At 40.8% G+C, this 232,988-nt stretch overlaps 3 protein-coding genes across 4 annotated transcripts; 1 reads left to right on the top strand and 2 right to left on the bottom strand.

Annotated features, from left to right (window-relative positions):
- Positions 1 to 82,431: 82,431 nt before the first annotated feature.
- HHEX (hematopoietically expressed homeobox) lies at positions 82,432 to 88,849 on the bottom strand. The gene is made up of 4 exons (XM_084903759.1): positions 88,335 to 88,849; positions 85,966 to 86,144; positions 85,714 to 85,764; positions 82,432 to 83,567 (listed from the first exon to the last, which is right to left on the bottom strand). Exons 1-4 carry the CDS (start codon positions 88,726 to 88,728, stop codon positions 83,346 to 83,348), a joined length of 846 nt encoding a protein of 281 aa, XP_084759885.1. The 5' UTR covers positions 88,729 to 88,849; the 3' UTR covers positions 82,432 to 83,345.
- A 13,271-nt stretch (positions 88,850 to 102,120) lies between these two features.
- KIF11 (kinesin family member 11) lies at positions 102,121 to 142,775 on the bottom strand. The gene is made up of 22 exons (XM_084904313.1): positions 142,446 to 142,775; positions 134,313 to 134,445; positions 133,891 to 133,988; positions 133,725 to 133,803; positions 132,243 to 132,428; positions 132,008 to 132,132; positions 128,060 to 128,150; positions 126,690 to 126,932; positions 124,850 to 124,945; positions 122,761 to 122,849; positions 121,019 to 121,106; positions 119,571 to 119,759; positions 118,733 to 118,940; positions 117,619 to 117,791; positions 117,140 to 117,265; positions 116,501 to 116,659; positions 114,025 to 114,131; positions 111,127 to 111,406; positions 109,005 to 109,227; positions 106,809 to 106,960; positions 105,469 to 105,585; positions 102,121 to 103,153 (listed from the first exon to the last, which is right to left on the bottom strand). Exons 1-22 carry the CDS (start codon positions 142,520 to 142,522, stop codon positions 103,022 to 103,024), a joined length of 3,171 nt encoding a protein of 1,056 aa, XP_084760439.1. The 5' UTR covers positions 142,523 to 142,775; the 3' UTR covers positions 102,121 to 103,021.
- Positions 142,776 to 155,698: 12,923 nt separating this feature from the next.
- Positions 155,699 to 228,045, top strand: IDE (insulin degrading enzyme). Of its 2 annotated transcripts, none has more exons than XM_084904314.1 (25): positions 155,699 to 155,935; positions 174,333 to 174,517; positions 175,477 to 175,684; positions 179,066 to 179,235; positions 192,158 to 192,280; positions 195,733 to 195,845; positions 196,759 to 196,921; positions 197,629 to 197,721; positions 198,139 to 198,230; positions 199,188 to 199,268; positions 201,018 to 201,121; positions 202,126 to 202,228; positions 204,176 to 204,298; positions 206,687 to 206,769; positions 209,826 to 209,970; positions 212,389 to 212,499; positions 212,603 to 212,723; positions 216,566 to 216,657; positions 218,278 to 218,389; positions 221,195 to 221,362; positions 222,149 to 222,421; positions 223,698 to 223,759; positions 224,395 to 224,467; positions 225,107 to 225,174; positions 225,839 to 228,045. In XM_084904314.1, the coding sequence occupies exons 1-25, from the start codon at positions 155,838 to 155,840 to the stop codon at positions 225,932 to 225,934; spliced, it is 3,060 nt and encodes a 1,019-aa protein (XP_084760440.1). In that variant the 5' UTR covers positions 155,699 to 155,837; the 3' UTR covers positions 225,935 to 228,045. The 2 variants fall into 2 exon arrangements, with proteins under 2 accessions (XP_084760440.1, XP_084760441.1); XM_084904315.1 differs by lacking the exon at positions 209,826 to 209,970 and adding an exon at positions 210,469 to 210,613 and having other exon boundaries at positions 155,733 to 155,935.
- The last annotated feature ends 4,943 nt before the right edge of the window (positions 228,046 to 232,988 follow it).

The following is a 232,988-nucleotide window of genomic DNA, read 5'->3' as shown; positions in this document are numbered from 1 at the left end:
CCCCTGTGGGAGCACACTGACCAGCAGGAGGCAGCTCCTGTATTGAGCATCTGCCCCCTGGTGGTCAGGTCCATCATAGCGAGCAGTCGTTCCACCATTTGGTCAATTTGCATATTAGCCTTCTATTATATAGGATCATTTATGCTACTTATATCATTAAAGCCATGCTCCCAGTTATTCCTGCAACTATCCCACTGCCCACAAACACAAGCATGAGGCTTGTGTAGGAAAAACGTAGCATCCAATAGGGTAAGATTTTGAGATCACTGGGCTACTTTCTTGGTTACCCATCTCCTTCGTTTCTCCACCCTTAATGTTTCTCCATTATAGAACCTTCCCTTCTTTGTCCCCTGTCCAAATGCAAATGCTCCTGGAAGCAGTTAGATTTTAGTAACTAATCCTGAATGAGTTTGCCAGGTCCTTTCTGCAGACTAGGTTTTGATGGAGCGGGAGAAGGTGCCAGGATATAAAAGGAGACTGGTTGCTCCTGAGAGGAAGAAAGAGTGCAGGACGTAGAGATCCGGAATATCAAGGGAAAGTATGGCCTGCAGCCAGCTCTAAGTACACCTAAAAAATTAGCTGGGCACATATTTCCCATTGTCATTTTCCCTAGATCTTCCTTGGCTCTGAGTTTAACCTCATGGGGGGCATTTAAAGAGATGAGTAGTGATATTCATCCATATAAACCTGTTTTTTTACAGTTTTTATAAGATTTTTAAATACTACTCTAAAAAAAATGAAGCTCTTTCTCTTCAAAATGTAGCATTCATATAAGGCATGTGTCATAAATTCCCTTCTCCCTGTATCAGACCCTTGCTAGTGCCTCACTGAGGCACATCCTCCCTCTGTGTCCCCTGACTTTGGACTTAGCCATGTGACTTCTGCTGCCCACTGATATATGAGCTCAAGTGACAGACGGTGAGCTCCAAGCTTAGGCTTTGTAAGGCTTCGCATATTTCTGTTTGTTCTCTGGCACCTCTACCATCACCTAAGAAATCATGCCCTAGCTAACTTCACAGCTAGGAAGGAGGCAGACTCATCCCTGCTGACCACAGAACTGCAGGGGGAAGCATATATCCAATCTAGCTGCAGCAGCCTAATGCAGAGCTGCCCACCACGCCCAGGCTGGGTCAGCCATGCCCCCAAAATTCTACAGGCACAGGAGCAACAGTAAGTGATTATTGTTTTCAGCCACAGAATGATGCAACAATAGCATACCAATGCAGCAACCTGCATGCCAACCCCACCAAGAGGCTCAGTTCTTAGCTCCAGCACTCCTCCAGTGCAGGGTGGAAGAAACGCAACAGAAGTGTGCCTAACACCACTTCCCCCAAGACGGAGCGATGATGCCCTCCTTTAAGACTTGACAGTGATTTTCTTCTATCTTGTGTTAAAGTCATGCACGCGCAAACTTTTAATTTGCATCAAGTTATCAGATTATTTAAGAACAGAATGTCTATTGGGAATCCTACTTGTATTCCTCATAACACTTAACACATTGCCCTGTATATAGTGGGTGCTCAATAAATGATTATTCAATGGATGAGTGAACGATTGTGAAAGCTACACGTTAAGAGCTGCCTCTCTGACTTGTGAGAAAATGTTGGTCCAAATTAGGCAAAAATCTGACAATTACAGATTGAGTTTATCAGAATCTGAGAATACATAAATGCAAGATGACAAATTGCTCTGCTCAGAAGAGAGCTTTGGTCTCATATGCTACATCATAGAGGGCAAACTCATAGGTAATGCCACATACCCCTGAACACGTAATAGTGAGACCCAACCTTACATACCACATAGTTAAAAAGCAACAGATTCTTCTCCATACATACCCGATTTTTTTTTTAAAGAAGTATACTACTTTTTAAATATATTTTATTGATTTTTACAGAGAGGAAGGGAGAGAGAAACATCGATGAGAGAGAAACAGTGATCAGCTGCCTCTTGCACACCTCCTACTGAGGATGTACCCTCAACCAAGGTACATGCCCTTGACCAGAATCGAACCTGGGACCCTTGAATCCGCAGGTCAACGCTCCATCCACTGAGCCAAACTGGCTTTGGCCATACCCCCAATTTTTTTTTTTTTTTTTAATTTTCAAACTTACAGAAGAGTTACAAGATGAATCCAACGCACAGCCACATACCAGCGGTCAAAGATCTGATTCACCAGTTGTTAAAAAAATTTGCCACATTTACTTTTTTCCCCCTCTCTCTGCTTATTCAAGAGAATTGTGCAAAGTAGTATATGCCTGTAATAGTGAGAATTTTGCATTGATTCATATAGAGTATGTATAGAATAATATAACACTATACCACAAAGTAGTATAATAAGCAGATCACCATAGCTTTGACTCATTGTTCCTACAGGACCCTGTTCTTACGACGCAGCCCTTCATCCTTTTTGGGGACAGCGGTCCCACCAGGAGATTCAAGGCTCTCCGAGCTGATGGCCTGACAGCCTCATCTGCTCCTCAGCTCTCCCCACCCCTCCTCTACTCCTAAACTTCTCTCTCTGCTCCTCCCACTTCTAGCAAGCGAATTTTCTCTCTGCCTCCTACTTTCTTCTGAGCCGCAGAAGACACAGGCAACAACTTCCCGTTTCCACTGCCTAACCAGCATCTTCCTTTTATTCAAAACTTTCCTGGAGTGCCATTTCCTGCCGGAAGTCCACACACATTGAACCAACAGGAGATGATCTCCTCCCGAAAGTAACATTTAAGAAAAACAACCTTCCCTATCCCGTAATGCTGACAACAAGCTCGCCCAAATAAGGAAAAGAAAGGGAGGAAATGGAAAATTTTTTTAAACAGCCATTATTCCAAGATGCCCATAAAAGTGAATGGTGTGTGTGTGTGATTAGAATGTCCCCTCTGTTCCTCCCAGCTGCAGCACAGAATGATGGATTGCTTCCTAGAGCAAACCTGACCGCTGTCAGATGGTTAAGTGGCCCTAGGCCAGTGGTTCTTGTCCCTCCCCAGCCTCGGGGCAATGTCCAGGGACATTTTTTATTGCTACACCTGGAGGTGAGTGGTACTGACATCTAGTGGGCAGAAGAGGGAGGTGCTGCTGAATGACCTACAATGCACAGCATAATTTCCCCCTTTCCTCCCTTCTCTCCTCTCCCCCCTCTCCCCTCCGCGATTATCCAGCCCCAAGTGCAAATAGTGCCAAGTTGGGAATTCCTGCCCTGAGCTGATCTCTGAGACACAGACTCAGGCTATGTGTGGCATTGATAAGGCCCTGTTCCTGGGGCCTCTTTTCCCCTTCTGCATCGCTGAGTCTATGTCTTACTACTACGCTAGGAATCTTAGTCCCTCTAGAATTAGAAACCAATGTCTGTGTTTTTTAAGTGTTATACTTTCTTTGAGCCAAACTGATGACATATGTCGGGGAGCAAGATTTCAAATACTCCCCAGCTTCCTTTTTAAGTTTATTAATCGAATAAAACTCAGTCTTTTACCTTCCTCCCTCGCCAAGACTAGAATCCCAGCCTCCTCACCCTGTCCTGGAACCACATTGTGTGCATGTGTTTCCCTGGCACGGGTGCCCCCTCTGCTGTGTGAGGTCTCTAGGAGACAGAGAGCCTGGGGGCAAGGCAGGGGTGGCCAGAAGGTAGGAGGTGGGTACCAAAAGGAGGAGGCCCAACCTGACAATTATAAGCTGGTGTTCACTTATGGTCAGAGCCCTGGTACAGCCTGAGTTTCACCCGCCTCCCCCTACCTCATACCTACCTGTGGAAGTAATTCTCTCACATTTGTAGGTAGTTCTCATATTTCTGTATGTTTCGACGTGTCACTAAAAAAAAAAAAAAAAAAAAAAATTTTAAAAAAATCAGTAACCTAGGAATAGAAGAGAATTTCCTAATATAATAAAGAAAATCTGCCCCTTCCCCCCACCCCCTAAAAAACATGCTACCATCTCACTAGTTGAAAAAAATGTCATTGGCCTCCTCAGCTCAGGAAAGCATCACTAACTCTATTTGAATTTGACCTGGAAGGCCTAGCCAAGGCAATAAGGCAAGATAAAGAAATAAAACATATGAAGATCAGTAAGAGAAAAGTATTTTTGGTTCAACAAACAGAATTAATGAGTGAATTTAGCAAGGTCTTTAGATGAAAAACAAATTAAATATAAGTCTATATATTAGTAACAATTAGGAAATGAAATCCAAAATCAATACCATATATCATAGTGTCAAAATACATCAAACATCGAGGAATTCTCTAAAAAGCATGCCAGGCATGCTCCACCTCGTACTCACCCCTCTTTCGGAAATACTCTTGTTCTGATATCCACTTGGCTCACTCCATCACTTCCTTCAGGACTTTAATCAAAAGCTACCACCTCCAACAAAGTGAAACCTACACATTATATTTAAAGATGGAAATGTTAATGAATTATAATAAAAACTTTAAAAGTAGCCCAAACCGGTCTGGCTCAGTGGATAGAGCGTTGGCCTTTGGGTTCAATTCCGGTCAAGGGCATGTACATTGGTTGCGGGCACATTCCCAATGGGGAGTGTGCAGGAAGCAGTTGATCAATGTTTCTCTCTCATCGATGTTTCTGACTTTCTATCCCTCTCTCTTCCTCTCTGTAAAAAAAATCAATAAAATATTTTTTTAAAAAACTTTAAAAATGTATTACTGCGATAGCAACTCAAAATTCCATAAGCACAGTGACACCTTTATTCGTGAATTTTTTGGGACCTTGATTAATAAAATCATATAGGTTTCAGGTGTACAGTTCTATAGTACATCATCTGTGTTCACCACCCCAAGTCAAGTCTCCTTCCATCACTATTTATCCCCATACATATACCTCTTCTACCTGCCTGGAGTATGGAGTTTTAATTTGCAAGAAGAAAAAGTTCTGGAGATTTATTTCGCAATCATGTAAATATACTTAACACCGCTGAATGGCACACTTAAAAATGGTTAACACGGTTTAAAAAAAAAATACAAGAGAGGCTCAGAAAGAGAACAAAACATCAGTGTAGGAAGAGGACTGGGACTGAGCACTGAAGAATGGATATTTGGAAATTCTAGGGTGGTGAGGGCACCCATGGCTGATTCATATGCACAGAAGAGGGGAACAGGGACCCCTAATGTAGGAAGAGGCCATGGCCAGGGAAGTGAGTGTGACTGTGATGGCGAACAAGGGTTGGTTGCTGCTGGCAACGAGTATGGAGATGCAGAGGTAGCAAAGATTGGGCCCTTCCTGTTGTTTTGCTGCTTCTGTTACTCTACCCACAGCTACTAGCCTGGTGGCTGGCACAAGTTAAGTGCTCGATAAATATTTGTTCAATAAACAATCTTGACACAGCCGCGCAGTGCTTTGTAAGTAACAAGTAACGGACAACCAATAAATATTTAATCATGATATCATAGAGTTTGACTTGCAAAGGCTATCTAAAATAAAATAGTTAAAAGTTGTTTTAGTTTTATTAGTAGTAGTATTTCAACATTAGACATGGATACTCAGTTAAATTTTAAAATTATAGCATTATTATTTTCAGGAGACGCACAATGATATGGTTTGTTAGTTGAAAGCTCATTTTTTAAAAATGTCTATGTTATTCAAAATTGTGATCCAACAGGGCCATTCTATATTTTTTTTCTTACCATCTTCAAAATTTAGAATGTAACATTTTATTGTAGAAAGCATTTTGGTCTTTCCATGGATCTGTGTTTCCTCAATAAACTACATTCCTACTGTTCTTTGAGCGATGAAGAAAAGTTTTAAGTGATTAAGAAAATGGTTTATAAAAATCTGTTCTAAATTTCTGATATAACTCATCACATTTTTCTGCTTATAAAGTCATAGAGGATATGGTGTTTTTGTGAATATCTTAATATCATTACTGTTACCTGAGCTCTATTCCCCGGAACAGGCTATACATCTCTGAACCCTATGCATGCCTTCCTCAAACTTGTTTTCTTATCTGTAACATGGGGATAATAATAGCCTCACCTACCTCATGTGGTCATTGTGAAGATTACATGACTTTTAAGCATTTATTAGGCACAGCACTCTGGACAGTGTTCAGCACATGAAGAGTTAGCTGTTATAGAGACTCATCTTTCAAGGCCATGTTCAAATGCCACCTCCTTCTGGGGAGTGATTTGCTTCTAGCTCCCATACCTCTTTTGAACACATCTTTAGCGAAGATCTATCCCTTGATATCATTGTTTCTGTCATACATTTATCTACCTCCCTGGACAATGAGCAACGAATCTGCCTTATGCCTCTCTAGACTCAAAGCAACCAGCATAATGTTAGGTGCACGGTGGGTGTATAGGAATGATTGCTGAATGAATGACAGACTTACATAGGAATGATGGAAACAATAATGACGCTCCGAAACAAATACCAGTGCTGTGGATGCTTAATTAATATGGCATTTTCCCAATTCGACAAGAAAATTCTAGACTAGTTGTTTTGTGATTATTTCTTTTATCTTTGTGCAAATCTGTGGTTTCATTTTCACTAAGAGAAGACAGGGTAAAATCTCTCCAACCACCTACATTGTCTGTTTTTCTGAATTCTCAAACATAATTGCTGTAGCAGAAATACCTTCACCAAGTAAATACTTGAATCTTAAACCTCTTTTGTTTGTTATATTAGGGTCCTTTGACTGAAAAATTTTAGGGCGCCCTTGTTGATCTTTTCCCAGGTGTAAAAGACATTTTCATCCTGGCCGACACAGAATCAAGTCAACCCTATTGTCAGAGTGCTACCTAGTGGTCAGCTTTTGCCACATATTTTATTGAAAGTGGCTCACGCCCTTCTAGTTTTTCATTTTATCTTTTATATTGGCAGTTGTAAAATGTCATTAGAAATCACCAAATATCTTGCTCTTCCCCCACCCCCACCCCCTAGAATGTTTGGCAACTGTTCTATGCGTAACTTATCCTCTGTTCATCTAGTTCAGATCTCTTCAGCAGAAGTGAGAATTTCAAGATATGCTACAAGGCCTATTATCAAGAAGCCAAAGATACCCTTTACTCTCACAGGAACACCAGCCTCTTTACCATCAGGATGCAGGACACTAACTTTAGGGGGCCATGCTGTGAAAAGATAGGCTACCGGGCGCCCCAATTGAGTCCACACATGCCTGGCAGCTGCCCGCAGCAAGTGCACCCTCCTTGGCACACATTCCTCTAAACAATCATTCTCTTTTGCCTCTTTTGAAACCAAACAATTCCCTCCAAAATATGGTTTCAGGCATCCAATAGGAAATAGTACTAAAACGGAAATGTTTTGCTCTAAATACCCAAGCCATTTGTTTACATAAAGAAATAGTTTGCATTCAAAGCCCATAATTGAAAAGAAACATGAATCATCAATCAAAGAGGACTTTATAGATAAGAAATGAGCATTGGCCTGAACAATGGTATTAAACACATAGAACTCTTCTTGGGAGCGTTTGCTGAGTCATTTTTCAGGAAGTGGGCTGTCCAGGGAGATTTCCCCGGGAGGAACAATTGACAATATTTTCATATTAATAGCCTCCAGTTAGTTTATTGTTCTCAAAACTTTTGTTAATGAGTATTTTCCTGTTCGGTTAAAAAGGACATTAATCAAAAGACAAAGCCTAATCTGATTTATTTTTCTGTATTTTTCTTCTGTAAGTGATATTAAACATATTTAAGAAGTTGTAAAACGTCCTCATTGAGCAAAATATTAAAAAATATTTTGTTCCCAACTGTTTTCTTAAAAGATATGTACTGTAGTATATGTTGGATACATTCATTAGAGCACCAAGGTTATGATCCACTGAGGATAATATTTTTAAAAATCAACTGCTTTATAATTTTGTTATTTTATGATTGTTCTTCTGTTTCTTTTCAAATGGACACATATAGATGTGTCTCTCATGCTCAATGGTCAGAGTTTTGAAAATGTCAGTGACCCATAAAAATGTTGAGATTATAGTGCTCACATACTTATTATAGTTATTTCCTGTGTACTGATTTTTATGTTTTGTTAATTTATTCATCGATTTTTAAAAAATATATTTTATTGATTTTTTTACAGAGAGGAAGGCAGAGAGAGTTAGAAACATCAATGAGAGAGATACACTGATCAGCTGCCTCCTGCACACTCCCCACTGGGGATGTGCCCGCAACAAAGGTAAAGCCCTTGACCGGAATAGAACCTGGGACCCTTCAGTCCACAGGCTGATGCTCTATTCACTGAGCCAAACGAGTTTCATCCATTGTAAAAGAAATCAATATATGTAAGAGCTTTTATGTACCAAGGCCTTGAAAAGTCCACAGGTCAGAGGAGAAATTTCTCTTTTATCCCAATTAGACTGAGAGTGGGTGGGATCTGGGAAGGAGGTACCTGCAGTCCACACCCAGGATGGCACACGCCTGCTGGGAGAATTCACCTCTAGACTTAAGGGCCAGGCATTGAATACAGATCTGTCTAATGCTAGAGCTCATAACCACTGTGTGATACTGTCTTCCTGGCTCAATGAATGGAACTTCATAACCCAGGACTATTGCTTTTTACACGAGTCCTAGAACATTCTATTCTCCAGGCTGTACACTCTTGGAGTTCATTTTTGGGTAAGAAGAAAAGAATATTAGAAAAAGAATCACAAATCCCTAGGAAAGAACCTCAAAAGAAAAAAGGATCTGATTAAATACACCTTTAGTGGGTATGTTTTTTTTTTCTGCTTTGACATTCCCCAACCATCATTAAAATAGGACTCTACTGTGAGGAAAAGGGGAAGCTGAAGTTTTCTTCTGGTTTTCCATCAGATCTCCCTGACTTCTCCTTCTCAGCTTCCTTCCCAGGTTTCTTTTCTAATATGTCCCTTTAATGTAGTTGTTTCCCAGGAGACTGTCCTCAATATTTTCTCCTTGTGCTAGACTCTTATGAGTTCATCCTCCGCTTATGTGTTGGTGGGTCCCAAATCTAATTTTTAATTGCATTTCTCTCCTAAGCTCCAAACTTTATTTCTAACAATCTACAATAACATCTCCACCAGAATATCCTGTCCTTCTGGCATTCAACATATCCAAACCTGAATTCATTGACTTTCTTCTCTGTCTTAGTCCATTTGGGCTGCTCTTACGGATTGCCATACGCTGGGTGCTTAACAGAAAACATTTATTTCTCACAGGATGGGAAGTCCAAGATCAAAGCATCAGCAGATTCACTGTCTGGTGAGAGTCTGCATCCTGGTCTAGTAATGGCCATCTTCTCACTGTGTCCTCACATGGTAGAAGGGGTCATGGAACTTTCTGGGGTCTCTTTTTATAAGGACACTAATTTCACTCATGAGGGCTCCACCCTCAGGACCTAATCACCTCTCAAAAGCCCAACCTCCAAATACAATCACACTGGGGATTAGGTTTGAGGGTACTCCAACCTTCAGTCTATAGCATTCCCGCCCCACTTTAAGCCTGTCTCTATACCAGACACCCACTTATTAATAATGCTGTCCCCAACATAGACATTCTTAATCTGCTCTATCTCTGATCCATTAACCCTGAGCCTGGTTACCTCTGGGGCCTTTGTAGATGCTGTTCCTTTTGTCTTCCTGGTAAACTAATTTCTACGTATTTTTTTAAATGTCTCAAAACAGACATCTCCCTTCTCAAAGCCACCTTAGGTCCTGAATTTTACTTCACATAGGACATAATTTAGATAGAGGACATATATATTTTATTTCCAATACTAAGCTATGAATTCTTTGAAGACCACCTCTGGCCCTGATGCACCGTCAGAGTTTTCAGAGCACTTAGTACAAGATGTCATATATACACCTCCTCAATAAATGTTTGCTAAAATAATCAATTCATCAGTGTAGTAAAAAGGAGCCAGTGTGTTTTATTGTGGTGACTTATTTCTTCCTCCACTCATTTTTTACCTTCAAATTTCCTATTACCTATTATCACTTTTCTAGATTGGCCACCACTCAGAAATTTGGATGTTATAAAAACACTCTATCTCACAAAACATTTTGGGGTATATTAGGTTCACAAGGCCTGACACAGTCTGTCCCCTTACAAGGACATCTATCGTAGACTAAAAACTGAGCGAATGACTAATGTGAATTCCTTCACTTCAAACACACTATGATAAAAAGAAAAGTTTCCATTTATATCAGGTTTTACAGGGTTATGGTTCAATAGGTGATCTGTATGCTTCCTTTTTACTTCTAAACACATGTGTTCCTTTGTTTCTCAGGAAGCAATTATCATGTAGCCATGGAAATCAACAAGTGCAAAGGAAATGTTGCAGGGGAATAGTGAAGCCAACTAACTCAACTCCACAAAAGTTGGTCACATCCTAAAGTAATTAAAATACAACCATCCAAAAGCTCTTAGGTGAAGTGTGAATTGGTGCTTGGTATTTTGACAGTAACTGTATAGAATGTGAACACATTTTTTAAATTCTAAAGCATTTATAAAATGCAATATTTTATCAAGACAAATGAACAAATATTTATTGAATGATTACTATGAAATAGGCCCTGTCACATACATTTTATTATCTCAAATAGCCCTAGGGAATAGCTATTTTTAGTACCTGTTCTACAGATAAAAATAATAATAACTTGTCCAGACACTAGTGAAAGATAGCGCTCTCTCCATCAATCAAAATTCATCTTAGAGATAAATGATCTCTGGATCTTATGGCCTGAATTTCAAGAGAGACTCCACACAGAACCACCTCCCAAACAACTTTCCACATTTGTAAGATTCAATTGCTTCTCTGCTTAAATAAGCCTTGAGGTAGACTTGTGATTTGGAGATTTAAGATACCTCAATAACAGGAAAGATCAAGACTGTAAATTATTTTATTTTATAAGTCATAAACTTTACATAAGTAGAATTCTGACACAATGGACAATTTTATTATTATCTTCTTCTTATCATAGATTTTGTAATGTCAAAATTGTTGTAGGTTCTGTAAAAGATCCAGAAGAAATATGTAACAAGGTAAATTAACAGGAATTATGTTAAGCTTTAAGTCACAGAGAAAAGACTACAGTGGCCTTTGTTTGTCCATGTGAAAGAGTCCCGATATGGACTAGGGCTAATGTGGCAACACCATAAAGTCATGAGACACCAAGACTGCTTCTATAGGTCTGCTTTTTGGTGAGTGGCTTCCATACATACCCAAGGTCATCTCCGGAAACAAAAACACTGCTGGAGCTCCAGCCACCAAGTCCTCAATTCAGGCAGCAAAAAGGGTGTGGACCAGCTGTGTGTTTCCCTTACTTAGTAATTATTCTGGAAGTTCCACCAAGCAACATCTGCTTTTATCTCATTGGTCAGGACTTAGTCACATGGCCAATCTATCCATACATGAAGCTGAGAAGGATAGACTTTATTTGGTCACAGTGTCGTTTTGAATGTAGTAAGATTCCATTACTAAGGAGGAATAGAAAGAATGGGAAAGGGTATGGAGGAGGTTGCTACATTTGCAGCCACCAAGGTAAAGAGGCAGAGAGAGCAGAGACCAGACAAAAGACCAAGGTCTTCAAAATGGAATAACTGGGTTTGAATCTCAGCTTTGATATTTACCAGATGTGGCAGAAGTGGGATCAGCTACAAGGTAATTTGAATCAGGGTGGTAATAATGGAGAAGATGAGAAGTGGTCATATTTTTAATATATTTTGAAAGATTTACTAATGAATTAGAATGTGAGGTGTTAAAGAGTTAGGGTGATGCCAAGATTTGTTTGTTGGTTTGTTTGTTTGAGCAACTGAAAGAATGAAGTTACCACCAACTGAAAAGGGCAACATTATGGGAATTTCTCTGGATGGAGGTGGGCAATCAGATTCTCAGACATTTGTTTAGATATACAAGTGGAGACATTACCAACATATACAAGTTGGACGTATGGTCTGGAGCACAGGGAACTGGCACAGACTGAAGATATAAATTTAGGGTAATATATAACATTGAAAGCCCCGAGATTGGATGAGATTGAGGTAGTAAATATAAATGGAAAAGAGAAGAGATCCTAGGACTGAATGAATCCTAGAGCACCCCAACAGAGAGAGATCAAGGAAACTAAAAGAACCAAGCAAGAAGAATGAGAAGCAATGAGGTGGATGAAAAATCAGGAGTTCATGGAAACCAGGTAAGGGAAATATTTATAACAGAAGAGAGTGACTGTTTCAGATGCTACTGATAGGTCAAGTAAGATGAGGACTGAAAACCAACCACTGGATTTGCTGTGGTTGCCTTGTAAGAGTAGTTTCAGTGGATAGTGGTAGTTAAAGAAGAAGAGAGAATTGGAGACAGCAAGAAGATACAACTTTTTCGAGGAAATTTGCTATAAAGGAAAGGAGAGAAACATGGGGAAGGTTAAATTGCAAGGAGAAGAGGGATCAAAAGAGATTTGGGTTTGGAGGAAGTGGTTATGTTGTTTTTTTATGATGAGAGAATGCTTTTCTGGTACTGGGAAAGACGGGGAAATTCATGAAGTAGTAGAAAGAGCAGGAGTACCTACAGCACTACACTTGACTGATTGGGCGGGTGGAGATGTTGGCCTTTGTAAGGAGTGTGGAGAGTTCACCTAGAAGAACAGGAGGGAGGGCAGAGTCTATGAGCCCAGATGCTGGTAGGGGGGTAGCTGTGGTTGTGGGAGCTTGTGGAAGTTTCCTTCTGATGGCTTCCATTTTCTCAGAATATAGGAAGCAAAGTCTTCCAGTAGCGTGAACAAATGCATGGCTTAGGGAAATATAGTTTGATTGCTGGGCAGCTTGAAGGTTCCACTAGAGATGAGTAATCAGAAATGTAAAACAAGACCAGTCAACTTGGTAGTATGCTTTTTTTTTTTTTTTTTTTTTTTTTTTTTTTTTTTTTTTTTTTTTTTTTTTTTCAGCTTAGTTCAACCGTGTAAATGAAGTAGGGGAAAGTTGAGTTTAACAAAGGTTATAGAGTAGCCAAGTCAGTCAACAAAATGAGAGAGGCACAAGGGAGGTATGAGTATACTCAACAGTGTTATTAAAACGTTTGACCACAGATTTAAACTGAGTAAGGAAGGAAGTGAGGACATGAAAGGAGTGAGGGGCAATGAAAATAGACTTGAAATCAATGGATTTTAGGTTCCAATGGAGTTAAAGAATTGTTGGAGCTTGTTGACATAAGAATGTCCAAACTGTAGAGAATTTTTACAAAAATGTATTTGAGCCAAACAGAGGATACACCTGGAAGCAAGACCTCAACAAACTGAGATAAATACTCCCAAAAACAACAGTTCGCAGTTTCTTTTATGTATTTGAAATTAGGAAGGGAACTTAAGAAAGATTACATGAAGGTGGGAGAAAGCGAGACAATGATTCATTTATAGCAGTGGTCTGCAAACTCATTAGTCAACAGAGCCAAACATCAACAGTACGATTGACATTTCTTTTGAAAGCCAAATTTTTAAACTTAAATTTCTTCTAACGCCACTTCTTCAAAATAGACTCTCCCAGGTCGTGGTATTTTGTGGAAGAGCCACACTCAAAGGGTCAAAGAGTCGCATGTGGCTCGCAAGCCGCAGTTTGCCAACCACAGGTTTATAGGATAATTAAGATTGTGTACTCTCTTGCATACTTTAGAATGAGAGATTTGAAAACAGAGCAGTTCGAAGGTGTATTACAAAAACAATGGACAGGGCTTGCTTAAGGCAAAAATAAGCCTTTTAGTAAAGAAGTTATATTCCTAGGACATGACTACCTACCATGACCTGCCCAGTTAGGAATTTATGATCAGATAGACACCCTTGTGAGGTTACTTTCCATAGAAATCTTCCCCCTTGTTTTCATCCACAAGTTCGTAGAGCATTTGTATGTCCACTAACAAAAATGCCTGAAATTCTTAAATCTAAACCTTGATGGTGACCAAAGATGCTAGAATTAGGGGCTTGCCCATGTGAGTTCCCCTACTCCCCCACCCCAAAGTAAACAAACCAGCCTTTTCCATCTCAATCACTGACCTGATACAGAGAGGGTGACCTCATAATGTGGCATGATTCAATCATGTTCCTGGATTCCAGATTTTCATAGACTTCCAGCCATTTCCTGCAAATAACAAAGTCGAGATTCCAGTGGGCTCTCTGACCTGGCAGGAGGCCAGGTCAGCCAAACAATCCCTCGTTTCTACAGCCTGAAGAGAATTGAACATCAGATCTCAGGCACTCCATTGTGTTAGACAATTTCCAAGGCAAGGCCACATCTGTTTTGAAAGTGGCTCATCAAAGCTGTTCCACCAGCAGCAACATTACTCTTTCTCAGTCCCACTCTTGTCCCAGGCGTGGAATAGAGCAATAAATCAGAACCTCTCTGATAAGATTCTTTAAACAGGAACATGCAGAATGAATGATGTACAAGAAAAAAATATAGTGCACAATTAAACAACTTAGGAAAACCACTCTTTCTGAGTGGAATGCCAGTGCTCACTTTTCCCAGCCAATAACTAACAATTGCCCTCCCAAGTATCCTATCTAATAAAAGAGTAATATGCAAATTGACCATCACTTCAACACACAAGATGGCTGCCCCCGTGTAATCAAAGATGGCTTCCCCCATGTGGACACAAGATGGCCACCACAAGGTGGCCAGCAAGGGAGGGCAATTGGAAGGGGCCAGGCCTGCAGGGGAGGGCAGTTAGGAATGACCGGGCCAGCAGAGGAAGAAAGTTGGGGGTGACCGGGCCTTCAGGGAAAGTCAGTTGGAGGGGACCCAGGCCTGCAGGGGAGGACAGTTAGGGGTGACCAGGCCTTCAAGGGAGGGCAGTTAGGGGCAATTAGACTGGCAGGGGAGTAGTTAGGCATCAATCAGGTTGGCAAGGGAGTGGTTAGGGGGTGATCAGGCTGGCAGGCAGAAACAGTTAAGGGCAATCAGGCAAAGGCAGGTGAGCAGTTGGGAGCCAGCAGTCCTGGATTGTGAGAGGGATGTCAGGATCGGGTCTAAATGGGCAGTCGGACATCCCTCGAGGGGTCCCAGATTAAAGAAGGTGCAGGCTGTGCTGAGGGACACCCCCTCACCCCCTGTGCACGAATTTCGTACACTGGGCCTCTAGTCATCATATGATTGACTAACAACACAAAAACATCATCAAGCCCAGCTGGTGTGGCTCAGTGGTTGAGCATCAACCAAGAGGTCACCAGTTTAATTCATGGTCAAGACACATACCCGGGTTGTGGGCTCCATCCCCAGTAGGGGGGTGTGGGAGGCAACCAATTGATATTGCTGTTTCTCTCTCGTCAGCATTTCTCTCTCGACTCTCCCTTTCTCTCTCTCTCTAAAATCAATAAAAATATTTTAAATCTATTTGGAAGGGTATTTATACAAGTCATGCTGAAATTCTTCTTTCTCCTTTTCTTTCTGACACTGAAAACCCAGTTTCTTTTAGTTTCCAAATTGATGACTGGATAGTCAGGAATTCCTTATGCAAACCTCTTGTCAGGATTTTACATAGAATTTTCAAACCTGTATCTTCATTGGGTAACATAAGCCTAGAAGAGAGAAAATGGGTAATTAATAGAACTTTTTTTTTTCTTTCAGCATCTTTTTAAAAAAAGACAACAGCAGTAAATATAACACCAACTATCCAGGAGTTCTGAATTAATGTGAGTTTACTTGGTGATAGCAAACAAAACCAGCAAGTAATGTGTTCTATTTTCTTGAAATATAAAAAAGAAAATAAGAAAAAAGAGAGCATTTTAAAGTTTTAAAATAAGTGTCAAATACTACTCCTCTTTCCCATTTTAGTCAAGTCCGACAATACTTAAAATACATGTCACTGTTCACAAATCACAGATGTTGAACTTAGATTATAAACTAAAGATTTGCCATCAGAAAATGGAACTGGAACCAGAATGTCCCTCTTCTGTGAGTTTAAGAGAAAGCCTTAATGGTTCTTTTTAGTGTGGGGTTTGGGGTTGAGTAGTAGTTAAAGCACTAAACTGTCTCTCCAGTATTTGAGAGGATTAGGTTTAGAGTTCATTGTGTTGACTGTCTTTTGAAAGATTAGATAGTTTAGTTAGGCTCCTACTGACCATGTAAATGTCTCAGTGTTTATTGACTGTCTGCAGTCATTATCAAAGGCTCTGAACACCTTGTAAACAGAAATGCCATTATTTTCGTGGTACTGATAAGATTTACCGAGGATTTAATTTTTGTATGATTGACTGGCCAGTTAAAGATATTAATACATAGAGGAAAACACGATAAATGAGTATGAATTCAGTCAACAAACACCCTTTTATTTAGTTTGGAAACTACAAACTCATTTTTGCTTTGTAGATAGTAGAAATAATATCTGTATAGTGCTTCGTTTAAATGTATTACATTTGAATGTGTTATATACACTTCTACTAATCCTCAGTTATCTACAAAGAGATTTACTTTTTTAGAAAGATGTCTTAAATCTTTTAGGATATAGAAAGAAAGTTTTCATAAAGAGTGTCCTCATTTCATTGGGGAACATTATAAAGATTTATTTATTGGGTGGTTTGAGCCTACATTTGAAAATGCTTTAATCAAAATAAAATCTGGGAAAGCATGCGGCAGACATGTTGCCTTTGCCCGCAGGTAAAAATCTGTGGGATCAACAAGATTTTGATTCTGAATTTGGCGCTCTCTGCCAGGGGTTGCTATCAAGCTTCCCTCTCTGCCCTCCATTAAGATGTGTGAATGATCAGGAAGGCCTTCCCTGAGGACCTATATGGCACGGCTTCAAGAGATGATGGCTTGACAGCATTCAGAGTTTAATACAAGTGAGAAAGAGCCCGTGCTTCCGAAAGTATTGCAACGAGGCTAATGTTCAAGAGACAGCAGAAAGATAGAACTGAGATTAGATGGTTTTGCCTAAGACAAGTGGAAAGAGTGGCCCACCCTTAGATTGCCTTTACGCAAAACACAAAGCCTTCACAATGAAGCCCCAACACACCTTAACAGCCCCAGCTCCCAGTCTTTGATCCCAGCCTTCATGACCCTGGCCTCTGCCTTTGCGGTTCCCTGGCTTCCTCACCTCTTCCTGACTTGAAACATCACATGCTTCCTCGCCTCTTTCATTCTAAAAACTGCCCAAAGGTCAGTTTTTCTGTGATGTCTTTGCAAACTCAGAAAGGTATCTTATTTGCTCTTCTATATTCATAGATTTCTTGTCATTTCTTTGTGAGTCCAGCCTTCCCACACCACTAAGCTCCTAGAGGGCAGGACTCAATCTTACTCTTTTTTTTTTATAACCCCAGGGTCTGGCATATAATGTGTGCCTGGTACATTTATTGAGCAGGAAGAGAAAGGGAAAAAGAAAGACACATATCTGTGCCTTTGAGTAAAGGGATGGATACCCCATTCTCTCTTGCTATGTGAAGCCTACCCAGTAAAAAAAAAAAAAAAAAAAAAAACTGCTCTTTTAAGACTTCCCTCACCAATGATCTCCCACTTCTTTAAACTTCCATAGCACCTATGTGAGAATGACACAATTGATACTTAAGAGACATGTGTTGTCATCTCAGTTGTGTTTTTATATCTGTGTGCTATTTCCCCAACCACTGTCAAAGAGCCCTTAGCACCACCCACAATACCTAGTGGTGCTCTGCATAAGGTTGTTACCTATCAAGTGTTTGCTGATTAAGGAGGAGATGGGGGAGGTCTGAAAGGCAGACCAGGAAGGTGATTGTGAAGGAGGGCACATGCAGGGAAGCCCAGGCCACCACAGAAGCCAAGCAATAAGGAACAGCAGGCGGACTGCCCCCGGATCCTAACGTGCGTGCAAGGGACACAAAGTCAGTCCTCCAGCTGTTTAACCAGGGCGAAAAGAGAGCCTGTGCCTAAGTTAATGAAAAAAGCTAGGGCATTACAAGTAGGAGCAAATGTTCACAATCAATTGCTGGAGTCAAACCAGGCAAAGAGGAGAAAGTCAGAACAGTAAGAAGTTATTGAGTACCCATTATGTGCTAAACCTTTGACATACATTAAAAAAAAAAAAAAAAAAATCTCTGGGCAGTGCCCTTGGCGGCCCTGGATCTGTCTCTTGCTTTAACAGTGTTTGGATGGGACAGACCCCGGACGCCCCTTCTTCCTGCCTATGATCACCTTCCAGCGTCTTATCCAGTCACCACCTTCAGAACCCCCTTCAGAACCACCTACAGGACCAGCCAACACACCGGGCTTTTTCTACCGTAACTCCTTATTGCTCAGTCTGGATCAGCAGGACCCCAGCAATCTAATCTACTGGTAGGAGTGTCTGTCCCCTGGTGGTTAGTGCATGTCATAGCAAGCAGTGGAGTAGTCTTAGCATATCATTAGCAGATTACACTTTGATTGGTTGAATGGACAACCGGACACTGGATAAGGAGCTCCCAAAGCCGTCAGAATTATTCCACCAAGAGGGAGGCTGCCGCCAACTGCCTGGCCTGCACTGCAGACCCACCTACCTCTCTCTGGGCTGCTTTTTCTCGAGGGTGCGGCCACTGCTTCCTGAGTTGGCGGTGAAGAAGCAGAGGGCACTGCAAAACCAGCGTGGCAGCTGCATTCTCTCCAGGACATGCTGAGCCCGTCTTGCTCAGTCTGGATCAGCAGGACCCCAGCAATCTAATCTACTGGTAGGAGTGTCTGTCCCCTGGTGGTTAGTGTATGTCATAGCAAGCAGTGGAGTAGTCTTAGCATATCATTAGCAGATTACACTTTGATTGGTTGAATGGACAACCGGACACTTAGCATAGTAGGCTTTTATTATATATGATGTAACATTGTGTTTATCCATTCATCACTTGATGGGCATTCCAGTTGATTCTAGATGCATATTCTTTCATTTACTCTTCCTAATATTCCTGGAAGAGAGGTGTTAATGTCCTCATTTCACAGATGAGTAAACTGAGCCTTAGAATGGTTAACTACACTCTCCTCTCATCTAAATAATGGCACTGAGTTGAACCGAGGTCTGTCTGAGTCCAAAGGCACTGAGATTGAACTCAGATCTGCCCTTTATGTTTAATCACCATCTGTTATTTGGCAATCATTGTGAATGGAGGGATGTGTAGATCAGCGTTTTTCAACCGCTATGTTGCCTGGTGTGCCGTAGGTGCAGACAAGACAAGAATTTTATAATTTTTCACTATTTTATTTACTTAATATTTCATAATAAAGTAATTATAAAATACTTTCTTTGTGTTTATTTGATTCCTATTCAAGAGAATTACTTTATATATAGTCAATATAGGCACAGAGTTAAATTTTTTAACATTTTCTAATGGTGGTGTGCCTCGTGATTTTTTTCATGAAACAAGTGTGCCTTTGCCCAAAAAAGGTTGAAAAACACTGGTGTAGATCATGCCAAAATCCAAGGACTCATGGAAATCATTGATGTTCCCACCTTTCAAGGAATTTAGCTATTAATTTTCAAATGTTATAGTTTGATACAGCAGAAGGAACTTGAGCTTTGGGATTCAACCTTGAATTTGAATCTCACATAACTAGCTTTGAGATTTGGGACAGATTAACTTCTCTGAGCCTGTTCTTTACCTATGCAAAGGCAGATAAGTCTAACCTTGTTGTTATGAGAATTAAATAACCTGATGTATAATGGGTAGTAAGAATATGGTCACTATTATTATTATTTTATTATTACTGTTTGCAGTAGTACCAAAACAAGTAAAATATACCTCCACATACACACAAATGTAATCTGAAGAGGTTGGTTTGGGATACATGGTAGTGGGAAATCTAAGCAGAAGTCTCCAATAGTAAGCAGACAGAGATAACAGGCCAGAGTTCAGGTGATAGGTCAGGGCTAGAGATATAGATTTAGGGGTTATCAGCATGGTGGTGAGGGCTGAAGCTGTGACAACTATTCAGGTAGAACCAGGCAGAAAATAAAGAATGAGCCCAGTGTCTAAGCCTTGGGCTGTCCACAGTGAAAGCCAGGAGAAGAAATAAGAACCAGTAAAGGATGTAGAATTAAGTATTTGGTGGTGGTGTGATTGTGCCAGAAAAGCATTTTATTTTGAAAGCCAAAGGAGAAAATATATTTAAGAAATAGACAAGAGGCAGAGGAGAAAGTTGAGAAGGTTATGGTGCAGAAAGTTTGCAATAATGAGAACTGAGGATAGGTCATTACATTTGACAGTCAAGAAGTCAAGGGTGATCTTAAGTGCTGGCCATCTATCCTTGCATGCATGCATTCATCCATGCACCCATTCATTCATTCCATGGTTCATTTAACACTCACTGAACACCTGTAGTGCATCAGTACTGTGCTATGGCTGAGTACTATGGCTGAGAAACACATGGGAAAAACACAATCCTTTGCCATACTGAGAAGGACATATTGCAGAAGTTCAGTGTTGTTTTTCGTAAAGGTCTCACACATTTACTACTGAGCCAGCCTACTACTGCAGACAGAAAATCGACAGAGCAAAAGCATGAGTCCGATAATTTCCCAATTAAAATGCCCAACTGTCCATACGGTAGTGATCTTTCCGATCATTGAAAGATGCCGGAAACCTGGATATGGTATAAATATGCAAGCTACCTCTCAGGTGTGATTCCTCCTAGACCAGGCTTGATTCTTCTCCAATGTCTCCCCTTCAAGTTGTTCCTGGTTTCATTACCAGTTTTCATCTGAAACCACAGGGGAATGAGCCTATACTGCTTTGTTTCTTGACCAGGAACCTCTTTATCCTGAAAGTCTTCTGGGAAGACATGGTGAAGAAGATTCAAATGCATACACCTTGATGGCAGAGAGAGAGAGAGAAGGAATGAAAGTTCAGTGTCTTAAGACCCATACTTTTGTCTATGAGCTGGGCCCAGGAGGAGAAACTGATGCTACATGGGACAACTGTGATGGAAAGGCAGAAAATTAGCAAGTCAGGAGGAAACTGGAGGGATTGTCAAAGGCAAACCTGAATGAGAGAGGGTCTTTTTAATTAAAAAGGGTAAAGAGAAGGCAGAAGCCTTTGAATTAACATATTTGTTACACAGTAAAGCAACAAGCAGACTGTCAAATTACAGCAGGGAGGAGGGTAGGGAGATCTGGGGGAGATAATAGATCAACCGAAGGACTTGTATAAATGCGTATAAGTACAACCAATGGACACAAAACTCTGGGGAGGGAGGGTATATATGGGAGGGGGAGCAATGTTAAAATATGTACACAGATAATAATTTAATAAAAAATGTAAAAAAAACATATTTGTCACAAATATCTGGACACTTCTCACTGGTTTACAATTGAGATGCTGCTACATTGAGTCTATCAATTTTTAAAGCTTGGGGTGAATTTTTATATCTCAGAGAGGAAGGGTGAGGGAGAGAGAGGTAGAAACATCAATGATGAGAGATAATCGTTGACCAGCTGCCTCCTGCATGCCCCCTACTGGGGATCGAGCCTGCAACCCAGGCATGTGCGCTTGATGGGAGTGCTCACTCATGGTGATTCCCTCAAGGTGATTCTGATGCATGTGGTCCTCCCATACTTTGGATGATATCTCTTTATAAGTTCTTCCCATTCCTAATTGGACATGGGAAAGAAGGGAAGAGAAGCACATTATTATAGAGTCAATGGAGAGAATTCCAAAAGGTATTTTGGTTCCTCTGGGTAAGTTTCAGGGCCAGTCTTGAAACCCCACCAAAGACAACTTTTTTGAGTTAATGCCTCCAAGTGTCATGGCTTCCTCACCTGTCCTTAAACCTGCCCTTCTGGCCAGGGCATTTAGCTATGTTTGAACTCAAGTTTCCTTTGGTAAAGCTTTTCCCCATTATAGTCATTTCTCAAAGGATTTATAACCTTCAAAATAAAGGTCCCTGAAACAGGACTGGAAGGATGATCACTACCATAGGTCATTAAGAGCACTTCAGGTGCATTAATGTCTGTGGCCCCTGGATTTATTGCAACATGCTCAAGCCTCTTTTCAGAGAGCGTACTCTTAGCTCCATTTATCCAGCAGGCTTTTCCAGAAAGAGATTAGAAGTAAATGATTTGAGATAGAATCAAAGAATTCCATCTTTTTAATTAGTGTGTTAAACACAGGAACACCTAATACAAATATTTGACTATGTGGTCGAGCATTGGCTCTGAGGTCACCAGGGGAAATTTATAGGAAACTCTAAAGGCCCTCACAATAATTGTCTTGGGTTATGGCTTCTCGAATTGCTCTTCATTGCCAATAGCACTGCATTTGGACCTAAATAAAATTTGCTGAATTGGGGCACTGTCCTTGTTAAAATGTTTAATCTTCCCTTTAAATGAGTTGTGGTCATTCAGGCCTCTTTGTTTCATGGAAGAGGGGGGTGTACCTTTTGCACAAGGTAAGCTCTTTTTACACAGCCTCACTAATTTAAAATCTTTTTTGGGTCAATGCCAGGCCTATCTGGTCAACATGGGGGAGGGGAGGAAGTCAAAACCTATTTTAAACATATTTTAGGTTAGTATAATTCTACAATGCATAATTTACTACTAAACATGGTATGTTAATGACTTTATTAAGAACTGCAGTGGGGAAGAAGTTATTAATCGCGTACTTAATCAGTCTATGCTTGGCACGGAAATCTGCCTCACAAATGGGATTTCACAGTTCATCACAGGATGCCTTTGCGCTGTGGGCTCTTGGACTGCTCAGAGGCGCCCGATTTGTTCCTTACCTGAAAAGAGAGGCAGCTGTGCTGTAGAGAGAGAAGCAACCAACATGAAGAGTTCTCAAAACCATTTTGCTAAAAGAGAAAAGCAAATTGGGAAACAACACATGTGCTATTTCGCCAATTTTTTTAAACCAAGCATGTCAATAAGACATCTCTGAATTGCCCTAACCGGTTTGACTCGATGGCTAGAGCATCAGCCTGCGGACTCAAGGGTCCCAGGTCCGATTCCGGTCAAGGGCATGTACTTTGGTTGTGGACACATCCCCAGTAGGGGGCGGGTGCAGAAAGCAGCTGATTGATATTTCTCCCTCATCGATGTATCTAATTCTCTATCCTTCTCCCTTCCTCTCCGTGAAAAATCAATAAAATATATATTTTTTAAAATCTCAATGTATGCATGTGTGTAAACGCCTACAAATATATCTAGAAGCATGACACTGCTAACAATAGCTGCTCCACAGGGGGATTAGGACCAGTCAGAGGCCATTGGATCAAACATGATTTTTGCTTCATATGTATAAGTGCTGGGGACTAAATAAGCTAATAAATAAATAAATAAATAAATAATCAAATTATGACTTTTCCTCTGGAAAAGCAAAAAAGGAGGTATTCACCATTCACCTATTCACATTCTGATGGGCCTCTCATACTTGTGGCCTCCTGGCTCATGTATCTCCAAAAGCTAGAACCAGTGTACTTGTACTTCACATAGTCTGATTGTCTATTGTCCAATAAGGTTGCTCCATGTGGCTACCGAACACTTGAAAGGTGGCTAATCCAAACTGAAATAGGCTGTAAGTCTACCAGCAGAATTCAAAGACTTAATATAAGATAAATAAATTAGCTCATTAATAATCTTGTATACTACTTACATGTTGAAATTATGTATTAAATAAAATATATTATTTAAATGTTTCCTTTTGCTTTTAAAAATGTGACTACTAGCAGATTTTAAATCATATTATGTGTCTCATATTACATTCCTATTGGGCAATGCCGGTCTAGGTGATGAAAATTTTAAACATGCCAATTACCTGAATACTCTACTTAATTTAAACAGTAAACAGTTTTTTTCTATATAAGGAAATTATATAATTGCTTGAACAACTTTGGATTCATTTGATTTATAGCAAAAGATTATTCTGAGCCGAAACTGGTTTGGCTCAGTGAATAGAGTGTCAGCCTGGGGACTCAAGGGTCCCAGGTTTGATTCCGGTCAAGGGCATGTACCTTGGTTGCGGGCACATCCCCAGTAGAAGGTGTGCAGGAGGCAGCTGATTGATGATTCTCTCTCAACGATGTTTCTGACTCTCTCTCTCCCTCTTCCTTCCTCTCTGTAAAAAAATCAATAAAATATATATATTTTTTAATTATTCTGAGTAGATATCTCCATGACTTCATACTGAGCTCCAGTTTCTGTAATATCACCCACCTTGTAGGATTATAGTGAGGATTAAAAGGGATCACCTATTACATGTGGAATCTAATGAACAAAATAAACTGGTTAACAAAATAAATCCAGGGACATGGAAGCATGCAACAGACTGATGAATCTCAGAGGGAAGTTGGGGAGGGCGGGGGGACGAGGGTGGGAAGGGATTAATCAAAGAATTTATATGCATATATGCATAACCCATGGACACAGACAACTGTGGTGGAGCCTGAGGGGTGGGGTTGGGGGATGGAGGAGGTCAATGGAGTGGGGGGGGGGGGGAATATCTGTAATACTTTCAATAATAAGGATAATTTTTTAAGGGGATGGATCGCCTATTTAATTAAGGTCCTTAGTCTGGAACCTTTATTAAATAGTAAGTTTAAATGTGAAGTTGTCTTTGGGCTGGAGGCCTAAACCAAGTTATCCTTTTACTCTTCCCAGCCATTCAGTGACCCTAGTAAGTCCCAATAAATCTTAGTGCCTTCCTCCTCCTCCTCCCTCAATTCAGTACTAAAAAGGCACTCATTCAACTATCGATTGCTCTGCACAGAATTTTTTTTTTAATGATTTTTTTCAAGTTAACTCCACTTAATATATTATCTATTTCAGTTTCTTTTTTTTCCTTCTGGATTGCTCAAGCCTTTTCATCATATTCTTTCCCAACACCTCTCATTCCCCCAAGTAACCGCCCCCAGGTGCCCACCTCCTCCCCTTTGCCTTCCCATTGTGTTCCCTGCAAATACACACTTCCTAGGAAACCATTTAATCTAGTTTTAGTGATTTGGACACAGCTGTTTAGTTGAATCAACCATTTCCTTATATGTTCTCATTTCACTTTCAAGTTTCATTTTCTTGGCTATTTGATTCTTGGAGTACAGATCACTTTTTTTCCAGAACGTGGGTGAACATCATTTTAGCATATATTGTAGCATTGAAGCATTTCCCCCAGTCCTTTAAGCTCAACGACTTGTATGACAACATTAAAGTAGTTGAGCTTTAAACTATACCTTTAAGATCTGTTCAATTTCCTGCAGGCAAATTAAGCTTCAGTTTTGTTTTTGTTTTTAAGTAATTGAGCCAGACATTTCCCTTTCTCTAAAGAAAACAAAAGTTTCCCACTGGTCCTCAGTGGATAGTCCTAACAGAAGACCTTAATAGACAAAAAGAGAACAATAGTTAAAGTCCTTCTTATAAGCCAAGCACTGTTCCATGCATTTGACACTTGATGTTTTTTCACAATAATTCCTCCGCCTGCTCAAGAGAAAACGGCTAGGTAAAAGTAGCAGTTCATTACCTTGCCTTCTATTTGTTCTTTTTCTGTTGTGTACCCAGGAAAACCTCTGGTCGCAGATTTCACAATCCTTGGTTTTGAATATTCACACCCAAAGTCACTAATCTTTCTTGTTAACACCTTGTAGTTTGGCCCTTGATTAATTCAATCAGTGATTAGCACTTTTACAATAAGTGTTAATCTCTCTTTTAAAATAGCTCACAGCTCAGCCCCTTATTGAGGTTTTTCTACCCCAATCGCAGTCCACAGGAGAGGACTTCCCTATTGTGAGCCGTATCTGCAAGGCATTTCCCAGGCACGCCACCAGCCTGGGAAAGGCGTGCTTCAAAGTCCTGCTGCACAATTAACGCGTGGAATTGCAGGCTCGGGTTTGCACCCACCACATGCTAGACTCCAACTGTGTACAGCTACTAATTCTGTTAAAAGCCGGGGCCAGCTATTTCAAAAGTGAGTAAACCTCCAGAGGGCACCCTCAGCAGTTGGGTCTGGGAGGAGAGAGAATCCCAGGCCTGACAGAGCCTTGCTCCGCACCACTTTCTGGTTTCCAGCGGCCCAGGTGCTAAGAGCTCAACGTAAGAAACGGGGCCTTCTCAGAAGTAGCCTGAGCAGATTCAAGGGCCTCACCTGGCAGCTGTGAAGGCCTCCAGTTCCCCAAGAACGGTTTTCGCCCTGACACTAGCAAGTAATTTGGAGGATCCTTTCGATTTCACAAGCAAGAATGTTGGCTTTTATCTTAAAGGCATGGACTTCCACTCTCCAAGTAGCAAGTCCTGAGAAGGCACCCCACGTGAAGTAAGACTGAGATGGGGGCTGACTTTTTTTAAAAAAATATATTTTATTGATTTTTTTACAGAGAGGAAGGGAGAGAGATAGAAAGCTAGAAACGTCAATGAGAGAGAAACCTCAACCAGCTGCCTCCTGCACATCCCCTACCGGGGATGTGCCCGCAACCATGTACATGCCCTTGACCGGAATCGATCCCTGGACCTTTCAGTCTGCAGACCGACGCTCCACCACTGAGCCAAACCGGTTTTGGCGGGGGCTGACTTTTTGATGTTTTTCCTCAGAGTAAATGACTTCCAAGTTTAGGAATGATGTGGTTTTTTTTTTTTTTTTTTTTTTTTTTTTTTTTTTTTCTTGGAAAACACAAAGCAATGGCAGCATCTTCTAACCTAGTCTCAAAACATTCCAATGTGATACTAAATCTAGTGACTTTGGGAAGAGTTGGGAAGATTGGTGTATATATAATAATATATAAACAAGTGTGCCCCAACTCCTAAGAAAGATGATTTTGAAAAGTTTTGAAGGTTAGAGATTTAGGGGTGCAGAAGTGATGGAACTATCAAAGTTGAGCATGTAGTATACATGTTCATTTCTTTTGTTAATTTCTGGAAGAGGAAGGGAGAGGGAAAGATAGAAACATCAATGATGAGAGAGAATCATTGATCGGCTGCTTCCTGCATGCCCCCTACTGGCGATCAAGCCTGCCACCCAGGCAGGTGCCCAGACCAGGAATCAAACCGTGACCTCCTCATTCATGGGTTGACCACTGATCCACAATGGCTGGGCACATGTTCTTTTTTTTGTCAGGAATTTGGGATCATCGTTAATAGTAGTCCTCTACTCCTTTGCAAATTAAATGAACAATGTAATACCACTACACACCTATCCAAATGCTCAAACTCCAAAACAATATCAAATGCCAGTGAGGAGGTAGAGCAACAGGGACTCCCATTCATTGCTTCTGGGAATACAAAATGGTATAGCTACTTGGGAAGACAGTTTGGCAGCTTCTTACAAAATCCAACACATTTTTACCATATGATCCAGCAATGGTGTTCCTGGATGTTTGTCCAAGTTGAAAACATATGTCTACACAAAAATTTGTGCACAAATGTTTGTAGCAGCTTTCTTCATAATTGCCCAAAACTTGGAAGCAACCAAAATTTCCCTTCATAATTGAAGAAATAACTTCATCACAGCAATGCAGACAATGAAAAAGCTTTCTAAACTAAAAAGAAATGAGTAATTGAGGAAACTATCACTGTGGGAGCAGGAGGTATAAGAGAAATCTCTGCACTTTAAATTTTGTTGTGAAACTAAAATGCTCTAAAAACTAAAGTTTATTTTTTTAAGAGAATGACATTAGATACATAAGATGTCATACTTATTATACCACACTTGGTTTTCAAATTCATACTGAAGATTTTAAAAGATTCACGTGGTGACTATGTTATAAAATAGAAATTAAAAATATCAGTAATATTTTATTTATTATTTAGTGCCCAAGGAAACACTGGCGGGGGGTGGGGGGGGGATTAATACAACCCATGTTCAAACCTCACAAGAGAACAGAGTCCATGATGTTGACTTTATTAAGAAAACGCTGGTCAGGCTAAGAAGACAGGTTGTACAGTGCAACAGCAGCAGAGCAGAATCGATCTGGCTAATTATAGTGTGGCTTTTGTCCCACATCCTTGAGTTTTCTGAAAGGTCAGGAAACAGGAGTTCGGTGACATTGTTCTTGGTTGGAAAGGCAACGATCCTCATTAATTAAGGGGCTGAGGAAAACTTTAAGAGGTCAGTCCTAGGTCCAGTGGTATTTAAACCCACTGAGGAAGAGTTTTCCACAAGGAAAAAGGAGGGCGCTGCCAAGGTTGTGGAGAGGTCATTAGGGAAGAAGTTAAACGAAAAGGCACCCCACCTTGGCAGGTCTTATCCCAGCTCCCTCAGAACTTCCCCTGGAGGGCCCTCTCCCAGCTGGGGTAACATTGGTCTGGAATGTTCCCATCTTGTTGAACTAAGAACCATGTGAGGCAGAAACAAAGACCAGATGTGTACTTTTCCTCTTGCCTCCCTGAATATTTATTATTCATTCATTCAGTCTTTCCCTATCAATATAGACAGTATGTGTGTGTGTGTGTGTGTGTGTGTGTGTGTGTGTGTATATATATATATATATATATATATATATATATATATAATTTTAATAATTTAATACACATATACATTTATCTTTATTGTTGAAAGTATTACACATGCTCCCCTGTTTTCCCATTGAGCTCCCCATTATCAATATATGTATTTATAGAGTGTCTTTCATATGCTCAGCTATGTGCTAGGTACCAGGGATATAGCAGTAAACAAAGTCCTTGCAGACAATATAGTAAAGAGATCTGTAATAACCTGTCAGATATGAGAGATGCTATGAGGAAAAATATGTCAGGTAAGGGAATGCATAGGAATGGAGTATTGGGGTACTATTTTAAATGGAGGGCTTCTCCGAGGGGGCAAAGTTTGAGCAGAGATCTAACTGAAGGGATTTTTTTAAAAGTAGATTCAACTGAAACCCAAGTTGTATGCGTGATACACTCCTTTAAAAAGAAATGAAAAAGCTATGCAATCTGAGCCTATGTAACTGAACAAGATTTAGAATGGACAAAATATTACCACGAAATTTATAAACTTATCGAAGACTAATATATATCAACCATTCATCCTTTAATGCATCTCTTTCTACGGAGGCAGCACCAACCTGAAGTTAATGTCTACCATTGCCTGTATGTTTTTCTACTTTTACTATGTACATTAAATATTCATAACCAAATTTTCTTGCATATTTTCAAACTCTATATCAATGGAATTAAGCTATAAGAATACTTACACATCTTAGGGTTCTTTTGTTTTGTTTTGCTCATCTTTTCGTTGAGATTTATCTCAAATAAATGAATAATTTTAATTAATACAGTATTCAATTTTCTGAACATATTTTAAATAACTGAAGAACATTTATGAAAACTAAGAAATTAATCTTGATATAATTCTATTAACTAAAAAAACAGAATTTACTCAGATTTTACCAATTTTTTTTTTCACTTCTTAAGTGTATGTACTTATCAACCGTAGTATGACAACAAAGCAGTCTCAGAGTTCCTAACCCATATCAAATTTGCCAACGACAGCTCAGGGCTTGTATACAGATCATTTGTTGTTAGCCTTGAAGTATTTCAATCAAAACACTGTTTCCTACAGTTACTTCCGTCAGTTCCTTGCCTTCCACTCCCTTCAGTTTTGTTTTGGGTTTTTTATGTGCTGTCTACCATTGGTTAGAAACAAGTTGCTATTCCAACCCTTAGGAAATAAGGTTGCAACCTCCCCCCCGCCAAAAAAAAAAATGTTAAGAATATACAATTCATTCATTTATTATTTTTTTGTTAGATGGACATGTAGGTACTTTCTAATTGTTTACTATTAATAGCTAACATTTCTTTGTGCACATTTGCTAGAACTTCTCTAAAATAATATACTCGGAAGTAGCATTAGGTCATCGAGTAGGCATTTGTCAGGCAGGAAAACTAGTTTTCGCTGCAGTACAAACAACCATAGAATGCCGGTAGTTTACAAGGCTTCTAGTGCATTGTGGGTGTAGGTGACTCTCCAGGGCAGCTGGCCTCCACCTGCTAGCTCTTGTTTCTAGACCGCTTCAGTCTCTGACATCTCCATACACACATTCCCAACATGATAGCAGTAGGAAAATGACTGCATAGACCAAGCACACCAGCTGCTAGAGCTGCCCAGGAGTGATGCACATTACTTACACTCACATTTCGTTGGTGAAAGCAAATGGCATGGCCAACCCATCCTCAAGGCATTGGGGAGAAGTCTTCCTGTGCTCCTGGAAGGAGAGGAAATTCAGGAATATGGAAGAACAAAACTTACCATAGGCATTTTCCATTTTCCTAAAAACTGCTGGCAGGTGTGAGGTGCAAGGAGAGAGCAACACTAATATTTCTCTCCATAGTGATTTCATCGAGTTTCCCTCTCATCAAAGTACTAAAAACGTTCATTGCTATACACCTGTTTGGGCTGCTAAACAAATCCTACAGACTCTGTGGCATATAAAAACAAGAATTTATTTCTCAAAGTGTTGGAGGCTGGAAGTCCAAGATCAGGGTACCAGCATGGTTGGGTTCTGGTAAGAGGCCCTTCCAGGTTGCAGACTTCTCACTGCATCCTCACAAGGTGGACAGGGTGAGGGATCTCTTCGGAGCCTCTTTTTTGAGACACTACAGTTGAACCTTGAACACAGGATTGGACTGCTCTGGTCCACTTAACTCAGATTTTTTATTTTTATTTTTTTCAATAAATACAGTTGGCCCCTTGAATCCACAGGTTTCACATTCAGGGATTCAACCAAACATGCATGGAAAACAGTTATCTTTGCATTCCCAAGAGTGGATTCCCAATTGTGGATGGGAAATACTATTTTCCATCACAGTTGTTGAATCTGCAGATGCGAAGGGCCAACTGTAAAGTCAAAAGTGATATGGAGGTGTTCGGCTGTGGGGCGGACTGGCACCCCTAACCTCTGTGTGGTTCAAGGGTCAACTGCAATTCCACTCATGAGAGCTCCACTCTCATCACTTAAGCATGTCCCAAAGGTCTCACCTCCTAAAACCATCACCTGTGATGAATTTTACGGGGATGCAAACATTCAGACCACAGCATACTTTAATCAACATCTGGATTTGTAGAGTCTTTAAAGTTTTGCCAGTTTCATGTGTGTGAAAAACTACTTGTTGATTTCATTTGATTTCCTGATTACAAGTGAGATTTAGCATCTCTGGATTTGTTTAATAGCTATTTGTATTTCCTCTTCTGCCTGTATAGATTCTTTGTCAATTTTTCTACTGAGTCATTTGTATTTTTCTTACTCGTTTATAGGAGTTCTACAAATATTTTCACTACCAATCACTGAGCATTTATTGTGCTGCAGATATCTTTGTCCAATGTGCACCTTTTTCACTTTATAGTATTCTTTTGGCATTACATTTTAATATAGTCAGATTTGTCCACTTTTTTTTATTGCCCAGCTGGTATGGCTCAGCAGTTGAGCATTGACCCAGGAACCAAGATGTCACAGGTTCAATTCCTAGGTAAGGCACATGCCTGAGTTGCAGGCTCGACCACCAGTGGGGGTCATACAGGAGACAGCTGACGGATGATTTTCTCTCATCATCGATGTTTCTATCTCTCTCTCCCTCTCCCTTCCTTTCTCTGAAATAAACAACTTTTTTTAAAAAGAAAAAAAAAATTTTTTTCTTTATTTTTGGTGCTTTTATTTTCACTTCCAGGACTTTAATACACAAGGAATTTATTTTTGTTTATGATATGTGGTTGAAGTAAAAGAAATTTTTCTGTATGTATGAAAATAGTTGGTTCAGCTACATCTACTGACTGGTCTATTCTTTCCCCCCTGATTATACTGTCTTTTTTATCCTATATCACATTTTTTATGTGTATGGGTCTATTTCTGGGTTCTCAATCCTATTCCACTTGTCAGTCTCTGGGCAAACATAATACCATCTTAATTTCTATAGCTTTATAACAAGTCTTCACATCTAATAAGATAAGTCCCTCTATGTTATTCTTCAATACTGTCTTGGTGAATCTTGGATATTTGTTCTTTCATATAAATTTTTGAACTCAAGACCTATGAAAAGCCATGCTGGCCGAGGCCTGTTTGGCTCAGTGGATATAGAGCGTCGGCCTGCGGACTGAAGGGTCCCGGGTTTGGTTCCGGTCGTGGGCATGTGCCTTGGTTGCGGGCACATCCCTGGTGGGGGGTTGTGCAGGAGGCAGCTGATTGATGATTCTGTCTCATCGATGTTTCTAGCTCTCTATCCCTCTCCCTTCCTCTCTGTGAAAAATCAACAAAATATATTTTTTTAAAAAGAAAAAGAAAGAAAAGCCATGCTGGAAATTTTATTAGAATTACATTAAATTTATAGATTAAATTAGAAAGAATTAATGTCTTTATTATACTCATCCCTCCCATTTATGAGTATGACATATCTCTTTTTATGACATATCTCTTATTTATGTAGGTCTACTTTGATATATTTTGAGAAGATTACTAAAAAAAGTCCCGATTTTACGCAGGTAGCGTGGCCCAGTGGTCTAAAAAAGTCCCGATTTTTGGGAAGACTTTTTTTAAAACGTCGCAGGACGTGGGACAAATTGTTAAAAATCGGGACTGTCCCTCCAAAAGCAGGACGTCTGGTCACCTTAGATTACACATTTTCTGTACATTTTTATTCCTAGATACTTTTTATATCCTTTTTTTGTGTGAAAAGTAGTAAGTTACACCATTCCCTTACTGATTCATATTTTCTCATGTATTATTCCAGTAAGTAATAAGAAGGCTTAACGTTTGAATAATATCTTTCATAATGAGAATATTAAATATGCTTGATAGGAAAGGGAAAGGGTGTTACCTGGCTGTCATATAAACATAAAATGAATCACAATGGGAATTAGAACACTGAATAAAAAAGATGATGTAAAATGTGTACCCATGAACCAGCGTAACCTGAACCTTTTTACCTAGAAACCACACTCTTTTTCTGAGTTTCACTATCCTTTCAATCATGCATATTTATTTACTCATGCCTCATTAATTGTACCTCTCCTATGATATTTTATATCCTCATGAGCAATTTGATCACTGGTTTAATCAAAGGAAACATACCATATATTTTCCAACCACTTGTCTACTCAGTAAATGTCACCTACTAAATGCATAGTGTCAATGCCCCACATAAATGTAACTTTCATTCCAAGGCTAGCATTTGGTCAGTTTTGTCCACCTCTATATCCCCAACATATATAATAGTGCTTGGCATATATTGGGCACTCAATAAATATTTTTTTGATTTGTTGGATAAAGGAATGAATCGTTACCCCTGTTGAATTTCTATGAGAGGCAGATTTTCTTCTGATTTGAACCTTCCAACTTCCCTAAGTATGTTGAAATCTGTTCATTTCCTGAGGTTCATTCACATGAGGCTTAAAATTGCAAAAAAGGGAAGGATGCCTGCTGACTTCAGTCACCTTAAGAGAAGTGATAACACACAAAAGAGATGACACAAGTGACAGTTCAGCCTAGGTTATATATCAGATGGACGTAGACCAACGATTTAGTCATTCTGAATTGCCACATCTTTTCAAGACAGCAAAATAATAATGGCCAAGCGCTGTGCTAAATGCATTACATATATGATCTCATTGACTCCCGCTAACAACTGTAAAAGACAGGTGTCGCCACCTCATTTTACAGGTGAAGAAGCTGGGACATAGAAAAGATGATTTATTTAGGATCAGTCACTCACATAGCATGTAGTGGAGCCAGGATTCAAACTCAGGTCTGTCTGACTCCTAGAAAATGCTCTGAACCACTTTGCTTCATTGCTTTATCTGCAAGCCAAAGCCCCTGACTAGGAAATAGACCTGTATGTATGGGCCATGAGATGCAGGACCAACCAAATCTTCTCATTGTAATCTTGATTCATGTGTCAGAGATGCCCAAGGCCTGAAGCTTTAGATTATTATTTGTCCAACTTTACTGGTCTATGTCCAAATTTCTTCTTCTTCTAATAACACCAGCCTTATTGAATTAGGGACCTTCCTAATGACCTAATTTTAACCTAATTACCCCTTACAGGTCCTCTCTCCAAATACAATCACTTCCAAGGTACTGAGGGTTAGGGTGCAACTTTGAGTTTGAGGGGACACAACTCAGAATTCAGCCTATAACAGTAAGTAATAGACCACTGTAATGTAAATAAACACCACTCATATATAACATGTAAGGTAATGAGAGCTTAGTATACTTACCCAAAGAGGAAGAAAGATAAGAGTAATGCACTTCTTGGAATTATCTTACACTCAACCTGTACTTAAGAATAGGCTATGGGCTGAAACCGGTTTGGCTCAGTGGATAGAGCGTAAGTCTGCAGACTGAAGGGTCCCAGGTTCGATTCCAGTCAAGGGCATATACCTTGGTTGCAGGCACATCCCCAGTAGGGGGTGTGCAGGTGGCAGCTGATTGATGTTTCTCTCTCATCGATGTTTCTAACCCTCTATCCCAGTGTTTTTCAACCTTTTTTGGGCAAAGGCACACTTGTTTCATGAAAAATCACGAGGCACACCACCATTAGAAAATGTTAAAAAATTTAACTCTGTGCCTATATTGACTATATATAAAGTAATTCTCTTGAATAGGAATCAAATAAACACAAAGAAAGTATTTTATAATTACTTTATTATGAAATATTAAGTAAATAAAATAGTGAAAAATTATAAAATTCTTGTCTTGTCTGCACCTACGACACACCAGGCAACATCTCGCGGCACACTAGTGTGCCGCAGAACAGCGGTTGAAAAACGCTGCTCTATCCCTCTCCCTTCCCCTCTGTAAAAAAAAAATCAATAAAATGTTTTTTTAAAAAGAATTTAAGATCTTCCATATACATGGGCTTTTTTGAATGGCCCAATTTCTCAAAGAAAGACTCTCCCAGCTTTTCCATCCAGGGTTTGGGCAGTCTGGTGTATGTCTCAACTATAATCTTTTGCCATTCAGTCAGCTGCAGAGTTGTTGCTGTTGCTGTTGCTTTGTTCACCTTATAATATTTCAAGCAGTATTCACCACTTTTCTGCCCTGAATAAGTTTAGAGTAGGTGAAACAGAGACATACCTTGTGAGTCCTTCAGGTAACCTCCAGACAGGTTAGAACAAACACAATGATTTATGAATAAAGTCTGCTCTACTCCCTCTGGAATGAGGGCCAGGGTCCCACACTGGGAATGCAGGCTGCTGTCTTCAGGACTGCTACTCTGCCAAGGAGGGGGCCAGTAAAGGGCAAGTAAAAATAGCACAAAAAGGTCCTGCCTTTTCTCAGTTGCCCTTTTCTTGTCTCAGCATTTCATTGGTTGTTCTGAATATTTGACTATTTTTCAGATCTCTGACAAAGTTTGTTTTGACAATTATTAATTTTTTTAAAATGTTTCTATGGAGGGGTAAGTGTTTGGAGCTGCCTACACCATTTTGATGATGTCACCTTTTAGTATGTGTCTTAATTTTATATTTTGAAATCATTTCAGACTTTTCTTAAAGTTGCAAAAATATTGTAGTAGAAAGAATTCCTGTATACTTTTCTATGGCTTCTCCAAATCTTCACATATTTTATGACCACAGAGCAATTATTAAAACCAGGAAATTGATATCGATACAATACTACTAGCAAATCTATAGTTCTTATACAAATGGTTCCAATTACCTCATTAATGGTCTTTTCTGGGGGGTCTCGGATGGAATCCAGGATCACACATTGCATTTAGTTTTCATGCCTCCTAAGTTTCCCAAATCTGAGAGAGGTCCTGTCTTTCTTTGTCCATTACAACTTTGACATTTTTGAAGGACATCATCTAGTCATTAATAGAATGTCTCTCAATATTTCCTCATGGTGAAATCCCTCATGATTAAAGTTGGGTATATATATATATACCCCTCAATATATATATATATATATATATATATATATATATATATATATATATATATATATATTTTAAAATGTTGTGCCCATCTCATTGAAGCACATCTGGAAGCATACAATGTTGATATTGCAAAGATAGTTTAGGGAATTCTCACCCAGCTTCCCTTAATGTTATCATTGTCAACTGATGGTCAGTGGCGCTTATTCAACACCAATAGGAATCCCCAATTTGGGGTGGGGGGAGAAGGAAACTTTATTCAGTACAAACAGTGATACAGCATGGCTGTGAAAACATCACTACTGTGAACAGCTCAGTGGTGCTACAACGCAGCTGTGAAAACAGCATGGCTCTGGAACAGGGAGAGGTATTCTTTGGTCTTGGTGGAAAGGGCACTCCCCAAGCAGGACGGAAGCTGGCTTATCTGAACAGAAGTCCCTGCCCATGGACCCTGATTGGTTCCTCCTCATGCAAATGAGGAGGCCAAATCCTTAATGTTTGACTGGCCCAAAAGTCACTGTCCTGATTTGGTCAGAATAGAGCTGCTGTATTGGTCAGAGCTGCAGAGCTCTGATTGGCTGGGGAAACATCTATAAAAGACAGCTCAGATGGCAGAAACACAGTACAGAGGTAGGTGGTTCAGCACAGAAACAGGCAGATCAGTGCAGAGACTTCTGGGGAAGTGCAGTTTGGTGGGAGGCCCCTGTGCAGAAATGGCCTCTATGCTCTGTGGGGTGTGTGTGTGTGTGTGTGTGTGTGTGTGTGTGTGTGTTTCTTAACCCAGTTAGCCACCAGGAACCCTTCTTAGTCCTCAGGGTTCATATCATGTACATAGCCATGACATCTGTTAAAAGTAAAAAAAATGAACGTTGTCATATAATATTCCCTAACTACAGACTTTACTAGTACATGGATCACCAGTTTTTCCACTGTCCTTTTTCTGTTCTGGAATACAATCTAGGATACCACATGGCACTTAGAGGTCGCTCCTTTTTTGTGTGATTACTCCACCATTAACCCATAGCACAGGAGCCCTGCCCTTGCCCTCTCTATATTAGAATCTCAATACGCTGATAATATGGTTACCAAGGGCTACTGAGTTTCACTTCTCACTTCTCCTAACCACAAGAGAGGAACTGCCCATACTTTCTGTGGTTCGTATTCAAAAATCTTAAAGAATTGTTTTAATTGGATTGGCTTGTGACGATAATTCAGATATAGCTGAGCTAGGAGGGTCACATCACATACGGTTACTGGGGGCCAACCCTAATGAAGCAGAGCTATTCCCACAGAAGGGAAATCATTGTAACTTGTAACTTGGGCGGTGACCTCAGTTGAAGTCACTATATTAATGACTAACTAATTGAAGTCATCATATTAGTGATTAACTAGCCCATTCACCTCATTTCACAGATGAGGAAACTGAAGTCTGAAGAGGTAAGTAATTTTTCAAAGGCTCAGAGCTAGTCCTTCGCAAAATGAAGGAGAAACCCGAGCCTTCTAACTCCCAGACCTAGATATTTGCCTCTACGTCCCTATCACTACCATGATTTCAGCATTAATCCCAAGAATCAAAGAATCTGAAATTAGAAACAATCTCAAAGCTGATCTACTTCTTACTTATGCATGAATTCCCCAGTGCATCCAAGCTGATCCCAGGGAAACAGAAGCCACTCCTGTCTGTTTGTTTCCAATACTGGGATTTCAAAATAATTCACATTCAGCAGGTTAGGATATAAACTATTTTACTTAGCAAGGAATTGGGTGGAGTGGGGTGAGGGGAAGAAGGAGGTTCACCAGCAGATTTGTTAAGCAGCCTAGACTAAAAATCATGTGATGAAACACCAGACAATCAATAAAAGAGAATGAAGAGATCTGAATGTGTCAATCCAGGAAGCTATTTCAATCACAGTGTTAAGTGAAAAAACACATTCAAGTAAAAGATGTGAATAGTGTAAACGTATTTCTGTGGAAGACAGGGGAACCCACAACTATCACCACACTGCTAAGAGTCATCTTCAATGGCGGATGGGATTACAGAACATTTTCTATTTTCTTCATTATACTGCCTATAATGTTTTAATTTTTAAACAATGTTTAAATTTTTAAACAATTTTTAAACAATGTTTTAATGTTTAATTTTTAAACAATGAGCATTCTGATAGTGAAATGAGATCACATAGTATGTGATTCCACGTGTATGAAATATCTATAATAGACAACTTCATAAAGACGGAAAGCAGGTTAGTGATCAGCAGGTGTGAGGGAGCATGGGGAGTGACTACTTAATGAATACAAGGTGATAAAGATGTTTTGGGACTGGATAAAGGTCGTAGCTGCACATAACTGCCACTGAATTGTGCATTTTTTAAACTGTTCATTTATGTTATATGAATTTTGCCTCAAAAAATTATTTTTCTGAAATAAGGAAATCTCAATACTTACATATACTTTCTTATGGGTTTGAGGCAAATTATTTATCTTTGCTACATCAGTCAGTTCATCTGTAAATAAAGAGTTGAAGCAGCGGGCCTCTAACATCCATTCAGGTTCTAATACTATAGTTCAGGACACACTCAACTTATGTTCATTCCCTCGCAATTCAGGCTAAGATGGCACAACCTATATTTCTGGGCAGAGTCATCACACTGTTGACCTAATAATAAGGGGAAATAAGAGGTAAACTACTACTTTCAAAGATCATAAATGTATAGATTCATTTACGCCCAATAAGGAATGGCAAGTGATTACAGAAACAGTATCGGTGTAAGAAAGTCAGAGGCAAAAGTCATAGGTAATATGTACTGAGTATCTGCCATATACTATGCTAGATGCCTAATGAATGTTATTTATGTTTTTAAAGGCAATCTTTAGAAGAAAAAAATGAAGCTCAGAAAGGGTAAGTAACTTGCCCAAGGACTCACAACTAGGAAGAGGCAGAAGTGATGTTGAAACTCAGGTCTATTTATACTCTAAAGTCCACATTCCTTCCACTTACTCATGCTGTTTTCCAATTTAAAAAAAAAAAAAAAAAAAAGGATTCAAGGAAACTGACGTGGTGCTAGAGACAGGAAATGCAAAGGGAAACGAAAAAAAAAAAAAAAGTGAAAAGGGAACAACCAATAAAAATCCAGGTTTATTGCTGTGCTTGAGCGTGGACCCTCCCTGGGTCAATTTCTATCCTGATCTTCTGGTAAGCCTTCTGTACAGCTATGACAGATTGTTTTGTGTTTTGTTTTGTTTTTCATCATAATCTGCTAAAAACAGAGTTCCACTGATTTTAAGGTATCTTATACCTACACTTCCATGAAGGAAATCTAAAAAGTATTGCATTGGATATTATTGACTGAATACTATGACTTAATGAGTGTGGTCAGATTTTAAGGGGCTGGACTGCCCATGCTCAAGTCACACATTGAGCCTTTAAAGATATGTTACTGAGAGCCAAGGACAGTCTTATATTCCAGGTATAGCAATTGACCCTAAATTCAAATTGTTGCATTATAATCAAGTTGCATTTCCCTGCTTCAGTGAATTCTGAAGACAACATGGAGACTGATAGGGGAAAATCTCATTAAAAATGGCAGCGCTCCCTAGATGGTTTGGCTTAGTGGATAGAACATTGGCTTGTGGACTAAATGGTCCCAGATTGGATTCCGGTCAAGGCACAGGCCCATGTTTCAGGCTCGAACCCCAGTAGAGGGTATGTGGGAGGCAGCCAATCAGTGATTCTCATCATTGATAAAGAAAACAAATGGCAGCATGTGGGCAGCTCAGCCTGGAAAGGGACATGTGACCCAATCCTGGCCAATGGGACCTGGGTTGTGGGGAGATGCCTGCAGCTGAGCTGTCAGGAGGAGTTTTTCTCCATGATTGAAAGGGAAGCTTGAAGATTGGGGCTAGGGGCACTTTGGGAGGAGGGAGGGGCTCTGAAGACAGTTGTCTGGAATGTAATGACTGGAACTATGGCAGCCATCATGAAACCCCAAGAGGACAAGTTGAGAACAACACAGCAGAAAAAGGAGTCTGTGCCAAGATTCCTAAGCCACTGCCCAACGCTGGAATGCCCTGCCTCCAGGTTGTATTATAGACTATAGTAAATAATAGATGTGAGCCACATATTACTAAGCAATCTGTAATTATAGCCCCAAACATTCCAACTGATGCACAGGTCAATTAAAAAAAAAAAAAAAAGGATGACTGGACAGAAAACTGAATAAAGGATACAACCAGAAAGCTCACACAGGAGGAAATACAGAGAGCCAAAAACCATCTTAAAAGATATTCAACGTCACTAATAATAAGAGAAACACAAATGAATAAGATTCCTATTGCCTACTAGATTTATAAAATTTGGTAAGACTACAGTTGATAAGTATTTAAGGAAACAGGACTTCTCAGTGTTTGGGTAGATTGCAGACTGGTACACTGGTATGCAATTTAGTAATGTTTATTAAAATTTTAAATGTGCATACCCTTTAACCCAAAAATTCTAAACAAATACTCACATGATCACAAAGCTATTTACAGAAGGATGTTCAGTACTACACTGTTTGTTAAGCCAAAAAACAAACAAAAAAAATCTAAAATAGTCCAAGGTCCACCAGTAAGGAATTGAGTAAATAAATTATAGTCTGCTCTACGGTGGAACAGCTACAGTCATACAAAATAATGGGGTAAATTTGTGCCTACTGACCTTTGGATCTATCTAAGATATAGTGTTAAGGATAACGTGTAAGTTTCAGAAGAATATATATTGTCCTAGCTGGTTTGGCTCAGTGGACAGAGTGTTGGCCTGTGGACTAAAAGGTCCCAGGTCCAATTCTAGTCAAGGGCACATGCCTAGGTTGCAGACTCGAAGCCGGGGGGGGGGGGGGGGGGGGGGGACCTTGTAGGAGGCATCCAATAAATGATTCTCATCATTGATGTTTCAATCTCTCCCTCTCTGAAATCAATAAAAATGTATTTTTTAAAAAAAAGAATATACAGTATATTCCCTTTTATTTTTTTATGTAAAATGCTTTTATATGCACTGAAATAACTCTAGAATACTCTATAACAAAAAATAATCTAAGGAGGTTGATGTGAGGGCCTTCAATGTTTAAGAGTACGTGTGTGCACTATTGGAAAAAAAGGAATTGATTTTTAATCTTATCAACCTACAGAAAGAGCTGGTCTTCCCTCAGTATTCACAACTCTCGTAAGAGGGTTGTAGCCAGATGTCTTCTTAACTCTCCCCAGATAACAGGGAGCCCAAGAGGCGGATCTTGCTTGGGAACGTGCCTCCCGTGTAGGGCTTGAAGGTGAGGTGAGACTGACCCTGTGGCCATGAAGGGGAGTTCTGAGACCCAGCATCCAGGGACAGAAGCTAAAGAGATGGCCAAAGAACTCCACCCAGGGGGCCAGGCAGAGAGGCAAACTTCTCTGGATAGGAAACTCCAACACCAACTCAAAGCCAGGTGGCACCGACTGGAGAGTGGCTGGTGGCTCTGAAGGGACTCTCTGAACAGCTGAGGCAAAGTGGCTCTCAGGGCATCAGCCACCTCCGGGGTCAGAAAGGAGGAAGCAATGAAGATAGGGAACCATCGGTGAATAACCCGAGTATAAAGAAGCAATAAAGCACTAGGCTTGTTTCCATTTCCTACTTAAAATTGTTTCAGTTTTTTTGTGTATTTTTTTTTTTTTTTTTTTTAAGAAAAAGAAACCGCATCTACCTTCTTAAAGCAGACAGTTTTTTAGGTGTAACTTAATTTCTTTCCGGTCATAGTCCTGTGAAAATTTGCATGTTGCCTTAATGCAAATAATTTTTTTAAAGAGTGCCTCATTATATACCATTGGCTTAAAGGGATTTTTATAGAATCAAGGCCCATCCCTCGTCCTCGGATATCTGATTTTGGTAAATGAGCATCGTATGGGAAAGGATGCTGCAAGATGGTACCCCCAAACTCCTGCAGCACGGAGCTGGGCGGAAGTTCCTCCGCCACTTCTATCCCCCGAAAGCTGTTGCTGTTCCGCAGCCTCTGGGGCAGTCAGCCATTTCCCTGGGCGGTAGAGCTGGGGGACAAGTCCTTTTTAGGCAAGGCATTAAAAGGAGTTGGCTGAGCTGATTGAAAGAAGAAGAAGAAAAAAAAAACCTTGGTCACCAGGGCGGAGCCAGGCCTGGGGCAGAAGTATTACTTCACCGTGGCATTGGCTTCCTGTGGCTGCCCATAGAGAGGCACCATCTGGCTGCCGGCCCGCCGCCCAGAAGAGGGAACTCCAGGGAGAAGAAAATAGCCCCGGGGCCCCAGAGGTGGAAGTGCAGCCTGAGAAACTTCAGCCAGGCTGGCTGGGACCCCGCCAGCTGGTCATGCCACTCTGCAGAGTGCGGCTTGCAGTTCTGCTCTCCCTCCGATGGTGAGCACAGTGTGTCCCAGAAGCTCTTTGCACATATTACTGTGTCATGCGTGCCACTGACTCCCTACAGGAGGCCATGGGGCAGGAGTCACTGCTTTCTCCGTGATCAGATGGGGAAAGTGAAGCTCAGAGAGGTGAAGGCACTCGTCCCAGGACACGCCGAGGAAGGAGCCCAGAGTCAACACCCCCTGCATGGCCAGCTCCGAGGCCAGCAACTGGAATTCTCAAGTGAAAAACCAAGAGGATGAGGGGAAGGGAAGGGCTGCCTCCAACGGACACTGTGGACGGGAGCAGATTTGTCTCCTCCCTTGTAGGTAGTATTTGGGGTCTTCCTTCCTTGCACACAACTTAGGCAAATGACTGCAATTCTAAAGGGAGATAAATATAAAAACAAGAAGTGAAACACTGCAGGCACCTGAAACCGGACCATTTCTGCAAGCTCGAGCTAACGGAGCTGCCGCACAACAGAAATAGTTCTGTCCTGTTTAGATAGGCTTTGTTTTGCTACATGGCTGCATATGCAGCGGAGTGATATGAAGTCCTGAGGGTCCACTCCTTTGATGAGTTAAACACACAAAGGCCTGCATTTTGATGTAATCTGATAGCATGCAGTTAAGTCCTAGACAAACTGCGACTGTGAGGAAGTGATAAACCCAACTTCCTGCACAAAGCTGCCTGAGATAACACTTTCCATGGACTGGAAGAAGAAAAAAAAAGGGGGAGGGAGGGAGGGAAGGAGAGAGAGAGAGAGAGAGAGAGAGAGAGAGAGAGAGAGAGAGAGAGAGAGAGAGAGAGAACTGCTACAGAATTAAAAGGAACTATTCCGTTCTTAATAACCCCATTTTCATGTGGTCCCAACAACAGCTAAGCAAATCTGATCACAGTCAGCCGTCAGCTGGCTGTGCGGTGTCGTAATTCTAAGCAGGACTTAATCCTATCCTGACTTTTATTCATAGACAAAATCAGTCACTTGAGATTCACTTGATTTTTCTCTCTTGAGGATATTTTAGCTCAAACCCAAAATCTCAGGTATCTTCTTGGCCAGGAGAACTTCCCTGCAGTTCTTCCCAAGAACTCAGATTGAGAGAACGGAGGTTGCCTTAACTGGCTCAATGGTGGTCCCACCGAGTCATTAAAGAGGTCCGTTAATTCTAAATGAACACATATCAGAATACTTGCCAATTGACAAGGACCAATCGGGATTTCCACAATCAAAACTGGGTCAGAGTGACAATTTCACTAAGTGTTCTCACAAATTGTGTCATAATTAAACAACCAATGTGAGCTGACTGTGCTGGGAATTTCCTGTGAATGCATTCATTCATTCACTAATTTAGCACCTATGTATTGAGTGCCTACTGTGTGCTAGGAAGTACAATAGTGAACAAAGAAAAAGACAGCCCTTACTTTCTCTTTCCAGTCTAGTGTAGGAGGGCAAACATCGAAGCAAGCATGCAAATATATGTAAATCACAAGTTATATTGGGTGCTGTGAGGAGAAAAGCACAGGGTGGCTGATTTCAGTTTGGATGGAGTGGTCAGGGAAGACTTCCCTGATGATGTGATATTTAGGCCAGGATCATCCAAGCAGACCAACAGTGAGGGCAGGGAGCTCCAGCAGAGAAAACAGCCTAGATCAAGGTCCCAGTTGGGGAAGAGTTCAGTGCCTTCAAGGAACTAACCCAAAGCCTGTGTGGCCAGAATAAATTAAATCAGAAGAGAGAAAGCCCAGCTGGCATGGCTCAGTTGGTTGAACATCAACCTATGAACCAGGAGGTCATGGTTTGATTCCCTGATAGGCCATATGCCCAGATAATGGGTTCAATCCCCAGTGTGGGGCATACAGGAGACAGCTGATCAATGATTCTCTCTCATCATTGATGCTTCTATATCTCTCTCCCCCTCTGAAATCAATAAAAATATATTAATTTAAAAAAAAAAGAAGAAGAAGAAGAAGAAGAGAGAGGGTGTGATATAAGCCTGGAAAGTACAGAGGAGCCAGATCAGGCGAGGCCTTGAGTTTGGATTTATTCTGAGCACACTGGGGAACATTCCACAAACACTGCTGATTTCTAACAGTGCTCTGCTTCCAGAGGGTGTGCTGGTCAAGGATCTCAAAGAGAATGCAGCAGCCCTAACATTCTTTGGGGAAAATCACGAGATAATATATGCATAACCCATGGACATAGATAATAGTGTGGTGAAGGCCTGGGGTAGGGGGAAAGGGAGCAGACTAGAAGAAGTCAATGGGGGGAAAAAGGGTATATCTGTATAACTTTCAACAATAAAGATTAAAAAAAAAAAATTTTAATCTGAGGTAAAATTCTTACAAGTATAATAATTTGGAGCGTAAGGTATTCCCCTAAGATCAGTCAAGTCAGCCAAGCCACAAACTAGCATGCTTTAAGAAGGTACAGGGTGATGACAAATTAACAAGCAATTGAATCACATGTCATTTTATTATTTTAATCTATACTAATAAAAGGATAATATGCTAATTAGACTGGGAGACCTTCCAGGAGACCTTCCGGATGTTCTTTTGGACAAAGTCATGGTGGCAGGGCCTAAGTAGAGGTAGTTAGAGGACAAGACGGGAGGGCAGTTGTGGGTGATCAGACTGGTGGGAGGCGGAGCTGTTGGGGGTAAGCACACCAGAAGGGGGGTTAGTAGGGGGCAAGCAGGCCATCAGTGGGGGTCAGTTGGAGATGATCAGGACAGCGGGGGGGGGGGGGGGGCAAAGGGGATGGGGAGAGCGGGGGAGGCAGTTTGGAGTGAGCAGGCCTGCAGGGGGGCAGTTAGGGGTGAGCAGGCCAGCAGGGGAGGCAGTTGGGGGCAAGCACACTGGCATGGGGAGCAGGCTGGCATTTGGGGGCAAGCAGGCCAACAGGCAGAGTGGTTAGGGGCAATCAGGCAGGCAGGCAGGTGAATGGTTAGGAGCCAGCAGTCCAGATTGTGAGAGGGATGTCCGACTGCCAGTTTAGGCCCAATCCCTGTAAACCAGCAGTAGGACATCTTTCTAGGAGTCCCAGATTGGAGAGGGTACAGACTGGGCTGAGGGACAGCCCACCCCCATGCACAAATTTCATGCACCAGGCCTCTAGTATGATTATAATCACATGGTTCTTACATATAGATATAGACCAATTCTTTTGTTTTACCAGAGAAGAAACTAAGGCCCAGAAATGGACTTTGGAGGTTCCTTTGCCACAGTCACTCAAATGGAAAAATCGATGTCCAGGTGTTCAGAACCTCACCAGCCTGTCCCTGAGGATGGTGGGTCTGGAAACCTTGGCTTCCAAAGTACAAAACCAGTTTCAAGTTTCCCCTCTTTATGTCTTATTAGTCTTGGTCTTATTCCACCATCAAGTGGCTTCAAAGAGTTTTAAGGCCTAGGTTAATAGCATTTGATCCCTCCTCTTGTACGTATTTCCAGGTCCTGACCCGTTGTGTCTCTGACAACCTATTCTGTGTAACCCCACTGGCCACCTGACCCTCAGCTCCGGGGGTTTTGAAGTGCAGAATATGATTATAAATTTGCTTTTCATCCTGAGGCTCCTGGTAATGGATCCTGACCTCCTTCAAGTGAAGCTGGAGAACCTGCTGGTTTGAGATTGAATTAAGTTATTAAAAAAGAAGGTTGGCACCTCCAGAGCCAGTCAGCCAGTGCCTTTGCTGTTCTGATGGCTTTGCACTTGGGTTGATTGCACTCCTGCTATGCTGTAGCCTTCTGACCTGGGTGTGGTTTCATTCAGCTGACCGCAGATAAAGTCCTCAGCCTCTCTCGGCCTCCTTGTCTCTTCAGACGATGCCTACGGCCCTTGCATTCCCAACACCCTATGTGTCCAAGACAAATCAAAAAGAGTATGGAATCTCGGCAGAAAATGGCTTTAACATCTGGTTTTCTAGAATAGAAAGGATGGGAGGAAGGAAGGAAAGAAGGGATGGAAGAAATCATTAGTGAACAACCTAAGGAAGGATAAGGGGGGGGAAAGCTATGCTTTTCAAACCTCTCTGCAGCCTTCACAGAAATATATTGAGCTTCCGTTATGAATAAGACATTGCCTATTTAACTATCCAAAACTCAGCCAGTGGCATATACCTAGGCATCCTTTACAGACCTGACTATAGAAATGGAGAATGGTTTGTGCATCAGCAACTTCGGTTTAAGAAAACAAAGAGAAACTTCGAGAAAAACATCAGAGTGATGATTTTTTTGTCTTAAATTTGAAATTCTTTATATTGCAAGGGTTTTGTGAACTGTTGACATTTATGAGAAGCACTTAGCCCAGAGCCTAGCACTTAGCAAGTGCTCAGTACATTATAATGCTGTAATTCATACTATTGGCCCAGGCGTCAGAAAGCCTGAGAACTAGACCCTCTAAAATAGCTATGGTTTAAGCAAGTGTCTCTGCCTCTCTGAGTCTGTTTTTTTAATTTTTTTTAAATGGATTAACGTCTTTATTTATTTATATATTTTATTGATTTTTTTTTTACAGAGAGGAAGGGAGAGAGATAGAGAGCTAGAAACGTCGATGAGAGAGTAACATCGACCAGCTGCCTCTTGCACACTCCTTACCGGGGATGTGCCCACAACCAAGGTACATGCCCCCGACCGGAATCGAACCTGGGACCCTTCAGTCCGCAGACCGACGCTCTACCACTGAGCCAAACCGGTCGGTTTCTAATGTGTTAGTGCCTGCAGATTTGAGTTGAACACTAATATCATTATAATGGAAGGAATTTCTCACATCATATTATAAAGCACTTACATAACTTCACAGAACCCTTCTCTTTCCTTCCATAATTTGGTAGATTTTGGAGCATTAAAATTAAAGAGAAGTAAACAGGATTAACAATTACTTAAGGAAAAAAAAAAATTACTTAAGGGCCAATTGGAAGGATAAGAAGGGGGAAAGCTATGCTTTTCAAACCTCTCTGCAGCCTTCATAGATTAAGGCGTTTCTTAATTTTGAGCAAATGATTAAAATGTAAATCTTCTTTAAAATGCCCAGTTAGGGAGTTTCCTCCTAATACTGCATTGTGATGCGTGGAGGACTGTCAGAGTCTGCCCGGGCTTTGCTGACTCCTGATCCAATCCCAAAGACCCTGAAGGCTCCTTTTCCTAAAAACTGGGTCTTAATCACCCCTGGGAGACTGTCATTTCTCTGAGGGGTTCTCTTCAAGTAGAATTGTTTTTACCTTCGCAAACTGAGTCAACACATCTGTTCTTAACCTATGTTAAAAGCTTCATCCACTCAACAATTGTCCAAAAGGAAGAGGGGGCGGGGAAGCTATTGTGAGATGAAAAATTTTGGCAAATCTTATGAAAACACATTCTTAAAGCATCTCTCATTTCTGAGAAACAAAGTAAAATGCGTGAATTGTTTTTTGTCTCATGACTAACAAAATAATTCATTGCTACAATGAGGTATTTTGACCATATCTACATAAAGCAAGTACATTCAATTGAAAAAATAAAAACAATTCAATTGGAAAAATAAACTTTGAGTACCTTCTCTTTAAGAGGCATTGAACTTGGCCTCCAAAAAAACTAGGCAGGCTGTCAAGTGCAATTTTAAGCTATTGGGGTGTTAGTTGTAGCTTCTACACACTGGGAAGTTTCTTTACACCCACTAATCTGTGCTGTTCAATACAGTAGCTATTAACCACAGGTGGCAATTGAGCACTTGAAATGTGGCTAGTCAAACTGAGATGTGCTGTGAGTGTAACATACACACTGAATTTAGAAGACTTAGAACAAAAAGAGAATGTACAATTCTCATTAATAATTTTATATTGATTATATACTGAAAAATACTATTTCAACACTATTGGGTTAAAATAGATTACTGAATTAAATTTATCTGTTTCTTTTCACTTTTTTAATGTGGCTGTTAGAAAATCTAAAATTACATATATATCTTGCATTTATGGTTTGCATTATATTTTTTTGGCTTTGACACTTGGCTTCTTGTTTGTTCTAGGGCTGAGAATCCACCTAAGAATTCTGTCAGAAACACCTTAATTTTATTTAAAAAAATATTCTGTCTGATCATATTGTGGTATTATAGGTTTGTAATTAGAAATAAACCTCCCACAGCTGGTTGATGATTCTCTCTCATCGATGTTTCTAACTCTCTATCCCTCTCTCGTCCTCTCTGTAAAAAAATCAATAAAATATATATATATATATATATATATATATATATATATATATATATATATATATATAAAGAAAGAAATAAACTTCCCAAAGGTATATCTGGAATACTGAATATTTATTTAAATGAAAAGATGTTCATGTTAAACTCAGTGGGGGGTGGAGGGTAAAAAATACATTTAAGATAAAATATAGCAAATTCTAACAAATTTTATAATACCTGCTGTTGGTGTTGATGAGGGGAAACAGGCATTTTCATATTTGTGGGATTACAGGCTCTTTGGAGGGCAAGTTAGCAATAGCTATCAAAATTTAAAATGTACATACCCTTTGATCTGGAATTTCCATTTCAGGGATTTACCCAACAGTTATACTAGAACAGTTATGCAAAGATGTATCACAAAAATTTTGTAATAGCAAAAGACTATGAATGATCTAAAGTTTCATAAGTAGGGAACTAGTGGCTAAAATATGTGATACATTCATATACTGAAATAAATACTATGCTGACAAGAAAAATGATGATGATGGTCTCAATAGTGGCAGCTGTAGCAGCAGCAGCAGCAGCAATAGTAGTAGTAAGAATTATATTAAGAAATTATAAATAGCCAAAACCAGTTTCGCTCAGTGGATAGAGCGTCGGTCTGTGGACTGAAAGGTCCCAGGTTCGATTCCAGTCAAGGGCATGTACATTTGTTGATGGCACATCCCCAGTAGGGGGTGTGCAGGAGGCAGCTGATTGATGTTTCTCTCTCATCGATATTTTTACCTCTCTATCCCTCTCCCTTCCTCTCTGTAAAAAATCAATAAAGTACATTTAAAGAAAAAAAAATTATAAATGAAAAAACACAGTGTAGGAATTATTTACTCAGAATTATCTGAGATTATGTTTTCTGCCATTAAATGAAATGAAAGCTTAAAATAATCATTATGTTGATTATAGAGGAAAAAATATATTATTCTTGATCATATGAATTTTAGGGACTAAATACTTATACCTGCTACAATTGTATTTATTGAGGTTATTCTGGAATCAGGATGGATTAGAGCAATAAGACTAGAAAGGATCTAATGGAAGGGCCTGGCACAGAGTAAGCACAATAAATGCTTGTTATTGTCATTATCATTTATTTCTTTTGGATTTTTAATGACTGAACAACAACAACAAAAAGATCTAAAAAACATAGCTTCTGGAGAAACCATTTGTTCTTGTGGCCTCACATCAGGCCTTACCTTTCAGAGCAGAGTCTTTGAAGATGTCTTTGTTGATTATAGTTTTGTCCAAGGAGATATCCACAGAGCACCTTGTGGGCATGAGGTGACTGTACTTGTAGACTTTCACAAAAGACTTGTCCTTTGACTCTTGGCAATTTTCTTCTTGCTCATGGCGGCGGCTGTCAATTCCAGCCACCAGAGCATGGCTATAGTGGGAGTCTGAGGTGCCATCATCCATATTCTTCATGATGACCATTTTGTGTCTAGAGTAGTGACCAGCCTGGACCAGGACCACCTCCCCAGGTTTCATAAGCTTTCCCATTTCAACAGCAGAAAGGTTATTGTCATTATTAATCATAGAAATTCAAGTTAAAAGAGATGTAAACTAAGCCAAGGAAATGATATGGGGTGGGGTGTTGGGGAAGGAGAGAAACAAGCTATGCAATAGCTATGGAAGAAGTAGAATTGACAGGCCTTGATGATTTAAAGGGGGTAAGAGATGGTAAACTAGGGAAAGCCCCAGGGTAATTTCCAGGGTGGGTTAGAGGAGTCAGATGGATGCCGGAGCCCGTCTCTGAGACTGGAAACTCAGGGAGAAGGAGCAGCTTTGAGGAAAAAATTAATTTAATTTGAGACACTATAAAATTTAACAAGACCTGTGAATCTCCAAATATGTCCATCCCTCCAGAATTCAGTGGGAAAATATTGGCTTAGAGCAGTGATTTTCAACCTTTTTTTTTTTTTTTTATCTCACGGCACATATAAACTAATTACTAAAATTTTGTGGCACACACAGCTGAGTTGGCCACATGCATATTTTACATTTTAGAACTAGCTAAAGTTTGTGTGCATGTGGAGGAGAGGGTGACATGATACCTCAGTGATTGAAGAAGATTTCTCCAGTTTCCCAGGTAGGGTTCCCTAAAGAGGACAGATGCTGGAGGCAGGGAGACCCCAGGATAGAATAGCATCTGGGTTTTTAAACTCAACTATGGCCAGGTCATTAATTAAGATGTAGGATCTTCAATGACTTTTAGGATGACGACCCAAACCCTTAATATAAACTGACTACCTTAATATAAAGGTCTCTACAGCATCTGGCCCATTCATCTCTCCAGCCTAATTTTGTGCTCGTCTTTATTCTCAGTATTTTATTCACAAGTGACTACTTTCAGTTCCTCAAAAGTGCCATGCTCTCTACAGTTTGGGGGCCTCTACACATGCTGTTTCTTCTTCTCACTCCATCTACCCCTTTTGCCTAATAGATTCCTGTTCATCTTGGCCAGCCAGCTTAGTTCAGTGGTAGAACGTCCATCTATGAATCAGGATGTCATGGTTCGATTCCCAGTCAGGGCACATGCCCAGGTTGCGGGCTCAATCTCCAGTGTGGGGTGTGCAGGAGGTAGCTGGTCAATGATTCTCTCTCTTCATTGATGTTTCTATCCCTCTCTCCCTCTCCCTTCCTCTCTGAAATCAATAAAAATATATATATATTTTTAATTCCTGTTCATCCTTCTAGTCTCAGCTCAGAACTCAGCTCCTCAGACAAACCTCCCTAGGCCAGATCTGTTTGCTTGCTTTTTTCATTTTTATGTTCACATTCTTCCCTGTATTTCTTTTCATTGTATCTGTATTGTTTTATAATTATATACTTGCATTATTATTTGAGGGCAGAAATCATGCCTGTTTTGCTCACCATTTTATCTCCAGCACATAGATAGCATAGGAGCTGCTCAACAAAATCTGTTTTACTAGTGAAAGGGAAGGAAGAAGCAAAACAAATAAGGGAAAAGGGAGGAAGGAAAGAAGATGGGAAGGAAGGAAGAATGAAAGGAGGGAGAGTCAGAGGGAGAGAGAGAGGGTGGAAAGGAGAGAAAAGGGGAGGGAAAAGATTCAAGCAATCACTGACACAATATGGATAGACCAAAGTTCATCAAAATATATTTATGGCCTGGTGCATTTGATTGCCAATTTCTTCAGGATATGTAAAGTTTTTCTTGAAACCTAATATTTTCATATTTTTCTTTATTTTACAGTTGTATCAGTTAGGATTTCACTTGGCTGAAACAGAGGTGTTTTGTTTTGTTTTTTTTCTCAAGACAGAATTTTGAGGTAGGGCTGAGACAGCTGTTTAAGGTAGTCAACAAGATCCCAGTCTCCTTCTAACTTCTTTCTCTGCCATGCTTAATGCCTAACTTGCTTCCTCAGAATTTAAAAGCTCGGCTGCCATCCCTCCAACATGGTATCCATACTCCAGACAGAGAGAAGGAAAAGAGTAAAGGGCAGAATGCATGTGCCAATTGGACTCATCTTTTTTTTTTTTTTTTTTTTTTTTTAATCAAGAAAACAATGGTTTTCCTGGAAGCCCCAAATGAGAAACATCTATATCTCTTTGGTCAGATCTGGGTTGTGGCCACTTTCTCTTCCAGGGAAGCTAGAAAAGTGCGTGCTCTTAAATAGGCACACTGCTGCCCTCCACCATCTGGAGCTCTGTTAGTGAGAAATAACAGGAGGTTGGAGGTCAGGAGGCCAGCCAGGAGTGTCTGCCACAATACTGCCCAGACAACCAGATCAACTGGATTCCAGGGTTCTGACTCAATCTCAGAAGCCTGGGTGGAAGTGATCTACTTCAAGTTGGAATTTTGAGCAGACAGATTCAGGCTTTGCTTACACGGTGCAAAGCCATGTGGATGAAAAGTGAAAAATTTCATCAAATACATGTTGTTTTATCTACAAAATGCTAAATATATCTGCTTAAAACAGATATTGGGAGAATCTTTCCTCGTTGAAATGGTATTCTTATCACTTGTATTAACTTAATTTTAAATATTAATCTCAAAATTTGAACCTGCAATTAAAGCATGACATTTGGTTTTATTCACATTTTCATACACATATTTGTTCAGCTACCAAAGAAGCAAATGATACTCTCAATACATCCACTGCATGAAAAATATAGAATAAGCATGTAGCCAATTCCACAGAAGCTAAGAACTACATAATCAGGTGACAATCTACACTAATAAAAGAGAAACATGCAAATTGACCATCACTCCACTACACCCACCAACCAATCAGGAGGAAATATGCAAATTAGAAGGACAAAGATGGCAGCCACCCAGCTGCTCCAGGCGTGGAATGGCTGCAGGACATCTACTATGAGAGGGAGGTAGGAGGGGGGACTGCAAAGGGGTCTATAGGAGTGGCTCTCCTGCCACAGTGAAGATGAAGACTGCAGGTCCTTGAGTTTGCAGTGAAGACAAAGGCAGCAGACTCTGGCCAGAGTGAAGGCCTGGGTCCCGGATGCCGGAGGAAAACCTGTGCTGGAAGCCAAGGGAAGGAAGGCCTATTGTAAGAGTAATTAAGAATGCAAGGGATTCACACAGTAATTGATCCCATTCTAGACGCAGTTTAGAATGAGGGATGCAGAGTGGTTTGTGGGGGAGAAGTTTCCTCAACAAGGAAATGACAAGTTTGGTAGCTCAGAGGCAAGGACAGATGAAGTACAAAACATAAGTAACAAAACTATAGCAAACGGGGCATGCCTACTAGGTGGAGGGATCTGTTTTACAATTAGTATAATTGTCTTTAATTAGTTCTGTTCAACAAAACTTTATTGACCATCATCTGTGTGCCAAACATGCTGGGAAAGACTGGTAGTCTCTGTTGCCCTGCAGGGAAGGAGAAAAAAATATTATTGCTAGGAGGAACTCTGGAAGGCACATATTCTACTTCCTCATTTTAGAGATAAGAATATTAAGGTCCAGAAAAATGAAATGGCTCCCCCATTGTCATCGGTTGGTTAACAGAAAGCCATGAGGAGATGCAGGGTCTCCAGAGTCTTGAATGCATTGGTCACCCAAACCAAATCCTCAGGACCTGGATGGAGCCCATCACCTTGCAGTTCTAACTTTTAGAGGGCTTTTGTTTATTTTTTACAACTGACCTACCATGTGCAAAAACATGCCTTTCAAAAATTATCTCCGATTCTCAAACTTGTCATCTTATTTTTCTTCACCATCATCAAGAATAGTTCAGCTAAAACCTCGCTGAAAATTTTTATCCAAGAAGCTTGGGGGAACCTACCCAATACCGATCCTTCTGCCACTCCTTTCTCACCTACACCTCTTCCTCTGGCCTCCCCTGCCATACATCAGCACAACCGTGCACACCCACCAGGTTTATCTGCACTTTTTAATTAATGGTTTCAAGGTACTCTGATGTCATATCAGAGGCTACAGCTCTCAATTACCTTTGTAAACTCCAGCAAAACAAAGGCAGTACTTCTCAGGAGCTAAAGGTTTGGCATGAGAAGAACCTGGATTACCATTGGAACTCTGCCACTTACTCTGTGGCCTTGGGAAATAATTTAGCATTATTGAACCTCAGGCTCTTTGTGTGTGTGATGAAGAAATGATACCTCCTTTATAAGGGTGATGCGAGGATTTAATGAGGTAATGCACAAAGCACTGAATGGTGTAAAGTTGCACATTGGTATAAAATCGGGGACCAGTACGTGTTTAGGATCACTTTTGTATTTGTTCCCATTCTTCCTCCTCTCCAAGAATGACTAATCTGTGGCCTTGGTCAGACCTGCATTCACTTTCTAGTTCTTCCACTGACCAGCTAGGCAACCTTGAGCAATTCACATTATCTTGCTGAGCCTCCTGGAGCAAAGCCTGGACTCTGGGCCACACCCAGTATCTATTGAGTGAGTAAATACAGTTTTCTTATGAATAACACCAGGATAATAAATCCCACTGCACCTGAATGTTACGGGAACTAAACGAAATCATGTAAGCAAGGTACCTCTTAGGCTTCCATTCTTTAGTTTCATTGATGAACTGGTTCTCTTGGAAGGGGATGGATTTATTGGATGTTAGGTCAAGAATCTTTCATTCATGTGATATTAGTGTCTATCTTTATTTCCCTCAATAGCACTTGGAAGAGGGGGCAATGAGGATGCATAATACCCTATTCTCCATCTCAGCTCTAGATTAACTGAGAAAGAAGACCAATCATCAAATAGGGTGCTAAAGTACCCCTTTACAAAGCTGATTTGGAGATTGTGGCTTAGATGGAGCAAGGAGTCCCACACCAAACCCTCTATATAGGCAGACTTACATCCTCTAGATCACTGAACCACCAAAGGCCTGCCCACCCCAGCCCTACCCCTGGAAAAACAGATTAAAATGTGCCATCTCTGTAGGAGGGCATGAGAGAAAAAAGAAAGGCCATGCAGGTCTCTTTCCTCTTCCATTCAGGTAATTTATTCAATCTTCCTAGAAGAAGAGTGAAGAGGTGGGACAGAAGCCAAGAGCATTCGGGGGGGGGGGGGGGGGGATCCTATTATACTATATAATAAAACCCTAATATGCAAATCAACTGAACAGCTGAACGGCCAGTTGCTATGACATGCACTGACCACTAGGAGCAGACACTCAACACAGGAGCTGTGCTCAGCCAGAAGCCAGGCTCACGGCTGGTGAGAGCAGCGGTAGAGACAGGAGCTTCTCCCGCCTCCACAGCAGCGCTAAGCCCGCAGGCAGACACCCCCCACCACCCCACCCCCAGGAGTCCTGGACTGCGAGAGGGCACAGGCTGGGCTGAGGGAATGCCACCCCCCTAGTGCACAAATGTCGTGCACCAGGCCTCTAGTCTATAATAATAGAAGCATAATATGCTAGCCGAAACCGGTTTGCTCAGTGGATAGAGCATCAGCCTATGGACTGAAAGGTCCCAGGTTAGATTCTGGTCAAGGGCATGTGCCTTGGTTGCGGGCACATTCCCTGTGGGGGGTGTACAGGAGGCAGCTGATCGATGTTTCTAACTCTCTATCTCTCTAACTTTCCCTTCCTCTCTGTAAAAAATAAATAAAAATATTTTTTTTAAAAAAAGCATAATATGCTAATTAGACCAGACATCCTCCCAGACAACCTCAGGACAAAGGGGGTGGGCTGTGAGGGAAGCGTGAGTCCCAGGTGCCAGAGGGAAGCTGGTGCCAGCAGCCAGGGGAAGGAAGGCCTACTCTTGCACGAATTTCATGTGTTGGGCCTCTAGTTAGAAATAAAAAGTAAGCAAGAAGCATTCTAAACATTTGGTGCCTAACAAACTATGCACAAAATGGATTGCATAAGCATTCTTAATTTCCCCGCAAGAATTTAGAGGGTACATCAAACAGTGGTTAAGAGCCCTGCCTGCAGGAAGGCTGCTTGGTTTTGAATCCAGGCTCTGCAACTTTCTGGCTTGGTAACCTTGCTCAAGTTATTTATCCTTCCTGGGCCTCCTGCTTGTCATCTGTAAAATGCAGTGATGCTAGTACCTCCCTCACAGGATGACTGTGAGGATTAAATGAAAGAAGATGTAAAAAGTGCCTAAGACAGTCAAGGGTAAAGGCAAAACAAATGTGAGTTATTATTAGTGGTGATTTTGTCTTTTAAAAAAACTATGGGTCCTTAGATTCAAAGGTGAAATATAATACCACGCTGACCAAGAATTCCAAACCAAGTATCTCACTTGAATCCAAAGCAAAAAAGTAATTAAAATCAACTCCTGATCATACCTGTGATCTTAGGACCAAGAAAACCACCTCTCACTACACCACCTCTTGCTCCATCTTCCTACAGAATTACATTCTTCGTCCTGTTAAACGGAAGTATCTTTGGTCTCCCTAAATTCCATCATATATAATTTTCTTGTCTTAGTCCTCTCTTAGGAACAACCATGAGAAGGTTGTCAAACAAACATTCTTATGAGTTTTTGTATAGTATTTTTTTAAAATAATTCTTTATGGTTGAAAGGATTACATATGTCAGCTTTTGTATATTCTTATACCAGCTGTTCATCTGAGCAATGAGGTTGGCAGAGATAAAAGACCGTGGTTGGTTTGGGGCTTGTTACAGAAGTTTGAATTGCGGTTATACTAAGAAAGAATGGTCAGTTGGCCACACGACCCAGGAAGGATTCCTGATTGTCGGTTACACCGGAGGGCAACCAGTATTAACAAGAGGAAAGCTGAGAAACATTCCAACTTGGAGGAGATTGGATGTTTTTTGTTGTTTTTTTTTTGAGACTGGAAGTATTTTATTGAAGTCTGCAATGTGTACACTGGATGCCCACGTCAGAATGGAGACCTCAAAACTAAACAGACTCCTCCTCCCAAAACATAAGATAGTGGTTATATGTATAGGTTCTAGAAACAAATAGAGCAGGGTTCAAGCCCCACTTTTACCACTTCTCTGTTATATAATCTTGGGTTAGTCAAATAAATGTCAATATCCCTATGTAAAAATCTGATATAATAATACCTACTTTATAGGAGTATGAAGAGAATTAAATAAAACAACATGGGAGAAGTTCTCAGTACAAAGTTCTCAGAACACAGGTGTGCTCACTAAATTAAACTTATTAATACTATTATTTATGATAAACTCAGATAAGGGGTTATTATCCAAAATACATATAGAACCCATACAACTCAATAACAAAACAATAGCAACCTCATTAAAAAATGAGCAAACAAACTAAATAGATACTTCCCCCCCCAAAAAAAAAAAACCAAAAAAACAAATGGCCAATAAGTACATAAAAAAAAAAAAGGTCAACCTCACTAATCATCAGGAAAATGCAAATTAAAACCACAATGAGCTAGCACCTCACACCTGTTAGAATGGTTATAATCAAGAAGACAGAGATAAGTATTGTCGTAGATGTGGAGAAAAGAGAAGTTTTGTGCCCTGTTCCTGGGAATGTAAGTTGGTTGGGCCGCTATAGAAAGCAGTATGTGGGCTCCTCAAACACTTAAAAGAACTATCATGGGATCCAGCAATTCCACTCCTAGGTACGTATCCAAAGGAAATGGAAACAGGATGTGGAAGAGGCACGTGCACTCCCATGCCTGCTGCAGCATTATCCGTGATAATCAAGACATGGAAACAACGTAAGTGTCCATCAGGGATGAGGTGTTCCAAATGGGAAAATTCTGGGCTTGTTCATAGAGGGCGATGTAGTGGTTATTGTTTTCTTCATCGTTGTGATGAAATGTCAACTTAACTCTAGAAATTAAGTCTAAGAATTGAACCACTCAGAAGTGTCACCAATTCTTCCTGCTATGTCCAGGCGCAGGCTGGCAGGCCGTTTCTTCGTGTATACTACCGTGTTTTCCCGAAAATAAGACATCCTCCGAAAATAAGACCTTGTGCATGGAAAGATAAGACATCCCCTGAAAATAAGTCCTAGCGCAACTTTGGGAGAAAAAATTAATATAAGACACTGTCTTATTTTCGGGGAAACAGGGTATAAAGCTTGTGCTTTTCACCCCCATGCATTTCTCCCGTGTGGAACCAATACTTGCATTCTTACTGCCATCCAAGCCTTAGGGGCTCTGGGCGATAATGATGTGCTAATGTAGGTCCATCAGTGGTAATGAATGTACCACTCTCCTGGGATGTTGATAACAGGGGAGGTCATGGGTGTGGGGGGGTGGAGTGGGTATATGGAAAAACTTTGTGCCTTCTATTTAGTCCTGCTGTGAACCTAAAATTGCTTTTAAAAAAGTATGCCTATTATCCTGGCTGGGTAGCTCAGTTGATTAGCGTGTCGTTCCAATATGCCAAGGTTGTGGGTTCCATCCCTCATCAGGGCTCATACAAGAAACAGCCAATGAATGCATAAATAAGTGGGACAACAAATCAATGTTTCTCCCTCCCTCCTTCTCTCCTTCCCTTCCTCATCCCTCTCTCCTTCTCTTTCCCCCTTCCTCACTCTTTCTAAAAATCAATAAATAAATTGTTTCTAAAATAATAATGTCTATGCCAAAACCTTTTTGGCTCAGTGGATAGAGCGTCAGCCTGCTGACTAAAGGATCCCAGGTTCGATTCCGGTCAAGGGCATGTACCTTGGTTGCGGGCACATCCCCAGTGGGGGGGTGTGCAAGAGGCAGCTGATTGATGACTCTCTCTCATCGATGTTTTTAACTATCTCTCGCCCTTCCTCTCTGTACAAAATCAATAAAATGTATTTTTTTTAAATTAGAAAATAACAATAATAATGTCTAGTCCTGGCTGGTGTGGGTCAGTGGTTAGATCATCCATCCTGGCATCGAAGCATTGCAGGTTCGATTCCCAGGCAAGGACACATACCTAGGTTGCAATTTGCTCCCTGCTCCAGTTGGGACGAGTGCGGGAGGCAACCAGTTGATGTCTCTCTCTCACATAGATGCTTCTCTCTCGCTCCCCCTCACTCCCTCTCTTCCACTCTCTCTGAAAAGCAATGGAGAAAAAAAATATCCTCTGGTAAGGATTAACAAAAAATAATAACAATCATATATTTTAATAATAATAATGTCTATTAAAAACACATCCTCAGATTTTTTTAAAAAATCTAGATCATACATCATGAGCACACGATGGATGTGTGTACGGGTACCTACACACACAGCCTTGGGTTATGTGGCAACAGAGCAGAATCTCAGATCTCAGCCCAAACCAAAGGCCCCCGGGGACTGCTGGCCTTCGTCTGCCCACGCCGTCCGGGGCACAGCTTCCCGAAGGCCCGGCGGGATGGGTTCCAGAGAGAACGCGGGGCTGTGAGAGACTTTTATATTTTTTTTAAATTGATTTTTTACAGAGAGGAAGGGAGAGGGATAGAGAGCTAGAAACATGGATGAGAGAGAAACATTGACCAGCTGCCTCCTGCACACCCCACCAGATGTGCCCGCAACCAATGTGCATGCCCTTGACTGGAATCGAACCCGGGACCTTTCAGTCCTCAGACTGACGCTCTATCCACTGAGCCAAATCGGTTTCAGCTTGAGAGACTTTTAAGGCCGTGGCTCCTGGAGCACCACGAGGAGGAGGGAGCGTCGGGAGAGCCTGTTCGGTGCACAGGTGACTGGCTCCTGGAGGGTTCTCTAGGGGAGCAGGGCTGGGAAGGCCTCTCCAGGAGCCGTGGTCCAGGCTGGGGAGGGCGTTTGCAGCAAAGCAGAGGGGAGGCCTAGGGTCAGTAGTGAAGTGGGGGCCTCGTCGATGCCCCCTCTATAGGAAGTGACGTTCTGCAAAGGGAATGAGGGGTCCATTTTGTTAATGTTGCCTTCACTGGGGCCTCTTCTCCCCGCCCCCCACCCGCCCCCCACCATCACCAGTCATTTGGTTACAATTCGCTTGAAGTCTTTCTTTGTGCCTCTCCAGAGTGTGGTTCATCATACATAAACAGTGGATCTTGTTATGTGATAGGATTGTCAGTTACATTTTGATTCTTTCTTGTTTCTAAATTTTCTCCCGTAAACATGTTTACTGTTATGGTATAGAAGGGTATAGGGAAATGTTTTTCAACGTTTGCATACAACGTTGCCACCAAGAGCCTGGAAACTACCTCTTAGTGCTTTTGTGTCAGAAATACAGAATGAGCAGAAACAGGGTGTATTTTTTTAGGGATGGGTGTAGCCCAGGCTTTGCCCTGTGTTCATACCTTTTTCCCCACATTCTTCAAAGGTCAAAGTTTCAATATATTTCTCAATTCTCCACCCTACGATCACTGCCCCCACCCTGTTCCCCCAACACCTGCGAGCGGGGGCACCCTCTTGAACCATATTCTTCACTTCAGCTGCCTTTATAAATCAACTTTCTAAACTGGGAAAGCAATACTCCACACCGCTAAGCAGAGGCAGTTTCACTCAGACAGATGGAAACACAGCAATGGGACCACATTCACTTGCAGATTTGCATAGGCTCAGACACGCAATGCCGGGGCCTCTAGAACTCAGCCCGCTGGGTCTCGCAGCTCCTGAAAAGCCGCCCCTCCGCCTGGTCCCCACGCAGGGACCCTCCACCCGTCAGCACCGCAGCTGTTTAAATAGGGGCCGAGCGCCAGCCCGGAGCCATGCTGCCTGCGTTCAGATCCACATGCGCCACTTCAGCTCTGGGGACTGAAAGCAAAGCACTCCGCCAGTTCTCTATTTCCTCATCTGTGAAATGGGGACAACACCTGAATTAAATCAGACCCTGTGTGTGGCACCTAGCAAGCGGTGAATAGTTGTGAGCTATTTTTAGTGTCGGTAATTCTGCCACTTCTTCCAGCTGTCTCTCCCTCCAGTTAAATGGCTGTCATTGGATGTCTTTTTTGAATCAAAGAATCTTCATTTTTATCTCTGGATAATTTGGGGGGTTTTTGTATAGGGGCTGCCTCTGCAGGGTCACAAACCTAAGGGTGAAAGAATTCCCTGCTTAGATAGATAGATAGATGATAGATAGATAGATAGATAGATAGATAATTTCCTTCCCTGGTTAATTAGCCAGCTGCAATTGAATATCAGCTTAGGACAGGGTTCTGTTTATGGAGGAGAAGAAAAAGGAGGAAGAGGAGGAGGAGGAGGAGGAGGAAGCAAAGGAGGAACAGGAGGAGGAGGACACAGGCACAGACTGAAGGTCTCAGTGCAGAGACCAGATGAAGAGCAGTCCCAGAGAGAAGAGCCCCCTGGAAGAATTAAATGCTTAGATTTGTCGTCAATAATATGATGGAATGGGATCAGCAGAGCGTCATAATAGGTTATTTAGAACTTTAGTTCTAGAAGAATGGTCTCAACTGAAGACCTGTTTGGTTGTCACAAAAGGATTGGGGCTGGGGGAGGTGGGGAAGGGAAAGGACTATTAGCATCTACCAGGTAGAGGCTGAGCATCCTACAATGCACAGGACAGCTCCCCACAGCAAAGAATTGTCCAACTCAAATGCCAAGAGTGGCAAGATTAAGAGCCCTGTTCTGAATGTTCACATTATTTTTAGAGACATGCTTACTTGTCTTCCTTTGCCTGTAAGAGATGAGTGTCCCCTGAAGTTATTAATGGTGTTTTCAAATACTTTTATTCCTGACAATATGACAGTGTTTTCAGATACAGCTAATAATATCATCTTCCTTTCCTTTCACGTTTCTGGGGATCATCCCCGCTTGCCTTATGCCCTCATCCTAAAAAACACTTTCGTCATTTCAAGACAGGGACCAGAATGCAGGAAAGCAGTAGCCACATGCGTTAATGATTATGTGCTCTCACAATCAAGTCCCAGGCCCAGTAACCTTCTCATCAATGCCTCTTTAGATAAGTCAAGACACTTCACCAGAATGGGCTGCTGTCCAAGCAGGTTCAATTAGAAGACTGGTAGTGCCCTACGGAAAAAAAAAACTTATCAACATGATTAATCAGAAAGAGTTTCACTGGCTGTTTGTTCATGCATTTCGCCAATCAGACAACTGAGGAATGTGACTGCTGGCTATTGACCTTGCAACCCAACACCACCATGCTGTGTTAAATTGATAAATTAGGAGGAAAGAATGTTTGCCTCCCTTTACTGTATGACTCTGCCTGGCTTCCTTTTAGAAGAGGATGAGCCTGGCTTCCAAGGATCTAGTGTGGAAGGCAAAGAAAGACTCACACAGAGACTCTGAACTCACCACGAATGCGCTGCCTTCTGCTCAGGATGACAGGGCCACTCCCAAGCCCTTTGAGGGCTAAGGGCCCTTTCCCTTCTTAGAAGCTGCCCCTCTATTAGTATCCACTGCGGGGGGGGGGGGGGGACACAAAGGTCTCCCCAGGAAGCTCTGAGCCTCTCCGGTGGGAACACTGGGTGGTGCCCTCCAATCACACGCCTTTTCCGAGCTACTTGACTTTGGGGGCTGATTCGGGTCTGAGACGTACCATGCAAACACAAATGGCATTCCAGACAATCAACCATTGCTGACCAAGAAGTTAAGTGAGCCCGTCCCTTGTTGGCATGTGTAAGAGCCAGTAAATGCATGTCACGGGGGTGAAGGGGGTGGCTTAAGAGCTGAATGTTTGAGAGCAGGTGGCACTGGGGTCAGACTTCATGTCTTAATGGCTAGCATTATCGCTACTGCTTCTGTAGCCACTGGTGCAGCCATTGTGCAAGGCGCGTCCTCTTCACTGGATCACTGAGTCCTCGCCACAGTCTGTGAGACCCATGAGATCGTACTTCCTCCATTCCCAGATGAGGAAAGGGAGGCTGCGAGAGTCCACACGGCCGGCCTTCCTTGGAATTGTGTGGAGGTAGGGGTAATGGGTGAGGCAAGATACAAAGGCCCAAGAGACTTGTAGAACAGCCCTGGGAGAGAGAAGACACTCAGAGCTAACAAGGGAGGCGGTGGCTCGGGCGTCGGAGGTAAGGCCAGGAGAGAATCAGGGGGTCTGATGAGAAGGCCACCTGCAAGCGTGCAGAGCTCCCGAGTGTGGGACGTATCTCCCTGTGGTACAAAGGACTGTTGTAGGCATTCATAAGTGTTCGCTGAAAAGAACAGGTTGCTGTTAGCTTTTCAGTTCCAGATTGGTCATTAGGATTTAAATCTGGGGGAGGGGGGAGAGCTGGATTTGGTGCTAATGTGCTCTAGAGTTGCTACTTCCTTTTTTTAAACAAAGAGAAACAAGTTTCAGACTGAGATTCTTGCTAGGGAATTCAGCTAGAACTTAGAAACGTCGTTTCATTTTCCATATGTATTTATTTTTATAGTTGCTTTCCATTTACAGCAAGTAACACTAGTTTCCCCCTTAGGGTCATGATTTCAAGTTCCCTTGAAAGGTGATTTTTTATCTTGTGAGTTGATAGAAAACTGGTTGCATGATAGAAAAATCTTTCAATGAACTATTTTGTTCTCAGAAAGGCATCTCACTTTTTTTTTTTTCATCCAACTGATTGACAGGCAACACATACAGAGAAAGAGAGAGAGAGAGAGAGAGAGAGAGAGAGAGAGAGAGATGTCTGAAGGGAGCGGTTGTTTTGGCATCATTCTGAGCTGCTCTGTGCAGGACACAATATCAGGACAAGGAGACAGGACTGTCCTTCTCCCTGCAACAAGGGAGCAGTCCTGCCCCTGGGGCAGTCTCAGGGCCAGTGAGCCACCTTCGTCCTCCAGTGAAATGTCTTCACCAGCCCCTCCCCTCACAGGCCTGAGTCTGACACGCACGCCTTTCGGATTATGAGCAGAAGCAGGAATTGAAATTAAGCCACCAGCAGCGGGTCACACCTCAGGTCCACCCAGCCTCGCGGTGAGACGGGCGACCCTGGAGAAGGCAGCCCTGGAAGAGAGGGCGTGGGCGGCTGAAGAGCCTGGCAGAGTCAGGGGGATCGCAAAGGGAAGAGGGGGTGCGGTCACCCAGCGGGAAGGCTACCAAAGGCTACTCTGCCTGCTTCCCCATTCTGATCGGGGTCATGCCAGCTGGGATTAGCATGAACCCATCAGCTGGCACCAGCTTGCTGTCGCTGTGAAAGATTTCAAAAGTACAGGAAATGGAAGACATATTCCAACAGCCATGTATGTATTCATCGCCCGGACTGGATCAATATTAACATTTTTTTAGCCGAATCCCATGAGCCATCCTTGTAAAATGTGTTGGGAGTGGGATCCCCCCGGGGCCTCAGGGAAAATCGTCCAGTGAACAGAGCTCCGATGATGTCACCCAGGGCAACCCCTCTCTACAAAGTGGGGGAAAGGAAGGCCAGGAGTGGTCAAGGGACCTGCCCACCATCTGGCACAGTCAGAGCACCCTCGGCCCGTGTCTCCTGACCGCCTTCCATCCATCAGCGGCCCACAGGTCTCCGGCTGCTGCCTGCACCTCCTCCTGCCTTTTTAGAATTCCCTGGCCCAACCCCAAGTCTGGCTACTCTTTCTCTTTTTGTGTGTGTTTTTTTCAATAGATTTTATTGATTTTTTTACAGAGAGGAAGGGAGAGGGATAGAGAGTTAGAAACATCGATGAGAGAGAGAAACATTGATTAGCTGCCTCCTGCACACCTCTTACTGGGTACATGCCCTTGACCAGAATCGAACCTGGGACCCTTCAGTCTGTAGGCTGACACTCTATCCACTGAGCCAAACTGGTTAGGGCCTCTTTCTCTTTTTAATTTTTTTTTTTTTTTTTTTTTTCTGAGTCAGAATAAGATCTGCTGGCCTCCTCTGAGAAAGACTCTGTGGAAGAGGGCTAGTGCCCAACACACTTGTCAGGGGGGGGAGCCTTCACGCCTCTTTACAAGTCCTAACAGTGGCAATAATAATGATGACATTCATTAAATGCTCACTCTGTGCCAAGCCCTCTGCCAAGTGCTCTGTGGGCACTGCCTAGTTAACCTTCACACAAGGACTCCAAGGTCGCCACCATTAGTCCCATTGTAGGGATGAGGTGACTGAGGCTTTGAGATGATAAGACTCAGCCATGGGCACAGCTAGAGAGAGCTAGGACACCACATACTGCAACCTCCAGTGGCACTTGGGCGAACCTGGTGTGCTTTGCCAATTAGTCTCCTCTGATCTCTTCTAATTCCCCAGGACCTAAACCAATGGGTTCCCAATCCCTGCTGCTCACAGAACCCCCTGGGGCGTGCATTGAAAACAAGATGCTCATGCCCGGCCAGTGTGGCTCAGTGGTTGAGCATCGACCTACGAACCAGGAGCTCATGGCTCAATTCCTGGTTGGGGCACATGCGTTTCGCCATGTGGGGGCATGCAGGAGGCAGCCAATCAGAGGTTCTCTCTCATCATGGATGTTTCTCTCTCTCCCCCCTTTCCCTTCCTCTCTGAAATCAATAAAATATATTTAAAAACAAAAAAAACAACATGCTCAGGCCCACTGTTCACCTGCTGAATCAGTGTTGTAGTGGACAGCCCACTAACCTGTCTTAAAACAAGCTTTCCAAGTGCTCCTGGCATACAATGGGCTTGTGAACCTCTGCTGAAGGCTGTTGACTTTTCTGGCTGGCTGGAGCCAAAGAGTCTAGGCTGCAAGACCTCCTGCCCCTCACTTCCCTTCGCAGTAGAAGCTATATGTAGGGCCCTGAGAGCAAGGGTGCTGTGTCGGGGCAAGGGTCCGGTCGGGTGCCTGGTGGCTTAACAAAGATCAGTCATCTGGGTCCTGCTGCCACTTGCCTGCTGCAGAGGGAGAGCTGTTACGTGCAGCTGAGCCAGGAGGTCAGGAAAGGGGGGAAAGGCATCCCCATCATCAGTTGCCCTGCCTCTCCTTTCTCAGGAGAAACCCCTGCAAGCAGCTGTCCCCTGCAGGGACAGAGATGGTCCTTCCCTGTGTGTCCATTAACTCTCCTAGTCAGCTGGAATCCTGCAGAGCCTGGGGTCAGGAAGTTCCCAACAGCTTGATCAATAAATTGACTTCACAGCATCCCAGGGAAGGCAGAGCCACAGAAGGTTGGCTAGCTAGCCTGATCATTGGATGGGTAGGAAACTGAGGCTCAGAGAGGGAAACAGAGGAGGGGTATTTGTATTTTGACCCATTCTATAGAATAAAAGGCTAATATGCAAATTGACCAAACAACAGAATGACCCGTCACTATGACTCGCACTGACCACTAGGGAGCAGATGCTCAACACAGAAGCTGCCCCCTGGTAGTCAGTGCACTCGCAGCGCTGTTTAGCCAGAAGCCAGGCTCATGGCGGGCAAGCACAGCTGCCATGGCAGAAGCCTCTCCCACCTCCACAGCAGCATTAAGGACCCTCGGGGGATGTCCACCTGCTGGCTTAGGCCCATGCCAGCAGGTGGACATCCCCTGGGGGTCCCGGACTGCGAGAGGGTGCAGGCCAGGCTAAGAGGTCCCCCTGCCCCAGCACTGAGCCTCTAGTAGTTATATATGAGAAGTCTTAAACTCAAAGAGATGTTGAGAGGCTTACTGTGAGTCAAATAGTGTTGAACATGCCCTGGCCAGCATAGCTCAGTTGGTTGGATGTTGTCCTGTGCACCGAAAGATTGCAAGTTCAATTCCCAGTCAAGAACACATGCCCCAGGTGCTGGCTCTATCCCCAGTAGGGGGCATGCAGGAGGCAGCTAATCAATGTTTCTCTCTTCCTCTCCTTTCCTTTCTCTCTCACTAAAAATCAATTTTTAAAAAAATAGTGTTGATAAAGCAACAAGCAGACTGTCAAATTATAGCAGGTAGGGTAGGGAGATCTGGGGGAGATAATAGAACAACTGAAGGACTTGTATACATGCATATAAGTACAACCAATGGACCCAAAACTCTGGAGAGGGAGGGTATGTATGGGAGGGGGGGGGCAATGTTAAAATATGTACACAGATAATAATTTAATAAAAAATTTAAAAAATAAAAATTAAATTAAATTTTAAAAAATAGTGTTGAGCCGAAACCAGTTTGGCTCAATGGATAGAGCGTCGGCTTGGAGACTGAAAGGTCCTGGGTTTGATTCCGGTCAAGGGCATATACCTTGGTTGCGGGCATATCCCCAGTGGGGGTGTTCAAGAGGTGGCTGATCGATGACTCTCTCATCGATGTTTCTAACTCTCTAACTCTCTCCCTTCCTCTCTGTACAAAATCAATAAAATATATATTTTTTAAAAGTGTTGAACGATAAGTAGATTAGTTAGCTATCCAGAACAACCCCCACCCCCACCCCCACCCCGGGTTTACCGAATTAGCTCTCGGTACTCTGTGAACATCTCTCTCTCTATGTCTGTCCCTTGTACATATTGAGTAGGTAAGTTTGGAAAATATGACACCTGTGTCAGTGAGTACTACACAATCATTTGGAAATCTATTCTTAGGAAGCATTACACATATCGCCTACACTTTTTCCTTACATAAATCTCGTGCCCACATCCAGGACTGGAATTGAAGAGGACACTGTGTCCAAGCACATGATGAATCCAGGCCTGGTCAAAATCTGATCCTTCTTACTCCTTTGTCTTTCCATAATCTTATCTAATTGGTTACCCTTAAGTGGTTCTTCAGCTTTGTCCGTTCAGCTATTACTCAATCCCATACCCCTTTCTTCTATTTATTTATTTATTTACTTTTTTGTTAATCCTCACTCCAGGATATTTTTCCGATTGATTTTAGAAAGAATGCTAGGGAGAGAAGAAGGGAAGGAGGGAGGGAGGGAGGGAGAGGAAAACATTGATGTGAGAGATCAATGATTGGTCACCTCCCGCACACGCCCTCAACCAAGGTTGGGGATTAAACCCACAACCAGGTATATGCCCTTGACCTGGAATCAAACCTGCGACTCTTCGGTTTTCTAACCGTTCTAACATTTTAACCATTTAGCAACAGCACCAGGCAGAGCAATGCCCCTTTCTTTTAGATTTTAAAATTGTAGAAAAATCAAGTGCTACACAGTTTCTTGCTGAAGCCATAAAGTCTCCAGTTTGGGGGAACATAGTAGTCAGTGTTCATTGAGCGTTTTCTGTATGTACAGGCACTGTTCCAAGCACCATACATGCTTTCTCTTATTGGACTTGTGCAACACCTTTTGAGGTGGGTACTATTATCATCCCCACTGGATACTGTAAGGAATCCGAATCTCAGAGAAGCTTGCCTGAGGTCACGCCGCTGGGATTCAAATCCAGGGAGAATGCCCCTTCGCCGTAGTGTTCCTCATAATTCTGGAAACAGGATTTGAGATACTGAGACCCATCTATTTTATAAAGACATCAACAAATATTTTTGTGCCTTTGGCAGGGAAGGTCCTACAGTGTTTACAAAAGTGATTTAAGAAACAGCCCTTCCTCTCACAGGGAGTCAGACAGGCATTTGATGAATATAATAAAAAGCAGAATGTCCTAAGGGCTACATTGGAGGCACAGATAAAGAGTGATAACAACACCTAAGGGTAGTCAACAAGCAGGCAACCAGCCCCGACTTCCCGGAGGAGGTGGCAGATGTAATCTCCTTGAATGACAAACCCTGCAGTCCTGGTAGAGATGGGGTGGGTGTACTTCCTAGCAGGCGGCAGGGAGTGTGGCATAATGAGTTGGCTCGCCTGCAGGTCCCATTGCTTGCTAGCTGTGCAGCTTTATCTGTGAGCCTCCTCATCCGATCCAGTGGAGGTCCTCACATGGACCTCTCAGGGCTGTGTTTGTTGTTGCATGAATGACTGCATGTGAAAATCTAGAACGAGGCGCGGGAGGGGCCCACTGATGTTCTGTTCCCTGTTGGGTTCACTGAGTCACTTCAGAACCCATTGTGCTGGGGCCACTGTCCAGCAAAGCCTCGTCTGTGCTGACAAGAGGGGCTCTGAGAACACGCTCTTGTCCAGGCTTGACTTGAGCCAAATACTCAAAAGCAGGCCACTTCAGCGCACAAGGGTTTGTCAAGGAAGTGAGCAGCGAGGCCTAACTTCAGCGGTGTGGCTGGGAGCTCCTGCCATAGAGCAAATGGACTGTTTATCAGCTTTCTATCTGCCCCTAACAAAGCCATGTGAAATGAGGCATTAAGCCCCCGGCTTTTTAAAAAGATGACAAACACGGGCTAATTTGCTGGAGTAGAGCATATTGAGCCACATGTTTAGTTTTGCATTAAATCTATATCTAGCATTTTCATTAACGGGGGCCAAATGGAGACTTTATTGATGCTTCAGTGCCCATTTCAGATTAATGCTTAACGTTTAGAACTGGGCATGAAATTGCAAATGTATCGGCAAACACATCAGAAGGGCCGGATTAAGTGCCGTGTGCTTATTCACGGCCAGCCATTTCCGAGGCTGCCGGCGAGTTATTGCGGGGTGATTTGCCCACACTCGCCGGGGCTGTGAACAGTTAATATCCCTAATTGCTTAGTTAAATACCTTTTTTAGGCTGAGAGAAAGAGAAGATGTGGACGAAATAGGGGAATCAGACAATTTTGGGCAGTGAACAATTAAATCACGGCACTTCTTGATTCATATGTCTAGGGTCATGAAGCTAGAATCTCTCTGGGAAATAAAGCTTTTAACTTCCTTCATCGTCATTTGTGGCCACAGTGTAGCTGAAGTAGATAAGGAATAAAATGGACTACCCTGGAGTAAAAAACAAATATTTTTCAAACAGAATCTAATCTGTGCCACCACCAAAACTCATAAGGTGAACATTTTCCTCAGTATGATAGATGAGAACTTGTACTTATTTATTTTTATCATCTTAAATCTTGATTCAGATACGTGGTTATCCAAATGGCTGGGGAGAAACTCTGTAATATAAGATACAGCAGGTCCTCAAATAACATCATTTTGTTCAACGTCACTTCATTATAAAATTAATGAGAGAGAAATCAATTTCCAATGGGAGCCATGGTCTGTGTGGTGTGTGCAGGTTCTCCCCACGTGCGCAAGGGTCTCCTCCCACGTCCTGGGGGTCTCCTCCCACGTCCCAAAGACGTGCACGTGAGGGGAATGGGTGTGTCCACGCTGTCCCAATCTGAGTGAGTGTGGGTGTTGGTGTGCGTGAGCCCTGAGTCCTGTCCAGAGTTGGTTCCTACCTTGCACCCTGAGCTGCTGGGACAGGCTCTGTCAGTGTGACCCTAAACTGGACTAAAGAGGTTGGAAAATAATGGTGACTTGTTTTTATTCATCTTTCTTAAATGTATTTTAAATGTATTTTCATCTTTCATATTTACTTCAATTTTTTTATATAACGGATGTTCTCTTTTTTTAATATATTTTATTGATTTTGGGGGCCCATCAGAGAATGGAGCAACAAAACAACCAAGCACACTAAATTGCAAAGAATGGCAAGCCCTTCTGAAAAGACAAGACACACAACTGCTTCTCTTGTGGCAAAGAATGGGAAGAACAGGTCATCACCACAGAAGAAAAATCCTTAAAGGATGGGTGTGAGCTAGCATGACAGTTCAGAAGCCCTACCTGCATGAGACACAAGAGAAATCCCTACCTGCTTGTCATCTCTTCCTCTTGGCCTCCACTTGGTGACAGGAAAAAGACTGGAAGCAGGACAGAAGGCCTGAGAGATCCTTCTCTTTGTGGTCGAGTCCTGCAGCACCTGCCACAGTCTGAGGGTGGAACAGGGGTGCCCATCCATATGCCAAGTCCTGCATGAGGACAAGACAGTGGTTGCCTGCCCCTGGGGGAGGGGCAAGAGACACATTTGTGCCCAGGATTCAACTCTAATACAAAACAGAGGCCTACTAGCCCTAGCAGATTTGACTCAGTGGTTAGAACATCAGTCAGGACTGAAGGGTTACAGGTTTGATTCCAGCCAAGGGCATGTACCTCAGTTGCGGGATCAATCCCCTGCCTAGACAGGGTATGTGTGGGAGGCAACCAATGGATGCATCTCTCTCATATCGATGCTTCTTTTCTCTGTCTCTCCTCCCTTCCACTCTCTCTAAAAATATATATTAATAGAAAAAATATCCTCTGGTGAGGATTAACAAAAAACAAACAAACAAACAAAAAAGAGGCCTAGCCAAAACCGGTTTGGCTCAGTGGATAGAGCGTCGGTCTGCGGACTGAAGGATCCCAGGTTTGATTCCGGTCAAGGGCATGAACATTGGTTGCTGGCACATCCCCAGTGGGGGGGTGTGCAGGAGGCAGCTGGTCGATGTTTCTCTCTCATCGATGTTTCTGGCTCTCTATCCCTCTCTCCCTTCCTCTCTGTAAAAAAATCAATAAAATATATTTTTTTAAAAAGAGGCCTAGCAACACAATTTACAATAGCTAGGATTTGGAAACAGCCTAGGTGCCCATAAGCAGATGATTGGATCCAAAAACTATGGTACATCTACACAATGGAATATTATGCTGCCATAAAAAAAAAGAAGAAATTCTCATCATTTGCAGCAACCTGGATGGAATTGGAGAACATCATGCTGAGTGAAATAAGCCAGTCAATGAAAGAGAAACACCACATGACCTCACTTATTTATGGATGATAAAGAACATTATAAACTGATGAACCAAAAGATAGATATAGAGACAGTAAAGCAACAAGCAGACTGTCAAATTACAGCGGGAAGGTTAGGAATAAGAGATAAGAGTTCAACTGAAGGACTTGTATACATGCATATAAGTACAACCAATGGAGACAAAACTCTGGGGAGGGAGGGCATGTAAGGGGGCGGGGCAATGGTATATGTACAAAGATAATAATTTAATTTTAAAATTTTTTTTTTTTAAAGAGGCCTACTGATGCTGGGTGAGGGACAGAAAACACTGTTGGGCCCAAGATCTCCCACCAGTTTCTTAGGAATAAAAAGCAGGATGGGGGCAGAGATTGTCTGTCAGTGAGAAAAGGGCTGAAATGCTGAAAAATCACCACCCCCATGCATTTTCCCATGTCAATATCAGGGTCAGATAAGGGCAGACTGGCTTGTTAACAGACTGGGGAGAAATAACAGGATACCATAATGATTATAAGAGTGAGCAATGAAGTCAGACAGACCTGGCTTGGGATCCAGGGTCCATCATCTGCTAGGGCTAGTGATAGCTATGTGACCATGGGCATGTTACCCAAAGTAACCGAGCTTTAGTTTCCCTATATAAAATAAGGGGGAGAGGAACAGTATCTTCCCCAGAGGATTGTTGGGAAAATTAGATTCCTGTACAACCCTTGGCACAGTGCCTGGCACATGGAAAACAATAAAGAGTAGCTGTTGCTTTGATTGCAGCAGTTGTAGGAAAATGATAAAGAGCAGTTGAGTATTAACCTGCTAGGATCAGCATAACAATATCATAGACCAGGTGGCTTTAACAAAGGAAACATATTTTGTCTCAATTCTGGAGGCGAGAACTCTGAGGTCCTGGTTCTAGCACAGTCAGGTCCTGGTGATAGCTCTCTTCCTGATTTTTCAGATCGCCACCTTCTCTTACACCGCAGGTGGGAATGCAACCTGGTACAGCCACTGCGGTGGATTGAAAAAGTGTCCTCCCCAAATGCATATCACTCTGAACCTCAGAGTGTGGCCTTATTTGGAACTAACGTCTTTGCAGATCTAATTAACTAGATGAGGTCATAACTGATTAGGGTGGGTCCTACATCCAATGACTAATACTGTTAAAAGGAGAAGAGAGAACACAGAGAAGCACATGAGAGGAGAAGGCCATTGAAGATTGAGATAGGGATGGAAGCATTGCAGTTGCGAGCCAAGGAGAGCCAGGACTTCCAGGAGCCATCAAAGCTGGGAAGAGGCAAAGGACCCTCCCCTGGAGCCTTCAGAGGGGGCATGGGCCCTGCCAGCGCCTTGATTTTGGACTTCCAGCCTCCAGAACTTTGAGAGAGCAGACTTCTGTTGCGTTAAGCCATCAAGTTTGTGGTAATTTGTTACGCAGTTCTAAGAAACTGAAAAATAGTTGGCAGTTTCTCATTAAGTTAAGCCTGCATTTATCACGTAACTCAGGAATCCCATTCCTACACATCTACCCAAGAGAATTGAACACTTACATACACACAAATCCTTTAGATGAACTGCTTACAGCAGTTTTATATGTAATCACCAAAACCTGGAAACAAGTCAAATGCGTGTCAAGTGGTGAAGGGATAAACAAACGGTGGCACATTTATACTATGGTATAGGACTCGTCAATAGGAAGAACTAACTATTACTAACTGTAAGAACATGGGTGAATCGCAAATGCACTCTGCTAAGTGAAAAAAGCCACACTTAAAAGGCTGTGCAGCCGAAACCGGTTTGGCTCAGTGGGTAGAGCGTCGGCCTGCAGACTGAAAGGTCCCGGGTTCGATTCCGGTCAAGGGCATGTACCTTGGTTGCAGGCACATCCCCAGTGGGGGGTGTGCAAGAGGCAGCTGGTCGATGATTCTCTCTCATCAATGTTTCTAACTCTCTATCCCTCTCTCTTCCTCTCTGTAAGAAATCAATAAAATATATATTTTTTAAAAAATTAAAAAAAAATTATTAAAAGGCTGTATACTCTATGATTCTGTTTATATGACATTCTAGTAAAGGCAAAACTATAGGGACAGAGAACAAATTAGTGGTTGCCAGGGATTGGGGTAAAGAAAGGGATTGACTACAAAGGGACAGCAGGAGGAGGAGGGAATTCTGGGGGTGACAGAATTGTTCTCCATCCTGAGTGCAGTAGTAGTCATAGAACTCCATGCATGAGTTCCTGTTACTGAATGTAAATTGTAAATAAATACTAGGTAGATGATAGATTGATAGAAACTACATCAAAGATAGAGAAACAGCTTGCCAATATAATACGTAATATGTGTTTGCTTTCAATATCATGCACACTTAGGACAGCAAAATCTTCATTTGTATATGTGCCCTGATACACTTAAGAAGGTTAGGAATTCTTTCTACAACAACTTAGTTCAAAACACATTATTGAGCATCAGCCATACTCCAGTCATTTCCTGTCCAGCAAAGGAGACTGACAGGAGGTGACAGTCTTAGCAGTGTAGAGGGCTTCACCAGGAACCACTGTTGAGCTGTTGTGATAATAAATCCGATTTGTGTGATTTTCTCAAAATAGAAAATAACCTCAAGACATCTATCTGAAAAAAATACGATCACAAAAAGAGGAAGGCAGAGGAAGATGCAAAACTGTCTGAGCAGTCACAAACCTTAGAAAAACTAAGCACTAAATGTGAAAGGAAAAAGTGGGTTTCAGTATATCTATTATGAGGTCAACCTGGTCATGGGTTACCAATTGAGAAATGGTCACTAGTACAAACAGATTTCTAACCTTTTACCTAAAGAAAGCAATTGCTAATAAGCTCCAGTGGTCTCTAATCTTTGACAGAGGCAGTAATTATAATTCTTTAAGGAAGTAGTTTCAAGAGGTAGATAACTTTAGCTTTAATCTTAGATATACTACCAGATTTGTAGCTTTAGCCAAATCACCTAACCTGTAAAACGTAGATATTAATATCTATAGTACAGAGTTGCCACATGAATTATACGACACCAGAGGCCCAAGGCACGAAATTTGTGCAAAAGTAGGGCTTCCCCTGGCACCCAGGACCCGGGCTTCCCTCGCAGCCCTGGCTTCATTTGGAAAGTCATCCAAAAGAATGTCCGAAAGGACATCCAGTCTAATTGGCATATTATGTTTTTATTATTCTGTGCTAAGGTTTATAGTTGTATCTGGAAGGTAATAAGCCCTCAACCAAAAACAGTCTTGAAAAAAAAGGAAAAAATTGAAAGACTCACATACCTGAATTTCAAAGCTGACTACAAAGCTACAGTAACCAAAACACCGTGGTCCTGGCATAAAGATAGACATATAGACCAAGGGGATAGAACTGAGAGTCCAGGACCCTATAGGCATTTGATCTTTGACAGGGGTGCAAGGCTATTCAATGGGGAAAGAAAAATGTCTTCAACAAGTACTGTAGAGAAAATCGGACATATGTCTACAAAAAAGTGTTTTTTGTTGTTGTTTTTAACGCAGGTGGATGCCCGTTTGCTCTCTGAATGAGGAAAGACTTTTTAAGCTTAAGAGAAATAAATCATCAAGAAGATTTGTGTCAGTTGACTACACAAAATTTTTCTCATCAAAGCTATAAGCACATTTTTTTAAAAACTGAAATATGGCCTGGCAAATTTCCTTAAAAATTAAATTGGCATTTAAACACAATTCCACTTGTTTTAAAAAAAATATGTATTTTGTAACCACAATACTTTGAAAATATTGAAAAGTAAAACACTATACAAATGTAAATCTGTTGTGGTGTCCCATTTTCAGACAAGATGAATACCAAATAATACCAAATAATAATACCCATTTAGAACAATATATCCCAGAAACTGCAGGCTTAAATTCCCTCGTTACCATCAGCATTGTGCTTTTCTTAATTCCTGAAATACCATCTAAACAAGGGGTATCTGCTTCACGCAGAATGGTATTTGAGGGACTTTAAAACCCTGAATAAGATTATGCAATTGCTTGGTGACGCTAAAAATATTCCCTTCAATTAACTACTCAACAGCTCCATACATCATCATGGCCATCTCACTCCCATCCGCCTACACACCAATAAGTCAATATATGGGAGGCGGGTGTCTAAGAAACCACTTCCTCTGGACGTCTGGATCTGCACTCGGGAGCCATTGCTTAAACACTCATCGAATGAGTCTGGCCTAACTTAACAATGAATGGAAAGTCTGCCATAATGCCAATTCCACGAGCCACTGAGGAAAGCTAAAATTTTGAACCAGGGTGTGAAGCAAACACGTTTCATCCGCCATCCACATTTGCTTCTTTGCAATTCATGAAATGCTTCCAGAAATCTTTGAAAAATAATTGGGTTTCCTGCTTCTATTTGCCAGACGGATGATGCTGATAAAAAAATAATAATAATAAAAAAAAAAAATAGCAGTAATAACAGGCTCCCCTGAACGGTGTCGTTTCTCAGTAAACTAAGTTGTATTTTAAAATAATACAAACTCTTGACCGAAATTGAGAAGTGTGAATTGGAAATGGAATGAAATTGCCAAATCTGAAGGGAAAGACGGCCAATATAAAGCCACAGAAGCACTTCCTCTTAAAATTCGTGTCGGTACAAAGAGGGGGAGGAATATATATTTTAGGGCGTGTAGGCTTAAGTTGACCTCCCTGCACCTAGGCCCAGGCTCAGCAAAGAGTCCCCTTCCTGCACTTTCTGGACTTCCTCTATGCCCCCCGAGCCACCCAGGGAAGCTCTGCTTCTGGTGGCCACAGACTAGGAGAGACGGAATGACGATGCGAGGCTCGAGGAGAGAGAGAAACGTCTGTCCTCTCTCCTGGGGAGGGCACACGGTTCTCACTTTCCTTCTGTCGCGCAGTATTTATTAAGGGCTCACGGCACGCCAAACGCAGTGCTCCGTGCCAGGAGCAGCAGAGTGAGCCGGCGCACGGCGGCGTGTTCACAGGCCCCGTGGAACGTGCACCAGTGGGTCAGTCGAAGAAGAAATGCGCTAAGCAGTTTATATAATAGAAACACCACATAACGTGGGCCAGAGGCAGACTTTTTTTCTCTTTAACACTTTGAAAGACATAAAGCATATTTTATTATAATGCTCATTTCCCCCTGCCTCCAGAAAACTGGAAATGGTACCCCAGCCAGTTTATTGGTTTCCTAGGGTCGGAGAACAAAGTGCTACATACACAGAAATTGCATAGCCCCGATACTGTACTATAATCCCTTCCAGATTTAAGGCTAGACTTGAATTTAGGCCAAAAAATTAAAAAAGGACAAAAAAATGAACAAAAGCCCTCAAACGCTCTTCTTAGAGCTGGAACTAGACCTGGCTTGCTACCTTCTCAAGGGTACAACAGACCAAGTCCGGAAGTTCACCTTACAGCATTGACTAGTGGACTCATTGAGGACCTGGGCTTAACTTCTCAGGTTCCTTATCTGGAAAACGGGGCCAATGACAGTATCTACCTCATAGGATTTTCACGAGAATTAAATGATTTAATGTATGTGAGCATTTAATACATAGTAAGCGTTCAATATATGTTCATTCACTTATTTAACACATACTTATGGAGTACCTATTACGTGTCTGGCTGGGGATATATAGCAGTAGTCAAAACAGACAAAAATCCCCACCCTCATGGTACGAATGTTCCAGTGAGGAGAGATAAATAAGGAAAAACATTATATCCAATTGTAATAAGGGGACTAGAGAAAAGTACATGGTGGAAGGAGAACAGGGAAGAGAGAGGGCTGTGATTTTAAATAGGATGGCTAGGGAAGGCCGAGCCTGGAGGAAGTGAGGGAGCCAGCAAGGAGGCCAGCTGAGGAAGTAAAATTTTCAGATAGAAGAAACCATAATCCCACAAGCAAAGAGATTTGTGTGAATAAAGAGGGAGACGAGCAGGCCATAATCCTTTCTCCAAATTCTGGGCCGAAACACCTCTGAAAATTCTAGTTATATGTATTCCCCGCCCTCTCTCCCGAGCAGGCCTCTCCCTGGAGCAGATTCCACTTCCTGTCTCTTCATAAAGAGCCTCTGGGAGGCTCTGCCATGGCCTCCTGCACCCAGCCTGACTGCAGCCTCTCTCCAGCAGCTCCATACACCCCAGTGCTGCTAGGGGCCTGACCCCTGGGCAGACAAATATTATTGCGCTTCTATTGTTATTGTCACTACAATTGCTGATCCTAGTCCCGTGGTCGGCAAACTGCGGCTCGCGAGCCACATGCGGTTCTTTGGCCCTTTGAGTGTGGCTCTTCCACAAAATACCCCGGCCTGGGTGAGTCTATTTTGAAGAAGTGGCATTAGAAGAAGTTTGAGTTTAAAAAATGTGGCTCTCAAAAGAATTTTCAATTGTTGTACTGTTGATATTTGGCTCTGTTGACTAATGAGTTTGCCGACCACTGGCCTAGGACAAAAAACGGGATGGGGGTTGGGGGATGGGGAGTGGGGGGTGGAGGGTGGGGGGTGGGGGGTGGGGAGAAGAGGGAGAGATGCTAAAGAACTCCCTTGGAGGGCTGGGGCAGGTTATCAGGACTCCAACATCTCCCTCAAACTTCGAATTTCCACCTGAAAGCTAAAAATGTTTATGTACTTGAAGAAAATCGTAGTCTTTTTTTTTTAATATATATTTTATTGATTTTTTACAGAGAGGAAGGGAGAGAGATAGAGAGCTAGAAATGTTGATGAGAGAGAAACATCGACCAGCTGCCTAGAGATGAGAGAGAAACATCGACCAGCTGCCTCCTGCACACCCCCCACTGGGGATGCACTGGCAACCAAGGTACATGTCCTTGACTGGAATCGAACCCAGGACCTTTCAGTCTGCAGACTGACGCTCTACCACTGAGCCAAACCGGTTTCGGCGAAAATCTTAGTCTTAATTGTGCTGTCTGAAAAGCTAAAACTAGTCATTTTATATTATTTTATTTTCATTTATTTTAGAGAGAGAGGAAAGGAGAGGGAGAGAGAGTGAAACATCGACCGGCTGCCTCCTGCATGTTCCCTTCTGGGGATTGAACCCACAACCTGGGCATGTGCCCTGACCAGGCATTGAACTGGTGACCTTTTAATGCACAGTATGATGCCCAAAGAACTGAGCAATACCAGCCAAGGCCATTTTCTATTCTTAATGGGGAAATAAACTGAATGAGGAAGAGGAATCCTGAGATCGGGAGAGGGGGGGAGAAGGGGAATGAATATACTGAAATGGAGAAGTGAGGAAGGATGAAGGGCATAATTCAACTATAAGATAAAAACATAAACAAGAATCATGGAATAAGGACACACATGCAATCATGGAATAAGGACACCTTAATCATAAAAATAAAAAAAATTTTTTTTAAAGAATCATGGAGGCTAACTGGATTGACATTTTTCCTCCAGCAAGTATCTACCAATGGGGGAGTGGGGTTATCTCATAGTAGTCTTTAGGAAGTGATGAGATTTTTTTTTAATACTTAAGATTTTGAATGCTACCAAACTTCCCTTCCAAAATAGAAAAGACTCCACTGGTTAGAAAACAGGCTTTAAAAAAATGTTTTTAAGTGAGAAGTTGTCTTATTGGCTTTCATCTGGAAAATCACTTGAAATTGGCAGTTGGCTGTTTTCTTTCTTCTTTTTTTTTTTTTTTTAAATAGTAGCTACACAGGATAGGGTTCACTTCGTGGTGACTGCCGGATGCTCCAAAGTCAAGATCCTCTGCAGACAGGAAATGCCTTTGCCAGCTCCAAGGTCTCCTCCCCAGGCCCTCTCTATTGTCTGTGGAGATCTGTGTACATCTGACTGAGGAGGCTTCTCGCCTGCAACTGGGAATCAAAAGAAGGGAATGGGGTGGGGGCGCGGGGGGGGGGGGGGGCGCTTTCTAGTTTTTCTGGCTAACACTAGGAACCTACTGTGTGCCAGATATTGATACCTCCTCTCAGCTGAGCCACCCACCTCTCTGAGGAACTGAAGAACTGAGGATGAGAATTATGTTTCCCAAAGCCCCCAGCCGGCAAGAGGGGTGCTGGTTTGCCTTACTTCCAGCCCCGCTCTTCTCCACAAAGGTGCAATTCCCGAGAGAGGGTTCCCCACCGCCCCATCTGAAGGGATAGCTGCTGTTCCACAGACCCTGGATCTAGATATTTTGGTGAATGGGGTGGGGATGGGGTGGATTTCAAAATTGCTTCTCATCTGAACTCAACAGCAATACAAAAAAAAAAAAAAAAAAAAAAAAAAAAGTCTCCAGAGACAAAATTGGATTAGAAAAGTGCAGAGTCCAGCTGGAATGGCATGAAAGTCAAAGGGATGAGAAGCTAATGCTAACATTATTTTTTCTACAAGACACAGAACTCCTCGCCATGTAGAAGCATCCTGAGAGACTGCTTGGTTTTCTCCACTCTGCCCCATGCTGTCAGCAGTCACATATATATATAATCACCTCCAACCACGGATTTCAAGAATCATTATTAGGTTTTAAAGTGAAATTAAAAAGTGAGCTTTTGAGTTTGTGTCATCTTCCACAAGGCAGTAAACTGGAATGGGAATTTGGGTAAGTGTAGTCTGTCCCCAACAAAATGCATTTCCCACCCCACCCCCAAGTCCAAATACACATTTTCTTGAATATTCACAGCAATGAAACCACACACACACACACACACACACACACACACACACACACATTTCTGACACACAGGGTGGTCAGAAATGTTGAAAGAGAAGAGGTACTTTCACTCTCAGGGATGGTTTCCTCTTTTCCCACAAGATGTCTTATCAGCTTTCCCCCTGAGAAAACCATAAAAACCAGGAGAAAAGAAGCCTTATGCAATAGTTCTCTAAATAAAATACTACCCAAGAGGCTAGTCATCCCTCAAAATGATGTTGTTTAAAGAGTCAAAGTACACCATCCAACAAAATCAATATCCTATTAAGTTGGAAAGGGTTCTGAATATCAAAGACCAACGAACTGAATAACTTAAAATATAAGTACACGACCCAGGGGATTAATCACACACTGCCACGGTGAAATCAGGGCAATTCTTCCAATCATTAACGTTTTGCTTACAAAAATGTGCTTTTCTGTTTGTCTTTCTGCTAAATGATAACCGTTTTCGAGTTGAATCTCCTGATAAAAAGAGTTAAAAACAAGACAGGAGCTGTGCTGTAAAGGTCATACATGCCGCTTCCACATGAAATAGCCAAAAGGCAAACAAATGAAAAATGCCTGGATTGTAGGAAGAATTTGTAAATATTCGCTGGCCATCTGCAGCGGGGCACTGTAGAGAGCAGTTAATGCCAACCTGTGGCCTAAGAACACTGTGCTTCTTCAGCGAACACGCTCTTGGTTCTTAAGGACGTGTTTAGATTCAGAATATGAGCAACTTGAAGCCAGATGGGAATGGCTTTAAGTTGGAGTACTGCCCGGGTTTCAGAAATCCTCTCCTTTGAAACAAGACTTCACCCCTCAACTTCCCCGGTGCCCATCTGCACAGAAGCCTGTACTTCTCGGCGTGACAGTCACGATACAGTTATTCTCAAGAATAAACATTAACCAGAGGTTATCTCCAGGAGCGAAACACACACACACACACTGATTTCAGGATTTGCTTTAATTCAATATTAGGCCCACAAGCCTCCCATTCTCTCAGACTCTGATACAAACAGTCCCCGTTTTCAAAGGAGATTGATCACAACCTTTGGATCCCTGATGTAACCTGTCAGGCTGGGTCAGGCTGTGCGGAGCCGGCGGCAGCTGATGGGAAAGGAGACCTTCCCACTGGGTGTCTCCTTTGGGTGCCAGCACGGAGGAGACACCCAGAACAGGAGAAGCCATAAAAAGACCTTGGACTGAGTTGGGAATTGGGGGGCTGGAAGGGAAGGTGTAGATCAGCCAGGCTGTGCTCATCCTACAGATAGAGAATGAGGCCAAGAGCTAAAACTTCTTTAAAAAATATATAATATATATATATAATTGATTTTTTTTTTTTTATAGGGACGAAGGGGGAGGGATAGCGAGCTAGAAACATCGATGAGAGAGAAACAAAGAGAAACATGACCAGCTGCCTCCTGCACACCCCCCACCAGGGATGTGCGGGCAACCAATGTACATGCCCTTGACCGGAATGGAACCTGGGACCTCTCAGTCTGCAGACCAACGCTCTATCCACTGAGCCAAACCGGTTTCAGCAAGAGCTAAAGCTTCAACTCAGATCTATAGCTTCCAGGCCTATGCACACCGCCCCGCCTAAGGGGGCCACACTCATCTCAATTCACAGGCAATCCCAGCCCATTCCAAGGATGCAGCAACCCCCCAAGAGCCGTGACTTTTTTCACTCTGTCTTCACCTGAGGGCCCACATCTGGGGAGTCACAGCACTGGCCAGCCACCTGCACAGAACCTCTGCCAGGAGGCACCCCGCCTGCCGCACAGCATCTGGAGGCCCCCATGGAGGCATAGGTTAGAAGAGATTTCTGGGCTTCTCCTCCTACAGGTCACTCTCCTCTTTTTCCTGGACCATCAGGCAAGCAGCTAGATGCAGAACAGCAATACCCTAGGCCAGTCGGAAACCCCAGCCCACCCTTTCTCTCGTCCTCACCCCCACTGTCAGCACTTTCATTCTCCCTCTGTCGCAGCACCCCTTCCTTGACCCTGCTCCCTCCCCTCAACCGTCAAATTCCGATAGGCCCTGCTTCCCCGCTTCCCCCTTCCCCTCTCTAAGCAGGTGAAGGAGTGAGCGGTGGGGAGTGAGGGGGAAATTCCAGCCCACTAAAGAACAGGGGTCCTCAAAGCTTGGTCCCCCACCGGCAACTCTGAGCTCACCTGAGCACTTGTTAGAAATGCACCTTCCCTGTCACTCCAACAAATCAGGAACGCCGGTCCGATGGGAGTTCCAGCAAGCTCCGCAGGTGACTCTGCAGTTCCCGGAGGCATGGGGACTGCTGTCCTAGCGGCACTCCTCCCGCTGCTCCCGGCCAGGGCCCCCATTCCCCGGCTAAGCGGCCCCCCAGCCCCGCTGGGCAGCCAGGGGAGGGCGCAGTGTTGACTCACGTCGGTCAAGGACAGCGGCGGCGGCGGGGCCAGGCCGTGGCCGAGGCGAATGGATGGGACTCTGCGGAGTCGCCGCCTCCTCCTGGGGCGCCCTGGGCTCCGACCTGCCTGCCGGAGCCTCCCCCGCAGCCCCAGCCGTCAATTGCACACCCATCCATTGCACACACCTGGGGAAAGGCCGAACCTACCTGCCCGGGGCCCGCGCGGGCAGGTGAGGTCTGCGCCCAGCACCCCAGCACCCCCGCAGGGCACCCCGGACAGGTGTAAGAGTGCAGATTTGTTCTAACCGAAGGAGAGGTCTGACGAAGACAGTCATCTCACCAACAGATTTATTTTATAGGCAGGTTACTCATTAAAAAACACACAAAAAAAATATTTTGGCCATGGTTGTTTGTTTTTTTTTACAGTGGAACAATTATATATACACATATACACATTATAAACACTGTTTGATGTAAAACACAATATCTACAGTCTACTTACATTTCATTAACCTGCGATTCCTAGTTCCTGGGCTTACTAGTAATTTCAGTTGCCAAGGAGTCAGTTTTTCTGCCTGAATTGGGCAGCACTATCCTTAGCACCTTAGTCAAACAGGTACTAAGTGATAGTGCAAGACAAGCATTTTAAGATTACCTACTATCTCTTCCTAACAAAAGGCACACACATCCTGGAGATGAGCTCTGAGCTGCTTTTGGATTTAAGGCAGCGGTATAAGAACGTAATATAAAAGTAAAGAATGTTCCCTTTTAAAATATTTCAAGGCTGCCCGAAATGTGGGCCCCCTTTCCAAGGCATACCTCTGAATGTGGGGTACCCTTTGGTTTTCCGTTACGTGGGATGAAGATACAGATTATAGAAAAGTTATTCAAGAAGGTCCCATTAAAATCTTTAAAGTTATAACTTAAAAAAGTCAACCAAAATATTCAAAATTACTTTGTATAAATAGGGGTGGAAATTTTACTTTTTAAAAAGGGGTAAATTTAACCAGTGAAAAGTCCCCTTATGGTACAAACGAAAATCAATATATAAATTGCTTTAAGTCAAAATTAAGGTTTCCAGGTGAGCTTGTTAGTTAGCCAGTGCACCAAGTGTGTTCGGTTCCCAGAATGCCAGCAAACTGATCTCCTCTCCCACAGTTTGCCGGTTGTCTGCAGAGATTTCCTGTTGCAGATATCATTCCCAAGTCCAGTTTTCTGAAGGTCCCCGTGTCAGTGATCATCATCCAGCATTGAAATAGCCTTTATCGCCCTCAATGTCCACTTCCTGGTCAGAATCCTCCTCTGAGACCTCGGACTCCAGGTCTTCCTGGGAGGCAGGGGAAGGCGAGCACTGAGAGCTATCCAGAGCACCTTTGTTCTGTTCACTGGGCAAGTCCTGCCTCTGGCTGCAGGGATCGTCCAAACTTTCCAGTTCCTCTTTCTTATTGCTCTGAGGGTTCTCCTGAAGAGGATGGAAATGGAGATGGGTGGATCGTGAGAGAGGAAAGAGGTGAGACATAAATCAAAGGCTTTTCGCCCTCTACCACCTTTTTAATTTTTAGTTTATCCTTTGCTCTTAGCTTATAGGCTCTACATGTATAAGGCATACTCTTTTTCTCACTTTGGAAAAACTTCTTTTCCTATCAGAGAAAGATTACATACACTCTTGCCAAATAAGAACAACCAATCACAAATATAACTGTAATGGTATTAAGTCAAAAATGAACACTAATTCCAGCCCAAATCTTAATGATCTGAAGATTCTTAAAAGTTTAGGGGGGTGGGAGAGAGAAATCAGGCCACTGCAGATACACAGTATCATCATTCTTCAAATAGTTAAACGTGGCCAATTAGCAGGGCCTTCTAGACATTTTTTTTAATCCTCACCTGAGGATATTTTTTTCCATTGATTTTTGGAGAGGAAGTATAAGGGAGGAAGGGGAGAGAGAGAGAGAGAGAGAGAGAGAGAGAGAGAGAGAGAGAGAGAGAGAGAGAGAGAGAGGGAGAGGGAGGGAGGGAGGGAGAGAGAAATACCGATGTGAGTGATATAGATCAACACCAGTTGCCTCTAGTACACACCCCAACAAAGAGTGGGGATGGAACCTGCAACCAGAGGTACATGCCCTTGACTGGGAATCAAACATAAGACTCATCAGTCAGTGAATCAATGCTTTAAACACTGAGGCAAATTGGCTAGGGCTAGACATTTTTTTTTTTTAATGAATGCTAAATAGTGATTAAGGAAAAAATTCCAAATTATTAGATTGAATCTTTTTCATCTGTTTTCTGGAGTATGTTTATAAACATACATAAATATGTGTAACAGGTTACAAAATCATGGCAAATAAATAAATGTAGAACTGGAAGAATGTTGCCAACTGAGAAGAGAAACAATTATAACTTAAAATCTGAGGGAAATTTCTTTAAAATATTCCCATATTACATAGGTATCTCTATCTTAAAAGTCCCTAATAATCTGTAGTACCACTTTTGACCAAGAACTAAATGAGCTAGTAAATTTTTAATCCTGTGTTTATCTAAAATGGACATAAACACTATATAGAAATATTATAAAGTATGTTGTTGTTTTTTTAAGCAAGTCTATAGAATAATAGATTCACCAGGCTTGGATCTATGTAACAAATATATGCACAAGGTCAGAAATTGAGGGAAACCTGAAAATAATTAAATCACATTAGAATAATGAAATGAACTTTATTTCCTGCTTCCAAATGTTCTTTGTAACACTATCTTGTTTTTAATGAAAAAGTTTTATGGTTACTATATTTAAAAATGCACACTGCTTTCAATTTCCCAACTTGTACCATTGTTTCAAAAATATTTTATTTACTATAAACTACACATACATTGGCAAATGAACAATTCAGCAATTGCAGGTTACTCTGGAGAAGTCATCCTGATTAGGACTTCATAAATCTTCAGCCTTAAGTTAAGAGCTTTTAAAAACTGAATTAGCCTTTACTTTTTTTTTTTATCACTTATTGCGTAACAAGGTCATAGGAAGAAAGACTGTTAGAAAGCTTAAGCTACTTTCCAAACAGGATTGGATATTCTCTTACATGTTTTCTATATTCATTTTTAAGAGCTGGCATTAGATGGGAAATAATTTTTAAACTCTTTGATATTTAATTCTTTAAAAACAGTGCAAACAAGACTTAAAGGTGTTTATTTCCTTATATTTACCCTTGAGCTCTGACTGGTTTTATTATGGCTGTGTCAATAAAAGAAACAATTTTCTCCCAAAGATAACTTGCTTAAGTCATTTACTGTCAATTACTTTATCTTTCCTGCGTTAATTAGATAAACAACATATGGGGTTTATAAAACAATTAGCCAGGAGTTTTACTAGCCAGTGTGTGAAAACCCAAGCATAATTGACATAGGAACTGCATTAGGTGCTTTTAGCATTACTGCCACCTGAGCAACTCATCCTGAATTTCAGCAAAGGCTATTTGCCTTTTTAATCAAGGTGAAGAGGTTAAATAGTCTCTCAAATGACTTCTGCATACAACCTATATAACAGGCCTCGCGTGGAGATAACCTGATAAAAAATATTTATTTCCATAGAAACAGAACCATGTCCATACCTGCTTTAGCCTCCGCCATTTAGCGCGTCGATTCTGAAACCAGGTTTTGACCTATACAGGAAAAAAAGAGACAGAAAACTTGTCACCAGCCCTGGATCCCAAGGGACGTAGTGGAGAGGAGGCAGACTCTGGGCTCCACAGCGGACCACAGCCCCAGACACTGGACAGCCAGGCCCCGGAGCAGGCGCGCACCGTGGCTCCACGGCTCTCCTCCGCCCCGGGAGAGCCTGCCCGGGCAGCCGGCGCGCTCACCTGTCTCTCGCTAAGCTGCAGCATCTTGGCCAGACGCTTCCTCTCGGGCGGGGAGAGGTATTTCTGGGTCTCAAACTTCTTCTCCAGCTCGATGGTCTGATCGTTGGAGAACCTCACCTGGCCGCCTTTCCTTTTATGCAGAGGCCTCTGCAGGAAGGGGCTCCAGAGCAGAGGTTTGCCTGTGGGCAGAGAGAGGGCTGGTGAGTGATGGCCCTGGCGCAGCTGCCTGGTGACCCTACAACTAACTCCATGGCCCTGGGGGTGGCGGAGCGGGTGAGGAGATTCAGGACACCCCACCAGACGCGTCCATCTACCCTCACCGGCACATGGACCACCCATACACATGCACACCCAGAGACACAGCAATAGCCAGTCACACCCCTGCCCTGCAATACACAGAGACCACGTTGAACAATCACAGACACACACACACCACCTTCACACCCAGAACTGGAAACCAACAGCCAAATCCTTTGATGGCCAAAAGGACGCCCATTCTAGGTTGAGCTGAAAATACCAAGCCCCTCTGGAACCAGTGGCTCTCCAATTTATAACTACAACTGTTGGCACCTCCCTTTGGTGAACTGCACTTTCTAGCTACTCGGAGTGTCTGTTGGGGAGGAGCGGGCCATTCCATGTACACAGGCGGCTGTGGCCGCGGCCCACGGCGGGGTCTGACCGCGGAGCCATGCGCTGGGCCGCGCGTGGGGCTCCCAATCCTGGGCCTCGGGAGCCGCGGCCTCCTTTGATTTCACACCCGGCCCGCGGGGGCGGCCAGTTAAAGCCACCCCCTGGGCTATGGCAACATTTCCGTCAATGTGTTTCCTGTTGGTCTAACTCGAAAACCCTTCGCTTCCTCCTGCGCGGTCCCTGCAGTCACCCAAGGAAGCCCAGGGCGCGCGGCGAAACGTTTGCCCCCAACCCCGGCCCGGCTGGGAGCCACCCCCACCCCATCCCCACCTCTCCCGCCACAGCAGGCTGACAGCCACGCAGCACCAAACAAACCCTCGAGGCTGAGATTTAAAAATACGATATAATAATTTAAAAAAAAGAGAGAGAACTGAAATATAATCCTTCACCCCATCTCTCTAACAAGGAAGAGAGGATGGAGAACCGAACTAGAGGCGTACCATCCTAAGGTTATTAAAATGTGAATGGATGGAAATGTGAGTTGTCTCTAGGGGTCTCTTCAGAAGCTGCCAATAACAAAGGGATTTAAAACCCTGGGAGCCCCAGGCAAGAAGCCTCAGGGGCCTTGGGGGCCAGAGGCGCCCTGGGCCACCGGGAGGGAGCGCGGAGCCAGGGCGCCTTCCACGCCCTGCAAACTGCGTCCGCACCGCCCTTCGCACTCCAGAGACGTGTCCGTCCGTCCGTCCGTCCGTGGGTCTGTGGGCCTGCGCCTAAACGCTTTGAAAAGCTGGCATTGTTTTGTGTGTGTGTGTGTGTGTGTGTGTGTGTGTGTGTGTGTGTCTTGTGTGTTGTTTTTCGAGATTTTGCTTACGTCAGCTTCAGACTTGGTGCAAAACAGCCTCAAAAAAAAAAAAAAAAAAGGAAGCAACTGGTTATTTTAGCTGCCTTACAGTCCCATCCCACACAGAGGAAATGAACAATATCAGAAAAACGGATCCCGGCTATCAGAAGCCGAGTGTTTCCTGAATTTGTCTGTATTGAGGATGTCGATAAAGTAATCAGCAGCGCGCACGGCTCCGGGGGAAGGGTCTGCTCCGCGCAGCCAGGAAAACACTTAACAGCTTTCTGAAACCAGATTTACTCCTATCGAGAGCTCAAGGTTTCCTGTATGAACGGAAAGGGTCAGGCTCTCTCTCACTGCACAGGCTGCTTGAACCGGGGCCAGCCCCGTCTGCCTCCCGGGCCCGGCGGCAGCGGCTCTCCCAGCCCCACGGGGAGGGCCGGCCGGGGCCCCACGACCCCCGACCCCCGACCCCCCGCCTGGGCGCTCCCTCCCCCGGCCCTCCAGCCCAGGGGACCCCCGACCCCCCGCCTGGGCGCTCCCTCCCCCGGCCCTCCAGCCACCGGGACCCCCTCCCCAGGCGGCGCGCGCGCCCCACCACGGCCTCCGGCTGCCAGATCCCCCGGCGGCAGCGCCCGAAGTCGCGCCCCGGCCGGCCGGGAGGTCCCGGAAAAACCAATCTGAGTCACGGTGCGGTCACTCCCGCCGCCGCCCGCGTCTCCCCGGCCCCGCGCGCGCCCGCGGAGCCGCTCTCCGACCCGATCGCGTTTGACCGCAACTTTCTATCGCCGCCCCCGCCGCCACCGGGGCGCTGCCACCTGCCGGGCGGCGCCTTCCCCGCCGCCTTCCCCGCCGCCGCCGCCGCGGCTCGGCCCCGCCGTGACCCCGGCCGCCTTACCCAGCGGGTCGTGGCGGAGCAGGGCGTGCGTGTAGTCGTTCACCGTCCGCGGGAAAGGGTACAGGGGGCCCCCGAAGCCGCCGGGTCCGTAGGCGGCGGCGGCGGCGGCAGCGGCGGCCAGCGCGGCGGCCGAGGGGTGCGGGAAGGCGGCGGGGGGGTGCACCGGCGTGGGCTCGAACACCGGGGTCCGGTAGGAGGGCGCGAGGCTGGTGAAGGAGGAGTTGGGGGACGGCAGCGCGGGGGCGGGGGCGGGCGCGGCGGGCCCGCGGCCCAGGATGTCCTCGATGTAGAAGGGCGTGGGGTGCGCGGGCTGCAGCAGCGGCGTGGGCGCGTACAGCGGCACCGGCACCCCCACGGCGCCCGCCGCCGCCGGCCCGGGGTGCGGGAACTGCATGGCTCCGTGCGCCCCGGCCGCAGAGCTCCGGCCGCGCCGCCGCGCCGCTACCTTTATCCGCGCCCCGCGCCCCCGGCGATAGGCTCCGCGGCCGCGGGGTGGGGCCGCGCTCTCCTGCCCCTTCCTGCCGCTGGGCCCGCGGCCAATGGCACGGAGCCCCGGAGCCGCCGCCCGCCCCCGCCCGCCCTCGGCCCGCCCCGCCGGCCGCCGCGCTCCCCGCCCGCCCCCGGGACGCGACGGCTCCCAGGCTCCCGGGACCCCGCGCCCCGGGGCCCGGCTCTGCGCTCCCGGCGGCACCCCGGCCCGGACGCCCTCGGAGGAACCCGGGGCCGCGCTCGCCGGGGAGACGGGAGGGGACCGGCCGCAGGGAACGCGGACTCAGGCAGCCCTAGCACAGCCGGGGGGCATTCTCTGCTGGGACTCAAGGGGCACCGATCCAGGCCGGAGCCCGGGGTGGGTGAGGGCGCCCCGCCCCAGGCGAGGGGTCACCGGACTCGATCCTGGTGGAGCGTCGAGGCCACTACCGGGGCCGCGCCTCCTCGGGCCTCCGAGCACCCTCCCCGGCCGGCGGCGCCCTCCCTGGAGTAACGGTGCCGCTCGCTGTGGCCCCGGCGCGGCTCTGGTTCTTGGGAGAGGAGAGCGCCCTGGGGTGCTGCTGGGGCGGCTCCCAGGAGAGGGACCCACGGCCCTTAGGTGCGTCCCGGTGGAGAAAGGACGATAGACTTGAGGTGCTCCGGGTTCCCGGTTCATGTGGTGGGTCCCCGGGCTCAGCCACTCACTCCCCCGGGGACGCGGAGAAGCCTCTCCCCGGCAGGAATCGGGGAAATTCTGGGTGATGGGGCCCCAAGGCAAAGCCTGTGCCGTCTTCTCCGACCCAGCGGGGAGGGCTCCGCGTCCCCTCGCCCCGGGTCCTGGGGGATCGCAGCTGCGCGCACCCCCACTTCCCCGCGTTGCACGTGTTTCCTATTGAAGCTGCGCCGCTACCCCGTGTGGCCTCGGCTCGGTGCAGCCTCCGCTCGCCTTCGGGGCAAGGGGGCATTTTCCTGATTGACGCCCTCCCGCGGTCGTCACACCTCGCGGTGAGCAGTTTCAGCTGAGGTCCTCCAATAATGGTAGAAATGAAAAGACTTCCCAGCTTTTCCTATTGAGGGTTTTTATTGTTGTTATTATTATTTACGTCTTGGAATGATTTCTCCAACCGCGGCTGGGACTGCAGGAGGAAGAAGCGCGGACTGGAAGCCAGACGCACCCCGAGTTCGAGTTTCACTCCGTGCGTGTGTGTGGAGGAACTACTGGGTGCCAGCCGTGAACAAAGGCAGATGTGGCTCTTGTCCGCACCGAGGCAGGAGACGAGTTTTGATACAGTGGCTTATGCATGTGCCACGAAGCAGAAGTGCCTCGTGATCTGAAACCTTGTAGTCAGGGGACATCAGCTGCTAGCTGGGGAAAGGAGGCTTGAACTGATGTTTGAAGAATGAGGAGTTGTCCAGGAGTCTAGAGAGGGACTAATAGTTGCCAGTGCAATCAGTCAAGTCACCCTTCCTGAGCTTTTTTCTCCTATGGAAATTTAAGACTTGGCCCAGCCGGGCCAGAGTGGCTCAGTAATTGAGTGTCGACCTGTGAACCAGAATGCCAGCTAACCATCCCCAGAGTAGCTGGCTCAGTCCCCAGTGAGGAGCATTCGGGAGGCAGCTGATGGATGATTTTCCCTCATCATTGATAATTCTCTCTCTCTGGTTCTCTTTCTCTCTGAAAGCAATAAAAATAATTAAAAAAAAAAAAAAAAGACTTAGCCTAAAGGTTCATAATCTTTTTGGGCTGGGATCATAGGCATCTTTCAGAATCTGAGGGCAGACAAGAGCTACAAGTATAGACAAATACAGTGAGTGTAATATGCTATCATTGGAGTTGAAACATGGGGAGATGGTATGAATAGTTATCTGTGCCTTTGATTTATTATATAAACTCTCTGGGAAGATATACACAAAACTAATATTATTGTCTATGAAGAGCGAGGTGGAGTTGGAGGGAGATAGTACTGTATTCTTCGTGGATATTTGGAGAATTGAGGGATGTGGATGTGTGATCTATTCATAGCAAAGTAGGTCCTGGACGAAGCGGCTGATGCTAAGCCTGGGGCAGGACAGTACACAGTGCACTGGAGCATCTCCTGCCAGAGACTAGAGAGAAACCAGGAACCCCCTTGAAGGGTCGTCATTGGCCAAATTTGGGGTGATTGAAGCCTCAAAACACATTCTGGATTATAACACATTGTCTGTAACAGTTCATACTCAGAGAAAGAGATGGTGGATGGTAATGCTGAAAGAATGCCAGCTAGCTAACAAACGCAGGAGGATTGGGGGGGAAATCAGAAAATGTAATAATTTATTCAAGAAAGAGTCATCATTAATCACCAAAGCCATTGAGTGAAACATTGTTGAGGATGAGGGTTTTCACAAGGTTTCATAGTTTCACCCGTTGATTGGCTTCTGGATTAAAAAGGAAAACCCCTACAAAAGGCATTTTGGGAGAAAGCAGGCAAACACTGAATATGAATTCTGTTATATGACATTATTGATATGCATACCCTAGCTGGTTAGGGCATCAGCCCTTGGATTGAAGGGTTGTGGGTTCAATTCAGGTCAAGGGCACATACCTCGATTGCAGGCTCAATTCTTCGCCCCCTGGTCATGTTCAGGAGGCAACCAGACTATATGTCTCTTTCACATTGATGTCTCTCTCTCTCTCTCTGTCTCTCCCCCTCCCTTCCACTCTCTCTAAATATATATATATATATATATATATATATATATATATATATATATATATATATATAAATGGAAAAAATACTTGGGTGAGGATTAACAACAACAAAAATTAATATTCACTGTGTTAGTAGTGATATTAGTATTGTGGGTAAATGTTTTTATTTTGGGGAGGTGCAAGCATACTATTTAGGGGTGAAGTGTTATAATATCTGCAACTTTCAAATAGTTCAGTATACACACATATATGCACTCAGATATGTGTATGTAAAGAGGGAAATAATGTTAAAAAATGAAAACGTTCACTTTCTTAAGGTCAAAATTATTTGAATTATTTATTGAGTCTGCATACAAGTTCAGGTGGGAACCATTTGTGGAAGGCTGTTTGTGGATCCCTGGTGCCTCCGGGGTCTGGTCTGATATTGTGCCCTCTCCACCAGTCATAACTCCCATCACATGGCCTGATAGAGGATTCTGGCAGGTGCTGGGAGATTATAAAAGTAACATGCGCACTTCTGTAGACCAAGGACAGACACAGAATTGGGGGACAAAGAAAAGACAGTTTTTTGTGGGTGTTTTGTTTTGTTTTGTTTTTTATGAAGACCAAAGGGGGGGGGTTATTGTTATTCCTACCACTTTTATTTTATGTATTAAATATATTTTATTAATTTTTTACAGAGAGGAAGGGAGAAGGATAGAGAGCTAGAAACATCGATGAGAGAGAAACATCCATCAGCTGCCTCCTGCACACCCCATACCGGGGATGTGCCCACAACCAATGTACATGCCCTTGACTGGAATCGAACCCGGGACCCTTCAGTCCACAGACCAACACTCTATCCACTGAGCCAAACCGGTTTTGGCGACAGTTCTTATCTGAAGCTTAAAGGTGCCTTCAAAAGTTATGGTTAGGCCTGGCAGGTGTGCCTCAGTGGTTGAGCTTGGACCTATGAACCAGGAGCTTTCTGTTCAGTTCCAGGCCAGGGCAAATGCCTGGGTTGTGGGCTCCCCGCAAAGGAGGCAATTGATCAATGATTCTTTCTCATAATTGATGTTTCCTCTTTCTTCTTTTTTTAACTGTTGAAAGTATTACAGATGTCCCGTTTGTTTATTTGTTTGTTGTTTGTTTTTCCCTTTGACTCCCTCCACTCCACCCTCACCCCACCCCCAGGCCTTCACCACTCTATTGTCTGTGCCCATGGGCTATGCCTATCCTATATAATTAAAGGCTAAGATGCAACTTGCCTGTTCAACTGGGAGTTTGACCAAGAGTTCCATTAAGAAGCCAGGACATATGGCCTCTCCCCCTAGCCAGCCCCATCCTTGGTCAGGGGTGGGGCCAGCCAACCTCCCACATCTCCTCTCTGTGGCAGGCCGGATTGGCCCTAATTGGGGCAGGCCAGCCAGACCACACCCATGCATGAATTAGTGCATTGGGTCTCTCTTTAGTATGCACATAAGTTCCCTGGTTAATCACTCTCCATTCACCCCCAACCCCTGCCTTCCCTCTGAAACTCATCTTCTATGTCTATGGATCTACTTTGTTCATCAGTTTATTTTGTTCATTAGATTCCACATATGAGTGAGATCATGTGATACTTATCTTTCTCTGACTGGCTTATTTCGCTTAGCATAGTGCTCTCTAGGTCCATCCATGCTGTTGCAAATGATAAGAGATCTTTCTTTTTTATAGCTGCATAGTATTCCATTGTATAGATATATACATATTTTTATCCACTCATCTGCAGGTATGCACTTGGACTATTTCCAAATCTTAGCCATCGTAAATTGCACTACTATGAACATAGAGGTGCATATATTCTTTCTGATTGGTGTTTCTGGTTTCTTAAGGTATAGTTCTAACAGAAGGATCATTGAGTCAAATCGTAGTTCCATTTTTAATTTTTTGAGGAAACTCCATACTGTTTTCCACAGTGGCTGCACCACTCTGCATTCCCACCAGCAGTGTACTAGGATTCCCTTTTCTCAACATCCTCACTCATCATTGATGTTTCTGTCTCTGTCTTCCTCTCCCTTCCTCTCTCAGATCAGTTTAAAAAGTGTTGTGGGTTTTTGTTTTTTTTTATTACTATGTCTGGGCTTTCAATGATTTGAACTCAGATAACTGTGATTATTATTCTCTCACAAAATGTTCCTCCCTCATCTTTGTTTTTCTGCCCCTTCCACCTATTGAGTAACTGCGATTATCGCAACAATTCATGTAATGCCTGTACTAGTCAGCCTTCACTCTCCATCTTCAAAAATAGTGTGGATTTATAATTTGTTCTGTGTATGACTCAGCCACCAAAAAAGATATAACTCTACAAAGCTTAAAAAAAAATAAATAGGAAATGCCAGGGAAATAATCAGCAATTAGGAAAAGGAAGTATCATCCCTTTCTTTCATTGAGCCTCAGATCCTGTGATGTGGATGGAGACCTTAAAAGGCATTGGTGTAACATTCCGTCTCAGCTACATAATCCTCACGAGCAAATTGAAGCACTTAATTCTCTTAAGCTATATAACACTGCCTTTTCTAAATCCAATCGTCAGATCCATGTTCATTTTGCTATAGTTAAAAAAAAAAAATTACAACCACATTTGTGAATGTCACATTTATTGAACTACATAATTTTTAATATCACTTGTGTAGGTTTTATGGTTTGTTTTATTGTTTTAAAAGTCATTTGGGGCTCTAAAAGAACAAGATTTTTCCAAAGTTGTCCTTATAATTTTTTTCACACAGTCAGAACTAATAAAACAAAACTGTTGTAGCTATTTAATTCAAAATCTCTTGGAGTTTCAATATTTTTTCTCTGCTGGATACTAAAACCAATAAAGCTACATGAGATTTTAATTATATTCTGAATTAAACAAGACTCACTCTAAAAAATTGGCACCATTTATTTTAGCCACTGCTATTCTGCAAGAGACCAAACTTTGTAAGAAGAGAAGGTGGTTCTCACCTCTGATTTATCTGCTAGGAACTTAGGTAAATTTTTTGCAACTTATTTTCAACAATGAAATATACACAGAGGAAAATGCATCAATGGATTGAACTATAACAATTGGTTCTATTTTTACTTACACTAAAATTTTTATTATCTTCAGCTGTTGAAATGACTAAATCATTTATTTAATACATATCAAACTATTGTATTACATTTTGTTTAAATTTGACAAAAATGTAACTTATTAGTGGGGGGTCTAGGGCTCTACTATCTTAACAAAATGCTAATATGACCAAAGGATAATGTCTCGTTCATGTCATGAATGAAATCAGAGCTCTAGACAATAGTCACCATGATGTCACTTTGGTGATGTCCACATCTTACATACTACAGTGTACCTTGCATCGTATCATAATGTGGGTGAATTTGACTGACCATGGAGCTTTAGGTGGGGCTTATGGTAGTTATTTGCTCAACTTAAAAAGTCTTGGACTCAGTAATAAAAAGACAGAGAACCTAATTTTTTTTTAAAAAACTGGCAAAAGATCTGAATAGAAGTTTCTCCAAAGAAGATACACAAGGGACTAATAAGCATATGAAAAAGATGTTCACCATCATTAGTCATCAGAGAAATGCAAATCAAAACCACAACAAGGTACCACTTCATACCCACTAAGATAGCTATAATCATTTTAAAAAAAAAAGCAGAAACTGATGAATGTTGGTAAGGATATGGAAATTTAGAACCCTCATACATTGCGATGGCAATGTAAAATGAAGGAGCTACTTTGGAAAACAATCTGGCAGTTCCTGAAGAGGTTAAACATCAAATTTCCACATGACCCAGCAATTCCTCTCCTGGGTATATACCCAGGAAATGAAATATATATGTCCACACAAAAACTTGCACACAGATGTTCATAGCAGAATTATTCATAAAAACCAAAAAGTGGAAACAACCCAAATGTCCACCAACTGATGAATGGGTAGGTAAAATGTGGTATATGCAAGCAATGGAATATTATTTGATAACTAGTGGCCTGGTGCATGAACTCATGTATATTGAAAGAAAATTAATTAGAATAAATACTTTAATATCACTATTCACCCTTTCTCTATAATAGAAGTGTCAACCAAATGCATGATTGACAATGACAGATCGAAACACACAGCTGCAATTGGTGCCAGCAAGAGCTTTGTATGTATTGTGCGTGTGAGTCAACTTAGCCTTTTATAGATATAGAATAAACTTGCTTAATTGGATCTGCTTTCTGACATAGCTAAACTTTTTCCAGCCCAGTGAAGCACCCCAGCTTCTTCTTCAAGTAATTGTTAGCAACACAGCAGTAAATATCAACACAAAGCAGATTATTATTGTAGATCACGCAGGAAGATCAAAGGGTGAAATATTTAACTGCAGCAGTGTTTGACTATATTCTGCACAGTGAGAAAACCTGAGGTCATTTTCAAGGTCCACCATTTCTTCTTTTTAGTCAGGTCAAGTTTCTAAACTTTCTAAATCTCCATTTTCTGGCTAACAAAAAGAAAATAGGATTCCACCTAGTCTCCTATCTACCTGACTTCTGTGAGGATCAAATGAGATGAGGCACAGGAAAACACTTCACAGACATTTGGTTACAGTGTGAAATGTTTTCACCTGGCTACAAAGCAGGTCATGTTCCTGGGCTGAAGAAACTGCAAGGAGGGTAGTCGCTAGGGAGAGGAAGCCGGGCGTTACTCCGTAATGTCATAACCTGGATGGACACTTAGCGTATTCGCCTTTGATGTATCTAGATATGAAAGAACACACCCTGGCCGGTGTGACTCCGTAGATTGGACGTCATCCCATGCATGGAAAGGTTGCTGATTTGAATCCCAATCAGGGCACATGCCCAGGTAGGAGGCGTGCAAGAGGCAGCCAATCATTGTTTTGTTCTCACATCGCTGTTTCTCTCTCTTTCCCTTCCTCTCTCTAAAAATAAATTATTTTAAAGTTGTGTGGTTTTTTTTTTAAAGAAAACAAGGAATAAAGTAATAAGACATGCTACAGTGTGGATGAACTTTGAAAGTATTACGCTGAGTGAAAGAAGACAGACACAATAGACCATATATTTGATGATTGCATTGATATGAAATGTCCAGAACAGACAAATCTATAGAGATAGTAAGCAGATTAGTGGTTGCCCAGAGCTTAAAAAGTTGGGAATAAATGGAGGCATAGACTACTGTAAGTTTCCTTCTAAGTACTGTTTATCGACATCCCATATGTTTTGGTATGTTGTGTATTTGTTTTCATTCACCTCAAAATATTTTCTAACTTCTCTTGTAACTTCTTTGATCATTGGTTATTTAGTAGTGTGTTGTCTATTTTGCTCATGTTTGTGAATTTCTCAAATGTCCTTCTGTGTTTTTGTTTTTAAATATATTTTATTGATTTTTCACAGAGAGGATAGAGAGTTAGAAACATCGATGAGAGAAAGTCATCGATCAGCTGCCTCTTGCACACCCCCCGCTGGGGATGTGCCCTCAACCAAGGTACATACCCTTGACCGGAATCGAACCCGGGACCCTTCAGTCCACAAGCTGATGCTCTATCCACTGAGCCAAACCAATTAGGGCTAACATTTTATTGTCAATGTTCATCCACAGAGTAGCATGTATCCATACTTCATTTTTATGGCTGAGTAATAACCCATTGTATTTACCACCTTTTGTTTATCCATTCATACGGTGATGAACGCTAAGGCTGTTAATACCATTGGACTATTATGATAGTGCTGCTATGAATATTTGTGTACAAATATTTGTGTGGAGGGATTTTTTTCCTTTCTCTTGGGTAGACACATAGGAGTGGAAGTGTTGGGTCATGTGGTGATCGTTTCACTTTTTTAGGAACCGACATGCTTTTCCACAGTGGCTGATCCGTTTTACATTCCCAACATTGTACAAGAATTCCTGTTGTAAACTTTATTTTTTCACTATAGCTATCCTTGTGGGTGTAAAATGGTATCTCGTTGTGGTTTTGATTTGCATTATCCTGTTGCTGTTTACAAGATTCTGTCTTCAGCTTCTGACAATCTGATTATCATGTCTTGTGGGTCTCTGAGTTTATTCTATTCAGTTTGGCTTTGTTGAGCTGCTTGGATGTTTAGATTGAAGTGGTTTAAGAAATTTGAGAAGTTTGCAGCCATTATTTCTTCAAGTATTCTTTTTGCCTCTTTCTCTCCTCCCCTTTTTGCACAGGTCAGTATGCTGCATTGTGCTCCATAGATCTCTTGGGCTCTATTTGGTTTTCCTTCAGACTTTCCTCTCTTTCTGCTACTCCAATTGGACATTTTCAATTTACCTAGCTTCAAGTTTATTGGCTCACATCTATTGGAACCCTCTAGTGACTTATTTTATTTCAGTTAGAACTTTCAGCTCCCAATCAATTTGCATGATGTTTTTTTTAAAAAAAAAATTTCTTAGTGATTTTCTAGAGAGAGAAGAGTGAGAAACGATGATGCGAGATCATCAATGGGCTGCCTCCTGCACGCCCCCTACCAGGGATCAGCCCGTCAACCACGGTATGGGACCAGACCGGAAATTGAACCAGCAAACTTTCTGTGCACACGATGATGCCCAACCAACTGCTCCACACTGGTCAAAACTTGTATGGTTTTTAAAGATTCATTTATTGATATCCTCTGTTTGTTCTCCTGGATTCCTTTAACTCTATGAGCATATTTGAGTCAGTTAACTTAAAGTCCAATAATTACATAAGTCAGTTAACTTTGAATGGGCCATACTTTGTTTCTTTGCAGGCTTCTTAGTTTTTGGTTGAAAATAAAACATTTTGAATATTATAATGTCGTAACGCTGGAAATCTTTTTTTTTTTCTTCACACCTAGTTTTTGTTGCTTACTGTGAGCTGTACCAATTTGTTTAGTGACTTTTGCAAACTTTTTTTTTTGTGTGTGTATGTATAAATTCTCAATTCTTTGACTTATGTAGTCTCCGAAGTCTCTTCCTTTTGCTTATGTTCAGCTAATGTGTTGACATTTTCTTAAATGCCAGTAGCCTAAAAAATTACTAAAACAAGCCCTGGCTGGTTTTGCTCAGTGGATAGAGCATCAGCCTGTGGACTGAAGGGTCCTAGGTTCAATTCTGGTAAAGGGTATTTGCCTGAGTTGTGGGCTCAATCCCCAGTAGGGAGCATGCAGGAGGCAGCCAATCAATGATTCTCATCATTGATGTTTCTCTCTTCCCCTCTGAAATCAATTTAAAAAATATCTTTTAAAAATGACTAAACCAGCCGAAACCGGTTTGGCTCAATGGATAGAGCGTCGGCTTGGGGACTGAAAGGTCCTGGGTTCGATTCCAGTCAAGGGCATGTACCTTGGTTGCGTGCATATCCCCAGTAGGGGATGTGCAAGAGGCAGCTCATCGATGACTCTCTCTCATCGATGTTTCTAACTCTCTTATCTCTCTCCCTTCCTCTCTGTACAAAATCAATAAAACATATTTTTTTTAAAAAAAATTTTAAAAAAAATAAAATAAAAATGACTAAACCAGAAATCTTAAAAAACGAAAAGGCCTCCCAGTCTTTGCCTATTGGCTGTCGGAGCACACCTTCAGATGCCTGGGCAGGCCATTTCAATCTGCCTTAGTTATCACTTACTGCTTGTACTGATCCTAAGTATCAGGCAGCAGTAAAAGCTTAGGGTCTTTCTCATGCACGCAACTTGGCCCGAACATAAAGGGCTTTCCAATCCCCCGGTATACAATGGTCTTTGAATGGCCTACTTTCCTTTAATAAACTCTCTCCTATTTTCTCCTCAAGATGTTGGCACTCCTTTATTTACTGTAATCCTTTGCCCCAGGAGGCAGCAGGTTGTTCATTTGCCTTACAGTATTTTAAAGAAATGCCTGCCACTTTCACCCACAAGTTCTGAGTTAGATGAAACAAAGCAAAGTGCCTTACTTCACTCCTACCATAGGCGCCAGATGGGTTAGAACAATTATTTTAGATGATCAGATCTGCTTCCTTGGGACCAGGAACCAAGGTGTCACTCCGAAAACATGGGCTGGGGAGGGGATAGAACAAGGGCATATAAAACACTAAAAAGCTTGCCTAGTTTTTAGCTTACCTTTTTCTTTTTCTTTTTTTCTTTTCTTTTTTTTTTTTTAAATCAATCTTTATTGTTCATATTATTACAAAGGTTCCTCATTTCTTCCCCCCTCCACCAGGTTCCCACCCCACCCTCCGCCCCCTCCCCATCCCCCATTGTCCTCATCCATAGGTGCAGTTTATGTTCAGTCTCTTCCTCCCTCCCTTTCCCCGATAGTATTGTAAATCCCTTTTCAGATAGTAAATCAGTTACTTAGCACTTTCTCATATCAATAATACCTCCACATGCCCAATGATACATTTCACACAAAAGACATTTCCAAATAGGTCAACCAGCCTCATCCAGGGCCCACCCAAGGCACTCACAGATCAACACCCCAGCCCTATACTTAGTAGTCAACACATCCAGATCTAAGCCTTCATCACTTGATTCAGCAGACCCTCAAGTTCCCACAAAAGTTTCCAGCCATGTCTGAGAGGCAACCGTGGGGCAGGGGCAGGCGAGGAGCAAGCTGTTCCAGGCCTGGCTGCTCCGGGCCTGGCCTCTGTTGCTCTGGTTCGTTCCACAACCAGCTGCTCCAGGTCTGGTCACTGCCGCTCCTGACCTAGTTGCTCTGGACTTGGCTGCTGCTGCTCCGGGCCTGGCCGCACCTGACCTGGCTGCTCTGGGCCCGGCTGCTCCGGGCCTGGTCGCTCCCAGCCTGGAAGCTGCTGCTCCGGGCCTGGCAGCTCCGGGCCTGGCAGCACCAGACCCGGCTGCTCCGGGCCTGGCCGCTCCCATCCTGGCAGCCCCTGCTCCGGGCCTGGCCGCTCCCAGCCTGGCAACCGCTGCTTTGGGCCTGGCCGCACCAGACCCGGCTGTTCCGGGCCTTAGCTTACCTTTTTCTTGACTTAGCATTTTTTGGTTGCTGTAAATGTTCCCAGAATTCTGACAAGGTTGTTTCTGAATTTTTTTTTTATTTTATTTTATTTTTTTTTACTTCTAAGGTGGAAGGGGTCCTTGAAGCTATCTATTTGTGCCAATGGTCATTTTTTTAACACGGTACATGTAACTTTGTAGAGCTAATTTAACTCTGGATGTTTAAATCCTTCAGATATTTATTTTTGCTTCTGTCAGGTAATTAACCAGTTGCATCAGCTTTCCTGGATAACTTTCAAATAGGGAATGAGCAGACATGGCTGGACGTCAGGCCCTGTGAGAACCAATCTATTTCTCATGCCTCTTACACCACGGTGTAGCCCTCTGGAATGGAACTAAAGCCTGGGGTTTTACCAAGGCCCTTCTTCCTTGCTGGTTTCTGTATAGAAGTTTATCTTAGAAATTTTAATACAATTTGCATAACTCTAAAAATATACCTGTTGCCAAATAAGAAATAATGGGGCAAGCAAGTTCATGGAAAAACCAAATTTCTTCATCGTGGATTTACTGAGAGCAATTTATTTTAATTACCCACAGCTTATGTTGACATCTGCTTTTGTAGAGAAATACCATTTTTAAAAAGATAACACCTCTGCAAGATAAATTTATTTCTTGAAATAGCCCATTTTCTAATTCTCCAATAGGATTTGGTTCTATTTAGCTATCAAAGTCAAACCTTTCTAAACGTACACTTCACTTGGGCACAAAATTCACTGTGCATAAAGTAGTCTCCCCTTACCTGCGGGGGAAACATTCCACCACCCCCAGTGGATGCTCTGAAACGGAATCTCATCAACTTCAACTCTGCCAGAAATTCGGCGGCAGCTTCATCAGCAGCCTCTCGAGTCATTTTTTTATCTTTCAGACCAAAACCTATTCCTAAATATGTAACCATCCCTGGTTTGCAGTAAATAGCTTATCCATTCAGAAGATCTCTTAAAGAGTTCGTATAGGCTCAATGTTTTCTGACACATTTGCTGTTCATGTCTTCAACCCACAAATTTAATGCCGTCTCCATCTTAACTAAGAACTGTCTGTGGCCATAACTTTTGCAGTTTTTGAGGTACAGCAAAACTAGCACAAATTTCTCTTTCCTTCTTTACAATTTCACAGATAAAATATTTGTAACCATGGATCTTAGCAACCTCAGAATATATTTTTCCTTATGATGTTGAAAACTTTTCACTATAGGATGCACTTTACAGCTTCTCTTTAGCATATCCAAATTGCCAGCATCAGTACTCTTTCACCTTGAGGACAGTAAGTAAAGTAAGGGTTACTCAAAAACAAGCACTGCTACATGGCAGCAATCTCACCGTGGACACTACCGGGCATGCTGGACAAAGACGATTTACACTCTAAGTGGGATGGAATAGGGCGGCGCAAGATTTCACCATGCTACTCAGAAAGGCGCGCAAGTTAAAGAGTTACGAATTGTTTATTTCTTAAATTTTCCATTTAATATTTTCAGACCGTGGGTAACGGTGAAGGAAACCACAGAAGCAAAACTGTGGATAAGGAAGGACTAGTTAATTCCTTCTAAGTGTTCTGGTTCTTCATGTTGAAATAGCTCAACTTCCAGAAATTTGGTTGCCAGATAAAAATTATCAAAGCTCTTCTAAAGATTAAGATTTCAATAGAAAAAAAATACACATATGCATATTTTATTATATACAAAGAACAACAGCTTTATCAAGTAAACAAGAGAATACAAATTATAGTCATAATTAATAACGTCAAAAAGCCCTTAAACCACCGTGACTTTCTGGGTAAGACACAGGCATTAAAATGGGGTCACACAGCCATTAATCAGAGATTTAGGTAGTTCTCCCAAAACAGCAATCTATATTCTAAAAAGCTGGATTTTTATGAACTCTGTGGAGGCTCATGTGTTAGGCCTCAGAAAGGAATTAAACGCATGTCTAGGGGGTAACAACTTAAAAATATTGAAAGGACCTTCTTGGGTTATGTTTATTGTTGACAGTGATTTTAGAGATAACCATAAAAAAGTAATAAAGATAGCAAGGTAAAATTCTGGCTATCTCATAATAAATGGATACCAATCTGGAGCTCTACAAATGGTTTATTGACAAATAAAACGGGAGAAAGGGAACTTAAGAAGGCAGAGTGGCAAAGTCTAAGGAAGGAGGCAAGCAAATATAGACATAATTCAATCATAGTAAAAAAATAAAATAAAAGAAAGGAGATGGTCCTCCCCAAGACCAAGCATTGGTGATGTTGCCATTCAAGCCTAGAAGAATAGTGCAGCTCTTATACATTTGCTCTTTAGTAATAGACAAAAATATTTTTCATGTTATAAAAGGACAGTTTACTCAATGCAAATCCCAAATGAAACCCAACTTAATGCACAGTGAACTACAGAGGAATGACAGAAAAAATGGGAACACATATTAAATTCAACTAAATTTACAATATTGCCTTGATATTTTCTGTTTGTTTTTAATCTATACACAAGGCTCAAGGTTCTCGAGTTACGGGTTTTATTTTTTCATTTTTATTAAAAATAAAATTTAAAACCCTCGAGTTAACTAAAGATTTATCTGGGCTCGTAGAGGTAATCTGCTTCTTGTAACAGATTGTTCAGTAGTTTCTTCTACTTTAGATTTCTCCACTGGATTAATGCCTCTGTTTTCTTTGTCTTTTCCATACGATTTTTTATGCTGTAGATTTAAGGAGATAAATTAAGTCAATGTAAAGTAACATTTGATACCTATTAGCTATACTAGTATTTTCAAAGTTCTATGGATTATAGCAAAGAAATTAAGTGTGGAGAGAACTTCCAAAAAGACTCAGCACAAATCTGAACTAACAATCAATCTGACAAGTAGAAATAAATGCCTGCTTCATTTACCACCAATGGAAGGAGTGGAAAGAAATATTAATTTTCCATATGATATTCCAAAGCATACTCACAGATTTTACTGTAGAATAGTGATTCTCAAGAGGGAGCAATTTTGCTCCTTCTCCCCCAACCTAGGAGACAGTTTATAATGCCCGAAGGCATTTTTGGTTGTTAAACTAGGGGATGCTACTGGGTCCTAAGGGGTAGAAGCCAGAAATACTGCTAAATATTATAAAATACACAGCACAGAGGACCAGCCACCACAAATAAGAACTATCCAGCTTAATAATGTCAACAGTGCTGCTGTAAAGAAATCCTGGGAAAACAAAGATTTGCTATCATGCAAAAAAAAGGCAATACTATTTTAAACAGAGAATCTGATGTATATGGGCTACCTTAAGACATTTTTCCCCCCAACTTTATCTTTTGTTTAAACCAATTTCATTTGGAGATGTATATTTCATTGAAATCTTCATACTTGCTTTAAGAGATGGCTGATAATCATTGTAGATCTAGTTATCAATGCTGAGACAAATCGTAAACTATTTTAGAGTTTTAAACCCAGAAAATTCACCTCCATCCCAAAAGAATGCTATCAGGGGGAAAATAATTTCCAGCCTTTAGCTAAAGGCCTAAAATCCAATTCCAAATTTTCCCAGTACTGTAGGGACTTCCTTGCCATAGCTGAACCACTAAGCCTGGTTAAACAATAATAATGAACCGATTTCCAAACAGTAATTAACTTCTTTTAATTCTCCCCCCCTTTTCTTAACTTTGTAAGATGGAAGAGAGGATTGAAAAATGGAAAAAGATATAGTAAAGAATAAAGCAAAAGAAAGAATTTGGGGATGAAATTGCCTTAAGACTGACAGAGAGGAACTTAATAGAATCTAAGCTAGAAGTTTTAACAGCTTAACTTAGGGATGGAGCCCGGCTGGCATGGCTCAGTGGTTGAGCGTTGACTCATGAACCAGGTCAGGATTTGATTCCTAGTCAGGGCACATGCCAGGTTGTGGGCTCAATCCCCTGTGGGGGGCATGCAGAAGGCAGCCAATCAATGATTCTCTCTTACCATTTATGTTTCTATCTCTCTCTTCCTCTCCATTCCTCTCTGAAATCAATAAAAATATATATTTTTTTAAATTAGGGATGGAATCTTCAGACGTTGGTGGAAAGACCTGCAAGTCTGTCAGACACAGTATAAGTATATACATGTCAGAAGCAGCAATTCAACTGTAAAACGGAGCCATCCATGTCCTATGTAAGGGAGTCCTTACTTCACAGACTGTCTAGGCTTATGTCTTCAAAACAGGTGAAATGTGCTAGGCAGTTTTAGTGCCATACTCCCAAAAGGGCTTAAAAGGGAGTAAAAGGGAGTAAAAGACCTAGCCGGTTTGGCTCAGTGGATAGAGCGTCGGCCTGCAGACCAGGGTTCTGAAGGGTTCGATTCCGGTCAAGGACATGTTCCTCGGTTAGCTTACAGGTCCCTCCCCAGCCCAACCCTGGTCAGGACATGTGCAGGAGGCAACCAATCAATGTATTTCTCTCAAATTCTCTTTGTCTTTCCCTCTCTCTTCCGCTTTCTCTAAAAATCAATGGAAAAATATCCTCAGTGAGGATAAAAAAAAAACAATAAAAATAAATAAAAGGGGGTAAGAGACATTACAGGATATAACTGCACAAGGAGCTCAGGAAACATGGGGGAATTGTTAACATGGCCAAAGCCTCAGCAAAGAAATCACTAATGTAACTCGAGTCTCTCAGTCTGTTAAACCTCACAGCTCTCAGTCTGATTCTGGGCAGAGAAAGGCTCTCAGACTTCCAGGGCAAAGGTGGAGGGAAGGGAAGCGACTGCTCTTGGTCTCCATTCTGAGTATGTATGAGGCAGAAAGGGACAGTTGGAGATTACCAACTGAAGATGGAGAGTAAGTCAAATCTAACCTTTATTTATCCTACAGAAAACCCCTTACAAATTTGTGTAAATATTTTAAATCAGAGAAATTAACAAGCCATTTCAGATGGCTGAAAATATTTTGCTGTTTGACCTACCAAGAGCAATGCCTTTATGTTGACTAGCAATGACGGACTTATACCAGAAGTGGAAGGGTTATCTGACAGGATATAATCAGGTACCTGGAAAAACGGGACCCCCGTACTTGAGGAACAATCCACACTAGCATCTGCAGGTGGCTCTTGATTTACAGGTTCTTCAATAGTGTGCTCCAGAACTGCCTTTTCTTCTTCTGAGTCCTAAAATAAGAAGCTGGATCGGTGATTAAGTCCAAGAGCTTAAAAATCTTCCCACAAGTCAGGGGAATCTTCTTCTTTGAAAATAATACAATAGCTCTGGCTATTGTAAAATTACCGTATTTCCCCGAAAATAAGACATCCTCTGAAAATAAGACCTAGCGCATGGAAAGATAAGACATCCCCTGAAAATAAGACCCGGCGCAACTTTGGAAGAAAAAATTAATATAAGACACTGTCTTATTTTCGGGGAAACAGGTATCAACAAGTGAATCTAAAAACCAAGGGAATTAAAAAACCTGATGAACAATATTAACTGATGAATATAACAGAATCAGAGGTACAGAAGGGGAGTGGACTGACAATTCTTGGGGAAAAGAGGAGTGGGGGGGTGCGGGAAGAGACTGATCATAAACTGTGCACCTATGGATGAGGACAGTGGGGGGTGGGGAAAGGGCAGAGGGTGGGGTGGGAACCTGGTGGAGGGGAAAAAAATGAGGAACTTTTGTAATAATATGAACAATAAAGATTTATAAAAAAAAAGGAAAAGAAAAAAAAAAGTAGATATTATTATTATTATTATCCGTTAGTCTAATTATAAAAAATGTCCAGATTAAAAGAAACACATTTAGCCGAAACCGGTTTGGCTCAATGGATAGAGCGTCGGCTTGGGAACTGAAGGGTCCCGGGTTCGATTCCAGTCAAGGGCATATACCTTGGTTGCGGGCATATCCCCAGTAGGGGGTGTGCAAGAGGCAGCTGATTGATGACTCTCTCTCATCAATGTTTCTAACTCTCTATCTCTCTCCCTTCCTCTCTGTGAAAAATCAATAAAATATATTTTAAAAATAAAATAAATAAATAAATAAATAAATAAAAGAAACACATTTAATGGTCAGAAAACTGTTATGAATGAGATATAGAGTAGAATTGAAAGGAAAAGAATAGTCAGCCTGCGGACTGAAAGGTCCCAGGTTCGATTCTGGTCAAGGACATGTACCTTGGTTGCGGGCACATCCCTGGTAGGGGATGTGCAGGAGGCAGCTGGTCGATGTTTCTCTCTCATCGATGTTTCTAGCTCTCTATCCCTCTCCTTTCCTCTCTGTAAAAAAAAAAATCAATAAAATATATTTAATTAAAAAAAAATAAAAGAATAAAATTCTCCATGTGAAATCAATGACATCAAGTCTATAGGAGTTCTAAAATTATGATTCTTTAAATTTTACCTGACTGGTGTCTTCTGGATTGTTTTCTGAACAGTTTAGCATCGTTAACAGCTCAGGCTGTTTCCTTTCCAACTGATCAAGGAGCAGTTCACGTGGTTCAGTTCTCACCAGTGTTGATGGATATAAGTAATTTTTCCTCTGTGGTGTTGTACCTTTAGTAGACAACATTTAAGTGGGAAAAAATGAAGTGTGGGTTATAAATAAGATTTTTTTATTAGAAATTATACTAGTCTTGTCACCTGTTAGAATATATTGCTTACAACTAACAATATTTCCTAACTTGACAACTGATCTTAGACACAATTTGTTTTCAAGATTCAATCTATCCCAAAACATAAAGTTTTTACATCTCTGAGGCTATACAAACTATGTGTTATAGGCTTTAAAAGGAGTCAGCCCTCACCAGTTTGGCTGAGTGCCTTGAGCATTGGCCTTCAGACTGAAGGGTCCCAGGTTTGATTCTGGTCAAGGGCATGTACCTTGGTTGCGGGCACATCCTCAGCAGGGGGTGTGCAAGAGGCAGCTAATCAATGTTTCTCTCTTTTCGATATTTCTAGATGTTCCTAACTCTCTATCCTTCTCCCTTCCTCTCTGTAAAAAATCAATAGAAAATATATATATTTTAAATTAAAAATAAATTCTCAGAGTCAGAATGTTCTGACAAATGGCAGCATTTTTAGAATAAGAGTAGTTTTCTCAACATGATCACTTTGATAGGGATAATCATTTCACTGTAAATTTGGTGGGAGCTAAATATTAACCAGTTAAATTTCTTTATAATGAATTCATACTCTCATAATTTACATGAGCATTTACTTTTTGTTTGCTTAACATTTATAGTCCTAATTTTTTGAAAAAAATATTACAGGACTCTTGGGGAATAAATACTTAACATCAAATCATTTTATAACTGCTTTAATTTAACATAAAATTTACTGAGTTTTTAGTAAATTTCCAGGGTGGGCAACATTTACCACAATCCAATGAATAACTCAATTACTCATCCTGTGCTAAATAGCTTGTTAAACTTTCTTCCAAACTGGCTTCCCTGAATCAGTATAGCCTACAGTGACATTTGTAACCTCTGACCTCCCAAAATGGTGATCCATAAATTCCAATCTAACAGTCCATGACAAAATGAGAGATATACATATCAAAATGCAGCCCTCGGTATGCCAAGGTTGCAGGTTCAATCCTTGGTCTGGGCACATACAAGATTCAACAAATAAATGCATAAATAAGTGGAACAACAAATAAAAGTTTCTCTTTCTCTTCCTCTCTCATTCTCTAAAATAAAATTTAAAAAATAATAAAATATAAAGAGAAAAGAAAAAGGAAATGCCACAGTATGATAAGCTTTGCATTAAAATAGACTTATTTAATTACATTCCTCTATTGTTTTTAAAATAGCTTTTATGAGCTTTATAAAGAGAGGAAGGAACAAGGAGACAGAAACATTGATGAGAAACATAAACATTGTTCAGCTGCCTCCTACACCCTCTCACTGGGGACCCAGCAAGCAACCCATGCGCCCTGACTGGAAGTGAACTGGTGCCCTCTTGGTGCATGGGTCAACACTCAACCCACTAAGCGACACAGGCCAGGCTCTAATTTTTATATGAACAAAAAAATATAGGAATGTAATTCAATAAATTATAGCTCTAGATAGATGGTTCATTTTGTTTTTATTTTTAAAATATATTTTATTGATTTTTTACAGAGAGGAAGGAAGAGGCATAGAGAGCCAGAAACATCGATGAGAGAGAAACATCAACCAGTTGCCTTCTGCACATCCCCTACTGGGAATGTGCCCACAACCAGGATTTATGCCCTTGACTGGAATTGAACCCAGGACCCTTCAGTCCGCAGGCCAAGGCTCTATCCACTGAGCCAACATTTTGTTTATTTTTAAAATGTCCTCTCTTAAGTCAAAGCCAGTTCCCAAAATTTTAGTAAAATTTTGCTGAATTATTTTATGATGCCCAAATTTTTAGGAGTATATATGTTCCCTATATCATTATATTTAATGCTTAAAGCTATTTTAGGGTTCTAATATTTCCATATTTGAGTTGATTACATGTAATGGTAAATTCCTATCAGGCTGTGGCAGGATCTAGTTTTCCTAAACATCTGGCACTATATAAGGTTGAATTCAACTTTAAAAATTTTACCAATTCTATTTCCCTCTTAAAGTACCTGTTGGGATATCCAGCTTCAGATCCTGTTGCAGAAAGCAGTTGAGCTTAGTCAAACCAATTTTTATGGTTTCATTAAGTTCTAAACTTTGTGCCATTAATTTTTCTTCATCAATATTTATCTGACCAAGAAAACTGTTACGGTGGTTCTCATTAGCTTCTTTATGTCCACTTAATTTTTCAGTAATCTCTGAACTTGAAACCTCACAATTTTGGTTTACAACCTGTAAATAATGCAAATGAGCTTTTATTATTAAAATCAAAGTTATCAGCGTTGTATTCAATACATCTTTCCCCCTTACCTTGATATTTTCTATAAAATGTTTTAAAAACACATGCAAAAATAGAGAATTAACACCTCTGTATTCATTACCCAGCCACAACATTTATCAACAAATGGGGTTTTAATCAAATAAGTTTGTCCATTTACTCCTTTTCCGCTCGGGATTTTTTTTTTAAATTTCTTTATTGATTAAGGTATAACATTATTTATCCTCAACCTCCTATTTAACCCCCTACCACTCCCCAATCATACCCCCACCCCCTTTTGTGCTCCTGTATCATTTCATCCATTTACTTCAGCATATATTGTAAAGTGAAGAGCTTTTCAAGGCCATTCTCACATCAAAAAATTTAACACTAGTTTCTTTACATCTAATGTCTCAAGTGTTTTTCACAACTTGTTTGTTTGAATCAGCATTATCATTGATATGTCTCAAGGAGGTCCTATATAATTTATCATCCAAACGGAAATATTTTGCAGAGTGAAAGGGCCATTCTTAATAATTTCCTAGTACAAAAGATGTATAAGAGGACCAATCCAGACAAACTAGGACTTAAGCCCTCTAGTCTTCATAATCTTTTGATGAGGTTTATCCTTCCTCATACTTTTCTCTTTGTAAAATAACTTGTTGTTGAAGAAACCAGGTCTTTGATCTATTGAATGACCTCAAATTCTGGATTTGGCCAATTGCATCTCTATGCAATATTTTCATGTTTGTCTGTCCTGGGACCCTGAGTCCGCAGGCCGACGCTCTATCCACTGAGCCAAACCAGTTAGGGCTGTTCTCTATATTTTCTACAAACTAGTTAGATCCAAAGGCTTGATCTAAATTAGGTTTAATATTTTGGCAAGAATATTTCATGTGTAGTACTGAAAGCATATAATACCTGGTTGTATTTCTTATGTTATGATTAATCAGTGGGTTTGGGTGCAGTCACCAAAACATTTTTCTCCATCCTTTACCCTGCTAAACCAAGACAGAATTCCTTCGAGACAGATGTATACTCAATTGTTTCCCTTTATAACTAGTTTTCAGAATAATGCATTGCTTCCCTAGCATGTTCCAAAGAAGGCCTATGAATTCATGAGTTTTAATGTATTTGATGTATTTTAATCTATTGTAGCAAACTCTTTCTATGCTCAAATTACACCATCTTTAAATACAGGCGTTTCATCAGGTATGAAAGTCTTTTTGACATAACCCCACTAGTCTTCAATAGCTTCCTTATTGTTTGGTATGACAAGATCTCCAGGCCCATCTGATTCATTTCCTGCTTCAAACCTAAAAGCATCTATTTCTTCATTAGCCCTGGTTCCTTTTAGTGAAAATAACTTATGTAGTGGAAAATACTTAAATTCTTTTACTAATTCCTAAGATTATTAGTGAAATCCTGTTATTGCACAGAATGAAAAACCAAGCCAACAAAGGGTTCATGTAAGTGTTACGTTCAAACAAACCTACAAATCTTATCCAGTATCCTCTGAGCAACCAGAACAACATCCTAAATACTTTAAGCAGTAACAGATTTGAATGTACTGAAGAAAAGTAAAAGGCATATAAAAGTGGAAGGTATTATACATCAAAAGATAGAGTCCCCTTATCTGAAGGAATTAACAAGTCAAAAAACAAGGATATAGATCAAACATTAAATAATTTTGAGATCTAGGAGACAAAAACATGAAACAAGACCATATATAAGTTATACTAACTATAATATACCTTAAAATGTTGTCATTTATTATATTTTTAAATGTCTTTTGTTTTTAAACCAGTCCTTAGCCAAGAATATTTCATTTATCTCTATTTTCCCCAGGTAGGTTCCAGTTCCAAAGTTATTACCTGCAGTAAGTTCTGAATTTCCTCTTCCCTTTTATGTAAACCAGATAGCCACTGCTCAGAAAAACCAAGCGCGCTTGTGTTCAGAGCCTCACATCTCTGCTCAATGTCTTGAGATGTTATTTCAAGGTTGCTATTGAGTTTATCACAGTGTTTTGCACACTCTTCAACCAATTTTGTACCTTCTTGGTTAAAATGCCTGAGTTCCTGTGATAAGCCATCAAAATCAGCACAAAACTTTGAGCTGTGAGAAGTTGTTTTGCTGATTATATCCTTAGATTTCCTATAGGAAAAGAGACCAACATTGTCAAAATGGAAAACTTAGACTCAAAGGATACACAACTTGCCCAAGGTCACACAGCTCACAAATGGCGTATTGAAACCCGGCTTGTCTGGCTCCACAGCCCTTGTTCCTGCTAGTCTCCCACCGGGGAGAAGGAATGCTTGGGTCAGTGTCTCTTCACAGCAGACTGACATCACAGCTGCCATTAGATGACCTTGGAAGATATCTTTTCTCATAAGGCCTCCTCCAGATATGATGCTTTACTTCTACCTCTTAGATTACTAACAATACAATTATCAAAATGAAATCTGTCCACATGTTTTATTTCTCCTACTGGATTATGTTATCTGAGGGCATCTACAGCCTCTAGTCTAATCCCTAAATGGTTCACAGTCACTGTGTTCTTTTACAGTTTTGCCTTATTTATGACTTAAAGTCATAAAATTATAAACTTTGTAAAATAAAAAATTAACTATAAAGCTTTCTAATAATTATAAGAAATGATAGAAAGGGGGTGCTAATCCAAGGAGACAAGAAAAGATTTTATTTGAGGTAATGGGAACACGGTGCAATATACAGGTCTTAGAAAACCTCACCTAAAACCTATATGTTCATGTTGGCCAATGTCAATTTAATTAATAAATATTTAAAAATAAAGAATAAAAAAATTTAAACCCATCCAATGTGGCTAAGTGGTTGAGTGTCGACCTATGAACCAGGTGGTCATGGTTCGATTCTCAGTCAGGTCACATGCCCGGTTTTCTAGCTCAATCTCCAGTGGTGGGTGTGCAAAAGGCAGCTGGTCAATGATTCTCTCTTATCATTGATGTTTCTACCTCTCTCTCCCTCTCCCTTCCTCTTTGAAATCAATGAAAATTATTTTTTTAAGTTAAAAAATAATATTGGTGTGACAAACTATACACACAACACAAATGTAACCTTTACATAAAACTGTCAGTTAAAATATACATTTAAAATTCATGTGGCTTCCTCCTCTCAGTCAGGTTCCCTGGAATAGCCTTCAAAGTCACCATAGTATAGGACAGGGGTGGGGAGCCTTTTTTTCTGCCAAGGGCCATTTGGGTATTTATAACAATATTCAAAAGCCATACAAAATTTTCGACTTAAAAATTAGCCTGCTATATTTGATCAAATGTTTAACTAACTCACCCCTAATGCCTTGGCAGGGCCAGACCAATGATTTTGAGGACCTAATATGGCCCTCAGGTTAGATGTTCCCCACCCATCGCTATAGCACCACAGAATTAAACTGAGGAATGAAAGTTACCATCTATCACCACTAGATGGTACACCATGTGAGTAAACCAAGTGAGTAAGTGTGTGTGTTAAAAACCAAAGTTCAACCACAGATTAAGTGGAAATGATCGAAAAAAAAGTGTTTAAGTGGTAAACTTGGAGACTGTCAACACCAACGTATGCCCTCAAGGAATCACAACCTCGTAGGAAGATGAAGCTTATTCAGAAGTGACTGCATACTCTGATAGTAAATGCCGAAAGCAGGTCTCAAACTTCAGTATACATAAATCTCACCTAGATTCTTGGGCCCTGTGCCTGCACACAATGCCCCTTTACATGCACACAATGCCAGGAAGATAGGAAAAATGACTTGCTTAGGCCTTCAAGTATACCATGGTTCCTTTCCCTTCCTATTTCAATCCTACTCCTAGTATTTCCTTTAAAGCTATGGAATAAGCCAGAAGTCCTAAGTCTAGACACTAGGAAAACAAAGCTGGGAAACACTTTCTAGATACAGATTCAAGAAAGAAAGGTTCAGAATGGAACATGTGCCAACCACAAGACTGAAAAACAGATGACAGGAGTTCGGTAGTAAGACAGGTGCTAGCCAGAATTCTACAGCAGCTCCATTCAAGAGAAATATAATGTTGAGTCACATATACAATTAAAAAACTTGTAGAAAGCAACAAATGAAAACAAACACCTTCACAGACACAGACAATAGTATGGTGGTTAACCGAAAGGAGGAGGAATAGGAAGGGAGAGGTTAAAGAGAGTAAAGGGGTCCCCCAACTGAGGGACATAAATATTCTAGTCCTGAAAAAAAGGAAGGTCATGAAAGACAAACTAAACAACTGTTCCAGATTAAAGGACACTCGAGACATGACAAATGCAATGCATGATCCTGGATTAAACCTTGGACCAGGAGGAAAATTTTTTCCTTTTCCTATAAAAAACGTGAGAAAATTGACAAAATTTGAATTAGGTGTGCATATTAGGTAATAACAGTTATCAATATTAATTTTCTGATTAAAAATAATAATTACACTAGGCTTATATAAGAGAGTATCCTTGTTTTTAGGAAATACACATTAAAGTATTTATTGGAAAGTATGCAATTACATCTATAATACATTCTCAGCTAGTTCAGAAAAGATATATATATATATATATATATATATATATATATATATATATATATTAGAGGGGGGGACATAATGAGAGGAATGAGAATTATAAAGCAAACATGATAAAATCTTAAATGAGAAACTGGGTTGAATGTTTTTGTATTATTTGAAGCTTTTTATTCTGAAAATAATTTTAAGCAGAGAAAAGTTAAATAGATTTTTAAAACAACTTACTGCTCAGTATTTTTTTGGACATTGTGAAGTGGTTTCTGGATGTTTTCACACTTTTCCTCCAAAGCACAAAATCTCTCTCCCCAAAGGTTGATTAACTGGCAAAGTTCCTACAAGAAAGGTGTGGAAAAGATTGAAATTATGACACTTGAACTTTTTTTCTACCTTGACATGAAGTATTTTTTCATAAGTGAGCTTTATATAAATTCCTTATAAGAGATCTTTACCTGTTTCCCACAGAGGGAAGCAGTGGAGGTTGATATTAAAAGGATTTCATAAGAATTAAAAAATATTAGCAACTATATATCTCTTAACAACCAAATACATTATGTTTTTAGAACCACTTTGACAGATACATACAGTTGCTTCTTAACTGATGACAATATTGGTAGGAAAAAGTAATGCTGACAATCTCATCAGTCAGGCAATCCAAAATTTTTAGATTTTGTTATCAATTACTATAGCTGAAACATTTTACAGATGACATTAGTAAAATGTCAATAGTACTGAGTATTACCTTTGCTCATGCTTGGCATCTTTCAAAACAAGCTCTTATAGGCTTACAATATGCTACTGACTTGTAGTAAAAACCAAGGAAGAGCTGAAAAGGCACCCAGCCTTATTCACTGTTCAGTCCATCTTTGAATACGACATCAGCTGATAAAACATATCTAACACTTTGATTATGAATAAAGTCTTTCAGTATTTTTACTAGTCTCAGAGTAGAGGGAAATGCAGATATTACCAGATTTACCTATATGTAAATAGGTGTTCAGAGTTTTACATAACTGTTTTGTTAGTGTTCACTTAGTAAACTTGCTTCCTTAAACAGGGAAATCAACCATCCATGCTAAAATACTTTTCAGATCATAGGTATTTTGTTTTTAAACATTTGATTGCTAATTTTAACATTTCAAAACAGCTAATTTATAAAGAGTTGATCTTTATAAAATACATACATAAAAAATTCTAGGCAGGTTTAAGATAAATTTCCTATGCAGAGGGTATTAAGAAATTGCTGCAATTTCAAATTGTAGGAATATATTCAAGAAATATATAGAAGATCCCCTCAAAAATAAATGCTTTTCAGGCAATATAATCACCAACAGCACCACTGTAGGATGATCTCAATACTGCTTAATGCCCTAGTCAGTGGTCGGCAAACTGCGGCTCTCGAGCCACGGTTTGCGGCTCTGTTGACTGAGTTTGCCGACCACTATCATATACTACCTTTATCTCTTTGCAAACAATATGCCACAATTGCCTAATCCTCACATCTTCCAACTACATGGTAACATTTAGTCTAGTCCAGTGGCTTATATATTTTTTAAAAATACTGTGAGGTGCTGAAACCGGTTTGGCTCAATGGACAGAGCGTCGGCTTGGGGACTAAAGGGTCCCGGGTTCGATTCCGGTCAAGGGCATGTACCTCGGTTGCGGGCATATCCCCAGTAGGGGGTGTGCAAGAGGCAGCTGATCTATGACTCTCTCTCCCATCCAAGTACTAACCAGGCCCGACCCTGCTTAGCTTCGGAGATCAGACGAGATCGGGCACGTTCAGGGTGGTATGGCCGTAGACTATGACTCTCTCTCATCGATGTTTCTAACTCTGTATCTCTCTTCCTTCCTCTCTGTACAAAATCAATAAAATATATTAAAAAAAAAAAATACTGTGAGGAAAATATATTTTTAAAAAATACTGTGAGGGCTCTTTGTTTCCTCATTAGAAAACTGAGCTAGTAATAAATCCTGTATTTATATTGGTGGGAGAAATTAAACACTAAGTTGCTCAATAAATGTTAACTATGATTTTTACTAATTTCTGATAGTAATCCTTTCTCTGATAAGTTTCATTTTAAAGTTGCTTTATTTCTTACCTAAAAATCTTGGATATGTTATTCTTCTCATTTTTGGTGATATGGATATGAATTCCCTCTCCCTTAAAAGGAATCCTTCACTACCCACTACATTATGTCAACAGTTTCACTGACCAAAGAGTTCTTCCATGTAGTAATAACTTCGCTTAATAAAAGTTTAGACATTCAATACACTAAAGAATAGTTTACATAGAGAAAGAAAAATCATGAATTACATTTGTAATCAATAGAAATTAAGAATTGTTTTAATTTATTACAATTTAAATTTCTGACATCGAGGGAAAGAAACTATAAGAGGAAAGCAGGGCATAGTTTATGAAAGTAACTATACATGTTACCACACACAAAAAATAATTTATCAAGATGTAATGTAGACATGCAGGCTCACTCAAAATGCTTACATGTAGCAAATCCTCAAATATTAACTGATCAATAAAAGTATCCTCAATTATTTTATATTGATTACCATTATAAGCAATAGCGGCTTTGGTATTTTCAGGTTTCTAAAATAGTTAAACATTCAGATTGTGTAACAGGGATTATCAAGTTAAAGATCATAACATTTTCTTTTTTACACTCCCCACATCACCTAAATAAAATACCTGTGAATGGGTTTTCTTTATTGTCTTTAGTTCTTTCGTTAAATTTTCACATTGCTTCTGTGATTCAGCCAAGGAAGAAATTGTATTTTCTTGTAGTTCATGTAGATTGTCACACAGTGTACTGAGAAAGCCATCCATTTCCTTTTTCTGATCTTCTATCTTTGAAGAAAGGTAATTAATTACTTTCTTATTTTAAAAAAAGTTATTTGTGTTTTTTTCAAAAACATACAAAATAGAAAAGGTAGACAAACTAAGCGAAGTCTCTCTCTCCAGCTTCTAGAACCCCAGTTCCATTCCCACCTGAGATGATTGCTAACATTTTTAAATACTTCCAGGCATTTTATATATAACTAGGCATGTAAGCATACATGTATAGATGCATTATCTTCCTCAACCACCATATGATAGCATGCTATATGTTACTTTGCCAACTTAAACATTTATCTTTATCATTCTCTCTAATTTTTCTTAGCCATCATTCTGCTGACTACATCAATGGCAGAGAGTATCTTAACTCCTCCCTACTCTAGATTCCTTCTCAGAACCCATGGATTTTATATGTAAATATCCAGGTGTGGTTTCAGATAGTTTCTTTTCTTTTAAATAACAATTTGATTTGGGGATAACAACATTTATTACCTTATTAGCCACTGTCAGTGAAGTTTTGAAAATATGCTTTAGTTGACTATTGATTTTCAGTACAGCCAACACAGTGGGGGATAAAATTGTTTCCAGTGAACTTAGAAGGTCAGTCTTAAGTACATTCTGTTTTAAAAATAAAAACAAACAAGGCTTAGAAAGAAAAATAATATTTTCACTTCCATAAATGTGGTTAAATGTCTTAAATACTGTTAACTAAACAACACATATTAAAATCATATGTGTCGCCAAAACCGGTTTGGCTCAGTGGATAGAGCATCAGCCTGCGGACTGAAAGGTCTCAGGTTCAATTCCGGTCAAGGGCATGTACCTTGGTTGCGGGCACATCCCCAGTAGGGGGTGTGCAAGAGGCAGCTGATCGATGATTCTCTCTCATCAATGTTTCTAATTCTCTATCCCTCTCTCTTCCTCTCTATAAAAAAAATCAATAAAATATATTAAAAAAAATATTTACTAACAAGCAATGTCTGAAGTACAGTTTTACTTTCTTCTGCTAATGACTGTTCTTCTAATATCATATTAGAAATCTGAGAAACATGTTTAGACACATTTTCTGGAACAGATGAGAGAGATCCAAGTGCTGTTGTAGTAATGGTGTCTAATGCAAAAACACTGGAAGACAGCAGGTTACCTGTAACCAAAAAAAGAAAAAAAGATGTGGACTTTAGCATTAACATATTTAAATACAGTTTGAACTACCGTGGATTGGCAAAATTTTATCTCTGTTGTGGAAATTCATCATAACAAATAAGCTTAACATAATTGTCTCACTATATAAGGAAACATTTTAAATATAAATTATATTTGTTCTACAGTATTCTGTAAACAGTTGACAAATCTGTAGTATATCAGATCCATAACTATAAATCACAGTAAACAAAGAACTAGAATACTCTAATATTAATCTCTAACTAAAAGTAATATACAGTAAGTTAGAAGGCGTTATAGAAGAAAAGAAAAACTAGAAATCAATAAACAAATTTTATAGCACTTGGCTTAAAATGACTAGACTCTAGATGACTTAAACAATTCTTACATTTCTGCATCTCCCAAATTTTCTATAATGAGGATAATACTTCCATAATAAATAAACTAATACTTAGGAGGTTTGTGCCCCCCCCCCCATGAAGATAACAACAATGGTTTGATTTAAAATGATAGATATACATATTCTGACAATACAGCAAACATGCAAGATGTATATTCTCAAAAGAAAAAAGATGCAAAATGCTTATGTACAGAAAATTTCGAGAAACTCAAAAAATTTAACAGCAGTTTCTATAGAGAATAAGACAGGGTCAAGGTTTAAAGGACTTTTACTTCTAAAAGTTTATACACTTAGTTATTGTTTAATAAACATGTTATTCTATAGAAAACAGGACAAAACAACCCACGTAAGATTTGTTTTCATTTGAAGGCAGTGAAAGCATTAATTTCTAGTCTGAACATAGTGTGTGCACTAGAAGAGCTAGTGACACTATCACCCAAATTTTTTTATTTTAAACTATCTTTTAAAATTAGTCTCCCACTAAACATACAATGATTATAATCATTAGAAATGCTTGAACTTACCAAACAAGGTCTTGTGAACTTCCAGCATGGTCTTTTGTTTTGAGCTGCCATCCCTTATTAATTCTTTCATATTATTAAAAAGGCTATTCAGATTTTTGCCAAAAATATCCTGAGCTTCTGCATTGTGCTCATCAACTGCCTTCTTACGATCCAGTTTGGAATGGAGACCGGATACATCTTTTGTAGTTTCTTCAACTGTGTCAAGCAACTATGTATTATTTTAAAAAAATAAATGTTGATAAGATGGATATGACAAAAGCCGTCTAAGAAAGTATCTGTGCTACATAAGGATTGCTCGCATTGAGAACTTGAAAGTTTTATATATTGCATCAGAAGGAATTTTAAAACTCATGCTGATTTACCTGTTTATTTCCCCTTCCTAGCCATCTAGACAAGGAAAACTGGTTTTGCCAATTATAGTAATTATACTGCCCTACAAGTTTTTTGCATATTGTGTGTTCTTATTTCCTCAAAAATATACCTAATAAAATATTAAAAACTTTCAACAACTCCCATCATTAGAAGATCTTAAAATCTTGATTTCTGATTAACTCCAATCATGACCATAGGAAAAAGTATTACATCATTATTATAAATGTCCATAAGGAATATTAAAATCATGTTCTACTTTCAAAACTTCTGAAAGATTTTTCCTTAATCTAGCATCTCCATGAGGAAAATTTAGATGAAATAAAATAACATTTTTTAAAATGGACAGAAATGTGAATATGGGGTGAATAATAGAATTTCACAACTAATGCTACAGACAACAAAATAATTTACTTCTACCCATTCACTAATTCCTTCAATGTAAATACAATCAAAACAAAGGCCAAACCTTGCTGGCAGTATCATGAAGCTTCTTCTCAGTGCTTTCCAAAACTGACGACACATACTCCTCTTTCACAAGCTGTAATTTAGTTTCTTGTAAATGTTTTTGAGTGGTTTTAAGTTCCTGTGTCTTACTTTGCAGGTCAGATTTACACTGATCCAGTTCATTTTTATTATCCACGAATAATTCTGTAACCTAAATATAATACATTAAACATTTTTTAAAGAATTAAAGTGCTGAACTGATTGGTAAGACACCTAGCTAGTTCATAATATAATATTAGAAGAACCAAATTATTTCCATGCAAAACTGTAACAAGTTGTAAGTTTCCAGGTAGGTTAGTACATTTTATATGGCATCTGGTTTCTTCCTGTAAGTTAATTAAAAACAAATAAAACAGGTCTAGTGTGATGGTATTAATTCTTCGGGATTTATCCAACACTGCCTGTGTGAGGCTGGCACAAAAGGATCAGGTCTTTACATCCATGTTATTTAACTTCTGTTTTCTCCCAACATCCCATTCCCTCATCTGATAAACACATTAATGAAAAAGTCTCAGCACTCACTATTTTTTTTTTAATATATATTTTTACTGATTTCAGATAGGAAGGGAGAGGGAGAGAGAAACATAAATGATAAGAGAGAATCATTGATCGGCTGCCTTCTGCATGCCCCCTACTGGAGATGGAGCCCACAACCCAGGCATGTGTCCTTGACTGGAATCAAACCTGGGACCCTTCAATCCACAGGCCGACACTCTATCCACTGGGCCAAACCAGCTGGGGCTCAGCATTCACTATTTAGCTTGACCAAAAAAGTCACACATTTCAATTAATTTATTGTAATGTTGCATTGATGTGTCAAAATAGTTTCTGCTCTGACCTAGCTCAGTTGGTTAGAATGTCATCCTGATATGCCAAGGTGGAAGGTTCTATCCTGAGTCAGGGAACATACAAGAATCAACCAATGCCTGGTGGGGTGGGTCAGTGATTGAGCACTGACTCATGCACTAAGGGCCATTAGTTCGATCCCATTCAGGGCACATGCCTGGGTTGTGGGCTTATTCCCCAGTGAAGGACATTAAGGAGGCAGCCAAGCGATGTTTCTCCTCACCTATATTTTTATCTCTCTCTCCGTCTCCCGTTCTCTCTCTAAAATCAATAAAAACATAGTTTAAAAAAAGATTCAATCAATGAATGCATAAGTAAGTGGAACAACAAATCGATATCTTTCTCTCCCCAAGTTCCTATCTGTAAAATCAATCAATAGTTTTAAAAAATTTTTAATAGTTCATTACAATTGTGACAAAATTATGATACAACTTATTTTCAGTATATGGGTCAGCCCCATATACTAAAAAAAAAAAATCTTCAAAGTATAGATCCCTCACATTCTGAAATTTTCTTTAAATATTTGCTTTTTACATAATATTCAATATTGTTTGGAATGCTTACCCTACTTAGCTCCTCCTCAAGGGCACCAATTTTTTCAATCAATTCTACAATCTGGTCTTCTTGAACAGTTAGTTTTCCATTCATGGCTCTGAAATAAAGTTTAATATAAATTTAACAATTAGCATTTTTGTCCTAATTCCTAAGCAATTTATTCTAACACAATTGTGGCAGTTATACATCAGCTTTGCCATTTGTCACTATCATAAAAATGATGCCTAGGTGCCAATAAACAATACACACAACTCGCAAAAAAAAATGAATGTATTCTTTGTCCTTGTTTAATAATTGTTTTCCCGTTATCTCCATTTTGAAACCGAGAATCCTTATTGTGTGTATATAAAATTTGAAAGCAATGAAGCTAACAGAGGAATACAACTCACATAAAAAAAAGAGATAGGGGGGAATACAAGCTAAGTGTCTGTAATCAGGAATATGGAGCATAAACAGGACACAAAACTGGAGAACAGAATTAAAGTATGGCAGAGCAATTACACTTCTCACTGCCTACTATACCCAATTATACCACAACACACATGTCACCATCAAACCACCACAGAAATCCTCAGGAGAGCAAAGGATTATTCTCTAGAGCAGATCCTCAGCCTCAGCACTACTGACAACATTTTGGACCAGATAATTCTTTTCCACTTTAATGGGTCTCTGATTTCTTAAGCATTAGCAAGTTTCAGAAGTGAATGCTGTCTTTTGTATTCTTTATCTTCCAGTTCCTTCATAACGGTCAACAATTTTTTTTTCCGTATTGTGCTAAATGGCACAGATTCTTTTGTGAGTACAGATTTCCTCAAATTATTACCTGGAGATGTTGTTTATTAAAGAAAAAGTTGGAACTGAGGTACAAGAGGAGAATTAGTTCTAACAGTCTTTTTTATTGTTGTTCATCCTCACCCAAGGCTATTTTTCCATTGATTTTTTTTTTTTTTTTTTAAAGAGAATCGGGAGGTGGAAGAGAGAAAGAGAAAGAGAGAGATTGGTTGCCTCCCACATGTGCCCCAACCACCAAGGTCAAACCTACCTTGGGTGTAGGATCAAACCTACAACCAAGGTATATGCTAACAGTCTTTTAACTTTTCTTTGAACGAACTACTCCAGGGCTTTACAAGAGTGAACAGATTAGTGGTTGCCGGAAGTTACGGATCACTGGAGAAGAACGTGGATATGAATATAAAGGGTCAGCAAAAGGGAGATTTTTGAGATGATAGTTCTGAACTACACAAATATACAAACTTGAAAAAATAATAGATTTATACACATACACTGTACCAATATCAACTTCCTAGTTTTGATAACGTAGTCAAGTTACTTAAGAGGTAATCAATTGGGGAAACTGGATGGGAAATACATGGAACCTCTCTGTACTCTTGTGAATCTGTAATTATTTAAAAAATAAAAACTAGCTCTGGCCGGTGTGGCTCAATGGTAGAGCGCAGGCCCTCACACGGGGTAAGGGCATGTGCCTGGGTTTCAGGCTCGTGCCCTACCCCAGGTGTCTCTCTCTCCTCCCTTCTACTCTCTCTAAATAAATGAAAGAAAAAAAAAGTTAATATAAAATCTTTTTAAATTGTTTGATAAGTACTTGTTAATATCAAAAGAAAAATAAGCACTGTAAAAAGAACAACAAATAAAGATTTTATTTACTGTCAAATAAGTAAATTTTACTTCCAACAGCCTGTTATCAGAAAATACTTATTCTTAGAAATTAATTTCCATAGCTAATGGCTTACCTAAAATTCTCCTCAGAAATGTACACCCCATTCTTTTCCCGGGCTGCAGTAAGATCTCGTTTCAGACGCTCTATCTCTTCTGTATATTCCTACACAAGAAGAATATTGAAGGTGTCAATATAGAACAATATTTTAAAATTTTGGTTTGGGGACGATATAAAAAATATAAAAAGTTAGCCCTTTTATCTTCTTTAAATCATAAAAATGTATGATAAAAAATAACAGCCATACTTTTCATTCAATATTAACCTGTACAGAATAGTCTTTCAACAGCTTTCAAAGAGCCTTTAAATGTACTCATTATAACAATATGGGCTTCTGAAAAAACACCACACAACCGCCAGCACCCAGGTTGGTCTTCACGGGACATTTCACATTAAAAACACACCAGGATTTTTTAGAGAACTATCTGACTCTAGAGTTGGGGCAAGAAACATTTAAGATGAACCTAGGACATTTTGTCAAACAAAATAAAAACAAAGCTAAAAGATTTTAAGATAATGAAAAGGGCTCAAGAAATCACTTGGAGCCCTAACCGGTTTGGCTCAGTGGTTCAAACATTGGCCTGCAGTCTGAAAGGCCAAGGGCATGTACCTTGGTTGCAGGCATATCCCCAGGGGATGTGCAGGAGGCAGCTGGTCAATGTTTATCTCTCATTGATGTTTCCAACTTTCTATCCCTCTCCCCTCCTCTCTGTAAAAAATCAGTAATTAAAAAAAAAAAAAAGAAGAAAGAAAGAAATCACTTGGAGAAGTTACCATAGGTCAAAGGAGAAACAATTTGACCATCACTGAGGATAATAGCTACAATGGATTAACACAAAAATTTTAAGTCCATGAGTTTATAATGACATTAAGTAGGCTAGAAAACCACTCTGGCCAGGTGGCTCAGTTGGTTGGAGCATTGTCCCATACACCAAAAGGTTTTGGGTTCAATTCTCTGTCCAAGAGGCAACTAATCTCTCTCTCTCTCTTCCCTCCCTCTCTTGTCTCCCTCTCTCTCTCTCTCTTAAAAAAATGTTGGGGTTTTTTTTTTCCAATTAAAAATCATATCCTCTGGTGAAAAGAAAGCAAGCTAGAAAAATCAATGCATTATTATCAAAACTGCCAAATAAAGGAAATAAATCAAGCATTTTTCCTGCCTTTCTATAAGTATACCCTAGGGCAGTGGTCGGCAAACTGCAGCTTGTGAGCCACATGCCCTTTGGCCCCTTAAGTGTGGCTCTTCCACAAAATACCGTGGCCTGGGCGAGTCTATTTTGAAGTGGCATTAGAAGAAGTTTAAGTTTAAAAATTTGACTCTCAAAAGAAATTTCAATCGTTGTACTGCTGATATTTGGCTCTGTTGACTAATGAGTTTGCCGACCACGGCCCTAGGGTAGCTGAAGGCAAGTTCCTCATTATAGAGGTGGTCCAGCAATTAGTTAAGAAAAACTGAATTAGAAAATTACCATTTTATAACCCTTAAAGAACTAATGGATCAACTCATTGAATATCATCAATTTCTTAAAAAGATTAAAAAGCAGTCTATGTGCTTCCTGGTGGGAGAATATACCACCACCCAAGAAACAGTTTTGCCAAAAATACACAAATAAGATTAAACTGGAATCTATGAAACCTCACGATCCAAAAAATACAAAGAACAGAACATGTCAAAAGATACTACAAGGACAAAAAATACAGGTACTTCCACAAATAAATTAGAGGAGCAGTAAAAGGTGTAAGGAGAATCAATGTACATGAGTGGGTAAAGAAAAGCTCTGATACATTCACACAACAAAATACTTCTCTCGGCCATAAATGTAATTATACCCTAACGTATAGTAACTATATATGTTACCCTTAAGTTGTAAATAAATAAATAACCTTTTTAAATGTAAACATTTTTAAATTTTCTGATTTAATAGAACTGGGAAAGTCAACATGTTAGCATTAGAAAAAATATTTTAACATACAAGGTATTTAGTTTATATTATTAAATGAAAAGCCCTACCACAGGCAATTTAACAAATCTTTTAATAATTACTGCAATTTTTTATTTTCACATTTATCAAACAAGATTACATTACTCCACAAAAATGCATAGTTACCTTAATAAGGGCTTTTTTGGTCAGTTTCTGGTTAACTTCAGGCTTATTCAGTATGTTCTTTGCTCTATGAGCATATTCCAATGTACTCAGAGTTTCCTGTGATGAAAAGACCAATTACTAAAGATACTATGAGAATGTAGTTCTGTTACCTAATATGTACTATAAAATAACTCATAAGTAATAATTTATGGTTATAGCTAATCTGAAAATCTACCACTAAGACTATTATACCCAATTTTTAAAAAAGAGATTTTTCAAAACATCCCTATCTTTTTCCTTTCTCCTCAATGTTTAGGGTATTTAACTTCATAATAACTTGATCTAATAATTTTTTTAATTCAATCAACTGATGAATAAACAAAATGTCCTATAACCATACAATGGAATATCACTCATCCACCAAAAGAAATGAAGTACTGATACATGATTCAATATGAACAATGAAAACATTATGGTAAGTGAAAGAAGCCGGTCACAGAAGAACACTTATTGTATGATTCCATGTATGTGAAATATTCAGAGTAGGCAAATCTATAGATTAAGAAAAGTAGATTAGCCAAAACTGGTTTGGCTCAGTGGATAGGGCGTCGGCCTGTGAGTGAAAGGTCCTGGGTTCGATTCCGGTCAAGGGCACGTACATTGGTTTCGGACACATCCCCTGTGAGGGGTGTGCAGGAGGCAGCTGATCGATGATTCTCTCTCATTGATGTTTCTAGCTCTCTATCCCTATCCCTTCCTCCTGTAAAAAAATCAATAAAAATATATTAAAAAAAGAAAAAAGAAAAAAAAAAGAAAAGTAGATTAGTAGTAACCAAAGGCTGGGAGTTGGGGCAGATTGGGGTGATGAAATATTTTAAACTTAGATTTTGGTAATGATTGCACAGCTCTGTGAACATCGTGAATTTTATGGTATGCGAATCATATCTCAATAAAAATATTTTTTAAGTACAGGAGAATTAGAGACCTTATAAAGTTTTTCTAATTCCATTCAAAATAGATGATTATTACAATAAAGTAAGTCAATTCTGCCATCTTTGTTGCTTCTTTTGGTTTTCCCACCTATTCCAACACACCCAACCCCACCTTCACTATTCTCTAAGCAGTCTAAACACTAACATTCACTTAACTTCTAACTCCTCAATTAAATCTCTATATCCCATGTAACCATATACTGCTAATGACCACAGCCATTTTCTTTGAAGACTGTGTGGAAAAAGCCAGTAAGATTAAAAACTCTGCCAGGAAGGAGAAAGACATTTTTTTCGGTGGTGTCCTCCTAAATGTGTCCATATGCAATGCCCAGATTCTCTTCACTATAGTACAGAATACAGCCGATGGGTGAACTTTTAAAACGAGACAGCACCCTGGCCAGGTGGCTCATTTAACTAGAGCATTGTCCTGTGCACCAAAAAGGCTGCAGTTTCAATTCCCGGTCAGGGCACATACCTAGATTGTAGGTTCAGTACCCAGTAAGGGTGTGTATGGGAGGCAGCCCATTGATGTTTATCTCTAAGAAAATTAAAAACAAACAAAGAGCCTGGCTGATGTGGCTCAGTGGTTGAGCATTGACCCATGCACCATGCAGTCACTGTTGTGATCCCTGACCAAGGCACATGCTTGGGTTGCAGGTTCAATCCCCAATACGGGGCATGCAGTAGGCAGCCAGTCGATGTTTCTCTCTCATAGATGTTTCTATCTCTCTCTCCCTCTTCCTTCCTCACTCTCTTAAAATAAAATAAAAATCAATAAAAACATTTTAAAAAAAGAATAAATAAAATAATGTGATAGCTAAATAAGAATTACAGCTGCTACACTGGCAGATACTATTCAAAGGGCTTACCTCAATATTAAGAGATGCAGGAGAAATTGTAGCAATTATAGATGTTCTTGTACGTCCCCCAAGAGAATCCTGGAGGATTCTGGTTAGTTTAGATTCTCGGTAAGGAACATGCGGTGTTCTTTCTACAAGAGCAGTAATAACTCTTCCCAAAGTCAACAGGGATTGGTTGATGTTTCCAGCTTCCCGAGCTCTCTTATCCACTGCTCCAGAACGGCCAATGTTTTCACTTCCTGCAAGATCAACCTTGAATAAAAAAAAAAAAAAAAGGTTGTCATTCTATTGGATTTGGACTTAAGATGTTCATTCTCATATTATAGATAATATATTAAGTCATCAGCAAAGTAAGTTTTCTATAATAATAACAACCCACTACAAAGCTAATAACCAGTGACTATAAAAATATTGTCTAGAAGTACAAAATTTCAGGCTGCTCTCTGAAGGGATCAAGAATAAAATAATACGCCGAAACCGGTTTGGCCTGCGGACTGAAGGGTCCCAGGAATGATTTTGGTCAAGGGCACGTACCTTGGTTGAGGGCACATCCCCAGTGGGGGGAGAACAGGAGGCAGCTGACTGATGTCTCTCTCTCATCGATGTTTCTAACTATCTCTCTCCCTTCCTCTCTATAAAAAATTCAATAAAATATATTTATTAAAAAAAAAAAAAGAAGAAGAAGAAGAGAACTACCAATCCCACTTCTGGGTAAATATCTTAAAGGAATGAAATCAGTATTCAAAGAGAGAGCTGCACGCTCATGTCCTTTGCATTACTCAGAATAGCCTAGATGTGAAAACCTAAGTGTCTGTCAATGGATAAATAGGTGGTATAGACACACAATGGAATATTATTCAGCCATGAAAAAGAAAATTCTACCACTTACAAGAACATGAAGGAACTTAGAGGACATTATGCTAATTGGAAAATAAAAACAGACAGAGAAAGACAAGTATGACCTCACTTGTATGTGGAATCAGCGAGGAGGGGGAGAAAGTTCAACTCATAAAAAAGGAGAATAGAATAATGGTTATCAGGTACAGAGAGGTTAGGAAGATACGGAGAAGATGCTGGTCAAAGGGTAAAGACCTTCAGTGTTAAGGTGAGTAAGTTCTGATATACAGTAGTACAGTTAATAATACTATACTGAAATTTGCTGGGAGTAGATCCTAAGTTTTGTCATAAAAATAATGATAATAATAACAATAATGATAATGTGAGGTAATGAATGTGTTAATTTGATTGTAGTAATCCTTTTACAAAGAATATGTATATCGAATCTTCACACTGTCCACTTTAAATATATAATTTTATTTGTCAATAAAGTTGGAGTACAAACACAAGAATGAAACAGTGGTATTAAGATAGATGCTTACCAAGTTCAACTTCCCAATTTTAACAAGCTCCTCTCCATCAATTGTAGTTTCTTTCATATGTATTGTAACAGAGAAAACGGAGTGGGAACGACTAGAAAAGAACAAGTTACCCAGTCATTATAACACAAGATATTATTTGATTTCTACAAAATATTAAAAGCAGCCAAGAAAGATCTAGATCTACAAAAGTAAAGAAAGATAGTATCTGCCCTAGCCGGGCACATATAAGAATCAACCAATGAGTGTATAAATAAGTGGAACAAATCAATACTTCTCTCTCTCTCTCTCTCTCTCTCTCTCTCTCTCTCTCTCTCTCTCTCTCTCTCTCTCTTTCTCTCTCTCTGTCTGTCTGTCTGTCTGTCTGTCTGTCTCAAAACCAATAAATAAAAAAGAAAGATAGCCCTAACCAGTTTGGGCTCAGTGGATAGGGCACCAACCTGTGGACTCAAGGGTCCCAGGTTCGATTCCAATCAAGGGTATGTACCTTGGTTGCAGGCACATACCCAGTAGGGAGTGTGCAGAAGGCAGCTGATTGATGTTTCTCTCTCATCGATGTTTCTAATTCTCTATCCCTCTCCTTTCTCTCTGCAAAAAATCAATAAAATATATTTTTTAAAAAAGATAGTACCTCACAGGAGGTTTTTGCTTTCTTGTACCTACTGCCTGTAGAATACAATAAGAAGCTACTTGAAAACACCCTAAAAAGACTCAGGAACTAGAATCCCCAGGCACCTCTGAAAGCTGGATGTCGGGTAGGGTTGGGGACAGGTGCCTGATGTGTCAGAGGGGAAGGCTTGCAATAAATCTCCCTATTCTTAAGAACCATCTGAAATATGTCATCACCATAAATTCAAACAGCTCCAGGCAAGCCATCACAGTACTCCCCCAGTGTCAACTGCTATAAAAGTCCACTGCTCTGCTTCGAGAATGTTATCAGAAAGGTAATTCCTTTCCCTGAATAGCAGAAATAGTAAGTAGCAGTGACTACCAAAACACTACATGATAATCAGTTAGATTATAAAGTGTTCCAAAGTATATCTTATGATTTATATTGACATTTGGCTTTTATCTGAGAGATACAAAAATTATACAGCCATGCACAGCTTAATGACGGGAATATGTTCTGAGAAATGCATCATTAGGCAATTTATTGTTATGTAAACATCACAGAGTGTACTTACACAAATCTATTACGGTATAGTCTCTACCATAATTGAATGTGCTATACTTTTATACAACTGGAAGCACAGGTTTGTTTATACCAGCATTACATAATGCTTTATTTCTACACTTGTTGACAGATAAGGTATCACTACATGATAGGAATTTTTCAGATCACTATGGAACCATTGTCACATATGCAGTCTATCAATAACCAAATGCTGTTATGTGACTCATGACTATATACAATAAGACACCCAAAAACATCTTTCCTTTATGTATCAATGACATTTGGAAACATCATTTTTTATTAATGACACTACTGTTGAGAAATATGGTAATTTTCTTATTTGGACTTTTCATGTTACTTGAAAATTTTTTACAATAAATACCATTTTTACAAAACTTAATTTAAAATTACTGAAAAGGGGATAGGCACAATCTATAATAATAAAAGCGTAATATGCTAATTAGACCAGATAGCTGAAAGACGTTCCAGACATCATTCTGGATGAAGCCACCATGGTGGGGGCCGAGGTAGAGGTGGTTAAGGGTGATCAGGCAGGCAGGCAGAGTGGTTAGTAGTAATCAGGCAGGCATGTGGTTAGGAGCCAGCGGTCTCAGATTGCAAGAGGGTGCAGGTTGGGCTGAGGGACACACACACACACACACACACACACACACACACCTCTGTGCAGGAATTCATACACCAGGCCTCTAGTATAAACATAAACTGTAAATCTAAATCATCATATACATTTCATGTTTTTCTACCATTATTTACCCATTCCTAATCTAACATTGTGTAATTATTGAAATAAAACACATATATCAACTCTGTTTTGGAAATTTTAATTGCCTTCTTTTTATCATATACATTCATAAAAAGAGATCTTTATTCCAAAATACATATTTTTTTAAAAGGAGACCCAAAATATACAAATTAATAAAATAATACAAATTTTGAAATATGGTTTCATTGACTTTTTTTGTTTTTAGAGAGAGAGGAAAAAAGAGGGAGAAACATAATCAGCAGCCTCCTATACACGTCCCGTCCATGGATCAAACCTGCAACCCAGGTATGTGCCCTGACCAGGAATCAAACAGGCCACCTTTTGGTACATGGGATGATGCTCAATCAACCGAACCACACCAGCCAGGAACAAAATAGTAAAAATTTTATGTTTTAGACAAAAGTTTTCTGAGAGGAAATTTTAGTCTTATTTTTATTCCTCCAAATTCTATATAAAATTAATTTACAAGCCAATCAGAATGGAAATTTCATTTTATGATTTACAGCTTAAGTATTAAAAATGGAAAGCTATTATAGGAAAATTTAAAATTAGGATTTTAATTACTTTCATGTTTTTTTTCTTTAAATGCATACATATTTTTATAAAGTTGCAATTATAATTGCTTATGAAATTGCAGTTATTAACTATAAAAATTTTCAATAAGGGAGCAAAGAAATAAGAGATCTAGTCATTTTGTAGCTCAAGAAAACAGATATTCAGATAAATTCACTTATTTACCCAAAGTCACATATTTAACTACAGAACTGGAACTAAACGCAAATACCTAATTCCCAACCCACAACTCTCCCAATTAGTCTGATGTTTCCTTCAAAGACCAACAGGAAAAACTCACTTCTAACTCAGTAAACTGCATTTGTAGAATTTGGGATTTGTCCTATAGAGGACGTTATCAAATATGGCCTTTTGTCCCCTTGAAAGTCAGTTAGTGACCATCCATCTTCCTACATTAACAAGAAGCCGTTTGAAAATAAATCATGTTGTATAACCTAAATACATACAGATTTGTTAATCATGCCTAAATAAAGTTGAAAATAAAATAAAATAGTCATTTGGCTTTTTTCTAATACTTTCTCCAACCAAGGTTTTTCAAACTGTGTTCTAAAAATACATAGTGGCTTCAGAAATGTGCTCAGAGAAAATCTTCTTAAGGCTGAAGATAATAAGCCTCTGAGAATTCCATCCCATATTCAACTATAGCAGCCATATTTTAATCAGGGCTCCCATGTGCAATTTCATTTAGCAGATTAAACAATCTACTTTAGCCCTATTCGGCTTGGCTCAGTGGAGAGAGCGTCAGCCTGCGGACTGAAGGGTCTCAGGTTTGATTCCAGTCAGGGGCATATGCCTTTGTTGCTGGCTCGATCCCCAGTTGGGGGCGTGCAGGAGGCAGCTGATCAATGATTTGTTCTCATTATTAATGTTTCTATCTCTCTCTCTCTCTCCTTTCCTCTCTGAAATCAATAAAAATATATTTTTTTCCGAAACCGGTTTGGCTTAGTGGATAGAGCGTTGGTCTGCGGACTGAAGGGTCCCAGGTTCGATTCCGGTCAAGGGCATGTACATTGGTTGCGGGAACATCCCCAGTAGGGGATGTGCAGGAGGCAGCTGGTCGATGTTTCTCTTTCATCGATGTTTCTAGCTCTCTATCCCTCTCCCTTCCTCTCTGTAAAAAATCAATTAAATATAAGTTATATATATTATATATAATATATATTACATATATATATTATAAAATCTACTTTAAGAGAGTTTAATGCTTCCGCTCTAGTTCAACTTATCTTTGTTCTCCTTTCAGCATTCTTCCAATATTGATGCTTCCCTATAAATCTCAAATCAATTACTAAGGCATGCAATCTAACATAAAATCTAGGTATGTGATTCAAACACTTTGACCCACCCCAATCTGACTTCCCCCAAGTTTATAAGTTTTCCTAAAAAGAAAACGGAGCGTGAGAAAGACAATGGCTCTTACCTGGAGTATGCGTTCATTAGCGTAGCTGCAGTTGTCCTCTTTGCTGCTCCCTTCTCCAAAATCTGATAAACTTCATCCTTGTTGTGAACTGTAATTTCTTCTAAACCTTTGATTATCACCCCTCTCTGACAGAATATTTTTAAAAAGCACCCATTAGATTGGTTAACACACCCACACTTCTCAAAGCATCGCACATTAACATTTGCAGACATTTCATTCTCAAAGACTGAGTCACCTTGTTACGTGGATCATCAAACATCTGCAGTCTCTCAGAAACATCAGAAGATGGATTAAGGAGATCAAAAAGTTCTTCATTATAGATTTCCAACAGAGACACTTTGACTGAAAATTCAGTACCATTAGCAGTAAGTTTCTCAAAAATCTGATGAAGAGTACGTGGAATTATACCAGCCAAAGGATCCTGAAATTATAATATTAATAAGGACTAAAATAAAGAATGGGAATTTACTATGGAATTAAAACTATTAAAAAAATAAATAAATAAAAGCCAACCTAATGTTAGAAAAGCCAAGTCATTTACAACAGTCTATTTAAGAGTAATTGTTCTTCATACCTTCCACTAATCTGCCATGCCTCCCAGACACTTTATGCCTGAGCATTACACAAAAAACAACTGAAATGAGCTGCTTATAAAGCCAAGGTCAATAATCTTTTCCAACTTTTCTCATGAATATATTGCACTACATTTTAATCAGAAAAAGGGGCCCGCCGAAACCGGTTTGGCTCAGCGGTAGAGTGTCGGTCTGCGGACTAAAAGGTCCCAGGTTCGATTCCGGTCAAGGGCATGTACATTGGTTGCGGGCACATCCCCAGTAGGGGGTGTGCAAGAGGCAGCTGGTCAATGTTTCTCTCTCATCGACGTTTCTAGCTCTCTATCTCTCTCCCTTTCTCTTTGTAAAAAATCAATAAAAAAAATATATTAAAAAATAAATAAATAATAAATAAATAAATAAAATAAAATCATTTTTTTAAAAAAGAAAAAGGGGCCCATTAAAAGTACATTCCCTAATTCTGACATAAGCAGGATTGTTTCTCAAATGTTAAGTATCCTTAACACAATTGTTAAGAATCCCTAAATTTTGAAACTGTGCCTTAAGCCTATTCCGTATCTCCTACAGTTACAATTCCATGTATATATAAAGTTAATGCCTCAACTATGTAACCTCTAGGAAAAAAGGACCTACCTAAATGTTAATAATTTGAAAACTGACTTAGTCACTAAATCAATTGAAACATTTAGTGAAAATCATTGTGAAATGTACTATTTGTTCTCTACTATATTCAACAATGCAGTAATCTTAATTTCTTGAACACACAAGGTGATCACTAATAAAGTACCATACTGCCCTTGCTAGGTTAACTTTATGAGATTCATTCCCTCGTTGCAAGGTCTTCCCCCTCAAGCCACACTCACATTTCACTTTTCCACAATATTCTGCTCCAACTATTCTGCCCCCTCTCTAGTGCTTAACTGCACCCTATGTATTTATTGGCCACGTCTCTCCCAATGAGACAATATGTTTTTTAAACAGAAGCCATACCATATACTTTAACTTTACTAGAGGAGTAGTTAATCCTAAATTCCCACTTAACAAGGGTACTCTTTCTCTATTTGAAGACCAAATCCTTCAACAAAGTTTTATTCAGTTATATTTCAGCTACTTTAGAGACAGAGTCTGTTATAAGCAACAAATACCTCCTCCCAAGTATACTCTTCATTAGGTGATCTTTCCCCTTCCATTGTAAAGGTTTTTCCAGTGCCAGTTTGGCCATATCTGTCAAGATTAACAAAAATGTTAAATAAAAACCAAACAAATACATCTAAACCTTTTCATCAATTTGAAAAATAATATTTCACTCACGCAAAAATAGTGCAATTATATCCCATAATAACTTCATCCAGAATTGGACAAACAATACTTCGATAAACATCTATTTGTTTAGTAGATGCACCAAAAACCTGTAAAGGAAAAAAATCAAGCTGAAGGTCAGCAAGGAGGGTAGGGGGGAACATCTGTAATAGTGTCAACAATGAAAAAGTTAAAAAAAAATCAAAGCGTTTCTTCAATAAAAAAATTCTTAATTACCCACTTTAATAATTTTATTTTTAATATATTAACTCATTCAGCTCACTAGAAACCAGACAACTCTAAGTCAACTGAAATTTGTCCTTGTACACTAGAACCTAGAGGAAATATGTAAACTAGGATAACTTTACATTAGTGAATAACAGAGAAGTAGGAGCATCTTAAGAAGTACCATATAAAAATAAAGAAAGAAGTACCATATCAAAAGTGTATGTTTTCCTTGAGCTCTTGTCAGCCAATCCTCCAGTTCGGACACTGACTTCTTTTCGTACGTGATCACATTCTACTACAGAATGGGCGCTAGCTTTCCGCTCTGCCAAATTAAATGGTCTATAAAGAGAAATACATAACGTTATTTAGGAGCGTTTAGTTATCATGTTACTGATGAGATTTTCATTAATACCTTAGACAGGAACAATGTGACATTTTGACTGCACTACTGGTGATAGGGACTAAATGGGGGCTTAAGTGATACTGCTACAGCAAACAGAGTTTTAAGGGTTTCAATTCCCAGAAATAAAATTAGTTTTTAAAATTTTCAAAGTTATGTAAAACATTACAATTCTGACAGTTTCTTAGAGTAGATGCTAACAGAATTAACTTGTAAAAAATGTCACACTTATTTTTTCAGAATTCTATTTCCACTATTCTTAGCATCTGAGCAAGTTAGGTTATGATGTAGAAAGAACATGCCAATTTTGTGTTCAAAGTACGAGCCTGCTAAGTGGGTAACTGAACAAAATAAAAAATAGATACAAAAAATGACTAACGCCTAGAGTCCTTCCTATGTTCCAGTGCTTTATATGTGGTAAAATTCAGTTTGTCCCCACAGTGAGGTCTAGTGGAAAACAGTGACATAACACAAAGGATTATAAAAGAGGTGATGTTTAGAAGGGTATGCAAGAGGCACTGTTAGGAACATAGAGCAAAGATTTAATGCGGTCCTGATTGGGACAGGGCAGGATGGAGGAAGCATGGTTGATGCAAAGACTTCCTGAGGAAGTACTCTTCTAAGCTAAATTCCTCCTTAGGCATTTCAGTACAGTGGGGACTCGGAGCCAGTCTGCTTGGGCAATGTAGCACTTTGCCTCAGTTTCCTCATTTGAAAAGAAGGCCTAGTAATACCGCCAACCATTACAGTACCAACCAACCAGCAATGTCGGGAAATAAATTTTTTGTTTACTGTTTCCTCTGAGTCTGCTACTATGCTTAGCAACCAGTAGGCACTCAAATATCTGTTAAATTACATTGCTTAATAAATGTCACCCCAAGAGGAATGATGGGAAAGCTAAAAACAAAAACACCCACAGTCCACAGAGTAGCATCCATAAGGTATTTAGATATAGTACTTAACACACATCCAGGCCAAAGGGAGAGATGTACTCTTGACCGGAGTTCCTTGTTCCCAATGAGTATCATATATATATTATGGAAGACATGCCAAATAAGAAATTATCTTTCCTCTCATCACTAGACAAGCCAAGTTGCTTTATTTTAAGAAGGATACCACAATGTACTCTGGCATGCTGCACACCCTAGCATATTTTGTTGTTGTTGTTAATCCTCAACCTAGGATATTTTTCTGCTGATTTTTAGAGAAAGTGGAAGGGAGAGACAGAGAGAAACACATCAATTGGTTGCCTCCTGCACACACCCTAACCGGAATGGGGATCGAGCCTGAAACTGAGGTAAGTGCCCTTGACCTGAATCGAACGGGATCCTTCAGTCTCTGGGCTGAGGCTCTATCCACCATTAAGCCAAACTGGCTAGGGCTCCCTAGCATATTTTTGACTGATCAGAAGACCAAACGTGTGATCCTAGGAAATTTAACTTAGCAACTCCCAGGTAATATCTGGCAATGCTGTCATTTGCCAAAGGTACTGAAGCCTAAACAATGCACACGTAATCCACAGCATGCATTATTAGGAGTTCAACAAAACCAAGTCAAAACCAACTTATGCTGAGAGGCCAAAGAGTATAAAGTAGAGTGAATTCTCATGTGCTTAAAGCTTTTCCAATTAGTCTACTATTCTTAAACAAATCACTTGCAAGTGATTAAGTTACCAAATGAATACCATTCAGACTGTCAGGACAGAGTAGTAAAAATTCACAGAGATCACACATTCCTAAAAGTTATCAAAACTCCCAGAGGAGCTTTAGGGAGTCGTTGTATTACACACACACACACACACACACACACACCAAAAAAAAAAAAAAAAAAAAGATGACCACCAATCCACTATTTTCCTATTCTGATTAGAAACTGCAGGGTTCCTGCTGATGACATTAATAAACCCATCAATTCCTTGGCCTCACTAGTGTTCTATTAAAATTCAAACAGATGCCCTGGCCAGGTAGCTTGGTTGGTTGGACAGTTGTCCTGTACACCAAAAGGTTTCGGGTTTGATTCCCAGTCAGGGCACATAACTAAGATGTGGATTCAATGTCCATTTGGAGCAAGAACGAGAGGCAACCGATAGATGTTTCTCTCACTCTCCCTTCTTCTCTCTAAAAATCAATGAAAATACCCCTCAGGTGAGAATTCAAACAAACAAAAATAAATAAATAAATAAACAAGTACAAATTGGCAGTTATAAAATAGTCACAAAGATGGAGAGTTCAGCATAGGTAATATAATCTCTATATATTTATATATATAAAAGTGGCCCTTTGAGAGTTCAACCAGGAGTTTAATCACTCGCTATGACGTGCACTGACCACCAGGGAGCGGCATGAAACAAAGAAAGGCCCCTGCCAGCAGCTAGAAAGCCCTGATCAGCCAAGCTTAGGGATCCTACCCCTGCATGAATTTCATGCACTGGGCCTCTAGTCAATAATATTGTTATAAGTATGTATTGGGTACTATATTTGTGGGGGGGATACTTCAAAAGTCATATAAATGTCTAACTACTGAGCTGTATACCTAAAACAAGTATAATATTAAATGTCAACTGTAAATGGAAAAAATTTTTAAAAGAGGGGAGAAAAAGTCATCTTGTGGAAAAGTGTTAAATGTATTCATTCATCCCGTAAACATTCAGAAAGTATTTTCATGTGATACTTTTCTAGGTACTTGTGATACATCAGTGATCATAACCAAGTTTGGGGGCGGGGAGAGACATGAAACATCCAAAGTTCCTATTCTCAGGGAGCCTTTACCCAAGTGTGTGAGTTGGGGGTCAGGAAGGGATGACAATCAAGTCAATATATTAGGTGTTGACAAATTTGAAATGAAAATAAAGCAGACCAGGGGGTAAGAAATGATGCATGGGGAAAATAAGTATTTGCTGCTGTTATTTCAGAGTGGTCAGGGAAGGCTTCTCTGATAAAGGTGATATTTAAGGAAAATATATAAAAGTGAGAAAGCCAGCCATGTAGTAACTATTTTGGTGTAAAAAGTTTCCATCCCTAGCCAGTGTGGCTCAGTTGGTTGGGCATCATCCGATGCAACCAAAGGTTGCTAGTTCGATTTTAGGCAGGGGGCATGCGGCAGAGCAGTGGATGGATATTCCACTCACATTGATGTCTCTCTCCCTCTTCCTTCCTCTCTCTCTAAAAATCAATCAAAATCTTTCCAGCAAGGCAGATGTGGCTCAGTGGTTGAGCGGGTACCTATGATCCAGAAGGTCATGGTTCCATTCTAGGTCTGGGCACAGGCCCAGGTTGCGGACTCAATCCCCAGTGTGTGGTGTGCAGGAGGCAGCCCATCAATGAACCTCTCTCATCATTGATGTTTCCATCTCTCTCCCTCTTTGTTTTCTCTGAAATCAATAAAAACATATTTTTTTAAAATATATTTTATTGATTTTGTACAGAGAGGAAGGGAGAGAGATAGAGAGTTAGAAACATAGATGAGAGAGAGTCATTGATCAGCTGCCTCTTGCACACCCCCTACTGGGGATATGCCCGCAACCAAGGTACATGCCCTTGACCGGAATCGAACCCGGGTCCCTTCAGTCCCCAAGCCAACGCTCTATCCATTTAGCCAAACCGGTTTCGGCACATATTTCTTTTAAAAATCAGCCGGGACTGGTTTAGCTCAATGGATAGAGCATCGGCTTGGGGACTGAAGGGACCCGGGTTCGACTCCAGTCAAGGGCATGTACCTTGGTTACGGGCATATCCCCAGTAGGGGGTGTGCAAGAGGCAACTGATCGATGACTCTCTCTCATCGATGTTTCTAACTCTCTATCTCTCTCCCTTCCTCTCTGTACAAAATCAATAAAATATATTAAAAAAAAAAAAATCAGATACTGGGTATTCAACAGTAGTGGCAGCAGCAGCAGTACGCTGGCAGATTCATTCCTCTACTTAAAACCTCAAACATTGGGCCACACAGTCTGCCTGCCTTCAGGTAAAAGATGTCCAGCAAAACAACAGCAAACACCCACAACAGAGCCCCGGCAAGAACTGTGCAGCAGTTAAGCCTCCAGTGAAAGAATCAAGGTTTCAGCAGCACCATGGGCCTCATGTCCTATTGCGAGGAGTATGGCAGGAGTGACGCCTGGCTGACAAAATACCAACTACAGAAAACCTTTTCAAGGAAAAAAAAAAAAACAAACCCTACACCATAGTATAGTGGACTAGTGGAATAGTCTTCTGTCAACAAAGCAAATTATAAGCAGCAAGTCGAAGAGATTTACCTTCAGCTTGTAACCACTGCTAATAACTAAAATGTTCTTAACTTGGAATAATGAACTCTGAAGTCTTTATTTTCCAAGTTGTCCTTCCTCTCAAAAATTCTTTATGGGCCGAAACCGGTTTGGCTCAGTGGATAGAGCGTCGGTCTGCGGACTGAAAGGTCCCAGGTTCTATTCCGGTCAAGGGCATGTACATTGATTGCGGGCACATCCCCGGTACGGAGTGTGCAGGAGGCAGCTGGTCAATGTTTCTCTCAAAGTTTCTAGCTCTCTATCCCTCTTCCTTCCTCTCTGTGGAAAATCAATAAAATATTTTTTTTAAAAAAATTCTTTATGGATTTAATACAGAATCACAATTTTGTTTTCCATTTGATAACTGGTGTCATATTGGGTTACTGTTTAAGGAAAGATGGTCTGAGCCTATTAAAAAACACAATGATATACTTTAAAATATATGAATAACTCAGATACGTTAAGACCTAAATTGCCTAAGCAACTTTAGATTAAAATGCCAAAAATAACTTAAATCCTAAAATCTTTTTTATGTTCTCAATAGGGTTTCTGCCAACCTGTAGAGCACATGTGTCAAACACAAGGCCCGAGGGCCAAATCCAGCCCGCCAGGCCTTGCAATGTGGCCAGCACCGAGCTGTCATCACTGCACTCCGCTGTCAGTTTATGACATTGTCAGTTTATGACTGTTCAGTAAACCATTCAGCCCGCGATTTAGGCTGGATTTTAGATTTTGGCCCCTTCTCTGATTGAGTTCGACACCCCTACCAGTGTAGAGTATACAAAGAGGAGAGGATGTCTTGTGTATGTGTGTGTCTGTATCAATGCTATTTCCTGCCCTAATCAGTTTGGCTCAGTGGACAGAGCGACAGCCTGCAGACTGAAAGGTCCCAGATTCAATTCCGGTCAAGGGCATGTACATTGGTTGCAGGCACATCCCCAGTAAGTGTGCAGGAGGCAGCTGATTGGTGTTTCTCTCTCATCAATGTTTCTTTTTTTTTAAATTATTATTGATTGTTTACAGAGAGGAAGAAAGAGAGATAGAGTTAGAAACATCGATGAGAGAGAAACATTGATGAGAGAGAAACATGATCAGCTGCCTCCTACAACCCCCCCACTGGGGATGTGCCCGCAACCAAGGTACATGCCCTTGACCAGAATCAAACCTGGGATCTTTCAATCCACAGGCCTAGGCTCCATCCACTGAGCCAAACAGGTTTCGGCAAAACATCCTTTATACTATACAACCTAAGCACTTTTCATTAGTGATAAAGTAAAATAAATTTATGGGGATAATAAGCACAAAGTTCAGGGAAATGTTTAACTCTTGGAGTAGAGGAAGAAGGTTGGGGAGAGGGATGAACGCACTGATGCTCCAGCCGTAATGACTTTTTTTGTATTTTTTTTTAAAGGAGTTTTTTTGTTTGTTTGTTTGTTTGTTTTTAAATATATTTTATTGATTTTGTACAGAGAGGAAGGGAGATAGAGAGTTAGAAACATCGATGAGAGAGAGTCATCGATCAGCTGCCTCTTGCACACCCCCTACCGGGGATATGCCCGCAACCAACGTACATGCCCTTGACCGGAATCGAACCTGGGACCCTTCAGTCCCCAAGCCGACGCTCTATCCATTGAGCCAAACCGGCCTCGGCAGTAATGACTATTTTTGTTTCTAATCTGGGTGATAGATACTCAGATGTCTATTACAGTATTCTTTTTTAAAAAAATATATTTTATTGATTTTTTACAGAGAGGAAGGGAGAAAGCTAGAAACATCGATGATGAGAGAAACATCGACCAGCTGCCTCCTGCACACCTCCTACTCAGGATGTACCCACAAACAAGGTACATGCCCTTGACCAGAATTGAACCTGGGACCTTTCAGTCCGCAGGCTGATGCTCTATCCATTGAGCCAATCAGGCCTATTACAGTATTCTTTACAACTTTTTATAGGCTTGACATATTTTGTAACAAAAAATAAAGAAAATAAAACCACACATCAATGTAATACTGCCTGGCTTTATTTAAGGGATCAAAATAATCTAAAATTTTTCATTTGTAAAACAGGCTGCTATTTTTTTAAAAAACCATCAAAACTTAAGCAACTACCGGTATTAACAGAAGCCCTAGAATGCAACTGAATATTTGACATAAGGTTACCACTAAACTTCCTCTCTGGCACCTAGATTAGAAGCTAGTTTTAAGCCTTTTGATATCTACAATTAAGTCACCAAAACAAACTAAACAATAACCTGGGAAAGTCCACTGACACATTTTAAAAATAACATTTAATTTTAGAATACTTTTGGATTTACAGAAAATTTGCTGAAAATGTTAAAACAACAGCAAACAATGAAATACGCAAAACACACATTCACCGGTAAACTGTGGAGAGCTCCTCAAAAGCTGAATAAATCAATCTCTAATTTAGCGGCAGTTTGCACAAGTGTGTTTTTCCTGTACCATCTAATCTTAAGGAAACAAATCAGGGGAGAGCTGACCACCTCCATCCACCATCCTGAGAAGGCTGTCTCCTTTGTTCTAGGGGAGACCGGCTTGCAGCACAAGCTGATGGCTATCCTGGCGTAAGCAGTCTCCTTGCCCTCTTAAAAACATAAACTCGCTCTGTAATTTAATTTTTAACATTTAAATACAGTGGTGTTTCATAGGGATTAGGAAAATATTGCATCTAGGATAGACAGGTGATTGGTTGCGTTTTTTGAGGTGATAAGGAGGATGGCAATCTAAGTACTAAAACATCTGCCAAATGGCTATGCAGGGGTGGTATATAAAAGTGACAAATCTTTATCGACACCACTTTTTTAAAAAGAACGCACTTTGCACGAAAAACAGCGATCAAATTCTCCTTCTGAATATAGCAGTTAAACTATAACTTCCGACACAAATATCTGGAGGGGACCAAAGATTTGCAATCCCAAAATAAGCCTTTTGGGATTTTGATTTGAGGCTGGTCATTAATGACTCTGGGGGGGGGGGGGGGGGGGACCCCTCCCCCTTACCTGCCTAAAAGAGTTCAGATACAAACACCGGCTTAAAGGAAAGGAGCATTCGCCTTAGTTAGTACCATGATATACAATTAAATGTTGCAAGCACACAGAAATGGAGCGAAGCCTGCTTGTTGATCTTCATTCTGTGTCCCAGCTTCTGGGTGGTCCACCAAGACTTTGCTTTTCCCTCTACCCGTATCTTGTCTCTTCCCCTTTCAAATCCCACACCCCTGCCCCCTTCTCCTTTGTCCCATTATTAAACCGTCAATGCCCAGTGCATCTTGGAGTCTCATAACTCTTATGGCATCCCTGCCATATACTTCCATAATAAACTCTGAACATTCTCTCCTGCTAACCTGTCTCATGTCAATGTATTAGCCTCGCTGGGAGGCCTTAGGAGGTGCAAGGGGGAATTTCTGTGGGCCCCCCCCCCCCCCGACACATATCCTTTCTTCTGAGAAAGACACTAATTGACTCCTCACGGGGACAAGTATCACTTTAATTCCACAGAATGCGAAGGGGACTATGAAGCACAAAAGGTAAGGTCCCATCCGAAAATTTTTTTTTAAATTAAAAAATTTAAAAAAAATCCCTCTCCTCCGACCGCGCAGGAGGGAGAGAGCCCAGCAGCCAAGCCCGGCGCCCCGGTTCCCACCAGGCTCGCCCTTACCTGCATCTCACCGCCACCTGGATGTTCTTCCCCTTCTCCTCTTTCTTCTTCGTGGAGGAATTCGGCTGGGTCGCCATGACGGGGACCTCGGAGAAAACAAGGCCGGCCTGGTCCTGGCGCGGGCTGGGAGGGATGCCCACCTCCCCAGCCCGGGGTGCTGGCTGGGCGTGGGCGGGGATCGACGGAAGCAGCCGGCGTCCCCGCTCTCCGCGCCGGGCTCCGGCTGGCCCCGAGGTAGCCCCGCAGCGGCCGGGACCGTCACGCCAGCGAGCCAGCCCCCGCCAGATGCGCAGGAAACCGAGCAACGACTAAGGCGCCTCAATTTGAAAAAAAAAGAGCCCCGCCGCCCGGCCAATCGCAGAGCGGGCGCGCAGTGCACCATGGGACGCGGCGGCGGCGTCACCGGAGCCCCGCCCCCCGGGGCGTGGCCCACGGGAGAGCGAAAAGCTGGTACGTCCGTGCGGGGCTGGAGCTCGTGGTCCAATGAGAGAGGCTCATCGGGAGTAAACAAGATACTCAACGCGACCTTGTTCGGATTGCATAACGTCTCTAAACCAAAAGGTCTACATCTGCAAAATAAAAATAATAATAGCAACCGTTTCAGAGAGCTGCGTGAGGATTCATGAGCTAACAGGGGTAACATAAGCATAGGTGAGGGCAGGTTTAGTAAGTATTCAGGAAGACTGGCCATGATTATAATTATTATTAAAGAATTGACCTGGCAGCCGTGGCTCAGTGGTGGAGAGTCAACCCGTGAACCGGGAGGTCACGGTTCGATTCCCGGTTGCGGGCTAATCTCATTATTGATATTTCTCTTTCTATCTCTCCCTTTTTCTTCTTCTCTGAAACCAATGAAAAATATATTAAAAAAAAAAAAAAAAGAATTGCAAGAGGGTGCTACAGAAGCACAGAAGAGAGATCCAAAGCGAGCCCCTTGTCGGAGGCAGAGTCCAGTATAGTCTTGAAGAATAGTTAAGAGAAAGGCTATCACGGGTACCAACCCCCTGATGAAAGTCATTTTTTAATGTCATGTCTAGGACTCCGAATAAGTTAACTGATGAGAAGTCATTGCCATTGCTAAATGATTACAAGCACGAAAGGATGATCGGATTTGCGGTTTCTGACATTGATTTTGCAGGGACTGATGCAGACTCTGGGCGTCTAAAGGAGGTTGCGCAAACGACGGCCGTAGTCAGCCTACAAATCCCAGCAGGCAGCGCGCTCAGTGACCTCTGGCTTTCCGCATGCGTACTAGGGGCGCCTTGGCGCACAGGCTGTGATTCAGCCCCTTTAGGTGTGCGTCCGAGTCAAGGAAATACTGAAGTATGGGTCTTCGCCGTAGCCGGCCCTGGAAGCTGCGCTTCTTGGCTACCCTTAGCACACAGGAACCTAGATATTATTTTAGTTTCTTAAGTTAACGGCCAGATGGAGTGGAAAGCTCTCAGGCCCCGTATCCAGATTCATCTACATCTAAAGCCTCGATCGCAGGTCAATGGAGATTATGCAGAGTCAGATTACCCACCGGCATCTCAAAAACGGAACTATTCAAATCGGAATTCTTTATCCTCCTACCTCCACCCTCATCTTTCTTATCTAGGCAGATGGTGCTAACCAAACCTTTGTTCTCCGTGTCCAGTGCGGTTCTGTTAGTTTTATTACATCTGCCCACACCACCCTAGTTCAAATCTCTTTTATCTATTTCCTGAACAACTTGTGCTCTTTTCTCTACACTGCATTCACTCAGCAAAGGAAAGGATCTTTCTTTTTTTTTTTTTTTTTAATATATTTTATTGATTTTTCACAGAGAGGAAGAGAGAGGGATAGAGAGTTAGAAACATTGATGAGAGAGAATCATCGATTAGCTGCCTCTTGCACACCCCGCAACCAAGGCACATGCCCTCGACTGGAATTGAACCTGGGACCTTTCAGTCCGCAGGCCGACGCTCAATCCACTGAGCCAAACCGGTCCCGGCAGGATCTTTCTCTTTTTAATATGTCTTCTTATTCATTTCAGAGAGGGAGAGAGAGACAGAATGTCAATGATGAAAGAGAATCATATAGATCAGTTGTCTCCTGCAAGCCCCCTATTGGAGATGGAGCCTGAAACCTGGGCATGTGCCCTTGACCAGAATCGAACCCATGAACTTTCAGTCTGCAGTCTGATGCTCTATCCACTAAACCAAACTGGCCAGGGCTGGTTTATTCTTGTATGTGCCCTGATGGGGTAGAACCCGAAACCTTGGCCTATCAGGACAATGCTCTAATCAACTGAGCTACTCGGCCAGGGCTATGTTATTTTTGTAATAATTGAAATCATTACATTTGTAGTTTTACATCCTGAATTTTTATTTAACATAATTTAAGCATTTTTCTTCATAAACAGTTTTGTTTGTCTGATCTTTTAAGGCTCTTAAATAATACCTATGCAATTCTTCAGTGGACAGTTGAGGTGCACTCAACTTTAACTATTTTCTTACTTGCCAGAATCATGTTGGCTTCTGTTTCTGTCTGTGCGTATGAATGCCAAAGACAACAAACAGCATGTATGTCTGCATGTGCTTATAAACTGAGGAAAAGTAGAGTTCACGGACTATTCATAAACCTGTAAAAAAAATAAATAAATAAAAGCCCCACCCAAATGCTTACGTATAGTTTTCTCAAATCCAAATTTTGGTTATTGTTTTTACTGTGTTAATAGTACCAAATATTAGTTGGGAGAGAAAAGCAAAGAAGTTGTTCTCTGACCTTTTGTCAGACCCCGGAACATGCCAGAATCTCTCCTGTCCTAGGCCTTTGTGATGGATGCTCTAACTGACTCATTCTTATCTTCCAAGTCACAATTCAAATGTCACTTCCTCAGAGAGACTTTCCCCAACTACTCTATCTGAAGTAGCTCCTCAAAGCCTCTCACAAAACCCCACTTATTTATTTCTCCACATAGCAAAAGGAGATTTGAAATGTTACTCCCCATGTTTTTCTTTCTTTGCCACACTTCAGGACCTTTCCTAGAGACCAAAGGTGTCCAGGAGAATTGGGGTTCTTTTTAATTATATTATATATACATGGAGTGGCCAGATTACTATGATCTCTAAACGCATAATAACCTGGCCATTTAGCGGTGTGTGTGTGTGTGTGTGTGTGTGTGTACGGTGCATGGGTGGGGGGTCTGGCCAGCCTGGCCAGGAGGAGGGGACATGGGTGGTTGGCCTGCCTGCCTGCTGGTCAAACTCCTGGTTGAGGGGACAATGTGCATATTAGCCTTTTATTATATAGGATATATACTGAGAGACCAGATTATTATGCATTCAGAGATCATCATAATCTGGCCACTCAGTTTGTGTGTATATATGTGTGTGTATAATTGATTTCAGAAAGGAAGGAAGTGGAAGAGATAGAAACATCAATGATGAGAGAGAATCATTGATTGGCTGTTCCCTGTACGCCCCACTTTGGGGATGGAGCCTGCAACTTGGGCATATTCCCTGCTGGGGAATTGAACTGTGACCACCTAGGTCAGTGGTCGGCAAACTCATTAGTCAACAGAGCCAAATATCAACAGTACAACGATGGAAATTTCTTTTGAGAGCCAAAAACCAACTTCTGTGCATGGGCCACAAAGTTTCAATCGCCCACATGTGGTGTTTTATGGAAGAGCCACACTCAAGGGGCCAAAGAGCCGCATGTGGCTGGCCAGCCAAGGTTTGCCAACCACTGGCCTAGATCAATGCTCAACCACTGAGCTATGCTGGCTGGGTAAGAATTGGGGTTCTTACAGCAGGAATGCAAAGAGAAAAAATATTCAGCATCTGTACCTTTCAAACCAAAACCTTAAGGGAAGCCTCTGAGAAGAGCCTAAATCAGTGGTTGGCAAACTGCGGCTCGCAAGCCATATGCAGTTCGGTTTGCCGCTCTGTTGACTAATGAGTTTGCTGACCACTGCGTAAGGCATTACCCTTACCCAGAAGTTTTGACTTCAGGTTAAAGACATTAGTACATTATTAAAATGTTTTTTAAGTGTTTTTCCCTAACGCAGTGGTCGGCAAACTCATTAGTCAACAGAGCAGCAAACTGAGGCTCTCGAGCCGCAGTTTGCCGACCACTGGCCTAAAACAAGGTATCAACAGGAGGAGAAGCAGATGACTGGCCCTCCACAATTTTTTTTTTAAATGTTTTTATTGATTTTTTTTTTTGAGAGAGAGAGGAAGAGAGAGAGATATATATATAATATAAACATCAACAATGAGAATCATTGATCGGCTGCTCCCTGCACGCCCCCTACTGGGGATTGAGCCCACAGCCATGTGCCCTTGGCTGGAATCTAGCCTGAGACCCTTCAGTCACACTCTATCCACTGAGCCAAACGAGCTTGGGTGCCTTCTACAGTTTTTGAACTCTAGTTGAGAAACTCTGGGTGGAGCATTGGATGAAGAGAAAGTGATGTAGGAGGAAGAAGCTGATGGAGATCAGAGGCCATTTGGAAAAAAAAAAAAAAAAAAATGAGGGAGAGGAATTCCAGGAGAGGATCTGGTTGGGAGTTAGCCCAGGAGAAGGGCTAAAGAAACAGGCTCTCCATTAATAACTGTCTATGTAGCCTGGCCAGAATGAGCATCAACCTATGGACCAGGAGGCCTAACCTTTGATTCCTAGTCAGGACACATTCCAGGTTGCAGGTTTGATCCCCAGAGTGGGGCATGCAGGAGGCAGCCAATCAATAATTCTCTTTTATCATTGATGTTTCTACCTTTCTCTCCCTCTCCCTACCTCTTTGAAATCAATTAAAAATATATATATATATATATATATTAAAAACTGCCCATGTAGTTTAAATATTCAACCCTATGCTCTTCCCACCTACACTGCCCAATGCATATACTCCTGTTGTCAATAGCCCCGGACATACATAAGCCCCCTTAATACAAATGCTGAGACCTTTGCCACTTCCCCTACCCAGAGGAGCATCAGTGATGATGGAGGGAAAGTCCCTTGATGAGACTTAACAGCGAGAAAACCCACTCTGGTTAACCTAATATCATTTTAATACAATACAAAGTGGATTGCTCTTTTCTCTGATGTAGCCTCAACATCTACTAGTAAAGCAGGGGTCGGGGAATGTCCAGCCCACAGGCTATGTAAGGCCTGCAAAATCATTTGGTCTGGCCAAGGCATTAGGGATGAGTTAATTAAATATTGTATTTGATCAAATATAGCAGGCTAATTTTTTTTTAATTTTTAAATTTTTTAAAAAACTTTTAACCAGCAAAAGGCATCTTTTATTTATTTTATTTTATTTTTTTTGGTCTTTTTTAAATTAAATTATTATCTGTGTACATATTTTAACATTGCCCCCCCCGATACATACCCTCCCTCCCCAGAGTTTTGTATCCATTGGTTGTACTTATATGCATGTATACAAGTCCTTCGGTTGATCTCTTATCTCCCCCAGATCTCCCTACCCTCCCCGTATAGCAGGCTAATTTTTAAGTTGATAATTTTTGTGTGGCCCTCAAATGATCCAAATGGCACTTGGCAGCCAAAACCCGTTTGGCTCAGTGGATAGAGTGTCAGCCTGTGGACTGAAGGGTCACAGGATCGATTCTGGTCAAGGGCGTATAGCTTGGTTGAGGGCACATACCTATTAGGGGGTGTGCAAGAGGCAGCTGATCTATGATTCCCTCTCATCGATGTTTCTAACTCCCTATCCCTATCTCTTCCTCTCTGTAAAAAATCAGTAAAAAAATAAAATAAAATAAAATAATATATATAATATTATTATAATAAATAATATATATTATATTATTATAATAAAATAATATATATACTATAAAAATATATATATATATTTTTTTTTAAATGGCACTGGCAGAAAAACGTTTCCCCACTCCTGACTAAAGCAAGGCCTGGGTCCGTATTTGTTAAATGGACAAATTAAGAGTAGTCTTAAAGATGGAAAATATTATCAATTTTTACATCAATATTTCAAGTACTGTTCTTAAAGTACCTCAAACTGACTTTTAAGGACTAGCAAGTATGAATCATTTAGGAAAACTTTAAATAATTCATAATTAATAAATCACTTATCTAATATAAACATTCTTAAAAATTCATGTTGCTTTTAGGTATTTCATTACCATAGAGCTGTACTTAAAACAAACATTATGAAAATTTTTGTCATGGAAATTTTCAAACATATACTAAAGCAAAGAGACTAGAATAATAAATCCCCTAGGCATCTATTACCCAGTTTCAATAATTACCAGTTCATGGCCAATACTGTTTTATCTATACTTCCCCTTCTTCCCTGATCGTCCACCGAATTATTCTGAACCAAATCCTATGCATAATATTATTTCATCATATATATTAAAGGACTCTTTTAAAAAAGCCACAAACATTCCCTAAAAATTAACATATAATATCATAAATACCTAGTCAGGGCTTTTACTTTTCTGACTGTCTCATGTTTCTTTTCCACAATGCATTTGTTCAAATCAGTATTCAAACAAGAACTAAACATTTCATTTGGCTAATATGTATCTTGTGTTGTTTTGCATTCTATTGGGTCGGCAACTAAGTAATTGCGGATTTTTTAAAGAAAATCAAAGACAATTTTTTCATGGAACTAAATAACTTTATTCTGTAATGTATTGCCCATTTTGATCAATGACCTTTTGCCATCTTTCAGGCAGCATCATAATCCCACGTTCAAAAAACTTCTGGTTTTTATTAGCAAAAAACTGAATCAGGTACGATTTGACATCATCATCATTATTGAAATTTTTACCATTCAAGGAGTTTTGTAAAGATCGAAACAAAAAGTAATCAGATGGTGCAAGGTCAGGACTATATGGTGGATGTGGCAAAACATCCCAACCAAGCTCCATTAATTTTTGCCGAGTGACCAAAGATGTGTGTGGCCTTGCATTGTCATGATGGAATACAACACCTTTTCGATTTGTCAATTCGGGCCGCTTTTCTTCAACTGCATTGTTTAATTTCGTTAGTTGTTCAATGTAGACATCAGAATTGATCGTTCGGTTGGGTGGTAAGAGTTCAAAGTAGACAATTCCTTTGTAATCCCACCAAACTGATAACAAAACCTTCTTTTGATGAATCTCAGCTTTTGATGTTGTTTGAGTTGGTTCACCTGGCCTGCTCCACGATCTTTTCCGCTTGATATTGTTGTAAACAACCCATTTTTCATCGCCAGTTATCAGTCGTTTTAAAAATGGATCATTTTCATTACGTTTCTTTAGCAAATCGCAGCTGCTAATGCGTTGTGTTAACTGTGATTCTTTCAGTTCGTGAGGAACCCATGTATCGAGTTTTTGAACATAGCCAAGTTGTTTTAAGTGATTTTCAATGCATGTATGTGATACATGAAGCTTCTCTGCAATCTCACGTGTTGTACTGTGACAGTCCGAATTGATTATTGCTTTGATTTGGGCATCATCAACTTCAACTGGACGACCAGAGCGTTTTTCATCTTTGAGTGAAAAATCACCAGAACGAAATTTGGCAAACCAATTTTGACACTGCCGTTCTTTTAAGGCTTCGTCACCATAAACAGCACATAACTTTTTATGAGGTTGCAATGCGTTTTTCCCTTTGCAGAAATAAAAAAGCAAAATATGACGAAAATGTTCCTTTTGATTTTCCATTTTTCAACGAACGCCAAACGAAAACTACAAAACAGATCAAAAAACTTTTTTTACTGATTAACAGCTGAATAGCCAACTATCAAATAACAAAATGTGTTTTACATTTGTACTACGTCTGCAAACCTAAAAATTCAACTGAAGCCATATATGTGTGAAACCCGCAATTACTTAGCTGCCGACCCAATAGTACTGTTGGGTATATAGGTAGAAATGGAATTGCTGGGTCATAGTGTATGCTTATGTGCAGCTTTAATAGATACTACCAGTTTAACACAGCCTATTTGTCTGCTCTCAGGCCATGATAATATTATCTCAGTTTCTATAGCTTAATAATAATAATATTTGGTAGTGTAAGTGTTCTAGATTGTTCTTCCAGATTGGCTTGGATTTTCCTGAGCTTTTTCATATAAAATTTTATAAACATCTTGTCATAGCTTGTCAATTCTAAGTCCCCTTTAATCTGTAGACTTCTCCTTTCTTTCTTTTTTTTAAAAAAATAAGAATATATATATATATATATATATATATATATATATATATATATTTAAGAATATGCTTTTTTTTTTTTTTCTTTTTAGAGAGAGAGAGGAAGGGAGACGGAGAGGGAGAGAGAGAAACATTGATGAGACATTGATTGTCTCCTGCACACCCTGTACTGGGAATTGAGCCTGCAACCCAGGCCTGTGCCCTCACCAGAAATGGGACCAGTGACCTCCTGGTGCAGGGGTCCTCAAACTTTTTAAAGTGGGGGCCAGATCACGGTCCCTCAGAGAGCTGGAGGGCCGGACTATATGAACTACTAATTCCTACTGTAACACCTCGGCTGCACTCACTGCCCAAAAAACCTGGCGGGGAGGATCAGACTCCCCTGGGGGCTGCATGTGGCCCGCGGGCCGTAGTTTGAAGACCCCTGTCCTGGTGCATGGAACAGACTCAACCAACTGAGCCATACCAGCCTGGCAGTCCTTTCTTTTTTATTTTTAAATAAATAGGGTCATTTGTCCTATAGTTTCTCAAACACTCTAATGTTGCTGCTTGTATCTTTAAAATGTGATTTAATTATTGTCCTCTGTATTTTCTATAAATAGTAATTACATTTTCAGGACTAATCAGATTTAGCAAACATGTATTATATTTGACAAGCATTAATTTAACTAAGCACTGTGCTTGCTGCCAGGTGACATACAAAAATGACTAACGTCTTGGCCAGTGTGGTTTGTTTGAGCATTGTCCCATGCACCGAGAAGTTTGATTAGAGAGGTCTCCAGTTTGATTCCTGGTCCCGGCACAGGCCGGAGTTTCAAGCTTGATCCCCAGCAGAAGGTGTGCAGGAGACAGCTGGATTGATGTTTCTCTCTCCCTCTCCCTTCCTTTCTTTCTAAAATCAATTAAAAAAACACACATATTTAAGCCTTAGCCAGTTTGGCTCAGCGGATAGAGTGTCTGGCCAGCGGACAAAGGGTCCCGGGTTCAATTCCGGTTAAGGGCACATACCTTGGTTGCAGGCTCCTCTTGGGCTTGGGCCCTGGTCAGGGACGTGCAGGAGCCAACCAATTGAAGTTTCACTCTGTCTTTCCCTCTCTCTTCCACTCTCTCTAAAAAAAATCAATGGAAAATATCCCAGGTCAAGGATTAACAAAAACATATTTAAAAAAATGACTAAGACATCATTCCTAATCTGCTTCTTACAAGTATGAAAGGCTAAAATCCAAATAAGTGCCTTTTGAGTGGCAAAGAACTCTAAAAGCTCTGATCAGAGAGTGGATATTTATACTGGGCTATGTCAGAAATGGAAATAAGGCCGGGACCGGTTTGGCTCAATGGATAGAGCGTCGGCTTGGGGACTGAAGGGTCCCGGGTTCGATTCCGGTCAAGGGCATGTACCTTGGCTGCGGGCGCATCCCCGGTAGGGGGTGTGCAAGAGGCAGCTGATCGATGACTCTCTCTCATCGATGTTTCTAACTCTATCTCTCTCCCTTCCTCTCTGTACAAAATCAATAAAATATATTTTTAAAAAAAGAAATGGAAATAAGGTAAAATTTTGTTAAAAAAAAAAACTTTTATTTTTATTTTTTCAAATTTTATTTATTTATTATTTTTTTAATTTTAACAAATCTTTATTGTTCAGATTATTACAATTGTTTCTCCTCCCCCCTCCCGATAGCTCACCTCCACCCAATCCCCACCTCATCCTCTGCCCTTACCTCCCTCCCAACTTTTATTTTTTAAAATATATTTTATTGATTTTTTACAGAGAGGAAGTGAGAGGGATAGAGAGTTAGAAACATCAATGAGAGAGAATCGTTGATCAGCTGCCTCCTGCACACCCCCTATTGGGGATGTTTCCGCAACCAAGGTACATGCCCTTGACTGGAATCGAACCCGGGACCTTTCAGTCCGCAGGCCTGAACCGGTCACTGAGCCAAACCGGTTTTGGCAAAAACTTTTATTTTTAAAAAAATATATTTTTACTAGAGCCCGGAACATGAAATTTGTGCACAGGGGCGTGTGTCCCTCAGCCCAGCCTGCACCCTCTCCAATCTGGGACCCCTTGAGGGATGTCCGACTGCCCTCTCACAATCCAGGACTGCTGGCTCCGAACTGCTCACCTGCCTGCCTTCCTGATTGCCCCTAACCGCTTCTGCCTGCCAGCCTGATCGTCCTCTAACCACTCCCCTGCCAGCCTGATTGATGCCTAACTGCTCCCCTGCCAGCCTGTTTGCCCTTAACTGCCCTACCCTGCAGGCCTGGTCTCCCCCACTCCCAACTGCTCTCTCTTGAAGGCCTGGGTTTCTCCCAACTGCCTTTTCCTGTAGGCCTAGTGCCCCCAACAGTCCCCCCTTGCAGGCCTGGTCCCTCCCAACTGCCCTCCCCTGCTGGCTATCTTGCGGTGGCCATCTTTGACCACATGGGGGCAGCCATCTTATGTGTTGGAGTGATGGTCAATCTACATATTACTCTTTTATTAGATAGGATAGAGGTCTGGTGCATGAGTGGGGGCCAGCTGGTTTGCCCTGAAGGGTGTCCCAGATCAGGGTGGGGGTTCCCTTGGGGCATGGGGCAGCCTGGGCAAGGGCCCTGTGGTGGTTTGCAGGCTGGCAACGCCTGCTAGTGACCCAAGCAGAGGCCCTGGTATCTGGGATTTATTTATCTTCTATAATTGAAACTTTGTAGCCTTTATTGGATCCAAGGCTGGCCAGGGAGTTTGGAAAGCTTGCTTCCTCCATTGCCAGGGAAACCCAAGCCTCCTGCTCTCTCCGTGGCCACAGCCATCTTGGATGGGTTAATTTGCATACTTCCTCCTGATGGGCTGCTGGGCATGGCTTGTGGGTGTAACGGAGGTACGGTCAATTTTATTCTTTATTAGATAGAATTTATTTCAGAGAGGAATGGAGAGGGAGAGGTAGAAACATCAATGATGAAAATCATTGATTGCTTCTCCTGCACACCCCCTACTGGGGATCAAGCCCACAACTTGGGCATGTGCCCTTGACTGGAATCTACCTTTCAGTATGTAAGCCAACACTCTATCCACTGAGCCAAACCAGCTAGGGCAAGGCCATTTATTTAATTCTATTTTTATTCATTTCAGAGAGAGGAAAGAAGCAGGAGAGAGAGAGATAGAAACATCAATGATGAGAGAGAATCATGGATTGGCTACCTCCCACACGGCCCACAACCTGGGCATAATCCTGCCTGGGAATCAAACCGTGATCTTTGTGACCTCCGGTTCATAGGTTGAGGCTCAACCACTGAACCATGCCGGTGGGGCAAAGCAATGCCATTTCAATAGGTCTTAAAAATTGCTAGAGCACTGACAATTTACGGTTGTTATAACAATCAATTAGCTGTAATAGATGCATACGTTGGAGTGAGTAGAGGGTGGGGATAGAGGCTAGAAAGGTGGGGTAGTTATTGGGTTGAGTGGTTTCCCACCAAAAGATATGTTCACCTCCTAATCCCAGGAGCTTGTGTTACATTATTTGGAAAACAGGTCTTTGCAGATGTAATTGAGTTTAGGATGAGATGAGATCCTTCTGGATTACCTGGATGTGCCTTAAATCTAATGACAAATGTCCTTGTAAAAGACAGAAGGAAAAAAGACATGCAGAAGAGAGGGCAACATCAAGATGGAGGCAGATTGATGTGGCCACACGTCAAAGAAGCTGGCATCTACCAGAAGCTGAAAAGTCCTGTAGGAACTGTGGCCCTGACATCTTGCTTTGGGGCTTCTGGCCTCTAGACTGTGAGACAGTAAGTTTCTGTTAGGCCACCAAGTTTGTGGTAATTTGTTACGGCAGCCACAAGAAACTAACACAGGCGGGCTGGGGCTAGGATGTAATGTGGTGCAATTTTACCTTGCACATCACTAGAAGCCCTTCCTTATTCCCAGTACCTCAGTTCTCATCCACCCAAGGTTTGTCTTTAGCTGAAACCCTATTGTAAAAAAGATCTCCTCTACCTCTTTAATGAGGCATCCACTTGATCAAAGAACCCTTCTCCTAATTCCCATTTGTAGCAATAATAGGATTCAGAGCAGCTTTGGGCTTCAGTCTTCTGTCTACCACATCAGAGACCTAAACCACATAAGCAAGGGAGTCACCATTCTTCCCTAATCACTCTTCCCTAATGACCTTGTAAAATAATGCAACACAAAGATTCATAACAATTATTATTTTTTAAATAACATGTTTTTATTGATTTTTAGAGAGAGAGGAAGGGATAGGGATGTATAGAGAGAAACATCATGGATCAGCTGCCTTCTGCCTACTGGGGATCGAGCCTGAAACCTGGACATATGCCCTGACTGGGAATCAAACCAGAGACTTCTTGCTTCTTGGGTCGAGGCTCAATCACTGAGACACACCGACTGGGCCATAACAATGATAAATTAGGTTGCTCTAGAATGCAAAATACCATAAAGCCACCAGGGCAAAAAAAGTCTCGTCTTACAAATAATGACTCAAGTACACTGACCATGGTTGTAGTACTACCCGTATATGCGGGTTGTTGTGTTTGAAATAGGAGTACTTTCTCCTCTGGATATAAAAGCCCACAAAAGTCTTGTTTTGCCGTGGCCTGTCCCATAGTCACCTTACTCCTTGAAGGGCAGCTAGGTTCCCCAGGGTCCCGGCCTCCCACTGGTGGACCCCAATAGTCTAACTCCCTCCTCCAAACCCCCCTCAATTTCCATCCAGTCCGTGGTCCACATCCCTACCAGGCTCTAGAGGGCGCCCGCGGGCCTCTCAGAGCCGAGGGTTGTTTTCTGGGCGGCAGCCTGGTTGGCTGACCTTGTTCCGACACCTGCGCGGCGGGGCGACAGCCAATGGGATGGCCGCCCCCGACACGGCCCCCGGTGCTCACCCGGTCCCCGGGAGCCCCCGGTCCCCCCGCCTCACCCTACCCTCTTACCCCCTACCCCCGTCTCCCCCTCCACACAGCCAGACACACACCGCCGCCCGCACACGTGCTGCTGTGACTCGGACACACATCGCCGACCCTCCCCGCTAAGTAAAGCCTGGACGCCGGGCTCCATCCCGCCCGCACACCCAGACCCGGGCCGCCGCCGCCCGCCGCCCCGCCCAGTCGGGCGCCAGGCAAAACCCGGCGCGGCGGCCGCTCGGGGCTCCCGGGAGGCGGCGCGGCGCGCGCACGGGGCATGCGCAGTGGGCGCCGGCGCTGCGCGCTGGGAGGAAGCGGTCGTTCGCGGTGATCCCGGCGGCTGCGCCGGGGAATGCGGTACCTGCTCGCGTGGCTGCTGCACCCCGCTCCGTCCGGCGCCTTCCGCTCGGCCCTCGGCGCCCGCCCGCCGCCCCCCCGGCGCCTCTGTGGGTAAGTGGGGCGCAGCGTTCGGGCCCGCGGGGCCCGCGGGGTCACCGTGGCTTGGAGCTCGGCTTGCAAAGTGGTGATTCAGCACTTAGAGCCGCCGCCGTCGCCGCCGCCGCCCCTCACGCCGCCCGCCCGCCCGTCCCGCCGGCCTGGGCCCCAGGCGGCCGCCGTGAGGCCGCTCCGGGGCCCGGGAGGGCGGCTCGCCCCGCGGGAGCGAGGGGCCTTGCTGAGGGGGCACGGCGTCCCTCGGGCCGGTGGGGGCGGACGGGGGCCGTGGCCGGGGACACGCGGCGAGAGTGTCATGAAGTGCGGGGGCGCGGGGCGCCGGCCCGGGCGCGGAGGGCTCCCCCGGGCCCGCTCCTGGCCCGCTCCTGGCCTCCGCACCGCCCTGTCCCTTGCCTTGGGGTCCATGGAGACCGCTTTCCTCTGAGCCCCGCTGCCTCCTTAGTGCTCACTACTCCCCCGACATGCCCGCCCTGGGACCGGAGAAGTTCGCGTGCCTCCGCTCGAGCGGCCGGACGTGTTTCCCGGGGCATTTGGGAAAGAAGACCTCGGGATCCATCCCAGCAGCAGCTAGCTAGCTCCCTGGGTTTGCTCCCGAGCCAGCCGAAACCCAGACAGACGATGCGAGGTCCCCACCATGGCAGAGATTGTGGCCCACGCCAGGATTGGGACGCAGGTGTTTTGTGGTTTTTTTGCCCACCGGAGGCGTGCTCGCTGCACCCCGATGCCCTGTGTGTGCACTGGATGTTGTCCGCCTCGTAGCGAACGCTGAACACCCTTTACTGTGAATTAAGAGGAACGGGGAGAGGCGGGCAGTAGTCTTGTCTTGCCCTACGTCGTTTGAACCTACCCACCTCCGAACCCTTCCTCTGGCTTTAGTATCTAGGACCTATCAAGTGTATCTAAGACCCCCTGCGTTGAGTACTAGTGATCCACCTCCCAGGAACTTGGTCTTGGTTGGAGCGGATTGTCAGCGAGAAATGATCGTTTGAAGAGGATGAGAGGATGTCCAGGATGGGCCGTGTGTGCTTTAGGAGCACACAGTTCGGGGCAGAGAGAGAGAGGAGGGGGTCTGGGCTGACCCTTGGGGGGGAAGGCAGGAGAGGGTGGTTGTGATCCAGCCCAGGTGTGCAGACTAGTAGTCTTGTTTCTTGGGGGGTTGGCGGGAGGGGGGCCGTGAGCAGATGAGTCCAGTTGCAGCCTTAGAGAATGTCCGTTGGGGGGAATTAGGAGGAAACAAGACCTGTGTTATAAAAATTAGGATAATGCTAGCCTGGGCTTTGAATCTCGGTTGGGCTTTCTTCCAGGGAATAGGAGGTAGGGAGCCATTAAGTGTTTTTTGAGGTGGGGAGTGATGTAATGAAGCCGGTGGTTTGGGAAATTAGTTTGGTGGCTGTGTGCAGGACGTAAGGGAGCGGAGAGCTCTCAGGCGGAGGAACCGGTTGGGACTCAGTCTGGACCGCCTGATCTGGGGTGGCAGGAATGGCACGAAGAAGGCTTCCTGTAAATAAAGGATCCGTGGGACTTGTTTTTCCTCCTCTATTTCCCTGCAGTGTCCGCTACACCATGCTGAAAGATCCCTGAGTTCAGAGAATTGGGGGTGATCAGCATAGACAAGGTACATCCCTGGGCCTCCTTCAAGTCAGAACAATTTTTGTTCTTACTTTGTTGCTTAAGAGGCTGTGTTGAGCTTCATATGGCCTCCAGTGTGCAGAATTCGTGACTTCAAAGAAAGCATTGATTTTTAAGTTTTATACAACTGGAAGGTTTGTATGGGCGTACCTACAATTCAGTTTTTCTCTATGGTTTTTCTCCCGCGGCTCTTCGCTTCCATTGGTGAAGTCCAGAGCATGGGTTGAAACAGCCAAGAGCTTCACGATACAATTGTTTGCAAAGAGGGAGACTCAGGAGATTCAAAGCATAACGAATGAGATGAACCACCTCGAATGCTCCATGCTAAAAATTAAGAAAAATACAGGTCCAATCAAAAGGATCTGGGTGTAGTTTTAAGAAGGGAAGTACTGACATCTGAAGCTACCACATAGTCACATCTTAAGGAAGGAAGTGATCAACCCTCCATGGTGGAAAGAATGTGCTCACAGGGATGGTTCCACAGCTGGTTATTGGAAGAGCTAGGATTTAACTCATGCCTGTTTGGTCCCAGAGCCTGAGCTGTTTCGGCATTCATTTCCTGTTACTGCTTGAGAAAGATCTGATTTTTTAAAAAACAAACAAACATAATAGTCTTTTAAAAAATATTTTTATTGATTTCAGAGAGGAAAGAAGAGGGAGAGAGAGAGAGAAACATCAACCATGAGAGAATCATTGACCGGCTGCCTCCTGCACGCCCCCTATTTGGGAAGCCCACAACCCAGGCATGTGCCCTTCGTAGGAATCAAACCCGTAAGTCCACAGGCCCTCGCTCTATCCACTGAGCCAAACCGGTTAGGAAAGAGATAATCTTAAAAGCATTTGGATAAAGTCAGTTCATTTTGAAAAGCAGCCTCGTTGTCTTCTGTTCAATCAAATCGGATATATTTGGGCTTTGTGAAATGATCTGAATTATTGGGGGAACCCGCAGAGAATAGCCCAGTCCCTGGCAACCACTTAAAACACTCCGGCATCAGTCATCTCATTTTGCAGGCAGCTCTCCTCTGCATTTCTCTATTCTCCAGGCTTCGGAGACAGTGCTGTGCCGGGTGGGATTTAACTAGCTATTGATTCAGGCTTCTAAAATACTTGTAAAAAGTGAAAGCTTTCAGTTCAATAGTGAGTAGTTCCACTCCTTTATCTCTGGCTTTTTATTAACCATTTCCACTTTTGTGTTTTGTTATTTCAATTTATTTTGGAAGGCAACAGCACTTATATCACACTACTCTTCCTTTAAAAGTAGGACTTACAAAATTCTTATAGAGTTGAAAGCTTTAAAAACTTTTATTCTCCCCTCATCAACTATATAGTTTTCCTTTGCCTACTAAAACGTATGTAATTGTAACAAACGATAGATATAGAGACAGTATATCAACAAGTAGACTGTCAAATTACAGCGGGGAGGGGAGGAAGATCTGGGGGAGATAATAGATCAACCGAAGGACTTTTATACATGCATATAAGTACAACCAATGGACACAAAACTCTGGGGAGGGAGGGGATGTGTGGGAGGGAGGGAATGTGTGGGAGGGAGGGAGGGGGGCAAAAAAAAAAATCAATAAAATATATTAAAAAAAATAAAATAAAATTCTATGCCCGCCAAAAAAAAAAAAAAAAGGAGGGGTAGGACTCATAAGCTGCTCCCTGAGGGTAAGATATCCCACTCTGCCTGATGTCTTTACTGAATGAATGGTCCTCTTTCAAAACCAGCTTCCCTTTGATTTCCCTAATTTTGTATATGTTGATGTGATCATTTTTGTACTTTAGCTTGAAAATTGGTGTAACTTTTTAATCTCTCTTTTTCCCTCCACCTATTTTCAAGACCAAACTCGCTTGCGTCTTTCATTCTAGTTTCTTGGGATAAACTTGGGTCTTCTATCACCATCCTAGTTCAGATCACCATCATTTTCTCTGATATCTCACGTCTACAAGTTTAATAACTGATTTTCCCAGCCTTCTGTCTTCCTACTATTTAATGCTAATCATCAGATTAATCCAACTAATGTACCACTTTCCCTATGCCATTGTCTTCCTTAGACACCATCAGTGGTTCTGCACTATTTCTAGATCAAGTCCAAACTCCTTGACCCAGTTGTTGTTCTTGTACCTCCCACCATTAAACCTAGTTTTTGCTTGCTGAGACAGCAGGAGGTGGGTTCACTCTTACCTAATAGTCTTGAATATATGCACATGGCTTTTATGGATTGGTTACAGTATTGTGGGACAGTCCATTCTGATACAGATCCTTTAGGGGCTGGATGAGAAGGTGTTCCATTACTAGTCTTTGGCTTGCATTGCTATAGGGATTCTGGAGCCACAAGGCCTGGATTCTGCCATTTACTTCTGTGTGTCCCAGTACCCCTTACTTCCCTCTTCAGTCTTGTTTTCTCATCAGCAAAATGGGGACAATAAATAGTGTCTTCCTCACAGGTTTGTAGTGAGTTTTAAATGAGGAAATGCATGTAATGTGTCTGTCTTCATCATGTAGTTAAGTGTTTAGTAAATGTGGACTAAAACAATATCAATCCTATCATTGCTATGAAGAGAAGAAAGTGTTATGTATTTATTTCCGGACACAAGAGCACAGAAGCAGTTTCAAAGTAATAAAAGTTCACTTTGGGCTTATAAACTTAGTAAGCAGAGCCTTGTGCATTAAAGTCCTTTAAGTTTTATCTTTCCAAAGATTCTTTCTGTACTATTCTGAAAAGTTCAAAGAATAAAGATCACCTAGTATCTATTATCCATAGTAACCATACTCAACATTTCTTTGAGTATCCTTCCAAAGATATAGTCTCTGTACATAAAATAAACTTTTTAATTTGGTGGCGTGGTTAAGAGCATGTTGCTTTGGTGTCTGAAGACCTAGATTTGAATCCTAGTTCTCTTATTTAATGCCTGTGTGGCCCAACCAAATAACTTTTATGAATTTTAATTTCCCATGCAGGAAAAATGAGAATCAAAGGGTCTGTGTGAGGGCTGCATTGAAAGTATAATTCCCATAGAGAGTTTGTGCTGTGCACGGTACTGACTACGGGTTCAGTAAGGGTCTGTCCCAGTGCTCCTCTCTGAGGCAGATTTGATTGGTGCACTAGATTGCTCACTCAGGGACAGGGTTTCTGCACATCTCTCTTCTTTATCATCAGTTTTACCCCTCTTTTCATTTAAGCCTTTTTCGTTTGTTTGTTTTCAGGGGTCTTCAAACTACGGCCCGCGGGCCACATGCGGCCCGCAGAGGAGTCTGATCCGGCCCGCCAGGTTTTTTGGGCAGTGAGCGCAGCCGAGGTGTTATAGTAGGAATTAGTAGTTCATATAGTCCGGCCCTCCAGCTCTCTGAGGGACCGTGATCTGGCCCCCACTTTAAAAAGTTTGAGGACCCCTGGTTTAGATTTTTAAAAATAAATAAAGAGATGGGAGTTTAAAGCAGATAGCTTTGTGTGTTTTGATGAAGCTATCTCATGGTTTTATGTGGATCAAATTGGTTGTAGTGATTCTCATCCATTATTTTTTGGATAATAAAGTCAGAACTATAAACAAGGGTCTTTCTTTCTTGACACTATTGACATTTTGGGCTGGATAGTAATTCTTTGTGGTAGGGACGGTTCTGTGCAATGTAGGATGCTGAGTAGCATACCTGTTCTCCACTCACTAGTTGCCAGTTGCGCACTTCAGTTTTGACAGTTCATTTGGGACGCATTGCCACATGTCCCTTTGGGGAGCAAAATTGACACCTATTGAGAAACAGACTATAAACTGAGGCTCACCTATAGCAGTTACAAAGAGATAATTATTTACCTGGTTTTCCGAGTCTTGATAAGTACTATCCTATTACTAGCCTGTCTAGTCAATGTTTTTGACCTCTGGAGATGACAATATGCAATTGGAATATGCATGAGTCTATGTTAAGAATGTTAGTAATAATATGGTGGGTTATTGAGGTTATCTATTTGCATCTCACCTCCTTAGGACCATAATTATGATTATGATTATAATATAAGGTTACCATTTATGATTGCCTACTTTGTACCAGAGACTACCTTGGTGAAGTTTATTTATATCTATATAACTATTTTATAGGAGAAATGCCATAAGTGCTGCCCAAGTATAATGCAATTTTAGGTGCCTCTATCACTTTAATGGACCCAAATGAACACTTCATGTGACTCTTCCTGGCAAAGTTAAATGAGCTCACAAGCCCTGTTTGACCAGAAGAGTCCAATAGTATCCGGGATCCAGGCAGCAAAGTGGGCATTTGGTAAAGGTGAAGGTTTATAATTCCTTGAATCCTGGCTGGAAGTGGTCAGTGGATTGGATCAGTCCTGGCATGGAGAATGATATTAAGGCAGAGTGCAGGTCAAGCTTCCTGAACCAGCATTAGCTGAAGAAGGCAGGATTCTCCTCCTGTCAGAACCAGAGTGGACAAACAGATGGAACTGAACCTCAAGTAGAGATACACACAGAATACAGAATATTGTGGTTTGCCTTCCTTGGAGGGCTGTCTTGAGAGAATTAGTTACAGGTTGGTAACTCTTCCTGCCCTGTGATTTAAATGAATCTTTAGAAACCCTGCCAGAGATCTTTGAGCTGTCCTGCTGCTCTGGGATCATGGAGCATCTGTGAGTATATGTAAAATTCTGAGTTTAAAGAAATGTTTACTATATATATTATTCATTTTGTTTCATTTTAAAATAAAGAATATATTATTCATTTTGTTTCGTCTTAAAGAAATTCTGGTAGGAATGTAGTGGTATCCAGTTTAAATCCTGGCTTGTTGTTTGATATAAATGTTGAAAAATTGTTGAGGGGAGAATTTATTTAAAGCTTAATCACCGTGGCCTGTTGCTCAGTGTTTAGAGCATCTGCCCAAGGACTGAAGGGCATGTGCCTCCGTTGCAGGTTTAATATCTGGCTCCAGTCCGCCTCTTGCGGGAGGCAACCATTTGATGTGTCTCTTACAACAATGTCCCCCCCCTCCCCCCTCCTCCCTCCCACTTCTTCCTACCTTTTCACTCTCTTTAAAAATCAAAGATACCGGAAACCGATTTGGCTCAGAGGTAGAGCATTGGTCTGCGGACTGAAAGGTCCCAGGTTCGATTCCACTCAAGGGCATGTACATTGGTTGCGGGCACGTCCCCAGTGGGGGGTGTGCAAGAGGCAGCTGGTCGAGGTTTCTCTCTCATCGACGTTTCTAGCTCTCTCTCTCCCTCCCTCTCTCTAAAAAAAAAAAAAAAAATCAATAAAATATATTTTTAAAAAATCAAAGATATCTTCAGGTGAGGATTACAAAAAATAATAAAGTTTAATCATTTTGCTTTTTTTTATTACATTTATTGCTCTGTCACTTTTAATTGGTTGCTGGAAATATCGTTTTACTTTTTAAATCTTAATGAGTTTAAAGTAAGTAATTTCTAAAATTAGTTTTCAAATCTTAACATGATGAGTAAAGACTTGATTAAAATATTTAACATACTTTATTATTGACTTAGTTGACTCATGCTGTACTTGTGGCCAGAATGACATCAATAGAATTGCTTCGGACACACCTGAGAAGGTTTAGATAATTATCATGTTAATTGGACTATTATTTCTAAGTGAGCCATCTCTGTTTAGCACCTGTTTGATATGGATAGCTTCTTTTTATTATCCCAGGGTATTGTTTCTAGGATGACTTTTGGTGATTGATATTTATAGCCTTGAATAATTCATACCTTCTCCCCCTTTTATTGTACTGCTTTATGATGTTTTAAAAACTTATATATCATAAGTGTTCAGCTTGATGAATTTACACAAATCGTATAGCCAGACCAGTACCCAGAAGCCTCTCTCATTCTTTCTTCCTTCTAATCACTACCTCTTACCCTCCAAGCTAACCACTATCCTAACATAAAGCATAGCTTGTCCTTGCACTTTATATATAGGGAGGATACAGTATTTATTCTTTTGCATCCAGGGTCTTTCAACCTTTTTTGTGAGATTCATCCTTACTTTTGTGCTTTATTCTAGATTATTCATTTTCATTGTTGTATACTATTTCGTTGTGGGAGTATGTCACAGTTTATCTTTTTACTGTTGATGGACATTTGATCATTTCTAGTTTTAGCTATTATGAATAAATTACTATGAAGATATAAATGCAGTTATTTTGGGTGTATATCTAATACATGAATTGTTAGGTCATATTGTCAGTTTTATATATACTTTATATAAGTATGTACTGCCAATTTTTAAATAATGATTGTGTTAATTTGCGTTCCCACCAGCAGTGTATGAGAGGGTTGCCCCAAAACTTCTTTATCAAACCTGCTATTTTCCAACTTTTTCATTTTAGCGTTCTGCTAGGAATGTAGTGATATCTCAGTTAAAATCCTGTGGCAAAAATAAGCAGTGAATTTGGGCCATCTTGGGGCTTTAATTTGTCACACTGTTATTGGAAAGAGGTCTACTTAGGGCTGCTAAGTAGTGTGTGGGTTCCTGACTTCATGCAGGAAAAATTTCAGGAGTCCAGGTGACTATGAGGGAATGTTTATCAAAGCTGGGGACAGTAAAACAAGAAAGAAAGGGCTTAATATAAAGCAACAGGGAAGCCTAGGCTGGGCTGCTCTAGCTCTCTGGGAAGTCAGAGCATAGGGGGTTTTGGGGACACATTCAGAGCAAGCATGTCAAACTCGAAGCCCGCAGGCCACATGTGGCCCACAATGAATATTTTTATCGCCCAGCCAATATAACGGTATGTAAGAAACGTTTTAATAAAAATTTTGTAACTTAATTTTTACAATATTCTTTTATACATAATTATTAATAACGAACTACAACATTCGCTAATGACTGATGACTATAATCGTGTTGCATTCATATTTCTCTTACGCCCCTTATGTGCAGGTGCACTATTTCTCTCCACTAATATTAGCAGCGAATATTTTAGCAGCCAATTGCCATGTCATTAGTCTTGTACTGACTTGTTTGGTGTGTACAATAGAAATATTTTGCTTTCGGAGAACAAGAAAAATAGGTTTATTTGCATTATGCTTATTCATTTGTGCAGTTATTCATGTTTGTTAAGTTAATGTTCAAGAAAATTTATTAAGCCAAAACCGGTTTGGCTCAGTGGATAGAGCTGTCAGTCTGTGGATTGAGGGGTCCTGGGTTCAATTCCGGTCAAGGGCATGTACATTGGTTGCAGGCACATCCTTGGTGGAGAGTGTGCAGGAAGCAGCTGGTCAATGATTCTCTCTCATCGATGTTTCTAGCTTTCTATCCCTTTCCCTTCCTCTCTGTGAAAAATCAATAAAATCTATTTAAAAAAAAGAAAATTTATTAAAATGTTCTATTTTATGTTAACGATTACTCATTATTTCAGCCCTTTGTATTCAGTATGTCTCTATTGAAATAAACCTACTTTTCTATGAAAATTGAAGCTTTTGGGTTTTTTTTTTTAAGTTTTTTTTTTATTTTATTTTATTGATTTTTCACAGAGAGGAAGAGAGAGGGACAGAGAGTTAGAAACATCAATGAGAATCATCGATCAGCTGCCTCTTGCACACCCCCCACCGGGGATGCGCCCGCAACCAAGGTACATGCCCTTGACCAGAATCGAACCTGGGACCTTTCAGTCCGCAGGCCGACGCTCTACCACTGAGCCAAACCAGTCCCGGCTTTTGGGTTTTTTTTGCGGCCCACATAAACTTAAGCCTTGTTTATTTGGTTCGTGTTAGCCTTTGAGTTTGATATGGTTGCCTTATAGCAGTGGTTAGCAAACTGTGGCTCGCGAGTCACATGTGACTCTTTGGCCCCTTGAGTGTGTGGCTCTTCCACAAAATATCACAGCCTGGGCTAGTCTATTTTGAAGAAGTGGCGTTAGAAGAAGTTTAAGTTTAAAAAAATTTGGCTCTCCAGGCCGGGAGCGGCAGTGGCCAGACCTGGAGCAGCTGGTTGTAAAGCGGACCAGAGCAACAGAGGCCAGGCCCGGAGCAGCCCGCTCCTCGCCTGCCCCCGCCCCAGGGCTGCCTCTCAGACATGGCTGGAAACTTTTGGGGGAACTTGAGGGTCTGCTGAATCAAGTGATGAAGGCTTAGATCTGGATGTGTTGAGTTAGTATAGCGCTGGGGTGTTGATCTCTGAGTGCCTTGTGTGGGGTTTGGATGAGGTTGGTTGATCTATTTGGAAATGTCTTTTGTGTGAAGTGTATCCTTGGGCATGTGGAGGTATTATTGATTTGAGAAAATGCTAAGTAACTGATTTACTATCTGAAAAATTTAAAGTTCTGAAAGTTTAAAAAAAAAATTGGCTCTCAAAAGAAATTTCAATCATTGTACTGTTGATATTTGGCTCTGTTGACTAATGAGTGCCGACCAGTGCCTTAGAGTGCAGGAGATGCGTACTTATGCGGGGATAGTGGGGGAAGAAGAGGAGCAATGGAATGGCTGGGCTGTTCCTCTATAGGAGAACACTGTCTGGAGGCTTTATCTCTCTCACACACAGGAATCTTAGGGGAGGGTTTCAACAGAAGATTCGTGTTTTCTAGGTGTGCTCCTACAGGGCTGTGGTCTTCACTAATTGGTCAGGGCCACTCAGGGTCATCAGTCATCGCAGCCGGTGTCATCAGTCCATTTTTTTTTGCTGCTTTTCTGGTCTGGAGCTTAAATATCTGAGGCCTAGACGTTATTTCTAAGGAGGTGACTTTCTGTATCTGCTTTAAATTGCTCTGTCAGTGTTTCTAGCTTTCTGCTCAGTTTCTCTCTTCCATTTGTTTTGGCCTATCTCAACACCTTGTGCCTACTTAAGCTTCGCTTGTTTGTCTTCCCCTGAGTAGAGTTCTTTCGCTTGGGCCAAACATGACCTTCAAGCCACGCCCAGAATTGCCCAATACCTCCAGAGAAGAAAACATGATGATCATCAGCTTATCTCTCAGCTCAACCCTTTCTGGAATATCAGTCCTCTGATCCTTATTGCTTATACAACTCTCCAATACCTTTAGAAATGTGATTTTTGTAATTTATTGTGACTTTTGTAGTTATTGAAACTGAATCAAGTTGCCATGACCTATTATATCCTACTCAGAAATGGAAGTTGTCAGTTGGGTGTTGTGATTTTTTTTACATACACAGTCATGCCAGCCATGAATTATGTTAGTCTGTCTCCTCTTTCTGTCACATCTATGTGTTTTCTTTTTCTTGCATTATTGAACTGGCCAGTGCAGTGCTGATAGAAGAGATTGTAGTAGCATCTTGTTTGTGGGGATGAAGGGATATTCTCCCTTTTATTTTAGTTTGCTGACTTTTTATTTTAAGGATATGAATGAGTATTGAATTTAGTTAAGTATTTTTCTGCATCTACTAAGATGATTACTATTAGATCTGATCAAATCATTGAATTGATACCCCCTCCCCTAGGAACTGACCTTTAGGCCACTTCACAATGGACATTCCACTTGCTTAGACCACATTCCACTTGCAAAGACCATTATCTCTCCCCTCCGGAGTTTCCCAGAATCTGGGCCTGCACAGAGAATTCTCCTCTCAGAAAAAGCCCACCTAGAGTCCTTTAAAAACTTCTGACTCCCAGTCTTTGGGGCTCAGCCAACCTAGTATTCATATGATCTAATAAATTTATAATTCTTCACCCCTTTTGGCCTCGGGCATTCCTCCTTTGGTGACCCTAACAATTACATGGTTGTTTTTTTTTTTGTTTTTTTTTTTTTTTCTTTTTTTTTTCCTGTTCCTATGGTTTAATGCAGTGTTTCCCAAAGTGTGGTACGCGTACCCCCAGGGGTACGGGAAGAGTTTGGTGGGGGTACGCGTTGCACCGGAGTTTGGTGGGGATATGCACTGCACCGTGCTTAGCTGCGCCTAATTCTACGTTCTTATGAGTACGAGGGGTACTCAGCGTTACGAAATTATAGAAGGGGTATACATATGTCAAAAGTTTGGGAAACACTGGTTTAATGGATGCATCTAAAAAATAAATTACCCATAACTCGACTATATCTACTGTAGTAATTATTTTTATATTCCCTTTTATGCATGAGACAATTCTATACTCTCTTCTCTCTTCAAACCTGCTACACATTTAATCCTGCTATACATTTTTCTTTTTCTTAGCAAAGTATAGTAAGAAACTTCGGTTCTCAATCTCCTTTGGCAGATTGGAAGCATCTTCCAACCTCCTTCCACTACTTACCTCTGTTTTACATGGGAAGTAGAAGAGGAAAACAGAAAACGTTTCTTGCATCATTTATTTTGACCTATTTAAAATTTTATTTCCTTGTCTTTGTTATTTGGGATTGTTAGGGGATTGGGGTCAGGGAAGGGCTGTGGGGGTGGTAACTGGAACTGAGAAAGGAAGCCATTTATGATTTCCTTGGTACCACCTTCTGCTCCTCCTCTTCGTATGCTCCTCTTTCTTATAGGTCTCTCCAGCTTTGCCATGAATCAGGTATGTGAATGCCCTTGGGCAAATCACTTAATTCTTGAGCTTTCATTTCCTCTTCTGGGGTTAAGGAGAATGAAAAGATTAAATTAGCAGTTTATAAAGCATATGACACTTTAAAAATGGAGTGATTGTTAGGATTAGTACAGTGGTATCTTTCTCACATTTTCTAACAGCCTGAAACCTATCTGTGGAGGAAGGATACTTGTGAAACACCCTAGGTCACCAAATAAATGTACCTATAAGAAACCTTCAATAGCCTGGCCATGGTGGCTCAGTGTTAGAGCGACTACCTGAAACCAAAATTAGTCTGAAAAATGGGTTCACGGACAAAAACGGTTAATGGAGGAAAAGTTTATTGAGAGAAGCCAGTCCTGGAAAAAGTGCATCTGGGGTTCTGAGAGCAGGCCAATTTCGCTTTTCCCCCCTTTTCTCTTTCCTCCTTTCTTCCCCCCTCCTTCCCTGCCTTTTACTCTCTATCCAAAAAAAGCCCCAAAAAACCCTAAAACTTTGTGATTTATAGGACAACTTGTAATAACTGAACATCTGCTCTTATTCTGCAAATGACCTTCTTCTCTGAAGCCCCAAGGCACATTGTACCTCATCCCTAGCTTGGATTATCATTCATACCATTTATACCTTTCGGTCTGTGAACCTCTTATGTATGTGGGATCACTGACTCTCTCATATATGTGGGGTTCACATACATACATACATACATACATATGTAATTAAATTTAGTTAATTTCTCTTGTTACTGCCTCATGTTTTCTTAATTATTAGACTACCCAAAGAAACCTGGAAGGATAGAGTAAAATATCTTCCTCTCCCATATAAGTTTGTCACTTTTAGAATAAACAGCTATTCTATATAATAAAAGGCTAATATGCAAATTGACCGAATGGCAAAACAGCCAGTTGCTATGATGTGCACTGACCACTAGGGGCCAATGCTCAAAACACCAGCTGCCCCTGGTGTTCAGTGTGCTCAGCCAGAAGCCGGGCTCATGGCTGGCGAGTGTAGCGGTGGTGGTGGGAGCCTCGCCGTGGAGAGTAGACCTACACCATCAGTCAGACATCCCCTGAGGGCTCCCAGACTGCGAGAGGGTGCAGGCTGGGCTGAGGTTCCCCCCTGAGTGCATGAATCTTATGCACCAGGCCTCTAGTCCTATACAATAAAAGTCTAATATGCAGATTGTCCCCTTGGAAGTTCGACTGACCAGGAGTTCCACCGCTCACTATGGGAGCAGTGCGGAATGAAGGAAGGCCCTGGCTGGCAGCCGGGGGAAGGAAGGCCCTGATCAGCCCTCATTGCCGGCCAGGCCTAGGGACCTCTAGTTGTATATATGTACCAAAATTAGAACAAAATTTGCAAAAGCACATATCTCTAAAATTATACTGCTACAGGATTCCTTATTCATTTAAGTTTGTTTGCTTTTTTTTTTTTTTTTTTTGTAAACACCTTTCCAAAAGGTGCACAGTTAGAACACCTGACATTTTGCCTGAAACGAAGACAAAGCATTCTTCATGAGAAAACAATTTAATTGACAGAATTTTAGTTTATACCACCTTTATAATCTAGCTTGTGTATGAGCTAAGGGGTACTGATGTCTGTTACTGAAGATGATTCCTGAGACATGTTATTTTTTTTTTAGATCAAGTAGTGTAAACAGTATTTGGGAATATATAGTCTTATAGTGAAGCATTCTGGTATACCTTCTTATTCTTATTTACCTCTGCTTTCTGTGGGAGAGAAATGTTTATGGTATGATTCTTATTTCAGGCATTTTCCCCTGAGATGCCACTCCTCGTTCAGGACTGCCATAGGGTAAGCTCAGCTTCCGCCTGTGGTTTGGCAGTGGGTGGATGGATTCCACAGAAGGGAGGCTTCGATACCTAATTGACTGTTAGCATGATCATTCACCTGTTTGGGTTTATAGGTCATTCATTTAGAAATTAGAAATGGATCAAATCTAACAAAGGCAGCATAAACTTTCTCAATCTATTCAGTGTACTGTGCAACACTTAAAGAGTTTTGAGGAAAAAAAGGATTGTAAAAGATCATCTGAATAAAAGATGATTTGCAGAAAAAATTTCTTCTTGACATGAGAATTTGGAAATGACTTATTTGGGAATTTGTTTCTGTAAACCTGCAAGTTAGGCCTTTATATGTCCAGATCTGTCAGTGAAAGTTCTGGTTGTAGTTCTATTAACACCAAGCTCTTGTATTTCTTCTCTATGCCTCATGTTTTTTTTTCTCAGCATCAGTCCTTTCCTCTGGTAACTCCCTCTTATTTGGCATGCTTCTATTCACCTACTCTCTTTCCTCTCTCCCCTCCTAAAAAGTTAGGTGTCCCCCTTCCATTACTCCCATAGTGCCCTGGACATATGCCACACAGTTAAAAGTTGACTTGTTTTCATGTCTGTCGCTAGACTGGATTTCTTAAGAGCCAAGGCTCTGGCATTCTCATCTTTGTAGCAGGCATGGTGTAATGTCTGGATCTTCATAGGCCTCCTTATATGTTTCTTTGGATTTCGAGGTGCTGGAGTGGGCACAGTTAATAACTGAGTTCTAGTTGTAACTTTGACTCTATTACCTTGGACAAGTGATTTCAGGTTCCTGAGCTTTAGTTTTCTTATAAGTAAGATAGGGAACTAGCTCATTTGGGGATCTTGCTAAAATACAGATTCTGGCTCAGCAGGTCTCTGGTGGTTTCTGATATTTTACATATTTAACAAGCTCCCGGGAAGAGTCCTGCTAGTCCATGAACTGCAAAGAATTAGGTAACATCTAATGGCTCTTTCAGCTTTTAAATACTAACCTTCTGTATTGTAAAATTCTAAACGAAATTACAAAATATGCTGTAATTACTGAATATCTCTCCAAGATCATGAGAATGCCTAACACTGACAATTTTGTGCCTTTGATGAAGTTTCCAATGTGTGATAAAAGTCCCTGAAATTGAAAGTTATTCTAAGATTTTGACTTTGACAGGTTAAAAATATCAAATAAATGTCTGGGAAAGCATTTGATTTAGCACTAGCTTGTCATCTAAAAGTCAGAATACATGCTTGTTCACTCTTTGTTGGGTGCAAATTGGAGAACATTTGTAATAAATAAAATTAGTTTTGAATGCTGTATGCTAATGAGCAGAGATGAATAGACACGTGATCTCATGAGTATAAATACAGAGAGAGGGAAGCTGTTGATGAGTTCATCATCAACAGAAGAGTTCCAAATCATTTCCTCAGTTCTCCAGAAGGTGAGAATCAAATTGTTGTAGGATGTGTTGGTAGACATGCTTTAGGTAAAGCCTGTGCTATTGAATATGGATTGCTGGGAAGGTCTTTGTTTGAAAATGCTGCTGTTAACTCTTTTGGCTTTTGCTTCAAGAAGTCATATTTGATTCAGGAGCATTGTCAGCTTGGAAATTTATAGTTGTCCTTGATCTCATATACAAATGTGTAAAAGTAGTTGGACTAATTTTTATATTTGTCTTATAGAATAAATCTATCTCTTTATTCTTAGCCATACCACGGATATTAACCAATCATAGCTTCATTGCCCAAATGAGTTATATAATGCCTCTGATTATATTTTTTCTTTTAAGAAAATGAAGATCTGGACAAGAGAAATTGAACTCTGAAAAAAAGTACAGAATGTAGCTTATAGTTGAGGGTGGTTATCTTAATTATAATGAGTTTTTCACCTCCCATAGGATAAGACAGTTTGTCCTCCCTAACTGATCTGTATTTGATCTCACTCCAGTTGTGGATTGGGTAGAAGTTTCAGAGCTCTGCCATCATCAGCATCAGCTTTATTACATTTTAGTTGTTGTAACTTTTGGTTCATGGGCAAGCACAGTAGAGAGCTTTGGGTGTAAACAATGACAGTGGAACCAAGATAGGCTTTAGTTTTTGCTCCCACTTAGTGGATTCATCACTGAAATCCCAGTCCCCTCCCTTCCTCTAGCAGAGCTTTGCAGGGAGGAGCCTTGGCATCTCTGGTGCACCCTGAGCTTTCTTAATTTTTCTTTTAATGTTGCTGCTAGGTTGGAACTCACTTTTTAAAATAGTAATTTATACTGAACCCGAAGTTTTCAAAACCAGCTATTAACTGAAGGCATTTGCTGTTAGTCCAGAGTGCCCCTGGGGAAATACTTTAACCAGGATTATTTTTGCGCCTGTCTTTGGAGGCTTAGATAGACCATTTTTGGTTACCCTGAGATTTTTTTTAACCACAAAACCATTTTTTAAGACTTTGTACTCGGATTTTCGTTCTTTTTAAAAATATATATATTTTATTGATTTTTTTTTTTTTTTTTTTTTTACAGAGAGGAAGGGAGAGGGGGATAGTCAGAAATGTCAATGAGAGAAACATCGATCAGCTGCCTCCTGCACACCTCCTACTGGGGATGTGCCCGCAACCACGGTACATGCCCTTGACCGGAATCAAACCTGGGACTCTTCAGTCCACAGGCCGACGTTGTATCCACTGAGCCAAACCGGTTAGGGCTACACTCGGATTCTCATCTGCCTTTGACGTTGATCATAAAATGGTTTGTGGCTAATGAGGTAGAAAGAAGTTGTTAATAAAACTTTTTTACTTCCACATTGCTTTTGAATTTTCCAACAGTGGCCTTATATCCCAAAAAATGTTAGTATTATATTTTGTTTTTCAAGAAATTTTTACTGCCCTAGCTGGTTTTGCTCAGTGGATAGAGCGTTTACCTGTGGACTGGTGGGTCCGGGTTCAATTCCAGTAAAGGGCACATGCCCATGTTGTGGGCTCGATCTCCAGTAGGGGGTGTGCAGGAGGCAGCAGATTAATGATTCTCTCTCACCATTGATGAGAGAATCTCTTCTCCCTTCCTCTCTAAAATCAATCAATTAATAAATTAATTAATAAAACACATTAGACATTTTTACTATAAATAGGGTGAAACTATTAGCAATGTCTCTGTAAAGTACTCTGGTTTTTAAAAACTGGTATTGATACATTTAGTATGACCTATGCTACTGATCTTTAATATTCCAAATATTCTTTTCTAAAGAAGATACCAAGGATGGTCTTTATAGGAGCAAACAAATGTCTTTGGTTGATGATTTCTTACTCAGTAGACTACCGGTAGTTGCAGATTATTTTAGAGAGTAAACTTTTCTGATAAAAGCAAACTGGATTTTTTACTCCATTAATCTCCAAAGATTTTAACACAAAAAATAAAGTTTTTATCCCATAAAATTGTATGTCTGTTTGTGTCCCCTCTGATTTGCTGTTAAATCTGGATGTCAGTCTTTAAGGAGCAGTCAAATCCACTTCTTTTGTCTTCCAGGTGAGAAGCAAATGCGGTAGTGCAGTGTCATTTTTTTCTCTATAGTTTAAGATATGTTTTTGGCTTTACTTTGATTAGTATATTCACCTACTAATAATAACAGGCTCAGTTTTTGTCTGTTAAGCAACATCCACTCTTAGTTTCAAAACATACATAACCCCATACTCTGGAAAATCCCTTTGCTGCACTTATAATCCTTGCATAGCAGTCAAGAGCCCCTTTCCATCCTCATAACTCAAGCTTTCTTAGAGAAGAAAAGGACTATCAGAGGAAGAGAAGTAAATCCTTTGTAAGACAATTTAATATCTTTGCTAAGATGACTGGACCTGTTCCTGCTTTGGCATTCACCTTTGCACTGGACTACAAAAATTACTTGGGGTCCTTCCAACCTTGTTTATTTTTGTGTCCCTACTTTTGCTGCCAAGACTCATAGGATAGCCCAGATCTCGTATTAGGACCTCACAGGGTTTTTCCTCATTGAAGGTTGTTCCCTGTGTTCTGGGCATGTGCATACCAGACTGATGAGTTCTAGATCTGTCCTATCTTTGAATGTCCTCAGGTTGAGCAATGTTTTGGATGACCTTATAATAATTCTTACAACTCTCAGCTCACTCTAGCAGATGCCTCTGAAATATGTGGGAAAGCAGTTATTGGTAATTGAAAACTGTATTCTAGGTCAGCACATGGGCCCACTCATGGCCCAACCCATCCTGTCTCAAATCCCCATCCGTGTGCTGTCCTAAATATGGCTCTACAAAAACAATATTAACATTTCTCTGAAAGAATGATGGGTAAGAGGAAGGAGTGGAATGATTATACCTTGTAAGTAGGCTATAAAAACTTTCCTCCAGATGTGTTAGGTAGGCTATAAAAAGTTTCCTCCAGATGTGTTTTAATCTGATGATACAATAAATGGTTTTGCTTAATGTTACTCTTTGTTCTTTAAAAAAAAAAAAAAAAGCAGTTACAATCTAACAATTTTTTTCTTTTTAGTTTCCACAAAAAGACCTACAGCAAAATGAATGATCTAGCAATCAAGAGAATAGGAAACCACATTATCAAATCTCCTGAAGACAAGCGAGAATACCGGGGGCTGGAGCTGGCCAATGGCATCAGAGTACTTCTCATCAGTGATCCCACCACGGATAAGTCATCAGCAGCACTTGATGTACACATAGGTACGATTTAAAATTGTGAATTAGGCTTTGTTCGCTTTCATTGACCTAATGTTAACATTTATTAGAACTTTCCATATTTGTGCAAATAAAGACCTAACAGTTGCCAGTTTCATGTACCTTATTTTGTACAGTAGCTCTGTACAGCTATTGATAATCTACAGCTGTCTAAGTCAAATCATTTTACATTTACGAAGAACATCTTGTTAGGTTCTCAGCTGAGGTGACCTAGCAGCAAGGAAATTCATTCCCATCTAGAACTGTTGTTCTAATTCTTTCACTTTTGTACACTTTGGGTACAAAAGGAAATACATCTCCTAGGTTCTTGTGTGCACATTTCTCCCATTTTTAATGCTGCTTTACGCAACTTGCTTCTTATCTATATGTACATTTAGTGAGGCATGTTTTCTTTCTGAAAAATTTTTGTTTTAACTCAGTGACATTTTAAAATTGAGGGGAAAAAGTAATAAACATATGTTGAACAAATAATTATTGCTGAACACAATACAATGTGCTTTGCAAATATCATCTGTTATTCACACAACTCTCTTAAGTTAGGTGTGTATATAGAAAAGTGACTGAGGCAAGATGGATAAAATATTGTGCTCAAAGTTTCATAGCTAATAGAGACTCTATCCCCCAAACCAGTGCCCTTAGCATTCTCCTGCAAAATAAAAACAGCAGTGAATTCACCCCTTTCTTCCCGTGTGATGTGTGAGGAAACTAATGTCCAGAGAGGTTAAAATCTGCCCAAGGTCACCAACTAATTAATGTCAAAAGGTGGGGCTAGAACTAAACAGTATTATTTTAGAGCAGCCTAGGCTTAGTTTTTTTTTTTTTGATTTTGTGATTGGAGTTGTCATGCTAACAGAAATTTCAAATCATCTGTGACTTATCTGTATTTGATTTCTTTCAACATAAAAAATGATTTATTATATATATGTTTTCTCTACTTTTTACAGGTTCATTGTCAGATCCTCCAAATATTGCCGGCTTAAGTCATTTTTGTGAACACATGCTATTTTTGGGAACAAAGAAATATCCTAAAGAAAATGAATACAGCCAGTTTCTCAGTGAGCATGCAGGAAGTTCAAATGCTTTTACTAGTGGAGAGCATACCAATTATTATTTTGATGTTTCCCATGAACACCTAGAAGGTGCCCTAGACAGGTACTGCTGAATGTTTTATACATTATCCAACTTTGTGCACTCATGACATTAATAGTAGCAATAGTAATAATTAGTATTTTTACAGAGATGCCTTCACAGCTTTATAGCTTAACAAGAGTATTTTAACCTCACCCCTGGGTTTTGTAAAAAAAGAAAAATAATAATATGATCTCATATATTTACTTTGTGGTAGAAGAAAAATAATGGTCTGACTTTAAACCAGTCTTCAGGCCTACAAAATGCTTTATTGACTTATAAAATTCTCACCAGTCTTTTTCATTCTAACTGGTATTACATATGAAGCAGGCGATAAAGAATAAACTGTAACAGAACATATTTCTGTTCCAGAATGCTAGTACTTAAATACTCTTATTTCCTTTAGTTTCTCTATTCTCAAGAATACTTAGCAGTTATAGAATGTTTGACTTGCAGTTTCAACCCTGGGTACTTTTTGTGAAAGTATTTTCTATAACAGTCTCCCTTAGGCCAATCTAATTTCTTGGTCAATTTTCTATTTAGCTAACAATTTAAAATTTTTGTTATATTAGTGATTTGATTCATTATTCAAATTATAATTGTTTTCTTGGTGAATTTTCTGTATTATCAAGTGTGGTCTGGAGTTTTTTTAGTGAATCTGTACTGAATTTGACCTTGCAGTTTTAGTAATTGTCAGCTTTATTTGCTTGCTTATCTTAATAATAGTAATTCTATCTTTTTTAGCAACCTAATAGTTTGAATTTATTCCTTAGAGCAAAGAATATTAACAGGATACATGGCTAGCTCAAAGTAGCCTGTTTCTTACTTATTTTAGCTTATGTTTCGATCTTTAGGCAGCAGCTTTGAGATATAATCATATGTATTCCCAGAAGACTAACAGTAAGTTCCCTGGGCTCATTTTCTGCTTTACAAATGCTACTGCAGATATTCATATAATAGATCTCTGTATGATGGAGGATGTCTGTTACTTGGCTCAGAGTGAAAAAAAAACCCACTTGTATAAGAGCATCTTTTTTAAAAAGTGGCTTATACTGTTCATAAACATGACCCTTTATGTAGGCCTATCTAGTTACACTGTGTAACTATTAGGCACGTTTTCTAGCCTGAACATATTGACGTAGGTAGAAGAGATTGCATGTCCAGAAATAGCTCTGTTTCAATATATCTTTGATTATAGATTATAGTTAGATGGATTTCTCTTTGGATTGGTGTGTTTAAAGTGTTTATCATAGTATTATGTTTATGTACTTAAAATAAATATCAAATAATAACAGCCTCCTTGACACCTGGACTGTGGGAGGTGTAGTTGCTCAGATGTTACAGACTCAGGAGTCTCTTAGGTCCACTGAATAGTAGTTCATTCAGACTGACCTCCTACTCTCAGTTTCATTTGATTTCTGGATCTTGTTTTTATAAGATGGAGGCTAACGTTTCTTAAGAAGAATTACTGTATGAAATCATGATTGCAACCTGATATAGGAGAGTTAATTTATTAACTTTAGGCATTTTAATTAAACTTTGGTAATATTATTAAAGAATAGTCTCCAGGAAAGCATTTTAGTTAATTTTGTTAGAGTTACATGCCATAGTATTTGTGGAATCACTGCTTATTAAAATTTTTTTTTAAATTTTTAAAATATATTTTATTGATTTTTTTACAGAGAGGAAGGGAGAGAGATGTCGATGAGAGAGGAACATCAACCAGTTGCCTCTTGCACACCCCCTACCGGGGATGTGCCCGCAACCCACGTACATGCCCTTGACCGGAATCGAACCTGGGACCTTTCAGTCCACAGACCGACGCTCTACCACTGAGCCAAACCGGTTTCGGCTGCTTATTAAAATTTTAAAATACTCACAATTTCATAGATGCCCATAATTATGACTTAGTCAAACTACTATGTCATAGGTTTTTCACTCCATTTTTTTCACTAATTAAAGTAGGTTTGTTTATTTTTCTCCATGAGAAGAAAAATTCAAATAGAGTCTTTTAAAAGTAGGTCACTTAGTTTGTCCTAAAATGTCTGAGTTTTAGTGAAATTGCACCTAAAACTGTAACTTTAAGGTTTTCTGCTTAAGAACTGTCGCCTGCCTTTTCCTTTTTTGGAGAATTACCCATTTATAACAAGAATTTTCATAGATATGCCAAATTGCAAATCTGCTGTCTCCATAAGTCTGCCTTGATTTTTTGCTGTTGTGACATTATGCTTAATTTATTTATTTTAAAGAATATTTTTATTGGTTTTCAGAGAGGAAGGGAGAGGGAAAGATAGAAACATCAATGATGACAGAGAACCATTGATTGGCTGCCTCCTGCACGCCCCCCTACTGGGGATCGAGCCCACAACCATGGCATGTGCCTTTGACCAGAATTGGACTCAGGACCCTTCAGTCCCCAAGGCAGATGCTCTATCCACTGAGCCAAACCAACTAGGGTGACATTGTGATTTATAATAAGAAATATATATTTGGTCTTGTTTTTTGGTGCTGACCCCTAGAACTCCTAAAAATCCCTTGCAGTTTCCTAAGTGGTTAGAACCATTAAGGTTGTTAGTTAATGAGGATTTGGGGGAAACCCCTAGGTAACCTGAGGATGGGAGCCACATGATTTGAAATTTATAGTCTCATCCCTAGACCTCTAAGGAAAGGAAAGGGGCTGGTGATTAAGTTCAGTCACTAGTGGCCAATGATTTAATCAATGAAGCCTCCATTGGAATGATGGAATTTGGAGAACTCCTAGTTTTGACCACATGGAGATTTGGTGAGAGGAGTGTTCAGAGGGCATGGAAACTCCTCACCGCTTTCCACATACCTTGCCCTGTGTACCTCTTTTTTCTGACTATTTCTGAATTATATCCTTTTATAATAAACCAGTAAGCTAGGAAGTAAAATGTTTCTCCGGGCCTTTGAGCTGCTCTGCTAAATTAATAGAACCCGAGGAGGAAGTTGTGGAATCCTCAGGTCAGAAGCTTAGGTGACAACCCAGACTTGTGATTAGTGTCTGTAGGGGCCAGCATCTGATTTTCAGGTAGACAGTGTCGTAATTGAGCTGAATTGTGGGTTACCCAGCTGGTGTCAGAGAATTGTTTGGTGGTGTGGAAAAAAAGACATGGGAATTGGTGTCAGAATCGGAGGTGTTCATCTTTTTATATCTTCGCTAATTATTTAACATCTCTCAGGTAGATTGACTTCTGAATTTACATATGTCCAATAGTATATTTTTCTTATGTTACTTAGAACATACTTTATATTCCTTTCTTAGTAACAATGGTAGTATTTTTCTGATTCTGTAGAATTAGTATTTCCTATCTGATATGTTTCAAGCATTTTTTCAAGGCCACTTTAAAAAAATTACAGCTTTTAAATTATGTTTCACACCCTTAGGTTTGCGCAGTTTTTTCTGTGCCCCTTATTTGATGAGAGTTGCAAAGACAGAGAGGTGAATGCAGTTGACTCAGAACATGAGAAGAATGTGATGAACGACGCTTGGAGACTCTTTCAGTTGGAGAAAGCTACGGGGAATCCCAATCACCCCTTCAGCAAATTTGGGACAGGTTTGTCAACAGCAGCTTTCATGCATTAATTCTCCTTCACCTCATTTAAACCCATGGCCTCTTTGCACAGTATTGTATTTTACAGTTCAAGACGGAAGATTTCAGAACTCATTTTTACACAGTGTTTTTATAAACTCACAGCCTGGAGCTGAGAAGTGGTTGTTATATCATTGTTACTTACTTTCATTTCTTGCCCCTGCCCTTAAGTATCTGCCTGGTCCCAGTGTAAGCACCTATATTGTGACTAATGACCTAAGATAAAGCCAAAGCTGAGGTATATGGGCTTTATGGAGAAAGTGATAGGTTATTGAGAATAATAACCAAATATGAAGTGAGTTTGTTGGGTAGCAAGGTGTAGAATTGAATTTAGAAATTAGAAACAATAAGAATGAAGATGTTATAATCTATTTAACAGGTGACTAGCATTTTACTTAGTAGTTCCAAAAGAAGAATGTCATACAGGAATCAGATTCTTGGCTTTAGACTTTATACATAATATTCAGGATGATATTTTCAAACTTGTAACATTGACCTGATCAGTTATTTGCCCTGTAGAGGGTTTCTCTGGCCATCCCATTCAAAAAGGGGTCTTAATGTTGAAGGAGCAGAGCAGTTACAATTGTGAATAGATACTAACCAGAATTTCAAAGGGAGAAGATAATGGATCTTTTTATCCTAAAGTCTACTTTCTAAAGGGAGCTACAAAATTAATACTTTTCCTCCTACCTTTTAAGTTCTTCTAGCTGGGCTAATAAATTAAAACACATTAACAGGAGAAAATAAAATCTTAATACATACACATGGGAAATGCACGTAAGCATGAAAATTTCAAAAAATACTGAGGCAGCATTGGTTATATATATGACATTTTGGATAAAGGAGAAAGGTAGGGGGAATGGGGTATTAGATTTAAGAAGTGAGAGTGGGTGATTTACAGATAGTTGAGGGAGAAGGGAACACAGCAGGCAAATTCTTGCTAGGCAACTCAGAAACAGTGGGGGACAGGATTTCTAGTGAAAAGGCCCCAGCATGAAGCCCTCCTATTTACCATACTTAATTCAAATTAGGCTAAAATGAATATCCTGAAATTTCCTTCCTGGAGTAGGCCTTTCCATCTAAACCTCTTAGGCAGGAGGTCTAGATGGAGAAGGCCAAAGGTACGTTCTGAGTCTTGTTTCTTAATAAGCAGCTTAAAATCAGTATCCCAGCAGGCAGCTTCAGGATGGCAAAACTTCGGTCCCTTCACTTCTAAAGAGAAGTGCTATTTAAAAAAAATTTTTTTTATTGATTTCCGAGAGAAAGGGAAAGGGAGAGAGGGATAGAAACATCAGTGATGAGAGAAAATCATTGATCCTGCATGTCCCACACAAGGCATTGAGCCCGCAACTCTGGGCATGTGCCCTGATTGGGAATCGACTGTGACCTCCTTGTTCGAAGGTTGACACTCAACCACTGAGCCACAACTTTGGGCAAACGTGCTATTTTTAATGCTCAGTTCAAGGTTAGTTGAATCCTCCTGCCCCCATTGCCTTCACCTCTACTCATCTGGGAGACAGACTGCTATAGAAGATGCACAAGGCCTCTGCCCTCACAGTGCTAAGTCTGAAAGGAGGTTAGAGGTGGGGATGACAGGGCGTAGAAAAAATTAATGTCTTGATTTTATAATTGTATTCTTTATTCATTTTTTAACTAAAAGTGTTTACATATTTATTCAGTACTAAAATATTTAAAGTGAAAAAACAAAAAGTCCCCTTTTTCCTCATCTACTTTTTTTTATTGTCCTATACAAATGTTAGATATTATTATTATATTTTTAATTTAATAAATCTTTATTGTTCAGATTATTATAATTGTTCCTCTTCTCCCCCTCCCCCCCATAGCTCCCCTCCACCTGGTTCCCACCCCACCCTCTGCCCTTATCCCCCACACCCTACTGTCTTCATCCATATGTGCACGATTTTTCTCCAGTCTCTTCCGGCACCCCCCATAACCCTTTCCCCCTGAGAATTGTAGTCCACTCCCTTTCTATGCCCCAATTCTATTATATTCACCAGATTTTTTTATTCACTGGATTTTTAGATTCACTTGTTGATAGATATGTATTTGTTGTTCATAATTTTTATCTTTACCTTTTTCTTCTTCTTCCTCTTCTTAAAGAATACCTTTCAGCATTTCATAGAATACTGGTTTGGTGGTGGTGAACTCCTTTAGCTTTTTCTTATCTGTGAAGCTCTTTATCTTACTGATAGCTTTGCTGGGTAGAATAATCTCGGTTTTAGGTTCTTGCTATTCATCACTTTGAATATTTCTTGCCACTCCCTTCTGGCCTGCATAGTTTCTGTTGAGAAATAAGCTGACAGTCGTATGGGTGCTCCCTTGTAGGTAACTGTTTTTCTCTTGCTGCTTTTAATATTCTTTGTCTTTTGCCCTTGGCATTTTAATTATGATGTGTCTTGGTGTGGTCCTCTTTGGATTCCTTTTGTTTGGGGTTTTGTGTGCTTCCTGGACTTGTAAGTCTTTTTCTTTCAGTAGGTGGGGAAAGTTTTCTGTCATTATTTCTTCAAATATGTTTTCAGTATCTTTCTCTCTCTCTTCTGGCACCCCCATAATTCAGATGTTGGTATGCTTGAAGTTGTCCCAGAGGCTTCTTATGCTATCTTCGTATTTTTGTATTCTTTTTTCTTTTCTGGTTGAGTGTTTTTTGCTTCTTGGTATTTCAAATCTTTGACTTGATTCCTGCGATCCTCTAGTCTGCTGTTAGATCTCAGTATAATATTTTTTCTTTCAGTCAGTGTATGCTTAATTTCTAGTTGATCCTTTTTCATATCCTCTTTATTGGCCTTTTCTAGGAAATTCTTGAAAAACCTTATAACTGTGGTTTTGAACTCTATATCCAGTCGTTTTCTTTCCTCCATTTCTTTAATTTGTGATCTGTTTCTTTGTCTCCGCATTTTTTAAAATATATTTTATTGATTTTTTTAAGGAAGGGAGAGATACAGAGAGCTAGAAACGTCAATGAGAGAAAAACATCGACCAGCTGCCTCTTGCACACCCCCTACCGGGGATGTGTCCACAACCCAGGTACATGCCCTTGACCAGAATCGAATCTGGGACCTTTCAGTCCACAGACCGACGCTCTACCACTGAGCCAAACCGGTTTCGGCTGTCTCTGCATTTTGGCTACTTCCCTGAGTTGATAGAGTAGCTTTGTGTGCTAAGGTGTCCTATAGAGCCCAGTGGCTTTGCCTCTCCAGTTACCTGAGGTGGACACTCTTGGTGCATCCCTTTGTGGGCTGTGTGCACAGTCTTGTAGTTAAGCCTTGATTGTTGTTGGTATTGACCTCCAGGCCAATTGGCTGTGAGGATCAGTTGTGTCTGCGCTGGGAGAACTTCTGTGCTGGAGACACCCTTATGAGACAGGACTTGCAAAAGCCTCTGTGCTCAGCTTGGTTGGGGTGGAGTCTCAGGGCGGAGCAGACAGCATTGGTTTCCATCAGCCCTGCCCTAATAGGCCCCTGTGTCTCAGTGTCCCTTGTAAATCACTGCAAGCACGTCTGAGAGAAAGCCACCCTTGAGTTCCGCCCGCTGTCAGACAGTCCTGTTTCTCCCTGAATGAGCCTGGGTCCCCAGAGTCTCACCTGGAACTGGAGTTCAGAGCAGTTGGGAGCTTTTGTCTCCCTCCCGCTTCAGAAAGCCAGCCTTACACTCAGTTGCCAGTCCTCTCCATGCGCTGGTCTCAGTACCTCTGCCTCCTGCAGCTCCTCTGAGTTGCAGTGTGCTTTTCTCTTTCCTTCTAGTTGTAGAAATTCCACTCAGCCAGCCTTCCTGTGGTTCTGGATGATGCCTATTTTGTCTTTTAGTTGTAGCTTTGAAATTGTTGTGCAAGGCAGCAGGTTAGGTGTTTTCCTATGCCGCCATCTTGGTTTCTCCCTCCTCATCAACTCTTGCCATTCCCATTTAACAAATGTAATTGTTATAATATGTTGCTATCATTTTTAAAAAACAAATCTTTATTGTTCATATTATTACAAATGTTCCTTCCCCCCCCCCCCTCCATTACTCCCCTCCACCAGGTTCCCACCCCACCCTATGCCCTTTCCCCACCCCCATTGTCCTCATCCATAGGTGCACAGTTTATGTTTAGTCTCTTCCCACATCCCCCTCTCCTTTCGCCGCTCCCCCAGGTTTCCGCCTTACAGCCAGGCTACCTCTGTTTGAGCCTGGGTCCCCAGGGTCTGGCCTAGAACTGGGGTTCAGCGCTGTCGGGTCTGGGGTTCAGCACAGCCTGGAGCTTTTATCTCCTTCCGGCTAGGGAACGCCATCAGGCACTCAGCCTCCCCCTCCTCTCTGGCTCTGTCCTCTCTGCACACGCAGCGTGTCTCCGTACCTTAGGCTTTTACAGCTCCTCTGATTTTCCTTCTGGTTTTCTCTTTCCTTCTCGTTGTAGAATTTCCAGTCAGTCAACTTTCCTGTAGTTCTGGGAAATGTCCATTTTGTATTTTAGTTGTATTTTATTGAAATTGTTGTGTGTGGCTGCGGTTAGGTGTTTACCTGTGCAGCCATCTTGGGTCCTCCTCCAATATGTTGCTATCATTTTAAAAATACTACTTTGGGGATTATAAAATTACATGAAGCTAATAGATTGCTTTGTGCACTTTCAGTTTTATGTTTATTATGTAAGTTAACTTGGGGGACTTTTAAAAAAGGCTATAAAGAAAGCTTTCTTTCATTTTGGATACCACACTATTATATCCAGCGGCAGTCAGGGAATTAGCATACCTTTACAGAATTCTAAGTTGTTTTAAAAATTACATTTAGAAGCAGTGATTCTTTGTTCTTCAGATTTATATGCTTGGCACTCAATATCAGTATCATTGCTAAGATAAATTCTGAGGTCCCTGAAATGTCTCTGTAATGCCAATTTGTTTGAAAAGTGGCTTTAGTAGAGAATATCAGCATACATGAAATATTAGAAGGGAATGTGAGTTAAAAATTTTTTAAAAAAATTTTTTACACCCAAGTAATTGTTATCCTTTGGCGGATTAGATACTTATACCAACAATGCTGCCATTGTGCAGAACGAGTTGGGGCTCCTCTTTGGGAGTTGCCTCTTTTTAAATAGCCTCACTGGTGACAAATCTCAATCAGTATAATCAGGAAGCAGACATAAATCTTTCAGAAATAAATCCAATGAGGAGGGTGAGTAATATTATTTCACAAGCAAAGAAAAAAATGTCCTAAAGGAAAGTTTCAGGAGTGATTGGTAAAGAGAAACATTGAATGGCCATATGTATATGGGTGGGGTTTGAGGGCATATAACCATTGACAAGGCTAAGCAGTTAGTCAGCATAGGATGAAGTAATATAAGCAGCCAAGACGTGCATAAGCCAGACTCGATGCAATAGGACAGAAACTGGATGTAAGTAGTGCAGATGCCAAGTTACCTTCTGATTTTAGAAATAGAAATTAACATTGAACTTTTTGGAGTAGATGTTCTGTCATTTCTAAAGTCATACTTTTGAAACTATAATGAAAGATCTAGCCCTAGAAATTACACATAGAGAGAAAATTTTGTACAAGTGATCCTCAAAGAAGAGTTCTTTTCAGAAATTCATGCTTAATTTATTTCTGTTACTTTTGAGTGACTTCAGATGTTTCTGTGAATGTAGGCCATTTTGCCCATCAAGGGATTATGACTTATCGATATTATTCTAATATTAATATTTAAGTATAACATATTTTAAAGAATATTTACATAATATCAGGAAAATATGGGTATTTTTAAGTGAACAAAATCCAAACATTGTGTTATTTATTTTTAAGAAAACCTTAACAATATTTGTTCTTTACAGTGTTTTCTCATGCTTTATGAGTAGTATAGACCAGTGGCTTTCAACTGTTTTTTAAATAACCTACAATAATAAGGATGTTTTACTCATCAACTCAGCACACATACATATGTGTTTGTCTAAGACCTAAAAACAAAAGTTTTACCAAACATTATCTATCTTACATCTTAGGATGAAATCTGGTATCCTCATTATATTGTTTCTTTATAAGAAATTCTGTTCTGCAAACACATTAAACTTATTTTGCTATGATCAAATGGATTTCAATCCACAGTTTAAGTAAATCAAAGTCATAGGCAGTCATTTCAGTAGACTTAGAAAAAGCATTTGATAAAAGTCAGCACTTGTTCATGAATAAAAACAACCCAAAACTCTTGCTTTGATAAAAATTTATCTCAAACATCATGATTAATGGTGATGTTTCAAAAGGATTTCCACTAAAAGTAAAAACAAAACAAGAATACTCTTTAATTACTTTTTTTTGTTCAGCTGTACTATCATACTAATTATTGCAATAAGTCAAGGGGAAATGTGATATTTAAAAGGTGGAAAGGAAGCAAAAGAAAATTTTGCTTATTTCCATATGATATACTTGTTCGCATACAAAATATTCAAGAAAATCTTTAGATCAGCCATTAAAACACAAGATAATTTACCAAGTTGCCAAAAGAAGAGAAACAAGCTAAAATTATGTTCTTCATAGATACCAAAATTCTCAACAAAATACTAGCAAACTAAGTTCAGTAGTACATTAAGAGGATTATATGCCACGAGCAAGTGGGATTTATACCAAGAATGCAACAGTGGTTCAACAAAATGATGTGATGGATTACACATAAACAGAACCAAGGATGAAAATCATATGATTATCCCAATCAATATAGAAAAAGCATTTGATAAAATTCTACTTCTATTTATGATAAAAACTCAACAAACTGGGTATAGAGGGAACTTACCTTAACTTGATAAAGGCTTTATATGCTAAGAGCACAACTAACATCGTACTCATTGGTGAAGAGCTAAAAGCTTTTCATTTAAGATCAGGACAATCCAATTGAAAAATGAGCAGAGGACATGAAAAGACATTTATCCAAAGAAGATATAGAGCTGGCTAACAGATGAAGGAAAAGATGCTCAACTTCATTGATCATCAGGGAAATGCAAATTAAAACCACAGTGAGATCCCACCTCACATTCATCAGAATGGTGGTCATTAATAAATAAGTGCTGATGAGGATGTGGAGAAAATGGAACGCTTATGCACTGTTGGTAGGACTGCAAACTGGGGCAGCCCCTATGTAAAACAGTATGGAGATTCCTCAAAAAATGAATAGATACACTATACAACCCTGGCAGTTGACTTCTGAGTATTTATCCAACGAAACCAACAATACTAATTTGAGAAGATATATGCATCAGTATTTACAAGAGCCACGATAAGGACGCAACCTAGATATCCATCGATAGGTGACTGGATAAAGAAAATGTGATATATAAATTATTATATTTCATATATAAGAATTTCAAGTAACTGTAGATACATTAACCTAAACATTCAGAATCCTGGGTTTTTAGAAAACAGTTAAGATTTTCAAGATTATAATGATCAAGTTGACCTTTTCTTGAGGATCTTATCAGACAGACATACAGTTGGAGACAGCTGTAGTGTTTTGTTTTTTTTAATAATTTATTTTTATTTTTAAATTTTATTTTTATTTTTTAAAAATATATTTTATTGATTTTCCACAGAGAGGAAGGGAGAGGGATAGAGAGTTAGAAACATCGATGAGAAAAACATCGATCAGCTGCCTCTTGCACCCCCCCTACTGGGGATGTGTCTGCAACCAAGGTACATACCCTTGACCGGAATCGAACCTGGGACCTTTCAGTCCTCAGGCTGACGCTCTATCCACTGAGTCAAACCAGTCTTGGCTGTAGTTTCTAAAGTAGATTTTTAAAACTTCAGGCTTTCCCACAGAATGTAAGAAATATATGGCTGACTTTCAAAAAATAAATTATATTTCCTTGAAAATCAGCATTTATATACATTAGTTCCTGAGTTTATAAACTTTTTAAAAAATAGAATTTAAATTGTTACAATGAAAATATAGAATAACATTTACTGAGCGTTACAATTTACAAAGCCCTATTCATGTCTTAACACTTTTCGACAGAATTAAAACCTAAATTCAGACGCTATGCTGAGGGTTAGCATGGATTATTAATTTAATCCTCACAGTAATCCTGTGAGATCGGTTCCTTATTCTTATTTACCAATAAGGAAGTGGGTTTATAGAGGTTAAGAAACTTGCCTGCGTTCCATAGCTTTTAACCTCTGGGCATGTATCCATATGACCCCTATTTTACAGATAAAATAAATGAGCCCTTGGAGTATTTGGAGTCTGTTCCAAGGTTACTTAATTAGTGCATGATTGAGCCAGGACAAGAAATCCCAAATCTTCCGACCACCAAGCCAGTGCTCTCGCCAGCACACTCAGAGTGGCAGTCCCATTGGGTCAGCAACCCTGACATCCTCAGTCCACTGTGGGAGCTCACTGTAATGGTGATAGAGCCAGATTTTGGTAGTGGCATTTTAATTTGATGTACACGATCCAGCTGAATTCGCACTAAATTAGGACAGTGTGTGTCTGGAGACTAAACTGGTATTTGTTATCTCAGCCATATTCATGTTGTTATCTACACCTGCATTCTTCTTTTCTTTATTTTAAAAATGTTTTTATTGATTTTAGAGAGAGAGAGGAAGGGAGCAGGATATAGAAATCAGTGTCACCTGCACGCCCCTTGCTGGTCTTCAAGCCTGAAACCTGGGTGTGTGCCCCACCCGGGAACTGAACCTGGGGACCTCTTGGTTCGTGGGTTCATGTTCAACCACTGAGCCACACCAGCCAGGCCACACCTGCATTCTTAGGTAGAGGAAAGTCATACGGACCTTTGACTGAGCTTTCTTCCCTACTTTACTGCCGTAGTTTCTATGATATACTCAGAAAGTAGAAGTACCTCCTACAATTCAGATCATAGCAGTAGTAGCTGCTGTTTATTGTGTATTTTCTACTATACAACAAGTATTATGTTAAATACTTTGACACTTTTACAGATTTATTATTTGTCTTAAAAGAGATAAGTACAAACACAAACATTACAAATACAGTTTGAACATCTGATGTATACTTCTCTAATTGCATTTTTCTCCTAGCTCCTGACAAGTAACCACTATCTTAAGCTTAGTGATTATCATTCCCATGGTTTTTTTTAAATGAAAACATTCCTAGTTATCTATTTACCTCTAAGCAGTATATTGTGTAGTTTTTTTTAATCTTTTCAAAAATGGTATTTTATTGTAAGTCATCGATACCACTTGTATTTTTTCTTTCAATGTTATATTTTTAAGAGTTATCCATATTGGGGAGTGTGTCTTTGATAAGTTTTTCAATCTTATTTTTGCTACTATTTGAATAATTCATTGAACATGTGTACCAGTATTTATCATTTTCCTGTTAATGGAACAGTGCAGCTGTGGTGAGCATTCCTTGTACATGTTTCCTTGTACACAGAGTTTCCTAGGGTACTAGAGTGGAATTACTATATACTAGGACATATACATTTTTACATTTAATAAATATTACCTAATTGTTTCCTATGGAGGTTGATTTAATTTGCACTCCCTCATGCAGTGTCTGAGTTTTCATTACTTCATGTCCCAAAATAGCCCTTGGTGTCATCAAACTTTCCATCCTATTTATTGGATGTTGAATGCTGTTTTATACTTTTCTTAAAATACATTTTTATTTATTTAAGAGAGGAAAGAAGCGAGAGAGAGAGAGAGAGAGAGAGAGAGAGAGAGAGAGAGAGAGAAACATCAATGAGGAGAGAGATTCATTGATTGGCTGCCTCCTGCATGCCCCCCACTATGGATTGAGCCCACAACTTGGGCATGTGCCCTTGACTGGAATCGAACCCAGGACCCTTCAGTCCACAGGCCGACGCTCTATCCACTGAGCCAAACTGGCCAAAGTGTGTTATACTTTTTTACAGGTTCCCCCCCCCCCCCCCCCTAATTTGGTGTAAGCCTAACAATGTCAGGATAAGAGATTGAGACTAAGAGAAGTTAAATAACTTGTTCAAGATAGTACTACTGGCAGATAGTTTACCCTGGATTAGATGGTAGCTCTGCCAACACTAAAGCCAGCATTCCCCTGGGTAGGGATCCTGGTGCTGACAGTAATAGAGTCCACTCAGTAATGTTAGGATTACTTAATGGAATTCTGTGCATTGTGTCCTGCTTTTTCTTTCATTTCTATAACTATTTCTTGAGAATTTCCACTAGCTAGCCTTCCTGTTTTTAGAAAAATCTTAAAGGGGTTGTTCTAATAGCCAGCCTGGCTCTGGCCAATTTGTACCTGCTATCCATGTTCTCTGTCAGTGTATTGAGAGCTCACTATCCTGACCCAAGAGGGTCACAGTAGAGAACCTTTCCCTTTTTCTAATTCAGGAGCTTCTAAGGATACAGAACTGCCATCATAGGATGTGTTTTCAAGTGGCCCTCGGGTTCCTTTTTGTCATCACATAGTAGGAAGACAACAAACAAATGAGAACGTAGATTTATAAAATGGTATCTGTTTGCAGCTAAAGCTACTTTTCAGAACAAATGTGATTGTCTCTGCTTAGCCAGAGATCCAGTATCATTCGATTTTTACCTTAGGTGAGCAAGATTGCTGTTGACACGGCACCTTATTTTTCATTTAACTTTGTATTGAAGTATAGTAAATTTACAGGAGTATGTGTGGTTTTGATAAATTGTTGCTGTTTTACTTTTGCTGATAGTGGAAGAATCAGTTGAATGAAAGTACTGCTATTATTTATGTATAACTTGTTTAATTTTCAAAACTTGAGCACACGAATCAGCACCCAATCAAAAACTGAACATTACCAGCACCTCTCTTTGTGCTCACCAGCTCTCTTTGTGCTCCTTTGTAGTCACTCCCCACTCCCCAGGGTAACCTCTGCTCTGCCTTTCATAACCCAGATTAGTTTTTGTTTGTATAAATGAAATGATAAAGTGTATATACCCTTTTGTGTCTGGCTCCTCTTATTCAGCCTTAAAGTTGTGAAGTCCATCTATACTATTGCATATAAATAGTGGATTATTCATTCTCTTTGCTGTATTGTATTCTGCTGTGGTCTTTGGCTCATTTAATATGACGTTTTCAGTATTTTGCCATTGATCCATGTCTTAGTGTTTTTGGTGTATGCTCCTACTTTTATTTCTGTATTTTAAAGTGGACCTAAAGGTAAAGAGTAGAGATTAGAATGGTAAGATATTCAGGTAAGCTAAAATCAAAACAAGGATGAGCTAGAGCTGGTTAACCTGAAAGAATTATTTAAAAATAATTTTTTAATTGTTGATAGTATTACAAATATCTTATTCTCCTCCCCCCACCCCTCTTGCCCCCTCTAACCTGAAAGAATTTAAGTTCTAGATGGACGCTATGATCTTGGTCTTCTTAAACTTTGACTTGAGACTTTTTTTTTAACCAGAATATTAACTAGATTGTGAATAGGCAAATCAGATCACATTCAGATTTTTAAAAATCTAATTTATAATATAAAATTTATAGCCTATTGAAATAAAACTTAATTTCTCTAAATTTATGTGTCCCAATGTATTGATCTTTGTCCAAATATTGCAGGGATTTGAGCTTGTCATTGTAAATGACTAAGGAAGCTCTAATCCTAGTCTGTTGGAACAGAGGCTTTTAGAATCTTCACTTAGTGGAAAAGGGAAACACCATCAATTCTCAAGTTTTGCCATAAAATGAGAGAGCTTCAAGCCATTACCCGCAAAAAGTTTTTTTTCCTGAAGAATTGAGACTTTTAAGAATATCCGAATCCTCTAGTAGATTGAGGGGATGTCGCAGGATCCCACGTAGGCCTGATCTGGAATTGAAGTGGATCTTTGGTGAGAAACTGAGAACACTAGTTAAGAACCTGGAAACCTGACTGGCAGACTACTGCTTGTGAAGATGAGTACATTGGATTGCTTTGTGACTTGAAAAAGGTTAATGATCACTTATACACTCACTCCACTGGTTCTGTTAATTCAAGCATCCTCAGGCATGAATCTTGGCTCCAAATACTATGCAGTTTTCTGGGTCTAGAGACTGGGTCTAAGATTGCCTTCTGGTGGCACTCTCTGCATTTCCAATTTAGTAAAAAAAACGGACTCCAATGTCAGCTCATCAACCATTATTAACCCCAAGGGGAAAATTACATCAAGACTATGTTTTGCCATAGTTTCATGTTTGCAGATGAAAGTCAGAAGCCCATTTAAGCAGGAGCAATAATAAAATTTATTATTTTAAGTAGGATCTTAAGATACTTCTAGTCAAGGTGCCATTTTTAGAGTCACCAATTGTTGAAATTCCATCTCAGTCTCTAAATATCCTTATTAGAAAAGTAGTCCTTACTAGTTTGAGTATTTGCTTTGACATGCATATTTCATCCTAATTTGATTAGCTATTTGATTTCATAAGAGATTTCATAGTGGTATTATCACTTGAGACTTATAAAAACAACACTGCATCTTATTTTTACCAATCTAGATCAAATTCATGAAAACTTACATCACATATTTAGTGCTGCAGCCAAGAATAGTACATTTATTTCCACAAGTAACTTGGCAAGTTCCAAAAAGATCCCTTAGTGGCTTTGCTAAATTAATTGTGTAGCATCTAGGGAATTAAAGTAAGTATGAATGAAGGCCATGTGGATCTAATTTTATCTTATAAGTGCTCATATTACCTATTATCTCAGGGGTTTTAAGAAGTATATTTTTTATAAAGCACTTTAAGTTCCTAAGGGAAAATTCTCTATAGTTTAAAATGTCACTGATTTGTTCTATACTGTTTTGTTTATCCAGCTTCCATTTAAACATATATGACTAATCACTGTGTGTGTCAGCTTGAACTCTGTTTTTTAAGTTTAACAATTACAAAATTTTAAGTCCACATACTAGTAGTTTGTGTTTTCTGAGAAATGTTTTTTCTACCTTTCAGGTAACAAATATACTCTAGAGACTAGACCAAATCAAGAAGGCATTGATGTAAGACAAGAACTACTGAAATTCCATTCTACTTATTATTCATCCAACTTAATGGCTATTTGTGTCTTAGGTCGAGGTAAGAATCCTTAAACTTTTTTTCACTGAATTGGGTAATAAAAATTTTTCATTTTGACTTTTTCAAAGTATTTGGAAGAAGGATATACAATATTACCTTTTATCTGCTCAGAGGTTTTTGAAAATGATCTCCTTGTAGAAAAAAGCTTAGGCGATTTTTTTAATGGAGAACTGAAAAAAATATAAATTAATCATAGGTGCTCTAGGCATATAAAATAAAGGAAGTATAAAAGAATAGATTGAAAGATTTGATCTGATAACAACTCAAAAACTAGAAACAATATTAAAAGACAGATGATGATAAACTGGGAAAACTGGAATGTAAACAAGAAAGGTTTGATTTATATATCTATACTAATAAAAGGGTAATATGCTTACTAGACTGGACATCATCTGGAGTCCTTCTAGACAAAGCCACTGGTGGCGGGATCAGAGGCAGTTAAGGGCTATCAGGCCAATAGGGAAGAGCAGTTAGGGGCAATCAGGCCGGCAGGCAGAGGTGGTTAGGGGTGATCGATCAGGTCAGCAAGCACAGGAAGCACCAGGGGAGCCGAGGTAATGCTGGTGGCTTGCATCATCACAGGATCAACTTTGGGAAAGTTGGTATGAGGCATTACCACTTAAAGAGGGACCAGAGCTTCTGCCCAACTGTCAACTTTGATTAACTGTGGGCCCTGGTCAGTGAGCAGACATGGGTAAATGCTGCCAAAAGCAAGACTGGCACTGCTCCTTCATTCATGTGGTGTGCTCGGGCTACTACAACGTTCTGGGGAAGGGAAAGCTCCCAAAGCAGCTTGTCATCGTGAAGGCCAAGTTCTTCAGCAGAAGAGCTGAGGAGAAGATTACCGGTGTTGGTGGGGCTTGTGTCCTGGTTGCTCAAAACTACATGGCGGGAAGTTCATAAAAATGTCCACAAGTTTAAAAAAAAGAAAAAGAATAGAAGCAGTAGGAGCCAGGATATAAAATGGGTCTAAGGAGTGAGGGCTAATTTAAAAAAAGTATACTTTATAATCCTATGTGTTTTCTAAATATAGGTAGGTCAGGCATGTTCCATATCATTGGTATTTAGAGCCTCATCCTGGGAATAAATGCTTCAGCTGTATTTTTGTCTGTGTCCTATTGAAATAAAACATGATTTTAATAAGCACTTATTGGGCAGGTTAATGACAGCAGATGAATCAGACATGAGTGCTGCTCTGTGTTCTTGGTTTAGTGGAGATGACAGTATAGTGTCTAAAAGAAATGAGATGTTTCAGTTTCCCGATCGTGTACACATCGCTCTCCTAGTGTGACTGACCTCCTGGGCTAAGCTCAGTAGACTTGATGAGGGGCCTGGGAGAGGAGTCCTTACAGTAAGTACAGAGGTGTTAAGAGGAAGCAGGGTCTGTTGGAGGAGGGGAGAAGAGTTACCATGTGGAAGATTTTTGTCACAAAGGGACAAAAGTATTTTTCTCTGTTCTCCCATAGGGCCATCCCTCTAGTTGTGGTAGCACTAATTACCTGGACACTTGACAAATAGGTACCTATCAAGTACAGGCACTGGGCGCCAAGTCCTAGTGATGTAAAGATGAATGAGACCCACTTCCCTGATCTCTGGCAGCTCACAGCTTAGTGGTGAAGACGGATTGTGTAGTATTGTATAGCTCCTTGTCTTTAAAAAGCCATATTGTGAATTTATGCTTTTAGGCTAGAAATATGGAAGGCACACCTGATAGAACCTTGCTCTACAGAGCTTTGCCGTCGTTAGCACTCCAGGTCCACAAACCTTTATTGACTGCCCACCTTGCTTCATGTCTCATGTCCAATCTGTGTCTCTTTATATCAGAGCTGTCACTGACATCTCTTGCTCCATATATACCTGCTCCATTCCCGAATTCACTTGTCACATAACAAGCAGCCACTGATCTGCCTTTTATTTGGCTCTGGACATTTTGGGGCCCTTCAAAAATGTCAAATCAAAGCAAAAATAATATATATTTTGTAAATAAAGTGCAAATGCCCACATTTATAGACCTAGAAGAGAATTTCAGACTATATGAAAGCAGTTCTCAAATAGTGATTAAGAACTCTCTAGAGAGTTCATGGAAAAGTTCAAAATGGGTCATGGAACAGCAAGGGACATTTCTTATTTGATCCAAATGCTTCCTGACAGTAACAAGTGATGAATGTTTATACCATTTATAAGTAACCTATTTTTGAGGAGACAGAAATCAAGGTGACTGGTTATCTTATTCATAAAAATATAACTTTTTTCACTTTTTCCTTTTTAGAATAATAGTAATTTTTATACATGGAAAATATTAAAAATATAAAAGAGAAATCAAATTCTTCCTCATTCCATCCTATAACTACCATACCTTCTCTTTAAAGATAGTCACCTTAATTTAAAAAAAAGATAAACACTAAAGTTATTTCTTATTATACTTCCAGTAGTAGAATTTTGTTAATATACTTACATATATGTATGTTTGTTAAAAAATTAAATAAGATACATCACATGGCGTTGTTTTATAACCTGCAGTTTTCACTTAATAGAGCATTGAGACATTTTTATATATAGATCTTTCCCTCATTAATAGCTGCATTAAATTCTACTGTTCAGACATTGCATAACATTCACACATTGGTAGATGTTAGGTCATTTCCAGTTTTTTTTGTTGTTATAATATAAACAGTGTTGTAGTGAACATTTATAATTTTATAAACTTTTACTACTATAACTATTAAAATATATAGGTAGGTAATAACATAGGAGAACTTCATGTAAGTGGCCATATAATTCTATCAATGGTTAAGTCTTTGAGTTAATTTGGAGTATTATTTAATGTTAGACCTTGGGAGAGACTTGTGATCATCCCATCCAACTTTCTAGTTTTACAGAACCTGGAGTGGTTAACTGGCCTGTCCAAGTAGTCCGTTGACATAGTTGCTTGATAACCCGTTCCCCTGATCCCCCTAACCAGAATTCTTTTCACCATTTTATATTATTTCTGCACAAAATCAATCACTTGCAAAGTCTAATATTTGACTTTTAGCAATGAATGTAGACTATATATAAGGTGGCTGTCACAATTTGTCAATTTATGGTTTAGTAGGGAAATCATAGATAAAATAGTTTCTAAATGCAACTGATGATTATTGTTTCTAAATTTATTGCAGTATAACGTTTGTGTAACAGCTTTCTATTTATTCATTATTAATTTTTTAATCCTCACCCAAGGATATTTTTTAAATATTGCGAGTAGAAAGGAGGGAGTTGGGGGAGAAGAGGGCAGAAAAGGAGGGGGGGCGGAGAAATCAATGTGAGATATAACTGACATACAACATTGTGTAGGTTTAAGGTGTATGATGTGATTTTATGTATGTATATGAGATCCTAAGGTCTTAAATACTACTTGTCATATGTTATGATTAGATTAAGTTCTGTTGTTTTTTTTTTATGTTTTCCTGTAGAATCATTAGACGACTTGACTGATCTAGTGGTAAGGTTATTTTCTGAAGTAGAGAACAAAAATGTCCCATTGCCAGAATTCCCTGAACACCCTTTCCAAGAGGAACATCTTAAAGTAAGTACATGTGTATCTGGTTTTGCTTTGTTTTTTAAGTTTATGAATTTATATATATACCTAGTTTACCAAATAATAGATGGAAAATTTTGAAGGTTTTATTATAGTTTTTACTATTTATCTGGATAATCAAATCAATTTCATATTTATTAGGGACATGTTTCATCAAAAAGATGCCAATATAATCCAATCTTTGCATGCTAAAGGTAGTTTTAGTAGGTGTAACCTTAGCAGACTGTAAAAGCTATGATCCAGTGCCAGAGGGCAATAATCCAGAAGTATTTAGCTGCACAGTCCAGGGGATAAAATGTGGCCTTTATACCAAATGTACTGACATTTCACTAAGAAAGAGGCCAGGTCATTATTTCTTTATTCTCAGTGTGATCTTCTTTGGCAGTTGATTCTCTTGAATTTTTCTTTCTTTTTTTTCTTTAATATATTTTATTGATTTTTTTTTTTTTTTTAAAGAGAGGAAGAGAGAGGGATAGAGAGTTGGAAACATCAATGAGAGAGAATCATCGATCGGCTGCCTCTTGCACACCCCGTACTGGGGCTGTGTCCGCAACCAAGGTACATGCCCTTGACCGGAATCGAACCCGGGACCTTTCAGTCCGCAGGCCGGTGCTCTATCCACTGAGCCAAACTGGTTTCGGCATAATTTTGAATTTTTCTATGAAAATCAATGTTCTTCATAGTTTATAAATATAGGGTGTCCTCCCAAAAATATATACACACACTTTGAATAATCATAACGACAGTGTTTATTAAAATACATTTTATTTTCAAATTTGAGCTATCATCTGTTAAAGTGTACGTGTATTTTTGAGGGACACTCATTTGGGGCGGGGAGCACCCTGTATTTTATTCAGTGAGAGTTGTATGTAGCTAATCTTCTGTGATTTTTTCTCCCCAGCAAATGTACAAAATCGTACCTATTAAGGATATTAGGAATCTTTATGTGACATTTCCCATACCTGACCTTCAGAAATACTATAAATCAAATCCTGGTCATTATCTTGGTCATCTTATTGGGCATGAAGGTCCGGGAAGTCTGTTATCAGAACTTAAGTCAAAGGGTAAGTCTTTTGGGCACGAGCTTCTGAGCGTAATATTCCACCATATCTTTTGCCCTGGCTCTCTTTCCTCCTAAATATTTTCCTGTGAAAAAAACATTTTTGGATGAGAGAGTCTTTTGGGTTTATGGGGGAGAGAGATAGTGGTTGCTGTGTATTTAGTTTTTTGCTTTGGGGTTCCCCCCACCCCACCAATAATTTGTTTTATCCTTTAGCATTGAGCAATAAAGGTTAGGTATTTCATAAGATGTGTGGTGCATGTTTTAAATTTAAAAAGAGGTCTAAAAGTATAAGCTCACATTGGATATTTTTTACTATCTCTGTAAAGTGTCAGTACCCATTATTTATTTGCCTGCTTTTATCCTTCAAACCAGAGGGTGAACCAAGATCTAGTCTGTAAAGGATTTCCAAGGCCCTTGCAACTTGGGCTTCACTTTCACACACTCTTACACAGTAGTCTACTCTTGATTTGGGAACTGGCCTGGGGAATCCTGAAGAAAGCTTCCAAGCCCCCCCAAACCCTTTGAGTCTTCTTTACTATATGAAAACTGCTTTTCTGATGTTTATTCTAATCACCTCCACTCCCACCCCCCACCCCCCAGTCTTTTCTGCAAGAGGGCCATTCTAATCCTTTTGTGAATTTAAAAAAATATTCCTTGTCCTAAAAGAGGCCACACATGCAATCATGTTATTTCCATTGTTTGTTACAGGCTGGGTAAATACTCTTGTTGGCGGGCAGAAGGAAGGAGCTCGAGGTTTTATGTTTTTTATAATTAATGTGGACTTAACTGAAGAAGGATTATGTAAGTATTGACTTTTTTTTGTCTTTGAATGAAAACTGACTTTGTATGATTTATATTTTAATTTCCTTATCTGTGATCTGTTTTACGTTGTGAAGTTATAAACACTTCATCCATTGTACTTTCCATGTGCAATGCGCCCTTCATTTCATGGATGGTTTTCCCACCTTAACATCTGATCATTATGTTGCACTTGTAAAATGTGTACTTTGCTTTTCATCTGCTCATTTACTACCCTAAAGCCATTCTACTACATACCCCAGAGCCTAGAGGGCCTTGTTTGTGGGACCCTAAAACCTGTCTCAGGGAGGCGAGAACTCCATTTCGTAGAGAACCATCTGCTGCTTACTTTAGGAGCGAGCTCACTGCTTTAAAGGATTTGAGGACTGAATGGTTTTTAAGTGTGCCCCTTTTTTCCAGTACATGTTGAAGATATAATTTTGCACATGTTTCAATACATTCAGAAGTTACGTGCAGAAGGACCTCAAGAATGGGTTTTCCAAGAGTGCAAGGTACCTTTGTTTCACCAAAACTTTTCTTAAGGAAAATTCTCAGAAAACATATATACGTGTGTGATTTAATTTTAATTTAAGGCCCAGTGAGACTTTTGAAGGCTTTTTTTCTTCTTAATTTAAGTAAAAGTTTGCAATGCATAGAAGCTTTTAGTTAAGGCTTGGTTTGATTGGCTGCCTGGGGCAAATTAAAGGTTAAGGCATCATTTAACCCTTTTTAGGAAGGAAAAGGGAAGAAATCGGTTTGCTTTTCTGTCCCTCAGAAGAATGCCAGCAGTTTCTTGAGCTTGTATCAGGGCTTACTTTACTGTGTCTGAAGCTGCATGAGCTCTGTTGTTTTCAGATCTGGTAATAAAAATCTGTAGCAAACTTCAAAGAAGTAGCGAATTGTCTTATATATATAATTATGGTGTTAAAAGTGATTTCACTGTATATATGGAAAAGGTTGGCTATCTTTCTTTTTCCCCCTTTTTCTTTTTCATTTTAAATAAAAAGAGAACAAAAGGGATTTCTCTTCTAAAATTTTAAATGATTCTTTTTAAAGGGCTTTTAAAATTTTGCACTTTATATTTACCACAAGGCTTATCAAAATTCTGAAATGTAATTTAGGATGAGACATTTTTTTTTAACCTAAGTAAAAGTTCCAAGGTATAATCTCTGTGAAATTTGTAACAGTAGTTCTAATCTGGGTGCATTTTTCTGAATGGGTCAATAAAATTATCATCTATGCAACTAACTATTGGATTTCACGAGGTTCCTCCCCACAGTTTTCCTAATTATTTGCTATTTTCATTCATGTTCTATACATTTCTAAATCAAGCATTGTCATTTTCTCAGTAAGTATAACGAAGTTAAGTATAGAGTAGAAAATCTATAGTGCAAAGCAAATACACACACAAAAGGCTATTTTAAGATAATAGTTGACTTATCTCTAATTTGGTTGACTTTCCATTTTAGGACTTGAATGCTGTTGCTTTTAGGTTTAAAGATAAAGAGAGGCCACGGGGCTATACCTCTAAGATCGCAGGAATATTGCATGTAAGTTTGCTTTCGTTTTACTATATATATTGGTGTGTAGACTACTTCAGTGACCCTGAACAATACTATACAAATTATAAAAATTGAAGCTGCAGTATGAAATTTTAGACTTTGTAGCAGTCTCACCAACTTTTATGTCAAGACATACTGAAAATCTTAATTTTCATCATCCTAAAAATTGCCACCTGTAGTATTTTTTATTATGTAGGCATTTTGCTTACTGGCTTTCAATATTTTTCAGTTCTACAGTATGTCAGTTGGTAATTGTATGAAAGCTATAAATCATTTTATTCACTTTTCTCCATCTCCATTGCTACTACCCTAGTCCAGGCTACCATCATTTCTTGCCTGGACTACCATTATAGTCGCTTATCTGGGTCCCTGGTTTCTTGTGATCTTTTGAAAACCAAATAGATTATTTCACTCTCTGGGTCAAGTTCTTCAGTAGTTTCTTATCAAGTGTTGGAATAAAATCCACAGTTTTACCTTAGCCTTCAAGGTGATCTGGCCCCAGCCTATTTCTCTGACTACACTGCATACCCTCTTCCTCCAACCTACCTTTCCCATTCCCGTTCCCCTCCAGTGATACTGTTTGCCTAATCTTCAAGCATTAAGTTCATTCTTCCATCTTACATTTGGTGTTTTCTCTACCCGGAACACTGATCTTTGCATGTCAGTGTTATTTTTTTTTTTTTAATGAGGCTGTACTGATAATGTTTTTATTTTTTGTCTTTTTAAAAATATATATCTATTTTCTTTTTAAATCTATTTTTATTGATTTCAGAGAGGAAGGGAGAGGGAGAGAGTGATGGAAACATCAATGATGAGAGAGAATCATTGATTGACTACCTCCATACCCCCAACTGGGGATCAAGCCCACAACCCAGGCATGTGCCCTGGCCAGGAATTGAACTGTGCTTCTGGTTATAAGTGGACACTCAACCACTGAACCATGCTATCCAGGCTGTCAGTGTTCTTATCCTTTGGGTCTCCTAAAAGAGACCTTTCTGACCTCCCAATCATGCCTCTACCCTTTTATAATTTTCCTTATAGCACTTATAAATATAATGACAATATTTATTTATTATCTGCCTCCTTCCCAGTTACAATATAAACTCCTTTCAGAACAGGGACATCATCTGTCTTGTCTACCTTTGTATCCACAGAAACGCCTAGAACACAGTAGGTGTTCATTAAGTACTTGTCGAATGAATGGATCAATCAATCTGTGTCAGTATATTGGAAGTTGCTCTTACTGAAAAGTATCTTCTACCTTATTTTTTCTATATAAGCTATTTACCCCACAACAACTCTATAAATCTTTGTCTGATTTCTTTCAAAATATTGTAGCGGAAATTTTGTTCATAAAAATGTATTTACTTTATACTAATAATCCTGCAGATGTCAGCACTTAACCATCAAATTTTCTTCCTTAACGAATACTCAGTTTTTAGGCAGAAATATTACATTTTTCCCTGAAAAAAAATTATGATTTTGTTTCTATAATTTTGTTTCTATAAATCTAAAAAAATTATGATTTTGTTTCTATAAGTGTATTTGGGCATTAACTATAAAATCATGCCACTAAATGAAACTGCTTACAGTGTGGTAGAAAATAGAAAAGATTGAGAAATTTTTCTAGTGGAATAAAATTTAATGGAGAGAAAAGGAGGAGTATAAAATAATGTATTTCCTGTGTTAGATATCTGATTGCTTCTTATTTTGTCTTGTACTTTGTTTGTTTTAAAGTATTATCCCCTAGAAGAAGTGCTCACAGCTGAATATTTACTGGAAGAATTTAGACCTGATTTAATAGAGATGGTTCTTGATAAACTCAAACCAGAAAATGTCCGGTGAGTTACTCTGCAGATTTTACTATTACATACTACATTTCAGTAACGACCACAATATGAAAATGTGAAATTGTGACTAAAATGCTTTAAAACATGCCCTAACCAGTTTGGCTCTGTGGATAGAGTGTCTGCCTGCGGACTCAAGGGTCCCAGGGTCAATTCCAGTCAAGGGCATGCACCTTGGTTGCGGGCACATCCCAGTGGGATGTGTGCAAGAGGCAGCTGATCGATGTTTCTCTCTCATCGATGTTTCTAACTCTCTATCCCTATCTCTTCCTCTCTGTAAAAAATCAATAAAATATATTTTAAAAAATAAATAAATAAAATACTTTAAAACATTTTGTTAAGCATGATTACAAAGTAGAGAGAATAATGTAATGTACCAATAGCTAACTTCAGCAGTCAGTACATGGCCTGTCTTTTTATCTTTACCTTCTTTACTTATCCTCCCTTCACTCTGAATATTTTGAGGCATTATCTCTAAAACATGAAGATTCGCCGAAACCGGTTTGGCTCAGTGGTAGAGCATCGGTCTGCGGACTGAAAGGTCCCGGGTTCGATTCCGGTCAGGGGCATGTACGTTGGTTGCGTGCACATCCCTGGTAGGGGGTGTGCAAGAGGCAGCTGGTCGATGTTTCTCTCTCATCGATTTGATGTTTCTAGCTCTCTATCTCTCTCCTTTCCTCTCTGTAAAAATCAATAAAATATATTTTTTTAAAAAATAAAACATGAAGATTCTATCATGAATAAAATGCAATAATTGATCATCTTAACCTGGCTTTATCCTAACTCAAATACCCAAGGTATTAGGTCACCTATCTGGTTTTATAAACAAATGAGGACACCCTCTATACATTGCCTATTTCAGCAAAGCAAGCTTTATTGGATTTTCTGGGACTTAAAGGTCCAATACATTCTTGGATATTATTTACATTTTCATGAGTCAAGTTCTGTAAGTTTATATAAAAACATGAGTTTATATGTTTTTTTCCATCTATCTCTAGGGTTGCAATAGTTTCCAAATCTTTTGAAGGAAAAACCGATCGCACTGAAGAATGGTATGGAACCCAATACAAACAAGAAGCTATACCAGATGAAGTCATTAAGGTATGGCTAATGCGGGTCTGGTGTGTGAGGGACACAGAGGAACATGAGCTACCCAGATCACCCAACTCACAGCCCAGGCTGTGGAGAGTGATGGCCCAGTGCTGTCTGTACCATCCTGAGAGGAGTAAGCACGGAGATGGAGGGCTGAATCTTAGGCTTTGCTTGAAGAAATTGCACTGTGGCCCCCTCATGCAGTCAAAGATCATTGGAGTCCAAAGTTCACAGAAAAGCAAACCTAGAAGACAGACAGCGAGATAGGAACACAGGCGGGAGCAGTCTGGGCTTCATCCTGTCTTCACTTGAGGAGGTGCTGTACTTTATGCCTCATAGTGCATCACTGCTCTTCGTGTCAGCAGAGGGGAATTAATATGGGTTTTGAAACATGTATGTTTAGGTAGTATGTTACCCCATTCATCAGTAGTCAAGATTTTGTGAGTCCCATCTACTTATCTAATACTTTTTCTTTTTTAGTTCTCATTGGCTGTGTAGCTTTGAGATTGTGTCCTTTATTCATCAGAAAGCTTCGCTATGATTAGATTCTAGTTAAATTCAATATTGGACATTTCTTAAATGTACCTGTGTAATGACAATACTGAAAAAAGAGAAATAGTTTAAGAAAGAAAATCGTTACAGCTAACTTCTGACATAATCACAGCACAGAAGGAGATCACTGGAGCCCCATCTTGCTAACTCATTAGGAAAGCAGATATCCTATGAAATAGTGCTGGTCTGAACTATCCTAAAATAAGAGAGAACCCTTTTCACCAAATTCTGACCATGACAATCTTCCCTGAATAGTAATTTTTAAAAAACATACAAATTTCAGTGGTGAGATTGCTTGCTAACTGTTTACAAGTTCCTATCATTCAGCCTTCTGGAGACTGAAGTTGCTACTTATAAATAATACAGCCAGCATCCCCACTATCCCAGTGCCAAAAGACACAAATGCAGGGACCAAAATAGAATTGCCAAGGCGGCCAGGCTGTGCTACGTCACCTGGAGACCAAGTTGTCGAACTCAGATTATTGGCCTTGCCTTTCCTTTTAAATATGAAAAGTCTTATAAATTAGAGTTCAACGTTCAGTGGCCTGTGCTCTGTCCCACTTAGCTTTTGGCCCTAGCCCATGTAACAGATCCGAGCTGCAGGTTGTGTCAGCCCTGTCCCACAATCCAGACTTAAGTCTCAACTGTGTCCTTAACCTTGAGCTTGAATTACTGCTTCACTTGAAAGTTCACTTGGTCCTCTGGGAAAGGTGTGGGCCTGGTTTTAAGAGGGACTGAAGTGAACAAGCCCCACCGTTTAGCCTTAGCTTTCAGGCTACACATGCAGGTAGCTTAGTGTAGCTGAAATTTTAACTCTTATATCAGTAGCCTGTTACCTAGCAGTTGGGAATACCCTCTACAGATTATTTTTCATTATTTAAAAAGCTGAAACAAACGTGGTCTGTATGTAGACCAATTAGCCCAGGGATGGGGAATGTACAGCCCCAGGGCTGTATAAGACTCGTGAAATCATTCGGCCTGGCCCTGCCATGGCATTAGGAGTGAGCTAATTAAATGTTTGACCAAAGGTAGCAGGCTAATTTTTAAGTTGATAATTTTGTATGGCTTGAGAATGACATTATAAATACTATCCAAATGGCCTTTGGCAGAAAAAAGGTTCTCCACCCCTGAATTAGCCTCTCAGTGTTCCTCAGTCTCAGGTAATTCCTTACCTTTATTTGGTCATTTTGGAAATGTGTAAAGAGGAAAGATGGGTTAGTATAAACCTTGATTAGTACCGGAGAATCCAACTCAAATTTCATAAAAAGTTGTCAATAGGTCTTGGGAGTAGTCTCCTTATTATGGAAAAGAATGCTGTCTGACATTTATTTCCTTAATATTTGCCTGGATATTAATAAGTAGAATGACTGTTTTAAATGCTTGTGTCTTTAATTATTCACCCAGAAATGGCAAAATGCTGACTTGAATGGGAAATTTAAACTTCCAACGAAGAATGAATTTATTCCTACGAATTTTGAGATTTTATCATTAGAAAAAGAAGCAACACTATACCCTTCCCTTATTAAGGTAATATGTTTGACTCAATGATTTAAAATTCAGGGGACAGACCTGTTCCATTGGAGGGCCTAGAGAGATGAGTTCTTGCATTTGGTGCTATGCTGATTTTGAGGGCTCACATCCAAAGAGGTGACAGAAAAGTTAGAGAGAATAATAAGAAACATTAAAAGGCCAGAAATGTTAAAGCAAACAAACTATTAAACAACATTGAGTCTGGGGAATTGTCTTTACAGAACAAAAATGGTAAGTCTGGACTTAACCACAGGCTATTGAAAAATAGTGGCTTCTTTTTCATATTCACTGAAGATCCAATGAGGTAGTAGATTGACCTGCATCATGAAAGTTAGACTCTCTAAGCGTGGAAGATCCTGCTTTTGAAAGCAGCTCGCGCTCATGCTCGCTCTCTCTCTCTTTCGCGCTCGCTCTCTCTCTCTCTCTCTCTCTCTCTTTTTAAATATATTTTATTGATTTAGGGAGAGGAAGGGAAAGGGATAGAGAGCCAGAAACATGGATGAGAGAGAAACATCAATCAGCTGCCTCCTGCACACCCCCCACCGGGGATGTGCCCGCAACCAATGTACATGCTTTTGACCAGAATCGAACCCAGGACCTTTCAGTCCGCAGGTTGATGCTCTATCCACTGAGCCAAACCGGTTTTCACGAAAGCAGCTCTCTTTTTGACTGAGTGGTATATGAAGTTCATGGAGCCAAGTGGGATGGGTGTTTGAGCCATGGGTTTTCTTTTTGTTTTCAGAATGTTCATGTTAATTCACACCTTGAGTAAAAATTGTATAGAAAAAGGATCAAATTATTACAGCACATTCTCTTTTCTAAACTAAGACGAATTTTTTCTAAACTCACCACCCTAGGCATAAATCTTTCTTTTTTTTTTCTCTTTTTATTTTCTTAAAATGACCCAACATTCATTAACTCAGTGAGGTAAGAATTAGTGATTAGGAATATGAATTTTAATTTAGCTGAAGCAATTACATTATTATTAAGACAACCATTTTTCTTTAAAAATTACATTTTAATGAGTTATAGGTTAGGTTATTGAAAGGCAAAACTTGTTTACCTTAAATGTACCTGTTTTAAAGGTTTTAAAGGTTTCAAGATTTAAAGGTTTCTTTTTTTAATAGGCCTTTTCAGAGCAAATTAAGGAGAACCATTTATATCTCTTGTCAGTTTCAAGTGAACATCTAAGGCTATTTTTTTTTTTTTTTTACTTTTTTATAGTTTTAATTCCATGTATAATGTATATAATTTAATAATACAAAAAGTATCAGTACACACATATAATTTATAAGCCAATAAGTGTACAAATATTGGGTATATGCTAAATTGTTATTACTAATAAGGATGTGCTACCAAAAGTTCAGAGACTACTTCTCCAATCAGTTCAGCTAAGTGACCCAAGGATACATGCCAGTAACAAAGACGAGGGGAATGCATTTGTTCCTTTCACTGATCTTGGATGGAGAACCACCAAGAGCCTCTGACAGCCTCAGTGTGGTTGTAATGCTAAGAGCTTTGCTCCTAAGGCTATTTTTAATATAGTATGAATGAAGTAAAGAGTCAAAATAGTATCTTATTTGTTCATCCCTGGTCGTGTTAGTCATTGCTGGGTAACAAATTACTCAAGTTTAGCAGCTTAAAATCATAAACATTTAATGTCTCACAGTTTCTGGGGGTCAGGATCTGGAAGTGGCTTATTAGGTAGTTCTGCTCCCGGTCACTCACAAGGCCTTTTTCAAGCTGTTGTCTGGGGCTTCAGCCACCTGAAGACTCAACTGGAGCTGCAGGATGCAACCAGAGCTGAAGTTGAGTGGATTTTGGCAGATCTTTGTTCTTCACCACATGGGCGTCTCCATAAAGTTGCTTGATACAGCACCTGGTTTCCCCCAAAGTGAGTGATCCTAGAGGGAAAGTGAGTGATCAGGATGGAAGCCACTTCTAATCTCGGAGATGTTATACCATCACTGTTATACCATGTTGTACTCTGTTGGTCAGATTGACAACTCTGGTTCGGCAGGCAGGGAACTGTTGGCCCACCTTGGAGGCTGGCTGCCCCACACTCAGAACCCCTTCTGTCTCCCCAGGTCCAGAAAGACAGGGACAGGGCAGTAATTACTGGCTTCTCCGACTGACTCTCTCTCTGCTGTGTCCTCATCTTGTTAAACCAGGGAGATAGAAGGGTGAAGGAATCGCCAGTCCTTTCTTTTCACTTCCCTCCTCCTGACCCTCTGAGTAGACTTCGAGGCCAGGGGACAGCAGCCTCTGCAGAACAGAACTCTATACTGTTAATTGCCTTTGTCCTCCTTTCTTGAAGGGTGATTTGATTGAACATTTTTGCCAAATGTGCCTATATTTCCATAACTCATTTTTTCTCCATTACAGGATACAGCTATGAGCAAACTCTGGTTCAAACAAGACGATAAGTTTTTCTTGCCAAAGGCTTGTCTCAACTTTGAATTTTTCAGGTATGTAAGATGAATCTAGCTATAAAGCTTCTTCCAAAAATCAACAATTACTTTCTAAAAGTTTTCTTTGGTTCCTTGATGACCCATGTCTAAAAATAAAAGGAATTAGGGTTACTTAGCCTAGACAACAGAAGGCTGCTGCTGGTAGTTAACTCTTCCTTTCCATTGGTGGATACATCCTTTAACGGAAATAATCTGTGTTAGTTATTAGCAGGACCTTCCTAACCTTTAGGACTTCGGAATCTGGGGAGACTTATAGACTCATCCAGAAGTTTCATTACAGAAAGATTAAGTAATTTGGGATGGATTTGGTTTTGTATTCCTGGAACTTTCCCGGAAGAAGAGATAATAGTTACTAAATGATCTGGAGTCTCATCCATCCCATTAATTGTCTGGAACCCTCAGATACTGCTCTCTCTATTCCTGGTTTGGTTAGAAGCATACCTTGGAGATATTGTGGGTTGGGTTCCAGACCATTGCAATAAAACAAGTATCATAATAGAACAAGTTGCCTCTTTGCTGGTGGAGGAGCATCTTGCCTTTTTGTAAACAACTCAACGTCTGTGAAGAGTGATAAAGATGTATGCCTGTACTTTACCATTTGGCTTCAGAATACCTTTTGAGAGACCATTTGATATTTTTTCGCATATTCTAAACTATATAGCAATTCTTAGAATTAAAAATGTCTGCTTCCTACCAGTCCTCTCTGTGTTCTGGTCTTCCTAAAAGCACACACTGTTAGGTTTCTTGTACATTCTGGCAAGAATTTTTTGTGTGTATATATCTTTTTAATCTTTTTAGAAATAAGATTATATTGTGCATACTTATAGATTTTAAAACTATGATCCATATTTAAGCATATAGCATCTGATTACAAAATAATGTTTTTCAAATTGAGAAATGAATTAGAATTTAAGCATTTCAGTTGAATCATGTTCCTTTTTTTTTTTGTATTTTATTTTCATGTTCTCTTTTAAAAGTTAGTTTAGGGCCCTCTCCAGTTCACCAACACAGCTGCTGTGGACACAGCCTTTAGGACACTCGCTGGAATGGCATTCTGAGCTTGCCATGGGGCTTTGGGCTCCCAGATGTGGCTTTGTCTAGCTTTCCACTTCCACCTAAGAAAGGTGCATGGGTGCCTGTGGGGCTGAGCCCTTCCATTGACTCTTGTTTTGATGTCTTGGCTTTTGTGAATTGTGCCTTAAGTTTCTGCCTAAAACTGGTCATGAATAACACTTTAAAAAGTTCAGTGACACGGCATTTACTTAGATTTTTCCCGATGGAGGATGTTTGTAGAACTAGAGTTTTTCCTTTGATTTTAATTCTCTAAGTGGCTAAGCATTGTACCCCTGTTTTTGCTTCATTATCAGTTTTTGATAAAAATGCTGGCTCTTCTGTCAGTGCATTAGTTATATTTGGTACTGTGCTAGAGAGAAAGTGAAACTTTCGGTTTGTTGCCAAATAAGCCACTCGGGCACCTGCCTCAGGTCCTTTGCACCAGCTGTTTTCTCAGCCTGAAAGTTCTCCACTTTACCCTGATATTCCCATGGCTTGCTCCTTTGTTTGCATCAGGTCTAAGCCAAGATGGCACCTTATAACTATCTTAGCAATCTTCTTGTCCCACCTCCCCCTGTTTAATTTTCTTTCTTTCTTTCTTTCTTTTTTAAAAATATATTTTATTGAATTTTTTCAGAGAGGAAGGGAGAGAGCGAGCTAGAAACGTCAATGAGAGAGAAACATCAACCAGCTGCCTCTTGCACACCCCCTACTGGCGATGTGCCCACAACCAATGTACATGCCCTTGACCGGAATCGAACCTGGGACCTTTCAGTCCACAGACCAATGCTCTACCACTGAGCCAAACCGGTTTCGGCCCCCTGTTTAATTTTCCTCCATAGCACCATCACCACCTGATGTGTATCACATTTAAGTTTATTATTTGTCTCCTTCAACTGGACTATTAACTCTGAGGTCAGGGACTTTGCCTGATTTCTTCCTTCTTTCTTCCCAGTAGCTAGCGAAGAGCCTAGCTTTATAGTAAGCATGTAATAAGTGTGTTCAATGGAGGAGTCTGTTGCTTCTCTTAAAGGTAAGCAGTGTCATACAGTCGAATGCATAAGTCGTTTGACTTAAATTTGAATCCTAACTCTACTGCTTACCAGCCCAGGTGACATGAAGAAAATTATGTTTCTTAATTGGGAAATGGAGTTTTAAAATAGGTGATCGCTGTAGTCCTACTTAGCTCACATGCTCTATAATTATTTCTTTTGTTGCTCTTATTTATATTTTTTTCTATTTTAGTTTTTTTCTTCTTCTAGTTCTTGTTGCAGTTATATGGTAAAAATTAATTATTTTATTCTAGCTTTATTGGCTTGTGGGAAACTCACAGATAACCAAACATTTTCACAGATCTCAGTTTTCCTCTTTTTTTAAAGATGTTTTTATTGATTTTAAAGGGAGAAGGGGAGAGAAAAACATTGACCGGTTGCCACTTACATGCCCCCTAGTAGAGATTGAGCCCCAAACCCTGGGCATATGTTCTGACTGGGAATTGAACTGTGACCTCTTAGTGTTTGGGATGACACTCAATCCACTGAACCACACCAGCCAGAGCACAGTTTTTCTCTGAACTTTATATAATTGTAGCACACAAACTTCTCAATCATATAGTCCTGTCCACCAAGGTGTGGCTTGGTTTTAGAAGGAGAAAGGGACATGCCAGTGCTGAATTAGATCTTTCGGCCATGCCTCCTATTGGACTGAGTGTAGTTTTTTTGGCTGGTTCAGCTCCTTCTAACTTGTCAGTTCTGTCACACCATCTGGGGTAAGCAGTTCCTCTCCCTCTTCGCCTCCATCAGCACACATGGCATGTTTCAGACTTCTTTTTTAGACTTTGTGTTTTTCCTCCTGAGAAGAAGAGACAGATTCAAGAATTCAAACCCTATCTTCAGGAAAGTATATGAATCGGTATTCAGTTTCTTGATCCATCTCGAAAGGCCACATGTCACATTGGGAAGTAATAAATCAGCTATTTTACTGTCAACATTTTCTTCCAGCCCATTTGCTTATGTGGACCCCTTGCACTGTAACATGGCCTATTTGTACCTTGAGCTCCTCAAAGACTCACTCAACGAGTATGCATATGCAGCAGAGCTAGCAGGCTTGAGCTATGACCTCCAAAATACCATCTATGGGATGTATGTAAGTACCCACGTCTTAGAGCCTTCCACTCATCAACATTTTTTTGCATTGATTTGATGGAAGCATTTTTGATTGAGGGTATGATTTAATTTCTTTTTTTTTATTTTATCTTTACGGCTAATCATATTATCTCATTTAATTTTTAAGTTAGCTCTTATTTTAAGTATTCAGCAATTTACCATTCATATTTATGCCAATTCCTTGATTTCTTTATTTTTTTTCTTTTAACATCTTTCATCAGATTGTCACGTTTTTCTTCTCAAACAAAATTGGACCCTGATTTAGGTTTAGATCTTACCCATTCTATATCTGAAGTCTTGGTCTTTGACAACAGAGAATGACGTCTTGCTGCCATTGTAAAACATAAGGTTGGCCTGTACTATTTCCCTAGCCATTCAGATCATGAGGCTGCATATCCATACTCTTCGGTCATGTTTCTTCATTACCATGTCACTGCTTGAGGTATCAAAGCATTTCTTTTGTTTTTCTTTTTGTTAGTCGCTACATTTATGCTGATCCTCTCCATTGCAACATGACATACCTGTTTATCAGGTTATTGAAGGATGATTTAAAAGAGTATACATATGCAGCACGCCTCTCAGGTTTGAGCTATGGCATTGCATCAGGGATGAATGCAATACTTGTAAGTAAAATGAAAACCAAAGAAAAGGCACCACAGCGTTTAAGCATTGTGTTGAGCGTGAGAAAACTATTAACTTCTGCATTTTTAAACAAGAAGATTGACGGTTTTTTCCTTGCACCTTTTTAATGATTGAAGAACTCAGATTAGTCTTAGCTACACTAATGAATGGTTTAGTAGAGTTTAATGCATCTTGTGAACAAGTATGTGTGCTACATTCACTTGCATGTTCCTCTGCTTCAAATGCTTAACATATTAATTCTGAAAGCCATGTTGTTCTTTTCATGTGTTTGAGTATATTAACATCTGAAAGTGCAAGATGTCCATAGCTATTGTTGTGCTGCTTGAATTTTATTTATATAAAAGCATTCTTTATTTCTGCTGACAATAGAAAAAATCCCTGTGTTTAGATACTTGTGGCATTTTCATTTTACTTTTTTGTAGCATGCTTCATTAACCATTTTTAAGTGTGTTTCAAAATAATCATTGTTAAATGCACTCTTAAGAAATCACTAGATCCTTTCTTGACACTGTGATATATTTGCAAACTTATATTTCATTTCCAAATTAACATCCCCTTAGGCACACATTCAACTTCACTTTTCTTGAAAATATATGTTTTACTAACAACTAAAATGAGAGCATATGCTGTGTACTTCTCTTTATAAGTTCTTATACAAAAGATTTTAGGGTTTTAAATTTGTATTTATTTTGCAGCAACTTTTTTTCTTCACACAAATAAATTTTCTGGTAACTTTTGTTTAATGTATAATTATGTATACAATCTAACCATTCTCAGAGTCCAGGGAAATTTGAAGGTCAGAGATCAAAATAAACTCCAAATAGAAAAGTAATAATCCATTGTTTACTTTTGACTGTTGAGTTTTAGTAGCACATTACCATTCATATAAAAAAATTGTTGTTTGTGACAAAATGGGTTTTCCGCTAATTGTCACTCTAGTTCCCACAGCATGTGATGTGCTTTCCATGGCCGCACACCTTCAATTCTGCTGAGGTTCTTGCCTGTCGTTTTTCATGAGGTAGATAACCTCTACTGTAGTAGGTGCCACCTTGTGGAAATATGACAGTAGGCACCCCCCACTTTTCAAACTGTTATGCTTAACTTGTCCTAAGGCAAAAATCCAGTGTATCATCCCTATACATCTGTTTTGCCATTAGCTTTTGACACATCAGCAGAACTCATCCCGCAAGCAAGTGGTGAGACGTATGGATCTTTATTGGATCACACTGAATGAGAAAAGTGGCAAAATGCCACATAATAAAAAATTGGGGACTGCCTGATTTCTCCAAATAGTTTTTAAAAAAATATTTAAATATAAACAAGATGGGGACAGATCCAATAGTTTGTAGATAACACTCTCCTGCGATTTTTCTTACCGTACCTGTAAAACCCTTAAGCCAACCATTTCTTAGATATTTTTTGAAGGTTAAACTTAAAATACATTTTATAATTAATTCAGACTTTATGCGAACTTGAATTTTGGTGATGTGGTGTGTGCTGCCACAGATGGGCATCAGATGAGTTTTCCTACTGTTGGTTTTGTTTAAGAAAAGCAAAATCATGCTTTTAGTTATTAGTAAATACCGATAATTAATGTTATCTTCCTAAGTGTTAAGTTATACTCATGGAAAGTTAAATTAATTGAGTTTCTTATTTCACTTTTATTTTAAAGCTCTTGGTTTTGGGATTTTCTGAATGTTTACAAATCAAGCTTATGATATTTTTAGACTTTTAACACCCTGAACTCTTTCTCTAGCTCTCGGTGAAAGGTTACAATGACAAGCAGCCAATTTTGCTAAAGAAGATTATTGAGAAAATGGCTACTTTTGAGATTGATGAAAAAAGATTTGAAATTATCAAAGAGGCAGTAAGTTTTTTGAACTTATTTTTATAATTTGTTGGTTTTTTTGTCCACAAAGTGACTTTTAAAGTACTTATAAAATCAATGAACCCATGTCTTCCTTCCCTAGTATATGCGATCTCTTAACAATTTCCGCGCTGAACAACCTCACCAGCACGCCATGTACTACCTCCGCCTCCTGATGACCGAGGTGGCCTGGACAAAAGATGAATTAAAAGAAGCTCTGGATGGTGAGACTCTGTTTCTACTGATAGCCTAATACTTCCTTCATTTTTTCCTAAAATTATTTTATTTTATCCTGACATCTAGTGTGTATGCTTTCTAATAACTTAGAGTGCACCTAAACCCAGATTTGCATACTTTTTATGAAAACAGTGCTGACCTTTGAAGTGGCTTTGGTATTCAGGCAGTTTACCCATATTTGCTGTTTTCAACCTGGACCAACAGCAGTTAATTAGAACTGTTCATAGATTTCTGCAGATGACAAGATTTTTTTTTTTAATTTCTTTATTGATTAAGGTATCACATATATTGTCCTCATCCCCCCCCATTCCCATCCCACACCGCTCCCCACGCATGCCCCCACACCCCGTTATCCCTGACCACTGGTTAGGCTCATATGTACCCACACAAGTTCTTTGGTTGATCTCTCCCCTTTATCCCTACTGTCCTTTACCCTTCCTCCGAGTTCTGACAGTCTGATCCATGCTTCCTTATCTCTGGGTCTGTTCTTGTTTATCAGTCTTTGTTGTTCATCATTTCCCCTAGATGAGTGAGATCATCTTGACAAGATATTTTGACCAAAGCACTTACCTTGTTAATGCTGTTTTCAGAAAAGGAGAAAGGGCTACTAGGTTTGAAAATCTTACCCTGTAGGGAGTATTTAGGCAGCTGCCCATCAGTTTAGTTCAGTTAAAAACTAGGAACTGTATTAAAAGACTGAAGGGTGATCTTTTGTGGTTTTTTTACTAAAATTTTAAGTCTAGTTTCATAGGTTTCTTTGAAAGTTGTAAATTCTTTGAGGGTAATAATTATGCCTTTTATCCTCTTTTATTTAGTATCTCATATAATTTTTATGCTCATGTGTGTCTAATGAATGCCTAGTGAATGAAATGAAATTACTTTTAGGGGTCCTTCATTGAAAAGAATGAAGATTGACATCACCCTTTATTATTTTATCTTTTTCATTTTTTGGTGTTACTTTACCAGTTAATCTTTCTTTCTACATGCTCTACCATAAGGAAAAAGATTGCTGTTGATTTTTTTTTTTTAAATATATTTTATTGATTTTACACAGAAAGGAATTGAGAGGCATAGAGAGTTAGAAACGTCGATGAGAGAGAAACATCGACCAGCTGCCTCTTGCACACCCCCTACTGGAGATGTGCCGGCAACCAAGGTATTTTACATGCCCTTGACCGGAATCAAACCCGGGACCTTTCAGTCCGCAGGCCGACGCTCTATCCACTGAGCCAAACCGGTTTTGGCTGCTGTTGAATTTTTAATGGAAGTCCTTACTTCTTATGTAACACTGGGCTTTCCATGTCTTCAGTGACAAGTTAGGAGAACAAGTATTGAAAAATCATTTTACTGGTTGCCTCAGGCATTGGGTAGGTGTACAGATTATAAAATTCATTACCACTAGAACAGATACATTGTATTTTAAATATATATTTATTGATTTCCAAGAGGAAGGGGAGAGGGAGAAAGAGACAGAACATCATGATTAGAGAGTATCATTGATCAGCTGTCTTCCTGTACACCCCACACTATGATCGAGCCCACAACCCAGGCATGTGCCCTGACCTGGTTCAGAAGTTGACGCTCAAGTACTGAGCCATACCAGCTGGGTATTTTCTTATTTATATATATATTTTTTTTCTTTTGTTGTTGAAACAGGTACATTTTTAATCTGGATAGTTAATATGCCTTTTTTTTTTCTTCTTCAAAATAATTACATCCAGTTAATAGCAAGAATTTTGCCTTTTGAAAAAACAACAACCAGCCATAGCTGGTTTGGCTTAGTGGATGGAGCGCAGCCTGCAAACTGAAGAGTCCCAGGTTCAATTCTGGCTGGGGGCACATGCCTGGGTTGTGGGCTCGATCCCTGGTGGGGAGTGTGCAGGGGTCAGCTGATAGGTGATTCTCTCTCATCATTGATGTTTCTGTCTCCCTCTCCCTTCCTCTGAGAAATCAATCAAAATATATTAAAAAAAATAAAACAAAAGAATGAGATCCTTTAAAAAAAAAAAAAAGAACACCATAATAACCACATAATTGATTTTAAATACATTTTTCAAGAAACAACGTGCATTCAGAATGAACAAAATGCAGAAGTTTTTTAGTTTCTGGGTCAGATGTTATGTGAATCTTAAGCAGAATAAGCTCTAAAATACTAATATCTCATAAGCATGTGAAACTTTCCTAAATTATATTTTATAAAGGAAAAGTCAGCACTTTTTTAGTTGAAATTCTTTAATGAGTAACCATTCTGTTCTGTTTTATATGTGTGTGTGTGTGTGTGTGTGTGTGTGTGTGTGTGCAGACACATACATACATACATACATACATACATACAAGAATCCAGTAATGTCATTGTGGCTTACTCTGGAGACTGCTCATGTGAGAGGCTGGCTCCCTCTGACTCTTAAGCCGGTCAGCTATATCAGGTGATGGGATAGCAAGGACCTCAGAGTTCAGTGTGGTCCAACAGTATTTACAGACTACCTGCGATGCACCAGGTTGCTTGAGATTAAAAATAAAAAGATAATTTATATTGGGTTTCTTTGATTGGGGAGCTCCAGTCTAGTGGCAAAGCATGAATGTAATGAGATCATTTCAGTAGAGCAAAGAGAGTAGGCCTGCAGAGAGTGCTAAGGGGGTGAAGGGTCCTTCGGCAGTGCAATGGAGAAGGACGAGTGTGCGCTTTGGAATTAGACCAAGGATCAGGTGCTAGCTCTGCAACTTACTAGCTTGATGATTTTGGCCAGGAAATGTGTATTTTCTAAATTTCAGTTTTCTCATCTTTAAAATGGGGATAATAGCACGCACTTTACAGTTTATAACATCTATAAGATGTCGGCCAGTAGTAAGCACTTGTTAATTCCATGTCTCTCTTTACGTTTTAGTCACTTAATTTTAGCATCCATTGTAGCAATTACTAATATGGTCCTAATGGAAAAGGAATAACTCTTCCTTATTGAAGAACTAAGACAGTACATGTAGAAGGAAAATGGGGAGTAGAAAACTCACTATTAGAATGCCATAATAATAATCGATACAGGCAATATATACCAGTGGATGCTAACATTAGTAGGTAAAAGTTTAGGAAAAACAGGATATTTGTATAGTTTCAAAGTATTTTCCCAAAATAATTTTTTTATTAATTGCAATGGGAAAAGTAAGCGTTGATAAGCAGAGGGCTTTTCATAATTGCTTGAAGAGCCTACATGAGTTAGTTATAACCAAAAGAATAAAATAGTGCACTCACAGCAAGGGCATCTGGCAGACACCACCCAACCAAGTGTTCAGTGTTAACTTCAACAGTACTACAGTGTACAGCATCATGAACCTCCGGGCGATGCTCTGAGAAAGGCATGGCACCTCTGAGGTATTCTTCCTAGTAAGACATAAGCTCATTTTAATCATGAGAAAACACTAGCCAAACCCAGATAAAGGTCGTTCTATAAAAGAACTGAACAATGCTTTTCAGAAGTATTAAGATCATTAAAGATAAGTAAAGACCAAGGAACTGTCAACACATGACAACTAAATGGCGAGGTGGGATTGCAGATTAAATCCTAGAACAGAAAAGAGAAATTAGTGGAAAAATTGAAATCCTAATAAAGTCTATATTTTAGTTAATAGTATGTGCTAGTGTTAATTTCTTAGTTTTGACATTGTACTGTGGTTATGAAAAATGTTAACATTAGGAAAAACTGGGTGAAGGGCACACAGGAACTCTCTCTACTATTTTTGAATTCTGAACTCTTGTATAAGTCTCAAGTTAACTTTTTTGTTTTTGTTTTTAAACACCTCATAAGTAGAGTCTGTATTTCTTACACCTTTACAGATGTCACCCTTCCTCGCCTTAAGGCCTTTATACCTCAGCTCCTGTCACGGCTGCACATTGAAGCCCTTCTCCATGGAAACATAACAAAGCAGGTGGGTGGTTAAAGTTTTAGCAGTCTTTCATGAATCAGTGCGAGAGATTCTTTACCCTGGTCTGTCTAAAGCTGTTCACCACCACAATGTGGTTATAATAGCACATCAGTGTTCACTCAGCCCTCCCTGCTCTATGGAGGAAGGAAGGAGGCCTGGGGGAGCAGAATGATAGGAGATTGTGGTTAACTGTGGACCTACTGTCATGGCTGTGTGTCTGCTGTTGCCTGCCTTGTGCAATCACAGAAGGAAGTGGGGAAAATTATCCTCATTCTGTGTAAGATAGTGGAGAATGTCTGGCCTGTGGGCCACATAAGGCCCGTAAAACCATTTGATCTGGCCCTGCCAAGGCATATGGATGAGTTAATTAAATGTTTGACCAAATATAGCAGGCTAATTTTTAAGTTGATAATTTTCTATGGTCCATGAAGGATGTTAGAAATATCCAAATAGCTCTTAGCAGAAAAAGGTTCCCCACCCCTGGTGTAGTGACTAGGAGCACATGATGTGGAATTCGAAGCCTGGATTTGAATCCTATCTGTGTCACATACTAGATATGCAATCTTCTGAAAAGATATTGACCTGTCTGTGCTCAGTTTTCCTATTTGTAAAATTATAATTTTAGGATTAAATTAAATAGTAAAGGCCAAATTTAGCACATGGATAGCTCTCCGGAATTCCTGTAGCAATCTCTCTTAAGAGCCCACCCTCTCTGCCACTCTGCTGTATGCTGTCTCCAAAATAGTACGCCCAGTGGCAGAGCCAGGGTTCTTGTAATTTATAAAAAAATAAAACCTTATGCTCACACCGAAACCTGTTTGGCTTAGTGGTAGAGTTTCGGTCTGCGGACTGAAAGGTCCCAGGTTCGATTCCGGGCAACGGCATGTACCTTGGTTGCGGGCACATCCCCGGTAGGGGGTGTGCAAGAGACAGCTGGTCGATGTTTCTCTCTCATCGATGTTTCTAGCTCTCTATCTCTCTCCCTTCCTCTCTGTAAAAAATAAAAAAAATTTAAAAAATAAAAACCCCAAAACCTTATGCTCAGCTCCTTTGCTTTGCTGTAACCCCAGCTGTCATTCAGTTGGGATGACTAGCTTTCCATCACCAGTACCCCTCCAGCTTTAGCAATGCCTTTCCCAGCATCAGGATGATCTGGATCTCTGTTTCTCTTCACTACTACCATAGTGACTATTGCAAATTGACAAATCCAATTTTCACCCATTTGAGTAGGACCAAATGTATTTAAGATTTAAAAACCCATTTTTATGGTAAACTAGGCTGGTTTATTTCACAGGCATATTTTCTTTTCTTTCTTTTTTTTTAATATATTTTATTGATTTTGTACAGAGAGGAAGGGAGAGAGATAAAGAGTTAGAAATATCGATGAGAGAGAGTCATCGATCAGTTGCCTCTTGCACACCCCTACCAAGGTACATGCCCTTGACCAGAATCGAACCCAGGACCCTTCAGTCCCCAAGCCGACGCTCTATCCATTGAGCCAAACCGGTTTCGGCCACAGGCATATTTTCATATTGCATGGACTATTATTCAATATACTGTATTTATTTTTACAGACCAGATACATTTGTGCTCTTGTAATTCTGTGACCTGTGTTTCCCACAGGCTGCCTTGGGAATTATGCAGATGGTGGAGGACACTCTTGTTGAACATGCTCATACTAAACCTCTCCTTCCCAGTCAGCTGGTTCGGTACAGAGAAGTTCAGCTCCCTGACAGTAAGTTGAAATGTTACAACTTTGGTAATGGACAACTTTGACATAATATTGTGGGTAATTATAGGAAGACTAAATTCATTTGGATGGTAATGTATTGCATTATGGTAAAGAACTACAGGATCCTCTACTATTTATAGAGGTATGATTAATGATAGGTAATTCTGACAGGAAATTCTCAGTAAGTGGGCCAAAGAGGTGAAATTGGAGGTAGGCCATTATTTTAAAGAGAATGATGGAATTGATGGGTAATTGAGTGTAGAGGAGTTAGGAAATAAACATCACAAAGCTAAAGAAATGTTGATCATGAATCATGAAATAAAATTTATAAAAATTAGAATTATAATACCTAATAGGAAGCCTATAGGTGTCTTTGGCAGAAATAGTTTTAGGAAAGATATAGGTGCAGATAATAACATTTATTTTATAAGGAATTTTAATATAACGGGTAATAATATAGCAGAGTTCCAGTATCAAATTACTTTTGCATTAATAATGGTTTCTGATGATATAAAAATTCATTAAGCATTATTTTCAATATTGTTCAGAATTGTCTAGTGGGATGTAATTTAGATCAGGAATGAAAAGCATTGTTGTTGTTTTTTTTTTAGCCAGACTCAATTATTGGCTGTTCCCTATGCGTTTATGGTCTATGTCTTTTTCCCCAACTATTTTACCCTCCTGAAATGTTGCTCTCTCCCTCACCTACCCCTCCTTTTCCTCATAGAACTACATCTACAACCTATTCATCCTTCCAAACACATGTTATAAGCCCCCTGGTCCACCACACTTTTTTGAAGCTCCCAGCTAGAGCGATCACTTCCTCGACCTCCCAGCACAGCTTTCTGAACCTTTCCTTATGGAAGCCGCTCAGCCTTTTCTTGCATTGGGATTGAAGTGCATCTCCATGTCCTTGGTTAGCTTACACATTTCTTAAGACCAGGGCCTGTGTCTGCCTCATTTGAGCAGCTACGAAAGCACCTTGAACACAGGATGTCATGGTTGAATGTGCAAAGATACAGTTCTGCATGACCAGTCCTCACAGACCTGGTAATGGTTCATCTCAGACTAATGCTACCTTGTTCCTCAGTCGTTGCAAAGTGATGCAGGCCTAGAAACAAAATTTCAAAGGGAAATCTACTTTTCACACCTCTTTGTATTACACCTCCTGCCTTCTCTAGCTTCTCCTAGGACCTATCTTCTTTTGTCTCTCAAATGCCCTCACAGATTTCCCCATTCTCACAAATAACTCAGTTGATATCTCCTTCTCAAAATGCTAGGTATTAGCCAAAACTGGTTTGGCTCAGTGGATAGAGCGTCAGTTTGCGAACTGAAAGGTCCCAGGTTCAATTCCGGTCAAGGGCATGTACCTTGGTTGCGGGCACATCCCTAGTAGGGGGGTGTACAGGAGGCAGCTGATCGATGTTTCTGACTCTCTATCCCTCTCCTTTCCTCTCTTTAAAAAATCAGTAAGATATATATATATTTTTAAATGTTAGCTGTTAGGAGACATTCTAATTTAGCCAGCTGATCAGCAATGAATATCTTTTTAAATATATATATATATATATTATTGATTTTTTTATGGAGAGGGATAGAGAGTTAGAAACATCGATGAGAGAGAAACGTCGATCAGCTGCCTCCTGCACACCTTCCACTGGAGATGTGCCTGCAATCAAGGTACATGCCCTTAACCTGAATTGAACCTGGGACCCTTCAGTCCCCAGGCCAACTCTCTATCCACTGAGCCAAACCGGTTAGGGCAGTAATGAATATCTTAAGTAGTCCTTCACTAACTCTCCATGGGACAATACCAACAGTTTAAAAAGAAAAAATTCAGACATTGTGAAGAAGGAGACATTTGGGGATGAGTATGAGAAGGCTGGAAGTGTGTATGGGAAGGTGGATTACAGCCTGTGTTCTCCTTCCTCTTCTGATAAGAGGAACCTTAGTGCTGCTGGGATAAGTTTGTTAGTCCAAGTTGGACCTGGTCAAAAAAGGGAAACAGGTGAAATGCAAGTCCAGGCTGCTCTGCCGCTCTTCACTGCTGATGTCTAAATTAGCTTCTAGAAGAGTGAGCAACCCTGTCATTACTACTGTGTCTGAGAAATCTTAAATTTTGAGTCATACAGTACTAAATACTAAGCATTGTATATTTGCTTCTTCAAATTTATTGCTCTTGAAATAAAGTTATCAGATCATAAAGCATAGTTGTCTATTCATAATTTTGATGAAATGTGCTTGAGTTTTAGTCCTAGCTGTCCATCATTGGACTTTGCCCCTTCTCAGGGTCTCGATTTTCTCCTCTCTACAGTGAGAAGTCAGGCATTGTACACACTGGTGTGAGTCTGGGAAGTGACCTGTAGAGTGGGTGTGGGAATAAAAGTTAAGTAGAAACTCAAGATAATAAAGGCACAACTATTAATTAACTTGTTTTGTATGGTTATTAAAACATAGGTGTTATTTCTATTGAGGTTTCTACATGTATTAGCTAGTTCTAATCTAGTACATACACTGCATTGTCCATTTTATTAACTATGGATCTTATTTAGCATTAATAATTAGTCATAAAATACTTAGTCATTTATAAGTTCTTTGCCCTTTAAATTCAGTGCATGTTTAATGGTGGCCCACCACATACACATCACTGTGATAGGATTCCCAGAATTGAGTTTCACAATCTAATAAATTAATTGCAGTTTGGGATTGCCAAAAAACACACATCAAATTGAACAACTTTTCAAAACCAAACAAAACACTAACCTTCTCGGCCCTAAATAAGTGTTTGGACATGTTGTTCTCTTCCAGAAGGGTGGTTTGTTTACCAGCAGAGGAATGAAGTTCACAATAACTGTGGCATCGAGATCTACTACCAGACAGACATGCAGAGCACCTCGGAGAACATGCTCCTGGAGCTCTTCTGTCAGGTCATCTCTGAGCCTTGCTTCAACACCCTGCGCACCAAGGAGCAGCTGGGTGAGGGCGGGGCGGGGGCCGGGAGGGGGGGTGGGCACACCCTGAGTTCAGATTAGAGAAGATGTTGAGGGGAGGTAGTCGTACATGGGTTTAATCTCTAAAGATTTCCAGTTGCATGGGGTTGGTCTAGGAGTAGGTTATTTAACAAAATTCAATGGTGGAAGCAATTTCATATCAGAAACTTGGATGTGAAAGGCAACAGTGCCAGGACAGTGGACAGGGATGGAATAACTTTAATATAGACTGAAAAGGAGTAACCAGCAGAAAACTAGGCGTTGTGGGATGTTGAGCTGAATGATGAATAGGGTTCTTTTTTTTATTTTTGTATTAAAAAGAAAGTGTTATCGCTACCTTTTTGACTATTCTTTAGAGAGCTCTTCTGTTTTGTCCTGAAGATACTTTAATTATTCATATTTCTTCAGAGGTTAATAATATAGAACCATAAAGTGGATTTTATTTGTTCCGACAGCATAATTTTTGAAAGATTAAAAGTCTGAGTCTTGCCCTAGCCAGCTTGGCTCAGTAGATAGAGCATCAGCCTTCGGACTGAATGGTCCCAAGTTTGATTCCGGCCAAGGGCACATGTCTGGGTTGCAGGCTCCATCCCCAGTGGGTGGTGTGCAGGAGGCAGCCGATCAATGATTCTCTCTCATCATTGATGTTTCTGTCTCTCCTTCTCCCTTCCTTTCTGAAATCAGTAAAGAAATACATTTTTTTTTTTTTTTTTTTTTTTTAAGTCTGAGTCTCAGATGCCCAGGTCCTGACTGGCTGGTGTTTATGTTTCAGGTTATATCGTCTTCAGTGGTCCACGTCGAGCCAATGGCATTCAGGGCTTACGATTCATCATCCAGTCTGAAAAGCCTCCTCACTACCTAGAAAGCAGAGTGGAAGCTTTCTTAGTCACCATGGAAAAGTCCATAGAGGACATGACAGATGAGGCCTTCCAAAAACACATTCAGGCGTTAGCAATTCGCCGACTAGACAAACCAAAGAAACTGTCTGCAGAGTGTGCTAAATACTGGGGAGAAATCATCTCCCAGCAATACAATTTTGACAGAGGTAAGGCAAAATGAGGGCCCCAACACTCATGGCATGTACGCGTAACTTTCAAGGACGTTGAGGCCATTCATTTTGTAGGTGATGGTCTAGTACTGATTTGGGAGGGGGTGGGAGCACAGCACTTCTAAAGAACCATTCTTCTATATAATAAAAGCCTAATATGCAAATCAACCAAACAGCGGGACCACCAGTGGAACGACTGGTCGCTGTAATGCGCACTGACCACCAAGGGACAAATGCTCAATGCGGGAGCTGCCCACAGGCCCTAGGCCAGCAAAGGCGGATGCCAGCAGGGCCCCCTCGACCACCCTGCCTGTCACCCCGCAGTTCTGCCCTGATCACTGGCCAGGCCTAGGGACCCTATGCATGCATGAATTTTGTGCACCAGGCCTCTAGTTTAACATAACTTTTCTATTGAAAACTTTATTTTTTTTCTTCTTCTCTGAAGCTAGAGCTGGATCTACCTGTATCTCATATTAAGACACTAATAATAAATCTTATTTCACTCTTTTGTGCTCAGTCACTCTGCCCTGAGACTCTGAGCATGGATATGTAGGCATCTTATCTCATAACACTGAAAAAAGGATCAATATGCAGATTCAACTCCCTTGAGGCAGTGCTGCCCTGGAGGCAGGTGTTCAAACATTTGCCTTTAGGGATCTCCAAAAATGTGTCAGAGCTTTTAGATTCGGGAAAGCTATGCTCCCCAGAGCCTCTGCTTACCGGCTTCCTTCCACCTCTCTTCTCCAGCGGAAATAACAGTGGGGTGCGCTAGCTACACTGAGAGTCAGGAGAGTTGGGTTGTGTTCTCGTTCTGATACCGATAAGCTGAAGATCTTGACCAGCTCATCTTTTTGGGCCTCTGTTTCCTTACCTGTAATATTTCAAGCTGTTGTATTCACTACTAGTATTGTACTGACCTTTTACTGAGCATTTGCCAGGTGCCCTAGCTGTCTGTTATTATTTATTATCATTTTTATTCTCACTACAGCCCTGTTAATAGTCATTAGACCCAATTTCCAGATGAGGAAACTGAGGCCCAGAAAAGTGGAAATGACTAGCCCAAAACCCAACAGCTCAAATGTATTATAGAAAGCCAGATATCCTCTTAACATTTTACTTGAAATTTATTCCCTTACCACTTGTAGGAGCAGATGATTGCTTAAAAATGTGGAAACGCAGGAGTGTTGAAGCGAAGTATATTGTCACTTCACATAGTATTCTGGGCTACTTAACATGGGATTATTAGTAAATTATTGTATGATTACTTTTTCAGACAATACAGAAGTTGCATATTTAAAGACACTTACCAAGGAAGATATCATCAAATTCTACAAGGTAAATTTAGTTTCTATATTTAGATTTTGACCGATAAGGAAATATTGTATGTGCTATGTTATGTGCTTGTTGCTGCTTTTAACCCATTTGGGCAGAATGAATGAAGGAATTTTTATGGTCGGGGTAATTTGGACATATAACTGTTAGAAAAAAGAGACAATTGATATCAAACCCAGGGGCCAGGGACTGTGAGGCACATTATGGCTTTAGGATTCATCTCTTTACTCCCTTTTGTTTCTTCTCTCTGTTCCCACCCTAAGCCCACAAGGAGCCTTCCTGAGCTTATTTGGTGGGGAGCAAGAGCAGATACTCTCTGACAACCATACATTGTCTTCACCCTTTTAGGTGCCACTGTGGCTGCTGCTTTAGATAAATGATCACTGACTCTACCTTTGAACGTTTTTAATCGCAGCTGAGGTACTTATTAGGCGTAGGGGTTTGATCACATCACCTCATCTCCTTGGATGCATTTGTGAAATGGAGGGGAGAATAATTCTTGCCTAAGGTCTGTAGAGTTTAAATGAAGGACTGCAAGTGTGGAGGAAGGAAAGGAAGCGGACTCCTCCTTGCTGTAAGAGAGCATCTTTTTGTCCCTCCGTGGGATGGAAGGTGACTCGGCTATTCTCTCTGCCCAGGAAATGTTGGCAGTGGATGCCCCCAGGAGACATAAGGTGTCCGTCCATGTTCTTGCCAGAGAAATGGATTCATGTAAGTATTGAATATTGACTTTTTAAAAACATTTATGTTTTTAAGCCCCTATAGCTGTCTCTTGCCATAGCCACGTCCTTACGGAGCATCAGGAAGTAAAGAAGTGCAGAGGGGAGCCGGCGGGAGACAGGGTCCGCTCTAGCAAAGCCAGCAGAGAGGGAATGAGGCAGCAGAGGAGAGCGCCAGGCTGGCCACGGTGCTGTGAGAAAGCACAGCTAGTGGCGGGTGGGACATCCCGAGGAAGTTGTATGGAGCATTGTGGGAAGGGAGAGGGAGAGGGGCATCTGCTCAGCCCTGCCCGTCTCCTGCCTCTGATTGGCCAGGTTTGCCCCTAACCAATAAGTCCTGCTGCTTTCTTGGCTGTTTTGGTGGCCAGAGCTTCAGGGTCCAGTGAGGTCAGACCTGGGCACTAAAATTGCTGCATTAGTAACCATGGCAGCATCATGAGCCATCACTGGGACTCCAGGTCGGAGGCAGGACAGCAGGCAGGGCTCGGGGAGCAGGCAGCTGAGAGGCTCTGAGAAGCACACGAACCAGGTCTGGTACAGCTGTGCAATGAGCTGAGTCTGGTTTCGATTTTATTTTTAAAGTTGCTCTTGTGTGCTAGTCTCAGTCAATGACCCCTTCGTTTTCTCATAGGTCCTGTGGTCGGAGAGTTCCCGTGTCAAAACGATATAAATTTGTCACAAGCACCACCCTTGCCACAGGTAAGAATGTGAATGTTTTGTTAGGTTGCGCTGTTAGAGGACTTACTACCTAGAGGGAGCCGCTCGTTAGGACGTGTAAGACCTCGTGGCTTCAGGTCACCGGCTGTTTGAGCCTCTGCTTTAGGTCTCTCTTACTGACCAGGCCCCTGCTCCTCCTGACAGCCCCAGGGGCTATACCTTTGCATTTTCTGCCGCACAGAGACTTAGCCTCTGCTCTCGCCTGCCTTTGCCTCTGGCTTACACAGTTGTGTTACTCTGCAGCGAGCCATGTCCAGCCACTTTGGCCCCAGTCCCTTCCGCAGTGCATGCGCATTTTAACCGTCTGGAAGGGCTGCCATTTAATTACAGGAAGAGGAAAACTGGCCAGATAGCCAGGCTCTTGCTGGGTGGGCACAAGCGCCGCAGGCACTCTGCTGAAGTCTTGGCACTGAGCCCCCGGTGTGCCAGCCCCAAGAAAGCCAGGGTCTTCCTTCCGGCCCAGAATCTCGGGGGCATTCCCGCAGGTTTGCGTAGATACTCTGACCTGCTGCCCGGGAGGAAAGGTCAGCAGATCATAATCTATGGGTCAGAAACTAGTGTATGAAAAGAAAAGAAAAATGTCTGTGTCCTGCTCAGTCTGCTTTTCAGGCTAAAGGCACTAAGAGACAACTTATTTCCTTTGCAGCCTGAAGTGATTCAGAACATGACCGAGTTCAAGCGCGGCCTGCCGCTGTTCCCCCTCGTGAAGCCACACATCAACTTCATGGCTGCGAAGCTCTGAAGAGCCACGTGGCAGAGTGCGGCGGACGCATCCCGGGCTTCCAGGCTAGGACCCCGTCTTGGCCACTCGAAGAGTTTCTGGTTCATCGTTAGCGACACACACGGGAAAAGAGATGGTGTCAGATGTCATTATGTAGAAACATTAAAAATCCAGAGTAATTAAATTACAAGATCTTATAGATGTAGAGTATTTTTAAAATACATGCCTCTTAAATATTTAAAAAAATTTTCATTACTAAGAGAAATTCCCTTATATAACAATGCTTAAAATGATGAATGATATTCCTTTAGAACCTTCCTTCCCTGTTCTCTAAAATAGTTACTTATTAGAAGAAAATGTTACCTTTTTTCTAAAAGCTTCTTAGGCTGACAGCAAAGGCTTCCAAACAGGTAGAAAGAAAGGTAATACCTTTTTAAACAGTGATCCTCGAACTTGCTTTCTACCTGATGGTTTCAAGTAATTCAATGGAGAACATTACATTTGGCAGATAATGAACAAAGCAATGCAATTTTCTTTCCTTAGTGAAATTGCTGAACATAAGGCATGGTTTTAATCTTTTTATAAAATTTGAACAGGTTTTTTATTCAAACTAGTCAAATGCTGGAAAACCCTAGAATACCCTACTTTATAGTGCTAGAAACACAGACTCACCTTAACATCAATTTTGTCCCAAACTGAATTTCTCAGGATTACTGTGATTTGTTTCTTTCTGATTGAACTATATCGACATTCTTGTTGTTCGCCGTTGGTTTGTGGTGTTCCATCAGTTTTACTTTTCCCCATCAACATGTTACTGTATTTAACAAGTACAAATAGGGTGAAACTCAGATCCCACTGAGTGTGTGACATGCTTTTCCAACATCAGCTCGTGTAGACACCTGTCACTTTTTATTACCGCGAGTGGCAGTCAGTATATGAACCAAGATATTTGCCCCATTGTGAATGGGAAAGGCAACAGAACAAAGCCACCTTTTGGAGGTATAAAAACATAAAGTCTTGGATTCTCTAATAGCATGATCTCCATAGAACCCCAAAATCCATTTTTACTGCCCATCTAATAGTCCCATAAGCATTAAGTTATTTTTTTATATGTAAATCTAAACATATAAACACACAAATGATGACTGCAGTGGACTTTTAAAAAATATTTTTCTCATGAGATACTATTTTAAGTGGAATTGTTACTATAGCTTTAACAGCTGTTTTGAAATATTTGCTGTTATTAAAACTTCAAGAGAAATTGTGACCACCTTCCACACACAGGCACCTGTGCCAACAGAGGCCCTGCTGTCCACTAACTCAGGCAGAGTCAGGAGTGGCATTTTCCAGTGACCTGTTACCTCCACACGAGCCCACTGGGCAGGATTTCCTTCTGTAGAATCATGTCTTTCCACATCTTCAGTTTTCACATTTTCCAAGTAATCTAAATTTGGGGCGAGAGTGATGCAATCACTGCTGCGGAGGCTGCTCTGGAAGCGGGGCTCCATTTTTGTCACATAAACGTGGTGCTGCAACTGTCTTTCTCTCCCTCCCCTCACGGGCTTCCACATGCGAGGCCAGTCTCGGTCCGTCAGAAGGTGCGTGAGTCATCACTTCCTTCTGGTTTTATGCATTTGTAGACTATGCAGCTTTTCAACGAACTGCAAGTATATACAAGAGGAATCTAAAATCAGCCGAGAGTGTTCGAGTCCACCACTGTAAGGGTGAATAGCCGAGTCTCTTTAAGCTCCTGTTCAAACAAACAAACAAACAAAAGGGTGAAATTCAAGTTATTTTTATGAGCGAGTCACATGAAGAAATCTGAAAGGAGTGGCATGTGCTCTTCCAGGGACTAGTATTGGGTGTGCTCCAGCATCAGCATCACTCAGGCATACTAATGGATTCATCTAGGTGGGTCCACGCTGCAGTCCAGGAACAGGATCAGACAACCCAGGTTCTGTATCCCGGTACTATTTACTCCGTGCTTAGTAAAGGTCTGTGAGACAAACTAAGTTCCCTGCGACGTTTTAGAAGTCTTCTGAGCTAGTTGATCTGGAAGAGAGAGCATGTGACACAGCCAGTGTGGTGGAGTGCTAGGGTAACCCTGTTTACAATAAACCGCCTGGATTTAACCTCTGCCGTCTGCATTTGTATTACTTTTACTGTTCCTGGGGCCAGTTCTCAACCTACCTCTCAACATCCTGATTTGACAATGTTTCCTGCTTTCATTGTTCCTACTGCAGAAAGCAGTGAATTTTTGTTTTAAGTGTACCTGGTAGCATGATTTAGTCAAATAAATGGGTCAGTTTCACATTCTTAAGAGTAGATGGTTTTTGTGAATAAGAATCTCCACGTGAGAAGCTGACCTCCTTGCTATGAGCATTGTCAGAGTCCAAACCCAGAAAGATTTGTCCCCGGCATTACAGAGAAGATGAAAAAAAAAAAAAAGATTAGAAAAACAAAAATGTCCTCTCCTCGACAGCTGGTCTTTGATCTTTTTTTTTTTTTTTTTTTTTAATATATTTTATTGATTTTGTACAGAGAGGAAGGGAGAGAGATAGAGAGTTAGAAACACTAATGAGAGAGTCATCGATCAGCTGCCTCTTGCACACCCCCTACCGGGGATATACCCGCAACCAAGGTACATGCCCTTGACCGGAATCGAACCCGGGACCCTAGCCGACACTCTATCCATTGAGCCAAACCGGTCCCGGCTGGTCTTTGATCTTCTTACCACGCCTCCGGCTGCAGACTAGGCAGATACCTGTGCAGCCCTGGCCTCCGACTCCCTTTCAAGATAATCTTTCTGCTCCTGTGCTTGTCAGCAGGCTCAGGCCCGCACTTCGGAAGGCGATCTGCTTGTCCCGAAGTTTCAAGCCACAGAAGGTGGTGCAGCCCCCGAGCATTGTGCTCGGTGGCGCTGCGGTCCCCTGAGAGTCCTCTGTGCCCTTCTCAAATTCTCCGGTCCCGTTTCTTGAAATATTTATGTGTTTCCGATCTCCCTTGTGTAAGTGTGGCTCCTGCCCTCGGAATGCTCCCTGCCAGGGCCCTGGCCCAGGTGACTCCCAGATCCCTGTTCCGTGCTGCCTGTCACATGACGTTCATTTATTGTCCCGGCCACCCTGAACATCGGACGCTCCACTGTTTCCTGTGGCAGAGCTGCTCGGTGCTATTGCGCTGTTACTTTTCTCATCCACGTCCAACTCCTCAAAGACGTTCCAGCAGTTTGGACCGCTCGTAGCCGGCATTAACCTTGACGTAAGTGGAAAGCACTTGGTAGGTCACAGACCACCTTCACAGACATCTTCCACAGGAATCTCGCTGTGGGAGGGCTGGGGTTAAAGTGATCAGAGGTGAAAAGAGGCTCAGGACAGCTAAGTCATGTGTCCGGGATCAGGCTGGAGGCACAGATGCAAGCCTCCACTCAGATCTTTAAACTCTGCACCTCGTTCCCTGTAATAATAGCTACCAAGTCCATTCATGCACTTTGGGAACAAAGTAGGAAGCCTGGTGCTTTTCTGAAACTTCACTTTTCACATAAGCCAGCTTACTCTCCCAACCTCGGCCTGTTCAGTGGGGAGTGAGGCCGGACCTCAGAGTCTGGGCGCCTCTCCCCCAGCTCACTGTCTCCCCTCTGCTGGGCTACCCCGTGGCCAGCCGCCGCCACCTCCCCGTTGGGTTAATCCGGACGCCCAAGGTCTGCTGACCTCGGTCCATGCGAGCTCTCCCCGTCGCCTCCGGAGTGATGAGTGCCTGGAACCTCCTTCAGGAAACTCAGCAAAGGAGCGTGAAGAGCCAGTCTGACCCCACCACTCAGACACCACATGTGCGTTGCGTTTATGTGCAGTCTCTTCCCTGTGCACACAGAATGGGGTCATTGGGTGTGGCAACTCTTTCCTTCAGTGTTCTCCCTGTAATGAGGATTTCCCACATGGATGCTCTGGGAAATAAAAAAGCGATCTTGTTAGTTTTGGGTGTTTGGTGTCCTATTACACTGTAGTTTATCGAATCTTCTTTGTGTTTTGTGGGATGTTTAGGGTATTATTTTCAAACTTTGTTCTGTGATAAACTCCTGGTGCAGAGTATGCGTGTGACCTGATTGTTGCCTTAAATTGCTGGGTTTCATGGTCAAGGAAGCGGAGCTTCCATAAACGCGAGCTTTCATTTTGGCTTTCGTTTCAGATCATCGTCCACCAGAGGGAGACAGAGCACGTCTCCCCGAAAAGGCTCTGCACAAAACCCATTCCTGGCTTCACAGCTGCAGCCGCTCCCGTTTATGTAATGTACCAGGCAGGGCAAGCCTGTGGAAGATGGGAAAACGATCTTCGGTATTGCTGCTTGCCAACCAAAGATATTCTTGCCACCACTGGGGAAAATTCTAGGAACTAACTTGAAAGAGCATATGGATGATACGTCTTATTGACACAATTAATTGGTCTAGCATTTAGAATATTTTCAATTCTTTTCCTAGCTCACTTTGATAAAATAGACCATATAAACTGATATCAATAGACCATATAAACTGAAATTTTTAAAGGATGGTATTATTATTCATATATTATGGAATGGAAATTTCTGAAATAAAATCACTTGCAAATAGAAATCAACATCAGCATGAGTAAATTAGCTTAAGCTATGCTCACAGATATTTTGGGAAATATGCAGATGTAATAACATAACTTAGATTTATTTTTAAGTCTGAAGTACTTGATTGGCAGTCTCAACTTTCTTGCTCCCACCTTTGCCAAGCTCTCTCTCAGACAGTGAGAGGGCTACAGGGTGATCTCTGTCCCCTTGTAGCTGGAGGTGGTCAGTGAGATGGAAGCAGAAACCAGAGGGAGGGCTTCCCTTCCAGAATAAAATAACAAAGGGAGTACAAGAGATATTTTTCTCTCCCCCCCCTCCCTCCCCCGCTTCTGCCCCATCTTCTTGGGGGACAAAACTCGGTGGTGGAAGGACCATCCCTGCTCCTGAGATGACAAATGTGGGGATGAAGCCAATATAAGGATGGCAGAGACAGCAGGCAGGGGAGCCTGAATCCTTCCTTGATGAACATTATCATCAAGGAAGTTTGGCTCAGTGGATAGAGTGTCAGCCTACGGAATCAAGGGTCCCAGGTTCGATTCCGGTCAAGGGCATGTACCTTGGTTGCGGGCACGTTCCCAGTAGGGCGTGTGCAGGAGGCAGCTGATTGATGATTCTCTCTCATCGATGTTTCTGGCTCTCTATCCCTCTCCCTTCCTCTCTGTGAAAAATCAGTAAAATATATATTTTTTAAAATTTTCTTTTGCGAGCCAATTTTTTTTGAACTTCTAATGCCACTTCTTCAAAATAGACTTGCCCAGGTCGTGGTATTTTGTGGAAGAGCCACACTCAAGGGGAGAAAGAGCTGCAGTTTACCGACCACTGCTCTGGGCTAATCACCGCCGCCGAGTCGTCCTTGCCGAGGCTCTTGAGACTGTTGCCAATCTGAGCCTCTGCCCAGCAGGGGTGGCGAGGCCCTGCAGCACGCTGGGGGCACTGCCCTGGCCAGAGTCACATTGGGCAAAGCTGGTGAGAAGCTCAGACCAGATCGCCTCCACAGAAGATCAGTTCAAAGTTCAGTTATTGGAGATTTGGAATTCCAAAACGGTAGCTCCCGAGGAGGGCATAGGAAGAAACCACAAAGTTGGGGGCAACCCACAGTCCCTTTCCCAGTGTTGGGCCTCAAGAACTTGCTGTTGATAGGGGTGACGGCCCTCATTTATCTTGTTAGAAATTAAAGCCTTGGGACTGCGTTAGCTATTGTACTTTTTGCTTCTAGTTTGTAAAGCTGTCACTTTTGGCTTTTAAAGAGCTTATACTGTTTATACTTAAAATACTCAATTCCTTAAAAACACATACAACTTAAGTGATTGGTGTCCAAATGCCACCACAGCTTCAGCGGCTTATGAAACCGTGTGAAACGCCTCGTAAGGCACATTACGGACACCCATGGCAGTTTCACCCAGTTCTTTGTGGATCCCTTCCTTCCACCAGCCTGAGGACTCCCTGCGTCCGTTTCAGTGTCTTCAGATGGAGAGGGTGCAGCTGTGAGCTGTTCCTAGGCCAACAGTGCATGCTCTGTGTTCCTCTCACCAGCACGGGTGGGGGTGGGGTGTGTGGGATGGACCTGCCGCTGGGGCCTCAGAGGAGGGGAGGAACATTCAGGAACATTCAGGAACACCAGAGGCTCCCAACGTGGGCACACACCCCACCGCGGGGCAATTTGATCTTTTAAGGGGGGCGATTTGAGAATGAATTATTAACAGTGAATTTTTTGCATTTCTTATATATATGTTGTGACGTATTTCTGTATTTCAGTTCTCTATTACGTGTTTTGAAACTTTTATTTGCTATTTGTTCATATCACTTCATATATATATATATATATATATATATCTTTTTTTAATATTATTACTTTGAGTATTTTATTTATTTATTTATTTATAATATATTTTATTGATTTTTAACAGAGAGAGAGGGAGAGAGAGAGAGAGAGAGAGCTAGAAACGTCGATGAGAGAGAAACATCGACCAGCTGCCTCCTGCACACCCCTCACCGGGGATGTGCCCGCAACCAAGGTACATGCCCTTGACCGGAATCGAACCTGGGACCCTTCAGTCCGCAGACCGACACTACCACTGAGCCAAACTGGCTTCGGCCACTTCATATATATTTTTAACAATTTCTTAGTGACTTCTTCCTCAGTACTTCAACTGTCCTTTCATTCTTTTATTTTTCTATCATCCAGCATCAATAACGAGCAGTTTTACAGGTGTTTTTTTTTTTTTTAATATATTTTATTGATTTTTTTTACAGAAAGGAAGGGAGCTAGAAACGTCGATGAGAGAGAAACATCGACCGGCTGCCTCTTGCACAACCCCCACCGGGGATGTGCCCGCAACCAACATACATGCCCTTGACCGGAATCGAACCCGAGACCTTTCAGTCCGCAGACCAACACTCTACCACTGAGCCAAACCGGTTTTGGCAGTTTTACAGTTTTATTTGGCTCATAAATACTCGTCTGAGTCTTTAAAGGTAAGGACTTTTT

This window comes from Pipistrellus hanaki (assembly GCF_964339955.1).
Source record: "Pipistrellus hanaki genome assembly, chromosome: 14".
NCBI classification, from domain to species: domain Eukaryota; kingdom Metazoa; phylum Chordata; class Mammalia; order Chiroptera; family Vespertilionidae; genus Pipistrellus; species Pipistrellus hanaki.
The sequence above is the reverse complement of the archived record's forward strand: the minus strand, read 5'-3'. Positions and strand labels throughout refer to the sequence as shown.

Coding starts and splice junctions, on each gene's coding strand:
- HHEX (XM_084903759.1), bottom strand. CDS start 88,728: ATGCAGTTCCCGCACCCCGGGCCGGCGGCGGCGGGCGCCGTGGGGGTG. Junction 86,145..88,334: donor GCTCCGCCACGACCCGCTGG/GTAAGGCGGCCG, acceptor CTCTGCCCACAG/GCAAACCTCTGCTCTGGAGC. Junction 85,765..85,965: donor TGCAGCTTAGCGAGAGACAG/GTGAGCGCGCCG, acceptor TTTCCTGTATAG/GTCAAAACCTGGTTTCAGAA.
- KIF11 (XM_084904313.1), bottom strand. CDS start 142,522: ATGGCGACCCAGCCGAATTCCTCCACGAAGAAGAAAGAGGAGAAGGGG. Junction 106,961..109,004: donor GAAGCTGGATATCCCAACAG/GTACTTTAAGAG, acceptor TGTCTACTAAAG/GTACAACACCACAGAGGAAA. Junction 105,586..106,808: donor ATCCAGAAGACACCAGTCAG/GTAAAATTTAAA, acceptor TTCTTATTTTAG/GACTCAGAAGAAGAAAAGGC.
- IDE (XM_084904314.1), top strand. CDS start 155,838: ATGCGGTACCTGCTCGCGTGGCTGCTGCACCCCGCTCCGTCCGGCGCC. Junction 192,281..195,732: donor TATTTGTGTCTTAGGTCGAG/GTAAGAATCCTT, acceptor GTTTTCCTGTAG/AATCATTAGACGACTTGACT. Junction 212,724..216,565: donor ATTAAAAGAAGCTCTGGATG/GTGAGACTCTGT, acceptor ACACCTTTACAG/ATGTCACCCTTCCTCGCCTT.